The sequence below is a fragment of the Podarcis pityusensis genome (genome assembly GCF_964106645.2).
Source record: "Podarcis pityusensis genome assembly, chromosome: 8".
In the NCBI taxonomy this organism is placed as follows: Eukaryota; Metazoa; Chordata; class Lepidosauria; order Squamata; family Lacertidae; genus Podarcis; species Podarcis pityusensis.
The window spans coordinates 20,265,805-20,554,162 of record NC_138033.1 but is presented as its reverse complement, the minus strand read 5'-3'; the positions used below and the strand labels follow the sequence as shown (position 1 = coordinate 20,554,162).

The 288,358-nt window shown below is 46.9% G+C and overlaps 1 protein-coding gene across 1 annotated transcript; it reads right to left on the bottom strand.

The window, feature by feature from the left end:
- Positions 1 to 98,281: 98,281 nt before the first annotated feature.
- Positions 98,282 to 221,520, bottom strand: FOXO6 (forkhead box O6). Its single transcript, XM_081015422.1, has 2 exons — positions 219,886 to 221,520; positions 98,282 to 107,483 (listed from the first exon to the last, which is right to left on the bottom strand). Exons 1-2 carry the CDS (start codon positions 220,369 to 220,371, stop codon positions 106,017 to 106,019), a joined length of 1,953 nt encoding a protein of 650 aa, XP_080871548.1. The 5' UTR covers positions 220,372 to 221,520; the 3' UTR covers positions 98,282 to 106,016.
- Positions 221,521 to 288,358: the final 66,838 nt, after the last annotated feature.

The window sequence follows — 288,358 nt, the reverse complement described above, 5'->3', positions numbered from 1 at the left end:
GCTGCTGTGGTCTCTCATTCTCTCTCTCCTCCTTTCATATACATCATCACCCAAAGGAGTACACCTTAGTCACTCATAACTGCATTTCTCTGAAACAAGTCTTCATTAGGGATGGAGGTAAAATTCAATTCAGTACACGTCTAAAGATGGAACTTTGACTGAAACAGAGGCAGCCTTCAAAATTTGCACTTACCTGAATTTTGCAATGCAGTTCATCAACCAACCAAAGTTTTTAAAAATGCAAATATTAGGGGAAAGTGTGCATAATAATGCATATTATCAGTGAAAAAACCACACAAAATGTATTATGCTGGGCAACACTGCTTACAAAAATGTGTACATTTGTCAAAACTGCATTAAAATGTGTTTATTGGAAGAAACTGGCACTAAAATGCTGACGAATCTTTTTATGAAAAGTGCAGAGAAAATTTAAGATTGGGAAAATGTGAGGTATGAAACTGACGGATTCTTCCATCCCTAGTCTTCATACCTTTTAGAAACCTCAGTCCCGTTCAATTGGGAGCTGTCACAGGGCAAATGACAGGACGTTGTGAAGTGACACTTTTGAGAAAGTTGCCACCAGATCCTTCTCTCTCCATTCCTCAAATTCAAAAGGGAAGAGGTGACACAATGGAAGTTCATAAAAGAGTATGCACTGCATAGAGAAAATGAACAGAGAAAATCTTTGCTCCCCCTTTCATAACACATAGAAATGAAGCTGAATGTTGGAAGATTCAGGACAGATAGAAGAAAGCACTTCTTCATGCAGTGCATAGTTAAACTGCGGAACTCACTGCCACAGGAAGCAGTGATGGCCACCAACCTGGATGACTTTAAGTGAGAATTAGACCAATTCATGGAGGAGATGGCAACTGAATGCTACTAGTCATGATGCCTATGCTGCTGAATTTCAGTTGCTGGTAAATGAAGGAGGGGAGAGTGCTCTTGTGCATGAATCCTGATTGCAAACTTCACACAGGCTGCGGGAATAGGACACTGGCCTAGATGGGCCATTGGCCTGATCCAGCAGGCTCTCCTTGTGTTCTTATTAGGGAAGTTTTTTAATGTTTGATGCTGTATTGTGTTTTTGGTATTTGGCTGGAAGCCGCCCAGAGTGGCTGGGGAAACCCAGTCAGATGGGCGGGGTATAAATAAATGATTATTATTGTTATTATTATTTTACTTATTTAAAATGGCAGTCAGAGTTGTTCACACAATGCACCCTTGCTTTATTCCAGGGGTATCCAATGCATGCTGGACATCAGCTCCTATCAGATCCAGCCAACAGGACCACTAGGATGGTGGGAGATGTCATTCAAATGCATCTGGAAGGCATCCCATTTGCTACTGTTGCTTTATAGAGTTCCCTTCCACAGCATGTCAGAGGCGGCAGGGGGGAGGCCTGGGTTCATATCAGCCATGGACCACTCAAAACGACTTTCATTTAGTCATTTTCTAACAGCCTGGCCTATCCTAAAGGGCTGACAGGTGGGCAAAATGGAGGAAAGACTTTTTGTGCCTCTGCTTGGGTGTTAAGGGTCTGGGAGGGCATATTTTGGGCAAACTTTGCTCATAATTCATTCCTGCTAAATTGCATCACCAGATTCACTGCTTCACAGAGGACCTTCAAACCAGCCCACATTTTTGCTGCTGTTTTATTGGGCTTGTTTTATAGGTTATTTTGTTGCAATTCATTGGTTTTTTTTCCTATTGTTATTATGCTTTAAGCTTTTAAAAATTTGCAAGTCTCCCGGAGACTCCTTATTAGTCGCCTCACTAATACATTGAAATAATACCAATAGTAATCACAATAATAAAAGCCTCGATTGTGATCTTCTTATGGCAATTCTCGTGCTGATGTGTGTTTATTAACATTCTGCTTTACTATTTTGCAAATGCTAAAACAAGGGCAGATCTAAAGGGCTTCCTTGAAATTATCTCTTAGCGCGTGCCCGACATCTCGCACAGCCCTGAATCCAGGTGGAATGAGACATCTGCTAGCTCCGGCCTATTGTCTCTCCTCCAGGAGAAGTTAATGCATTCCCCAACGCGAAGGTCACCTCATTAGGAGGTGTGAGATTTCAGTCGCCCACCTCAGGGGTACAAGGTGGCTGCATCTGCACTGAAAGGTGACCTTTTCAGGCTGCAAGCAAGATTGGCCGAGGCACACGCCAGGTCCTCGCCGGCGCCCTGACGACACTTTGTTTCGCAGACACTTACATCTCCCGAGCAGCAATTCTGAACTTTTCACGCTTTGCCAGTTGTCAGATTCTGAAAACTGCAAGGGGAAGGTAAGGGGGTGAGCAAACCCTCTTGTCTGGCCAGATTCAATGGCAGAGTTATGGCTGCCCTGATAGCGAACTGTAAATTCCTTCTTCCCTTTCCCTCGCCTCTCAACATAGGGATGCTGCTCTCCCCACAGCTGGTCAGAGTACAGTCAGGTAAGAGCTCAGTTCAAATCCCTTCAAATATCATAAACTGACCTTGGGCTTCTCACAACCTGCCCACTTTTCTTAATTACAGGGGTGTGGAGACTTGTTCAGCCAGGGGACCACATTCCCTTCTAGGCAAATGTCCCTTCTAGGCCACATGTCCGTGATTGGTGGGGTCAGACACAAAAGTGGGTGGAGCAATGAATATAAATTTACCTTTGTACAGTAGGCCACCCCTATCTCTTTACATCCACCCAGACAAGCAAAAGGCATTACACTGAGAGCCAGTGTGGTGTGTTGGTTAAGCAGTATTGATATAATATAGATTATATTGGACTTTTGTAATTTAATTTTTTAAAAAAATATTTAACCCCCCCAAAAAAGTTTGACTGGACCAATAACATAGACAGCCTACAGATTCTCATACTGTAGGAAATACAGATTTATGTCTGGATTTGACCTCTCCATTGTGCTTCCTTGCACTTCTTATAGCAATTGATGTATGCAAATAAGAGGACAAAGGGACTGTCTTCTTAAGAGATAGATTCCAAGTGTATGTTATTTCATTAAGCTAAGTCTGCCTTCTGGGATCTGATTGTGAACAGAATGTGAGTAAACTCTTTTTATACTTTTGTAAAAGACTGTGTCGTCTCTTGTATTTTATGAGGGAATAAGGGGAAATTACCAGAATAATTATTACAGAGGCTTTAGCGAGCCTGAGCAAACGCAGCCGCTGCAAACTTAAAATAAAGGGGAATGTTACTCTGCTGAAATTGTGGAACTTGTTAACACAAGTTGGATAAGGATATAATCAGACAATATATCCTCTCCTGCATCCCTGAACATTCCCACATTACCTGCAGCTTAGAATGACACAGTCCGCATCAACCATGTGAGAGCCAGTGTGTTGTAACAGAGTGCTGGAATATGACCTTGGAGACCAGGGTTCGGATTCCCACCCAGCCATGAAGCTCACTGGGTGACCTTGAGCCAGTCACTTTCTCTCAGCATAACCTCCCTGGCAAGGCTGTTGTGAGCATACTTTGAGCCTGGAGGAAAAGGCAGCATAGAAATGTAATGAAATAATAAAATAAAATAATAACAGTGTGGATTCTATGACTTCCTTCTGATACATGTGTAGCTAGACATATGCTGTATTTTTCATCTGGCCACAGGCAAGCCCAAGGGACTCATCCTAAATCTGTGATCCCTTTGCTACAGAAGTCAGTTCAGATCCTGTTATTCTTGTTCATGGGATGAGTCCGGATGGTGTTGCCCACTCCTTGCCATTTGTCAGTCCAGGGCCTGACCAGTGGTGCTGCGTGAACCTTGAGTGCCAAGCGGAGGGAAGAGTAAGGGACTCATGGGCTATTTCTTGCCCTGCTTTGGGGGAAGTGAGACTGGACAGCGCGTGGGCATATAGAATCATAGAGTTGGAATGGACTCATCTTGTCCAACCCCCTGCAATTAAGGAATCATGTCAACATAGCTGGAGCGTTCCTGACAGTAGCGGCAGCTCCATTTTTTTGGGGGGGGGGGTAAATCCGATGGTGTGTGTCTCCAGTGTGGTGTAGTGGTTAAGAGTGGTAGACTCGTAATCTGGTGAACTGGGTTCTCATCTCCGCTCCTCCACATGCAGCTGCTGGGTGACCTTGGGCTAGTCACACTTCTTTGAAGTCTCTCAGCCCCACTCACCTCACAGAGTGTTTGTTGTGGGGGAGGAAGGGAAAGGAGAATGTTAGCCGCTTTGAGACTCCTTCGGGTAGTGATAAAGCGGGATATCAAATCCAAACTCTTCTTCTTCTTCTCCATCTTTCTCCCATTCTCTCGAATTAGCAGAATTTTGCAGGGAGCAAAGTGGCTGTCCAGTAGTTGCTAACTGAGGATTCACTCCCAGGTCCCGGGTTAGGGGGAGAAGAATGGGGTGGGGATGTTCTTTTGTGGATGCTCTGTTGGGGCCATTGGTGGTGAGGGTGTGCGGTATTGCTTGTAATCTCATCATGCAGGAACAAAGGATTATCCCTTGTCTGCCCTGTACAACCCATGTCTTACAACTCCCCTGGCTGGCCACGGGCAGGAACCTTGGAGAAGGCCCGGGTGCTGTCTTGCTGCTGCTGAACTCCTGAGCGCAACTTTGCCCGTGAGATGCTTGCAACAGGCTCCTTCTCCTTTTGTTCAGGGCATTGTACAGCTGGAGAACGAGTCCTTTGCGAGCGCCAGGCATCCGTCTTAATTGCTCCCTCCCTGCTCTTATCTTGCAATTTTAACAATTGCTCTTGGTCGGGAGGCAGCTGACAGTTGGGCAGCCGAGCCTGCCTCCCTCCCTCGTTCACCCTCAGCATCACAAATGTGCTGAGTGCTATTATGCCAAGCAGGGGACCTCTGCTGCTGCACCTGGCCTATGGACTCTCATCCCTCCGTGGAGATGAGTACAGCATCTAGCTTTGCCTTTGGAGGAAGCGGGAAGGGAGGAGGGAGGAGAGAGAGAGAGAGAGAGCATGGTAATGAGGAACGACCAGCACAGTCTGGTGCACACGCCTTGTTAACAGTCAGTGTCGAGGAGCGCTGGCATTTGCTTCCAAGAAAATGCCATCAAATCTCCTGGGCATCGGTAACTGCAGCTTCAGTTGCTCTCGGATCAGATTGAGAGTGCTCTTAGCTGGCTCCAGGGCAAAGGGCTGGGGCTCGTCTTGGCCTGCATGCAAGCAGCCCCAGGAGCACATCCAACTTCCAGCCAGGCAGCATTATCCTGGTCGGCAGGTTTGAGTAGGGTTGCCATGTGTCCTCCATTTTCCAGGACACGTCCTCTTTTTCAGGGGTAAAATTTGAGACAAATTGCATTTATTTGCTTTAAATGCCCGTCATGGTGCCATAGTGTCCTCTTTTTGCTCTTCAAAATATGGCAACCCTAGCTTTGAGGCACATGCAGCCGCTCCAGGAGGGAGGCAGAGAGTGATTTGATCTGGTTAGGATTTTAATGCCAACCTACCTGAGTCACAGTTTCTGAAAATTATTCCAAAGGGGGCTGGCTGGAGCTAGTGGGTGTCATAGTTCAAAACGTATGGAGGGTGCCATGTTGGCAAAGGCTGGGCTGCAGCATCATGGAACCAGGTTTTTCCACCGACACAGTCACTGAAAGTCTGGACCAGGCTCCTGCCTACATCTACAGCTGGATGCATAGAGGACTCTAGCTATCAAAGAGTAAAGGTAAAGGTAAAGGGACCCCTGACCGTTAGGTCCATTCATGACCAACTCTGGGGTTGTGGCGCTCATCTCGCCTTATTGGCCGAGGGAGCCGGTGTACAGCTTCCGCGTCATGTGGCCAGCATGACTAAGTCGCTTCTGGCAAACCAGAGCAGTGCACAGAAACGTCGTTTACCTTCCCACTGGAGCGGTGCCTATTTATCTACTTGCACTTTGACGTGCTTTTGAACTGCTAGGTTGGAGGGAGCAGGGACCGAGCAACAGGAGCTCACCCCGTCGCGGGGATTCGAACCGCCGACCTTCTGATCGGCAAGCCCTAGGCTCTGTGGTTTAACCCACAGCACCACCCGCGTCCATGAAAGAGTAAGCAGGCAGTAAATCAATTCGTTCAGGTTGGAGTTAACTCTTTGTTAGCAAAAACACGACCTTCACAAACTTGGCAATGTGTCAGGGCCTAATGAGCACAGCAGCTCACCCCCAGTAGGTATTACCCTAGGAATCAGTTGCTGAGACTGAAAGTCCCCACCTCCCCGCAGCCATCTAAGTCCACTCCTCTCCAGGGTTTCCCCCCCAAGTAATCGGAGACTGCACCTTCATGCAGCCTGTCATTGCTCCACCCATGTCAGCCCTCTCCTGGTTCTGGAAGTCGGGGAGGAGGGGAGCTGGTCACAGCAGGAGGGGGAGGCACCCATGTCTCTTCCCCAGCCTGACTCATCTTTACCTCTTGGCCTCCCTCCTCCCATTTGCCAGCTTCAGCTTCTGACTCTGATTTTGGACTTCTCTCTGCTGCAAACTCTCCCAGCTCACTAAGCCCTACTACCCAACATCTCCTCTTCTCCCTCTGACCACTCATCATTGTCCATTTAAAGGTGAGCGTACCTAATTTGTACTTTCTGAGAAAGATGTGAACCAAAACTGAAACATCCTTTGAAATGTGTGCTTCTCTGAATTTTGCAAGGTGGTTCTTCAGCCAAGTAATGTGTTTTTGTTTTTTGTTTTTTTAAAAAAATGCACATACTAGAGTAAAGTGCACATAAAAATGCATATGTTCGTGGTGGGGGAAGTATACAAAATGCATTGTATTATGATTTTTTTGATTTTTTTGCAAAGATGTGCATATTAGAGAAAATTGCTTAGAAAAAAATGTGTAGGTTACAAGAAAATGGTGCTAAAATACCCATTAATTTTCATGAGGACTTCAAAACAAACAGCAAACTGATATTAAATGATGGAGAACGGAATTTAAGAATGGGAAAAAATGAGAAACAGAGAAATTGAAAGAGATAGATTTGCCCATACCTAGTTTCCATTCTGCATGCAGGTCTCTGGTCCAATCCTGCCATGTGCCTCCTTGCTCTGAGCCCCACCTAGCTTGAAGCTGAAAAGCATTTCATTTAATAATAATAATAAAATTCATTTAATGCTGCCTTAGCAGGAAATGATTGCCTACACCCAGCTCTCATAATTAAAGTGGAGTAATGAGTGCTAATGAGTATTTATTTGACTGTTACCTTGTCATGTATTTATTGATGCAAATAAATTCAGAACCATTAAATACTTTACCCGGCCTGGCGGTTCACTGTCTCTGCAGGGATCTGAAGGCTCCCTTCCACAGTGGCCTTGGCAAGAAGAAAACAGAGAGATTCCACCTTTGTGTACACAAGCTCCTCTTCTGCCACCCAAAGTTCCTTAACCTCCTACAAAACTTTGGTGTGCCTTTATTTCCAGAGAAAAATGTGCAAATGTTATGGGGGGGGGGTGGACCTGCATTCAATAAGAGCACTTACATATTTCAAATGAAGCATGATGGATTGTCCTTCATCTCAGTAGTATAGTGGAAAATTTTGAAGCAGGAGTGCAGAACCCGTATCTCTCCACTTGCGGATGTTCCACCCACAGCAGTGGATCCAGGGGACTTGATTTCAAGAATCGGGCAGCCCACCGGACCTGGATACCGCTCCCCGGCAGTCTGGCAGAGTTTCCAAGGGCCCAACGTATTTAAAGGACTATGTTGTTGGACATGTAATACTGTTGGTCTAATGGAAGTATGTGAAATGTAACCAATATGCTTTTGTGCCTAATTGAACCATTACGTGTAGTGCTGTATATAAGGAAACCATTACGATTGTAACTAACGCCTTATCTCGGTGGGGAGGGGTGTTATGTACTGAAGTTCTCACGCTGGGCCAGCAGGGGGATACTGTAGATAGTTATGCAAATAAGGGATTGAAAGTGACGTTCAGTGATTGGATAGTTTTAGAAAGTTGTTACAATTATGTGTACTGGAGCTCTATATAAGCAGGCTGACTGAACCCTTCAGTTCAGTTCTGTTCTGGCCTCTGAATAAACAAGAGCTGTTTGAAGAATCGCTGTGTCGTCTGATATGTTCACCCACAACTTAACAATCTGGATATTGTTCAATTGCAACTCCCATCAGCCTCAGCCAGTAAGACACACCTCTTGGGCTTTTGACACCTGAGATGTGTGGTTCCAGGGCCCACCGTCTTTTCATGACCATGCAAAGAAAGGTTGCAGCATTTGGGACTCTGTAGTTTAGAGAAAAGGGAAGCAAAAGGTGACATGATAGAAATTTATAGACGTATGCATGGCACGGGGGAAATGGCCAGAGAAAGGTTTTGCTCCCTCTCTCAGAACGCTTGAATTTGTGCACATTGAATGAAGCTGAACGTTGAAAGATTCAGGACATATCAGTGCCAGATTTACGTATAAGCTAAACAAGCTATAGCTTAGGGCCCCACTCTCTTGGGGGCCCCCCAAAAAAATAAAGGGGAAAAAACAACTGGATGTACATTTCCAAAATATAATAGAAAAAATAAATAAAATAAAACCTACATGCAGCAAGTGTTTCACTATTAATATACAGTGGTACCTCGAGTTAAGTACTTAATTCATTCCAGAGGTCCGTTCTTAACCTGAAACTGTTCTTAACCTGAAGCACCACTTTAGCTAATGGGGCCTCCCGCTGCCGCTGTGCCGCTGGAGCAAAATTTCTGTTCTCATCCTGAAGCAAAGTTCTTAACCTGAAACACTATTTCTGGGTTAGCGGAGTCTGTAACCTGAAGCATATGTAACCCGAGGTACCACTGTACTTCTTCTTAATTGTATTTCAGTTCAACAATTACTTTGATAAAATACATGTTTTCTTAAGTGCAAATGGCTTTAGATACCTATTAGGTCCATAAGTTACCATATGGCATATATTCAACACAAAAAACTGTGATCATTTGATGTTGACAAAGGACAGCTGGACATATAAAGGGCCCGATTACCTTCAGTAGCTTAGGGCCTCAACAAACCTAAATCCGGCCCTGGGACAGATAAAAGACAATACTTCTTCATGTAGCTTATACTTAAACTGTGGAACTCCCTGCCACAGGAGACAGACGTGGAAGGGATTACTTTAAAAGCAAATTGGACAAATTCATGGAAGGCACAGCTATTGATGGCTGCTAAGCATGAGGACTGTTCTCTCCCTCTACAGTTGGAGGCAGTAGTGCTTTTGAATATCAGTTGCTGGAAACTGCAGGAGGGGAGAGGGCTTTTGGGTTCGAATCCTGCTTGTGGGTTCTCCATTGGTCACTGTGAGAATGAGATGCTGGCCTAGATGGGCCATTGGCCTGATCCAGCAAGCTCTTGTTATGATCTGATGCGCGTCTGTACTTTGCTTTCAACCATTTTTAATGGGACCTGCTGGTGAAGAGCAGGTGAATAATCTGTTAAGAATTATAACAATCTGTTTCCTTCCATTGTTGCTCCTTCCTTCTATTGCCGTGTCCTCACTCCCATCATTCAGGGCAGCATTAGTCAACCAGGTGCCCTCCAGATGTTGCTGGACTACAAATCCCATCAGCCCCAGCCAGAAAGGTCCCTAATTTAAGCAATGGGGGCTCTAAATGTAAGAAAATCAAACAATTTTGGATTATTTTCAATTTTCAATTACTGCAATTTTACTATTTTATCTATTTTGCTGCATGCAAAAACATATAATTTGTATATTATATCATTTATCTTACTGTTATATTACATAGGTATATATGTTTAAAAAGACATGTATACGAGTGGAGGGAACAGGAGGGGAGTTATTGGTTTATTTTTATTGTGTATTTTATATTGAATTTTTATGTTGTGAACTGCTCTGAGCTCTGCGGATGAAGGATAATAATAATAATAATAATAATAATAATAATAATAAACTGTTTATAACCCTTTGTTTCTTTGATTACTCTGTCATAAGCCAAAATGCATGGGTTTTTTTGCTGCAGCATGACATTAATTTTTATGTAAACAATAAAAAATAAAATCTATCAGATCAATATTAAGGACAAAAAACAAACATCCTTTTTATTATTGCGCTCTCTCCTCTCCTTCTTCCCAAAAACCACCAAGGAGAAGACATCCAGTGGCAAAAAGGGGGCAGGAGCTGATCGTTACCTTTCCTTCACTGTGTTATTTAGATGGTCGTAATTGGTTTTTAAATGTTTCATTAAATTTTACTTTTAATTGTATTGCTTCGCTACACAATTGTTCACAGCCCAGTGTTCCCTGGGGAGGAATAGAAATTTAATATATATATATATTTGAAAAAATTAATATGTTAATGAAAATTACACCCTTCCATATACACTTTTAGCCCATCCCTGTGGCTTCCTGTCAGAAACAAAATTATTCCCAATGTAGGAAACTGACTGGCCCATCTAAGCTCAGTACAATATACACTACCTGGCAGTGACTCTGCAGAATTTGACATGGGAGTTTCTCCCAAGCCTATGTGGAGCTGATTGCACCTGTGACTCCCGTCTCAAATTCTGCGAGGCAAGTTTTTAAAAAATGGAATATAAACGCCAACAATTGGGAAGCGCTTGCCTGCGAGCGCTCCAGTTGGAGAACAGCCTTTACCAAAGGCATCATGGGATTTGAAACAAAATAATAATAAAAATTCTTCCAGTAGCATCTTAGAGACCAACTAAGTTTGTTATTGGTATGAGCTTTTGTGTGCATGCACACTTCTTCAGATAACTAGAACTATGGGCTTTGAAGACACTCGAACTCAGGACACAAGGGAGAAATGTGCTAAGAGGAAGGCAAATCCACACTGTGATCAACTCCCGGCAGGAAACCAATGTCCCCACAGTGGAAGGACGTGTGGATCCAGAATTGGCCTCCACTGTCACTTAAAGACTCATTGTTAAAACCGTGTTTATGGAAGACAATCTTCCTCGGCTGCAAGTGATCTCCAGAGAAGCCAAGAATTGAACCTGTGACCTTCTGCATGTGAAATGGATGCCCTACCACTGGGCTAAGGCCCATCTCAGGTCCCATTCCTCCTTGGATACTACCTGTCCTAGCTAGCCTCATAGGTGAAGTTCAGCTCCTGCTCTCCAGGCTGCAACTGTAGCCAGGGATTGCAATGCTTGCTACTGCTTGTGAGTTTCATTTCATTCCGTTTCGTTTGGTTCTGCCCTCCCCCCTGCAGCAAGTGTCACTCCAGAGTGCTGCTTTGGGAGTGTCAAGAGGAACCGAGGGGGCACCGGGGCAGCAAGAACACAGAAACTGAGTGACAACCTCCTCCACGTCTGCCTAGCAACAGCCAGGCTGCCTCTTCTGTCTCCTCATAATGCTCCCTTCAGCATCACTGAATGAGCCTGGGCAGTCCCACGCTGGGGAGCAGGGGCAGGGGGAGGGGGGGTGTTCTGCTACTCCTGTCTTCGTACAGCCTCATTGCTCCAGCAGGGGGTGCCCTGGGCTAAGAGGTCCTCAGATCACCACTAGCTGTCCTTGCCGCCACCTGTTCCTTGCCATACCCTTGCATTCCATTATTAACAAACTCAAAGCGATAAGGACACCAGGCTTCTGGCAGGCATTTGTTGGGTCACTGTAGGAAGCAGGTAAGGATGGGCAAATCCATCCATTTTCGCAATCTTGCACTCAGTCCGTTCTTCACATTTCTGCAGACAGGGACGGAGAAGTCTGTCAACTTCTGCAATCGTGCATTCAATTTTCCACATTACTGCATCCATTTACAACTTTAAGAAAAGTCTGCCAGCATTTTGGTGCCTGTTTCTCATAATATACACAATTTTTTGTCTATTTATTGGGGCAGGGGGCAAATGAAGGTATATATATTATGCACACATTGCAAGGGATTTCTCCTAAAACAATGCATTTGTGCACTTTCCCCTAATAAATCCATTCCTGCTTGCATTTTTTGGTTAGAGAACTGCATTCTCAAAATTTGGAGCACTGCAAGCTCCAAAGGAAAGCTGCATTTCAGTTCACATTTGTCTGTCTATCTATCTATATGGGGATGCAGGTGGCGCTATGGTCTAAACCACAGAGCCTCTTGGGCTTGCTGATCAGAAAGTTGGCAGTTCGAATCCCCGCGACAGGGTGAGCTCCCATTGCTCTATCCCAGCTCCTGCCAACCTAGCAATTTGAAAGCATACCAGGGCAAATAGATAACTAGGTACCACTATGGTGGGAAGATAAATGACATTTCCATGCACTCTGGCTTCCGTCATGGTGTTCCGTTGCACCAGAAGCAGTTTAGTCATGCTGGCCACATGACCCGGAAAGCTGTCTGTGGAGAAACGCCAGTTCCCTTGGCCTAAAAGCGAGATGAGAGCCACACCCCATAGTCGCCTTTGACTGGACTTAACTGTCCAGGGGTCCTTTAACTTTAACCTTTACCTATCTATCCATAAATTGAATTCATATCCTAATCTCCCACCCAAAGGAGCGCAGGATGGCAAACAGAGACACAATTTATAAAGAAAGCAACAACATTATAAAACAGTTAAAACATTCTAAAAACCAATTAGAATTAAAAACATTCTCAAAGCAGTTGTGGTTAAAACATTCTTCCATCTGATGATCTTGGGGTTGCCAGGAACAGTATTCTTCAGCCACCAAGCACCTGCGTAAACTGGAGCATTTTCAAATTCCCACCCGAAACTTAATGATGATGAACACAGGAACACTTCACTAGGGAGTGCTTTTCACAACTGGAGGAACCACCACTGAAAAGGCCCTGTCATGGATCAGGGCCAACAGGGCAGCATATTGTTTTGGGAAGTGCAAAGGAAACTGGTTCACATTAAAAAGATACTTGAGCCAATTTCCCCTCCCATCCCTGGAAGCTGGACCATTTTTAAATTATTATTTCTTCTTAATTCTGACACCACCACCTTCAGCGGTTCATGCTCCTACAGGAGCTAACAGGAAAGATAAGAGCGATGGAAATCATCAATTAAAAAATTAGAGACAAAGATAGCAGCAGGGAGGGGGAAAGCACAACAGCAGCCATTGCAAGAGAGCCAATTAAAACTTTTGCAGTAGTTGTTTTTTTTTTAAGCCTGAGAGGAAGACAGTGCAATATTATTTGAACTGTTGTTAATAACATGCTTTTGAAAAGCATGCATAGCTATACGGGTTTTTTTAAAAAATAATAATCTTGATTTTCAGGATCATAATACAAATATAAAGAGGGGTTTGGTTGGTTATATGGCTTTTTCTTCATTGCATTGGTTATTATCATGGTTATATGGCATGGATAGGCCTTAGGTAAAGGTAAAGGGACCCCTGACCGTTAGGTCCAGTTGTGACCAACTCTGTGGTTGCGGCGCTCATCTCGCTTTATAGGCCAAGGGAGTCAGTGTACAGCTTCTGGGTCATGTGGCCAGCATGACTAAGCCGCTTCTGGCGAACCAGAGCAGCGCATGGAAACGCTGTTTACCTTCCCGCCGGAGCGGTACCTATTTATCTACTTGCACTTTGACGTGCTTTCGAACTTCTAGGTTGGCAGGAGCAGGGACCAAGCAACGGGAGCTCACCCCGTCGTGGGGATTCGAACTGCCGACCTTCCAATCGGCAAGCCCTAGGCTCTGTGGTTTAACCCACAGCGCTACCCACGTCCCGCTGGATAGGCCTTACAAGAAGTTAAATTAGTGTGGTGTAGTGATTAGAGTATTGGAGTAGGTCCTGGGAGAACAGGGTTCGAATCCCCACTCAGTCATGAAGCTCACTGGGTGACCTTGTGGCCAGTCACCACCTGTCAACCTTAGCTACCTCACAGGACTGTTGTGGGGATTAAATGAGGAGGGGGAGAACCACATACCCTCCAACATGTCTCCAGTGAAAATAAGGACAAACAAAAGCTTAAATCAGAAACCAAGACAGCTTCTGTATTTCCAGGCTGTCCCTGGAAAATCGAAACACTTGCAGGGTCTGGAACCATGTACACCTCCTTGAGCTCCTTGGAGGAAAAGGTGGGATATACATAAATGCAATGAACAAATAAAATTATTTGAAACTGGGTTTTGTTTCTTAACTTGAAAACTACATTTCCCAGGTTTCCTAAGATGCTGTTGTTGCCAGGCTTAATTGTGTCGGAGGGGGAGGTATTGGTGCTCTTTTGCAATATGAACTGGAAGAGAATTTCTGGGTAGGGGATGGTGCTCACTTCATAACTCAGCTCAATATTGCAAGCTGGACAAGTTCTGCGAAGGACCAGATCAATTACGGCCTTCCGCAAAGCGGGAGGTGAAATTTCATGAGCCAGGCAAGGCAAAGAAGGGAAATGATACAGTCCTGCTGTTTGAATTGCCCTTCCCAGTTCTCTCCAGGGGCAATAAGCATAAAAGAAAAAATCAGACTGTGTGCATGAGCTCAAAATGTCACAAGTCAGCTCCAAGCCAGAACTGGACCAGGCCAGCATAAGTTTTCCAAAGTGTGGAAATGTTGCCTTCACTGTTCCAGAAGAGACCCACAGACCCACTGCGCTGAGGGCCTGGTACTTTTTGAGGGCATTGGAGACACCACATCATTTCACATGTTACAAAATGCTGAGCGAAGGCAAAAAAACGGATCTTGGCTGGTCCTTGTGGTGATTACCCAGTGCCTCCAGGCGTGAGATGCAATTAACCTTCCCTGTACAAGAATAACTACCAATGTTAACATCAGTCATCTCCTAACAACAGCCAGTGCTGTTCCAAATTCTGAAAGCAAAGATCTGAAAACAAAGCAGCAAAGCAGTCAGAGCAGGACCAGGAGGGTGACTTCTAGTGCCCCCCAAGGCCTGACAGCGTCCGAGCTTTTTGCCATACATATCAATATGGCTCAAGACCAGTCTGTTGTTCATTCCCTGCAAGGGTTGGGGATAACGATAGATTCTTCATCCTCACCCATGCTGGTTGTGGCCTGAAATCAATGGTGTGGGCTCAACATTGGGAGATCAAATTATTTATTTTGTCAAACCAAGAGTTTTTATCCCATTCTTCAGCTGAAACAACAACAACAATAGCAACTCACAAAGCATTACAAGCAAGACAGCCCTTGTCCTTAGGTGAAAAGACATGGCGCAAAAGGAAAATGAATTGGGAGGGAAGAGGAAATAAGTGAACTCAGTACAAGTTTCCAATTTCATATTCTTCTAAGGACCATCTAGGGTGGAAAATTGCTAGGAGAGGTGGAGCCCAGTGTTGCTGGCCTCACCCTGCATCTCTTTTCCTCCCTCTGTTATAGCCTGAGGGCATATCTGCTGTCAGGTAGCAGTTGATGGAGGGAGGAGTGATGGTAACCCTGAATCTCTTCTCTTTCTTTGTCTGTTGTAGCCTAATATAAGGCTAGGCTACAGCAGAAGAAGGGGCCTGACTTCTCAGCTCTTGCTTCACAAGGGAGCAGTAACACTCCCAAGCTTCCAAGTGACTGTCCTGACTACCACTGATATGCCACCTTGGTAAGTTAGTGGCTGTTTTCCAATATATTTCTAGCTACAAACATAAGAAAGATTAGCAGATGCTTAAATGGGAAGTTCTTATGGCCATCAATAATAATAATAATAATAATAATAATAATAATAATTTATTATTTATACCCCACCCATCTGGCTGAGTTTCCCCAGCCACTCTGGGCGGCTTCCAATCAAGTGTTAAAAACCATACAGCACTAAATATTAAGAACTTCCCTAAACAGGGCTGCCTTCAGATGTCTTTTAAAGATAGGATAGCTGCTTATTTCCTTCACATCTGAAGGGAGGGTCTCCACAGGGTGGGCGCCACTACCGAGAAGGCCCTCTGTCTGGTTCCCTGTAACCACACTTCTCGCAATGAGGGAACCGCCAGAAGGCCCTCGGTGCTGGATCTCAGTGTCCGGGCTGAACAATGGGGGTGGAGACGCTCCTTCAGGTATACAGGACTGAGGCCGTTTAGGGCTTTAAAGGTCAGCACCAACACTTTGAATTGTGCTCGGAAACGTAATGGGAGCCAATGCAGATCTCTCAGGACCGGTGTTATGTGGTCCCAGCGGCCACTCCCCGTCACCAGTCTAGCTGCCGCATTCTGGATTAATTGCAGTTTCCGGGTCACCTTCAAAGGTAGCCCCACGTAGAGTGCATTGCAGTAGTCCAAGCGGGAGATAACTAGAGCATGCACCACTCTGGTGAGACAGTCTGTGGGCAGGTAGGGTCTTAGCCTGCGTACCAGGTAGAGCTGGTAGACAGCCACCCAGGACACAGAATTAATCTGTGCCTCCATGCACAGCTGTGAGTCCAAAATGACTCCCAGGCTGTGCACCTGGTCCTTCAGAGGCACAGTTACTCCATTCAGGACCAGGGAATCCCCCACACCCGCCCGCCCCCTGTCCCCCAAAAACAGTACTTCTGTCTTGTCAGGATTCAACCTCAATCTGTTAGCCGTCATCCATCCTCCAACCACCTCCAGGCACTCACACAGGGCCTTCACCGCCTTCACTGGTTCTGATTTAAAAGAGAGGTAGAGTTGGGTGTCATCTGCATACTGATAAACACCCAGCCCAAACCCCCTGATGATCTCTCCCAGTGGCTTCATATAGATATTAAAATCTATAAACATGTTTAACTTGGTACCCTCTTGATGATGTGGGCTGCAAGTCCCATCATCCACAACCACTAGACAGGCCAGCTGGAGCTGATGGGGCCTGAAACCCAAAACATCTGGAAAGCATCATGTTGGCTATACCTGGAGTATTGGACACATTTAAGAGTTTAAAGAAATCTTTTCTGAGCTTTAAATATAGTGTCCCATTAAAGAAGCCTTCCCCAACCTAATGCCATCCAGATTTTGGGGGTGACAGCTCCCACCATCCTTGGCCATGTTGGTTGGGGCTAATGGGACTTGTCTCCCCAAACATCTGGAGGGCGCCAGGTTGGAGAAGACTACATTAAAGAGTGATTCATGGGACTTTTAAACCTCTGCTGTTGTAGCACAGGAGCTAAAGCCCCTTTTCAGAACACCGAGAACAAGAATTACTCAACTTCACACTTCCTTGATATTGGGGTGGGTGGGAATGAGGTTCTCCAAGAGTTTTGCCTTCCATTTTTGCTTATTTGGAGAACAGGGTGCCACTAAATTTATCTGGCAAGTGCAATCGCGATCTGATAATTCACCGCCATCATCTGCCACCTGTACTGTTCAGGTCCCATAATAAGTCTGTTCTAGTAATTGGGTCCATGTGTTTTATAGAGCTCAACACTAATTTGTTGCAAGCACCTGCATGTTCTGGTCAGCTGCTCCTGACCTTATTGTCATTGCTGGAGGCTTCCAGGAAAAGTGCTCCAACAGACTGAGCCACAGGGAGGGAATCAACAACAGAGGCTACCCCTCTAGGCTCAGGTCAGGTGGGAGGACCACTCCCACCTCAAGCAGAAGGCCATCCAGTGGACCACTCATCTTGGCATTGCCCTATCCATCCTGGCACCACTCCTGCTTGGTCAATTGGGAGAACGCTGTGGATGTAGTGTTTCTTGATTTCAGTAATGCTTTTGATGAAGTCCCTCATTATGTTCTTGTGGAGAAGCTGGTAAAATGTGGGCTGGATGAGGTAACGGTTAGCTGGATTTTGTAGCTGTTTAACAGACCAAACCCAAATAGTGCTCACCAATGGTTCCTTGTCATGTTGGGCGGGGGGGAGTGGCATGGAAGGCACCACACACATACCTGATTCAGCGAGCTTCTTTTCTGTCACATCAGAGGGTAGGACCTGATCCAATGGGTTCACATTACAAGGAAGAGGATTTAGACTAAACAATTAGTCTTTATCTCAGACATGGGGAACCTGCCCCATTGTTGTTGGACTCAGCCAACTTGGCCAATGGTCAGGGTTAATGGGAGATGCTGATGATGCTGATGATTTCATCTATAAACCTCTTGCTGTGAAGCATCTCAAAGAGAATGTGATACCTGCATTGCAAGGAGTTGTATTAGATGACCCTTTGATATCACTTCCAGTTCGAGGACTCTGTGAATTCACAATAAGAACTGTATACAAAGCAAGTGCATACAGAAAAGCCATTAAAACGATTGCACATAGGATGACAACTTCACATACCTTCAGTTACCAAGTGTAATAAAAATATTTATACATACCGGTACATGTTTTCAAAGGCATATAGAGACACAATTTCCTGGCCAATGTAATAAAAGATCTCCATTTGGATGGCCTCTCAAAAGAGAATAGTCTTCAGCAGGTGCCTGAAAGACAATGCAGACTGTGCCTCTTGCAGTTCAAACATCTGAAGGACCAGATGGTCCCTGTTGCTTATTTAAGGGCCACAGGTTATATATACATGCTTGAAAATTTGTTACTATTTTGAATAAATAATACAAGCAAAACAAAATCCTCTTGGCTATTAAGGCACTTCATTCATTCCAGAAGTCCGTTCTTACACCGAAAATGTTCTTAAACCGAGGCAAGCTTTCCCCAGTAAGGCTTCCTGCCGCCGGAGCCTTCCACCAGTCAGATTCTGTTCGTTTTCTGGGGCAAAGTTCGCTAGCCAGAACACCTACTTCCTGTTTTGCAGAGTGTGTTGCCCAAATCATTCGTTAACAGGACTGTTCTTAGATGGAGGTATGGCTGTGTATCATTTCATTTACATTCGTCTTGGAATTTCCTCCTGGTTATATACAATGGGTACAAGCACAAATGGCTGCCAGGGGCAGCAAAAAAAGAGGTGCCCATACCAGTGGTACAACCTACCAGTGAGAACAGTCACAAAAGAGCTCTTTCAGTATGTAAGTGTGTGCGTGCACACACACATATATATTTCAGTGCTGAGTTGAGATAGCAACTCCTTGTTGTCTTGGATAAATGACAGGGATATAAAGTAGCAGCTAACAGCCCCTGAAAGTGATGCCTTTGTCTCTGATAAATAGACAATAATGCCCATAGCTGTCGTTTTCATTTTCTGGCATTTCTTTACCTCCAGTAAATGCTCCCAAAGTTAGCTCAGTTTTTTTATCTCATTTGCTTTATTGATTCGCTCCATCATCAGTTAGGATGCTGGAATATGGTCCTTTTGTTCTGGAATGTCCTGCTTTATTTTCACACAACTGTTTATTATTATTATTATTATTATTATTATTATTATTATTATTCCATCTTCTTCTCCAAGGAGCTCGAGGTGACATACATGGTTCTCCCCCTCCTTCTCCATTAACCCCCACAACAACCCTGTGAGGTAGGTTAGGCTGAGAGGCAGTGACTGGCCCAAGGCCACTGAGTAAGACCACTACAGCACACGTGCTCTGAGAATGAAGGAGTTGAGACAGCCTGGTCTAATGGCTGGAATGCAAGATGGGCCCTGGAGAGTCCTGGAGTCATGTCCCCCATCTATTCGCTGGACTCCAACTCCCATTAGACCCAGCCAGCACCACCAAAGGCTCAGGAGGAGCTGGCCACTGAAGTCATGCCACACACTGCTCCATGTTTGGCCTCCACCACCCCCTCAACAGTGATGGGGCCTGACCCCCTCCCAACAAATATTGAGGGGGCAAAGACACCTCAGCCCCATAGAGTTGGCGTGCCTGGTTGCCACATTTTAAAGAAAGTGTGCATTACCATCGAAAGAGCCAGTGCGGTGTAGTGGTTAAGAGCAGTAGTCTCGTAATCTGGGGAACCGGGTTCGCGTCTCCGCTCCTCCACATGCAGATGCTGGGTGACCTTGGGCCAGTCACACTTCTTTGAAGTCTCTCATATTTAAATGATATTTATTAAAGTTTCACAAAAATACAGAAAACAAAGAAAAAAGTATAAATTACAGCAAAAAAGTAAAAAGTAAGAAAAAACATACAAAATAAAACAGTTAAAAACACAATAATGTTCCATAACCTATCTTCCTTACTCTTATTTCCCCAGACCTCCTCATACCTCCCTTTTTTGTATTCCAATTCAGTTTGTTGGTTCAGCAAATCCTTACCATTAATCTTTTATCCAATTGTTAACCTTTTTTTTTCCATGTCTCTTAAAGCATTACAGCTAAAAACCTCTTAATTTCTATCCAACATCCTTCTAAAGTTCCTTAATTTTACAATATTTCTGTAAATAGTCCTTAAATTTTTTCCAGTCTTCTTTCACCGACTCTTCTCCCTGGTCTCGGATTCTGCCAGTCATTTCCGCCAATTCCATGTAGTCAATCACCTTCATCTGCCATTCTTCCAAAGTGGGTAGATCTTGTGTCTTCCAATACTTTGCGATAAGTATTCTTGCTGCTGTTGTAGCATACATGAAAAAGGTTCTGTCCTTCTTTGGCACCAGTTGGCCGACAATGCCCAAGAGAAAGGCCTCTGGTTTCTTCAGAAAGGTATATTTAAATACCTTTTTCAGTTCATTATATATCATTTCCCAGAAAGCCTTAATCTTTGGGCACGTCCACCAAAGGTGAAAGAATGTACCTTCAGTTTCTTTACATTTCCAACATTTATTATCGGGCAAATGATAAATTTTTGCAAGCTTGACTGGGGTCATGTACCACCTGTATATCATTTTCATAATATTCTCTCTTAAGGCATTACATGCCGTAAACTTCATACCTGTGGTCCATAACTGTTCCCAGTCAGCGAACATAATATTATGTCCAACATCTTGTGCCCATTTAATCATAGCAGATTTCACCGTTTCATCCTGAGTATTCCATTTCAACAGCAAGTTATACATTCTTGACAAATTTTTAGTTTTGGGTTCTAACAATTCTGTTTCTAATTTTGACTTTTCCACTTGGAAGCCTATTTTCTTATCCAAATTATATGCCTCCATTATCTGATAGTAGTGGAGCCAATCTCTCACTTTATTTTTTAATTTTTCAAAACTCTGCAGTCTCAATTTATCTCCTTCTTGCTCCAAAATTTCCCAATATGTCGGCCATTTGGCCTCCATATTGAGCCTTTTCAGAGCTTTTGCTTCCATTGGTGACAGCCACCTTGGGGTTTTATTTTCCAATAAGTCTTTGTATCTTATCCAGACATTAAACAATGCTTTCCTAACAATATGATTTTTGAATGCGTTGTGTGCTTTGACCTTGAAGTCTCTCAGCCCCACTCACCTCACAGAGTGTTTGTTGTGGGGGAGGAAGGGAAAGGAGAATGTTAGCCGCTTTGAGACTCCTGAAGGGGAGTGAAAGGCCGGATATCAAATCCAAACTCTTCTTCTTCTTCTTCTTCTCCCCACACACCCCACACCTCACCTACCAATAAGGCCATTAGGTCCAGAGTCTAAAATTACCTAATTGTGCCACTGGGGTCAAGAAAGTGTGCTCTAATGCTGGCAGTGGAGCTCCTGTATGGAGAAGAATCTAACATGAGTGACATTATTTGCACAACCTGTAATCTACGTCTGCATCTTGCCGGTCTAGAATGCACTTCACGGCCGGAGCCATCAAGGCTTTGAAACCCAACCTTCTGTGCCCCCAGAGAGTCGCTAATATTTCCAGGGGTCAGGGCAGACTCCTTGCAGCTAAGTAAAAATGCTCCTCCATATTCTCAGATGGTGGATCCAGAGTGGAAGAGGTGGATGGTGCAAGCACTCTGCTAAAATAAACCACCTGCTCTTAGCCACCTAATCTCTCAGCTATTAAAATTTGGCATAATTACAGCTTGACAACCCTGTCATCTGCTCCTCTAGATCCACAATGGTCCGCTGAGATTAGTTATGATTAAGTGAGGCGAAGTGGGATGTTTAAAGAAGGTGAGTTTGTTCAGTCACTTTTATGTAGAATTCAGATGATCTCATTGCTAACCCCTTGCGTTCTGGTGTTTTCTGTGCTGTCCACTTATTATTGCTGTTCATTCAGATTTAATAATAGTGGTAGTATTAATTGCATTTGACAGTCGCTTAATAGAAATGAACAAGTTTCAGAGAGACTTAACAAGTTAAAATACAACAATCAAAGCAATTTAAAACCAGAAAGGTTTTTAAAAACAAACAATACAAAATACATAAAATGCTCATCCATTTTTAGTGCTTTTGTTTGTTTGTTTAAAAATGGAACACCAATTTGTGCAGTGTGGATTTACAAAGAGCTACTACCAAATCTATTTGAGGCTATAGTGCCTTTAATTAGCAGTTTCTTTCCAGGGGCTTCTGCCCCTATAATTGCTTCCTGTTAAGTGGAAACACAACATTTCTGTATTGTCTCTTGCTTAGTCAGTTCCTGTTCCCAGTATAGGTGTAGGGATAACTGGATAGGCTTTAATAAATGGAGTCATTTCAGTTGCTAAGCCAGGAAGAAACTGGGCTAAGGAACACAGCTAAGGAACAAGTTATGACTTTTTCTTTTTTTACATTACATCTTAGCTGTCTGCAGGCTTATGTACAGCTCCCTGGCAGGACTCCTACCACAAGCCTGCAATGGGGTTTTACTATATTAAGTGAAGAGAAGGACGATGGGGAGTCAGTGTTAGTTTTCCCTTGAGGGAGTATTATAAAGGCAATTCAGCATGCATAATGTACCATTTTCATCCTCAAGTTAACCACGGAGATGTGCCCAAACCCAACCTTGCAGTCTTTCCCCAGGCACTCTTAAATCATTTTTATTTATATTGGCGTTCAATTTGTCTTACACTGTTTGATCTTTTAGACTGACTTTTTTAATGCTAGAAAGTTGTTGCTGTGGTTGTTCTCTGATACTATTAGTTGATTTATTGTAAGCCACCATGAATTCGTTGGAAGTTCCCAGGATTATTATTTTTTTTTAAAAAGTACATGTTTCTAAAAAATCTCTCTTACAACAGGTTTATTGTTGGCATTTCCTGTCATGCTTTGACTGGTGTTAGGTCACAGTGGCAAAAGCCTGAGTGGACTGCACCACATGAAACAGCAGTGGGGGGTACCTTCACTGAATGTGCCCCACATTATTTAAATAAACTCTCTGCACATAGAAATCTAGCCTACCACCATAAAGAGGAAAATCATCACACTGTACTTTGCTTGTGTTGGGAACAGAGACATTTTAATGTATGGAACATTCTACAATGTGATTTCCTCCCTCTGTGGTCTGAAATGCTGCAAGCTATCCTACCCTCTCTGCAGTCCAGCCCTTAGTTTAGGCTTCCTCAAACTTGGCCCTCCAGAGGCTTTTGGCCTACAACTCCCATGATCCCTAGCTAGCAGGACCAGTGGTCAGGGATGATGGGAATTGTAGTCTCAAAACATCTGGAGGGCTGAGTTTGAGGAAGCCTGCCTTAGTTCTAGGGCATGTGTAGACCAGTCCCGACAGGGCCTTGGAGCGATGAGCAGGACCAGGGCCAGGGGTGAGGAACCTGTGATCCTCCAGATGTTACTGGACTACAATTCCCGTCAGCCCCATCCAGCATGACCAATGGCCAGGGATGATGGGGGTTGTCCTACCACATCTGGCAGCCACAATATCCTCTCACATGAATTAAGCAGAATCAGGCAGCTGCCTTTGGTAGTTTAGTTTGGTGCAATGAAAAGTAGCAAAAAGATTAGGTATCATCACTGTATTTTTACTACCAGGGAGGCAGAGAGGTATATATTGCATTTTATGTATTGGGTTCCAGTTTTAGATACAACATACTTTGACTTGTGTAGCATTAGCTGCTCTGCCTCAAAGCAGCAAAATGTTTCTGGTCAGTCTTTTTAAAGGAAGAAAAGGTCCAGTTTTTCCCACCTGCATCACCTCTAGCCTAGGGATGGGGAACTGGTGGCCCTCCAGATGGTGATGGACTCCAAATCTCATCAGCCCCAGTCAATACGGCCAAATGGTAAGGAATGATGCAAACTGGAGTCCAACAACATCTGGAGGGCCACAGGTCGCCAAGGTAGCGGGGAGAAAGCTAACATTTTCTCTTGGGAATGATGGGTGCTGTAGTTCATCTCCCATGTTCCCAGGCAGAAGAAGATACTGTAGAATCAGTTTGAAGAAGAAGTTGCCAGTAGCTTTCAAAGAAGCATGGGAGAAGGAGGAGAAGTCCGGCGAGAGCTTCTGCTGAAACCATCGCACGTTAATCCATATCTTCCTAACCGCACCACCACTTCCAGTGCGGCAGCTGGTGTTCGCTGCTGTTTATGGGCCAGCTCCCAATGCTAACTAACAAAACACATAAACCCACAATTCTCCCAAGAGGCTTGCTGGGCTGAGCCCCAACCTCGAGTTAATAAGCAGATTGCTGCAGTCCCAAGAAAGAGCCTTCAGTGAATTGAGCAGATTTTTCCTCCTGTCCCAGCATGCCTGCTTGTCTACAGCACCCCAGGGGCTGTGCCAGGCAGGGAGCCGAGCCATTAAGCATCTCAGAGGCAGGCATGGTGTGCGTGCAGAAGGGTTAATTTCACACATCTTCCCTACCTGGGCTCTTCAGGTAGTGAACTTCACAGTGACTTGGGAGAGTTTGACATGTCTCGTTTGGCCAGAGGCTCTGCCAGGGCAAAACTAGCTGCTAAATATTTCTGGAAAGGAGCTTGATGGGAAGGATGCCCCAAAGAGCTAGGATAGGACTCCCCCCGCCAGGGGTGAGACAGGTGAGGTCCAGACCCAATTGAGCCCCAGATAGGAGACAGAACAGCAAGACATGTCCTATTGTTCCCGTTGCCCTGGGAGAAATCTACTGGAAATAAGGTGTTATCCTGCATCAGTGGACATTGTGACAATCAAATCAGACACTGACAATTAGCTGAGTCTGAGCAATATGAATTACCTTTCTAATTATTCTGCACCACCCCCTCTTTTTATTTTTTGGAGGAGAGGGAGTTGCAAAGAAAAGGAGAATGACTTCCCCAATACTGAATCTTCCTTGCCTGCTAATTCCAGGGGGTGGGTGAATTTGCATCTGCAGGACTTCATTCAAGCTCAGGGTTCTAGTCAGCCCTGGGAACAGGTTTTTGGAATTTTGGGGTACAGTCCCATGACACAAATTTGCATATGCCCCCTGATATGTATATATGTAAATTAAGATGGTTGGTCTCGCCAGCACTCTACTATCCTATGTGTCCAACCATCCTACACTCAAATGGGGGAGGGGGCTTTTTTATTTGAAATGGAAGTTTTTGCACTAAAGGCAAGAATTCACGGGATGCAGCTCAGTTTTTTAAAGGAAATAAGTAAAACACAGCGAACTCCTTTGTCCCATCCGCCTTTGTTTGTCATCTGGGTCTGTTTCCTTTATCATTTTTTCCAGTGATCCAAAGATGATATTTTATGAAATCAGAGGGGATAAGAAAGAAAAGTTCACATGGAGTCATGAGGTAGAATGTGTCTGATGCTGAGAGGGAGGGAAAGCTGGCACACTCACTAAGGAACTGAATGTTGGCTGTTATATAAGTGGGTACCAGAGATCATCAAACTCCAACCACCATGACCCAAGACTAGCTCAACATAAGTTGTTCATGTTCCCAGCTGAAGCCTGAGAGTCTAGCCCTTCTGTAGTTATGGATATCACAAACCTATTTTTCCTGTATATGTGAAACAACACACCATCCCCTCTCTCAATTTTAAGAGCACACATAAAACTCCTCAAGGAGCAAGAAAATGCCCAGAAACATCTCCACTCCCTGGTTTCTGTATCTGTCTAGGAGTTGAGAGACCTAGGTTTAAATTCCCACTTGATTCTAAAACCCACTGGGTGACCTTGGGCCAGTCACACTTTCTCAGTCAAATCTATTTCACTGGGTTGCTGTGAGGATAAAATTTGGGGGGCAGGAAGAAAACATGTAAGCTGCCTTGAGCTCCTCAGAGAGAAGGTGGACTATACATCTTATACATACATACACAAATAATCCCATCCTTCTCAGTGCTTTCAAATCACTTTCCAAACCAGGAAAAGCCTGTAGTTGTCCCACCAATTGGTTTGTGACAGAGTAAATCTTTAATCTACATGTTGATGTTTTGATTTTCATTATTAATTGTCCGGTGCCAGGTCTGGGGATGAGGTGGAGCGATTGTGGTAGATTGGATGTGAGCATGGGTGCACGTACCTGAAAGCCCATCTCCATCCCTGCCAACCTTCTTGGGTGCCTGCTTATAACCAAACAGTCTTCAATGGCAGCCCCACTTGACACATGGAAAACTGATGATACACAAAAACAAAACAAGGCATCAAAACAAGGGTGAGAGGTTTGTTTATATAATCAGCAGATCCAAGAGGCCACGTTCAGCATGGTCTGATCTTGTGCCATCAGAACTGGTATCTTTTAATTAAGATTTATGAACATATTAAACTCATTAATATGAGAAAATTTTATCAGTTAACAAACAAATTAAGTCTATTACCAGACCATATCTCTTACTTGCTTAAATTTGCAGCGTTAAACTGAGATGGTGCATCGCCTTTTGGTCCGAAGCAGAAAAAACCATTTCTGGAACTTATCAAATCCCCCTCCCAAATAACACCCAAAACAAGTGTCTAAATTTGAGGTCCCCTTTCAGCCTGAGACAAAGGCCAACAGCCCCCTTGGCTAGGGTTGTCAGACCTCCAGTGCTAACTTGAAGTCTCCAGATTTGCCTGGCTCCCTCCAGGTGGCAGTGGGAGAGTTCGAATTTCCAAGGGGGTGAGAGTACCTTTAAAGATGATAGATGATAGATAGATAGATAGATAGATAGATAGATAGATATAGATATAGATATAGATATAGATATAGATATAGATATAGATATAGATATAGATATAGTACAGTGGTACCTCGGGTTACATACGCTTCATGTTACAGACGCTTCATGTTACAGACTCTGCTAACCAAGAAATAGTACCTCGGGTTAAGAACTTTGCTTCAGGGTGACAACAGAAATCGTGCTCTGGCAGCGCGGTGGCAGCAGGAGGCCCCCTTAGCTAAACTGGTGCTTCAGGTTAAGAACAGTTTCAGGTTAAGAACGGACCTCCAGTACAAATTAAGTACTTAACCAGAGGTACCACTGTAGATATAGATGATACAGATGATACAGATGATACAGATGATATAGATATAGATATAGATAGAGAGAGAGAGAGAGAGAGAGAGAGAGATAAAGATAGAGATAGAGATAGAGATAGAGATAGAGATAGAGATAGAGATAGAGATAGAGATAGAGATAGAGAGAGAGAGAGATAGAGATAGAGATAGAGATAGAGATAGAGATAGAGATAGAGATAGAGATAGAGATAGAGATAGAGATATGAAAAATATATGTGCAGCTGGCAAGTTTTATCCTTACAGGAGTCAACTACTCATAAATGCAAATACTCTTCCATAGACTCCAATTAACCTCCGTCTCCAGGACTCAGTGGTGGGAGGGAGCACAGAGTAAGGATCATCAGGCCCACTCCTAGGTCTCAGACTTGAGCCCTGAATCTCAGGGTCTGGGATGCTCCTGACCTGGCAACCTTCTCCTGTCCCCAGTTCTCATTGGCCCTGGTAATGCTGCTGTGACCTGCCCCAGTACTTTTGGAGGAGGGTGGGTATGAAATTTGATAAATAAAATCAGTCGCCACTACCCTGGAATTCAGAACATACCCACCCCCACCCAAAAAACCCTCTTCTACCCAGTGGCGTAGCGTGGGGGGTGCAGGGGGGGCCGGCCGCACCGGGCGCAACATCTGGGGGTTAGGGTTAGGGGGCGCAAATCCACGGGTTAGGGGGCGCAAATCCACAGGTTAGGGGGCACAAATTACTTGCCTTGCTGTATGCTACGCCACTGCTTCTACCCAAATAGGTTGCCAAAACCACACTGCCTCCCCTGCTCCTTTTACATCACAATTCCTAGAGTCACTATCTAGAAACGTGTGTTGTCATTCAGGTGGAAGAAAGAAAAGGCCCTCTCTCGCATCCTCATTTGGAATGCAACTTGGCTCTCCTCTGCTGGCAAGGCTCTGTTTATTTCCTTGGAGTGGTGCCCCCCTTTATACTAGCTGAGAGATTTTTGCATCGTACAGGGAAGCAGGTGACAGAACGTCTCCCTTCCTCCTCACGACACATCCCAAGATACAGCAACATCAGGCAGCTTCGTGGGACTGCGTGACACCCACCAGCCGTGAGTCAGCAATAAGACTCATAATAAATATTAGCGACTCTGCCATGCCGCCTCCTCTGCCTTCCCTAAAAGCTCAGCCGATCAGGCAGCGTGTGGGCTCAATGAAGGGGTCAGGACAAAGGGGACTGCCCTGGCAGGGGAAGCTGATGCTACTCCTGGCCTGAGCCATGAACCCCTTTGTTCTGGGTCCTTACCATTCCCTCTAATAGCGAACTTGGCTGCTGAGTGCTGACAAGACTGTAGCCATAATGGGGCCATTGGGAAATGAGAGGGATGTTTCAATATCCTTGTATGGGGGGTTTAACACAAGCTCCCACACACAAAAGGGAGGAATCTAAGGGCAACCTTCCAGAAACCCCAGGTGAGGAGTGCTATACACTGCAACGTTTTGTTGCAGGTCCCTCCAAGAGGTGCCAACTGCCAGTATTAGTGTGTCTCGTAGGAGTAGCTTCTTTTAAACAAAGGGCTGCATTTCCTTAGGTAGGGTTGCCAGACCTCCAGGTCTGGCCCCCTCCAGGTGGCAGGTGGAGGGCTTGACTCTGGGATCCTGAATGCCCTGGAACTTGGACGTTTTGGTTCCAGAACGCTGCAAACTAGGAAGTGATTGTTCCAGTTTGCAAACGTTCTTTTGGAGCCCGACCATCCAACAGTGCTTCTGCGGCTTCTGATTGGGTGCAGGCACTTCCTGCAGCCAATCAGAAGCCACAATTTGGTTTTCCATCATTTTGAAAGTCAAACAGACTTCCGGAACAGATTCTGTTTGACTTCTAAGGTAAGAAAGAAAGAAAGAAAATTGTGCATTCAGTATGCAAAGTACAGCCCAGCAGGAAATGGCTGCAAATTATATTCTAGACACTGGGTGGGGTAGGCAGGGTCGGGCTGCCTAAAGACAGTCTGAGATTGTGGGGGAGCATCCCATTCACCCTAATGGACAAATCACCACTGAAAATGAAAAGGCCTAGTGGGCTACATTTAGGCCCTAGCCCTAAGGCTCCCCACCCCTGGCCTAATGGTAAGACCAGTCCTGCCTTCCATTCTTCTTAAAATCATGGCCAGGAGTATTGAAGAGGTAGAAGGAGTGCCCTTAAACTTTCCCTTCCTTCAAACTTCTCTGGCCCCTGTGAGAAACAGGATTCTGTACTAGGCAGGACTTTGTTTGAACCCATGAAGGTCCCCCTCTGTTCATAGGTAACACCCACACCAGATATTTAAAACACTTTTATACCACTTTAAGATTCATGGCGTCCCCCAAAGAATCCAGGGAAATGTAGTTTGTTAAGGGCCTCCCAACAACTCTCTGTTAAAACTTCAGTTCCCATAATTCTTTGCAAGGGAAAACCATGACTCCTAAAGCGGCACAAGAGTGATTTAAACATATGACTTGGATTTGACCTTCGTTTTTCTCGTGCAGGCAGATTGGCCCTGCCTAACTGGCGGCAATTTGGGTTGATGACAAAGTGCCTGGTTGACACCAACGGAGGCTATAACAGGATTCGAAAGCTCGTGTTCACAAATGTGTGCCTTTGTGTGCAAACATAGGTAAAAGGTAAAGGACCCCTGGACAGTTAAGTCCAGTCAAGGACGACTATGGGGTTGCGGCACTCATCTCGCTTTCAGGCCGAGGGAGCCAGCATTTGTCCACAGACAGTTTTCTGGGTCATGTGGCCAACATGACTAAACTGCTTCTGGCACAACAGGACACTGTGATGGAAGCCAGAGTGCACAGAAGCACCATTTACCTTCCCGCCACAGCGGTGCCTATTTATCTACTTTCACTGGTGTGCTTTCAAACTGCTAGGTTGGCAGGAGCTGGGACAGAGCAATGGGAGCTCACAGGGATTTGAAATGCCAACCTTCTGATCAGCAAGCCCAAGAGGCTCAGTGGTTTAGAGCACAGCGCCACACACTCCCATACATACATATGGCTCCAATACATACATTCATACTACACCTGTCCTCTTGCCCTCTGCCAGGCATTTCTCTTTGAGCATCATCCTTTCTCACCCACCCCATCCAGCCCCCTCCCCCCAACTTGCATATCAGCTTATTTTATCATCTGTCTTTCATCTGCCTCTGCTTCTCCCATTCCTGGCAGATTTTCACCAGCTCTCAAAGCTTTCATCTATGTTCTGCTGATGAGGGCACGTCACCAGATCACTCCAAATTGCAGCACAGCCTCAGCTTGCCAATGCTGGATTTTTCCACCTAATTACTCAGGCGCCAAATTTACCCAATTGACTTCAGGTCCCAAGCAAATCATGCCTGTGAGGGGCCAGCCCTACCATTAGACAAGCAAGGTGGCTGCCTTGGGTGGCAGATGTGTGGGCAGGAGGTTTGGAGGAGAAATTCAACAGAAATTCACATGTAAAGGTGAACCTACCCAATTTACACTTTCTGAAACAATGCACACATCAAAACGTAGCTATCTTTCAAAATTCAAACATCTCAGAAAAAAAAAAAGTGTACAAAGATGCATGTTGCAGGAAAGTATGTGTACCAGAATGCATAAGTCAGTGAAAATTGCAAACAAGGAGAAGAGCAGAAGAAGAGCTTGCTGGAAAAGTCTCTAGCCCATCTACTCCACCATCCTGTTCTCACATTGGCCGGTCAAATGTCCATTGTAAAACAACATGCAAGATTTGAGCACAAGAGCACTTTCCCCTCCTGTGGTTTCCATCAACTGGTTTTCAGAAGCATTACTGCCTCCAGCCATGGGGGCAGATTATAGCCATCATGGCTAGTAGCTATTTCCTACATGATTTGTGTAATCCTCTTTTAATCCATCCAATTTGCTGGCCATCATTGCATCTCGTGGCAGTGAGTTACATGGTTTACCGTGTGCTGCATGGAAAAGTCCTTTCTTTTATCTGCCCTGAATCTTCCAACATGCAATAATAATAATAATTTATACCCCGCCATCTGGCTGGGTTTTCCCAGCCACTTTGGGCAGCTTCCAACAAAAGATTAAAATACAATTGTCCTTCAGATATTAAAAGCTTCCCTAAACAGGGCTGCCTTCAGATGTCTTCTAAAAGTCTGGTAGTTGTTTTTTCCTTTGACAACTGGTGAGAGGGTGTTCCACAGGGCAGGTGCCACTACCGAGAAGGCCCTCTGCCTGGTTCCCTGTAACTTCGCTTCTCACAGTGAGAGAACCACCATAGAATCATAGAATCATAGAGTTGGAAGAGACCACAAGGGCCATCGAGTCCAACCCCCTGCCAAGCAGGAAACACCATCAGAGCACTCCTGACATATGGTTGTCAAGCCTCTGCTTAAAGACCTCCAAAGAAGGAGACTCCACCACACTCCTTGGCAGCAAATTCCACTGTCAAACAGCTTTTACTGTCAGGAAGTTCTTCCTAATGTTTAGGTGAAATCTTCTTTCTTGTAGTTTGGATCCATTGCTCCGTGTCCGCTTCTCTGGAGCAGCAGAAAACAACCTTTCTCCCTCCTCTATGTGACATCCTTTTATATATTTGAACATGGCTATCATATCACCCCTTAACCTCCTCTTCTCCAGGCTAAACATGCCCAGCTCCCTTAGCCGTTCCTCATAAGGCATCGTTTCCAGGCCTTTGACCATTTTGGTTGCCCTCCTCTGGACACGTTCCAGTCAGTGTCCTTCTTGAACTGTGGTGCCCAGAACTGGACACAGTACTCCACGTAACTGGACACAGTACACCAGAAGGCTCTCGATGCCAGACCTCAGTGTCTGGGCTGAACGATGTGGGTGGAGATGCTCCTTCAGGTGCTGGATGTCCACGAGTTTTAGTATTATGTGCAAAAACTTCCTGGAGTGTCAAGGCACCTGAGTCACAAAGTTACCAGAAGAACAATAAAACACACTGACACAAAGTATTTTGGTTTATGGGTTCAAATAGACCACAACTTGGTTACAGATGTGAGTGGTTTGGCTTAGGCATTGGGGTGAAGCCAGGCTATATCTTGACTCCCGCCCATCTGCAGGGAGTCCACTTCAGGGTAAGCCTCTGATAGGGGGTGACTTACATCAAATAGGGGCACCCCGAGTGGTTCCCTCAGGGGCTGTGACATGGCCTAGCCCACGTCCAGGCTTAGGACAGGATCCCTGTAACAGGACACCTTTACTGAGGAGGCGAAGGCAACAACCTCCCCTCCAACCAAACAAAGGCTTGCCCAATCCCCAACCTCAAAAAAGTTGTGATGATTGCTACTAGGTAGGTGAAAACCAAATGACCGGTGCCAATTTGCCAAGTGGAAAAAAATTCTACCTGGCCCCCAAAAAATGGCGACCGACAATTGTCCATAGAAAGGTCATATCAGAGCAAAGCATGAAAAGAGGGTGGGTAAAAGTTGAGTGGACTTCTATCCAATTTCTCCATACTATGTATAATTTTATAAACCTCTATCATGTCACTTCTTTCTTGCAACTTAGGAAAATAGACTTGATTCTAGCACCATCTTACTGTTTCAGACACCTGGACAGGTATAGGGAGCCTGTGACTGAGGTACTCCACACAACCCTCAGACTGATTTCTCCTTGAGGGAGAGGAAAGTCAAAGGGAGGGGGCTGAAATAGATTAAGTAAATATTTCTAAACCTTGAGTCCCCGGCTGTTGTTGGACTACAACTCCCATCATCCTTGATCACTGGTCCTGTTAGCTAGGGATGATGGGAGTTGTAGTCCATCAATGGCTGGGGACCTAAGTGTGATCAACAGTGAGTCCTCCAGAGGTGGAGGGTTTTCAACCAGTTCTGACCTCTGGCGAGTATGCGTTGTCCTTCTCTCTGCTGTTTGCTGGATGGGTAGGAAGATGAAGAAAGAGAGGGGGCGAGTTAGTGGCAAAAAGAGGGAGGTAAATGGGGTGACCAATCCCACTTTAGATCGGGCCCCGCCCACCAGCAGCATGCCCCATGGGATAGAGAACACATCCTCATTCCTAGGGCTGTCTTAAGCAGGGGTGTGAAGATCCGCCCGGTGCTCCCCCCAGGTTGCCCAGTCCCAGGCATGCAGGAGGGTGGAGCCAGATGGCCACCTCAGCATCTCACTGGCTCGGTCGCCCCCGAACGCGTGGCGCAGAGCCGCCAGCAGCAGAAGAGCCTACTGTGGCCCTCCGACCGACGGGTGGGCAGGCTCTTCCCTGGACTCAACTGTCAGGCCTCTTGGCCTGGCACCCCTGAGAGCCTGGCACTCAGGTGCTCCACACCCCTAGCACCTATGGGTAAGACGGCCCTGCTCTTTCCTGTACAACAACATCCCGGAGAGTAAGAGCAGTCTAGATTTGAAAGAAACATCCAGGCTCACCCTATATCACTCCACAAGTGATCTGTAGGGCTTCGGATCACACATCATGCTATGCTACACTCAGAAAGTAAGGCTGATGCGCACTGCTTTAACCCCAGTGTTTTAATGCAGAGGGTTTTTTTTTAAAAAAAGAAAAGAGCTCCTCTTAAGAGTGGTTAAGAGAAGGACACACATGGAATGCACTTTCCAGGCTGTTTTAGGGACTCTAATGCTGTTTCCCAAACAGGGTTAACTCTAATGCATTTTTAACGAAGCTTACGGGGTGCTTATAGTGTCTTCATTTATGGTCTTGGGGACTGCTGGCGATGTGTTAATGGCTCTAGAGGAAGTGTAAAGGGGAGTTAAAAGGGGCTTAATGGCTGTTGCGCCGGGATTACAGTGCAAAAGGGAAGGGAGAGGAGCCAAAGCAATGTCTCCTTAACTGAAGGGAACAACATGGGGTTATTTTGCTGGAGAAACAATAAAAGGAGAGAGAGGAGGGGGCTTGAGAATCCAGGAATCTGGCAGCACAAGGAGAGCTTGGGTGAAAAAAAAAGCTAGTGTTCTCTGATGTCTTTCTTCTTCACAATATGAGCAAAAGACAACAACAACAAGTGGGGCAGGATCTGCTGGTCCTTGTTTTATTTGTATAGATGCACTTTTTAAAGGTTTTTATTTATAGTGATTACTGCCATTGGTTTTTGCATTTCTATTGTGCTTGTAAGTCATTTTGTGTCATTTTTACGAGTAAGGATGGGTAAAGATGAAGGATGAATTCAGTTTGGTACTCATTCAATTAACTCATCCGAATTTTTTGATGTAGTTCTCCAACTGAACACAGTTTTCAAAAAGGCATGTATTAGGGGAAACTACATGAAGACAAAGATATTAGAGAAAGTAACATACAAAGTGCTCGCAAAATGTGTACATTAGTCAAAGCTGCATATAAAATGCACATATCTGGAGAAACCCACATCTAATTGTTGATGACTTTTCATTTCTAAAAGAAGATTGATTGCCAATTGCTGCAAAATGTGGCAAACTGAATTTAAAACTGGAAAAACGAGAAAATGAGAGAACTGAAATTGACAGGTCCTTTCATCTCCAGGGTGAATCTGTCAATTTCCATTTTTCTAGTTCTCCAATTTTCATTGTTAAATTCAGTTCACATTTCCACATCAGTTTGAGATTTTTGTGGGGTTTTTTAAAAATCCTCATGAAAATTCATCAGCGTTTTAGTGCAAATATACATATCTTTGTGTGCCATTTTGCCTAATATATATGTTTTTGCAGAGCAACTTGTTTTCACTAATAGTTACATGTTTATGTGTACTCTACCCCTTAGTGCATGCATTCATGTACACATTACTTGGCTGGAAACTATTGCAAAATTCAGGCCAGTGTAAATTTCAAAAGATGGCTGTGTTGCAGTTTGCATCTTGTTTTACTAGGTGTGATTTAGGTAGGTTTGCCTTCAAACGCAAACTGAATCAAATTTCCTCTCCATTTCTACTTGATGCTAGTTTTAATTTGTGCCCAAGAGCCCAGCAGAAAAGCTTTTCCGCACCTGAATTCCAAATCATAGCCCATTGTTGGGATGCATCAGATAGCTTCTCCCTACCTCCTGGGCAAATGGCAGGTGCTCCAGTGTTATTTATTCATTTATTAGGCCATGTATTTTCATTCCACTTTTCTGCTAAAAAAATAAATAAACCAGTGCCAATGATAAGGCAGCCAGGTGTGCAATCTGAAAGACACAACACAAAAGGAAGAAGAAGAAGAAGAGTTTGGATTTGATATCCCGCTTTATCACTACCCAAAGGACTCTCAAAGCGGCTAACATTCTCCTTTCCCTTCCTCCCCCACAACAAACACTCTGTGAGGTGAGTGGGGCTGAGAGACTTCAGGGAAGTGTGACTAGCCCAAGGTCACCCAGCAGCTGCATGTGGAGGAGCGGGGAAGCGAACCCAGTTCCCCAGATTACGAGTCTACCACTCTTAACCACTACACCACACTGGAAAAGAGATGGGGAGGGATAAGGGGAGGGGTGGAAGGAAACTCAGGCAGTATTACATTCGGACCTTGGTTCTCAAACATAATCCGTTCCAGAAGTTCTTTTGACTTCTGAAAACGTTCGAAAACCAAGGCACAACGTCCGATTGGCTGCAGGAGCTTCCTGCACTCAATCGGAAGCCTTGGAAGCCTCAGAAACCATGGAAGCCACGTTGGACGTTCCCGTTCCAAAGAACGTTCGAAAACCAGACCACTTACTTCCAGGTTTGCGGCGTTTGGGAGCCAAAACGTAAGAGTGCCAAGGTGTTTGGGATCCAAGGTACGACTGTACTTAGTTACAAATTATTTGCACTGAGTAGGTGGAATGGAAGGATGTAGATGTTGTGGGGCAGATGGGCATCTTCCTAACACAGCAGATTGGTAGAGCTTATTGGAGGGGAAAGGGGTATGCAGCAAACTCAGAGCTTTGTGGTGTAGCAGAGCCAATTGAAAGCTCTTGCCATCACATTGCTGCATAATGCTGAACTCTCCTCTTCCCCCATGCCGGTCCTTTCCCCTCTGGTAAGCACCAACAATAGACTGTGTTCAGGAGCCAGGTGAGTAGGGGTGTCCCATAGATGATGCTGCCCCATAGACCACTACTGCGAACAACCTTAGAACTTAGTCTCAAGCACCGACCACCATCTTGCCCTCTCACCAACAAAATCTGTGCTGAACAATCAAATTGCACACTTGGGAGGCGGCTAAGAGACTCGCTCCAGCTTAGTCTGCAAGCAGCAATGGCAAGAAATGTAACCCGGACAGCCATTCTGATGAATAATAGAGGAGTGAAGACTATTTTAATGCAAAGACCTGCTCTGTGCATCGGGCTCGAGTACACTCGAGGCCTGTCATCACTGAGAGGGATGAAATCCTTTTGGAAGATTTACTGCTTTGCAGCCTAAATTGCTCTAGGTAAATATTTGACGGCTGCTAAGCCCATGTTCTGCTGCTGTTGTAGATCCAGGGGCTGACACAGGAATGAAATGGTAGCAACTTCCCCCCAATCACGCACCTTTCAACCTTGTAAGGAGATAACAGCGCCTCTAAGCAGAACATACTCTGGAATGGAGAGATACACTTGGAGAACTGAGTGTCCTTGGAGAGTGGATCAAATTGATTGTCAACAACGCAGAGCCTTACAATCCAAAGCACAACCTGCAAGAGGTCTCCAAGAATGTCCACCAATAGCCACATTCTTGCAAGAGCTTAATCTCAAATGGGGGTGTGGAGCTGGATCTTTCTGGGCTGGAAGGAGAAGTCTGAAAGGCTTCCTTTTCCAGCTGAGCCTTGCTTGAGCAACAAAGTATACCTGAACTCTACTCTATCTTACATTACAGCCCAGAGGTCTGCAGCCCAGAATCTCCTCCAGTGATGGAAGCAGTAGCTAGCATGGGCATGCCAGGAAGTCCACCAGGGTGGACACTTGTAATCACAAGGGGCAACCAGCTGGGCATTCCCTTGGTAACAGATGCTCATTTTATTATTTTTACTTCAGAATATATATATATATATATATATATATATATATATATATATATACCTTTTCTGTGACAGCATGATGCTTACAGGTGCTTATTTTATTCTTTTTTAAAAAATTATTCCTTTTCTATGACAAAAAGACACCTATTTCCAAGTAGATGCATTTAGCATCAGGGCAACTGAAACATTCCATTTTGCTCCTGTCGCTGGGAGGGTACTGTGCTTTTATATGAGTTTTAAAATGCAAAACTGCTCATGCTCAGAGGATTTCTTTGTTGTTGTTGTTTTGTTTTGTTTTTTAAATAATGATTCTTATTCTTATTCTTATTCTTATTCATTATTAAATTTCCTGATTCCTGGCTCATGTCAACCTGCTGTCCACAGCCCAGCTCTGATGGAGGGTGGTGAGGGAAAGAGGCCTTAATTTCTAGGTTTTGACCTCATGTTATTTAATCTCACATGAAACTTGGGCAAGGGCTGTGGCGTGTATGTTTTTCATGCAGAAGGTCTCAGGTTCAAGCCAGGTAAGGCTGAGAGTGCCCCCTGTCTGAAACCCTGGAAGCCATTGCAGTCAGAGTAGACACTACAGTGTTAGATGGACCAATGAAATGTCTCTGCATAAGGCCACTTCCTTTGTACCTGTGTTTTGAGGAAAGGGACATGCCTGAATGCATGTGTGTGCAAACCCATTGCCACAGCCAACAATTAAAAACCACACACCTCATGCTGCACCACTGCCACATCAGTCTCTGCCTTCATTTATCTGCCCTTTGCCACATGGCTCCGCAGGTGGTGCTGTGGTCTAAACCACAGAGCCTAGGGCTTGCCGATCAGAAGGTCGGCGGTTCGAATCCCCACGACGGGGTGAGCTCCCATTTCTCAGTCCCTGCTCCTGCCAACCTAGCAGTTTGAAAGCACATCAAAGTGCAAGTAGAGAAATAGGAACCGGTCCAGAGGGAAGGTAAATTGTGTTTCCGTAGGCTGCTCTGGTTTGCCAGAAGTTGCTTTGTCATGCTGGCCACATGACCTGGAAGCTGTACACTGGCTCCCTCAGCCAGTAAAGTGAGATGAGTGCCGCAACACCAGAGTCATCCGCGACTGGACCTAATAGTCAGGCGTCCCTTTACCTTTACCTTTACCTTTACCACATGGCTTAGGGAATGCAGGACAAGCTGCTGACACACACAGCTCTATCCTCCAACATTAAGAAAAATAAACTTTTAAAAAATGGCCAAGACACTCAGGAGAAGGCTGCTAATGACATCTGAAGATGTGCTGATAGTCCCTAGCTGAGACTAGACAAATGCATGGAGGATAAGGCTATCATTAGCCACAATGTAGGGTTGCCATGCATCCGGAATTGCTTGGACATGTCTGGGATTCCAGTGACAGAATTAGGGCCTTGGGGGGAATTTGAGCGTCTTTGAGTATTACTCTTTGCCTTTTTGGGGTGAATTAAACAACTTTTGGGGAGATTTTTACCTCTTAAAATATGGCAACCCTACCACAGTGGCTTACTAGGACCTCCATGCTTAGAGACATGTGTCAGTGAATATGACTTTCTGGGGAGCAGTGGTAGAAAAGAGCTTTGCTACTATGACCAACTTTTGGCTTCACAGAAGCAGGCAGTGCCAGATTTACATATAAGCTAACAAAGCTATAGCTTAGGGCCTCACTCTCTCGCGGGGCCTAAAAAAAATTAAAGAAAAAAAACACTAGATGTACATTTCCAAAATATAAGATAAAAAACAAATAAAATAAAGCCTACATACAGCAACAGTGTTTTGTGTTGTGTAGGCTCCAATGATATAAGTAATGGGCCCCGCCTGCTAGCCTGCTCCCTAAAACATCACTGGTTTGCTATAGATAGGATGTCTACATTCTGCATGGACTGGTTACATGGCAGCACATGCAAATGGCTTTAGGTCCATAAATTACCATATAGCATATATTCAACACAAAAAACAGCGACCATTTGTTGTTGACAAAGGACAGCTGGACATATAAAGGGCCCCGTTACCTTCAATAGCTTAGGACCTCATCAAACCTAAATCCAGCCCTGCCCCCAGGGAAGCAGGGATTCTGGGCTGAACGCTAATACACTCACTCATCAGGGCTCTTCTTATGATCCAACAGAGCCAGCCACAAGGATGGGTGAGTCTGTCCATTTCACTTTCTCATTCTTCCAGTTTTCAGTTCAGTTCACTTCCCTTTTTGCATCAACTGGTCTTTTTCAAGTCATCATAAGATTCCATCCCCATTTAGTATGCATGTTTCCCAATATATGCGTTTCTGTGTGCATTTTTTTGCTTAAATAACAGCAAATGTACTAGCTGCCCTTCACCAGCATATCCCAGGGTGCATTACAACTATTTGAAATTCAGAATGAAAGACAATTAAAACAAATTACAAGCACAGGAATATATAGACTGATATTAATGAAAGCATCAAGCAACACTTTGGACAAGGTTGGTCTGGATCTTCTTAGGATGCAAATACTAAAATCATGCATGTTTCTGACCTTTTCCCCTAGTAGATGCCTTTTTTATTTTGGCTGAAGAATTTCATAGAGAGAAATGTGAATCTTGAAGAACAGCGATGTGTCAATTTGCATATTGGTTCTAGGAAGTGAGAATGAGATCTGGCCACATAACTGAACTAATTCCTCCCCACCCCTATTCTGAAGTGAGAGGAAGCAATTCTTTCTCTGAGTCAGAAGATTCCAGATAGGAGACTCGAAACCCTCATTTTCTCTGCTTTTGTAAATCTGAAAAAGGAGAGGAGATACCATTTTACCCCTTTTCTATTTCAGGTGTGAAAACACCTAAGGATGGCTCTTGCGGAGCAGAACAAGCTATTTTATTCCCTTATTTTTATTTCTTACATTTATATCCCACCTTTTTCTCCAAGGAGTTCAATGTGGCTCACATGGTCCTCTCCCCCCCTCCCTCCCTCATTTAATCCCCACAGCAATCCTGTGAGGTAGAATTGTCTGAGAGACTGTGACTGGGCCGAGGTCACCCAGTGATCTTCATGGTAAGTGGAGATTAGAACCCTGGTCTCCCACATCCTAGTCTGATGCTCTAACCACTACACCAAACCTGTGGGCCTCTAAGAAGTTGTTAGACTCCCGATTCCTATCATCTCTTACCAATGGCCAGGATGGCTGATGGAGTCAGCCATCTGGAGTTCACCACGAGTTCTCCATCCTTGGATGACAGATCATTTGGTATCATTTAATTTCTGTGTTGTTGTTGATGATGATGATGCAAAAGGATGGAAGTAAGGAAAACCTGCATGAAGCATTTTCAAGGCAGCATAGCTGGGGTTTGATCTACATCTTCCTGTATGACCAGGTGATGGCTAGGTACCTGTGTTGGAAATGGTCCATGACTAAGATAGTCATCACCTGCTGAACTAGGGCTCTTTCCCAAGTCTCCTGTGCCTTTAAAAAGCGGGTGGGGGAGGAGAGAGAGATTTTCCTTGCCTAGAGGGCAGTGGAGCAATTTTGACTTTAAAAAGAGAGAGAGCGGGAGAGAGACGGCTTGAGAGAAGTGAGCTTTAACAACTCCTGATCCAGTCCCTGGGCATTCATTAATGTTTCATGGTGCTTTCAATTATTGCCTCCTCTGCCACTGCCGTCATCTGTCTCTTCAAATCGACGGTATAATAACCACTCAAGCAGAAATCCACTCTGCTGTCTGCCCATCCACTCCTTCCCCGCCCCGTCCCCACTCCCGCCCAGACAGCTCTCCGCTCACTCCCTGAAATCTCTGCCTATCTCTCCTGCAGGCTTTCCCAACACAGGTCCCAGACCTCTTCCCTGGGGGAAAGAAAGGCGGGGGGGACGCAAAGCCAGTTTGGGAATTCCTACCGGGACTGTGCTCCCGAGAAAGGCGTGCAGCCTCACCCCTCTGCCTTCTGCATGCTTTCCTCCAGCAATGCTCTCTTCCAGACTCTCAAGCAGTGCACATGCTGCTTCCATTGACAGCTTGCAAAGGGGGAAACCATAAAGTGTTTTTTGAATGCTCTGAAACAGACGTTTGCCTCTCGCTGCATTTTCCTATGGAGATATAGGCAGGGGCTGAGGGTGTTTTCCAGCCCAAGGGCCACATTACCTTCTGGGAAACCTTGTGAGGGCCACATACCAGTGGTGGGTGGGTCTAAAGGGAAAAGTGGGTGGAGCAATGGATGTAGGAGAGGGCTATTGATGGCTGCCAGCCATGATAGCAATGTTCTGCCTCCATGATCAGAGACAGTAATGCTTCCGAATTTGCTGGAAACCAGAGAAGGGGGAGGTGCTACTGTGCTTGAATCCTGCTTGTGAGTTTCCCACAGGCATCTGGTTGGCCACTGAGAGAACAGGCTGCTGCTCTAGAGGCACCATTGGCCTGTTGGAGACACAGGTATCTTCTTCCGTTCTTCTGTTCTTAAATGCTGCCTTCCTGTTACTCAAACCAATATTGTGCTTGTCCATATAATCCTGCTTTGTAATGGTCGCTGCTTACTGCAACCACTACTATGCCATAAGATCCACTATCCTGTAATATTAGATATGAGCCTGTTCTACTGATGAAGCCTAGGATGGCAAAACAAGGCTAATATTCCGGAAATCCTTGTCTGAGACTCTGTGAAAGGATTCTGTGGAACTGTAACAACCCTTCATGTGGATTATTGGACTCTTTGAACAGACAGGTGGAATAGATACTTATACATGTATGGACCTTATTCATGAACTGACTAGAGAATGAACTGCTTCACTGGGTCTTCTGCTTTCTTCATTGAACTTTATGAGACCTCTGTTGAAATCTACAAATCGATACAATGAATAGTATACCTTATTTATTCAAAAGTACAGCCGGTTACGTTTTGTGTGTTTATTGAGCCTTCCTTCAGTAGGCACTTATGATCCACAAGATCATAAGGAGAAACTGCTGGATCACTGGATCTACTCTGAGTTCATGCCTCCTGTTTTCCGTTAAGGCCCCTGATTACCAGAACCTACCCAGCATCATCTAAGATGTCAAACTTTTTTGGGCCCCTACCCACTTGATTGCATAAACTCATCCCCAGTCCCCCAGACCCTATCCTATAGAAAGCATCATTCAGAATAGCAGTTTGCATGATCGACTAAGGAAGATAATAGCACAACAAAAGTCAAAACAGTAACAATTGCACCCCCCCAAAAAAAATCCAATTAAAACTAGTTTAATTAATTCAACGAAATTGAACTTGATGATCCGGTGATATCTTTACACTTTCACTGTCCCACAGCTGCCCCCTGGCCTCTTAGCACCCTCTTGGTAATCCCACTGCCCTCCAGGGGGCAGTACTGACCACTTTAGGAAAAAATGCTTTAAAGGTATAGTGTGTACGCAGCCTACAGTAAGTGGCGTCATATTACAGGTGTGGGGATAATAATAATAATAATAATAATAAATTTTATTTATATCCCGCCCTCCCCAGCTGAAGCCGGGCTCAGGGCGGCTAACAACACTAAAATAGTGCAACATTATAAAAACATTATAAAAATTAATTAAAATCAAAATTGATGGCAACCATAAACTAAAGTTTTGTAAAGATTGCCAAAGGACGGAGTCAGGCTGCGCCCTGACCAAAGGCCTGGTGGAACAGCTCTGTCTTGCAGGCCCTGTGGAAAGATGTCAAGTCCTGCAGGGCCCTTGTCTCTTGTGACAGAGCGTTCCACCAGGTTGGAGCCGCAGCCGAAAAAGCCCTGGCTCTAGTTGAGGCCAGCCTAACCTCTCTGTGGCCTGGGACCTTCAAGATGTTTTTATTTGAAGACCGTAAGTTCCTCTGTGGGGCATACCAGGAGAGGCGGTCCCGTAGGTACGAGGGTCCTAGGCCGTATAGGGCTTTGAAGGTTAAAACCAGCACCTTAAACCTGATCCTGTACTCCACCGGGAGCCAGTGCAGCTGGTATAGCACCGGGTGAATGTGATCTCGCAGCGAAGACCCCGTAAGGATGGTTTGGCCTTCTGGGTGTTGCTGAACCACGACTCCCATCAGCCCCAGCAAGCATGGCCAATGGCCAGGGATGATGGGGGTTGTAGTTCAGCAACACCTGGAGGGTTTAAAGCTCCCTGCTCCTGCCACAATACACTTGTTAGACTTCAAAGGCACCTTTGATTGTTGTTTTTTCTCACTGTAAGAGACTAACACAGCCTTCCCCTTTGGAAATATTTAAAGCAGGGAGAAGACTATATCTGAAGCACTTTGAACACTCCAAAAACACTGTGTAAATGCCAAACGTCGAGCATGCCACCCAAAATGTTTCTCTCTGAGCATTTGCAGTGGCTTGCCAAAATAAAAAGAGTTGGGCTGGGGGAGGAAGCTGAATCCTGTGTATGGTTGATTGGCTCCTCTTGGGCCGGGATCCAGCATGGGCAAGCTTTTCCGGCAGCTACCAGATGGTTGCGTTAGTTGGCCCTCGCTCATCCTTGTGCTATGTAGAATCCAGTTTCCCATTGGCACTGGTGCGTGTTTTTCATCTACCCTCCCCCTCTGACTCTCCTCTTCACATATCCACAGGGTGCGTGGCAGTGAGCTCAAAGCCCTGAGTATGTTGTGCCCAGTAACCAGGGCCAGCTCCAGATATTTTTGTACCTGAAAATGGCGGCCCTCATGCCAGGGAAAAAGGAGTGAGTGAAAATCTACATCAAGAAGAAGATTAGGAGGAGGAGGAGGAGGAAGAGGAGGAGGAGGAGGAGTTTGGATTTGATATCCCGCTTTATCACTACTCTAAGGAGTCTCAAAGTGGCTAACATTCTCCTTTCCCTTCCTCCCCCACAACAAACATTCTGTGAGGTGAGTGAGGCTGAGATACTTCAGAGAAGTGTGACTAGCCCAAGGTCACCCAGCAGCTGCATGTGGAAGAGCAGGGAAGCGAACCCGATTCACCAGATTATGAGTCTACCACTCTTAACCACTACACCACACTGGCTCCCCCTTCAGAGGAAGGGGGAATAAAGCTCTACATTGGGAACAAGTGTGGGAGGAGAGCAGCAGCACCTCGTATTTGCCAAGAGGTTGCTGTAGAGGCAGTGGGGGGGGGGTATGGATGCCAAGGAGGAGGCGGATCCAGCCTCCAAAGAGGGTGCCACAGACATTGCTGCCACCACATCAGAAACAACAGCAGTGACTGATTCATTCACATCTGCTGCTCTGTGGATCCTATACCTGAGGCAGTCGCCTCGCCTTGCCTCTTGGGTGGGCTGACCCTGCCAGCAACCATCCAGCAAACACACAGAGAGTATGAAGTCTTTGTCATGCATGAAAGATCGGGCGCTTTTTGGTGGGGGAAAGATGTTATGGCAGTACCTTAAACTCCTGAACTCTGACCATGGCAATGGCTGAATGTGAGAGACCGTAGGTAGGGGCAGAGCGTATGAATACCATACAAAACCACCCTGGCATCTCCAGTTAAAAGGATCAGGGATGGGCAGATCTGTCAATTTCAGTTTCTTTTTCCTTTTCCCCCAGCGCTGAAGCGGGGTTCTCCCGATTCCACATCAGTTTGCGAATTCTTGTTTTTTTAATAAAATAAGTTCTCGTGAAAATTCATCAGCATTTCAGGATGAATTCCTCCTAACATACACAATTTTGTGTACCGTTTTGCCTAAAGGACACATTTTTGCAAGCAATTTCCCCCAACATAATGTATTTTTTGCACGCTGTTTTCATTAATATGTGCATTTTTATACTTATCCCAGGATGTGTATGTTTGTGCACATGACCTGGTTGGAGAACTGCATTACAAAATCCAGAGCAGTGAAAATTTCAGAGGATTGTGTTTTGGTTTCATGAAGCATGAATTAGGTTGATCCACCTTCACATGCAAACGGAATCAAATTTCTTCCCCAACCATAGTAGCAACTGATGAGAAAGGTGTCAACTTGAGTCCTTGGCAAATTGCTCCCACCCCCAGATCTTGCGCAGGTTTTAAGAAGAAAAATATAAATGGGTACATTCTTATTCTGCTGACCAGGGAATGTTTCTGAGTTTAGATGTCATTTAAGGCCCGCTTGGGACGCGGGTGGCACTGTGGGTTAAACCACGGAGCCTAGGACTTGCCAATCAGGTCAGCTATTTGAATCCCCACGATGGGGTGAGCTCCCGTTGCTCGGTCCCTACTCCTGCCAACCTAGAAGTTCGCAAGCACGTCAAAGTGCAAGTAGATAAATAGGTACTGCTCCAGCGGGAAGGTAAACGGCGTTTCCTTGCGCTGCTCTGGTTCGTCAGAAGCGGCTTAGGCATGCTGGCCACATGACCCGGAAGCTGTACGCTAGCTCCTTCGGCCAATAAAGCGAGATGAGCGCCGCAACCCCAGAGTCGGTCACGACTGGACCTAATGTTCAGGGGTTCCTTTACCTTTACCTTTACCTTTTTAAGGCCCGCTTGGCCTCTCTGCCTAGCCTTCAAAACTCTCCCCAGGCCACACCCCTCAACAATCTCACTCTATACCTTTCATGAGTGTTTTCCCATGGAGGAGTGTTTCACTGAACTGTGATCACACTTCTTGTTTGGTTTTAAAGATGACTTCTGTGAGGTTGGAATGTATCCTACTGGAGCAAAGATCAAACTGGCATCCATTGTTCTGACCACCTTTGCCTGTGGCCCCTTGGAAAGTTCCCTCTGGAGAAATGTGGCCCTTAGGTTGAAAAATATTCCGCACCCCTGCTTTTAGGGCATTGACTGGGCAGAGACTGAGAGCTGACAGTGGTGACTCTGTACTCCAGTCAGATGTCTACACACACACACACACACACACACACACAACACTATAGGGCCCCACTGCTCTGTTATTTCAGTAGTTTGGGGATGAAGGAACACATGCCCCTCTGGACGTTGTTAGACTCCCACTCCCATCAGCTCCAACCATCATGGCCAATGGTCAAGGATAATGGGAGATTTTGTTCGGCAACACCCACAGGGTCAAATGTTCCTCACCTCTGCAGTAGGTGGTGGCAGCTACAAATTTTGTGGGGATATGAGATGTGGTGTAGTGAGAACCAGTGTGGTGTAGTGGTTAAATTATTGAAATATGACCTGGGAGAGCAGGGTTCAAATCCCCATTCAGTCATGAAGTTTTCTGGGTGATCTTGGGTCTTTCAGCCTAAGCTGCCTTGCAGGGTTGTTGTGTAGATAAAAATGGAGAGGGAGAGAGTCATGTATGCCACCTTGAGCTCCATGGAAGGAAAGGTGGGATTTAAATGTGACAGCATTTTATACAGATATTTTAGGGTAGAATTAGTTTGAGCAGTAAAGCAACCCAAAGGCCATTTGAACTGGCTTACGTAGCAAGCCCTTGGGGAGGCAACAGAGGGGTAAGAACACTTTGAAGACCCCAGGGTCCACCACGCTGGTGCCCTTCAGTTCCATTTATAGACCCTCATTCACATTCCGATTTCCTCTCCAGAGCTGAGCCACAGTTAGCTTTCCCCACTATTTGCATGTCTTCAAATCACAGTGAGATGCTGAAGCAAAGTGCCCTTGCTTAGCAGACTGAAAAGGTTATGGTGTCAGGAATGGGCTGAGAAAGTTAGTCTAGGGGGAATGTGCCAGGAGCTTCATCAAAGCATGTCAAAGTCTTTTGGGGGTCCCCCTGGAGAGGTTCGTCGGAAAAGAAGCAGAAAAGGAATTCTCCCATGGGTCCATTTTGTTCTTTCGCAGAGATGGCAGGTCCTACAGTTGGAATTCCTGCCCTCGGAGGCGAAGCCCAAGACGTGATCTCATCTTCTCCTGCTGGCATGGTCTAAGAACAACACAAAAGCGCTCGTTTACAAAAGCGTCCTTACTATTTCATCTCTGCATAAACAAGATGGGTGTCTCTTTCCTCCCTCTCTCTCTCCAAACCACATTGCTGCTCTGCCTCCACAGTCACAATTCTGAATACCAGTTACTAGAAGCCCCGTGGGAGGGAAAGAGGGCTTTTGTCCTCAGATCCTGTTTGTGGGTCTCCCACAGGCATCTGGCTGGCCACTGTGAAAACAAGATGCTGGACTAGATGGGCCACTGACCTGATCCAGAAGACTTTTCTTATGTTCTTATGATGGGACTATAACACCATGATCCAGAGCATGCGGTCATTCCAGGTTCAATCCTTGGCATTTCAATGCAGGATCAAGGAGCAGATGACATACGGGGAAGAGCTCTCCCCCAAAAAAGCCACCATTAGTTAAAATAGATGCAGTGGAGGCTGACCTATTATAATTTTAACTGATCTTTATTTTCATTGTATTGAGTTGCTTGTGCACTGCTTAGAAACGATCGCAGTTAAGTGCCACATGAATTGTTGAAATATATGAATGCAACCAATATATCCAGTCCAGGCTGTCAGCTTCCTTCTCCTTTGCCTCACTGCTGGCATCGTAGGATAGGGGACAAACTAGCATTACTTGGTTCTGCTTGTCATTGGCTCTCGTTCCATCTATTGATGGACTCTCGGCTTTCTGACCCACCAGTCCAATTGGTACCAACATCAGCTGAGTAGATGATAGTTTGCTAGACGGTCAAATAGTGTGACCGGGTAGAAGGGAGTTTGCTAAGGCCCTAGCTCAGTGGCAGAACACCTGCTTTACATGTAAAAGTTCCAAAGATTAATCCCTGGCATCTTCATGCAGGTACTAAAAGCTGCAGTGAATTCCACATTCACTGAGCTCTGTATAATAATTTGGAAATAAGACCGGAGCCATGGGGAATTCCCCGTTCACTGGCTTCATTTTGGAAAGAAGAATTTGGAACTCCAAAATCTCAGGCAGAAAATGGAACCTGGGGAATTTCAGAAACCTAGTCAGATGGGTGGGGTATAAATAATAAAATTATTATTATTATGGCACACACATCTGGCTTCCCTTTCTGTGCAAAAGGAGCATTCATTTTCCAAATGACCAACAAAAGTGTCGCACAACCCATAATTGCGTTTCTGTCTATCTTTTTCCATAATCACCATATCAAGTCAATTATGGATTGCTGGCCCATTTGTAATTATTGTGATGTCCCAACGTATTTTCTGCTTCTCATTCTCCACTGATGGGCTCTGTCAAGAAACTTGAATATTCCTCTTTCTTAGAAATCTTCAAAGAACAATCTGATCCTTACTCTCTTTCCATGGATGCAAACAATGAGCCATTTTATGCTCCACAGAGCCCACACTAGATACAAATGAATCTTCTGCTACTTCTCCTCTTCAGGGCCAGCCCTATTACTAGGCTGGGTGAGGCAACTACTTCAGGCAGCAGATATGGGATGGGGAGGTACCAGCAGCTCCCTGGTTGTTTCTCCTATCTGCTTTGTTGGAAGACAAAGCTCTGTATTCTGCATGGCCTGTCATGTACCCATACCTCAGCCTGCTGCTTTCAGGCATAATGGAAGATGCTATCCTGTCCACAGTGATGAAGCAAGTTGCAACTGCCCATTCAGTGAGCTTCTGAACATGGATTGGGGGTCCTTTCCCTGATGCAGAAAAATGTCTTGGGTGAGCTCCTCTTCCTCTCCCCTTTTCATAAATAAGCATGAAGGGCCCTGCTGGATTAGGCCAAACACCCAGTTCTCAGAGTAGCCAAATAGATGTCTATAAGAAACCCAAGAGCAGAATTTGAGTGCAAGAGCCCTCTCCTCACTTGCAAGTCCCAGGAAATGGTATTCAGAATCATTCTAATTCCAACAGTGGAGGTAGAACACAGTCATCTTGGCAAGTGACCACCAATCACTTTATCCTCCTTGCATTTGTCTAATCCTCTTTCAAAGCTGTCCAAGTTGGGAATCATCACTTCATTTGGTGGGAGCAAATTCCATAGTTTAACCGTTCTCTGAGCCAGCGGTGCCAACTTGAATAAGATATTGGGGCCCCAGGTGAGCCTCACGCCGCATAATCGAACACATGACACATGGCACATGCACACCGTTTGAATGGCAATGCCCATCAACTTGGGGGAGGGCAGCCCCCTCAAATATTTTCTTGGGGGTGGCAAAGGGACCTCGGTTCCTAGACGTTGCCTCCTATGCGCTGAACAAAGTTGTACCTCCTTTTGCCTGGCAAGAATCTGACAACACTCAGGTCTTTATCAAGCATTATCCTCTTCTTTCTGATAGGCTAAACAGCCTCATGCTACGCTTTCCATTCTCTGTTCAATTGTACTATCAGTAGCAAGGGTGCTGACTGAGGTAGGACTGTAACTTTGTGGTAGAGCTTTGCATGCAAAAGGTTCCAGGTTCAATCCCGGGGAACTACTGCTGATCAGTGCAGACAGTATTGAGCTAGGTGGACCAATGGCCTGACTTAGTATGAGTATGAGGCAGCTTCCTATATTCTGGGTTTTTTTTAACTTACTTCTGTGTCACATTGATTGGCTCAGAAGCACCATCAGGGCAGAAGCCGTGGGCCCCTCTCAGCAGAATGAGCAGTGGGAGAGACAAATGCAGCAGAGCTGGCTTATTACAACGTTGAAATAAGTAATGCACATTGCCATCTAAGCCCTGCATAAGACCATTAAGTCCTGTGTGTAAAGTTGCCTAGCTGCACCGCTGAATAATCTGCTTTTTTTCTGCCAAAGCACTCAAATTGCCTTAGAGGTGGAAAGGATTAGGATCTAAGGGCCCTGATACAAATGGGAGAAGAGAGGAGTTTCAGATATTGCAGGCACCAGCACTTTCATATTGTTAAATAATCAGGTTATATAATGATCAGGCGGATTAGACATTGCAGGTTCCGGGAGGACCCCTGGACGGTTAAATCCAGTCAAAGGCGACTCTGGGGTTGCGGCGCTCATCTCGCTTTCAGGCTGAGGGAGCCGGTGTTTGTCCACAGACAGCTTTCCGGGTCATGTGGTCAGCATGACTAAACTGCTTCTGGTGCAATGGGACACCGTGATGGAAACGCTGTTTACCTTCCTGCCGCAGCAGTATCTATTTATATACTCACACTGGTGTGCTTTCGAACTGCTAGGTTGGCAGGAGCTGGGACAGAGCAATGGGAGCTCACCACCATTGAGTGGATTCAGACCGCTGACCTTCCAATTGGCAAACCCAAGAGGCTCAGTGGTTTAGACCACAGCACCACCCGCTTCCCTTGGGAAGGGAGCAACCGCACGGCAGCTGATTTCAGCTCAGCCAATGACAAGGGGCTTGCTGCCTCACCTCTCTGCCTGAAGCAGCCAGCAGGTATATCTGGCAGTAGAGACAGTTCTAGGAAGGGAAGAGCCACATCACAGCTGGCTCAACCAACATGGTTCACCTCTCCCTCCGAAGCAGCCAGCTGAAATGGCTGCTCTCAGATAAAATTACGGGAAGGGAGGAATAAAGAGGCAGCTCAGCCAATGAAGGGGTGCTTGCTCTCTCACCTCTCCCTTCAGTGCAACCAGATGGCCATTGATTAAAGTAGTTCGGAGGAGGAGGAGACATTGTGCTCTTTGGGGGGGGGGGGGAGAGAACACTGTTAGTGCTTATGGGCATAAATAACAGCATCACCCTGGATGCCACTTGATGCCAAATAAATTTCTGCCAGCTCATAAGGAGGTGGTTCTCAAGTTTTCCTCTGAAGCACCTACCTAGTACAGTCATTCCTCAGAAGTAGAACAGAATCTGTTCTGGAAGTCCGTTTGACTTCCAAAACATTTGGAAACCAAGGCACCAGAGGCAAAGCAACTTTGCTCTGGTAACCAGATTGGTGCTCATCCCAGGGGGCGTGACGCGCATCCCAGGGGGTGCCACCAATCGGGGGTCAGTGTTTTGTCACACACCACCTCAGAACGCCCCTGCAAGGCATGACTTCCGATTGGCTGCAGTAAGCTCTTGCAGCCAATAGGAAGGCGCGGAACCCACATTGGATGTTCAGGTTCCAAAGAACGTTTGCAAGCCTGAACGCTCACTTCCGGGTTTGCGTCATTCAGGAACCAAAACGTTCAGTCACAAGGCGTTCGTCTTCTGAGGTACGGCTGTATATGCCATAAGGCAGAGCTTTCCAAACTGTGTGTCGCGACACATTAGTGTGTTGGCTGCAGTGTGTAGGTGTGTTGCGCAAATGCTCCCCATGCTCCTTCCGGGGCTGGAAAGGGGTTAGTTTAACCTCTGGTTCGCAAGTAAAACTGAATTACTGTGTCACGAAATGATGTATGTTTAAAATGCATGTCACCAATGTGAAAAGTTTGGAAAGCTCTGCCATAAGGAGATGGGCAAAAGGCTAGTCCCCTCTAGCAAGGCTGGGGTGCACCCTGGGAGACTGGCGAGGGATCGCTTTCTTTCCCTGCTCCTGCCTCTCCCCCAGCCACACTCTTTGCCTCTCTGCTAATCCCCATAAATGCTAAGATATTTAAATGTGGTATTTTCGAGTCTAATCAATGTACTAAAGCTGCTCCGCCGCCACTCAAATTTAATTTGATCCCTCTGCTAGCTTTGTGGTGCATCTAATCAAAGAGAGGGAGCAATTAGGTGAATGTCAGGGGTCACCTGGAAAGCCTCACCTCCATTCAGCGGGGTGGAAATGGAGGCCTCCGGTGACAATGGTGGGGTCCAGAGAGCTCCAGGAAGAGGAGAGGAGAAATCTGAAAATCTAGGGCAAGTCTTGTTGCTTCTTCACAGCTGACGGAGATAGGGAGGCTTCCAGAAAGAAAATCTCCAGAGAATCGTTTATAGCAGAGATTGGAGACCTCCAGACCAGGGGCCAAATGTGGCCCCCTGATCCTCTCTAACTGGCCCTTGGGACTCTCCCCAGGCAACACTCCTTGAGTGTTTTTGCCTGGCTGGAATGTGACTTTGAATTCTGATAATGCCTCTTGCTTGTCTGGAGGGAGGATAGAGAGAGGCATGTGTGAGTGTATGTAGAAACTAGCCTACTGTGACATTTGCATTTATTGCTCCACCCACTTTTGCCTCTGGCCCCACCCACCATTGGTGTGTGGTCCTTGGAATGTTACCCAGAAGGAAACACTGCCTCTGAGCTTAAAAATGTTCCTTATCCCTGATCTACAATAAGGATTCGGGTAAGAGTTCTAATGTAGGAGACCCATTCAGGGGGGGATGGATGGCTCTGCCTATGTAGGCCTGAGACAGAGGGACTGGGAATCGCAAGCGGAGACATTTGCCCTTAGGTCCTGTTTGCTGGCTTCCTATAGGTCACTGTGAGAACAGGATGTTGTACTAGTAGGCATTGGCTTGATCCAGCAGGGCTTTTCTCGTGTTCTTCTATTTTTTTAAGCCCAGGGGCCATTAATGTGGGAGAGAGCACACAGAAGGACATTCTTCTCCAGGCTGCATCAAACCTGGAGTCTTCTGCTGATACTTTTAACAATTATTATTTGTATTATTACATTGTTTTCCCACCTTTCCTCCAAGGAGTTCACGGTGGTACACCTAGTTCTCTTCCCCGCTCTATTGTATCCTCACAACAACCTTGTGAAGTAGGTTAGGCTGAGAGGCAGTGACTGGCCCAAGGTGACTGGAAGTGGCCGCCGGGACCACATAACACCAGTTCTGAGAGATCTGCATTGGCTCCCAGTACGTTTCCGAGCACAATTCAAAGTGTTGGTGCTGACCTTTAAAGCCCTAAATGGCCTCAGTCCAGTATACCTGAAGGAGCATCTCCACCTCCATCATTCAGCCCGGACACTGAGGTCCAGCGCCAAGGGCCTTCTGGCGGTTCCCTCGCTGCAAGAAGTGGGGTTACAGGGAACCAGGCAGAGGGCCTTCTCAGTAGTGGCGCCCGCCCTGTGGAACACTCTCCCTTCAGATGTGAAGGAAATAAGCAGCTATCCTATCTTTAAAAGACATCTGAAGGCAGCCCTGTTCAGGGAAGTTTTTAATATTTAACGCTGTACTGTTTTTAACACTTGATTGGGAGCCGCCCAGAGTGGCTGGGGAAACTCAGCCAGATGGGAGGGGTATAAATAAATAAATAATAATAATAATAATTATCCTGTGAACTTCATGATCAATTGGGGATTAGATTCCTGATCTACCAGCTCCTAGTCTCTCCAACCACTACACCACACCGACTCTCTTTTTGGCTATGTAAGGACCCACTCTCATAATATGATGATGATGATGATGATGATGATGATGATGATTGGGTTGCATCCAACTAAATTCCACTCAGAGCAAACTCATTGAAACTAATGGGCATGACTAACTTGGGGCCATTAATTTCAGTGCATTTCCTCTGAGCAGAACTTAGGTGAGTAGGACTGTCATTTGAATGCAAACCATTCATAGGAATCATTATGATATAGGGAACCTGTCTGTATGTTAATGCTGTTACCCTCTTAAAGCGAGACATATTTAAGGTCAAAGATTCAGCTCAACACTCTCGGTTGCCTTTTGTTCCTGAAATGAATATTGAAAAACTTCACACCTGTTTTAGAGAAGTCCTTTTTGAACTATCCGCCTCCCTGCCAGACATCTGTGCCAATATCCCCGGAGAATTGACTAATTGTGTTAATAAGATTTCAGCTGGTCATGGCTGCATATTAATTAGTTCATTGTTAACTCAGAAACTTCAAAAAGAAAAGCTAGCTTGCCCTAAGGACACCTCTCCTTAATAAGGAAGCAGACTTTTCTATCGAGGCTCGGTCCCTTCTTTGTCTGCTGATTCATGTTTCCATACATATAAATGCTGAGTCCTGACAGCTGTGACACAGAGAAGCGACTTTGCTTTCAAACGTGGACTAGGTAATTTGTTATATGCAACTGTTGCAATCTGGATAAATGGCAGATTAACATCTTCTGATAACTAACGGTAGCAGTCAGAGCGGCCATCTCGGGTTTCATTACAACATGTATCAATGGCTATGTCCAGACATGATGCTAAATTGTACTTTAGTGAGGTGGTGAAGAAGCTGTAGCCTATAAGCCAAAGGCAGCCCACCTGGCCTGTCTATTCAGTTCCTGGGACTCTCTCCAGACCACTCTCCCCCCCCCCCAAGCTTTGATTTCATCTTACCAGTGATACACCTCATTCAATCAACAAATCACAGTTGTTGTTCAAAACTGAATGAAAGATGATGGCTGCATTCATGGGCCGTCTCTTATGCAGAAATGAGCAACCTGTGGACCTCCAGATGTTGCTTGACTATTGGCCATGCTGGCTGGGGCTAATGGGAGTTGGAGTCCAGCAGCAGCAGCTAGAGGAGGCATCCCCTAACTCAGCCCTCCAGATGTTTTGGGATTACAACTCCCATCATCCCTAGTTAACAGGACCAGTGGTCAGGGATGATGGGAACTGTAGTCCCAAAACATCTGGAGGGCCGAGTTTGGGGGTGTCTGAGCTAGAGGACCACAGGCTCTCCAACTCTGCTGTAATGTAATCTCTGCCTTTTCTTATCTGACACTGTTTGCAAACTTTAGGATTTCCATTGTATAGTGTGCCCTAACAACCTAACTGCAAAAAGGTAACCGCTGTGTTTATTTCTGCAGAGAAACAAAAGGGTTTCTAACCATTATTTAAAAAGTGGAATTGCTAATTAACATGATATTACTAGTTTTATTTCCTTTTGTCCTGTTTTTATATGATTGTACACTACTTTGGATATGTTGAAAATAAAGCAGTAGGAAAAATGTTTCTAAATTAATAAATTCTTCTTCTTCTTCTTCGTCTTTTGACAGATTCCAAAATCAGGGTCTTAAGTGTTCCCTGAGAAAAAATGATAGATTGTTTTGATTCCTTGAATCAACCAATTCCAATTGGGAATTTGAAATTTAAATTTGCCATTTAAAGCACTCGTCTTGGTCATGAAGCTAGCCATGTCCTGCCTCCACAGTTGGAAGCAGCAATGCTCATGAATGCCAGTTCCTAAAAACTGCAGGAGGGGAGAATGCTTTTGCACTCGGATCCTGTTTGTGGGTTTTTCTACAGGCATCTGGTCAACCACAGTGAGAACAGGATGCTGGACTAGATGGGCCACTGGCCTGATCCTGCAGGTTCTTCTTATCTTGCCCCCGTGCTCTGGTGCAATGTTTGGTGTTCTTTTGGGGACTCATATCTGAAGTCTATTGCTCTAAGCTGTCTCCTGCTTCAAAACTGGCTTTTTAAATAAATAAATAAAAATACCCTTCTTTAACCCCTTTGGCTAGCGGGGTTTGTAAGGACCATGTGATGAGCAGCAGCAGAGAGGCCGCGTCTATTATGCAATCAGGGAAGCGAAGCCAAGCTGTTTTGCAGTATCACAGGGCCAGCAGGAGAAACAGCTGCAGCACGTGGGAAGGGAAAGGAAGAAGGGGGGGAGGGAATAAACAATTTTTAATAGATTAGAGGGGAAAGTGGGGGGGAAAGAGGGAAAAAAACAAACTGGGGCGATAGATTAATTTGAGTTAAAGAGACAGGAAGCGTCTGTGTGGGGCAGACTTCCAAGAGAGAGCCAAAAGAATGACAAAAAGTTGGCCCAGAACTCGAGCCTTTAATTTTAATGCAAATCTCATGACAAAAAAAATGGGGGAGAATGATCAGCATTAGGTATGGAAGGGGGCACGTCACAAGGATGAGAAAGTGAGGTCTCAGTCACCGCCGACATTGGCAAGGGAAGATGGTGACTCCCTTTTGGTGAGGAATCTCACTACCACCAGGCCAGCAGTCTGACGGAAGACCTTTGTGGCACGAGTTGTGACGAAGAACATAAGAACATGGGAAGCTGCTGCCAGTCCGTGTGGACAACACAGAGCTAGATGGACCAATGGCCGGACTTGGTATAAGGCTGCTTCCTGCACCCCTGCCTTTCTCATTTGACTATAAATGAGACTTGGAGTATCAGGGGCTTTCAGATGTGTTGGGGCCATGGTGAAGTTGGACATCTTGAGTGTGTCAACTTCGAAGAGGAATCCAAAACTTTTAGAGGTGAGTAGCTCAGGGCCTTGGGCTCTGCTTGCTGCCTCATGAGATTGGGTTCAGGGTTGGCATCAAAGATCAACCTAGCTGGGCATCTGCTAAGGGCCCATCGACAAGATCCTACAAGGCTTTCTGCAACGAGGCAAACTCACTGAGGAAGTACTGAGCTAAACAAACCAACGGTCTGAGTCAGAATATGCCAGCTTCCTGTGTTCCTATAATGCTCCAGCTGTGCCATTTTTTAGGTGGGATGTAATCCGCTGGGAGCAGTCAAATCCAACATTCCTTGTTTTGCTAGAGTGGACATGCAAGGGGATGTTTGGTCCAGCCAGTCAAAACTCCCTGTTCCTCCTGGGCTGGAGCATCCTTCCTTTTGCATATGATAGAAGGTGGGCGTGAGCTAACCTGTCCAGGTAACAAAAGGATGAGTCATGCAGCACGCCTCTCTCTTTTTCACTTCCTTTCCTTCAGGGATCCAAATGTGAACTGATGTAAGTAAACTTCTTTTATTGACTTTGAATAAGATTGTGGCATCTTTATTCTTCTAAGAGGGATTCAGGGGAACTTACCAGGAATGTATAATTCAATCTGAAGACAGACTGAATTGTATAATAGTGAGAGGCTCACATGAGCCTGCAACCATCTATCTGCTGTGCATGTAAAAGGGGAATGTAAACTCTGCTAAGTAAAGGAACATTCTAGCGCAAGTTAGGAAGGATATTAATAAACAATATATCCTCTTCTGCCACCCTGAACATTCCCACATTTTTTTCTTTTCTCCAGGTGCCTCTGGGGAAATGAAGGTAGCTTGTATGACCGGAGCTTCTGTAGGAGATTCGCAATGCAGTTGCTTGACTAAAAGAGAAGACCATAAAAAGGACCACTTCCCAGTACTGCTCACTAAGTTGAGAGAGGGAGTTTTGTGACCTGGCTAGTGGAACATTGCTGCAACACCCTTTCTTCAAAACATTTTGCTGTGTTCACTTCTGCAGCTCCAGCCCCATCCTCCCTCTTCATTTCCCTAGTATGCTCCATGGCACCCAGAGGCAATTTGATGAAAATTAAAATATTGGGCAGAGCTGGAAGCTCAGATGGTACCTTGCTCTACAACACAACCACCCATGCAAGGCCTTTTTAAAAGAAGGGATGCTGTTGCAGCCCTCCTATCTGCCTGCCCATCCTGGGTGCTGCCACATCCTCTGCCACCACCAACTTGTCTGGTGGTTGTTTGGGAGAAAGGGCCTTAGTCGGGTCCCAAAGTTGGGTCCTAACACAACCACCAGCTGCCTCAAAGCCTGGAGCCAGTCCTGGTGTACTTGAAAACTTGTACCGGTCAACATCAATAGCTGGCAGAGTCTTGTCTTTTATCTCATCCATCTTTCCAGTGTTCAACCCCACCACCACCACCATCCAGTGCTGCCGTCCTTGACACTGTCACACCCTACCCATAGCCCCTGCACTGCAGCAACAGCAGATTTTTTGGAGTCAAGAAACTCGCAAACATTCCGCGATCAGTTATTCAAACATCCAGCACACACAATGCAGTTCTGTCTTGTCCTGAAAGCCCCTTTTGAATATACGCTGCTCAGAGTGGGAAAAGAGCACAAGGCAGGGAATTTATTCTGCACTAAGACCATCAAGTTATCAACATATAGCAGCACCAAATAAATTAAAGATGCAGCAGAGCAGTTATTGCCTTTGATGTACAGATGATGATAGCTTTCTCTCTCTCTCTTTTTTGCCTGTGCACTTGGGTGTGTGCTTTCCCTCCACCCTCTTACTCTCCATTATACCATATTATTACAGAAGCTTTTTCAATATCTGCTTCCTTCTGCTGCCTGTTTGGTGTACTTTGAGCTGCCAGGGCTGGGTGTTGGAGACCAGGCACTCTCTGAACTCCTTAGGGGATCCCAGCGGCGACCTGGCTGTCTCTGGAGACAGTTTTGACCAGCTCTGTCTCCCCGGCACCAAACTAATCATGCCCTAAATGATAACTCTATTTCATAGATGAAAACAGGGACAAACTCGTGGTGCCCGATTCTCATAACAAAGATGATGGAGCCTCCCTCTCCCTTCCCTAGTGTATATACAGTAGTTGAAGTTTCAACTCAGTTTGCCATTTCCATTGACCCTGAAATAGGCCTGCCCTCTACTGATTCAAAAGCCAAATACCCTTAGGATAAAGGTGTGAGCAAAGCAACAACAGCAAAACCACAATCTGTCATTGGACCACAACTCCCATCAACCTTGACCATTGATCATGCTAGCTGGGGCTGTTGGGGGTTGTAGTCCCAACAACACCAGCAGGGGCACGGATTCCTTATTCCTGCTTTAGACAATGCTTGATCTGAAGGGGTCACGTGTCCCACTTTACAGAGGATGGTCTTCTCTCTGAATGGTTGTTCTGTTGAAAGACAATGAACCATAAGAAAGGAGATCAAAGAAACTAGAACCTACGCAACAGACATAGAGATCAAAGGCTGTAGCTCTAGGCAAGCAAGCAGGTTACCTGGACACAGTCTCCCACACAGTGATGAGATGTATTTCTATTTAAATTATCACCTCCCCCCAAAAAACTCACACCTGTATATATACAGTATAGTAGTGTATTGTTATGGAATCCTGCGTCCTGCTTGGGGGAGGTGATGCAGGACCCATTAACAATGCTGCACTAGATGGGCCAATGGTCTGACTCAGTATAAAATTGCCTTCTGTGTTTCTGTGGAGTTGCAGACGGCACACAGTTTAGGAAGATAGACTCATTCCACTGGCCTAGCACAGCGTGATGCTGCACTTACACCTACTGCTTCACAGCTATGAATATGCATAGGATCAAGGTGCCAGCAGGACCCATCTTAGACATTGGGGTACCTTAGGCAAAAAAAATAAAATATGAATCTTTAAAAAAAATTAATAATGAGTCTGCCTTGTCAGCGTGCAGGCTTGTCAAGCACACTGAAAAATAAAAGAGGATGAATCAACATGGACAGCACAGAGCATGTTGCATTATTTAGTTGCCACTCTGTCTCTTGAAAAGTTCTGCCTGTGACTTTTTGCAAAAATAAAAATCCAGTATTCCTCCCTGGATTGTGGCACTGCAGACAGTGGTTTCTTGCTAACACCACCAGTAGCAGCTTGGGAGGCATTTCACTGGACAGTTGCCATCCATTACAGGCACTCTTCCTTACCAAAGGTTCAGAATAATGGACCTGGGAGGCAAAAGTAATGAGTCTAATTTAGCCCCACTTAGACTGCAATCTAACCATCATCACAGTGGCAGATATTGGGGTCTCAAATTTCAGCGGCACCTATGTGGTGCCAGAATTCGGAGCCTCTCCACCTCTCACACTCCATTTTTAATCATAGTCGCAACATCTCCAGCAATATCCCTAAGGCTCTGTGCCCAGGGTGACCAAACCGGTGGTGCTCCCTTAAATCTGCCTCTGCCCATTGCAAGAGGTGCAAGGGATGGCAGCAAGGGACAGAGCCAGTGGACCACCATCTGGTCCTTTAGGGTAAATGGAGCATTTACCCTATGCCAGCCCCTACCTGCATGCCTTCTTGCAAGGAAGAGGGAGCTGGCTGGCTGCACCAAAATTAAATGGCCCACAGCCACACTCACTCTGGCTGCAGATTGGCTGGGGCTGTCCCCAGCACAGATGATGTGGCCGGCTGTGATGCGGGGGGTAGGGAGAGATAGCATACCTCCCCCTACACTGGAAAACTGTTGAGGCTCGGCTGACTGGCTACAATGCCGTACAGCAGATAAAAGGTGAACGGACTTCTCCATCATCTCAGTGTTGACTTTGTAGAACTCAGCAAGGAGGAGGGTGGGGAAAAAACCAGAATTAATTGTCTCAGCTTCACTTATGGCTCCACTTACTGTTGGCATCTCAGACTTCTACCCCACTATTCCTAATGGACACCAGCTACGCTGCAGAAGAAGAAGGAGAAATCATCCACAGACAAAAGAACTGCACTAGCCTTTGGAAGAAAGTAATCTCCCATCCTTAATAGTCCAGCTCTCACTTCCATACATCACTACTGGGAAAACCATAGCTTTAACTATACAGACCTTTGTCAGTGTAATGGTTCTAGGGGTTGCTCGTGCGTAAGCAAACACCTGGCTGGGTTGCCTGAGTGAACCTTTCCTGTCCGGACAGCCACTCACCCGTGGCTGTCTCAATCGCTGGCAGAATCCGTCAGTGGGCATTTCTTAAACTTCTTCCAGCAAAGAAGCTCTTTGACACCTAGTCTCCTCCTACTCTCTCTGCGCGAAAGCCTTCTGCGCAAGGAGGGCATAGGCAGCGGAGGACCTCTACTCTCCCCGCTGGTCCCCGGCAAGGAATCATGGGACCGCCTCGCTGCTTCCCCGATCTGCCCCCCTTCTCCACTGGTGCTACGCTGATTCTCTTCCCCAGAAGATGGGCTGCCTCTCCCACTCCCGGGACACTCTCCAGAATCCCTCTCGATTTTGCTCTCTCCCTCCGGCACTGATGGCAGTTCCCTGACAGCCGGCAAGGTGATGTCTCAGCTTTTTGGATGGGAGATTTTTGTTGTTGTTTAGTCGTTTAGTCGTGTCTGACTCTTTGTGACCCCATGGACCAGAGCACACCAGACACTCTTGTCTTCCACTGCCTCCTGTAGTTTGGTCAAACCCATGTTAGTAGCTTCAAGAACACTGTCCAACCATCTCGTCCTCTGTCATCCCCTTCTCCTTGTGCCCTCCATCTTTCCCAACATCAGGGTCTTTTCCAGGGAGTCTTCTCTTCTCATGAGGTGGCCAAAGTATTGGAATCTCAACTTCAGGATCTGTCCTTCCAGTGAGCACTCAGGGCTGATATCTTTCAGAATGGATAAGTTTGATCTTCTTGCAGTCCATGGGATTCTCAAGAGTCTCCTCCAGCACCATAATTCAAAAGCATCAATTCTTCAGCGATCAGTCAGACACGACTAAATGACTAAACAACAACAAAAATCTCCCATCCGAACACACCTGCACACTCCTAATTACTTTTGAAATGACTATATTGGGTGTATAACAAACCTGGAATGGAAAAACCAGAACAATCAACCACAGCATTTCCACATCTCCATCACTTAGTTGCAGTGCTTTTTTTCTTTAAAAAATGTTTAGGGGTACTCTCATTTTCCTACTCATATTGAAATACTGTGCCTCAGTGAGGCCAAACTTAGATTCACAAAATGTTTAGGGGTGTGCGTACCCCTGCATCCCCCCAGAAGAAAAGCATTGCTTATTTGTAATTTAAACATATTGTTGAACTCTGCTCTGTGTATAATATTACCTGTACTGTAATCTAAAGAAACATTTCCTCCCTTTAAACAGATTGCTGCTATTGAACATTTTGACATTGATATAATTACTTAATATATCTCCAGTCTCTGTCTGCCAATTGCTTGTTCCCATTTCTATTGATATTTGCTCTCTTGGGCTGAAATCCTATACACGCTTTCCTGAGAGTAAGCCCCACTGACAGCATTGGGGCTTTCTTCTCAGTAGACATGTATAGGATTGCATGTTAATTTCAATCACAGAACACACAGAGAGAGATGACTACAGGTTTCAGCATAAACCGACTCCAGCTTAGCCATGCCACTTTACTTGACTGGCAATGACAGCGCTGCCCATCAGGAATTTGAAATGATTGCAAAATAGCTCTCCTCTTCCTAAGCTTTAAATTATGCACTCAAAAAAATAGCATCCTCCTGTGGGGGAGGTTATTTGGGGAAGGGCTGTAGAGCATCTGCTTTGCTTACACAAGGTCCTGGGTTGACCCCCCAGCATCTCCAAGTGAAGCTGTGAATGTCCACTATCTGAAATCCTAGACAGGCACTGCCAGTCACTGCAGACAATACTGGCTTAGATGTGGCCAATGGTCTGACTCAATATATGAAAGCTTCCTTTTCTCCTAACATCAACTAACAGCTTCCTCTTTTCCCATTTATGGGAAAAGAGGGTGGGATTCTACAATCTCTTTTACTTTGAAAATGATCATGGCATCAGTCTGACACCATGGGAGATGTTGTGTTGGCACTGGATAGCCCACCTGCCTTTTTGCCCTCTCGACTGTGCAAACAGCACTGTTTGAGGTAAAGATGGGGCCTCTCCTCATTCCACATGCAAAAAAAATATGGCCAGGTTGTCTAATCCTCTTTTAAAGCCTTCCAAGCTGGTGACCATCACTACCTCTCGTGGAAACAGATTTCATGGTTTAACTATGTACTGCGTGAAGGACTTTCCTTTGCTATTTGTCTTCCACCTGCATCTTCTTTGGAAAGCCTTCAGATATCCTCAAGTGAGAGAGAAAACTGGTTCCCTAGTAGCTTGTGGGGCACACAAGAGCCTTTGGGGCAAGACTGGGAGCAAGTGTAATGTGTCAGATGCTCATCCCCAGCCCTCCCTCCTCTCCATCATCACTCTGGACTTTTGGATTGGCCCCTTAGCAGTCAGAGCAGCTATCCCTAGCAACTATATCCTGCAGAGCGTACATTCATCTCTGAGGATGTTGATGTAGGCTTTAATGGATGGGTGTGTTGAGGTGCGGGCAAGTGCATTAAAGCGTTTTCCCGAGAGCTCTTTGATTTTCTCAACTGTGCCCAATAAATGTGGCATCCCCCCCCAGTCAAAGAGTCTTGCTATGGTTCCTCCCTTCCAAATAAAATAATTGGACTTTGTGCACAACTTAGCGCTGCTGTTGCCAGTATTTGCAGCTGCCTCTAGCAAGCATGCTCAGAATATTCAGAGTACAAAATTATTCATCCCCGCATGTCATCCCATGTTGCCTTCATTTGCGATTTCTGCAACATGGGGAAATCTGGACATATGTTCTCTCTCCCTCTCCCTCACTGCTGCCTAAGGAGTCCAAATGATCAGGATTTTGCAAGGAGTGGCTGAATAACTGAGAAGTGGCTGGGTTGAAGGAGGAACAGTGAAAATAAAGAACCTAAATGGAGTCACAGTAGTGGGGAACTGCTGGCTGTGAGCCAAATATGGCCTCTCTCCATCCAGCTCTCAGGGCTCCCTGGACCACATCCCCTCTCTGGAGTCCATACCTTCATCAGTCCTAATCCATGCCCTCCTCAAATGCTTTGGACTGACTGGGATGTGTCGCTGAACAGTGACCATGCCTCTTGCTTGCCTGCATTAGAACATGACGTAAGAACAGCCTGCTGGATCAGGCCAATGGCTCATCTAGTTCAGCAGCCTGTTCTCACAGTGGCCAACCCCAGATGCTGATGGGAAGCCAGGAAGCAGGACCTAATGCTACAGAAACTCACTCCATTTGCAATTCCCAATAGCTGGTATTCAAAGGCATATTGGCTCCAACTGTGGAGGTAGAAAATAGTGATAGTTGCCTAGTTCTCTTTTAAACTATTCACATTGATGGTCAATGTGTGTGTGTGTGTGTGTGTGTGTGTGTGTGTGTGTGTGTGTTTTCAAATTAAAATTTTTCAATCACAAACATACAACATATAACATAAAAACAAGATTCCAAAGAATCTCCTGGACTTCCCTCCTCCCCTTTTGTGGGTCCTATTGTTAATCATTTCCCCCTGCATCTTCTATAACAACCCAAATCTTTTGCATCTGCATTATATCCAAAATTCACCATTAAACCACAATTGTTATTCAAATCCTACTAATGATTTTAACTGTTTACAATGGCTTTTAAGGTAAATTAAAAATAAATTCAATAAAATGAATGCACCCATAAAAAAAAATGTTCCCCATTCCTTATTAAAACTTTGGTCTTCCTGATTTCTGATTCTTCCAATTTCGGCATAATCCATCAACTTAATCTGCCATTCTTCTCTGGTTGGGACTTTGCCCTCTTTCCATCTCTGGACCAATAACACCCCTTTTCTGCTCCCTTGGGATTTCAGCACCTCACATTGGTGGTGATTCATACCTCCGTCGGGAGCAAATTCCATAGGAATGTAAGAATAGAATCATGGACTTGTAGAGTTGGAAGGGACCACGAGGGTCATCTAGCCCAACCACCTGCAATGCAGGAATCTGTTTGCTCGACATGGGACTTAAACCCAGGTTAAGTGTCTCATGCTCTACAGACTACAGCACTAGTCTGTTGGATCAGGCCAATCCATCCAGCATCCCGTTCCCACCCAAATGCCTGTGGGAAGCCCACAAACAGGACTTGAGCTCAAGAGCCGTCTCCCCTCCTGTGGTTTCCAGAAACTGGATGGGGGAGCTGTACCTTGCCTTCAGACAGCACTTTATTCAATTTTCCTGACAATTCCTTACCTGATAATTTTCACATTTTGTCTGCTCTTTCACACAACAAAATCACTTCTGGAAACCTAGCAGAATCTATTAGAAGTTTAGTGTCAGCTGGAAATTTTTCTGTTCCACCAGGCAGTTAAGAATGCATCTTTCCACAATGGTTAATTAATGTCATTTTTTTAAAAAAACTTTTTATGGTTTTAATGTATGGTTTTATGTTTTTAGGGCAACAAACTACTACGATATATTTTTATGAAACAGTGGTATATGAATATTTTTTTGTAGATATAGTTGTTGTTTTTCAGATTATGTACAAAATAGAAATTTAAATATATATTTTCATACGGGCACCAACCAGAAATTGATCCATCTTTAAACTTCACCCATACACCATGCTTGCCCCATCTGTAATACCATGAACACAAGGCACAATGCAACTTACAAGTACAGCCCATGAACATAAAATCCAACATGCAGAAGTAGGATCCTGCTGCCAGTTCTTGTTTATTTCCCAGCCATATACTCTGTACCTATGCATGTATAGGCTGTATTTGAACATTTGATGTGGGGGACGCACACAGGGTGAGTAGGAAGAAATGGCATACTTTCGGAGCCCATCAGTAAGATTGGGCAATGGTATTACCCAATCCTGCCACTGTCTTGGTTGTGGCAAAAAAAATATTGAATCCATGTTTTCACATAAAAAACTGGAGGCTAGAAGCTGGAAACGGAGACATGTATTGTTCTTTGCTAAGCCTAAGCTGGAAATTGAGGCTTCTTCAGAAAACCTTATGGGGAAGCAAGGTGTGAACACTCTGAGCCCCTCCATCCTAGGCTCCGGTTGTATAAATGTGTCAAGAAAACCATACATCCTAAAGACACCACAGTCTCCACTGAGAGACTGGTGCCTCTCACTGCTCAGAGGTTGATGTGCACCCACAGAGACACACAAAACAGTGTGTTGTATACAACTAAATAACGATGCTTGTGGAATGACTTCTCTGAGCGGAAAACGACCTCCCTCCCTCTCCTGCCCCCCCACTCTTCTCCCCCCCCCCATCTGCTCTGGAATCTCCCCCAATCCTCCAGAGCAGATTTGGGGCGGCAGTTGGGTGCATGGAGGAGAGACGAGAGGTAGGTGAAGTCTCCTTTGCACTCACAAAAGTTGTTCCCCGCGTGCAGTGATTTAAGTCAGGTGCTTCTCGCTATGTGCTTTCTCTTTAACAGCAGGAATGTAACAACGACGAGAGAAAGGGAGGGGCTCAGGAAGCCAATAACATTTTTTGGGGGGGGGGGGAGAAAACTCAGAAGTTTGGGAAGCTTCTCTCCCCCGCCCGCCCCCAGCCTCCATTTGCTTGCAAGGAGTTAACGCTCTGATCTGTTGCGTGCGTTCTGATGAGGCGAGACTTGACACGCTGCGCCAGAATAATGAAACGCAATACACATTAATAGGACCTCCCACTGTTTGATCGCTTCTGCTCCACTAGCCCCATTGAAGATTTCACTTTTCTTTTAACAGTCACAATAACAGAATGTGACATTAAGCCTTTTACATGCAGCAATTTATTTTAAAATATTGGGGCACTCAAAACAGTATCCAGAATGTTAAATAAGATATGCATGAGATGGAAATCAGAGCGGCTCGGCTCGGAAGAGACAGGCCTCAGACGGAGTGAAGGCAGCTCCCCTTTTATTCTTAATTGCTGTTTAAGGCACAAAGAAAGAGTTGAGCTCTTTGCAAGAGGGGAAGGAGAGGAGGGAGGGAGGAAAGAGGGAAAGAGAGAGGAGGCTTGCTCAGCTTCCACCACTGCAGGTACCGGAGTCTCTGCTGGCTACTCAGCAACCCAAGAGGGAAGGGGGGAAATCATCCATGGGCAGGAACTGTCGGCAGATAATGTTACAGGAGTGGTGCGCGGTGCTCAGAGCCAGCGAGGCTAGAGACGGAATTGCATCACAGACACACACACACACACAAGTGGACACAGACTTGCATAAAATATGCATGCACCACTTTATATGTCAAGATGCAAATTTAGAAACAGTGAATATGGCCCCTTCCAGGTAGCAGGTGAAGGGCTTGAATAATAATAACAATGTGCATGCATTCTTCAGGCCAGCAGGAACAGGCTGCATAGACACTCTGGTTGGGAGGTCTGCCATCCTACACTCCCCTCTCCCAATTAACCTCCGTCTCCAAGACCCAGACTGTGACATCACCAGGTACTGCCCCTCCCCCAGGTTTCAGGTTTGGGCCCTGAAATCTTGGGGTCTGGGATGCTCCTGACCTGGCAACCCCACTCCATCCAGGCTTCTCTGTCTGGGCTGTGGGGTGTTCCTCAGGCCACATACTCTCGCCAAGCACACCCAGTGGGGGCTGCCCTAGAAGGGCAAACGGGACACACTTGGACTAGCTCCCATCTGCCTACCTTCTTACTTCCATCCAGTTAAGGGGGTGGAACCAACTGTCTGCTTCCTCCTCACTGGCCTCGATGTTGCCCTTGTAGAACTCAGCAGGGAGGAGGATGGAGCTCATTGGCTCTGGCTCCACCTGCCATTAGCCTCTCTGCCTTCCACACCACCAATGAGCAGCAGTCACCTCTGGCCACACCCCTCTGACCAGGCCATGCCCCTCAGTGGCCTTGCTTCACATCTTCCTTGTGCTTTCTCTGGCAGTTACGTAACTTTGATCACATCTCTTGCTTGCTTGGAGGAAAGGGGGGAGGTGTGCAGTAGAAACTGGTCTGTGGCACAAAGGTAACATGTGCATTCATTGCTCTCCTCCTGGTCACACCCACCACTGTTGTGTGGCCCCCAGAAAATGTCCAGAGTGGAATGCAGCTCTTGGATCAAGGAAGGTTCCACATATCTGATTCAGATAAAAATGCCATACTGTGACTGTGACAAGATAGCCTGTGTACCTGCTCAGTCTGCTGTCCAGAACATGCTCAATGTCAACGCATAGTTTCAACGCCCCTCCTGCTTCCTCTTTTTGGGGCTCATTGTCTTTATTTATGAAATAAATAAATCAGCAATAAAGATTTAACTGCCTGTCCCATTGGCTTCTTCATGTCAGTGACAGGAGCGAGCCAGCAGTAAATCCCACTGAGCAAGTTGGGGCTAACTCCTTACTACAATAGCAGTGGAGTGCCAGGCCTAATGAGTACAGCAACTCATCTCTCTGATAGGTGTTGCCTCCATGAAGCAGTTGCTGAGACTGAAGGTCCCCACTTCCTCACAGCTGCCTAATTCCCCTCCTCTCTGGGGATTTCCCCAAACAATCAGAGACTGTGCTTGTGTGAAGCTAACTTCTCCTCTGCTCTTTTCATGCCTCTCATGGTTCCGGGAGACTGGGGGGAGGGGGGCTTGTCGCAGCAGGAGGAGGAGACATCAATGCCTCTTCATCAACCTGACTCATCTCTGCCTCTTATGGCCTCTTCTGCTTCAGCTACTGCCTCTGATTCTGGACTTCTCTCTGCCCCAGACTCCTCCAGCTCACCAAGCCCTGTTAGCTCCTCAGCTTCTGACACTTGTTCCTCCCAGTCTTCTCCCTCTGACCACTCATCATTGTCCCTCCACCAATCCCTGGGCTCTGGGCTCTGAGCCTTCTTCTATTGGCGGTTCCCCAGCTGTTTCCTCCCACCATTCCTCTGTGTCCAGCCACCCCATGACAGCCAGACGCCATAATGTATTAGACCAGTCATGGAACTGGAAGTAGGTGTATGTGCCATTGTTGCTGGAACTGATGTGTTAAGGTTCAGGATCCTGGAGACGGCAGTCCCCCAAACCCTGCACAGTGGGTCAGAGCAGTAACTGCGATGAGGCAGCCAGGGTGTCATGCGGAGCCTCGCTTGCTAATGGTTTATAGAACTGGCTGGAATGGCAAAAGGAATTGCAGCTGTCAGAATATGATTCCCTAAATTGAAAGTGGGTCAGGATAATGTGTGTGGGAAAAGAATGCAAGGCTTTTGAATGTGCAGCATTTACCTGGCAGTAAAAATCCTCAACTCGCCTGTTTAATGAGATCCTCCTAGCCAAGAGGTTATGTAATGGCTTATGGCTATCATTTACCCTATAGGTAAATCGCTAATAAGGGGATCTCCTCTCATGGGAAAAGCACTCGTCTTCCCAATTAGCAGCATCGGTATTCTTGCTTTCCTTCACCTTCTTCCTTTCCCAAACTATAAAATATCCCAGATTTTTTTAAAAAACAACAACCCTGTGGCCCTCTGCATGCAGATTGAGCTTGTTTGGACTCTTTCCATCTGCCTGAGTAGCTCTGGGAGCCCTGTCACTGTGGTTATGGTCTGTTGGGCAAATATCTAATTCAGGAAATGCATAATATCTACCTGTCAGGTTGTAAATGGCTCGGAAGGAGCATCCTGGTCCAGAATACAAGAAAATGATAAAAATCAGTCTCGACACGCGGTGTTAGTCCAGGCTTCCTGACACTGCTGATGCCTTAGGACGTGAAAGACCACCTCAAAGAAAAGAACAGAAGAACGACTACTGGTAGTGATTTCTTGAAGGTCTAAGCGGAGTCAGGATACACGTTTGCTAGAATTATGCATGGTCTGTAGAAAGTGGATGAAGATAAGTTTTCCATTCATAATACTGGGATCCATGGTCATCTGATGAACATAGGGACCTGTCTTATACCATGTCAAGCCATTGGTCCATCTAGCACATATGGTCTGCACTGATTGGCAGGAGCACTCAGGGATTTCAGAATGGTGCTATTCCCAGTGCTACCTAGAGATGTCAAGGATTGAACCTGGGGGGTTCTGTATGCGAAAGAGATGCTCTGCCAATGAGCTGCGTCCTTTCTTATGAATGGAACTGAATTGTTGGCATCAGTCTACCTAGGGAGACAATGGAGAGGTGCACCTTTTGGGGTTGAAATCAAACTGTTGGAAGGTTGCAGCACTTGCTGTCACTGTGGAGACTGATATGGGAGAGACATGTTTTGCTGCAGCTGGGGCAGATGAAGGAGTCTGGTTGTGCTGCTGCAGATGCACCATGGTGTTTCTTCTCTCTGCACTACTCCCAGTGGTCATTCCTCCTCTGGTCACTGCTGAGGACACAAGACCTGACTGTCTCCTGGTGCTGAAGTCATCTGCAAGGGATTCCAACATGGCTGGGATGATGAAACAGAAAGTTAACATAGTCCCTTGAGCATCCTTTTCTCACAGTGGCTGCCCAGATGTATAACCCACAAACAGGATCCCAGCACAAGGGCATTCTCCCCTCCTGTGGCTTCTAGCAAGGCATATACTATCGGTTCCATGTGGCACCAGCTCTTGCCCTCCTGCCTTGCTCGTGGGAGCATCTGTGATTGGCCACTGTGGAAGGCAGGAAGCCAGACAACATAAACCTTTGGCCTGACCCAGCTGGTTTCTTTCTGAATGTGGAGCCAGTTCCGGAAAAAATGGTTCTTTTGTTGCTACCGTTGTTGTTCTATTGCAGTCAATCAGCATTGGGCAGGGGAACCTGGTTTGCATCACCGTCCCTGGAGAGGCTTTCCCAAGGCCTCGTCTCTTTCAAGCTCTCGCGGCAGCCAAATGTGCTTGTATCAACAAAGCCCAGCCACAAGTGGTTTGAGTGAATGGGCTTGAATGAGTACTAACAGGTGGAGGCAGAGATCCTAACAAGCATGGCAAGGGCAATTACATCCATCCTGAGCTGTCAAGGCGAGCGGAGATGGAGAGCGAGATCCCAGGGCTGTCAGCCTTTGTGAGAGAGGGGTCAGCGTGTCAGGCCACTTGTCAGAGACGCAGATCTATTGGGTCTCCAGCATCCGGCATCAATTGTTCTTAGCAAGCTGCCCAGGGGCTACCGGCATGAGCAGACCGTGGCGGTTTCAGTCTCCTACAATGGATGTGCCCTGACATTCTCGCTAATGCTGCTTTGCTGCTGATGTGTCACATTCTGCTAGGGAGGCCTGTGTGGTTTCTATGAGTGCTTTCTAGCAGTGGTGTGCATTACTAGCCTGGAAGGTGTGGGAGGCGGCATGCTGAACCACCCATTTATCACAATCTTCAACATAAATAAGTAACTCACTTCATCAAGATATTACAGGGCAAACTATAGTTTGTTAAGGATTCTAGGGGTTGTAGTTCTGTGAGAGGGTTAACTACAGCTCCCAGATTCTTTGGGGCAAACCATGCACTTTAAATGTATGGTGTGCCTTATTTTATGGTGTGAACCTTATTGACGAGCCAAGGGGTTAGGCAGGTGACAGATCACATCTTTTGCATGGAGAAAGGTCCAGGTTGTTGTTGTTCTTTATTCTTGCATAATAATATTATAATAATTTATTATTTCTACCCCACCCATCTGGCTGGGTTTCCCCAGCCACTCTGGGCAGCTTCCAACAAAACATTAAAAATACATTAAAACATCAGACATTAAAAACTTTCCTAAACAGGACTGCCTTCAGATGTCTTCTAAACATCAAATAGTTATTTCTTTGACATCTGATGGGAGGGCGTTCCACAGGGCGGGCGCCACTACCGAGAAGGCCCTCTGCCTGGTTCCCTGTATCTTTGCTTTTCGCACCAAGGGAACCGCCAGAAGGCCCTCAGTGCTGGATCTCAATGTCCGGGCTGAACGATGGGGGTGAAGACACTACTTCAGGTATACTGGGCCGTGGTCATTTAGGGCTTTAAAGGTCAGCACCAACACTTTGAATTGTCCTTGGAAACATACTGGTAGCCAATGCAGGTCCTTCAAAACTGGTGTTATGTGGTCTCAGTGGCCACTCCCAGTCACCAATCTAGCTGCCGTATTCTGGATTAATTGAGTTTCTGAATCACCTTCAAAGGTAGCCCCACAAAGAGCTCATTGCAGTAGTCCAAGCGGGAGATAACTAGAGCATGCACTACTCTGGTGAGACAGTCTGCGGGCAGGTAGGGTCTCAGCCTGCGTACCAGATGGAGCTGGTAGACAGCTGTCCTGGACACTGAATTAACCTGCATCTCCATGGACAACTGTGAGTCCAAAATGACTCCCAGGCTGTGCACCTGGTCCTTCAGAGGCACAGTTACCCCATTCAGGACCAGGGAGTCCTCCACACCAGCCTGCCCCCTGTCCCCCAAAAACAGTACTTCTGCCTTGTCAGGATTCAACCTCAATCCATTAGCCGCCATCCATCCTCCAACCACCTCCAGGCACTCACACAGGACCTTCATCGCTTTCACTGTATCTGTTCATCTGATCTCGGTCCAGTCACACACTCTCCTCCTAAGTTACCTTTGGTGACAAAATGGGTGGGAGGAGAGCTATGTACTCTGCCTTCAGCTTCTTGGAGGAAAGACGAGATATAAATGCAGGTAAAGAATCGGAATTAAAATGTGAAAGTGATGCAGAATGGAAACGAGCTGATTGGTTCCTCTCTTTTCTGCAGACACCAGGTACACTGCCTTGAACTCCATTATGGAAGAAAAAGGTATTCATAACAATGATGACTCATGTGTGTTTCTTTTGGGATCTTTTCTTAAGGCTTAAAGGCCAAGAGGAGCCCACGAGGCTGCCCTGATGGTGTGCAGTCAGAGAAGGGCTAATCAGCTCCTGAAGCATGCATGTTCTGCTACCCTGAAATCCCTTCCTTTGCAAGAATCCCTCAGAACTCTGCTCTGCAAAAGGTCAGACTGAAGGCCAGTTTTTCCAAAGCGCTAAATTCCTAACATTTCCAACCATGTCACCCATGGGATGGCTTCCCTTTCCTTCCTTCCTTCCTTCCTTCCTTCCTTCCTTCCTTCCTTCCTTCCTTCCTTCCTATCTATCATCTATCTATCTATCTATCTATCTATATCATCTATCTATTTCTATCATCTTTTATCTATCTATCTATATCTATCTATCTATCTATCTATCTATCTATCTATCATCTATCTATATCTATCTATATCTATCTATCATCTATCTATCATCTATCTATCATCTATCTATCTATCTATCTATCTATCTATCTATCTATCTATCATCTATATCTATCTATCTAGGATTACAGTGGTACCTCGGGTTACATACGCTTCAGGTTACATATGCTTCAGGTTACAGACTCTGCTAACCCAGATATAGTGCTTCAGGTTAAGAACTTTGCTTCAGGATAAGAACAGAAATCGGGCTCCGGCAGTTAGGTGGCAGCAGGAGGCCCCATTAGCTAAAGTGGTGCTTCAGGTTAAGAACAGTTTCAGGTTAAGAACAGACCTCCGGAACGAATTAAGTACTTAACCTGAGGTACCACTATACTGATATGCAAGAGTAAAGGCATTGAGCATTTGTGGAATCAGATACCCACACGTGAATATATGAAACTTTCTCATACAAAGTTAAAGCACTTGTCCATCTAGCACAGTGGGGCATAGGAATCTGTGGTGCTTCCAAGACTGTTGGACCACAATAGCCACCATTGGCCATGTTGGATGGGACTGATGGAAGCTGGAGTCTCAATGACATCCAGAAGGCCATTGGTTCCACACCTCCAATCTACATTGGTAGGTCATGGTTCTCCGGGGTTTCAGGCAGGAATCTTTTTTCGTAACCCTGACTGGAGATGCTGAGGACTACCTTGTGCATGGAAAGTATGTGCTGTACCACGGAGCTATGGCCCCTCGCATGAAAGAAGAATTTAGCAAGCTGCCTGAGAATGAACCAGAGACCTTCTCCATGCAAAGCATCGTGATCATCATCAAATGTGTCTACATTCCGCCTTTCTCCCAAATTGGGATTGAAGGCAGCATCCTTCCAAAATACAAATAAACTGGTTAAAGGTATAGTGGAAACACATCAAAACACATTTAGGACCAGCAGTTGACATACATTTTGCCCAGTGACCAGCATCATCTGTTTCTTGGTTTCCAAAGACCTGTCTGAACAGGATAAGTCTTAGCCTGCCAGTGGAAGGATAACAAACAGGGATCCAATCTAATCTCTCTGGGGAGGTAATGTGGGAGCATCCGCAGTAATCTGGACACTTTGCCACCATCCTGGAGCCTGGCATGTGGCACAGTTGGATTCTCCTGCGTCAGGGACTATGGTTTTGGAATGGCAAGGCCACCAGGAGCCCCCTCCCCTTGCGGCACAAAATCTGTTGAGAGGGGGCGCTGCTCCCCCCCAACTTCCCTTTGCCTGGCGTTGAATACCATCCACAATTTTTAATTTGCCAAGAAAGCCCTCTTTTCCGTTTTACAGGGACAGAAGGGGGACTTTTATGTGCAATCTGTATAGCTCTCCAGAAAGCACTTACATTTATGATGTTCATGAAATTTATAGCCAGTTGGCAGCGCAACTCGCTCCTCTCCTCTCCAGCCGCCATCCCTGGCAGAGTGGCGGGCTGTAATAAGGAAGCCACACATTCAAGGGGCATAAAAGGCATTTTCGACGAGTTAGCCTCCTGCCCATCCTTATAAAGTATAACAAGTCTATAACAAGCAGGCAGGATCTCTTTATACCCAGGGAAGAAAGGGGGAAAGGGGGAGGCAGAGAGAGAGAGAAATCCTTTTCAGATATGGCTTTTTCACAAAACCCACACCTTCCTTCTAATTAAGGTTAAATAGCTCCGTGTTTCCTGGCCAATTTCATTCTTTCTCTCGCCCCTCCTCTCCCCTCCTTAACAAGGCAGCCTTTAAAAAGGCATCACTAATTGGTGTCTGGTTCACACATAGTATGCATGCTTTGATAGTCAGTTAGGCTGCCTTTCCTCATCGATCAAACTTCTCCTGAAAGCTTCCTAATAGGCACCATGTGTTCTGCTATAGGACACAGGGGGCATGCAGAGGCCCCCTGGCTCTTTTCAATTCCCTATTCCTTCCCACGTGTGCCTCCCAGCTGCAAAGGGGCCCCGATCCGAGAGCAGCCATTCCCCTCCCCTCCCCCCCATGCCGCCCACATTCCCTAGGCCTAGGATATCTGGGAATAGTTGGCAAGGCAATCCCCACAACACCGTCACCCTTCGCAACAGAAGCCTGCGACGTGTGTGGCAATTTGGAAATGAATGGGAAGTGGTTATAAATGTTAAAGGCTGCAGATAAGTGTGGGAGGGCAAAGGGATTGTCCAGAGTGATGAATGTGGATCGAGGCAAACTCCAGTCTACCCATTGTCTAGGGTTTGCCTGACGAAAATGAAACACTGGAGCTGGGGGGGGGGGCGGGCAGTTACTATTGAATGAAAAATAGACCCCGGCGCAGAGAGTTGTACATGAAACCGTTGTATATTTATTTACTCTTATTACTAAACCAATGAAAGACTATCTTCCCTACATGAAGCAACCAGGTGTTTTGCAAAATAGAAGCAATACCGTAAAATACTTTCTTTAAAAAATAGGTTGGAGTGGGCAAGACAAGGGAGAGATTTGAAAATAAGGACAAGTAGGGATGGGTGGATCTGTCAAATTTCGGTTTCAGTTTTCCGGGTTTAAGCTCCATTCTTCCAATTTCCAAAATCTTTTTTAGTGTTGTTGTTGTTTTTAAAAAGCCTTCTGAACATTTAGCAGCATTTAATTGCAAATTTCTCCTGGCAGGTACATATCCCCCCCTTTCACTAATGGGGCCTCCCACTGCATGCGTGCCTCTGGTGCACGGTTTCCGTTCGTATCCTGGGGCAAAGTTCGCAACCAGGAGCAGCTACTTCCGGGTGAGCGGAGCTCGTAACCTAAAGCATTCGTAACCAGAGGTACACCCTTACTTGGCTTTAGAGCTGCAGTGAAAAATTCAGAGAAGTGGGGCTTTCAAAGGACGGCTGTTTTGCAGTTTGCATGCTGTTTTGGAGAGTACAGATTTGGTAAATTCACTTTCAAATGCAAAGTAGATTGAATTTTTCCCACATCCCCAAGGACAAGGAGTTTATACTGCATCTGGGAGTAGACAGGAAACCCCTGTGGGAAGTTAAGAAATTGTATTCTATAGCCAGAGTCATAAAACACATGCTATTTACTTATAAGCACATTTGCTTGGTACTGACATGTTCAGGACACTCACTAAAACAGTATTCTCTTGTGTGTTCTTTTCCAGAATGATACCTCCTTCTAACCTTTCCCTATTTTTCATTGCTGTCATGCCACATTCCTGACCTGTGATGATCTCGAGTAATTTCTAAAGTCATGTTGAGCGCTGATCCCTCATTGAAAGTGGCACTTTCAGAGAGGAACCACAAAGAACAGGAGTTAGCACAATGTACGCTTGGACAGCTGCCTGGGTCCTGAAATTCTGGCAGGGCCTGGCCTTAATGCCAATCCTAGACTCTGGCCAGCACCAGACTCTGACCAGGAAGCCACTATTGGAATTTCCTACAGTGCCCTAAAGTACAGCCAGAGCAAAGCACATGCTCCCAGATCAAGCCACCTGCACTGATCAAAGCAGTTTTGACCCCTGCAGCTGCCACCAGGTAAAACCAAGGAAAGAGGAAGCCCACATATGGGGAAGTGAGTCCCCTTTGCCAGGGACCTCTGAAACGTGGGCTGGTCCTGCCTAGTTGTTTCTTTGGCTGCCTTCTTGCTGTGGTATAGAGCAGCATTAATCAAACCTGGATGCCAGGATGTTGTTGGACTACAACTCCTATCATCCTTGACCTTTGGCTCAGCTGGCTGTGGATGATGGTGGTTGTAGTCCAACAACATCTGCAGACCCAAGGTTGTAGAAGACTACTATGTGGCTTACCTGTCTCACACATCTGTGCCTGCAAATGTTTCTAGGAAAAAGCCTTTTCCCAGTTCTATGGCTGTTGAAACTCGACACGTCCACTTCCTCGGGAAAGTTGCCAAGGAGAGATGTGAAGGCTGCATTTCGGTGGCTCTAAACAATGGATAAACGGCACACCTGCTTGGGGGAAAGTTCATTTAAATGGCACTCCCGGAGTAGCACTCAGCAGTTAACAGGTGTGAATTGGTAGCTGCTAGCATGCCTTTTTCACTGCTCAGCCTTTTGTTTGGTTCCTGCTGCTTCCTTCGCTCCTTCCTGGCTGCCAGACAAGTCAATCTTTCCTTCTCTAGAAGAAGAAAAAAAGTTAAAACATCTTAGAGTCTCCTGACTCTGCTAAATCATCTCTTTCTGCCTTGAGATATGTATATGCAAAGTTCCGCTGCAATTCCAAAGGAATCTTGTGCATCTCTATACATGTCTGTGATAATGGGGAAATTGATGTGTTTCTTCAGCTATGGTGGATTTTCTTGGGACCCCCGGCAAAAGTGATGAACAGTCCTGGACAGTGGAGCCAGTAGCCTTGGTGGACACGGGTTCTTGGTACTTCCGGGAAGGCTCCACAAGCATGGCTTTGATGGGCAGCAGGGCTTCTACCCCAGTCTTCGTCTCTAAACTCCCAGCCCAAATCTAGGTAGGCATATTCCCTTTGGGATAGGCAGAAGTGGGGGACCTCTGGGTCCCCAGATCTAACTGGTGTCGGGAATTTAAGTCAAATTCAGGAAATGCATGCTCTTGGTGATCAGTAAGTCTAGGGGCAAACAACCAGGAGGCAGAGGCAATGGTAAAAGGTAAAGGGACCCCTGACCATTAAGTCCAGTCGCAGATGACTCTAGGGTTGCGGAGCTCATCTTGCTTTACTGGCCAAGGGAGCCGGCGTTTGTCTGCAGACAGCTTCCAGGTCATGTGGCCAGCATGACTAAGCCGCTTCTGGTTAACCAGAGCAGCGCACGGAAATGCCGTTTACCTTCCTGCCAGAGTGGTACCTATTTATCTACTTGCACTTTGACGTGCTTTCGAACTGCTAGGTTGGCAGGAACTGGGACCAAACAAAGGGAGCTCACCCCGTTGTGGGGATTCAAACCACCAGCCTTCCGATTGGGAAGCCCTAGGCTCTGTGATTTAGATCACAGTGCCACCGGCGTCCCACTAGAGGCAGTGGAGGCAGGTTCATTAGGGCAAATGGAACGGTCTCCCTCAGGCGGCGGTGGAGTCTCCTTCCTTGGAGGTTTTTTAAGCAGAGGTTGGATGGCCATCTGTCATGGATGCTTTAGCTGAGATCCCTGCATTGCAGGGGGTTGGACCAGATGACCCTTGGGATCCCTTCCAAATCTACGTTTCTATGGTTCCCTGCCTCCTGGATGTCCAAGGCCATCACCAATTTGCAGTGTGTAGAGAGCCTCAGCAGCTTTGTCAGGTATATTGCACCGCCTTCTCCTCCTTCCCATCATTTCTGAAGGAAGCCTCCTGCAATGCCGCATGATTGACTTTAAATATAAAAAGGCCGAGCAACAGAAGGATGCGCATGGGAGGCTGCATGCCAGCTTGTGACAGGCTGCGAGTGCCCCTCACTGCACATTAACTCACCGAGACGTTCTGATATGACACTTCTCCTTTTCTGTTAGCAAACAGAGCTCTCCTTTTCTCTTCCTCTGCCCACCCCCACCCCTCTCTCTTCCGCTGCCCCAGGGTGGTGGGTAGGCAGATCAGCACCCCTGACTAACGGGTGCAAACAAGAGACACACATTAAGTCCTACGGAATTATGAAATTCTGGATTAGAATAGTCAACCTACGCCTACGCACTGGATGCAAAGAGCTAAAATCAACCCAGATTATGTGTGCAGACAAGAATTGTCGGGAAATTTATTTTTAAAAAAAAACAAAAAACCATGGATGGTGGAAGAAGATTGCCTCTGGTGCCTGACCTCCAGCTGGACCGTCTCCTGCCAGTCGTCCCGCTGTGAAGACCCATCGGCCTCTGGTCCGATGTAAATCAGCGACCCGGGCCTCAAAGCCAGGGCACACTATTTCAGCAGAGCGAACTGTGCACACAGAATAGGCGTGAGGCTTGTGGAAGCATACTACAACTACGGATTTATTAATCATATATCAGGACAAAGAAACATGTCGTCTCTCTCTCCATCTTCTCAGAGAGACAGAGAAAAACAAAAGCTATACACGCAAGGGAAGTTCCCAGCAGACTGTGCTGGAATGTAAACAGACATGCGACACGCAACAGTTCCATGTCTGCTCCTTAAGGTGGAATGGAAATCTCAACACTTCTCAGGGCTTCTGTTGGCCTTGACCATCCTCCTGTGCACATGCCCCATTCTATTTTGTGGTGGCAGCATTTCTCCAATCGACACCAGATGGGTGCTGTTTTAGGTTTCCCATCACACAACCCAAGTGATGCTATCTCAGGCTGATGCTCTGGGATGTTGTGGAAAATTCAAATTCCCATAATTCTCAGGTTCAGTCCCTGGCATCTCCTGGTAGATCTCAGAATGTTCCCCGCCTGAAACCTTGGAGAGCCACTGCCATCCAGGGTAGGCAACACTGACCACAAGATGGGATGTTTTGGTTCATTGTAAGGAAACTCCCTATCCTCCTATGGTGCCTGGCAAGAGCCTTAGGCCTTGGCAACTGCCCATGGATGCTGGGTGCTGACGCCAGCCCTGACTTCTCAGCCCAGAGCCAATGTGGGCACAAGTTAGACACACAACGGCTCTGCTGGTGTGATCCGTACCCCCAAATATTTGTAAGGAGCAGATGGTGGGTACAGAGCATGTTGAGGGTATAGGTCATGCACACTGTGCCTAAAGCATGGAAAGGAAAGTTTGAGGGATCCTGCAGGCACGATCCTGCTCATCCACTCCACATGTCAACATCCATACCATTGCCATCAGCACAGACCTGGCATTATGGGCACGAGAAGCTGATTAGTCACAGATGAACAATTCCCTTGCTTTTTCTCCTCAACCTTTTCTCTCTTTCCCTCCCCACCTCACCCCAGATCCCTGCCTGATGGAGAGAGAGAGAGAGAGAGAGAGAGAGAGAGAGAGAGAGAGAGAGAGATTGTTTCCCTGCGATTTCCTGCTGGCTCCCTCCTCAGCCTAGGAGACAGAGGTTCTTTCTTGCCTCTGCCTTGGAGCAAGCGAGCTCTCGAGTTTGCTCCAAGACTCACACACACCGGGGCTGCTTCTCTCCATGTGCGGTCCCTGGGACTCTGTGCCGCTCATAAATAAATAAAGGGGAGAAAGTTCTTAATCTTCATTCTAAAGCTCCCGGTATCACAATGCTGCCTCACAAAAGCCATCTTATTAGCCCCAAGTGCAAAATACTGCCTTTTCTTGCAGAAGCTCATTAATTGCAGGTCACCATTCAACAAGAAAGATGAGGCACTTGAGTTCTTCAGGCCCTCATTAGCCACCGAGCCGAACAGTATGTGTGAAATTAACAGTCACCTGAGTACCTCTATAATTTCATAATTATTAGGCCTAATGGGTTAGTCTCTGCCAAATGGCTTTAACTCCTGTGTGGCCGGTTTGGGAAGCTGCTGCACAACGCCAGCCTTTTGAGGTTAGCATCGGCTCACAGATTTCTCAGCTGAACAGCTTTTTGTGGGGGTTTTTTTGGAAAATTATTATCCCCCCCCCGTTTCCCTTTCCTTCCTTCCTTTTTTTGCAAGAAAACTCTGTAATCATGCAATCCCCCCACCAGTATCATATACTGTTTGCATTTTTAACATATGTTGAGTTTTTAATTATTCATACACCAAGTGCCAACGAAACAGATACCCTAGGATCCTGGGGAGTGTGGGTGAAAGAGCTTTCTACAGAGGGAATTTAATTGGCTTGAAAATGTGTTTGCACTCTGTGTGCGCACGTGCATGCGTGTGTTTATATTTGTGTGTGTGTGTGTGTGTGTGCGCGTGCAAGTTGTGCCTTTGATTTCTCTTCTCCTGGCTGATTGCATTGCACCACTTTCCATGTTCAACATTGCTATTTCTTTATCTTAGGATCAAAGAATCAGCTGATCACCTCTTTAGCTGTTGAATGGGGGAAGATCTTAGAGACAGCCCTGGTTTTGCCCCAGGGGTTTGGGGGTTGCTGATATGAGATGGGCTTTACACAGCAGCTGGCCAGTGTACACCTGTCATGGAGGCTTTGGCTGAGAGTCCCGCATTGCAGGGCATTGGGCTAGATGACCATTGGGTCCCTTCCAACTCTAAGATCCTGTGAAATCTCACCTACAATTTGCGGTTGCCTCTTATGCATCAAGTACAGTGACGGCTCATTCTGATGTTCCTCTAGTCAATGCCAGCATCACCAGGGTGTGACCTGAAGCAGGGGTAGCTGATGTGGTGCCCTCCAGATATTGTTGGACCACAATTCCCACTACTCCTGACCATTGGGCATGCAGGCTAGGGCTGATGGGAGCTGGATTTCAACAACAACAAGAAGAAGAGTTTGGACTTGATATCCCGCTTTAGAGTCCCTAAGGAGTCTCAAAGGGCTAACAATCTCCTTTCCCTTCCTCCCCCACAACAAACACTCTGTGAGGTGAGTGAGGCTGAGAGACTTCAGAGAAGTGTGACCATCCCAAGGTCACCCAGCAGCTGCATGTGAAGGAGCGGGGAATTGAACCCAGATTACGAGTCCACTGCTCTTAACCACTACACCACACTAGAAAGAGGGCACCATATTAGCATCCCCTAACATGCCCACCACCTTGCTGAAGCCATGCAGATCTGGGTCTGGTCAATTTTTCAGATGGGAGACCTCCTGGGAACCACATTTCCTTGCAGAGGATTCCTCATGGCGTCTCTTACATGCTCACTATGCCTTAGAAGAGCAAGCACTCATGGAACAGAGGGGAGAAGAAGAGAGGCCATATTAAAAGGGAACAGAGGTGGCTTACTGTCAGAGCACATCTCTCCTGGGTTTAGGGCAGCCTCCAAACTCTAGGGACACTTGCATGGTTAGGAATAATTTTTCCTCACCTGAATTTCTCCCCGGATGTTTGGGGTTAAACATTTCCTTTCCAACAAATCCTTCATTGCTCAGGCTTATTTATTATTAGTATTTCCAAATTTTGTCCGCATCACTGCACGCTTTGTACACAGTTTTGTACAGAAGCTGCATGCCCAGTATGCTGCAGTTTTCAGTTCCTTCAATCTGTTCACACACATACAAAGCAACTCTGTCAGGGGCACCAGCTCTGGGAGGCAAAACCCTTTTGTTCCCCCTGTATTTTGGGGGTAGGAGATGCACACACACACCCATGTCCAAGAAGCACAGAGTTAACCACGCTGCTGCTCCAGTGTCCGGCTCTCTCTCCTTCTTGATAGGGCAACTGGAACCTTCTTGGATTACACAGGTACCAGATGTGAGATCAGTTTCCAGCCATCTGACATTCCCCCTTTGTCATCACCAGTTCTGTTCTGCCCATATTTATTAGTTGATTCAAATGTTTTTTGTCTCATTTGTTTAATTTTCCATTCTATTTCCTGATTCATCATTTTCATGTATTGTACTTGATATAATTTTATTTCTCTCAGAATCTCCTGCGACTTTGGTTTTGCTCTCAATTTCTTCTCACTTTCTTTTATTTTCTCCAAAATTTTATCTTTCTTCTCATTCTGACTTCTCTTCTTTATTGCATTCTGTTGTATCAGAAACCCTCTCATGACCGCTTTGCTTGCGTCCCAGATTACTCTTTTTTCTACATTGGTGTTCATATTTATTTCAAAATAGTCTCTCAAAGTTTTTTGGGCCTTTTTATATACTTCTTCATCTCTAAATAAGGTGTCATTCATCCTCCATCTGAAGGATCCGGTTGATATTTGTTTCATCTCCATCCTTACAGCGTTATGGTCGGAGCAGGTTTTTGGGCAGATTTCTACCTTCTTTATCTTTGGTGCCATTCCTCTAGTTATCCATATTTGGTCAATTCTAGTCCATGTCATCTTGGCTTCAGAAAAGAAGGTTCCCTCTCTTCCCAAGGGATTCTTTACTCTCCAGATATCCACTAAGTCTATATTGTCTGTCATCTCAAAAAATGTTTTCGGTAGTCTACCATCCTTGGTAACTACCTGTCTTTGTGCCTTATCCATGTTTGTAGATACTACTCCATTCATGTCCCCCATCAAAATCAAATTGTAATCCAAATAGTCCAGTAAAGTCTCGTGCAACTTTTTAAAGAATTCAGATTTCCCCTCATTCGGTGCATAAATTCCTACTATCAAGAATTTCTCTCCTTGAACTTGAATTTCAATTGCCAAAAATCTTCCTTGGTCATCTTTAAAAATTAATTTCGGTGATAGTCTCTCCTTTGCATATATCACAACTCCTCTTTTCTTAACTTTGTCAGATGAGATAAACTCCTGTCCCAATCTTTTTATTACTCTGCCTGTGGTTGTATTCACAGGTGTGCCCCAATGTCCCCTCTTAATATTTGGCCAAGCACATAATAACTCAAAAAAGAGGGAAAAAATACAATTCCATATTGATTATAGTCGTGCCTTGGATCCCGAATGCCTTGGTACTCGGACGTTTTGGCTCCCAAACACCGCAAACCCAGAAGTGAGTGTTCCGGTTTGCAAATGTTCTTTGGAACCCGAACGTCCGATGGGTCTTTCATGGCTTCTGATTGGCTGCAGGAGCTTCCTGCAGCCAATCAGAAGCCGCCCCTTGGTTTCTGAACATTTTGGAAGTCGAACGGACTGCTGGAATGGATTCCGTTCGACTTCCGAGGTACCACTGTACTGGCATGGTACTTGCCAACTCTGCTTACTTTGGATGACACAGTAGTGTCTACTGCTTTATTGGGGAGCAAAATCCAACAATACTTGAAGCATACGCGGAGTTCTGAAACTGTTGTATTTTGCTAGGGGTGTGTGTCATGATCACTGTGTCCATTTGTGAGCTCTCAAGTGCAAAGAAGTGCTTTGTAGTCCTGTTGGGACTTCCGGGTTGGCGCCTCCGGCAATGGCGGAGCTCCTCCGTTCGGGAGGAACTTGCTCCGTGAAAAACAGGGTCTGACCGCCACGGCGAAGGTGGAGACCCATTGAAATCACAAACGGGAGAAGCTTGTGAACCTGGGATTCGGCTGGCACCTTTTGCGCCTCCCCTACTCGTGGGGAAACGCTGTTTTGGGGATCCGGAGCGACGTGGGGTGAGTGGCGCGGTGCTTTGAATCGACTGCTTCTTTCACGGAGTGAAGCCGCATTGCTGTTGCCGGAGAGCGCTGACTTTTTCCTGTGGACAATTGGATTTTAAACAACTACCCGTGAGTAGAACGGAAAATTGGATTTTTAAATATCTTAATTTGGCACTGAAGCGGGAAGGTCATAAACAGGAAGTCCGCCTTCCATTTTTGTAAATAGACTGAAGCAAAGACGTTACAAGTTAAAGTCTTTGAAAGCTTTTGGCAAAGGATTAAATTTCCATCGGTTTAAAATACAAAACCCCCCTTCGAAGCAGGAGAAGAGGGGGAAATTTTGGACCTAGTGAGCCTGCAGAAGAGAGTGAAAAATCAAATTACCACTGCTCTGAACCTGGGAACGGGCTGCCAGATGATGTTTGGCGAGAGTGCATTGACAGAACGGATTTGACAGCTAGCTAAATAAGAGTAAGATACTGTTTCCATTGTCCTCCTCTGCGTTTACAAAAGAGGAAAAGTAACTGAAAATTTATCTTTAATGCTTGAGTTGTGCCTGAAAGAACTGATACAAGTGGAGACTGTTTCCCTCTAGAGGGAGCTTTTGAAACTGTTACAGGACTGTAACTGGGGGATTTCCAGCTGCAGATAAGGATTCTGAGAACCAGAGAGCGACCTTGGACCATTTAAAAATGTTGACAGGAGAGGCCATTGTGACTGTTTTATGTAAGATAAGCTGTTCGCTGGGACAGCTTCACAAGAAGATGGATGACATGACTTTTAAAGTTGATAATTTGGAACAGAAAGTGACTAATTTGAGTCAAAAAGCGAACACCAACACAGAAATAATTCAGGATTTGGCAGGACAAATGGTGGAGGAGAAGGAGGAGAAGGAGAAAGCTGCTGTTGTTGAACATAAAGTAATTCAAGTGGGATCCGTGGCTTTACAGAAGCAAATTGAGGGCTATAAGTTGAGGCCTTTTATGATTGAATCTAGGAAAAGTCAGATTTTGAGGCTTGGACTAAAGAAGGAAAGTTGGAAAAATCCCTCTATGCAGGGATTAACTGACTTTTGGGACATGGACTCGGGCCTGGAGGAGATTGAAGTTTTGGGGGCCTTTGGATTTGGAGGAATCTTGAAATATGCCCTGAAATACTTTATGGACTGTAGCTTTAACTATGGAAATTTGGCTGATCTGTTCAGAAGGAAGAAAAGGATTGGCAGGTTGGAGTTTCCCCGAGATTTGCTCTTTAGCATTAAAGAAAATGAAGAAGACCTGAAGAAGGGACTTGGAAAAGAGTTAAGAGCCTCGGACATAAGATCACCAGGTTGGTGGACTTTATGGAGTTGACGGATAGGACTGGCAGAATCCGAAACCAGGGAGAGGAGATGGTGGAAGAAGATTGGAAAATTTAAAGTTTATATATAGACATATGGTAAAACTAATGAGTGATAGAAAAATGGTGGAATGATTTTTTATGGGCTTAGCAGAAATGTTATAAGGAGTTAAGCATATATAAGTATTTTAGTTTTAATGGAAAATAAGGTTAAAAAATATGTTATTTACAATATGATAGAAAATGGAGAAAGATGGAAAGGATTTGCTGAAACAATTAAAAGAAGTGGAATACAAAAAGGGAGGTGAGAGGAGGTCGAGGAAACAAGGGAATGAAAGATAGAGTACGGAAAAGGGATGATGTATGTTTTTAAATTGTTTTTGTTTTGTTTTATTTAGGGTTAAGGTTAGGGAGTGGGGTTTGTTTAGTTTAGTTTAATGTGTTTAGTTTTGAGTTTAGGTTGTGTTTTGTATTGTTTATATATTGTACTGTATTGCTTTTTTTGCTTTTTGTTTTCCTCCTTTGTCTTTTTTTCTGTTTTTTTCTGCCCTTTTTGTAATCTATAAAAGTAATAAACATTATAAAAAAAAAGAAGAAGAAGTGCTTTGTAGTCCTGTTGATTTCAATTGCTATGTCTAAGTCTGGGTCCAGTCCACAGTCTTTTGGGCCCCAAGTGAAGATTTTTTGAGGGGGAAGAAAACATTTTAAAGGGCTATGTTTCATCTCAGTGCAATCCTAATCCCATCTACTCAGAAGTAAGCCTCACTGAGTTCCATAAGACCTACTCACAGGTAAGTGCTTATGGGATTGCTGCTCACATCTCATTCTAGTTTCTCTAGCTTTTGTTGCCTTCTCGGTTGTGAAGTACATTGTTTTGGTTTCATTTGCATTTCGTATGGGGAGTATATATTTCCACGCCAACTGGGAACCCATTAAATGAAGGGCTGTTTAGAAACATTTAAATAAATAAATAAACTATCAAGATTCAGTGCGCAAGAGGTTAAAATAATAATCAGAAGGCGCCCAGTAAAGCAATTAAAACAGCTTCCAGTGGAATTCAAACACTTAACCAAAAGCCATCCTGAAAAGGAAGGCCTTGACAATACAGCGAAAGGCCATTAAAGAGATAGCATCCCTAATTCGGGGTATAATACATTTTTGCACTGGAGATTGGAAGCACTCAGTATTCACAAAATGAAATAACTGCGCAGTCCTTTGTATGTTTACTCAGAAGTAGGTATGAGAGAGGAATTTGATTCCGTTCACATTTAAAGGCAAACCTACCAAATTTGCACGAGGAAGAAGACTGAAATATAGCCATCCTTCAAAATTCATACTTCTCTGAATTTTGCATTTAGGTTCTCCAGCAAAGTCGTGTACAAAAACGCTAAAGTGTGGCTAAAAAGGCATGTGTACAAAAATGCATTGTATTCGGGAAAACTTGCTTTGCAAAACTGTGTATATTGGAGAAACACAAAGATGTGTATATTGGGAGAAATTTGCACTAACATTCTAATGCATTTTAATGACTTAATTTTTAAAAAAATTGCAAACGAATGTGGAAATGTGAAGAACTTAAGATGGGGAAATGAGCAACTGAGAGAAAGTGAATTTGACAGGTTTTCCCATCTCTATTCAGAAGCAAGTTCCATTCTTTTGATGGGGCTTACTCCGAGGAAAATGAGCGTGGGATGGCAGCTGAGGACATTGCAAAAAGCAACATGTTCATGCAAATGGCAGGTAATTTCTGCTAAGAGTAGGAGCATTTTTGGTGCACTTAAAAAAAACAAAACAGCTAGATAAGCACTACTGCTCTGGAAAGGGGGTTAGGGAATCTCTCCATTTCAGTTTCTCTCCATTTCTCATTTGTTCTAGGTTCCTCTTCCCTGATCTACACTGGCTACCAGTGGCTCTCCAGGGCTTCAGGCAGGAGTCTTTCCCAGATTTACTCAGAGAGGCTGGGGATCCACCTGAGGACCTTTGTCATGCAAACCATGCTTTCTGCCCCCAAGCTTTGGTCCTTCTCCTGACCAGTAGATCTGCTCTGCTTCTGGGCTAAAGTATCTGGAGCTTGTCAACTGAGTAAAGGACAAGTAAATTGGCTACAACAGCTGTGCGGATGCTTCTTGCCCAAAGATGGAGGGAGGACAATTTACCTACAAAAGGAGAATGGCTGATAAAGATGATGGACTATGCAGAATTGGCAAAAATGACCAGGAAGATCAGAGATCAAGAGGACAATAAATTTAATAAAGAATGGGGAAATTTAAGTCACTTGAAAGAACACTGCAAACAACTGAAAACGTTGGCAGAATTTTAAAAACTCTTGCAATGAAGCGAGAATTGTGATAAAAATTGAGATTAAATTGTGATAAAAATTGTGATAAAAATTAAGAAAATATGGAGATTATGATACAATGCAGTTTGAAAAGAATATCTGGGGAAACCACAGAGGGGTGGAGGGAAGTTTGGGAATTCTGAGAATCCTGTTTGTAAAATGATTGTGATTTGTGTATGGTGACAAATGTTAGATGTGAAAATGAATAAAATAAAATAAAAATTTAAGAAAAGGTTAAGTGGTGAAACACGACAGATGTTCAAAATGATGAATAGTTCTGAGAAAGTTCTGAGATTTTTTCTTCTGTCTTAGAGTCTTAGTGTCACCCAATGAAACTGATTGGCAATAGATTCTGGCCAAAGAAACCTACCTTCTCACACAATGCAGAATTAACTTTCAGAGCTCTCTGTCACATGATGTGGTGGCAGCCACTGGCTTAGGTGATTTTTAAAAGGGGATCAGACCAGTGCATTTGATGCCAGGAATCAATTAACCTCACGATGTATTCGCAATTCTCCAGGAATATCTGATTCCCCACAGTTAGAATAGCATGCTGAATTGGCTCTACAGATTGGTCTCCGGTGAAGTTCTGCTACTCAGAGCAAAAATGCCGCAGCTTTTGGTACTTCCAGGAAGCTGGGGAAGAGACTTACCATCATTGCTCTCTCTCTGTCGCCATTAGGTGTTGTCAGCCTCCTCTGGAGTAAGGATATGGGAGCCAGCTGCATGTCACCTACCTCTCTCCTCTGAAATGTATTTAAGCCAGGATCGTTGGAGTGCAGCAGTTTTGTTGGTTAACTTTTGGTTTTGCCTTGGTATTTATGTACATAAGCCTAGATTGAGATTCTTTTTTGCCATCTTGAATATTCTCTCTGTTTGCTAAATTAGATTTTTGATTTTTGCTATTTTGAATTTACTGACACTCCGTAAATTTTGTATATTTGTATATCCAATGTTCTCTATTTTGATGTTTTGGAAGTTTGCTGTAAGCTGTTTTAGGCACAGCTCAGTGTGGGAAAGCAGCATGTAAATTAAATTGATCCACCAACCAACCCATTAAAATGAAGGAACCTATGTGTTAGTCAGGTCCTTAAAAGTCCTATCAGTGAAGTTTTTGGACATCAGGTTGGATACAGTCCCCATGATCTGATCAGGCAGAGCACTTGTGTTCTTACTTATTTCTTTTTCTTCTTCTTCTTATTTATATCTCACCTTTGTCCCAGAATGGGACTCAAAGGCAGCTACCATAAATTAACGCACAGCTGAAATACAAGAAGCTAAAAACATATAAAAGATAAGAGTTTAAAAGCAATTAAACTAGAGTTAAAGCAAGATATTTATTTTTTATTGTATTGTTATTGGATTTCTTGCCCACCTGTCATCATATGGTCCCAGGGCAGGTCACTGTAACATAAAAATACTTAAAAATATTAAAATCAGTTTAAAGTGTTTGTATCTGTGTAGTGGTTTTTTCTTCAAAAAAAATTAGGGGTACTCTCATTTTGACTCAAGAAAATCACCATTGACAGGAACACTGTGACAGGAAATGAGGCCACCATCGGGGTAGCAACGGAATTGACGGTTCACCGTGCTAGAGAAGAAACTATTTTTTTTAAAAAAAAATAGTTTCTTCTCCTGTTAGATTCACAAAATGTTTAGGGGTATGAAGACCCCTGTGGACCACCAGAAAAAGCACTGTGTATGAATGTATGTATGTATGTATGTACACACACACACACACACACACACACACACATATATATACACACACTCAAAGGTGAAAGGGACAATAAGGTACAATGAGCTGCAGGCAGGTTTCCCCTTCCTCTTTTCACCCTCACAACAACCCTGTTAGGCTGAGATGCACTGGGTTTCCCCAAGGTCACCCCGTGATCCCAATGGTCAAGTAGGAAGCTGAACCCCTGCCTTCGAGGTCCTACTCCAACTCTCTTAACCACCCCACCCCACTGGATCTCATTATCTGAAAAACTTGGGAGACCACTTGGAGATGGATGAGGAGGGAGAGGCTAGAATTCGGAAATTCCATCACAGCTCTGGATGGAGACGTGTGTCAAATGATGCTAATGCCTTCCTGAGCCTTCCCCCATCACCCCCTCCTCCTCCTCCTTCTTCTCCTTCTTCTTCTTCTTCAGTTCAGTGCACCGGAGAGATCAAGGCGGGCAGGAAGAAGCCTTTCTCCACACTTAGGTGCCTGAGCAGCAGCTCCTTCAATGATATTTCACCTTACCTCTCCTTGCTACATCTGTCAACTTCTGCTAATTAACTGAGTTTGCTATCACCTTCCATGCTGATATGAAGGAGAAGCACACCAGAAAAAAAAAAGAAAAAGAAATCAGGAGTTGGCGGGTTGTGGGGGGGGGGAGAAAAGGAGGTGAAGGGATTCTACAATTATAAATGATGTCTGGCAGACGACGGTACCATATAATGCATTATAAGCACTTAAAAAGCTAACCCATTCTGTCTTCTTTCTTTGGCATAAATAATGGCCTTTTTATGAATAAATCATGCAGCCAAGGTCTCTGAAAATAGCAGGAACCTCCAGCTGCCTCTCTCTCCTTTCTCTCCCCCCCCCACACCCAGCCACTTTTTTCTTTTCTGCTAGGACAGCAGAGAACTCGAGCAATCCACTTCATCATGGCTGATGTACCCAGGCAAGTTCAACTTGCAGTAATGAAATAGGGAGATAAACTTGGATAAGGAGAGGAGGGGAGGGGAGGGATTGAGAGAGAGAGAGAGAGAGAGAGAGAGAGAGAGAGAGAGAGAGAAGGATGCATTCCCCATTGCCAAAGCCTTGATTGCACCGAATCTCCAAATGAAACATAATGGACTGTTGGGGAGATAAGCATTTCCCCCTGCCCCGCGAATAAAGCAAAGCCTCATAACTCAAGGCTGCCAGCGACTTCTAAGTGCTGCCTCTTGCTTCCATGGCTCTCCAGCTTTAATGACAGCTCTTCAGCTCAGGGGTGCCTTGCCTCTCTCTGGAAGAAGCAAAGGGCAGGAGGAGGTGGAAGATCAGCAGTGCCTCCGCTACTTGGGCAGGGACAAGGCGGGTTCTCTCAGTCCCAGGGGAACAGTGGACCCCAGCGCCAAAGACCTGTGAGTTGTGTGCACTTCAGCAAGGGAAGGGTTGTGGCTCAGCTGGAAAGCCTCTGCCCTGAATGCAGGAGGCCGCAGGTTCAATCCCCAGTATCTCCAGATAGGGATGGGTATGTCCCCTTCCTGAAACCCTGGAGAGATGTTGCCAATCAGCATAGACGGAGCTAGATGGGCCAATGGGTCCAACTCAGTATAAAGCAACTTCCTATGTGCTTCATGGAATCCTAGAGTTGGAAGGGACCCTGAGGGTCCTCTAGTCCAAGCCTCTGAAATGCAGGAAACTCAACTCAAGCTGTGGGATGTGATGCATGAGTAGCAGTCAAGTACAACATTCCTTGTTTTCCTAGACAGAACATGCAAGGGGATGTTTGGTCCAGCCAGTTGGAACTTCCTGTTTCCTCCTAGGCTGGGACATACTTCCTTTGCATGTGACTAGAGGTGGGCGTGACCTTACCTGTCCAGGTAACCAAAGGACAAGGCATGCTGCCCACATACTCTCTCTTTGACTTCCTCTGTCATTGGAGCAGCTTTCTAGCTAGAGATGCTCTGTTGGCTCTCAGTCAACAGAGGACACTGAGATTATCCCCATATGGGATAGCTCCACATGTATATACTTCGTAACTAAGTCTGCCTTCAGGGATCCAACTGTGAACTGAATGTGAGTAAACTTCTTTTCTATACTTTATACAAGATCGTGGTGTGTTTATTCTTTTAAGAGGGGTATAAGGGAACTTACCAGGAACTTAATAGTAAAAGGTTTACGCAAGCCTGCAACCAGCTATCCGCTATGTGTTTAAAAGGGGAATGTGAAACTCTGCTAAGTAAAGGAAGTTGCTAGTGCAAGTTAGGAAGGATATATATCTTCTCCTGCCTCCCTGAACATTCCCACGAAAGCATCCATGACAGATGGCCATCTTCAACAAGATACTGTCCCTTAAGAACACAATAGCTGTCTAGTCCAGTATTCCACCTCACAGAGGCCATCCACATTGGAAGGAAGCCACTGAGCAGAATCTGAATGCTTCAGCACTTTTCCCACCTGTGGATCCCAGCAAGTGGCATTCATAGGCTTGCCTTTGTAGAACTCTGTAGGAAGGAGGATGGTGACAAAATGGGAATTAGTTTGCTCTGCCTGTCATTGGCTCTGGCTCCCCCTACTGTTGGCCTCCTGCCTTCCACCAGGCACCACTCTGCCACCATCCTGATCATCATCCTCTGAACCTGCTGACAAATGTAAACATGGATGAAATTTCTTATGGTCTCTTTAAAAAAAGAAGAAGCAAACTGATGTGGAAATGTGGAGAACTGGACTTAAAATGGGGAGAAAGTGGGGGAAAATTTGACCATCCTTAGATGCATCCATACCATTCATGGGGTCCCCAAGGGCACCTGCTGATCAAAGTAGCAAGACGCACAAGGCTCAAGTGGGGGCACACCCAAAGCCATTTTATGGATCGGGACCCAGATGCCATGTTGAAAAACAGCCAGGCTGGGATCTAGCAACTCCCTTTATGAGGATAGGTGGCAGCATTTGTGACTTCAGAGATGAGAGAAAAGGGGAGTCAGAGGTGACAGGATGGAAGTTTGTGAAATCATGCCTGCCATGGAGAAAGTGGGCAGAGAAGAGTTGTTCACCTTCTCTCATAATACTAGAACACCAACTTGGATGGCTTTAAAAGAGGACTGGACTAGTGTTCGAAACTCCCATTGTTCTAGGCGCATTTTGCGACAGGGAATTTCATTAGCGCGAGCTGATTCTGAGCTCTGGGCACAATGCTGTGCCTAAGATTTCAGATTGAAATGGCAGAGTGGAAGGAAAGGAGGGCCTCTTTCTGCCTCCCCACTTCCAGCTACTCACTGAAGACTGAAGAAGAGACCCTCTTAAGAATATTGGGGGGGGGGTGGGCAGGGGAAGGATTAGGCCATGTGAAAAATGAACATAATATTTGAGCTGCAGTTCCTTCATTTTCAGCTTTGCATTCTTGTTATAAAACAGCACGCCTAGACATTCTGTTGTTGCACCCATAACCTAGGCTTAAGGTGCCATTTACATCTTAGCTTACATATCTCCATTTCTAACATTGGATTGGACAGATTCATGGAGGAGAGGGACATTGGTGGCTTCTAGGCATGATGGCTATGCTCAGAGGCAGTCATGCTTCTGAATAGCAGTTGCTGGAAACCACAGGAAAATGCTCTTGTGCTTGAATCCTGCTTGCTGGGCTTCCAGAGGCACCTGGTCAGCCATTGTGAAAACAAGATGGCAGACTAGATGGACCATTGGCCTAATCCAGCCTGCCTATCCATATATTCTTCTGCTGTGTCTTTTCCACGAAGGTGGAGAGAGGCAATACGGGTGGGGAAAGCGACTTGAGAATTTGCCCTTCTTTATCTGGAAACTGTTCAGTGCTTAACACAAGGAGGTTCGTTAATTTCAGCAGGTTTTGTGGCTCTTGGAGATTTGTTATTTTTAACATGTTCCGCCATCTGGAATTGAGATTTCAGCTGCTGAAAACTGAGGGGGGGCGAGGGGGGGGACAGATACCGTTTCAGAACAGGAGATCATTGGCAAAATAATCAGAAGGAGAAGTTGCTGGAGGGTTTTAGAATTTGCTAAAAAGTCTGACAATTAGTATAGGGTGGGACATACGCTGCCTGACTCATCTAGTGAGGAGGAGGAGAAGGAGGAGGAAGAAGAAGCCATTTCACTCATGTCCTGTTTGTGAGCATCTGGTGAGCCACTGTGAAGACAGAACACTGGACCAGATGCAGTGGACAGAAGGCAAATTCCCTTATTTATTGCATTTATATCTCACCTTTTCCTCCAAGGACTCAAGGTTGGCATCCATGGTTCTCCCCCTCCTCAATTAATTCCCACTACGACCCCGCGAGGTAGGCTAGGCTAGGCTGAGTGGCCGTGAGTGGCCCAAGGTCACCCAGTGAGCTTCTTGGCCAAGTGGGGATTTGAACCCTGGTCTCCCAGGTTCTAGTCCAATACTGTAACCACTACACCACACTGGCCAATGGCTGACAGCATGGAACACAGTTATGGAAGCCTCTACACTGGCTGCCCACAGGCTACTGGGCTTGGTTCAAAGTCTCTGTATTTCATCTTAACAACTCGACTCCTGAATACCCTAAGCACTGACTGAGCCGTATATATCTCAGCTTGATTACTGAGATCTGCTGAAGCACTGGCCTGTCCCTTACAACATTTTCAGCTTACCAATTTTTCTCACATTTATCGTGATTTCTTAATTTCTGCACAACACTTAGATGTTTTCTATATGAGCTAGCAGTATATAAATATTATTTATGAACAAATAAATGGATAGTTGCTCTGATCCAGCGGTAGGGATACTCTTGCATTTTTAGAGATGTCCCCTCCACATTGTTTTAATTGGTTTATCTTATATTTCAGTGATGGGTGTTTTACTGTGGCTGTTTTACTATGTACTTTAGTTGGTTACAGGTAGCTATTTATTTATCATTGGTCTTCTTCTTGTTATTTTTTTTTTGCTGTTGGCTTTTAATTGTTTGTGAACTGCCTTCACATTTCTTGAAAGGCAGACTATTATTAATAATAACAAGAGTAACAAAAATAATACTACTGATACACAAGTTCCGGGGCCTGCACTGTTATAATGGGCCCAGCATCATAATTTAAGCATTTGCACCCTGCTCCTCAGATGAAAAAGACTCCCAGAATAGCTTCCTACAACTAGTAATAAGTCTCTGGCCTCAGGCATGCCATCTAAAATACATAGAATGGTAGTGTTGGAAGGGACCACAAGGGGCATCTAGTCCAATCCCCTGCAATGCATGATGTGAAAGGAAAAAGTATTGGGAAGAAGGAAATAAAAAGCAAAGCCAGGCCTAGTTCTTAGGTCATAAAGTTTTCTGGTTGAGGGGAGTCACCCTTTGCTCTGATGCTCATCTTGGGAGTCAGCAGGTGCAGTCTCTCAGTATCATATCGCTTTAAGCAGTCAGGGCTACCTAAAATTAAAAATTAAAAAATCCCAGGAACTGTAATTTGTTAAGACTGCTGTGGGTTGTTAAAGATAAAGGGACCCCTGACCATTAGGTCCAGTCGCAGACAACTCTGGGGTTGCAGCGCTCGCTTTACTGGCTGAGGGAGCCGGCATACAGCTTCCGGGTCAAGTGGCCAGCATGACTAAGCTGCTTCTGGTGAAACCAGAGTAGCGCATGGAAACACTGTTTACCTTCCCACAGGAGTGGTACCTATTTATCTACTTGCACTTTGATGTGCTTTCAAACTGCTAGGTTGGCAGGAGCAGGGACTGAGTAACGGGAGCTCACCCCATCGTGGGGATTTGAACCGCCGACCTTCTGATCGGCAAGCCCTAGGCTCTGTGGTTTAACCCACAGCGCCACCTGCGTAGCTGTGGGTTGTTAGGAGACCCTTATTCCCCTCACTGACCTACAATTTCCAGAGTTCCCTGGAAAGAGGGATTGACTGTTAAACCACTGTTGCTCTGTGAAGGGAATCCCCTAACCATTCCCAGCACCCTGAACAAATTATAGTTCCCAGGATCCAGGGTAGGGAGCCACGACTGATTAAAGTGGTGTGGTAGTTGTTGTTTTTAATGTATGGGATCTGAGAGGCTCATGTAAACGCTTGCCCTCTTTGCTCTGCAAGTATCTGTGAGCCTGTTCATACCTTGACTTAATTTGGATTATGAACTCCTTGTGCCTCCTTTAATTCCCCCTAAATTTGGAGACTCCCTATGCAGTTGATGAAGAGGCGGTGGCGCCCCTCAGCAATTTCTCCTGATTCCCCTGTTGGAGAAGAGAGCTGCGTGCCACTCACCTTGACCTCCACCTTTGTAATCACCCTGTTGATCTCCATCAGGAGCAGGGCAGTGCCTCATTGGTAGGGCTGAAGCGGGATTTGCCACTCTATGTGGAATAAGTGTGTGTGTGTGTGTGTGTGTGTGCACGCCGTTTTGTCCTTTGCCTCAGGCGGCAAAATGTCTTGCCCGGCACCTCCTGTTTAAAAGAGGGAGTCCTTTCTACACCCCTCTAGCTGGGTGCCCCATGGCACTCGTGTCTCTGCGCTGTCAAAGAAAGGGCCCCCACGCCTGGCGTTTCCACCCAAGCACTGCCAATCCCTCGGAGAAGCAGAGATTGGATCCCTTCCCAGCCTCGTTTTGAAGCACGAGCCGGGCCCTGCCACTTCCCTCTCCTCCCCTGGGGCAAGCTGTTCATTTCCAACCCCATAAGACAATGCCCTCTTTGGGGAGAAGGAAAAAACAACAAAGAAATTATAAAGCGCACAGGACCATATGGTAAAATATAGCCAGAGCCGCCGATGTGGCCAATTTTCTGTATGTTACCATATGGTGCTGCGTATTTAGCAAAAATATAACTTGACTGTTTCTCTTTCCATATGGGGATTCTTTTGCCTTAATTAATAACATTGAGGGAAAACGCTTTCAAACGCTTCCAAGATTCCTGCAAATGGAAGAATTTATGACAGAAACATGCCCCGTTAAGGTCTTCCGAGTCAACACAACAGGCCCTGCAACTCGGCCTCCGCCCCCTCTTTGGCCAAGAGCTTTTTCGAGCAGTTTCAAGGCTCAGGACACAGCAAAAGTTGGCCTCCAAGCCTTCTGAACTCCCTCCCCATGAGGTTCCTGGAAGGTGTTGCTTGAAACGCTGTCAAATCCATCCCCTCTGTCATTCAGTCAGGCCTGGAACTTGTGTGTGTGTGTGTGTGTGTGTGTGTGTGTGTGTGTGTTGGGGGGGGGGGAGAGAGAGAATATAATATTTTTTCTCCTGTCCTTCCTCCAATAAGCTCAAGGCAAGACCCATTGTCCTTCCCTCCCCTACGTTTTAAACACTCTCACACAACTTAAACATTCCTGGAGAATCCTCAGAACTGTGGTTGTTTAGGGGTGCTGACCTCACATACCTACATTTCCCAGCACCCTTAACACACCACAGTTTCCAGGATTCTCCTTGGCTGTTAAAAGTGGTACAAGAGTGCTTTAAATATATGGTGCAGATGTGTCCTCTCTCATTCTCATGAGCTGAGCTTCTTGATTGTGCCTTAGGAGCAAAAAAAAGACACGTCCACACAAACATGCCTCTTCTAGAGTACGAGGCAGAGCCAAAGGGGTTTTCTCTTCTGGGCTAAGCTCTCTTCCCCACAGGGGACATCCCACAAAAAGAAGCAGTGTAAGAAGCATTTACATTATGCCCTCCTATCTTTAAAAAAACTGCCTAGGGGAAGCAGAGGGGAAAATGGAAACTTGAAAGAGTAGAAAGAGCATCACCCCAGAAAGAGAAAGAAGTAGAAAGAAAGAGTAGAAAGAGTAGAGTAGAAAAAGAGTAGAAAGAGTAGTTCAGAGTAGAAAGAGCATCACTCCACCTGCGCATGTGCGCACAGATGCACACTAACCCCTCAGCCTGTATCCCATCAATGGAAATGTCGAGGCGGATGTTCTCTATACAGTATATTTAGAGTTTATTTTCATGGTGTGTGTGTTTTCCCCTTTGTCTGCAATACCTTTGTTCCCTTTGCAACGTTTGTGTGGGTTTTTTTTAAATAATAATAATCTTGCTGTGCTTTGCATATGCACTTTTGCCTGTTCTCCCTTTGCTTTCATTTTTCATTTCCCTTAATCTGTAAACTGATCACTGTTAGCTTTTGCCTTTGCTGCATTCATTTGCCTATATATAGAACTTTTTTGTCTATTTTTGTTTCCCTGTTTTCATTACTACTCTCCTACTGAATTTTCAGGTACAGACATCCAGATCTACAATGAGTCATTTGCTCTGGTTCTGTTTCTTACTTTTCCTCCTTCTTTTTAATTTAAATGCTCAAAATGAGCTGCAACACTGTGGCTGGATAAGACTGTATCGTGCCTATTCTGTACTCACACCTTGAAATTAGTTTTCTAGAGTATTTGCTTATTAGATAACGCCTGGGTTTTCTTCTACCAGAAGGTGAGGAGCTGAGGTTGCTAAAGTTGCCAACTGATCAGGGAAGTGGGCAGGAGGAGGGATCCCAGCTCACCATTGAGGAAGCCCCTGCAGGCCAGCTGCAAACATCTCTTGTGCAAAAATATATTGGGCTGAGAGAACATTGCGGTGAGAGAGCACATGTACTTATCGGAGCAAAATGTAGTAACAGCAACTTCATTATGTGCAAGAGTGGGGGACTTTAGGCCTTAGATGGGTTGGTAGGGACCAGCCACCATTGCCCGGGGGCCAAATGCAGTTCTCCAAGCCCATACTGTCAAACATTTCTCTGATGAAAATTGGGACGACCCATTCCATAATCATAATTTTACTATTTATACCCCACACATCTTGCTGGGTTGCCCCAGCCACTCTGAGCGGCTTCCAACATACAGTCATACCTCAGTTTTTCAACAGCTTAGTTCATGAACAACTTGGAACTCGAATGCCGCAAACCCGGAAGCCTGCAGCCAATCGGAAGCCACACCTTGGTTTCTGAACATTTCGGAAGTCGAACGGACTTCCGGAACACATTCTGTTCGAAAGCCAAGGTACGACTGTATATAAAGACACAATAAAACATTCCCTGTACAAGATTGCCTTCAGACGGCTCAGGGGCCAGTTAACTCCATACACTCCAACATTTCTCCAATGAAAATAGGGACATCCTAAGGAAAAGTGGGACATTCAGAAACTGGGATGGCTTCTCTAAATCAAGGATGTCCCTGGAAAATAGGGACATTTGGAGGGTCTGCAAGCCTCTTTATCTGGATGGCGGCTAATGGATTGAAGTTGAATCCTGACAAGACAGAAGTACTGTTTTTGGGGGACAGGGGGCAGGCTGGTGTGGAGGACTCCCTGGTCCTGAATAGGGTAACTGTGCCTCTGAAGGACCAGGTGCGCAGCCTGGGAGTCATTTTGGACTCACAGCTGTCCATGGAGGCGCAGGTCAATTCTGTATCCAGGGCAGCTGTCTACCAACTCCACCTGGTACGCAGGCTGAGACCCTATCTGCCCACGGACTGTCTCGCCAGAGTGGTGCATGCTCTAGTTATCTCCCGCTTGGACTACTGCAATGCGCTCTACGTGGGGCTACCTTTGAAGGTGACTCGGAAACTACAACTAATCCAGAATGCGGCAGCTAAACTGGTGACTGGGGGCGGCCGCCGAGACCACATAACACCGGTCTTGAAAGACCTACATTGGCTCCCAGTACGTTTCCGAGCACAATTCAAAGTGCTGGTGTTGACCTTTAAAGCCCTAAACGGCCTCGGCCCAGTATACCTGAAGGAGCGTCTCCACCCCCATCGTTCTGCTCAGATGCTGAGGCCCAGCGCCGAGGGCCTTCTGGTGGTTCCCTCATTGCGAGAAGCAAAGCTACAGGGGACCAGGCAGAGGGCCTTCTCGGTAGTGGCGCCCGCCCTGTGGAACGCCCTCCCATCAGATGTCAAAACGATAAACAACTACCTGACATTCAGAAGACATCTTAAGGCAGCCCTGTTCAGGGAAGTTTTTAATGTGTGATATTTTAGTGTTTTTTGGTTTCTATGGAAGCTGCCCAGAGTGGCTGGGGAAACCCAGCCAGATGGGCGGGGTACTAATAATAATAATAATAATAATAATAATAATAATAATAATAATAATATCTGGCCCTTATGATTTTTCCTAAATCATCCCCATCCCCAGGTCACAACGTTTGAGCCCTGCTCCACACACCCAATCTAGATCCAACCCTAAACCTCACCTGTATTTTTCTATTTTTAGAAATGCCCACATTTCTGTCTTCTGTGGGTTTTTATGGCTCCTGTGACCCACATTAACACAACACACGCCCCTTTTACTCATATTTAAAACAATTTTATTCATGAAAATATGCTGTACAATGCACTATACACAGTTCTTTACATTGCCACATACACAAAAACTAGAATAGCACAATCAAGAAGGTTACATTGCGTACAATATATGTGTGGTGAGAGATAAACAGCCTGTTGAAAACCCTAAGCCCCCCTTGAATCTGTACAGTTATAAATACGAGGAGGGGGGGAAAGACACCATTTTTCTTTTTTCCTTTTTCATTGAGATGTTTGGTTTGGCCCAACCTTTATGCAGAACTTCCTGGCATAGTGCCACCCCCCCCCCCCCGCACCGGCCCTTTCTGTGGAGCTAGTGTTTCAATGAGACCTGAACACCACAGACCTGGTGTGCAGCCTCACCCTGCGCGAACTTCCGGCAGATCACGCGAATCAGCTCTCCTGCGCAGGTCTGGAAATGAGGGCACAGTTGCAAAGCACAGGGCATTGCTGATGCACTACAACTGTGCTTGGTTCAGAGGTCTGCATGACTCACCTGCCTGCTGAATGCACTGTCATGATTGCTGAAAGTGAGGTGCTGCTGGAAGGAACCCCCTGCCTGCAGCCAATTGCTCCTTACAGTGTAATTGTTTATTTTTAAAATACAAGCACCCCACAGACCCTGATATGGTGGGTTGAGCCAAGGGCAGCTTTGTACTTGGAAATGTTGGAGTCACACAACCTGATCTCAGGATCCACAAAACACCGTGACTACACGACCGTATAGCAAGGTCCACTCCTGTTCATTCACACAAAGCAGCTCTGCTTTCAGTCTAAAAAAAGAGAGGATTTTCTGAGGATCCAGCTGGCCTTGCTTGGCTTGGAAGTTCTGCTCCTATTCCATGATACTGGGTTATATGAGGGAGAAGGATTTTGCACATGCCCTGTAGCACCCTTTTCTTTTTTTAAAAAAAATTACTTCATAATTTCCTTAGTTGAACCTTGGCTAAGCACTGGCTGTATTACACAAGGAGTTGGGCAAAGAGTTTTCAGGAAGTTGGAAAGGAGTAAGAGTCATCACGGAACGCTCCTTACTCACATCAGCACAGAAGTTTGTCTTCCCTGGGGAGATGGAATCACACCCATGCGGGCCAGTGGCATTTTGGCCTTTCTGAATCAGCAGCGGATTGGTGACACGAGTACAACAGTGGAAAGCATAATCATCTTTCAGTTTTGAGCACAATTTGTCCTTCCTCCCACCCAAAAAGAAGGCGAATTAAAAGAAAACAGAGGGAGGAGCACCCCCAAATGTAGGCTCGGTTTAATGAATTGTTTCCAGCAGAATTGTTTGACGTTTTAGCTGAGGATTGTGTCCAACCAAGCCCTGCTCAGAGTAGAGCTACCAAAGTCAACAGACCTAACTTAGTCACGTGCATCAGCACCAGTGTGTTCACTCTGGGGATGACCAGAAATCCTAAGTCACTGGAGCACCAAGTGTTAATGGAAAAGTGAGGGCACGCCTTGCTTCCCTGTTATGGCTGATGGGTGCCACAGTGCCTGAAGCTACAAGGACATGGGCCATGCCACATGCATTCTCGGCCATGTGGCACACAAGACGTCTCCTCTGCTTGGCACTTGCTTCATGAAGCTATTCCAAGGCAGGCAGGCGAGATGTGGGTGGTCTCAGGATTGTCAGCCGCATTCACGGGTTTCAGTGACTTAATGGGAAGGGGACAAGGAAAGCCTGCAGAGGCCAGATCAACTGATGTACCATTGGGATGGTCAAAGCTGCTTCTGTTGGCTAGCTTGGCCGCTGACCCTCAAGTCAGGGCTACAGGCTGAGTATCCCCATAGAAGCCCAGGTGGGTGGGTGGCAGTAAATAAATAAATCTCAATTTCCAAGGCAACCAGTGAACTATCCCACACACTCCCATGATTTCAGTTTTGTTTTCTGCCACCTCAGTTGCTCTCCTTCGTCTCCCTGCTCATCACCACCATCCCTCCAAGGCCACTGCCTTCCTAAGCGGCTGCGATCGGCTCCTCGGCCCGCCCCTGCCCAGCCCTCGCTCGACTCCCCAGCCCCTCAGCGCTGCACTGCACTTCCACAAAAAAAGACGGTAAAACACGACGCTTAGCAAATATGACTCCATTGCACACACGATGACCTCACGGTTAACACACCACAAAGATCGCTGAGCAAAGAGGGGCGCTTCCTGCTGCTGGGGGAGGGGTCTCTCTGGTTGAGCCTGCTGTGTGGCCAGGTAGCATATGAGGGGGGCTAGCCTCTCCTCCTGCCCTCCACAAAATTGGGGTCACAGCTTGGGGTGCACTGGGAGGGGGGCCTTTTTCATCTCTCAGTCTCCTTGCATTAACACTGGGGGACATGATTTGATTTGCACTGTACAGGTTTTGGGTTGTACAGCGTGAGAGCAGGCATTTCCCACGTCTCTCTTCCTTCCAGGTTCTCCTTCCTTTCTCTCCATCACTTCGAGATCAAGGGTGTGCATGTGTGCGCATGCGCATTCACAGAAGATTAAATGGAGGCAGTAGGGTTCCTAATCCTTAGGGAACAGACTCACTCACACACCCTTGCTCCACAAGCAACAAATACTTGACAGCCTGCCGCTTCTGTGTACGCCAGACTGCTGGCACCGTACTCGCTGCTCCGCTTATGATTAGTGTTCTCGTCCAATCCATTTGGGAAACTGAGGCTGAAATTATTAAAATGATCTCAGGAGCTGGACCAAAATAATTATAGTAGTAAAAAAAAAAGAGCATCATTGCAATAATGGTTACAAACAAACAAAAAGAATCCTACAGAGTCAAAATATATTAAATTCAGTACATGATCCAGCAATGTAAACATTTATAGCCTGTGAGCCCATCTTAAGTTATTTAATTATTATTATTTTTAGCCTGGGGCTGATAGAAACCCAGAGCAAAGAGGAATGCAGGCTACTCCAACACATATCCTGCCAGTCTCATGGGCAAAATTGGGAGGGAAACCCTCCCCTTCTTATGAGCTGTAGCAAGATATGTTGCCCAAATCCTGATAGGCTTTTGGGACCTGGTCCAGGTGCAAATCACAGGGGGGGTGGGGTAGGGGAGAAGCAGAATAATGGTGGGGTAAAATAAATAGCTGTGGTGTGGTGGCAAGCCGAGGAAGGGGGAGAGGAAAGTGGATGCACTTTTTTCTTTTTCTCGTTGTCCAGAAACTGTGCTGTGACATGAACCGAAAGCAAGAGCCGAGGCTATCCTTAAGATAATCTGCCTGGAGGCCAACCTCACTTCTCTATTCATAATGTTTACCTTGGCAGAGAGCACCTTTCCGTTCCATACTAAACAGACACTTAAGTTATGCCCATTCCTGCCTATGAATACGGAGGGCCATGGGGGAAATCTGGGTGGGAATGTCACGCCCCGTGCAAAACAACCGAGGGCGGAGCACTATGGCATGGGAGCACTATGAAATAAAAGATCTCTTTCCACACGCTCTGTGAAATTATGTCATTTTCATTAGAGGGAATTCAGCCTCTGAAAAAATTTCCGTTAGAAACATGTTTCTTTCTGCATTGTAATATTATGGTCTACGTAGCATCCTGCTCCCTCCCCTCTAGTTCAAGTCACGGGCAATGGGCTGTGCAGTTGCATCTGGTGGTCCCAGATACAGATCTGCTTCCTCCAGCACATCAGAGTGTGCAAGCAGCCAGCTCAAAAGCAGAGCTGGGCTAAATGTCCCCCCCCCCCCACCGCCAGAAGCTGAATATTATTCCCACCATCTGTGGAAGTAGCAGGGAGGGAGGTATTCAATTATTTTTGGAGGTGGACAAATTTCTTTTAAAGATCATCTCATCTCCAGCTTAAATACAAGGAAGCTGAGGGCTTTTTTCTTCTTTTGCACAACAGAAAAGAAGGAAGCAGTCAGGATGGAAGAATCTGACAGTTTTGGTTTCTCCCAGTTTCTAATTTACCCAACCTTAAATTCTCCAGGTATTAATATCATTTCATTTTTTTTTTTTTTAAAAAAAAGGTCCTCCTGAAAATACATCAACATTTTAGTGCAAATTTCTCCTAATATACCCATGTTTGTATGTGTTTTTGCCTAATATACACATTTTTGCAAAGTGCGTTTTGAGTGTTATTTTAACATATGCACTTCAATGCACACTCTACTCTTGTATGTGCATTTTTTTTTTACACACATTATTTGGCTGGAGAACTGTCTTTCAAAATTCAGGCATGTGCAGATTTTGAAAGATGGCTGTTTTTAAGTTTGTGTATTGTTTTGGAAAGTACGAATTGGGTGGATTCATCTTTAAATGCGGGCTGAATCAAATTTCTCCAGGAGATCCCCCTGAGAATGAAGCCACCTCGTCACATAGCATCACACGGAGGCGCATGTTCCAGGAGCATGGCCAGGGACACTGAGCTGCTGCCTGAAGCAGTGACAAGGCTTCCTTGTTGCTTAAAAACAAAACCCAGCCCTTCGTACACAGCCAGAACAGATAGATGCACTTTTAAAGACTCCACCTGAGCTATGTACCCAGAAGGCTCTGTTCTGCACATGACACTCCCCTGCTCCTTCAGAGGGACCAAATCATAAAACTTCCCCCTTTTTAATCACAGTGCTGATGGTTTTCATTTCTCAAGTTTTGTTTAGGTTCCACGGGACGAAGCCGTGATTCGCAATCTCAAACATAAAAGTAGATTTGTAATTATTGGTTGAATGGATGTGGTGGGCAAGACCCAGGCACACTGAAACAGTCTTAAGGTCCCTCTGGTTTTTAAGGGAGGCATCTAAGCACACCTAAGGGGACAATGGCTGAAAAGACTACATGATCACTGTGCGTTTTAATCCAGGTGTGCCCCAATCACATTGGAAGATGGGCAGGGAGCTGATTTGGTGAGCACAAGAGGAGGGAATCGTCCCTTAGCGGCAGCACACAGCTTTTTGCCTGCAGAAGATCCCCTGGAATCTTCCAATTCAAAAGATCAAGGAGCAGGCAATGAGGAAGGGCCGCTTCCTGTGCTTTATGATTCCAGTGTGGCTGACAGCTCAGTGGCAGAGCATATGTTTTGCAGTTCCTGGGTCCAATCCCCAGGATCCCTAGTTATAACACAGCAGGTCACTGGGAAGACCACTATCTGAGTGAGACCCTGGGAACTGCTGACAGTCAGACTAGACGAACAAGGCTTGATGGACAAAGCATCTGATCTAGTAGGACAAAGCAGCTCCTGGCAAGGAGTATGGGACCTTCCCTTGTCTGTCACTTTCCTCCCTCCCCTCAAGCCCTTTCCTGTTATTAGCCAGGCTTAATATGGATTTTGGAGCCCAGCTCTGGCTGATGCAAAGGAGATGTTTCTAGGGGGTTTAGCTCATGGGCCGGTGACTTACTGTAACAACTTCATGTTGAGTTCCATCACCTATATTTCGGGGGGGTGGGGGGAAGCACTGCTCATTGTCTTCCTTGCCATTATTCAAAGAAGAGGAACAAGTGGTTCAAAATAAGCACAGCTGTGCTAGTTTTCTTAATTTGCCGTGTTCATTGAATCTCTTGTTCATGGAGTTTTTGCATCCCTGGACAGGCCCAGCCTCCTTTTAATACACAAGCAAGGGGGTGTCAAGGAGCAGCTTTGGAAGTGACATCATAAAGACAGGGAGTCAGGGTTGTGGGAGAGGAAGTGAGGAAGTACATGCTCCACACTTCCCTGCTCCCAAAACACACACATCTCATCAAGCGGTCCCATGAGAGAGAGAGGCAGAAATCTCACTAGAGCTCTGTATCCAGGCCCATGTTTTTTGTGCAGAAGGTCCTAGGTTCTACCCCAGGCATCTTCAGATAGGAAGACCTCTCAATGAAACCCACAAGAGCCTCTGCCAGCCAGTGTAGAGAACATGGAGTTCGATGGACCCAACACTCTGTATAAGGCAATTTGATATGTTTCATATCACAGAGAACAGGAAGCCCTCAAATAATGTAACATCCAAGCCCTGCCTAGCTACAACTAGAGGTGCTATCAGAAACTGATCACATTTCCAAACTCTGCAGGCTACTGACACCTACCCTTATTGTTACAGGGTGAACGTTTCAGATGGCCCAATTGATAGGTCCTGACTTTGTGCAAAAAAAGTATACTGATATAGACAGAACCTATGGCTGTCCAGCAGAACTTTGTATGGCACTCCAGTACTTTTAAGAGCTCCGCACTGGGGAGAAACTCTAGCTTCACCCAGCACCTGTTTTCCCTAATCATCACTAACATCTGTCCACCACTAACCTGCTATGGGCTGCCTAAGTAGAAAACTAGTTACTTCGAGGTGTCTTGGGCTCCTTCATTTTCAGCCTTCGGACTACAGCTTTCATGGGAAGCCACATCACCTCTCCTAGCCTAGATGATCTTGGCCTGGTCAAATTCCAGTTTTTTGCCAATAGCCCTCCTTCTCCACCCCTGTGTCTGTGTGTATCTCGGTTTATTGCACCTTCCTCCCCACTTCCTGAATCTTTACCTGCTATAGCTGCCCTCCTCGCTTTACAGGCTACAAGGTCCCGCGCATACCTAGCAAGGGTAGCATTGGCGATGGTGAGCCTTCGCAGGCCAGAGGGTGCATACCGCCAGAATAAATAGTTGCCACTGTTCCCCATCCCTGCCTCCCTGCTTACCCTGGCCGTTTCCCAGGCCAGCAGCAACAGCAGTCGCCATGCCAAACCTGTGGCTGGCTCTTAACGTAGCAGTAAGTGCCACTCATGTGTGCAAAATGTTGTGCGTTGCTTGCGCACTGAAGCAGGCCCATGCTGGCACACATGCCTCTGCTTGTGCTGTACGCACACACATTTCATGCCCCAACTGCCTGTTGTTTCTTGTTGCAAACACGGGGTTGGGGTATGTGTGAAAAAGCTGGCGTTGCTCAGATCAGCTTCCCTTTGCACAGTGGGCTATGGAAACCACAATGTCAGTTGCTGGATCTACAACGGTTGGGGGGAGCCCCTCCCTTCTGCACCAGCCATGCCATGAGTGTGATTGGAGGTAGGAACAGCTGGGCAGGGATGGTAGCAGAGCAAACTGATGTTACAACTGCCTTTAGTGCTGCAAACTTCTCCCCTGCAGCTCTTGGTGCTGCTATCTATCAAGACCGCGCAGAGCCCCGTCCCCCACCATAATAAAAGTAAGGGGATCCTAAGCTACTGGCCTTTGCCAAAGGAGTGTCACAGATGGGCAAGGGCCAGGAAATGGAGCTAGGGTGTCCAATTAGATTTGAGTGGTACTGAAAACAATTAGGAAAGGGGTGAATGAAAAGCCAGAGCTGTCAATTCACTGAGGCTACCTAGGCCACCGTGGAGACCCAGATGACTCTTCTAGCCACAAATCACTAGTTCCCTCTTTCTGTGCAATAGTGCAGGTGCCCAGGAAGGGAGGGGGGAGGGAAGGGGGGAGGGAAGGGGGTGGGCGGGCAGCAGCTCTGCAATGCCATGGCTAACTTGTGCCTATTGCACACATCAAAGACAGATCTGACTTACTGCACGATACACCTGGCACAAGCGAGTAGTCGCCAGTACCTTTCAAAACATTTTACCCTACATTGTGTATTTGTATGTGTGTGTGTGTGTGTGTGTTTAGTGTTGTCGTCAAGTTTAAACAGATGGCTCTAGCCTGGCTGAACAAATGAAGGCAAAGAAAATAAGAAAGGCGGAGTAGGGCGGGGGAGAAAGTTTGTTTCCACACACACCCCACCCTCTCATCCTGCTGACTGGTGGGTCAGAGTTGTCTGAAGCAGGTCTCACCCTGGCACCCAGCTCTGATTGGTGGGCTGCGGGGCGCTGGGCAAAGTGGCCATGTTGAGGCCGTTTTGCGGCGGAAGAGCTGAGTCAAAGTTGAAGTCCATCTCGTCGCTGTCCATAAAGTCGTTGAGGATGATGGACTCCACGTCGCACTCCAAGCTACCGTTGAACATGTCCAAGTCCAAGTCTGCTGGGAATCTGTCCTGGCCCAAAACAGGGGTGTGCATGGCTTCTGGGTAGGGTCCCTGCAAGGAGTCTAGCAGACTCATGTGCGCCCCTTGGTTGTTGATGTAGGAATGGATGTGCCCGTGATGGGGCATGGCCACCATGCTGCAAGAGTCATTGGGCAGGCTCATAAGGCTGATAGGAGAGGGTAAGGCACTGTTGCTGATCGGGTGGTGGTGGTGGTGGCTGGCTGGTGACGGGTGGTACAACGAGTTGCTCTTCATGAGGGACGACGAGTGGGGAGGGTAGGGGACAAGACCTATCTCTCCGCCGCCACCACCCCCGCCGCCACACACAAGGGGGTTTTGTCTGTGGCCGCGGGGTGGCCCCATGCTGCTGGCTTGCGGCATGTGCGCCTCGCCCTCTTTGTGGGCGTAGGAGATGGAGGAGAGCAGGTCCTGCAAGGAGGCATTGCGGTAGGAGTTCATGGGAGCAAAGGTGGCCTGCTTGTTCTCCTGGATGGTCTGCATGGGCAGGCGGCGCATAAGGCTCATTGCCGGCTGGCTGTAGATGGTCCCGCAGTAGGTGTTCCCTCCTCCTCCTCCTCCTCCTCCACCACCACTGCCACCTCCTCCTCCCCCAGCGCCCACAGCAGAGCACTTGGAGTTGAAGCTGAAGCTGGAGTTCCTCTGCCGGAGGCCCCCGGCGGGCAGCGGCTGGGCAGGGCTCATGCTGTAGTTGTCCTGCAGGTCTTCCAGGAGGCTCTCACCAAGGCTCTCGTTCAGGTTGATGGTGCCGGTGAGATCGGTCAGCCGGGGCATCTCCACGGAGCAGCGGGCATTCAAGGAGGGGGACATGGTGCTGGACGGGCTGGGGTACATCAGCGGGGAGGACGGAGTCCCGTCATCCTCTTCCAGTTCGTCCGGCTCGTGGTTGGCCATGATGGGGGAGAGGCGCCCACTCAAGTTGCTGGCCGAGGAGTTGGCCCGCGTCCGGAAGTCGGCCCAAGCGTCATACTCCTCGCTCGCGTGGGAGTTGGGGCTCTCCGACCACTTGGCCTGCTGGCTGACTGGGCTCTCCTCTCCACGCTCCTGGGCTGCCTGCAGCTGCTTTTTCTTGCTGGCTTTGCCCTTGATCCGCAGGAACTTGCTGTTGTTGTCCATGGAGACAGCTCGCCTGCGGGGCGTCTTGCCGGTTTTGCCCCCTTCAGGGTTCAGCATCCACCAGGAGCTCTTGCCCGTGCCCTCATTCTGCACGCGGATGAAGCGGGTGTGCAGAGACAGGTTGTGCCGGATCGAGTTCTGCAGACAGAGTGGGAGACAAAAGAAGAAGACCCCCATCAATACCAGCCAGAGAAGCAGCCCAAGCCCACTGTACACAAGGCCACCAGTGTCAGCAGCCAATGCCTCTACACCTTCAAAGTTATCAGAAGAACATCAGAACAGCCTGCTGGATCAGGCCAGTGGCCCATCTAGTCCAGCATCTGGTTTTCACAGTGGCCAACCAGATGCCTACAGGATGCTCATAAGCAGCATCTTTGTAGTCTTAAGACCTTAAGCCAAGGGACTCTCTGGACCTCTCTGTCTGACCCATGGAACTCTCCCCAGTAATTCCCCCCTCTCTCCAGGCCATACTCTTCACTGGTCCTGGTTTGCACCCCAACATTTTTGCCTGGCTGGAAAATGTTCGTGAACCATGTCTGGGTGTGCGTGTGAATGTGAGTAAAGGTAAAAGAAAAAAGGTATAGGACCCCTGGACAGTTCAGTCCAGTCAAAGGCAACTATGGGGTTGTGGTGCTCATCTCACTTTCAGGCCAAGCGGTTCAGGCTGGCGTTTGTCCACAGACAGTTTTCCGGGTCATGTGGCCAGCATGACTACACGGCTTCCGGCGCAACAGAACACCGTGATGGAAACCAGAGTGCACGGAAACACCGTTTACCTTCCCGCCGCAGCGATACTATTTATCTACTTGCACTGGCATGCTTTCGAATTGCTAGGCTGGCAGGAGCTAGGACAGAGCAACAAGAGCTCACTCTGTCGTGGAGATTCGAACCACCGACCTTCTGATTGGCAAGCCCAAGATGCTCAGTGGTTTAGACCACAGCGCCACCTGCGTCCTTGTAGCCTTCTATGCACAGGTGAAAGATTATGTTCAATGCCCTGCCCACTTTTGCCTCTGGCACGTGGCCTTCGGAAAGTTGTCGAGAAGGATTGTGGCCCTCAGGTTGAAAATGGTCCCCTCCACCTGCCTTCAGGGTTTACAACTTGCTGCTCTCCACCCCTCTCCCCATTTAAAAAAATCACCAGCGCACAAGGTTTGAGGCTCAGACTAGATGTTGTGTCTCTTGTGTGATTAGCAACCACATTAGCAGATTTTAAAATTTAATACTAGTCATGTCTGTGTGGGGTGATTATAATCAGGACCACAGCACATAGGGAGGAGAGGTTTAACCCTTTCATTCTCCGCCCCAATTGCAGTGAAGGGCTGCCGCTAGTGTGGCAACCAGCCTTAGGGTAGAGAAGGGAAGCTCCCACTGATGACAATGGAAGCTTTTCCCCCTGCTGCCCCCGCAAAAAAAGAATGGCTAACTGCTAGGGAGTTAACACTCCCTTCTCTGTGCACTGTAGTCCCAATAGAAATACAGTAGTCCCTGAATGTATTCTTCGGTCACATCCACAGCATACATTGAAAGCAAACTGAAAGCACATGGCTTTCCCCCAACAACTTGGGAACTGTAGTTCCCCACACATAGAGCTCAGTTCCCAGTACCCTTAATAAACTATAGTTCTCAGGCTTCTTTGGCAGAAATCATATACTTTGTTAAATGTCCTTTAAATAATAATAGTAATAAAAAGCCCTGAAGCGGTTGCCAACCATACAATAAGCATAAACTTCTGATTTGGCAGCATTCTTATCGCCACACAGATTTCAAGACTCAGACAGTGCAATTGTGAAATCAGGGGATTATAAAGGGGAGTCTCCTTTAAAATTCTTGATTTTTTAAAATGGGGGTCAGGTATTTTCGTGACCCCAGACCCAGGTGCATTAAGGTTCAGCATTAAATCATAGGGAAGTAACCACACAAGACTTCAACAGACCCATTCTGTGTTCCTGCAGTAGGTGAGTGGGGAAAATGTTCTCTCTCCCACCCCAAGAGAAAAGTCCTAATTCTATACACCGTCTAAAGCACTCTTTTCTACTGTAGATTCAGGATGGGCAAAATAATTTCTTCCCACACATCATATTATATAGAATTCATTGCAGAGAGAGAGAGAGAGAGAGAGAGAGAGAGAGAGAGAGAGAGACTACTGATGTAACCAGCTTGAAAAGGGGTGTGTGAAAACATGCTGGGGGGGGGGGTAGTTACATCTATCAAGGGGTCTATGGTACCTTGATAGAGGCAGGGCACCTCTTCCTTGGTACAACCAATCAAAGAGGGCTGTTGCCTCCCAGAAACATCCGATTGGCTACTGTAGAAAACAGAATGATGGGCTAGATGGACCTTTGTGTCTTCTTCTGCCCTTAGCTGATTATGGCGCCACAAACTATTCCTAATGCAACTGCTTCTAAATACCAAATTATGTGTCTGTAGTCCACCCCCACTCCTGCTGACACTTGGGGTGTTCATACATTACATTCAACAAGTGTGCAGTCAGTGTGCCTGTGTACACAATTAGTTGAGCTGCACAAACAAGTTATTTATGTAAAAAGCATGGTCACTGGATTGTATCCAATTAAGTTCTACTCACAGTAGACCAGCTTAAATGAATGAACCTATGTTAGCCACATTTATTAACTTCAGTGGGTCTTCTTTGAGTAGGAGTAGCACTGGCTACAACCCAGTGAGCGCAACATTTGAGCTGTGCAAACTAGCAAGTGTGCACCCTTTCACTTGCACATGAGTAAGCACCGCTTGTTCAGTGCCATGTGTGAACAAGCCTAAGGCAAGATTCATGCCATGCATTTAAAGCCCTGTGATAGCACTTTAAAAAGACAGAGCTTCCCCACCCAAAGAATCCTGGGAGCTGTAGTTTGTTAAGGGTACCAAGAGACACACACACACACACGCCGTTCCCTGCCCAGAGCTACGATATTCAAGGTTGGTTTAACAACCAAACCCTCTTCCCAGGGAATTGTGGGAACTGTAGTTCTGTGAAGAAACCAGGGGTCTCCCAGCAACTCTCAACACCTTTAACAAACTACAGTTCCTAGAATTCTTGAGGGGCGGGGAAGCCACGACTGTTCGAAGTGGTACCATAGTGCTTTAAATGTATGGTATGGATGATAGGCTTGCCACCTGTTCTGTAAAATACAGGATTGTCCCGTATTTCAATGTAAAATGCTACATCCTGTATTGATACAGTTTTGGCCTGTATTTCAGGTCTTCTCTCTCTGTCTCTCTCTCTGCCAAGTTAGGGATCCTCTACAAATGAATGTGTTTGAAAGGGTGTGTGAAAGGTCATGTATTTAAGCTTTGCGTAGCCAAGCACAGACAGATGTAGAAATTCAGATGGGGGGGAGGAATCGTCCCCCAACTGCCCTGCCCCACCCTGTCCTGAATTTTGCCAGAACAAAGGTGGCAACTCTAGATGTGCCCTAAGTACAAGGAACTTCCCGCTCCAGGTAGGAGTCGGGCATCATTATTTAACAGTCCCTGAAGACTGGAGATTGCTGGAAACAGCCCGGCTACCCTTTCCCAGTTCTGCTTCTCCTGGAGAAATGGCCACTTTTCTGCTTCACTCAAACATGACATCCGTGCCTGCCCAGACGCTTGGGCAAGTTGGCACCCCGAGAGATCCTTGAGTGCCCCATTCAGCGGCTCTGTGACGGAAAGGCCTCTCCAGATCCCCCATTCCCATGGCAGACAAAGACCCTTGCAGCAGCTGGAGCTGCAGCTATGCCAAGGGCTCTTTGCCATTGGATTCATTCCCCCCCCTTTTATTTTTTCAACACCATCCAAAAAAGCAAGCTTAAACACGGCAAATGGAGTTGCGGCAGGAGAGGGGGGGTGGGCGGGAGGTGGCTCTCTCTGCTCTTTCAGCTCCCAGCGATGCCTTTGATTCTAATGCCTGGCGGGCAAAGAGAGCCAGCAGGGAATTTGATCCATGGCAAGCGTGGGACGCTGAGAAACTCTCGCCTGTGACCTGTGGATTATTCCTCTGCTTCCATCCAAAGGAATTTTCCCATGGAATTCTCAGTGGGGCTCTGCACAGCTGATTAGCCTGGCGGACAATAGCGAGAGGCAAAGCGCCGCTGCCGCGGACTGCGTGCGTGTTGTGGTCCAAAGGGGATGGGTGGCAATTGGATTCAGCCTCTGGTGCAAGCAGCAAGGAGATGGGAGAGACCTCAGTCGTGCTGATATGAGGTAATGCATAGGGCGGTGGATGGTGCCAGCATCAAATATTGGCACCTGCTGAGGCTGGTGACCAGTAGGAGGCCCGCTGCCAATTCCTGGAACATCCTAGCCCCATGGCTGGTGCTCCTTGCTCTCTGCCACCAGTTCACTCGCCTTCTTCAAGCAACTGGGCAACAAGATTTGAGGGGGGGAAGGACCAGGAGGGGTTTTTTCCTGAAAATCTTGACCACCAAGCTTATCCTCATGGATTTTGTCTAATTCCTTATCTTGCTCCTTGACCTCAAAGAGAAGCAAACACACACAAACACCTTGGTTCCACTAAAAATAAAAACAATCGTTGAATTATTGTATATTTTGGATTGTGTCCAACTTAGGCCACATTCATGCCTAAGCACTATGAAGCCATTTTAAGCAGTCACAGCTTCTGCCAAAGAATTCTGGGAAGTGTAGTTTGTTAAGGGTGCTGAGTTATTACATCACCACCTCCCCAAGCTACAGTTCTCAAAGTGGTTTACATCAATCCCTCTTAACAGGGAGCTGTGGGAATTGTAGCTCTGGGAGGGGAATAGGGGTCATGAGTCCTAACATCTCGCAGCAACCTCAATAAACTACAGCTCCCCAAATCTGTCCAGGCAGACCCTTATGATGAAATAATCCATCTCTATCTCTCAGATTAATCAATCTCAAAGGGTTGATATGAAGATAAAATGAAATAGTCCTTATTTCCTGCCCTGCCCTTCTTTTAGAAAAGGTGGGGCACAAATGTGAGTAGTTACACCCCCAACTTATCAGGTGTCTTTGGTATGAAACACACTTCTTGCCTCAGTTTCCTAAATCTGCAAAATGGGAATGCTTCACATCAAATAAGAGATAGGAAACACTGTGTATACCCTGTACTTTGAACATACATTCCAAATCTGGAGCCTTTATGAATTATGCAAAATAATTTACATGCATCTGCTTAGTTTGCATAATTTATTCAGTTTCCCCTAATTGCAGCAGCAGGCAAGGAACTATGAACAATTTTGGAGCCTCGGTCCCTGACTCCTGAAATAACTTCAGTCTCACCCTGGATTCTGCGATTGCAGCAGTTGTTCCTCCTCGCACACTTTCATCTTTACCTCCTTAAGGACTAGAAACATGCATGCTTCCAAACAAAAACTGGGCTTCTCTGCATGCCAAATCATGTGCTCATGTAGTGCAGCTGGAGAATATGCAGAGGGAAATCATCCAGAGGCCAAAATAGGAGGACAACAGGAATTGGAGAAATGAGCATAATTGGTGCCTGATTTAGCTCTCTGTGGAACTCCCAGACTGACGGATTCCAGCCTCAGCAGAGGCTGGTTTTGTAAGGAGAGGTGAGCTGACTGTTCCTTTAGTCTGGAGCAAAGGAGGTGATCTGCTGGGGCCAGGGCTGAATCTATCACACAAGCACCTGCATCAGACGTGGGGATGGGAGCACATTTCCAATATTGCCTGATGAGAGGACGTCTGAGGAGTCTGCAGAGAGTTGGTGCCATGCCTCTGTCCAGAGGCATACTAATGAGCAGGCAAGCAAGTTACAGGCCCCATATATCATATTATGTAATGGCTTACTTCTCTGCACTTCATTTATTTGGAGATTGCTCGCAGGCTGGCACCTTGCCAGCAGCCACCAAATCCAAGTCTACAGAAATCAATCTCGCGCTGACTGATTAAGCCGTGTTTAGAACTAATTGCTCCTTCGTGTGTGGGGAGAATAAATTATGGGCTTTCATCTCAGCATCTTTAAAATGCAGTGGCAGGTAGGGTCTGGCTGTTAACCCCTTCCATCCTGCAGCTCAGAACCAGCAGGCTCACCTGGAAAGAGACAGAGGGAAGGAAAAATACAGAATCCCGGCTAGGGAATCGAAGGGTTTCTTTCAGGCACTGATTCCCCCTGCACATCCTCAAATGTCCTCACCTGGGTGCTCTTGCCAGCCACAAAGGAGCATCATGTTCCTTTTGGGGCACCCAGGAAGAGCACTGCACCATACAGAGGAAGTTGTTTTTAATCAGGTCTGAGTATTGGTCCATCTTAGTGCAAAAATGACTGGCCGAGACTGCAGAATCTCAGGCCTGGAGAGGTAGTTTTTTTGTTTTGTTTTGCAACCCCTGCTACCTGATCCTGGCACTGAACTCAGGACCTTTTGCATGGCCTAACACTGGCCTATAGTCTTTTCCTGATGCCATTTGCCACCTTGCTGCATGCATACAGCCTCTGGCTCCAGCCAATCAGGATTAGATCCCCAGGTTGCAATTCTCTTATTGCAGACCTGTGGTCCTGCCAAAGTCTTTGGACTCCAACTCCCATCAGCCCCTGCCAGCATGGCCAATGGTCACTCAGGGAGGATGGGAGTCCAATAGCTACATTTGCATGCCACGTTTGCTTCACTTTGTAGAATCTGCTATCTCGGGTTCAAAAGCTGCTCCGAAACGCCATACTTTAACCAGGACTGCTTTTGTTATTCCCTAGTGGGAACAATGAAGTTTCCAACCCCACTGCCACCACAAAGAAAGGGCTGGGTGGCTTTATTAGAGGTTGTGATGCGTGTTAGATGTGATCCCTGATACTGGAAAAGAAATCACCACCAAAGAATCTGGCCCACCCCATTCCCACTGTCGCAGTGCCCTAACTCCCAGGTATGTCATTGGAGGGTGATGCACTAGACAGAGGTGCTCCACGGTTCCAAACAGAAGCAGCCACTGAGCTGAAAATTAGAATCTCAAAATTGCAGAATTCAGTTTTCACTGTGAAAATTCAGCTTTAAGGGGAAGCCTTTAAAGAAAACAACATCAGCAACAATCCCGGAACCTTAAACACTTTCTCACTAATTGAAGATGATAAAATAAGGTAATAGGTTGTATGAAATACTCCCTTTACAATTTCCAGAGGGGTAACTATCTTAGTGTTAAGCCTTTTTCAGCAAACACGAACACTTGCGGCACCTTAAAAGCCAAGTGATTTATTGTGGCATAAGCATACAACTTACTTTCTTTTCTTTTTTAACCCCTAAGTGCTACAGCATAAGAAACACAGGAATGCCAAAGCAGCAGCAGGGAGAGAAAAATGGACCACAATGCAGAGAGGTAGCAAAACGTTGCCAGCAGATGGCTGCTCAGAGAATTTGTGCTTGCTTTCCCCTTCGACGACCACTCACCACTGCTCTCCAGCATGTTTTCAAGCTCAAAATGCTGCCCTGTCCCATCTTCTTAACTAAGGAACCTGCTGTTAGTATGGTTGCCAGGTCAGGAGCATCCCAAACCCTGAAACTTCAGGGCCCAAACATGAGACCTAGGGGGTTCCTGGAGATGGAGGTTAATTGGGAAAGAGGAGAGGAGGAGAGCAGACCCCTCCCACAAGTGTCAATGTTATAAGTTGCAGCCAGCTCTTGCCAGGCTGAAGCTTGCAAGCTGCATGCACTGTTGTTGTTAGGCACTTTTGCCCACCTGGAGCTTCAGACCCTCTGTCTGCCACCTGTTAGGGACCAGGCAAACTTGGAAACTTAAAGTCAGACCTGGAGAATTGGCAACACTAGCAGTGTGAGATAGATTGAGAAAGAGGCTGGTGACTGTGCCAGCCCAGACAGGTCACACTGAGTGCTTGTTCTCCACCAATGCTTGGAACAGGCACTCCCATAGCTGCACAAAATGGCCCTTAAAAAAACAAAAAACCCACCTAAGAACATTGCTACAGCTACTCTTTCCCCCAGCCAGAAGAGGCTGCCATGTCTCTGCGATTCATGCATGAGGGGACCTGCCAGAGGCAGTTAGTTGCACAAAGAATCACCCTCTTCCCTCCCACTGCACCTCCACTGCCTCTTCGGAAAGGAATGTGAGACGCCGAGAACCCTACACGGAAGCATTATGGCTGTGACAGTGCACCCAGACAGCAGACAGGGGGGCTGTACAGGGACTCAGAACTGCGGCTGGATCTGACAGTGAGCCAGCCCTTCCGAGGGGTGCCTAGGGAAAGTTTAGGAGGAGGTGCGGGATGACTTGCCAGACAAGTTGTGCTTGGTGCCCTCATCAATCTGGGCAGTTTTTGCCTTTGCCTTCAACACTGAGGAAGTGCTCGGATTAAGCAGAGGAGGGAGCTACGTGCCCCTCCCTTCACTGAATCTGCAAGCCACACTGCAGAACACAGCCTACCTTTCTGTTTCTGATTAATCCTAAAGTGAACAGAAGATTTGGTTTTTTTGCACACTTTAGTACCAATCTGACCCCATTTCCTTTTGTGTTTCATCTGCTGCGCCCATCTCTCTTGCATTCAATCTCGACACTATTGTTTCATAACAATATTGCAGAACTTAATTGCTCCGAGCCATCCTACATGATGTGATGAATGGAAAGGCAAGATGAAAAGGTTTTTTTTAGGGGGGGTGGACCAGCTACTTCCCACTTTCCTGCTGACACCACCAAAAGGCTTCTATATCAAATTTAGCTTCCACTAGGACCAGGGATGGGGAACTTGTAACCTTTGTGATGTTGATGAACTACAATTCCCACCAGCCCCAGACAGCATGAGAGGAGTTGTAGTCCAGAAACATCAGGAGGTTCCTCATCCCTGCACTACATCAACCTGGTGCCCTCTAGATGTTCTTGGATGACCACTTGCATGAGCATCAGCCAGCATGGTTGCTGGTCAAGGGAGGAGGGAATACAGTTTGGAACATCTGGAGGGAATGCAGTCTGAAACATCTGGAAGGCACAAAGTTGGGAAACACTGTCTAGATGCCCCCCACCCTCACCAGGGAGAACACACCTTCCAGGAGAACAAGCACCCAGGCTAGGACTGCTTCTGGAGAGCAACCATCGTCCCACCTGCCCCCCAAAATGTTTGGGGCTTTGCTAGAGTTCCAGTCAAACCCTTGGAAAATCTGTGAGTGTCCATGATCTCTATCCCTGTTTCCTCTCCCTTCACCTCCCCTAAGGCAAAACTATTTACCTTAGGGAAAAGCAGTGGAGAGAATCTTTTTCCCCCACTGGGGACTCAGGCTGTAACTGCAAATCCCAGGAACCCCATTGGGAAAAGACGCCATTTGCCACAGAGGAGAGATCCCAGATGGCCAGCAGGAACTGGTGGGCAGAGCATCTTTTCCCACCAGGGTGCCTGAGACTTGTAGTCTACTCTTATTCCAAGCAAGAAAGGTGAAGCCCTTGCTTGGGACATGGGTGCATTAAGGGCTGCCTGCTCCTTTTTTTTTTTTTTTAATAAGAGATTTATTGAGATTTTTTGAAATATTACAGTAAATATGAAAAACAAAAGAAAAATACAAAATAAAAACAGTTAAAATCACACATATTTTCCATTACTTATTTTCCTTTAGCTTGTTTCCCGGACCTCCTCATACCTCCCTTTTTTGTATTCCACTTCAATTTATTGGTTCAGCAAATCCTTACCATTAGATTTTAACCCATTTATAACCCTTTTTTCATATTCTCTTAGAGCATTACAGCTGGAAACCACTTAATTACTATCCAACATCATTCTATCATTCATTAATTTTACAATATTTCTGTAGATAGTCTTTGAATTTCTTCCAATCTTCTTCCACCGACTCTTCTCCCTGGTCTCGGATTCTGCCAGTCATTTCTGCCAATTCCATATAGTCCATCACCTTCATCTGCCATTCTTCCAAAGTGGGTAGATCTTGTGTCTTCCAATACTTTGCAATGAGTATTCTTGCTGCTGTTGTAGCTGATGTAGGGCTGCCTGCTCCTGCATCACATTGCCTGCATGGAAGCGAGGGCTTGTGACAGCTGCAAACCATGACGGCTGTGCTCTGCCTCCACTCTGAATACCAGTTGCTGAGGATCACGAATGGGCAGAGCTGATCTTGCACTCAGGTCCTGCTTTGAGGCTTTCCATATGCATCCGGTTGGCCACTATAAGCAGGGCTGGATTTAGGTTTGATGCAGCCCTAAGCTACTGAAGCTAATGGGGCCCTTTATATTTCCAGCTGTCCTTTGTCAACAACAAATGGTCACTGTTTTTTGTGTTGAATATATGCTATATGGTAATTTGTGGACCAATAGGTATCTAAAGCCATTTGCCCATGCTGCCATGCAACCAGTCCATGCAGAATGTAGGCACCCTATATATAGAAAGGAGCAAACCAGTGATATTTTAGGGAGCAGGCTAGCAGGTGGGGCCCATTACTTACATCATAGGAGCCTACACAACACAAAACACTGTTGCTGTATGTAGGTTTTATTTTATGTGTTTTTTATCTTATATTTTGGAAATGTACATCCATTTTCCCCCCTTTAAATTTTTTTGGGGGCCCCAAGAGAGCTATAGCTTGTTTAGCTTATATGTAAATCTGGCACTGAATAAGAATGTACCAGATGGGCCATTGGCCTGACCCAACAGAGCTCTTGTTAAGCTCTTATGGATGATAAAATCTCCCACCAAGGCCCTCCTTGGAGAAAATCTCCTATCAGAGATCAGAAGGTTGGGGACAGCAATGAAGGGACTTGTTGTTTTTTGTAGGACACCTTCCCTACCCCCCAAAAGATCATACCTGCTGCCCACTTTTGGGGATTGTTTAGGCACCAAGTTAAATGCTTGTCCCCATTTGGCATTTTAAAGTTTCGTGTTTTAAGCAATAGTTTGCTAGGAAATTTTTCCACTTGGCCATTTTATTGGTTTGCTGATTTATTTATTTATTAATTTTTTTAAAAAAAGATATATTCAGTGCTTTTATCTGGGGGGATACAGGGGGACGCATACCCCTAAACATTTTGTGAATCTAAGTTTGGCCTCATTGAGGGGCAGCATTTCAATATCAGTAGGAAAATGAGAGTACCCCTAAACATTTTTTTTAATAGAAAAAAAGCACTGGGTATATTGTATATTTACATGCTTTTCAGGAAACGTGTGTTACAGGGTGGCATTTTAATAATGTAAATAAATGAAAGGTTTGATTGTTGTAATTGTTGTTTGTGTGTTTTTTAAAATCGTGCTGTAAACTGCCTTGGGATAACATTTTATGAAGATACACACACAATATATATATATATATATATATATATATATATATATATATATGAATGAACATAATGCCTTCTCCTCTGTTCCTAGTTGAGATGCTTTGGGTGGGGAGTGCCTCGGGAAAGAAGAAAGGAGGAGGCAGTGGGCTTCAACATCACAACCGGCATGTTTTATGTGTTGTGGAGGGAGATGGGATTGTTCATTTCCTGGACTGGAGTGTGAGGCAGCAAAATTAGGTGCAGTTCAGGTGCAGAAAAAGACATATCACAACAGGTCCCCTTTACCCAGGGAGATGAAAGCAGACGCATCAGCTGAGACTTTTTGCAACAAGGAAAGTGGCAGGGAAATGCAGTACAGAGTAACACTTGCTTTTATGCCATGTCCTCTACTCTCCCTGCAAACAAATCGGGATGAACGCTCAAGGAACAGGTTGACTGGAAACTACCTTGATCTCTTCTTCTTTTGCCTAAAAATCCCCAGTTCCTTCCATCTCTCAAATGACCTCACCCATCTTTGTTTCCTGCCTCTGAACACATTCTTGTTTGACTATGGGCTCATCCAGACCTTTGCTTGTTCCGCCGCTTTCCTCCAGGAAAACCTGCTCTTCAGCGCTGAATCAGAGCAAGCGTCATCCAGGTTTTCCGCAGATTGAAGTTTGCTCCGATTCAGCGCTAAAGACCGAGTTTTCCCAGAGAAAGCAGCAGGGCACACAGAAAACCGCTTGGACCCATGCCTTGAAAGCGCAAGACAAGCGTATCCCTATATCCTTTTTAAAGAGCAATGCCCAGCTTAAAATTGCCTTAGTTTCCTTTGCAGCAGGAGCATGCTGCTGACTTATGTTCACTTTGTGATTGACTAGCATCTAGAGATTTTTTTTATCCTGAACATATGCATATTTTCCTGCCAACTTTGCATTTGTCTCTGTTGAATTGCATTTTGCCCCAACCCCACTTTTCCATTATATCGAGGCCACTTTGAACTGTATTCCTGTTGTGGTGCTAGCTACCCTCCCAACTGGATGTCAGCTGCAGATTTGCTAAGAATTCCTTCTAGCTTTTCATTTAAGTCATGATAAAAATGCTGCAGAGTACTGGGCCCAGGACAGAAACTCACAGCAACCCATTTAACCCAGTTGCCCAGCCACCTGAAGACATCATCATCTAGATTATGTTAAACCAGTCCGTGAAGCAAAATATCATGGAGAACTTTGTCAGATGCTTTGCTGAAATCAAGATAAATTACATCCACAGCATTTTCACAACCCCTAAGCTAGTAACCCAATTTAGAAAAGGGGTGGGGGGAAGAGTGAGAGTGAGAAAGAAAGATAAGATTAGTCTGGCAGGATTTATTCTCCACAAATCTGTGCTGGCTTCTACTAATCACTCCATTATTATCAATTAATATTTTATTGTTTTAGCTTGGTGGTTTTTATTGCCTGTTTTATTGATTGAATATTTTGCATTATTATGTTTCATACTAGCCATAAGCCACTCTGAATCATTCCATGTGCACACATGTGAGCCAGAAATAAAATAAAATAAAATAAAAATAGCCGCCCGTGTATCCCCCTCATGTTAACAGTGTTCACCACAAGAACTTACGGGGGAGGGGGAAGCGTAGCTTAATGGGTGGGTATCCCTGTCTCTGTAACATGAGCAATACTTCTCAGCATCGCAGGATACCAACCCACAGTGCCACAGCTGGAGGAAGTTCAAGGGTTGCCAGCAGCCGGCTGCAACAGCGCATGGCAATAGCCAAGGTGGCCAAATCTGTACAAATGAGTTCCTTCAGTCTGACATAAGGTTAACTGCTGCTCCATTTGAGGTGGCCACTTACACATCACAAAAAAGGGACAGGAGATTTGCATCAAATCTGCATGTGCTAAAGCAGTAGCCTTTGCCCTTTCCTGATCCAGGACCCACCTTCAACCCAAGAACACATTTGGGGAGCTCTTTCTTTCTTTCTTTCTTTCTTTCTTTCTAACCGGTAGTGTTGTTGGGATGCACTCAGGAAAATGGATCATATGGTGTGTGTATTTTACTGGTACTTGCATAGCCTGCATTCAGACAACCATATATTGGTTTATTAAGCTGAGATATGCACAAACCTTTTGCTCATATATGAAACCTCATTCTCTCCTCCCTTTGGTCCAAGCAGCAGTTAAACCAGGAAGCTTCTAATTAAACACTTGCTGCTCAGTCCACACCCGTGTGTCATGGTCTCCAAAGTCAGGCTCTCGCACTACCCTGAGGAAGATGTAAGGGAACAGGAATAACAGGCTGTTCCACACAGGGGGAAGGGACTCAGCTCCCCACCCCCTGTGACCTGCTGGCATATGGATGTAGTTCTTCCCCCTTCCTCAGACTTGAAGGCCAGGCCACAGATAGCATCCTTATTTCCTCCACAGGGCAGACGTTTGTGCCTGAAACACCCAGAAAAGGGTATTTTAAGTTAGCACAGCCAACTCCACAGGTTGTTGGGGCCAGCTATAGTATAGGCCTTGCCAGCCTACATAAGGCCTCAGATGGCTCCAGCTCTCTGCTGAAACAACATATTCCATAGCTCAGCAAGTAGAGCCTTGCTCCCCCCTCTCTGGAAGAGGCTCAGTTTATCACTTCTTCCCAGGCTTGATCCAAAACGGGTAACTACAATTTCATGGTTCGGATTAATCAAGAAACTATGGTTAATTAGAGGCTTCCTAATTTAATTGTGACTTATGCAATGTAAGGAATGATGGGAAGGGTCTTAATGTTCAAACAAATGCCCAGTGCATATCTTGGCTTAATAAACCAAAATATTATAAACTGAACCAGCTCATAATGTGGAACGGGTCCTCAATGCTTTGTGGACCATGTTTGTGTGATAAATATTCTGCATGTGCTTCACCATGTTCATGTGATGCTCTGTACTTTTCTGTCCCTGCCTACTTTCGCCAGTTACAGAAACTCTGGGTTCTGTTTCATTTTATTGCTTTTAGTCATGTGAACACGATTTTTAGCTCCTGCCTTGGGGGCCTGTCTGAGCAGGTGAGGCAAGAGGCCAGTGCCGGGAGAGAGGGGCAAGTAAGGACAGGAGTGCAGACATGGAAAGGTAACGGTGAGGCCACCTGGAACCTTCCCTGCCCTGAAATCCCCTCACAGCCAGAGTCAGGAGGGAGCCGTCAATCAAAATGCCTCCCCTGGCCTGGCTCAAGCTCCTAAGCCCACATATTTTTGCCTTTTTTAGACAAGCCTTGTATATTAGACATTTCACCCTTTCAAAAGGTTCTGCACACATACAAAAATTCACCCTGCTTACTTTGGCACCGGCAGGCGTGGAGAACAGCTGCCCAGGCTCCTGGGAGAGATGCAGGAAAGGAGAACTGCACACACACACACACACACACCCCACACACCTCCAACACCTCCTGCCCCCAATTCCACGGACGATGCTTCTGTGGGCGAGGGAAGATTCCTGCCCTGCATTCATCAGCGCCGAATGGGATGGAGGCTGCAGTCTTGCTCTGCGAAGGAGCTTCATTAAAACAAGGCGGCAGCAGTAATTAAGGCTCGGTTCAGCAGAGCTGAGGAGCCAGTGCCGGCTCCATGAAGGACTGCGTAGGCACTGGTGGCTGGACCAGAAGAGCGAGTGCAGAGGTGGGAGTGACTAGGACAGCAGGCTTAATTAGTGGAAGGGAAGGAGCTAATTTGCGCTTTGCACTGCATCCCTGGTACCAAGAGACCCGATGTTCCGGCCCTTAAAGGCAGCACTTGGAGATGCACTTACCCCCTGGGGACTTTGCATTCCCAATGGCATGACACAATTATTTTTTATTTGTGTGGGCTTTGTTGGCGGGTTCCTGCTTGGGAGCCATATAGCGACTCTGGGAAGAGAGAGAGAGAGAGACTCTCTTTCAGAATAAGCACCCACACTTAGCTCCCACAGCACCCTCTAGCAGTTTGCCGCTTGCTGTTAGCTGCCACGCAGACAAACACAGGGACCAATGACCAGCCTCACTCCCATGAACTTTGCGGGATGTGAAGCAGCAGCCGTGCACGGAGCAATGAAAAGGAAATCTCCTGCGGTTTTCAAGTTTGGTGCGGACTACTTCCAATTCCCGAGAAACCGCTCAGAGCTTTTCAATCACGCACCAGGAGGCAATGTGACCTTCTCCTCTGAATAGTTCATTGCTCTGTGATGCTACTTAGCCATAGAAGAGGGCAGCTGTGTGAGAAAGAACATGGGGAAGGGTCGTAGCTCAGTGGTAGAGCACTGGCTTAAAGAAAGTACCAGGTTCAATCCCTGGAGTCTCCGCATAGGGCTGAATATGTTCCCTGCTTGAAATGCTGGACAGCAGCTGCCAGTCAGCGCAGACTATGTTAGATGGACCAATAGTCTGAAGGCTCATCCAGACTGAATTCCACCCGCCCTGCCCCTCACCCCGTGCTTTCTCTGTGAAAACCCACTCTTTCCAGCTGAATTGGAGCAAGCAGAAATCTGCATGAAATCCAAATTGCTATTTGTTCTGATTCAGCTTTAAAGAGCGGGTTTTCATGGGGAAATCGCCAGCAAGGGGTGTGGGGAGCACTCAGACACAGTGCTATAAAGTGCAAACCTGTGCCTAGAAAGCATGGGGCAAAAGTTAAGTGTGGAAGAGCCCTGTCTCGGTTGAAAGCAGCTTCCTCTGTTCCCATGCAGAGAGGAAAATGGAGCAGGAGGGAAACTGGATAAAGTCAAATTGGGACACACACTCAAATGGCAAGCTTGCAGCAGACATGGTCCAGCACCTCTGTGCTGGAGCGTAGATGATATTATAGATGAGGTGTGTGTGTGTGTTTTAAAGCAGCAAAATAATTGAATTTTGACTTTTTAAAATGTTGGGCGTTTGCAGGCTGGGCTTTTGACATTTGAAATTGAAGGGATGCTTTAAAAAAACGCTTTCATAAATTTAAGGGTCTTGCTAAATTAAGCGCTTTACTTTTTGTTGCTGCTGCTGTCATTTTAAACAATCATAACACAGCAGCATGTACAACTGGGATTGGCAAAAGAACAAAAACAAAACCAACACATGGGAGGATATAAATTCAAGTTTTTACAGTGTTTCAGAATTTGCTTGAGTTTTAAATAAAATTCATTTCGGCTTTGTTTTGGAACTTTTTTTGCAAAGAAGCCCTCCATGCCTGAAAAGGACCCTGCAGCATAACTGGTCAAAATCCAGCTCTGCTGAGGAAAGAAAGAGCCATAGTTCCCCTCACAGCCATGCTCATACTGTAGCCAGTAATGCTAAACAGAAAGGCCCAACACAGCCCCAACGTATCTATCACCACTTCTCCGGGACACACAATCTCTGGAGCCAAACAAGCACTTTGAATAAAAGGAGCCAAAACTGAAATGCAGCTAAAAGCAAACAGGAAGAAGTCAGGATCAAAGCAAGACTTCGCTCTCAAAGAATTGCTCTTGCAAGGCTAAAAAGGCCTGCTCTGGAAGTGGTGGCCTCTTTTCTTGGCAGTGGCACCAGGATGCGGTCCTGGCAAGACTGGTCCATTAGGGCAGGAGGGGCACGGTCCCCACTAGCCGCAGTCTGCCCTCAGCTGACCCCATCTGCCATTGACATGCTGCCTGAGGCTGATGGGTGTTGGAGTCCAACAATGTCTGGTAACCACGGGAGAACTGTCAACCGCTAGTGAGGCAACACAAAATGGTTTGATGGTTCCCGTCTTTTCTTGCTTTCAGTGTCCTTCTCCATTAGAAGCAGCTAGCCAGCCAGCCAGGAGATGCAGAAGCAATGGTTGCATGCAGTTTGGTCAGAGGAATGGCCAGAAGATGCCACTTGGACCCCAAGCCAACCACACTGAGAGTGTCAAAAGATTCTCCATGTGTCTTCAGGGTGCAGCCCAAGGATGCTACACCAATGCTACAAAGTTGGGACCTTTGGGAGCCTTCTTGCCGTTGGGCAGACCGGGCTGTTGCATGCAGTTAGTGAGGGTAGCAGCGGGTCTGGGCTGCTTTTTGTTCATTGAATTCAAGCAGGTGCACGTTCTAGTGGCTCCTACGGACTCTGGTTCCCTTGAATCTCCTAAACCAACAATTAGCAGCAATCTTGCCCACAGTAGTGCTGAACACCATGCAACATTCCTTTTGCCAAATATCCCATTGAGTCACAACCTTGGCCCAGGGTAGGGATGGGCAAAATTTACAAATTTGGTTTCTTTTGCCTTCTCAGTTTTCCAATATTTTTAGTTTGTGATAGAGAAATTTTGGAGGGCATGGAGCAGGGGTAGGCAACCTAAGGCCCAGAGGCCAGATCCGGCCCAATCGCCTTCTAAATCCAGCCTGCAGATGGTTTAGGAATCAGCGTGTTTTTACATGAGTAGAATGTGTGCTTTTATTTAAAACGCATCTCTGGGTTATTTGTGGGGCATAGGAATTTGTTCATTTTTTCCCCCTCCAAAATATAGTCCGGCCCACCACATGGTCTGAGGGATGGTGGACAGGCCCATGGCTGAAAAAGGCTGCTGACCCCTGGTATGGAGTTATCTGACCCCTGAGCCATCTGAAGGAAATCCTGTATAGGGAAGTTTTTTTAATGTTTTATTATGTTTTTATATATGTTGGAAGCTGCCCAGAGTGGCTGGGTCAACCCAGTAAGATCTGTGAGGTATAAATAGTGAAATTATCATTATAGAATGGGCCGTCCCTATTTTCATTGGAGAAATGTTGGAGGGTATGTCTATGCAACTGAGCTTGTTTTGTAAAGTGTGAATTAAGTAGGGGCTCATCTACACTTCCACTTGCCTAGAAAGCACAGTTCCGAGTGGTTTTTCCCTTGCCCCACTCCTTTCCCAGGGAAAACCCACTCTTTAGTGCTAAATTGGAGCAAACATCAATCCAGAGAAAACCCAAACTGCTGTTTGCTCCAACTGTGTGCTAAAGAGAGTTTTTTCCCAGGGTAAAGCAGCCAAAAGGACAAAAGGAAGTGTGGATGACACCTAGGTTCACCTGTAAGTATGAACTATATCTATGTTCTCTCCCATCCCGACCTCAAGGCAATGCTTCCTTGGGAGAGAGATAGTATATTTTCCAATCATCAAACTGCCGTGTTTGGCCACTAAGAACCTGGGAGCTCACCAGATTGCAAAAGCCACTTGAGGCTTGAGTGCTTATGTGGAATATGAATGGGCAACCACCTGCGGCATGACAGGTGGCTAGTGACTCAGTTCTCCCTCTCAGCATCTCCACGCCATCTTGCAACCTTTATTTCGCCACTGTCACGGGTGTGTTTCTGACTCTTTTTAATGCTCCAGAGGCAAAACACACTTCCGCAGGACCACTCAAATGTGGGAGTGATCGGCTTGCCTATTAAGACAAACAACAATGCACAAGGACAAGGCTGTCCTCTCCTCTGCAACTATGCCTTCCCCTTTTGCAAAGCTTTGCCTTTGCTTTTGCCTTCCAAAACTATGCCTTCCCCTTTTGCAAAGCTTTTTCTTCCGCGCAGCCGCCACCCTTGAGAAGAAAATGATGTGCTTTTAATCAGGGCATATCCCTCTACCATTCCGTATCATGCATTTCCCCAGTTTGGAAAAAGAAAAATTGGCTCCAAATTGGACTTTAAGTGCAGCTTGTGCAAACACACACACACATTGATGGGTGTGGTTATGTGTTCCAGTGCACAACACACAGCCCGGCACGTGTACACTGATTATTATTATCTATTATTATTTATATACCGCCTGTCCCCTAGAACTGGGACTCAAGGTGGCTAATGAAAAATTTAAACGAACATGGATAAAACACCAAAAGCTAAAAACATGTAGAAGATAATAGTGAAAAATTAACTGAACTCCAATAGAATTAAAACGATATAAAACAAATCTATAAAATCTGGTAAACAAATCTAGAAGGGGAAAAAAGTGTAACACTATTGAAAACTTCCTTAAAAACAATCAGTTCCCCAAAGCCTGTTGGAATAAAGCAGTCTTCCCCTGCCAGTGCAAGGACGACAAAGAGGGAGCAAGTTTAGCTGCTCTAGGAAGAGAGTCCCAAAGTCTGTGAGAAGCCACCTTAATGAGTGTGTGTCAATCAATCAATCCGTCTTTATTGTTGCAACCACAGATCAGCCACGAAATTACAATTCAACAGATGCAACTTTGCAGTGTATAGGCCAGCACAGGACGACTTGGGATTGGCAGCATAGATGAGCAGCATGGCAAAGAGCTGTGTGTGTGGGTGTGTGTGTGTGGTGTCACACAATCACACTTAGGATGTTCTGGTTCCTAGTACTGCATACTGATGCACTGGTTTTTGCCACTTCAGTGGTGATTTTGTTAGTGGGATCTGACAAAAGGAAGGAGTGTAAAAAATACCAGATCTGCCTGGGAATTTAGTCAAAATAGTTATAATATACGAGGAACGAATGTCTTTATAATAGAAGCAGTACAATAGTATGTTCCTTGACCATTTTAATGCCCAATGGACAAAAGGAGAGCATGAATATCACCCTTTCAGTAAGGTAGATAAGAAAAGATAAAAAAAAAAGGATCAGAGTGAAAGCTCTGCTTGAGTGAGTGTGAAAGAGAGAGATTCGAGGTGGGACATAAAGAAGCACATTGATGTATGCGCGTGTGTGACATAGCCTTGTGCACATGCATTGATAGCTGTATGTGTGTCCCAATGTGCCACAAAAAGCCCTGCACACAGAAGTGTGTGTGCTCTAAAGTACAGAGTCCTCTACATCTGTACGCCAATGAGTGTACCCCCATGTAACACACAGGGCTCTGCAACGGAGAGGAAGGCGAGCACCGGAGGAACAGTTGTGCCCTTGCAGGCGATAAGCTCTCTCTGCCACCCGCACCTCCCAAGGAGGAGGGAGTCACCAGGGAGAGAGATGGCACCTGCCGCCCACTTGGCTCACCCCTTTGACAGCAGCTCTGCCAAGCCGACGTACTCCCTTGTAACAACTGAAATGACACTGCCAAGGCTCTCCATGAGACATAACAATTCTTCGCTGAGCAAATTTGCATGTGCAAAAAAATAATAATATTTGCATGGAGCCAGAATGCTGCGTTTGTAAAAAGTGGGCAGCAACAGAGGTGGGGGGGGCGCCTGGATTTGCCTGGACATGCCCGTTTTCAGTGTCGACAGGATACGCCATGTGTCACATGCCCTATGATGACGGCAGCGCCCCTTGCAGCAAGGCAAGGAGGCTGCTGATCCCTGGGTGAAGGGCAATTGCCGCTCCCCTGCAAGCCACATACAGGCACAGGCTGAAGAGAGAGTAATCTCTCCAGACGTGCAGGATGCTGCCGTGCCCGTTGTCGCCAGGGGAGCTGCGTGCCAGGGTGACTGCAGCCCACCCTCCCCCTCCCTCTCCAAGAGCTTTCCTCCAAGGAGGCTCACTGTCGAGGGAAAACAGCCAGTGTGAAATCAGTCTGATTAGCAATTAGTCCCATTGTAAAAGGATTAAGCGGAGGAGGGGAGGAGGCATTGTTCTGATGAGTGACTTGACTATCAATTTGCATCTGGAACAGCCTGCCCTTGATGCCGCTTTTCCCGGTGTCCTTTTGACCACTGGTAGGCAAAGCAATCAGGTCAGCGGGCTCTGCAGGCAGGATTGGCACAAGATGGGAGAAGGAGGCGGCGGTGGGGGGGGGCGGGCGGAGAGGAGGAGATGCTCGTGCATCTCTGCGGCAGCTTCATGCTTCTGGCAATGTGGTATAGTATAAGCACCCAGCCAGGAGCGTGGGAGGTGTCCTCAACACACACACACACACACACACACACACACACACACCACTTGACATGCAACATTCCAAGCAAGGACCCAGCTGTGCAGGCTACACAAATCGGATCTGCTGCATCCAGAACCTGAGAATACTCAGTGCACTTTTTAAAAGGCACCCCCCCAACTGGTGCACCTCTTTTTCTGTCACTGCAGCTTGGTGGTGGGCACAGCCAATTGCTGGCGTGAGGCTCCCTTCTGTGCAACTCTCAAAGGTAATAGCCCTAAGGCGGAGGTAATGAACCTCAGGCCTAGGAGCCCCATGCGGCCCCCAAGGCCTCGTAACCTGGCCCCTCGCTTGGCTACGCCCCCGTCCCCAGGCCGCACCCCTGCCTGGCCCTGCTCCATGCTTTTGCCTGGCTGGAATGTGCACTTTGATGGGATGATGCTTGCCTGCAGGGAAGGAGAGGGGTGTCTCTGAATTTTGCACAGGCGGATTGTAGCCTATTGCACAAAGACAGGAGCCACGTATTGCTACCACTAGCATGTGGCCCCTGGAATGCTGTCCTCAAGCGAATGTGGCCCTTGGCCTGGAAAAGATGCAAAATTCAACACATTCACTGCTAGAATGATGCTGTGCCGCACAACAGAGGCACAACTTTGACACCTCTGAGCTGCCTGCGCCCCATAGGGCAACAGCAGCCATGTGGGCTTCGATTATGCTCAAATCCTGTCTACCGGTAAGGCTCCGAGAAATGGAGCCCGCTGCGGAAGAACCACAACAAATCTGCCCCCAACTTGCACCTAGGTCTAGCTGGCTGCAGAAGATGTTGACACCCACCCTTGTCAATCTCTGCAGCTGGAGGGGTGCAGAGCAAACAAGGGAGGAAAAGGAGGCGAGAGAGCAAGCTGGTCTCTCCAGTGCAGGAGGCTCTTCCTCTCCCCATTTCCTGCATCTTCCAAGCAGGAGAAGAAGCCACCCCAAGCAGACAGCTCCTCCATCCCATCCTACACACACACACACACATACACACACACACTGCGTGAGTCTGGCAGCCGCACACAGCAGGCTTGCGGCTCTTCAGCATCACGTGCTTGTCCCGAGATGAACTGGTGGGAAGCAGCTGTTGGTCTAGACTGAGGGGCCCCCAGGCTGGAACAGCACGCCTTTCTCTCCGCCAGCCAGGATAGTGGAAGTTTAACTCTCTAGGTTTTCTTTTCCTGCTGGGAGGGGAGAGAGCACTGGGGAGTTGTCAGGGATGCCCGGGCGAGTTTGCCTGTGCATGTCACAGAGGCATAAATGTGCCCAATGTGAATCTGCAAGGCTTGAGGCCTCTCTCTCTCTCTATACATATATATATATTTCCATTGCAAAGTTATTTTTAAAGGGGGGGGTAGATGAAGGAAAAAAGGAAGAAAAAAGAAACACCCACTACCTCACTTTAATGTGGGTAGTAAACAATGCAATAATTATTAATGTATCCATCTTAGTTTACCAGGCTTCCTCAACCTCAGCCCTCCAGATGTTTTGAGACTACAATTCCCATCATCCCTGACCACTGGTCCTGCTAGCTAGGGATCATGGGAGTTGTAGGCCTGAAACATCTGGAGGGCCGAGGTTGAGAAACGCTGGTTTACACATTTAGCTCAAGACAGTGTATGCTATCCTAATGTCCAAGCTGGTATCTCAACAAAGCTGCACTTTATGGAAAGTGCATTCAAATGTAGCAAAGTTTGATGTTCAGCCATTCCTGTTATGAGTTTATTTCATCTCGTGCTGGAATAGTCATTTTGTGCGCAAAAAAATAATATTAAAAATGTTATTCTATCTTATTGTTTTATCATTGCATTTTGCTTCCCTTATCCCTTTTGGAGCATCTGCCTTCTCTTCCCTCCTTATATTGGATCTCTCTTGGCACAAAGTTTCTAAAGTCACAGGAAAAATTACACAGGAAAAAAAAGTGCAACTATAAACAACTATAAAAGCTCTCCCAAATCTCACAAACTGCAAACAAGGTAGGAAAACAGGCTTCCCAGTTATTGTGAACACATTTGGAACCAAACAGAGTAACTCAATTTTTTTAATTTATTTTTTAAAAAAGCTTAGAGTCAGGCTCCAGAAGTGGGAAGGGAAGATCACATGGGCTGTTAAATGGCATCATGCGAAATAACATGTTTGTCAGAGGAGAAGAACACAAGCAATAGCTACTAGTGTTTCACTATGTACAATATCAAATGTGTCACTTTCAGGGGCGACAATAATGAGCAATCGCTCAGCACATGTGCAATAACAAATGTTGCAGAACTTTCAAGGGCAAGCAGAGATAAGCACTACGTAGAAATGAATGTGGTGGCACTTTCAGCAGTGAACAATAATATGCAATAACCCAGCACAATGTGCAATAGCAAATGTGGCACTTTCAGTGGGGAACAATAATAAGCTACTGTAGGCTTGCACCAGGAGTCATAGCAATTCGGTCAACTAAGGGGAGCCACGCACTCTTATGCTGGGGTGGGAAGTGACGGGCAAACTATCCATTCAGAAGATGTCCACAAGACATTTTGGTGGAATTAATCCAAAACCTGTTCGGCAAGGGAATGAACAAAACAACAGGGAGATTCTGTGCACTCTTATCCAGTCAATCAGTACACTAATACATAAAGAGATTGCTACAAAGACCTTGCTAAGTGAGTGTTCTTTTCTCCAAAGAAAACAAAGCCCGTGTAAGGGCTGCCCTGAACTTTCTCTCACTTGGCGAAAGGGAGAGTGCAAGGATAGGAGGACCTAAGAAAGGCCAGCTGAACTGCTTTGTAATTCTCAACTCTCTGACAATAACATCTGTGCAAAGGGCTAGTCCTGGCATACTATGCTGTTGCTAGAGACCCAGCAAGAGCAGCTCTACCTGACCCAGTCTAGAGATGGGTGAAGCTGCCTACAGTGGTACCTCAGGATAAGAACTTAATTCGTTCTGGAGGTCCGTTCTTAACCTGAAACTGTTCTTAACCTGAGGTACCACTTTAGCTAATGGGGCCTCCCGCTGCCGCCACACGATTTCTGTTCTCATCCTGAAGCAAAGTTCTTAACCCGAGGTACTATTTCTGGGTTAGTGGAGTCTGTAACCTGAAACATCTATAAGCTGAAGCGTCTGTAACCTGAGGTACCACTGTATTTTGGTTTCCCTTAACTTCTCTTCCTCCCCCCCCCCCAATTTTAATTTCACTTCTCCACCTTCCTGCATAGTTTGTGAGGGTTGTTTTTTTAAAAAAAAAAAAGCCCTCATGACAATTTAGCACCATTTTAGTGTGAATTTATCCTAATACACATGTTTGTATGCCATTCTGCCTAATACAAACATTTTGGCAAAGCAATTTCCCCTACTATGATACATTTTTGTCTTTTGCTTTTACTGGCATATTGCATTTCCATGCAGATTTTTAACTGCAGTATGTGCATTTCTGTACACAATGTGGCTGGAGAACACCCCAGCAAAATTTGGAAACCTCCCAGTTTTGAAGAATAGCTGTGATTTGGTTCAAGTATCACCAGCTGGGAAAGATTGAGGGCACAAGGAGAAGGGGACAACAGAGGATGAGATGGTTGGACAGTGTTCTCGAAGCTACCAACATGAGCTTGACCAAACTGCGAGAGGCAGTGGAAGACAGAAGTGCCTGGCGTGCTCTGGTCCATGGGGTCACGAAGAGTCGGACACGACTAAACGACTAAACAACAACAACACCAGCTACCTAAGGATGTCAGATGCTGACACTGGCCCTGAGATCTGGTTTGCTTCTCCTAATTGGCCAAAGCCTGCTTGGAGAACTTGGTACCACACCTGAAATCCCTTGTGAGTTGACAGGGTTTGGCTAATGGTCATCCTTTGGCCTAACCCTTCACCTCCAGCCAGCTTCTGAGCAAGCAGCATTGTTGGAGACTAGCAGCAGCACTGTGGATAGTAGCCAATGCTCTAGTTTGGCTAGCCCAAGGGGCATTGTGCTAGCAGAATGGAACACTTCTCGCCTCTCTCCTGCAGGCCCCCTCCCTTGAAACCGGCTCTGGAAGATTGGCAAGCCCTCTGGAGAAGATTTTGGGGGCCTGCAAGGATGGAGAGGAAACAGAAGCACAGCTGCACCAGATGATCTCTGCTGGCACTGATTTGGACACAACCCTGTGGGGCTGGTAGATGAAGATCTCAGCGCACCCCGACCAGGAAATACCTTTCAGTTCCCAGAGAGGCATCAAAGGGGCCCGTGATTCCAAAAGCAGTTGCCAAAGGGGTGGATCTCACAGCCACACTCACAACGGGTGAATTCAGAACGCTGTCCAGAATGCTGGCCACTCACTTAGCAAAGCCTGCAGCTGAGGACAATCCTAGTATCGTTGTGCTGGCTAACAAGAGCAAATGGTGACAGGCTGCTAATGAGACTCCACGTTGCAAAACCAAGTCAAGCCCTCGATGGTTGGCTAATAATGTGTGCTGCTGCAGGGTTAATTGCTGTTTGTTTATCTTACCACAGGCACACACACACACACACACACACACGATGGAAGATGCTGGAGGCAATAGCCAGGGATGCACATCTAGACCAGCTCAAGATGTGCATTAGGTTTAAAGCTCACTTCCAAGACAGCAGAGCCGGGTGCGAAATCTGTTCACCCTGAGGGCCACATTCTCTTCTGGGCAACTTTCTGGGGACCAATTGGGGACCACCCCTTATCCAGTGGCAAAACTGGACAGAGCAATAATGTGAATTCTTCCTTTGTACAGTAGGTCAGTTTTGATACATATTCACACATCCCCATCTGCCCTCCCATACCCTCCAACATTTCTCCGATAAAAATAGGGATGTCTAATGCCATAGAGATAATTTTACTATTTATACCCCACACATCTTACTGGGTGGCCTCAGCCACTCTGGGCAGCTTCTAACATATATAAAAACATAATAAAACATTAAACATTTTTTTAAAAACTACCCTATACAGGACTGCCTTCAGACAGCTCATGGGCTGGATAACTCCATACCCTCCAACATTTCTCTATTGAAAATAGGGACATCTTAAGGAAAAATGGGACATTTCAGGATCAAATCAGAAACCGGGACAGGTTCAGAAAATCAGGGACGTCCCTGGAAAATAGGGACACTTGGAGGATCTGCCAGCCAGCCAGCCTTCCAAGAAAGAAGCATTATCAGAATCCAATGACACATTCTAGCCAGGCAAAAGCACTCAAGGAAGGTGCAAAGCAGGGGTGGTTAGGGCAATACTTTGTGAGGAGATGTAGCCTTGAGAGAGTCCTGGGGGCCAGACAGAGAGACAGAAAGGGTAGCATATGGCTTCCAGGCCTGATGTTCCCCATCCCTGAAGCAGAGGAACCAAATAGTGTAAAGACTGGTGAATTCATATGTGCCTGGGAGGGCTAGGGCCTCACTCTGACATTCTAGACAGACAGGAACTAGAAAAACATGAGAGAAATGGTACCCTGGAACAAGATGGAGCATCAACAACACCAGAAGAGAGGTTCAGACCACTTGTGGATCAACAACAACAGCAAAAGGAAATGATTCGCATGAAAGAGGACAAACTGGGGCACATATCTGCATGAAATGTGTTGATTTGCCTGCATCGATGCAAATTTAGAAATAATTGCTATGATTTCAACAGACATGCAACGCTTTCTCACAATAGTGGAGGAAATAGATTGTGAACAGGTTGCCTGGGTGCCTGCTCAGTCTGCTGCCCAGGAACTGTTGGATGGCAACACCAAGAGCCCTTCTTATAGATCTGTAACAACTGGGACTTGGATCAGACCAGGGGTTCCTTCAAATAGAGAACTGTGTCCTCTGAGAAGTTCGCCACATGGCCACCCTGGTTCATGTACACCTGCTGTACGCACACACATTTACACACACACTGTACATGTACACTTCTGCATTAATTCCCTTAAATGATACAGCACCATCCTGTCCACAAGAATTAAATGGGGTTTCACTCTGTTGCCTTTATGCTAAACACATTTACTTGAGAATAAAGAAAAGGTGGTGCAGTGAGCCTCATTCTTTCTGAAATGCTGATTTGGGGCCTGTTTGCCATTGCCCCCATTACAGTTCCTTGGGGGGAGGGCTGGACTTAGCTCCCAGGATCAGTCCCTGCCGCACCTCTCCTACTCCCTGACCAGCAGATTTCTATTTGCGCTCTTTGGGAACTCTTCGACCAATTTCAAATTTGGCGTTTGTTTTATATTTATTTTGCAATCTTCAAGAATAATGTATGAACCTGTGAATAAGTGATGTCATAATTTGCAATTCATGACTTTGCAATTAGCGTCTTGTGACTTGCCAATTTTGAAAGTCAGTGCAAACACTTCATTGACTTGAATGCACAAATCAGTTAATTCGGAGCTTCGAACGACTCGGCTAGCTATTGCTAAGAGTTAAGTACGTATTAGATAGTGAAGATGAGCATGAATTTTACATTAACTTAGAACTTCCCTCGGAATCTTAACCCACGCAAATCAAAAGTGAAGTTGCATTAACTTTCTCTTTTTTAAAAGTTATGTCAGCAAAACTGCAAAATCTTCTTGCTTGTGCAAATATTCCAATGTCCCTCCTTCCCTCTTGTCTGGCAAAACTGCTTCCAATAAACTTCAAAGCTTCTGTTTTCATTTTTGATTAATCACAGCCTGACAAACTGTGATCAACCTTAGCAATGGCTTGCTTGAAACAAGTTCAAAACATAGAATATGAAGCTGGCTTGTTCCAGCAACCATAGTTCAGATTAGCCACAGTGTAAGGTCTGGACGTAACACTGAACTGTGGTTAACTGAAATCAGAAGCAGGAGCTTTTGGAATCCTGGTGGACGAGCCTGAAAAGGTCAGAGGTGGGATGAAGCATGTGAGCCCAACACTTACTAAGACTCATTACACCATGATAAACCACAGTTTACTGTGACTTCCAAATGCAGCCAATCCCAATTCAGTCCATAGCTACATGCCGCTAGACATAAAAATCCTTTAAGGCAAATCAAATGAACATTCATCTGCAGTCCATCCAGTTGTATCAATGGGAATTTTACACAGGGCAGGATGAAAGCGACCAATTTCCTCTGTACACTGTCCTCAGTATCATGCAACTAGAAGTATACTGTCTCTCATATAGAATCATAGAACTGTAGAGTTGGAAGGGACCATGAGGGTCATCTAGTCCAACCCCCAGCAATGCAGGAATCTTTCACCCAACGTGGGGCTTGAACCCACGTCCCTGAGATTAAGAGCCTCATGCTCTACCGACTGAGCTATTGGGATTTTCTGAACATGAAGGTTCTGTTTAGCTATCATGTCTAATAACCACTGATAAACCTTTCTTCCGTAACAATCGTCTCTTGAAACCAGTCACCACCGCTGCCTTTTTGAGGAGGCAAATTCTACACATTCATGGTGTGCTGAGCGGAATTATTCCCTTTTATCTGTGCTGGCTAGACTGCCAATCAATTCCACAGTGACAGACTTCCTCACTATGACGAGATGCATTGCATTTCTATTCAAATTATAGTAATTATTTCTGAATTTGCATCTATACGTATACATTAACATATGCAAATTCAATGCAAATCGGCGTCTTCCTTTCCCCCCCCCAAGGGAGGGGTTTGCATTCCCTTTTGTGGGGCAGCAATGCATAAGAGGCCACCTTAACTGCTACCTTGGGAAAATTGGGGATCTGAACTGTTAGCTTTAGGCCTACATCCTTGCACTGCCCGAAAGGTATATATCTATCTCTGTGCCAAAGAGCAGCCAGAGAGTGGGGGGGGGGGGGCGGAGTGGAGCCAGAGGATTGCTGCAGCATTTAAGCTATTCAGTCCTGGGCTGATAAATCTGTCCTTTCATCCTTAATTAATTCTCTAACTCCCCAGAAATGCTGCTCTTGCTGTGATAATCTTTGCTCACAGCGGCACAGCCTGGGCCAAGCGTTCCTGCGTAATCCATTACAGCAGAAGCATCAGGGAGGGAGAAGGGGCCAGAGACTTGGACGCCTCCTTTCCATACCCCTGCGCTGCACCTCCTGCCCATTGCACACCTGCTGTTCCATTGCTGCTCTCCCTGCATCTCCCTCCGAGTCTGACAGCAAGGAGGGCTAAACTGATTGTTTTCGGGGGGAGGGGGAGAGAGAGCAAGCATTTTCCATGCAGAAAAGAAGAAAATCAAGGGTGACTCAGTAGTCCCCCAGAATCTTCTTTTAAATAGTAGCGCAGCCATTTCACCCTTATCCTCCTCCCCCCCCTTTTTTTGTACTGTTTTACTCCTCTTCACTGCCTGACTTGGCAGCTGTTTTGGCACAGGGTGGGAAATAGATACTTCCAGGCTCTTTCTGTTTGCAACATGATCGTTCCCGCAGCCAGCACGATGATATCACAACCCCCATGTAGCCAGTTCGATTTGGCTGCATGGCAGCATCACAAAGCCAGGTGAGAGCGAGGGAATGCTTCTTCCCTTCAATGAATGAGAGAACAGCTTTATTCTATTCCATACAGTAGCAGCAGCGCCCCCAAATACAGCTGTGGCGGTGTGTGGATATTTTCACAAAACGCACCCTCTGTTTGATCTCACCCCAAAGCCAAATCAGAGCCAACGCTTCTGGCCTTCACTCTGAACGGGCGTAACATTTTCACACCATTGACTCCACATGTTTTTACTGAAACGAGGAGCCAGTGTTCCATTACTTGGCAAATATTTTGAACAAACGTTTCGCACATTCGTGTTTCAACTCGGCCCCTAAGAGGAAACACACAATGGAGCACGTCTTGTGCTAGACAGTCCCAAGCGGTGCTAAGTGGCAGCAACTTCCTCTGACCCAGCCATTTTCTGAAGCGGCGCTCCACCACCGGATGCTCCAATACTTTAAACCCCAAGTCATGCATTAGCACCTGCACACCAGGAGGATCCCCCCCCCTCCTTCTCTCTTTGTAGCTGTTTGGTGGAAGCAAGCGCATCCGGGTCAGTGCCTCGCCTGATTCAGAAGCGACCTGACGGGTTGATAATTGAACCAAATGCCCATTAGGGGCATGACAGAGCGCATCAGTCACCGAGTTCTCTATTGCAGGTGGCTGACATGCACACAGCCTGGCGTCTCCCCTGCAAGCAGTCCAGTGTGTGTGTCAGTGGCAGCTTGGCCAGAGCTCCTTTCAGCTTGTCATGCATTCCTGGGCCCGCTGTGTGCTTCAACCCCTCCCTCCCCCCCCCCCGCCCCTGCCAGTCGGGAACTTGGCCCGCATCTCATTAGTGCGCTTAATGAGCAGGAGACTGCCAGCGCATGACAGGCAACCTTTGCCTAGAAGAGGCTAAAAAGCATCCAGCTTGGATGAAGGTAGGAGAGGGTAGATCACGGATGCCACCAATTTGCTTCTCTCTCTCTCTCACCTTCTCCCCAGCCCAGGATGCGGCTTGCAGGGAAGATGGATCGCCCGACTTATAGGAACATAAGAAGCCACCCTATATCAAATTCAGATTGTCGTTCGGGAACCTGGCTTATATGGAGTCAAACCATTGGGTCCATCTAGCTCAGGACTGTCTACACCAGTGGTTCTCAATTTGCGGGTCCCCAGATGTTGTTGGACTACAACTCCCATCATCCCTGAGCTCTGGCCTTGCTAGCTAGGGGTGATGGGAGTTGTAGTTCAACAATATCTTGAGAAAGGCTGGTCTACACTGACTGGCAGCAGCTCTCCAGGATTTCAGGCAGGGGACATTCCTAGCCTTACCCGGAAATGCCAGGGATTTGAACCTAGCATGCAAGATCTACCCCTGAGCCACAGCCCTTCCTACAGAGGAGTTGCCGTTTATCTAGCTCAGTTCAGGAGGGCCATGTCTCCTACTTCACAAATCCTCTATCTGAAACTCCTGTGGCACGATGGGTCAGTGCGTCTGGCTGTTAACTAGAAGGTTGTTGGTTCAAGCCCACCCAGGGACAGCTGTGGGCAGGATTCCTGTGTTGCAGGGGGTTGGACTAGATGGCCCTCGGGGAACCTTCCAGCTCTACAATTCTGTGATTCTATAAGCCCTCTTCAGTTTGATGAGCTGCCCCTTCCACCTGGTTAAAAGATCAAGAGCCTCCCCTACATACCAACACACCTCTTAACTTGTGAATGGGACAGACATGCAAACCACAAAGATGGCGTCTCTGTCCCATCCAAAAGACCTTGTACGTCCATGTTTTAGGCGCAAGAACTTAAGATCAAAGCATTGCTCGCTCATGGTCACAGCGAACCAGGGTGGGTGGGAGGGGGCAAGTAAGTTCCCAAACATATTTGGTACGGATGCCATGCCCAAGGATTGAAACATGCTGTCACGGACAATCTGTCTGGCAACATTTTGATCTAGGCTGAATACTCCCCCCCCCCTTTTCTTTTTGTTCCAACGGTCCTTCGGCCCATCAGATGTTTGAGTTCTATTTTTAATTTTTGTTTTGCTTGCTGCCTGCGCACTCATTATTATTTACACCCTTGGTATTGTTGTGCTTCTATTATCTACGCAGCCTTTTGCTTTCTCTGAGCCTTTTTTGTTTGTAATATATATATATATATGTGTGTGTGTGTGTGTGTGTGTGTGTGTGTGTGTGTGTGTGTTTGTGTTGCAAGCTACCTCTTATTGAGGCAGAAAAGCGGAACATGCATACTTTTAATAATCAAATAGAGTCAAGCTCCTCCTGCTTTCTGCCAGGCCATTTTCTGTTCTCTCCACACGACTGCATGCTCTGGTGGCCTGTACCAGCTGAACCCCTGATTGTAGTCTTTGGGGCAAAGCTTGAGACATTTATCTGTGAAAGGAGCAGCCCCCTTCCTTGCTCCCTCTCCTTCAGACTTAGCACTGTAGTGGGTTGTTTCCCATCCAAACCTGCTTATTCCTCCTCCTCCTCCTGACCACAAGCCATGAAAACTATTTTCAAACTGACGGGATAAGCAGCTGACGCAAAGTTGACCGCACAAGCCGCCTACCCCTGTCCAGCACATTCTCTCCCCACTGTCAGGGCACAGCTCTGGAAATCCAGCATGCAACAAGGGGGTGGTAATTTAAAACAACTTGAGTGGCGAATCGCTTTGGGTAGGCAATGCATCCCGATGAAAGAATAGGGCAGGAGGAGGGAAGGGGAGGAGAGGAGAGAGCTCTCAAGTTCTTGAAGTCAACATAGTCCCCTTTTAAAAACCTTCTGACTGTTATACCACTAACTCGAGAAAATGTGGTGGTGCTATTACGAATCTCTCTTCGCTTTCCCATAGAATAGGGACTCGTGGTCAGCCCAATGGAACTTATTGGCAGTAGTTCCAGGGCAAGAACAAAAACGCATCTATGGAACTCACTGCCACAAGATCAAGATATGCTGGCAGCCACAGGTTTAAACAGGGAACAGCAAGCCCATGGAGGGTAGGTATTTCAGTGACTATCAGCCATGATGTTTGATTAGAACCTCGATATTCAGAAAGAACATGCCGCTGGATTCCAGTATGGAGAGGCTGGAGAGGAATGGAGAGGCTGTTTTCTTTATGCCCCGCTGGTAGGCTTCTCGGAGACATCTCCTTCCTCTGAGGTTTTTAAGCAGAGGTTGGATGGCCATCTGTCATGGATGCTTTAGCTGAGATTTCTGAATTGCCGGGGGTTGGACTAGATGACCCTTGGCATCCCTTCCAACTCTACCATCTGGTGATTCTATGGGAGGCAGGACTACATGGCACATTGGTCTGACTTGGCAGGACTCTTCTTATGACAAGCAATATGGGTGTGAATTTTCCACCTTATCCTAGCAGTGGACAGTGTTGGATAGTGTTCTCGAAGCTACCAGCATGAGTTTGACCAAACTGCGAGAGGCAGTGGAAGACAGGAGTGCCTGGCGTGCTCTGGTCCATGGGGTCACGAAGAGTCAGACATGACTAAACGACTCAACAACAACAACAACAAATCCTAGCAGCCTCTGCGTATTCAGCTTAGGTGAACTGCCATGTGATGCCAAGGGAATTCCTGGTTGGCTAAAACAAATCCTGCAGCCAAGATGGAAGAGAAGCGGTACTCCCCTTTCAGGGGTTCTTAACAGCAGCTAGCTGCTTGACAAATCAGTGCTACCATCGTAGCAACTGAAATAAACATTGCTAGGGGCGGGGAGGGGGGTGTTTTGAACCTGATTGCCAAAAGCTTGAATGAAGAGTCCAGAATATTGCTATTCAATCAGGAACCCACATTCCTTTGATCAAAGCGGGCCTGGTCCCAATTCACTCTGGGAGATTTCCTGATGTGATCTGATGATTTCTCTGTTGTTTCAGCCCCCATTGCCTCACCTTGCCAGCACAGATAGATTTGACGGGGGGGGGGGATAGCAGTATTCCTCTTTGGGGATTTCCAGAAGAGGCCGAACTCTTTCCCCCAAGGTCATCAGAGCCTGCCATATAAATACACACAAGTGTATTTGTAGTATCATAAAATGAAACCTGAACCCCAGAAGAGGCTTTGGTTGGGGAGGCTTCCCCCTTGCAATTCCAACATCTCAAGCTGCATTTATTTTATTACTTATTACATTTGTATCCAACCCTCCTCTAAGGAGCATACAGTGGTACCTTGGTTAAGTACTTAATTCGTTCGGGAATTCGTAACCTGAAACTGTTCTTAACCTGAAGCACCACTTTTGCTAATGGGGCCTCCTGCTGCCGCTGCACCACCAGAGCACAATTTCTGTTCTCATCCTGAAGCAAAGTTCTTAACCTGAAGCACTATTTCTGGGTCTGTAACGGAGTCTGTAACCTGAAGCGTATGTAACCTGAAGTGTATGTAACCCAAGGTACCACTGTACATGCTTCCTCTTTTTTCTTCCTTTCATGAGAACCCTGTGAGGTAGTTTCAGCTGAGGGAAAGTGGCAAAGAGTTGAGGCCCTACCTTACACACATATATATATGCTTCAGGGTCTTAATATTCATGGCCCCCTCTGCCTGCTACTTACTTTTAAAAAGCCACTCAGACACGGGAATGCCATTGCATATATTTTGCCTCTTACTTTCACTTAACTCCAGAGACTTAGTCACATTAGACCAAATCAAAACAACAGGCTGGATCAGTCATTCCTAGAGCAGAACTACTGAAATCATTGGAACTTCATTTAGTCATGTCTACGGTAGCTTCCTATGTTCCTAAAACGCACCATTAAAATCTGTTTGTTTTTTTTAAAGAGACATAAATGTGTTAAATCAGCCTTTGGTAACGTGGTCCCTTCTAGATGTTTTGGAAAACTCAGCTCGGCCCCAGACAGTATGGTCACCCAGTGAGCTTTATGGTTCAGTAGAGATTTGAACCCAGGTCTCCACAGTTGACACTCAAATCTGGGTGTCGGGAAGCTGCTGGATTCCAACTTCCATCAGTCCCAGTTAGCAGGGCCCAATGATCAGTGATGATGGGAGTTGTAGTCTGACAGTGTCTGCAGGGGCACAGCATTCCCATCTCCCCCGTACCAACTACGACACCTGAGTGGAAGGAACACACACACACACACACACACACACACACACACTGTGTCAATTATGCAATATGCCTGTACATCCATTACTTGTATTTCTCCCCTTTTAGATGCACAGAAGCAAGGCCTGCTTGGTTCCTGACTGCTGCTTCCAACATAAGTGAAGGGGGAAACAGCAACATGAGCATTTGTTGGATTGACTGATATTCATATGAGAACCCAAATACAGACACCCTAAGATAAGACAACATTCAGGGAAGGTGGATGAATGTGTGGAACTTATAGGATGACAATAGCTTTGAAATACAGCACTGCAAGCAAAGAGGATTGCCAGAAAGGGTTGTTTTGAGCATTGTGTGTGTGCATATGTGTGCATGAATGCAATAGGGGAAGAGAGAAAGGTTGGCTCTGTGACAATATGCATGTGTTACAAGGATGATGCCTTTGGTGGGGAGGGGAGTATGTGGGCAAGGATTTGTTGCATTCTACCAGTGACTGAGCCTGGGGAAAGCTGGTTTGGCCCCAGTCCCTGTGATGAGGAAGTGCCAATTCAGAGTAATGCCACCAGCAGGCTCCCTTGGCACAGAAACCTCTTGCTATTGCTCGGGGCTTGAGCTTATGTTGCTGTTAACAGTAGTCCCTTTCCTTGGTGAGTGGGTTAAGACCTTGTTCCTGTATGGTAGATGTGTTCCCACTAAGCTACAGTCCATTCCCACAGGCCAAACTAGAGTCCTCCTACGCCAGGGATGGACAAATCTGTCAATTTCAGTTTCTCTCAATTTCACATCTTTTTTATCCAATGTTAAATTCAGCTCTCCACATTTTGTGAGCAATTTGCCATTAAAAAATAATCATAATCCTGTTGAACATTTGCCAGCATTTTAGCGCAATTTTCTCCTAATAACCTGTACGCAGAGCTGATTCTCACACACGTTTATGGAAGCAACAGAAAGTGTTTCAGGGTCTTCTTTTCACTAACACATCCATTTTTATCCACATGAACATATGCTATTTTCTTTTCTTTTGCACATTTGTTGGTTGGAGAACTGCATCGGAAAATTCGGAGAAGGGTGAATTTTGAAGGTTAGCTGTGCTTCGGTTTGCATACCAGTTCAAAGAGTGCAAACTAGGTGGCTTCCCATTGCAATGCAAACCAAAAGCTGAAGTTGCACCCCTACCCCACCCTAGCTGGACATAGATTGAATCAGGCCTGGTCCCATCTCCTTGGGTGTGCCTTGCAGCTTGATCCTCCCAGCCAGGGCCCCCTCAGCCTTCCAGTTGTGCTGGGATCTTGTGAGCAACCCTGGGTTAACTGTTGATTAGCAACTGCTGCCGCTGCCGCCAGTGCTGCCTCTGATGAGCTGCTCTTCAGACGGGCAGGCAATTGACTGGCGGCTGATTAGATGCTTGAGTGCAGCCTCCTTGTAGCTATTTTTAACTTGGCTGCCGGCAGGGCTCTCCCAGCCGAGATGCAGAATGCAGCTCTGGAAAGGGGGGCTTCCAGGGCGCAAGGGCTTGAAAGCCCCGGTGGGAAGATGGGGCAGAGGGGGCAGGCGGTGGGCAAAGCAGGGGGGAATCCCACCCCAATAAGAGGCTCTGGTGGTCCCACTGATGCTCAGACTTACGGGTGGAACCACTAGAAGAGAGCGGAGCTGGCCTTCTAAGGATAGCCATCTCAGCCTTCGGCAACCTGGCACCCTCCAGATGTTTTGGACTATAAAGTAGACACTCGGGTTGCGAACGTGATCCATGCAGAATGCATGTTCGCAAGCCGCAGTGTTTGCAACCCGCAGCAGTGCGTCTGCGCATGCACGAGTTGCGATTCAGCACTTCTGTGCATACGCAAAGCGTGATTTAGCGCTTCTGCGCATGTGTGACCGCAGAAACCCGGAAGTAACCTGTTCCGGTACTTCCGTGTTTTGGGGGTCCGTAACCCAAAAAAAAACGCAACCTGAAGCATCTGTAACCCGAGATATGACTGTACCGGCTGAGGCTGATGGGAATTGTCCAGTCCAGAACATCTGGAGAATGCCTGGTTACCCGAGGCTGATTAATCTCACAGGTGGTCCTTTGTTCTTTCAAATAAAACATTTTAATTGTGTATTTTAGGAATGTAGGGAGCTGCCATAGTCATTAAGTTCCTCTGATTTCAATAGTTCGACTCTAAGTATGACCGATTGTGGATCCAGCCCTTGCTTTTAAGCGGCTCTAACAGGCTCGCATGGCTAACCCTCTTGAACTTAGTAAGGACCAAAGCATATGCAACAGCACCCACCCAATTCATAACTGCACGGATGGCTTTTCAAAATGTAAGTAGCAGGCATGGGAGGGCCTTGAGGATTAAGACCCTGGTGCAGCATAGAGGTTTTATCTCTTTGCCACCCCACTGCAGTCCTGATGTGGATTCTCCCTGCCTATCCTACTATTTGCATGCAGCTGGGGGGGGGGTGGAACAGGAGGCCGGATCAGGTTTAGGACTGCAGCAGGAGGCAAAGGGTTAAAGCTCCCTGAAAACGTCCCCCCCCCCTTGCATTCAAGACCCTCAGTCGAGAGCCAGGCAGCCATGCCTGCAATTTAGTTTTTGAAAGCCATTTGCCCAGTTCCTAATTACATGACACTGCCTTGGCTATTTCAGCCCTAAGTGGGAGTTCTCTCAGCCTTCCTTCTGTGGTGAACACCACTGCAGTTGAGTCATAGGAAGACAGGAAGCTGCCTTGCCCTGAGTCAGACCCATAATCCATCTAGCCCAATATGGCATTCGGGGGCATCATGGTGTTCTTAGACACCCAACCCCCTTAGAACCCATCAAGGCCCTATGGGCTCCTCCCCTTCTAAAAATAAGACACACACCCCTTTGTGCCGTTTGTTTGGAAGGTTGTGAAGTTTGGGGTTTGAGCACCGCTAGTTTTTCCTCCTGTGAAATGGGTATTTTGTGGTATCTGCTGCTGTTTCACGGACTTCCAAATGCCCCCCCCCCCCCCACCTCTCCAAAGATCAAAACAGTTCAGGATCCTTGATCTGCTCTGTCTGGCAAGTGGTTCACCAGCATCTTAGGTGGGAAAGAGTCTTAACAATCACGACCTTACCTGATCCTTTTACCTGGAGATGCCAGATTTCGAACCTGAGACCTTTTTGCTACAAAGGTCCCTTCCATCAGAAAAGCCAGATGGCTATAAGGACTATGGCGCTGGAAAAGGTTCCCCAGCGCTAGCTTAGACCCTGACAAGAGAGTTTTGCCACCCACGGCTGCTGCTGTCATCACAGAATGGCGACACGGCAATTTCCAAGGGGCCAGTGAGGTCCAGGAACCAGTGAGCCATACGGATCTGAAATGAACAGCCAATTCTTTTGGCTGCAGACCAAGTGAAATACAAATTGGCCAACAGTGTCAGTAGTTAATGTGCCCCAGAAGAAGGCAGGGGCTTCCCAGTGCAGGGACCTACACAGCATGGGCGAAAAGCAGCAGAAACGTTTGCGGGTCATGCTGCATAACAGAGAAGAAGTGGGCATTTTCAGTCGCAGCAGCTGCGGGGGGGGGGGAATAGCTTGAGAGGTTTCAGCTCAGCTTTAGCTGCTCAGACTTCAAGGGCCATTGCCGCGGCTCATCTCGGAGTCATGTGTGTGCAACCCACACAACACACACTCAGCAGTTGTGGTGCATTCCTTTGGAGTGCAGTCAATGGCCCAAGCACACCCAGTGCTCACAACAGCCTTGGAATGAACTTCAACATTCTGCCTCATTCTTTGCCCCAACTGCTAGAAGAGTTTGGAGTTTGGATTTGATATCCCGCTTTATCACTACCCGAAGGAGTCTCCAAGCAGCTAACATTCTCCTTTCCCTTCCTCCCCCACAACAAACACTCTGTGAGGTGAGTGGGGTTGAGAGACTTCAAAGAAGTGTGACTAGCCCAGGGTCACCCAGCAGCTGCATGTGGAGGAGCGGAGACGCGAACCCGGTTCACCAGATTACGAGTCCACTGCTCTTAACCACTACACCACACTGGCTCTCTTACCACACTGGCTCTGCTAAAGGGGAAAATGTGAAAAAATAAATACTGTGTGCAAAAGGCATCAACCTGCTTAGTTTACCTGGATTGCTGTTTTTTTTAATTGCACAGTATATGTCATTATTATTATTATTATTATTATTATTATTATTATTCAGTTTGACACAGAGTATAATGCACAACCCGGCTGAATATCCCATGTTCCTGCCGCCCACAAACCAAGAGGGTCCCTTTGGTTGAAGGCTGTCTTTCGGTAGAGCCCATTATGATTACCCATCCTCCTTACAGTCACATCTGCATCCAGGTTTTCACTGCACAGCAACAAGTAAGTGCTGTGAGGAAAGGCTGTCATATTTGGGAATTTGTAGCCGAGAGAAAAGGTAAAGAGGTGACACTACAGAAGTGCGTGCACAATTATGCACCGCGTGAAGAAAGCAGCTAGAGAAAAGCTTTTTCCCGTCTCTCGGAACACTAGAACTCGTGGACTTCCTACAAAGCTGAATGTTGGGAGACTCAGGCCAGACGAAAGGAAGTGCTTCCTGCAGGGCCTAGTTAAACAATGGAACCTGCTCTCACAAGAGGCAGAAGCTTAGATGGTCTCAAAGAGGACTGCAGAAATTCATGCAGGGTAAGCCTACCATCAGGGCCAGGGCCTTCTCAGTGATGGCTCCGACCTGGTGGAATGCTCTGTCCCATGAGACCAGGGCCCTGCAGGATTTAACTTCCTTCCGCAGGGCCTGTAAGACAGAGCTATTCTGCCTGGCTTTCAATTTGAACTTAGCCTGATCTTTTATTCCCCTTCCTTCCTTCCTTCCCTCCCCCTCCCCTTTTTATGAAGATTACCTGCTCTGGGATCCCACAGCTAATTCTCCCCTGGTCTCCTCGCTGGCCCAAAGAGGACTAATTTAGCCAGCTAGCCCTGGTGATCATCTAATGTTTATTGGATGGATTTCCCCCCTAAATTGATTTTTGAATTCTGAATTTATTGTTATTCACCTTTTATACTGTATTTTATGCTGTTTTTTGTTGCATCAATTAAGTGTTTTAAATTTGTTGTTAGCTGCCCTGAGCCCGGTTTTCTGAACTGGGAAGGGCGGGGTATAAATGAAAAAATATTTATTTATTATTTATTTACCAATGGCTACTAGCCACAATGACTCCGAGGCAGTGATACTTCTGAATACCAGTTGCTGGAAGCCACAGGAGGAAAGAGGGCTCTTGTGCTCAGATTTTGCTTGCAGGTTTACCACAGGCATCCGGTTGGCCACTGCAAGAGCAGGATGCTGGACTAGATGGGCCACTGGCCTGATGCAGCAGACTCATCCCTGGAGATGCTGAGGTCCAGGAAACAGCACCGAGGATGTCCTGGCCTGCCTCCCTCTAGCTGCTGGGAAGCATCAGAACCGATGGCTTCCTCCACTCCTCTGGAGAGCGCTCCACTTTCCTCTCTCATCTTGCAGGAGCTCCGACATTCAAGGGGCCTCGGCGGCCGACTTCTGTGAGGCTGCAGTATTTTAATTGGCAAACGTGCTCTGCCTCTGTTTTCCCCCCTGGGCTCTTTGGGCAACCGGAGCAGTGAGAGGCAGAGAAATCCTCCCGGCAGTCACCATGACAAGGATGAAGTCTCCCAGAGCGCTGCGACGAAGGAGTTAACAGCAACACCCGTGGGGAGGGGGGGGCAAGGAGGAAGGCCAGGTGTTTCCCTGTGGACAGTGCATTAGCACCATGGCAACGGACATCCGCGCTCCAAGCCCTCACCAGCAGATGAATGGTTGGAAGTAATGTAACAGACAGCAAAACCTGAGGAAGGAGGCCCCATGATCTGCCCAAAGTTTTCAGGGTACCCTACATTTTGGAGGGAGAGGACTAAAAAAATAATCCAGCAGCTTTTCCAGTTTCGCGAAGCAGTAGCTTTCAGACAAGGACTCGCCCCTCTCCCCCAGCTGCCACATTTTGCTATAGGCACTTTGCTGCTTCTGCCTCTCTTTGCTGACCTGTTTTCAACTCACCTCTTTCCATACGCCCCAACGTCCTGCATTAAGAACGTAACAGCCCTGCTACATCAGCCCAAAGGCCCAGCAATGGGTTCTCACAGTGTAAGCAGGACCTGAGTGCCACAGCGATCTCCCACTTGGTATTCCCAGCAACTTCTATTCAGAGATATACCACCTCTGTCCTTTCTCTTCTAAGGAAACTCTAAGAAGAAAAGGGTGGTTGTGTCCACAGCGCAACCTGCCTTGAATTAGCCCAGGACACAATATTCGAGTTCCCAGTTTTAGGACAATGGCTTTGACCAAGTGTGGGCAGATATCAGTCTGGCAGGATTTACTTTGCTGCTGTTGTTTTGCTAGCAGGATGAGGTCTACTGACCAGAGCCAAGTGCAAAATAGTTTCTTATGGGAAGGGGAGCCAGAGCAAAGTGGGGTTCAGGGGGGTGGAACAAATGTCCTACTGTGCTGAACCATGTATAGAGATGAGCTACACATATAAACACACATCTACATTCAAGTTGCTACAGATGAAGGAATCCAATAGCCCGGTTTAGGATGAAGGTGAAGCTCTTTTGCTGGTACAGCTGTACTTCGGGTTACATACGCTTCAGGTTACAGACTCCGCTAACCCAGAAATAGTGCTTCAGGTTAAGAACTTTGCTTCAGGATGAGAACAGAAATCATGCTCCGGCGGCGGCGCAGCAGCAGGAGGCCCCATTAGCTAAAGTGGTGCTTCAGGTTAAGAACAATTTCAGGTTAAGTACGGACCTCCGGAACGAATTAAGTACTTAACCCGAGGTACCACTGTACTGGTATAGGTAAACAGTTGGTAGTTAGAAACCTTTGTTGATCTACTTAAAATCATCCAGAAACCTGCCAGTAGAGCCCAATCTACGTTGTGCCTGTCCCTGTGGAAGACATTTAAGCCTGAGATGCCTCATATCCTTCTTCCAAGCCAACACTAAAAGCTTGGTTCTTATATATGGCCAGTTAGAAAAGTGCTATAGCCCAGTGGCAGAGCACATGCTCTGCTTGCAGAATCTCCTGCATTAAATCCGCAACATTTCCAGGCAGGGCTCGGAAAGACCTCTACCTGGGACTCTGGAGAACCACTGCCAGTCAGTGTGGGCAATACTAAGCTAGATAGGCCTGTGTGTAAGGCCGCTTTCTATGAAAGTGAGATAGCAGTTCATTGCGGTTTCCATGAATGTATTTTGGGGGAGGCAGCTCAAGCTTTCCTGGATCTAGCAAAGCTCTGCACAGCATTTTGCCCAAATTTTGTTCAGGAATAAATCAAGCTCTAAGTATTTCTAGCAACTTGTATGACTCCCCTCCTGATATCTGTAACTTGTCCTGGTTTCTTTGTGTTTTTCTTGGGGGCTTTTTTCAGAGCTAAACCAACTGCCTCCTAATATAGTTACTTTTCTCTCTCTTTTTCCTGCAGAGTCCCTTAGCTGTTGCAAAACATTTCACAACTCCCGTCATTCTGGACATTGTCCCACCCTTCCTCCCCCACATTTGCAAGTGCTTTTTTAATCGTTTAAATCTGATTTGCGTATGCCCACACGCTCTCCAGTCGTCTTGACTTTGTTATCTTCTGTTCTGCTAGCACCCGCCTATTTTGCGATCCCACAGAGCTATCTTTTCAAGCCCCCCCCCTTCTTCTCCTTCTTCTTTTCAATTTTGCACACCCCAGCAAAGTTAGTAGTGTCTGAGAAAGGCAGATGTCTAGCTGTGCACAAATTTAGCATGGTTAAAAAAAGACGGCTGCAAAATAAGTGTACAGAAGAGTCCCACAATCAGAAGGAGCATAGGAATTAAATATGTTTTTGCAGAGAGGGCGAAATAAGCAAGACTCACGAGTTAGCACGAGGAGTGCTTAGCTCAGTGGCTGAGTGCATGATGCGCAGGCAAAAGGTCCCGGTGAAAAAAGAACGGCTAGCAGGTGACAGGATGGACCTGTCTCAACCCAGGATCTTGGAGAGACCACGATGCATCAAAGCAAGCAAAACTGGATGAGATGGATACATAGTCAGATAAAACAGTTTCCTATCTTCCGAATGATACATCATAAAACAAAGTGTTTGTTTTTTAATTATTGCAAAGAGAGGAACCAAAGCAGGTACAGAGCTGGTGTCAGTTTTGAGAGATGGCTCTCTTGTTCACAACTGCCCAGCTCTTAAACTTTCCAGTGGGTCCTTCAACCCATGCCACTACAGTGGTACCTCTGGATGCAAACGGGATCCATTCCGGAGCCCCATTCACATCTTGAAGTGAATGCAACCCACGTCTGCATGTGCGCGGGTCATGATTTACCATGTCTGCGCATGTGCATGACGTCATTTTGAGCATCTGCACATGCGTGAGCGGCGAAACCCAGAAGTAACATGTTCTGTTACTTCTGGGTCGCCGCGGAGCGTAACCTGAAAACGCTCAACCTGAAGCATATTCAACCTGAGGTATGACTGTATAGGGTGGACTTTGGCCCTGCAACTTTGGTCGCCTGTGCATTGCCAAAGAGAGCTATTGTGGTTCAGTGGTAGGACCTAGGAGACCTGATCAGCCATGAATCTGGAGGATGTGATCTTGGGCCAGTCACGGTCTCTGGCCTAGCCTGCCTCACAAGGCTGCTGGGAGGATAACATGGCAAAGAAGAGGAACCCTAGATGCTGCCTTGAGCTCCTAGGAGGAAATGTGGAGTATAAATGTGATAGACATGAAAAGGTCAGATGTATGCATAAAATGTGTGTGTGCATGGGTAACTGCAGGTGTTTCTGGATAGCTGTAAATTTAGAAATAAAACTTCAGATATTGAAACAGAGATGTAGTGCATCTGACTAGCCGTTTAAAGCAGACATAAGGTAAAGGTAAAGGGACCCCTGACCATTAGGTCCAGTCGTGGCGGACTCTGGGGTTGCGGCACTCATCTCGCTTTACTGGCCAAGGGAGCCGTACAGCTTCCGGGTCATGTGGCCAGCATGGCTAAGCCGCTTCTGGCGAACCAGAGCAGCGCATGGAAACACCATTTACTTTCCTGCCGGAGTGGTACTTATTTATCTACTTGCACTTTGACGTGCTTTTGAACTGCTAGGTTGGCAGGAGCAGGGACCGAGCAACGGGAGCTCACCCCATTGCGGGGATTCAAACCGCCGACCTTCTGATCAGCAAGTCCTAGGCTGTTTGGTTTAACACACAGCGCCACCCGCGTCCCTTAAAGCAGACATAGACAGGACAATTATAAAACCAGCATCAAAATAAAAGCAAAAATAACAGCAGGTCTCTCAAGTGTTTTACCTGTTATATGTATGTTCTGAAGGCCTCCCATTGGCAGTATGTTTGTTTGTTGATGTTGTTTTGCTTTTTGCTGAGCTCAGGTTACATTTTGAAGGCACCTGATGAAGCCACCTTACTGAAGCAAAGCCATTCAAGATCTAGCTGGTGCCTGGATGAGAAACTCCTCAAAACTCCATGTATGCTACGCTGCCGCCTGGAGCTTACTAGAGCAAAAGGGAAGAACTGGAATATCAGTGCAATGAAACACAGCTGTAGCAGGCCCACAAGATCCTGCAGCGAGCTGCCCTGTTTTGGATCATGTTGAAGTCCTCATTCCAGAATAGCAATTACCACCAGTGCCACATGATCACTCTTGAGTTGAAACGGTTTCCTTTGGGGGCTGAATTTCCCCCAGAGGAGTCGGAGAAGCCCTCGGCTCTCTAATAGGCAGAGTTCTAATTACCCCCCTGTGCTGGTCACCAGAAGCGGTGCAGAACATCTCACCGAGCTAACGTGTAATTTTTGCATGAAATTACAGTATTCTCTCCCCAGGGCTCAATTTCCTTCACCTAGAGTCCTTACAGCATCCCTTCATTAACTCAGCCATGCACCCTTTCCCATGAGGGGCTCGGGCCCTCCCTCTCTGGCACGCCCCCTTTTCCACAATCCTTGGTGGCTAGGAAGTTGAACATATAGGTGCAGGAGCGACAAAGCCACACAGCCTGGAAGGGGAGTTGTAGGTCCCTTGACACAAAACAGTGGGTAGAAAGTAGTTCTCTTGCTAAGGAGAGGCTGGCGTGAACAGCACTGTAGGTAAGCTACCAAGTGCCTTCCACACAAAATGTGGAATGTCTAAAGCAGCCTTAAGCTCCTGTTGTAGAGAATAAGGACTGTGTGCCGCAATGATCAGAGTGCTACACTACAACCTGGGAGACCAGGGTTCGAATCTCCTCTCAGCTCACTGGGCGGCCTTGGGCCAGCCGCTATCTGTCAGTCTAAACTAAACTCACAAGGTTGTTGTGAGGATAAAATAGGGAGGGGGAACTATGTACACCACCTCAAGCTCCTTGGATGAAAGGTGAGGTATAAATGTTAAGAAAATAATAAGCAAATGAATAAATAAATCAATAGCTATCCCTGTCAAATCACTCAGTCACTGTTGTGTCTAAAGTGGCCTCTTGAGGATTGCAAAAAAAAAAAAGGAATTGCATCACACGTGAAAGAAGCTGCATATAAATTTGCTAGTAAATAAAAAGAAGTTGTAACCTGCTTCATTAATCAGCGCCTGACCGTCAGCCACAGGCAGTGCTTCTGGGCCAGTGTTTATTGTGGGATCAGTGCTCTTCAGGCATGCAAGTTAGGTTTTGTTTTTGCAGCATCCACACAATGTCCCTGGCATCAAAATACCAGCCTGTAATTCTTCCTCATTTAATCTGGATTTACCCTTTAGAGGGGAGGTTTAGTAAGGGGGGGGGGGGGACACAACACCTGTTGCCATCGACACAATTGTGAATGACCCATTTGCAGATTAAGTCCCTTTTGGGAAGCAGGAAGCATCCATTTAAAGTAGAACTGAAGCAGAGAAGTAGCGTTACAATGTCAGGAACACCCCAAACTATATTTCAGGGCTCAAACCTGACACCTAGAGGCAGCCCCTGGTAATGTCACAGGAGCAGGCCCTGGAGATGGAGGTTAATTGGAAGAGGGGAGAGGAGGTGGGCAACACTCCTGCCCCCGAGTGTCTGTGCTATAATTTGCAGTCAGCTCCTGCTGGGCTGAAGCTTGCAAGCTATATGCAACAACCTATCATCCTCATCGTTGGCACTCTTGCCCCCTGGGGATTCAAGCCCTCCACATGACAACTGGAGGGGTGAAGCAAACCTGGAGACTTTAGGTCAGACCTGGAAGTCTGACAAACCTACAGAGAAGAGAGCCTTCAACTGTGTGTAAAGGGGTGGTGTTTGAACATTGATCTTTGGTGGCTAGGATGGGGCATTTTAAATAGGGCTGAAAGGCTTAATCAATTAATTAATCCATTTTTAATTATTAAATTTTAAAAATGGACTGTCAGATATGTCTTCGTGTGGAATCTTAATAACTCCACCTGATGCAAGAGACTGCATCACAATCTGGTGGTTATCTAGCAGGAAATAGAACTTGATTGGCTCCTCCTGCTCACCTGACTTTCTGGTTCAAGAAACTTGCTCCACAGAATTTGCCAGCCAATTCACTGTCCCTATATAGGCCACATTATATCTCATCATCATACAGGAAGACGAAATCTGGCACACTTAACAGATCTTCTGCAGTTAATATTCGGTGAAATTCAAAATGCCAGGATGAGCAGGGCAAACAGATCCATGGGATTATTTATAATGTTCCAGAAGCTCAGAGTGTGCAGGCCTCCAATTTTGTGGAGATAATTGGTTTTTAACAGATTTCTTCTCAAGCCACATGTGGCCATGCAGAGCATAAGTTCCACCGTATAATATTTCCAAGATTTTAAAGTTCCTAAATGTTAGAGGAATTTCACCTTTGGAAACTCCAAACATTTGAGGGGAGGGGAGCATTCTCAGAAAAACAGAGGAATGATTACACACACACACACACACACAGAGGAACACACAATGTGCATTATATTCAATGGTAGTATTTCAAAATTGCAAAAGTGCAATAACTGTGTCGAAGAACTGCGCAGAAAAATGAACTGTTTTGGGGGGGGGGAATCCATACATTGTGCTTTAAAAAAACCATCACTTGCATGGAAATGTAACATTTTGGAAAGTCCCTTGAGCCCTCCCTTTTTGAAATTCAGTTTATGGTACAAATCAGGACTCAAAGAGATTATGTGTGGGTATCTCCCTCCAATGCAAAAGGAGGAACACAGGATTCAAGGAGGGTTCAGTCTGCCCTCAGTTTTCCATCATTGCTTTTTCTCTCGTTGTGGCTTGACCACAAGAGGACAACAGAGCGTTTTTTTTTCTTTCTAAAGCTGAGCATCTATAGCTTCTTAAAAGCTGTGAAATTTAACACAATGGCAGGTTGCAGGAAACTGGTCCAAAAAATGCTCTGGAATGCATCAACCAACAGGATAAATATTCAGTGGGAATAGGTCTTGCCCTACGCTTAGATCAGACTCTGAAAGGTTTCCTGTTCCCTGGTTTCTAGGACTCGAAATCAGAATGCCCATTAAGACAGCTTTCCCCAATCTGGTGTCCTCCAGGTGTTTTGGACCAGAACTTCCATCAGTCCTGATGGCCAATGCCCAGGGATTATGGGAGTTGCAGTTTAACCACATCTCAAGCCAACATGGCTGGGCCGGCAGGGGGCGATGAGAGTTGCTGGCCAAAATTTCCGGAGGGTGTGCCAAGTTGGGGAACGCTGCATTGAGACAACAGCAGTCCAGAATCTTTGCAGATTGGACAAGGATAAAAAAGGAAAGGAGGCAAGGGGAGGACCCTGCCCTTAGCTAAGTCATGATAATAGATATTTAATACGGAGGTATATTTTTCTAGGAGCTTTTGACCGTTAGACATCCTGTGAAGCTGTTCAAACTGACTCCATTTGTCCACTTGGGAACAAGCGGCCTCAACTTGTACTGTTACATTGGCCTCCATAATGGTAAACAGAGATCTGAAGGGTAGGCTTTAAAAAAATAATGCTTTTTTAATTTTTTTAAAAAACAAAAACCCTTGCATCTCTAAATACATTCTCTTCTCCGCTCCTTCTTCCTCTAAGCGTGCTGGAGGCAGAGACAGAAATACCACAGTCCTGCAGAGAAAGCTGTTTGCTCACAAAGAGAAGGTTCACAGCCATTCCCCCGGGAGTCTGTTCCAGCAGAATTCCGGTCCAAAGGAACTTTGGGGAGCAGCCAGTCATTGGACGCTAACGCGGACCAAATCCTTTTGAGGATGGGCCAGCTTTTATTTTCCATTCCATGATCTTCAGCGCAGCTGGAGCGTTTCCAGCCCCCACCCCACCCCCCTGGAAACTAGGCACTAGGCCACACAGAAGGTCATGAACGTCTCCTGAGGGCCTGCAGAGGGGATGCCGCTGCCTGTACACATGGCATAGGCCCTCCGCTCTGCACGTGCGCCAAGCCCTCCGATACTACGATGGCATGCAAAGCTCAAGCACACAGAGCAGCAAAGCACCCGGCCACCTATCCTAACTGCCCTATTGCATTCCTTTGGGTCAGCGCAGAGTGGGAAAGCAATGCATTTTTTTAAAAAAGGTGGTAGCTCCAACAAAATGTTGTGGTGTGTATCTACACCTCCTGAGAAGAATGAGAACCCTAGCTTGGGGTTCCAGCCAGCCCTGCACAAAGGTATATTTGACAGTCCTTTTTAATTTTTTAAAAATTGATTAAGTAAACACACCAGGTTGGGGAGGGGATCTTTTTCAGCCCAAGGGCTGCATGCCAGTTGTAGCCAGAGGCAAGAATATCCTGTTCTTCTTCAATAAAAGAAAAAGAGGGAGACCAGATCATGCCAAAGGTATATTTTTGGGGGATGCCTTTGATTAGACACCAGTTGTATGTGAGGCGTTCTGATAGAGCAACGCTCCAGATGTTATTAACCCAAGTCTCTATTGCTATATTAGATATTTCCTACCATCGTTTGACAACAACTAGTCTAACTGCTATGAACAGGCAGGAAATTAATTCTTTAGATTTAAGGGTGGAGTCAAATCTAACGATAATAAGGCAAGTGCTGAATTAGGAGGGATAGATTGTTTTGGAGCTCAGATTAAAAACTTTTCCCCAAAAGGCATGGACTATGGTACACTCCCACCAAACGTGAAAATAGGAACCTCGTTCTCTGAACCTTTATGCAAATCTGGCCACAGAGGCTACTGTTGTGAGCTTTCTAAGGGAAGATGAACAATTTGTGCTATTTCTTTCCACTGCTAAGTGAATATCTGACTCGGCAGTTGAGTCTCTCCTCCCCCCACAAAGTCCGGCACCCTACATGGTTGCCTGGGTCATACCTCTTCTTAAATCTGGCCCTTAAATCTGGAAAGAGAGAGAGAGAGCGCAGAAAATGCACCAACAGGTGGTGCTGTTACATGTTTGGAAACCTTACAACAGAATGTGCCATAGATGTGACTTTTCCAGCAACAGTTCAGTTACTTAAAAGGGTATTGGGCTCATTACAGAATCCAGCACACAAGGCTGGAAGCAGTAGCTATGCAATTTTCCCATTTCATTTCTACACTTCTTCTGAATGGTAGAAGCTGCCCCAAGTTGGAGCTTCCCTGGAAAAAGCAGAAATATTATCTTCTCTGGGCTATTGCAATCAGAGACTTTGCCCTCTGGCACATTTTTTCTTTCCTTCCTTTTTGTTAAAAACACACACACACACCCTGAATGCTTGCAAGTCCCCCTTTCACTGTGACAGACTTCCATTTGTAGTTGCATAATAGTAGGTGGACAACGCTTGCTCCAGAACTTTTAATGACTGCTCCTAAGAATTTCATGGGGATGTTAAATAGCATCAGAGGCAGTATAGTGCCCTGCGGCACCCTGAAGCTCAAGCTCCAGGAAGCCAAGAAGCACTTATTCAGTGCTACTTCCTGGAACTGTCCTTGGAGATAGGACTGGGACCACTGCAGAACAGTACCCTCCATACCCATCCTCCCAGTCCAGAAGGAGACCATGGTCAATGGTAACAAAAGCTGATGAGAAATCTAATAAGAGCAACAAGGTTGCATTCCCCGTGTCGCTTTCCTGATAGAGGTAATCCATCATGGCAGCCAAGGTGGATTCAGTCCCCAACCCAGGTCTGAACCTAGATTGGAATAGATCTAGAAAACCACTTTCCTCTAAGAATGCCTACAGCTGCATGACCCACTCAAGTACCCTGCCCAAAAAGAAGGCATTTGCAACAGGGTGGTAGTTGTAATGTACCAGTGTGTCTAAGGTGGGGGGGGGTTCAGGAGGGCCAGCACCACCCATCACACGAAGACACATTGACCATGCCCTGAATGCATCCAGTCACACCCACCCACCCACAGCTAGCTTTAATCAGCCATGAAGTGCAAGAATCCAGAGGGAAAGTTGTTGAAGACATGCTCACAAGCACTCTTGTCAGTGTCAACTGGCTGTTAATACTGGAACTGATCCCAGAAAACAAGACTTGATAGGGCATTGGAAACCTCACCTGGGACTGTTTCAGCTGTGGCATCTACCTCACTATGGAGACAAATGACTTTGTCCTCAAAGTGTCCAGCAAGCAACTCACGGTGGGTATCTGAGACATCCCAGGCTGTGTATGGGAAGCCCATAGCGAGGAAAGTTGTGGGGATGGGGTGAAGGTGGCAGCCAAAGCATACATATACAGTGGTACCTTGGGTTACAGACACTTCAGGTTACATACGCTTTGGGTTACAGACTCTGCTAACCTAGAAATAGTACCTTGGGTTAAGAACTTTGCTTCAGGATGAGAACAGAAATTGTGTTGCGGTGGCGCAGCAGCAGTGGGAGGCCCCATTAGCTAAAGTGGTACCTCAGGTTAAGAACAATTTCAGGTTAAGAACGGACCTCTGGAATGAACTAAGTTCTTAACCTGAGGTACCACTGTACAGGTAGCCAAAATGAACTGAACGTCTTCTTGGTGAGCAGCTGAGCAGAACACTCTACACATTTTTCCTTATACAGTAAGCAGAATATAAGTAGAATGATAACTTTTTAAAAAATAAAAAAGCCTGAAAATCCATGGAGGTGGGAGTCTGGAATAACTCCATAGATCCCCCGTGGTTACAGCCTTGTTCCTGTGACAAGTGAAGTCATGGCTGAGACTGCCCATCCCCAGTTGGGAGAGTGTACATGCAGGGACATGTCACCATGGTTGATAGCAACTGCTCTCCCTGTCTGGCACTTAGGCTGCCGTCCCTTTAAGGCTGCCTTGTCATCACTTCCTGGGCTGTTTGGGCCTGACCCACTGACAGGCTCTTCTCCAGGCTGCCAAGACAAAGGAAGAAGGAGCCAAGCATAGAGCTGTGATGAGCCCAGACGTGTGGTGGCATTGTGCCCTCTTGAGAACACTGCATTCCGAAGGCATGTAGCCCCACAGGCCAAAGACACATGAGCCACACAATGTCATTGTTAGCACTTATCCACATAAAGTCTCTCTCTCTCTCTCTCTCTTTCTCTCCCTCTCTCTCCCCCCCCCTTAGTTTTCTGAAATTGCTCCAGTTCTCTGGTTATAAACACATGTAGGGATGGAGGAGAAGCTTAGTTCAGTTTGCATTTAAATTGCAGCCTTTCCCCAATGGCAGCTCAGCCAGAACTGCAGGACACCCGTAGCCAGTATCCAGGGCACTCAGGTCCTGCCAACTACCAGAGTATGCCACAGGCTGAATGCCAACATCAGGCCCTTCAAACATTGCTTTTTTGCAAATCAATAGGAACAGTGATACACACCCACAAGCAGTGTTGTGCCACTGTTCCTCCCCGCCGCCGCCGCCCCCTTTCTTTCCTTCTTTGCCGGGGAGGGGCAGTAATTTATATGTATGTGCCCTCAGAGTGCTCTAAGTGCAAGTAGCTGCCACATGAGCTAAGCGAGGGAGGCCTGCCACATCCTTGGCTGTGAGATCTGTTCTGTCATACACACACCCGTCCTGGCTTTCCTGGGAAATCGAGGCACAAACAAGGGAGGGCAGCACACTCTGAGTCACAGGCTCAGCCCACAGCCTGGCAAATATCCTGGTACATTCCAAGAGAGAGGGGGAGAAAGCGGGGAGAGGCTTCCCCCCCCCCCCACTATTTCCTGCTAGCCTGAAGAGACATCTCCCAAGCTCACACCCTATGAAGGCAGCTCTTCAGTGGGGCAGTGGAGAGTATAAAGTATCTGGGGTGAAGGAGAGATATTCATGAGAGCCTCTGCCCAAAGTGTGCTTGGGGACTGAACAAATAGGTGGAAAGGTGAACAAAGTGACCTGTGATGGTCTGGGACTCAGGCTCGGACTCAGAACTGGAGGAGTCTCAGTCCGCACCGGATCCTCTGCTTCAGGTGGCATCGGAACCAAGTCTGGGGCCTGATTCTGAAGAGCCCCAGTCTGTACAGGTTCCCCTGCAACAAGCATCAGCTGGGCCGAGTCAGGGGCCTGAGCCTACCCTGGCTCCAGATGCGGGGATTACCTCGTTGCCTTCAGCTGGGCAATCACTCACAGCTGCTCCACTACCAGTTGGGTCAGGAGAGGCTGAGGCGGCCTCTTGGTCTAGTAACCCACCAACGTCTCCCGAGCTGCAGAGGCTTAGGTCTGAGAGAAGGAGAGACCTAAGTACTCGCAGGAGGAGTGCTCGCCTTCGGGCGAGACAGGGAGGTGAGTCACCGGGGGATCAGGACCAGCCGTTACCCCGGCAGAGATAAAAGGCTGTCGGACCCCGCCCCGGGTTGTGGGAGCAACATTGTTGTTTGCTAGAACCTGCCTGTGACCCTGTGCCTGACCTAGCCTGGTTTCCTGCCTTGCCCCTGTCGGACTGACCCTTCACAGAACCCTTGGATTCGGGACCAGACCTGGACTGTGTTGCTCGGGTTTACCCCCGGGCCCAGCACATGACCCATGGGCAGGCCACTTTTTCTTAGACTAGAACTCAAGAAACATCCAACCAAGCTGAGCGTTGGGATATTTGAGACAGACAGAGGACAATACTATTTCACACAGTGCACAGTTAAACTATGGAATGAACCCCCACAGGGAACAGTGATGGCCACTAACTTGGATGGCCGTGGAAGAGGATTAGACAAATTCATGAAGGGTAAGGCTATGCGTGGCTTTGAACCCCGATGCCTCCACAGTTGAAGGCAGGAGTGCTTCTGAATCCCAGTCGCTGGAAATGGCAGGAAGGGAGAGCGCTCTTGTACTCAGGTCCTGCTGGTCACTGAAAAAACAGGGTGCTGGACTGGATAGGCCACTGGCCTGATCCAGCAAGCTCTTTTTATGAGGCAACAAGACATGTCGCTGCCTGTGGTGAATTAAAAAATGGTGCCTACTCCATCCCATGCACAGAAGCCAACCAGGCTGGCAGCAGAATCTTATTTTGATACTGGCGACAAGACAGCCCTCCTCCACTGCACCTGAGATCAGCAAACTGCCCATGGCCTGCTCCTCAAGGTTTGCCGCCTGAAGCATCCACCTGCCTCAGGGTAGAGCTGGCCCTACAATAGCCTGACTCAATATAAGGCAATTGTGTAGTGAGTGGATTCTCACCACCCAAAAAAAAGGCCAAGACTTACACTGTGGTAATGATAAAATTACCAGGCTGCTTCTTAGCAGGAGCCTATAAGGATGCTCCTCCTAGAACTGTGAAAACACGAGGGATTTTCTAATAATGCCAATCACTTTGCAAACACTCTTGTCAAGACTTAATATGCAGAATGTTTGGATATGAATGACAGGGCCAGCCCAAGATATTTTGCTTTCTGGGGCACATGACAAAATGACACTCGTACAAAAGCCAAACAGACTGGAATGGGAAGATGGGCCATTTTGTCTCTGAATCTTACTTTGACAGTAGGACAGAGTCCTCTGCAGCCCCTGAGGGCACAGGCTGGGTTAAGGAATGCACAACAGGCCACATGGCACACAGCTCTGTCTACTCCCTGCCTTCAGCAGCTGCAGCCTAAGGCAGCTGCCTCACTCTGCCACATGGTAGGGCCAGCCCAGGAAAGAGCAGAGAGATTGAGGGGAGGGACTACAGGACTGTAGAACTAGGATGAACAGGAGGGAAGTGGTTCACAGATAGAGAAGACTAAAAGATGGGGGGGGGGGAGAGCTTAGAATCACACTCACCATCATTTGGGCACTTCCAGTATAAAATTCTGCTGGAACTCACAGCAGAATGAGGTGGAGTGGGAATGTGGTGGTGGAGTCGTGAATAAATTGCATCACTTCAGACTTCAGGTTGGAGGAGGCCATTTTTAAAAGCCCCTGCTATATAAAAAAAAAAAATAGGGAGAAAGAAAAAAACCCCAGCCTCCATGCAAGTTGAAAGCTAGCCTGCATAGAAGATAGAACTTTCCTTTCTGATGAGCTAGTTTTGTTTTGGCTTTTTTACTTGCAGAGAAATTTGATGCAGGGGAGGACTGGAAAATATGACACCCACACCTGCAGTCTGGAACAGTACGGTCTTCCCAGCCACCTCAGGATCCTTACCACCTCTGTCTAGCCCAGATTGGTAAATCAATACCAAAAAAAAATGAGTTATGGGTGTGATGACTGCCATCTCCTTTTCTGCCACCTACATCCCCACTGTCTGTGTGTTGCCTTCATCCGACGCAGCCTATGGAGGGAGGGAAGTCCAGGCTGGTCTAGACTAAGCCGAAAGGAGTCTGGAGCATGGCCAATGACTAGCTGCCTTCCTTAGGGGTGGAATTCAGGAAAGCCCCTTGTAGCACAGCAAAGCATGGACGGCGATGAGCCATCACCAGACATTCCCCCAAAGCTGTGCTTCAGTCTCACCTCCGTCCCCAGCAGCCAGGCAGCTGTGCAAAGCTGGAGCAACTAAATACAGCTGTCTGAGGAATTAATTTCCCTTAGCCTGATCATAGGCTGGATTTCAAGCTCCTTGACCTGCATTTGAGTGGCTTGCTTGCCCCGTGGCAAGGAATGTTCCATCCCCATCAGCCTGGATAAGAAGGATTTCAGCTCTGATCTGCGTGTGTATGTGTGTGTGTGCGCGCGCACCGGGCGCATTTGAGAGAGAAAGACTGTATTAGGAGAAGTCGTAATCATGACTCAGACCTAGCTAGGGCATAGGCTAAACTCTTCAAAATGACCAGCAAATCTACTTACGCAACAAAATAGGCATAAACGCTGCTAACCAGCAGGGCGCTTCTCTTCTTGCCTATGGAGCATCAAAGCCAAAGGAAGGAGGGAAAGGGGCTTCCGTCAAAGCAGGAGGAATTATTTCCAGATCTTTTGTTGGAGACAAGACATATGCAGCCCAGGTATTAAGCAACAGGGCCTCACTTGTTATGCAAGTGAAGTGGCTGCTGGGTTATATAGCTGGGCACACATTGCAGGGCTAAAAAGGAAGCAGAATCGGGGGACACTGCTGTGATCATCTCCGTGGTTCCTAATTGTTAGCAAAGTCACTTAAATAACGCAGACAGAGTCCAGAACGAAGAGAAATCCTAATCACATTTCACTGAGGAAACGGAACAAAAATAGTGTGTATTTGGAGGAGGAGGAGGAGAAGGAGAGAGAGAGGGGCCTTTTCTCCAGGCCTTGTACTTACAGAAGGAAGACATTCCACCAAATACACATAGGGCAAATTCCCTCAAAACTACACAGTCAAGCAGAGCAAGTGTTACCTCAGCAAACATCATGCCGTTTTGCCTGTTTGCTAAGCAACACCTACTTCCACCCCACCCACCTTGGCTGACACTAATAGATTTAGCCATTACATTACAAACCCTCCTGCTGACCTTCCAACACTAGTAAGACTACACAGGCATGGAAATCAGCAGGAAACAACGTCCAATATGAATATGCTTTGGGTCCCTCCCTTCAGCCCATCTTCCCTCTTTTTAAAGCCATTTAAGGTGGTGTGTAGGGACGCGGGTGGCGCTGTGAGTTAAACCACAGAGCCTAGGACTGGCAAATCAGAAGGTTGGCAGTTTGAATCCCAGCGACGGGGTGAGCTCCTGTTGCTCAGTCCCTGCTCCTGCCAACCTAGCAGTTCGAAAGCACGTCAAAGTGCAAGTAGATAAATAGGTACCACTCCGGCAGGAAGGTAAACGGTGTTTCCGTGCGCTGCTCTGGTTCGCCAGAAGCAGCTTAGTCATGTTGGCCACATGACCCGGAAGCTGTACGCCGGCTCCCTCGGCCAATAAAGCGAGATGAGCGCCGCAACCCCAGAGTCGACCACGACTGGACCTAATGTTCAGGGGTCCCTTTACCTTTACCTTTAAGGTGGTGTGTCCATCAGTACATATTGCGGGAGCAAGTTCTGTAGTTTGGCTATGCACTGCATGAAGAAGGCTTTTTTTTTTTTTTTTTTTTTTGTCTGTCCTGAATGTTCAGATTCATTGGATGGGCTCGAATTCTAGCATTAAGAGAAAGGGAGAAAAACCTCCACTTTCTACACACCATGCAAAAATTTTCACATCTCTATCATGTCACCTCTTACTTGCCTCTTCTCTAAACTAAAAAAAAAAAAAAAATTCAAATAGAGTAACCTTTCCACATAGTGGAAAGTCATTCCATCCCCTTGATCGGTTCGGATGATCTTTTCTGAACCCTTTCCAACTCTACAATAGGCAACAGAAACACACACAGCGTTCCAAGTTTAGTCTCACCATAGGTTTGTATAGTGGCATTATGACTTTTGCAGCAACATTCCCAATCTCACTACCACCATGGCCAACCCCTACCACAGCTGCTATTTAAAATAGACAATTCAAAACCAGCTATAGTAAATGAACACATGCATTGAAGTGTCAGGAAGAGGTCTATAAGAAGTGGAGGAAGAGAAAGAATATAAAAGCAGTTTCCCCTGCTCTGAAATATCATTTGGTTTTAATTTAATATTTCATAATAATATTTCATGTTTTATCTGCATTAAATGGAAAAAGCAAAAAGCTAGTGTGGTGGTTAGAGTGTCTGATTAGGACCTTGGAGACCAGGGTTCAAATCCTCACTCAGCCATGAATGGGTAGCCTCTCACCAACCTACCTCACAAGGTTGTTGTGGGGATTAAATAGGAGGGGGAGAACCATGTACACCACTTTGAGCTCCTTAGAGGAAATGGTGGGCTATAAATGCAATCACGCAATCAATTGAAATAAATAAATAAATAGAAATAAAATAAATGTATGTGAATATTGGCAACCACTAATGATTTATATTCAATTGTGTTGTTTTCACTATGCAATTTATACTTTAAAAATACTTCTCTAATCATTTGATAAGCAATATTGTATAATATGTAACTTACATTTAAAAAATCCATACATGCATGTAATATATCCTTGGTTTTGGTCCTATGTGGTGGAATTCCCTCCCCAAATACCTGCACTTGGAACCTTCATTATGCAGTTTCCATTATATGCTGAAGACAGACCTCTTTACCCTGGCGTTTGACATCTGAGATGTATATATTTTGGTGTGTTTTAAACTTTTTAAAATATTTTATTTTTAAATTGCTGCAAAAAAATGCCTGGGGCCTTTTGGTGAAGGTTGGATAAGAAACTGAATATAATAATAATAATAATAATAATAATAATAATAATAATATAGCAACAACACTCCAACCACCCAATACCACACTGGCTTGCAACTGACCTAACTTATGGGAAGATACACTATAGGGAGGAGCTAGCCAACCAGTTTTCTCCAGCCTGTTAGGCTGATGGTGTCATCTGAGGTCTTCTGAGGTCTTTGGTTTCAAGACGGAAATGATAAAAGTTCCCTGATTATGCTCCACCTGCTTACAGCTCACATTGCCACAGGGGCCCACACCTTTCTACACACACACACACACACACACACACACACCTAGCCCTGGAAACTTCCAACTGCAGCAGCCTTAACTGTGTGCTGTGGGATGGTATGATGGAGAGAGACAGGCAGTGACCTTAGCAGGGTGACTGCACAATCAATTCATATAATTATTAAATCATACAGTGGCACCTTTTCCTTGTACAAAGCAAACCATACATATGCATATAATAGGGTGCCAAATCCAGCTCCTCCCCACCCTCCCTACCTGCCAGGACTCGGCTTCCGGATTCTGCGTTACCCAGGAAACGGCTGGTGACATTGCAACCACCTTAAAACCAAGCAGGGAAATTCTCTGCTTTAGGTGTTAGGGATGCCTTCTACTGTTGCCAGGGAAACACAGAACCCTGAGATAAGGTCCTGGCAGGTTAGGGAAGAGCTGATGTTCAACGTGATATTGTCTCTCTTTGTTTTTAACCTTGCATGAGCCATCTTCTTCTGGGGAAAGCAATGGCAGCCAGACTGCAGCTCATAAGGATTCCTCGTAGCAGGGAGAGCAGGTTGATGTCTCCTCATCCTGTTTCCTACACACAACTTATCACCCGGACAACTTATCCATCACTGGGAGATGCTAGGGTTGCACAGTGGTTCAAAGTTGACTCAGGTGACATTAAAGGGGCATATGCATTATAGCATAGATTTGTAGTACTGGGTTGGGGAACAGAGCTCAACATCACACAGCAGCACTTCTGCGGTCTACAGGAGCTCGCTGGTCTTTCAGACACAGTGGGATCAGGGGACTATTGGCTTTGAAGGCAAAAAAGAACATCCAGCCATTGCTGAAGGAAAAGCACGGCTCGACTTCTAAGCTGTACGCTCCTTTGCAACCATCTCAGACCTGACCCTCACCCAAGATACATGGCAACTATGACTGTGAAAGCAGAAAGCCCCTTCTCTACTTACTTATTTATTCACACATTTATTGCATTTTTCTCCTGTCTTTCCTCCAAGGAGCTCAAGGTGACATACATAGTTGTCTTCCTCCCCCTTTTATATCCTCAGAACCACCCTGCGAGGTAGGTTAGGCTGAGAGGTTGTAACTGGCCCAAGGTTGCCCAGTGAGCTTCATGGCCGAGTGGATATTTGAACCCGGGTCTCCCAGGTCCTGGTCTGACACTCTAACCACTACACCAAACCACCACTGTATGGCACTTTTTGGCTGGCACCTTCCAATTCCAAGATCCATGTCTCCTTGGGTCCCAAAGGGAAGTAGGGTTTTAGCTCAGGGGTAGAGCATCTACTTTGTGTGGAAAAGGCCCCAGCACAAATCACAGGCATCTCAGGGAGGGCTCAGAAGGTTCCCTGTCTGGAACTCTGGAGAGACACTGCCAGTCAGTGTGGACAGTACTGAGCTGAATGGGCCAAGGGTCTGACTCAGGAAAGGGCAGCTTCCTACGCTTCTGTGAGACAGAGCTTGCAGCTCCATGGAAGAAGGGCAGATTCCTTTTTCATTTCCTTCAGCAGCACCAGCTGGGAGGGGATGTGGAGCTTGTGCCCAGAAATATGACAACATGGGCTTGAGCATCACACACACACACACACACTGTCCACAACTGCCAGTGTGGCCAACCAGCTGTGTCTGTGGGTGTGCAATGGTGGGACTGGCTTCCGCCTGCAGATGCCGCAGCTAAGTGACCTCGACAGGGAGGTTTCCAAACTGGGCACAGAGAAAAGCACGGCTAAAGCCAGGAGTGGTGAGATGGCAGCCTGACAATTGGGTCACATGGAGCTGGCGTTGCTGTGGGCAGCTCCGGAACCAGCTGAGTAACATCACAGAAATGGATCCCCGGGGAACGACAGCTCAGATTCAAGCCCACGTGACACTGGAGCAGCCTCTGGCATTCCAAGAGCAGCTGCTAAAATGGTCCCTTTGGGCTGGGTTAGCAAGAGAGCGCCTGTAGGAAGGTCCTGCAAGGTAAAGGAAGCGGACCTGTAACTGCTGCTGCTGCTGCTGCTGCTGCGGTTGCTTCCTCTGGAGGCAGCCCCACTGAGATTGTCTTAACGGAGGCACAATCTAACAGGGCCCCAGAGGAGCCGAGCAGCAAAGGCTCAGAAGCTTAGTGGTAATGGCAAAAGTTACATCATCTGGAGTGCTTTCTGAGTCGTTGGCTGGTTATGCGGCGCTGAAAAACTGGGGTGCTCGGCTGTGGCAACAGCCCGTCTACTCATCCACAACTCATCCACAGGCTGCAGATGTGGAAGAGCCCATCCATAGGGTTAGCAACACATGGACTCGCATGTGATCCAGTTGTGAGAATTCCTATTTTGCAGCACTCACATGCATTGGAGGTAGAAAAGGTGAAGACAGGTAGAAAATAGGCGAGCAATGGTGAATTGCATAGAAAAGAAAAGGCTTGAACATTAAGGTTTTCATTCTGGTTGGACCAGGAATAGAATCATAGAATGGTAGAGTCTGGAGGAATCCCAAGTCCAAGTTCCCTGCAATGCATTGCAGGTAAGCAGGCATTCCTGCGTGTTTTGTTGAATGTCTCCCTGCTATATACAAGGTCTGAAGGAAGAAGTCAAAAGCTCTATTTCTCATAGGAACAGCCTTCTGGATCAGACCAATGGCCCATCTAGCCCAGCATGTTATCACAGTGGCCAACCAGATGTTGGGAAACCTGCAAGCAGGAACTCCAACAGGTATCACTTTCCATTAGCTTACATTGCATTGCATTTGACCTTTTACCATCCATTCACTCAGTTTGGATATGTCCTTTTGTTTAATGACCCTGAACTATTTAGTATCATCAGCAAGCTCCTTAAATTGTTGTTCAATAGCCAGAAGTTTTTTCCTCTGTGTGTGAAATAAGTGAAATAGATAACACCCCATTTCCAAGAAGAAACTTCCAGTTCTTACAAACTACCAACCAAATCTGGAAGGAACTTCAGAGTTAATTCTGCTAAAGAAGTATCTGCAAATGTTTGGCTCATTTAAGACTATATGGAATCTTTATTCTTCATAATACAGTGGTACCTCGGGTTACGGACACTTCAGGTTACAGACGCTTCAAGTTACAGACTCTGCGAACCCAGAAATAGTACCTCGGGTTAAGAACTTTGCTTCAGGATGAGAACAGAAATCGTGCTCTAGCGGCACGGCAGCAGCAGGAGGCCCCATTAGCTAAAGTGGTACCTCAGGTTAAGAACAGTTTCAGGTTAAGAACGGACCTCCAGAATGAATTAAGTTCTTAACCCAAGGTACCACTGTAATGGAATTCACAGTGGGGGGGACACTTGTATTTTTGCAAATGTTTATTATTTGTAAAGGGAATCTTTGTATGAGTTAATACTATATTATCCCCTTTGGAGCTGTGTTGTATCATAAAATCATAGAGTTGGGAGAGACCCTGAGGATCATCTAGTCCAACCCCCAGTAATGCAGCAATATGCAGCTGTCCCACACAGGGATCAAACTTGCAACTTTGGCGTTATCAGCACCATGCTCTAACCAACTGAGCTATACAGCAGTCCTCTTTGTTCTTTGAGATTGTAATGCTTGATTGTTTAAATTTTTGAATTGTTGCTTGCTTGCTTGCTTTTTGTTGTCTTTTGTTTTGTTTTGTTAACAAATCAAGGAAAATAAAAAGATAAATAAATAAAAAGAGCAGGTTCCCCACCCTGCAAAAAAAAAAAAAAAAAAGGCAATGCCATTTTCTGCACCAAGCTAGGTGTGTCGTGGACACCTTAGTGACACCTGACTATTATTCTTTCTCATTTTAATTAAAAGCCACTCTGGCCCAGACAAGAGTCGCCTACAGTCGGACATCCACTGATGCCCGGGCAACAACACCGGGCTCACTGCCTGCAATCTGACCTAACGCCTGCCGCCGCCACCGCCACCGCCTCCTCCTCCTCCTCTATGCTGACCTAGAACTGACAAAACCCTTGGCCTCCTCCAGCCTCAGGGGGGGCCTGACCGGCTTGAATGGAGCTCATTATGCAGACGATTAGGCATGGCAAGCGAGCGGAGCCCACGCCCCTCCCCCCGGGGGCCGAGGAGCCTCTCCCAGCCGGGGTCAGAGCCGGTCTACCAAGGAGCCAGCTTCCTCCAGGCTCTGCGGCGGAATGTTCCAAACAGAAGCAGCTCCCAATCCAGGCCAGGACACAATGTGCTAAACTCCACTCCCAGTGTGCTGCTGCTGCTGCACCCGGCAGGACTGGCCTCTCTCTCCTCCTTGCGTACAGGGAGAGCAGCCAAAGCTGTCACTCAGCGCTCAGGAAGCTGCCTGGTGTCAGGTCAGGCTGCCTGTCCATCAAGCACAGTGTGCTCTCTGCCCTAGTTGACACTAAGGGCTCTCCAGGGTCTCAGGCAGAGAATCGTTCCCACCACCTGCTAGATTACCGTGCAAAGCTGGTCCATCTTGCCAATTTTGCTTGCTGCACTTCTCATTTTTCCAGTCTTAAGTTTAAAGCTCCACATTTCCATATGAATTTGTGATTTTTTTTTTTTTGATTTTTTTAAAAAAGCCCTCGTGAAAATTCATCAGCGTTTTTGTCCTAATTAATAATAATAATAATAAATTTTTATTTGTACCCCGCCCTTCCCAGTTCAGAAAACTGGGCTCAGGGTGGCTAACAACAAATTTAAAACACTTAATTGATGCAACAAAAAACAGCATAAAATACAGTATAAAACGTGAATAACAATAAATTCAGAATTCAAAAATCAATTTAGGGGGAAAATAAACATTAGATGATCACCAGGGCTAGCTGGCTAAATTAGCCCTATGTGGGCCAGCGAGGAGACCAGGGGAGAATTAGCTTTGGGATCCCAGAGCAGGTAATCTCCTAATATGCACCTTTTTGTATGCCATTTTACCCAACGTACACAATTTTGCATAAACACACGCAAAACCCTTTCCCTAATGTAATGCATTTATTTATCTATGATATTTCCATTAGTATACCCGTTCAATGCACGCTTCACCCTGGCATTTGGCTAAACTGAACTGCTCTGGAAAATTCAGAGAAGTGTGAATTTCTGAGGTTCAAGGGCTGTTCCAGAAAGTGTGAATTAGCCCTTTAAATGCAAACTGAATAGAATTTGTCCTCCGTCCCCTATTGGTAGTAGCTCTCCAGGGTTTTAGGCGAGAGGTCTTTTCCCAGCCCTACTTGGACTCCTCTCTGTTTCTAAAGCTTTCATTTGAGCTGGCGCCCTTTCAGATCTTGGCACTAAACGAAAATGCCTCCGAGCCTATAAGCAGAGTGCATTTCCCTCGCTGCTGCTTGAAAAGTCATAGCTGCACATCCACTCTCTGGAAACATGCAGACATCGTTGAGAGGATGCAGGAAGACTTTGAACCCCACCACCCCCTTTTTCGAACATTAGCTGCAGCCCGTGGCTTCTGCCTCTCCGTCAACCCCCCTCTCCCCCAAAAACCCAGTTGCCTTGGCCGTCAGCATGAGGCAAGAGGAGCTTCTGGTGCTCAGGGCTGTATGCGGCAACAGCTTGCTGCCTGGGGGAAGCATCTGTTACTTTCTAGGAAACATCTCCCTAACAAGTTCACCTTGTGTAGCTCTGAATGCCCCAAATAGGAAGCAAGATTCCATGCCCACTGCCCACAAGCAGCGATGGAAGACTATTAGGCAGAGGGGACCAAGTGGTACCCAAAGTGAGGGTATTCCAGAGCCTCAGCCTGGTCATAGAGAACACTCTCTCACACAAACGTTCCAACCAAGGCACACATCTGCAGTTTCAAATATTGCGGGATGGGACATCTCTCTCCTCTTTGCTCCACCTCTCTGCTGCCAGAGTCCTCCCATTTCTGCTTCCATGGCTGCATCACAAAGTCCTCTGCGGCTGCATTTGAGAAGCCCTGGCTGCACTGTGCAAATCTAGAAGTTATTGCATTACCCATCAATTGAAATGTAACTTTGTGGACAGCTGTATTCAGAAACAAATGCAGAAAGGGAGGAAAGCATAGGGAAGGTATAACTGGTCAGGTGCCAACCTAACCTTAGAATACCCCCATATCACAGTTCCAGAACTGGGGTACATTGCATGTATATGCATGCGCACACACACACCCCACACTGCCCACACAGATGAATCTTTGCCCTTCCCAGCCATTGAGGCCCCCAACATTAATTCACATTGTGATTCCTGCACCCCTTCCAATCATGATTGTGTCGAGGACTCTCTTAACTCCGCCAACCCAGAATATTTCCATTTTGCAGTGACCCAGTAGAATACAAACTAGGAAGCAGTTTTTCTCCTGTAGAAGGAATGACACTCTTTCCCACCCACCCACCCCACTCCTTTAGTTTTTAAGAGTCCGGAAATAATTCATCACTTTCCATTTCTCCAGATCCAGTAGCACTCCAGAGATTTATTCTAAGCCAAGCATCCAGCACTTCAAGAGTTAAGGCCCGAGGCATCATTTCTTTGTCACAAAGGCCCCCTCCTGTTCACTGTGCCTTCTTTTTCTTTTTTCCTCTTTCCTGGAGTGAGGGAGGGGAAGGTTCTTGCCTACATCCGTCTAGCAGCTAAACCCCTGTCGCCATGGGGCATTAGCACCATTACTGCAGCCTGCTCCCCAGAGGAGAATGAGTGGATCAAAGGGTTTTTAGCTGCAGACGGCTCCTAGACGGATCTGGAGCGTCTTCAAGGCGGCCACTTGAGGTTACAAATGTACTTTTGGCCTGCAGCTCTGAAGTCAAAATTTTGCAGGGGCTTTATTCCTGTTAACCCCTCGCGCGGAGCAGGCAGCCCTAAAGTTCCTGCGCACAGGGGTGTGTGGGAAGGGGAGGTGGAGTCAGCTTTTTGGCTAAGAGACAACAGCAACTGTGCCTCACTCCCACCTTCTGATGTGCAACACACATACACACAGAGAGAGCAGGCACTTAATACATATGCACACAAATTGCCATGGCTGTTGTTGCTTCAGAACAGCCTCCAACATTTCACAGATGGAAAGAGAGACGCGTGATAATTTGTGCCGCAGGGTTGTTGGAAGTAAGTTTTACTCAGAGTTGACCTGATGAAATAAATAGACCTAGGTTAGCCATATAAGATTAATTGCAATGGGTCTGTTCTGAGAATTGCTAACACTGGATACAACCCACACACTTATTTCCGTGCATCTGTTCAGCATCCATTCAGTCCTATCCTTTGCTGAAGGGGTTCCTCTGTCTCCTCTGGGCTATGTTTATTTGCTCGGGAATCACCTGTCCTACACTGGCGTCCAAGCAGAAGTGAGAGACGACTCCACAGAAAAGTTCATGCTGTTGCTATTCTATTTAATCTCTCCAAAGATCCGATTGTACCATATATGGTGCAATCTGTTATATCACACCCAGAACTAAGTCCCATTTAGATAAGAGGGACGAGCTCCCAGGTAAGAAGATATTGGACCGCGGGCCTTCGAAACAAATCTGGTTCTATAAAATCTATGCAACTGAGAAACAAAGTCAGCAGTGGTTTTTTTATTTAAATGTTTTACTCATTTTTTATTTAAAGAATTTAGGCGCTGCTTAACTACAATAATCCCAAAGTGGTTTACAAAGATATAGATAGTTCAGTTAAAACTATAAAATAAAACATTAATTAAAATGCTGCTATTTCTTTGGGGAAATGTGGCTGGGGACATGGAAGGAAATTTCCTGAGTCAGGACATTGGTCCAACTAGCTCAGTATAGTCTAGGTCTTCAACTGGATGGTTGGGACCCAACGACAGATCATGGTAGGTCGCAACAGCAGCACTGCCACCATACGAATAGATGGTAAAGAAAACAATGAATGGGTCCCCAAAATGCACAACCGGGTTAAAGTTAGGTCTCAGGTGTGAAGACAACTAGAGATGCTAGACTGGCTCCCTCCTTGCTGCCTTTCTGCTGGCAAGTGAAGGTTTTCTTGTTCCAACAGGCTTCTGGGAATTGACTGCTTTCAATTAATGGGCTGGTGGCATGCTATTCTTATTGCAATTATTGGTATGTTTTAAACAGATTTTTAATATGCATATAGTTTCAATTCTAACTATGTTTAATTGTATTGTAGGTAAAGGTAAAGGGACCCCCGACCATTAGGTCCAGTCGTGGCCGACTCTGGGGTTGCGGCGCTCATCTCGCTTTATTGGCCGAGGGAGCCGGCGTACAGCTTCCGGGTCATGTGGCCAGCATGACTAAGCCGCTTCTGGCGAACCAGAGCAGCGCACAGAAACGCCGTTGACCTTCCCGCCGGAGCAGGATCTATTTATCTACTTGCACTTTGACATGCTTTTGAACTGCTAGGTTGGCAGGAGCTGGGACCAAGCAACGGGAGCTCACCCCGTGGCGGGGATTTGAACCGCCGACCTTCTGATCGGCAAGCCCTGCCCTAGGCTCTCAGGTTTAACCCACAGCACCACCCGCGTCCCGTGGAGTTGTATTGTAATGATGGATTATTCTATGTTTACAGCGGTTCTTGCTTTTATCTGTAAACTGCCTTGAGTCCTATCAGGGAAAATGGTGGGGTATAAATTTATTCTTATTCTTATTATTCTTATTATTATTTCAGGTAGACCTTTTCCCAGCCCTATGTGGAAATGCTGGGGATTGAACTCAGGCCTTTTTGCTTGCAATGCACATGTTCAACCATTGAGATGTAGCCCTTCCCAATAAGAAGCTCCCTTATCCCGAGTTTGGTTGTTGGTTCATCTGGCTCACTGTTGTCTACTCAGACAGCAGCTCTCCAAAGTCTCAGGCAGGAGTACTTTCCAGCCCTGCCTAGGAGATGCTGGAGGCTGACCCTGGGATGTTCTTTCCCATTTTGGTGACATCTCTTTCCATTAAAAAAGCAAGCCAACTGTTGGTTCACATTTAAAGACGAAACACGCAAGAACTAGAACACAGCCACCCACACTTCTCCAGATTCTGCAATGCAGTTCTCCACCCAAGAAACGAGTACAAAAATGCATATAGTGGGAGTAAACAGTGTTTGAAACCGAGATGTGAAAGCTAAGGAGCTAAATGGCACCTTAAGCCTAGGTTATGGGCGCGACAAAGGAATGTCTAGGCATGCTTTTTCATAAGAATACGGAGCTGAAAATGAATGAACTGCAGCTCAAGTATTATGTTCATTTTTCACATGGTCTAGTCCTTCTCCTGCCCACCCCCCTAATATTCTCAAGGGGGTCTCTTCTCTAGTCTTCAGAGAGCAGCTGGAAGTGGGGAGGCAGGAAAAGGTCCTTGTTTCCTTCCTTCAGAGTTTTAATCCGAACTCTTAGGCACAGTACTGCACCCAGAACTCAGTAAATGCTTGTGCTAATGAAATTCCCTGTCAAAAATGCACCTAGAACAATAGGAGTTTCATGTTCATTTTTTATATATATTTTAAAAATGCATATACTTGTGAAAATGCATTATTTTAGGAGAAATTGCTGTGCAAAAATATTTGGCAAAATTGCATACAACATGTGTACATTAGGAGAAATTAGCACCAAAATGCTGGTGTATTTCCAGAATTATTTATTTGTTTGTTGGTTGGTTGGTTTATTAAAAATGCAAACTGATGTGGAAATGTGAGTTTCAAAAAATGAGAAATGGAAAGAAACCAAATCTGACAGATTTGCCCATCCCTAAAGAGGCTTTCCTGTCACCTGCTATGCTTTGCATGTAAAGCACACTGGGTGAAATTTAACTAAATTTTACTCAGAGTAGGCCTACTGAAATGAATGGACCTAGCATAGTCATTTTACTATCTTCAGTTTATCTACTCTGAGTAAAAGTTAGTTGAATGCCATCCTTACTCTTCCAAGTGTAGGGCTGTTCTTCTATGCCACAGTCGGCCAAAAGACCCAGCATTACATCATTGGCTGAATAATGGCTTGAATTATGCTAAAGAGCAAAGACTGAGATATTTGCCTGCTAGATGACAAAAAAAGGTAGTGCACCTGGGAGTGAATCCCACTGAACTCAGGGAGAAGTGCTTTTGATAAAACAAGCTTAAGTATATGCTACATAGAAATCTTAAATGATTTGGGGGGGGGGAGTGTGGTACTTTAGTGATTAAACTTTTGCAATTCTGAGATTTAAATGTGGCCAATTTGTTTTGTGCAACTGCTGCAGCATTCATGGTCTTGGGTACTGGATTCAGAAATTATGATCCTATCACATTAGAAAGAAAGAAAGAAAGAAAGAAAGAAAGAAAGAAAGAAAGAAAGAAAGAAAGAAAGAAAGTTGCTAGCCTATAAAATGATAACTCTGTGGGTAATCTCACAAACTGGAAGGAGGGAGGCAGAGCAGTAATCCCAGTAATTAAAGGATGCAACTCCATATAACCAATGCTGCTTCCTTTAACTAGGAATATACAGACCTTCCAGTTGTCCCCATTTTCCAGAGACAGCCCCAGATTTACAGAAGCCATCCTGGTTTCTGATTTGATCCTGGAATGTCCCACTTTTCCTTAGGACGTCCCTATTTTCATTGGAGAAATGTTGGAGGGTATTAATTGAGGAAGCTGCTTTATACTGAGTCATATCATAGGTCCACTTACAGTAGCTCAGTATTGTCTACACTGACTGCCAGCAGCTCTCCAAGGTTTCAGGCAGGAGTCTGTCCCAACCCTACCTGGGGATGCCAGGGATTAAGTACTCCTGTTCTAATGTAGTATAAACACCGACAACGGGGAAGCACTGGCCTGCGAGAGCTCCAACTGGTAAATAGCCTTTACCAAAGGTGGCTTTGGAGACACTCGAACTCAGGACGAAAGGGAGAAACACGCTAAGAGGAAGGCATGCTTGGCAAACACTCACCGTGATCTACTCCCGCCCGGAAACCAACGTCCCCACTGTGGAAGGACGTGTGGATCCAGAATTGGCCTCCACAGTCACTTACAGATTCACTGTTCAAAACCATGTTCATGGAAGACAATCTTACTAAGCTACGAGTGATCGCCAAAGAAGAAGAAGAAGACTCCTGGTCTACCACTAAGCTTTGGTCCTTTCCCCAGAAACTAGAATGCATTATGCAGATTAAATAAATATATGATGTCTCTAATTTATGCAGGTCACATAAAATGTGCCTGGATCTTATTGCACAGAATATTGCTTGTCTAAACATCAACGCCAGAATATACACTCCAAGATTTAAAATGTGCACAAAATTCAGATCTGGACTATTCTCACCCACTTCCTGCCTGGGTTGACAAAAGCACTACAGGCCAACTCTGGATCTATCCTTTCCTTCAGTCCTGGAGCTCTGACAAAACTCAGGCGAGGTTTTTCGTTGTTGTTGTTGTTGGCTTTTTGTTCTTTTTTTTGCAGACAGAAGAGGGGAAGGACATTTTGCCGGAGTAATGACTGCATCAATTATTCAGTTCCTCCCAGCAATCGCAAGAGCCGACAGCCACAGCCTTCCTCCTGCAAAGATGAGTCTGGATCCAAAGCGATCCCTTTGCAAGCAGTTTGTTAGGGACCATTAACTTACTCAGAGAGCGACTTACAGAGCACACCTGGATTTGAATTTGTGGCTCCTTTACTGCAGAGCAAAAGTCCCAAACAGTGATAGTGGTTGGGGCAAGAGCCAGGTTAGCAAAACTGAATGTTCTCTCTTATGCACATTTGGATTTTCATCACATCGTGGCATTTCCCATTAAAATCCATTAAAGATTGTGCATCCCAATTAAACCCTCGCTAGGTTGCGCAAAACAATGGTGATAATGATTTCTATTGCGTCAAATCATTTTTATTTATTGCATTTATATAGCACCTTTTCTTCCCAGGAGTCCAAAGTGATGTGCCCGGCTCTCCTCCCCATTTCATGCTCACAACAGCCCTGTGAGGTACGTTAGGCTAAGAGAGGGTGAGTGGTTCAAAGTCACCCAGGTTCAGCAGCAAGAATACTCATCGCAAAGTATTGGAAGACACAAGAGCTTCCCACACTGGAGGAATGGCAGATGAAACTGATGGACTATATGGAATTGGCGGAAATGACTGGCAGAATCCGTGACCAGGGAGAAGAGTCGGTGGAGGAAGATTGGAAGAAATTCAAAGACTATCTGCAGAAACATTGCAAAATTAAAGAATGTTAGAGTGATGTTGGATTGAAAATAAGTAGCTTCCAGCTGCACAGGATTTAAAGTTATATATAGATTAAGATTAAGGATCAGGATTTAAAAAGTTTAAGGAAATGGAAATTTGGTTTTTAAGAGGTAAAATTTTAATGTTATATTATATTAAGATTAAAGATTGGGATTAAAAAAGAGGGAAAGAAATTGCTGGACAAACAATTTGAACTGGAATACAAAAGAGGGAGGTATGAGGAGGTCCAGAAAATAAGTAAATTTAAAAATGGAGATGAAAAGGTGGTATTGTTTTTAACTGTTTTCTTTTTTGTCTTTTGTCTTTTGTTTTGTTTTTTTGGATTATGTATTGTGTATTTTTGAATTGTGTATTTCTCTTTTATGTTTTTATGTTTAATTTTTTATTGATGTGTTCTTTTTATTGGAAATTTTAATAAATATCATTTTTTAAAAAAAACAAAGTCACCCAGGTTCAACACCTTAAACATTGTATCACATTGGCTCTTTCATTCTGGAAGGGAAAGTAAATTGAGCAGAAACAATCAAAAGAGGGTTCAGTTCAGGATAATCTCCCTGTATCAGAAATTCAACCTGCTGAATCACCATCACTTCCCCAACTATGGCTAAATTATACTGATCCCATAATTTGCATTTATTGATGCTGAATTTTTATTTATACCCAAGTATACACTTTTCCCTGCTGCTGCTTTGTCCAGCCAGTAAGAGAGGCACTCCCATCTCTCCTTTAAAGCACGCAAGACAAAAAACGACTCAAAATTGCACCTGCACCTCCTCCTCCTCCTCCTCCTCCTCCTCCTCCTCCTCTCCAGCCTCTTCCTCCCTCCCCTCCCTCCAGGCAATTGAAAACTCATTGCACCCACGAGACAATCTCTGCATGCTGCTGGCGCGCATGAGCTTACGGGAAATTGCATGCACATATATCACGGCCGCAGCTGTTGTGCATGTATCGAGGCACGTGCAGGTACTGGCCTAACTTGTTTAACAACCAGGACCTCCCATCTCGCCGAGCCTCTGTTTCCCATCTGTAGAACAGGCAGCCGAACACGCATGGCTGTTCAGCATCATCCTATTAAAGCCTGCAAAATGCTTTGAGACGTCAGGGGCGCAGAGAGTGCCAAGAAGGAGCAGAGGTCTGTTGCTAAATCAGGATGGGACTCTCCAGCTCGCGCTGGTATTTCCCAGAGTCAGGAAAGAGGAATCTGCACATGCAAGCACGAGCGGTGACCTCGTGTTCAAAATTAACCTGCTGCCACCACCGGCAGCCCCTCTGCCTGACATAAATCTGAAACTCTTAACAGCTGGCTCGGGGCTTGGCATGCAGCCTCCCATACAACCTCTTCCTTGGCTCGTACACTCAGACTACAGGATGGATTTTTTTTTTCATTTTCAAGGGGGGAAAAGGAAAAAGATTAGTGGAGCCAAGAGCAATGCTGAGCAGATCCTATTGCTGGAATTCCAGAGCTGCCTGGCTGGCTGTGAAGAGGGTGGTGGGAAACTCAGCCATATGGCTGCTCTTCGCAAGGGGTGTTCTGAGGACAAGCTGCTGAGCACACAGAGGCCGGAGAATGGGGCTTGCTTGCATCCTCCGTGCCTGGCTCTGGCCCTTGAGGCCAAAAGTGAGGACAGCACACTAATTTGCTTAAAGCCAGGCCTGCCCGAGTGAAAGGGAGGCCAATTTTCAAAGGGAAAGCAATGTGCAGGTCACGGGCAGGTGGATCCGTCAATTTCTGTTGTCATTGTTTCAACTCTCCCCCCCCCCCCCTGATTCATTCTTCTGCATTTCTGAAGTGATTTGCATCCTCCCCCCGCCAGAAAAATAAAATCCTCACGAAAATTCATAAGCATTTCACTGCAAATTTCTACAAACCCTTTTCCCCCCTATGCAATTTTGCCTTAAGGTACGTGTTTACTATATTATACTGCATCATTCTTTCTTATTGTATTTTTTCACCACTTTTTTCTCCCTCTTTTTTATTTGTTTTTTCATCACTTTATTTTATAAATATTTAATAAAATGTTAATAAAAAGGTTCATATTTTTGCAAAGCAATTTCCCTTACTACAGTGCTTTTAAACATGCTATTTTTCACCAATATATACATTTCTATGCACTCTTTGCCCTAACGTATGCATTTTTGTACACGTTACTCGACTGGAAAATGGCACTGCAAAATTCATATATATATATATATATATATATATATATATATATACACACACAATGGTCAAGTTTCAGTTCGCATATTGATTTGGGAAGTGCAAATCTGGTAGCTTCACCTTTAAAAGCACCCACCCCTATGTGTTCTTCAACCTTGGGTCCCCAGATGGACTACAACTCCCATCACCCACAACCATTGACTAAGCTGCCTGAGGCTGATGGAAGTTGTAGAATAGCAACATTTGGAGACTCGAGGTTGAAGAATACTGATCCATTTCCCAGAGTGGCCAGAGTGGAGTTTTACTGATTATGATTTCTTTTACTGATCATATTATGGTTCTGTGATTTATGATGTATGCTGCTTTAGGAACTTCCACCAGGACAGCAAGCCATAAATACAGGGTTATATCCAACTAATATAGTATACTTCATTAGTATAATTCACAATGAGAAGCCACATCACAGCAAGCCCAGGGAACAAAATAAGGCCCTAAACATCAGACTGAGGATCCATTTAGTCCACTATCCTGTTATTCCAATAGCGCACAATCGGATGTATTTGGGAAGCCCACAAACCACCACTGATTTCAATGCAAAGTAGTGCTCAAGTCTGCAAAGCTTGACTCAAGCAGTTGGGTTCTCCAACGCACAAGAAGGCCCAGTCTCCATCTGAAGCATTACAACTCCAGATGAAGTCTGAAGAATTGGCTCTTGTTTTTGAAAGGTTGCCCCAAGGTATATGTCAAGGGATGATCTCCTAGTGGTACGAAAACATATTCCCTCCCCTGCACAAAAAACTTCAGCCCTATTCATTCTGTTTAGAGAAACCCAAATGGTACAGAAACTCTGAACTGGAGAGCTGCAAAAGCACTCTTGTTAAGAAGAAGCAACTGCTTCTGTCTGGCACCACAAAGGAGCCATACCTAGGACTGAGCTGCTTGTGCAAGCATCTGGTCCGTCAGCCTGCTTGCAAAGCCTTGGCCAGGAGTTGGGCCTGTTAATGATGGGTGTTTTCTTTAAAAACAAAACAAAAAATCATCAGCACAAACCCCCTCAAATGCTGCCCAAGAGCTGCTGAAAGCCCCTGCCAAAGGCAGCCAGTGATCATGAGACTGTGTCCTTGTATGTGAGAGAGGCAACATCCCTCATTCCAGCTCATCTCAGCCTCATTATCTAGCAGTTTCTCCCAGCATCATCTCAGAAACCAATAAGATAATGGAGGGCTTAAGACAAAATAACCGCCTTACGTTAATAGCCCTCTTCCCTGTTGCTGTGCTACCAAACCAACACTTTGGACAGGCTGCCTTTAGCTTTCTGAGCTGCCCTGGCATTGGGGTTCCCGCAAGCCTTTCCCCCTCTCCATCCGCCTTCCTCGTCTCCTTAGGAAGGCAGAGAGCAAGGGATGCTCCCACGTCGCTCCCTTGGCATCCCTGTGCTTTCCTTACCCAAGTTTTGCCTGGAAATCTCTCTCATCTCTCTCCCTCCCCGCTGCAGCGCCCCCGCTGCCAAGCCATTGCCATCGCCTCCCTTAGCCTTAGGTGCTATTTGCAATCACACCCTCTTTTGTGCTCGGAGTCTGTGGGCTGGCAGCTGCCACCATATTGCATGCAGCGTGTGCGCTGATTAATAATCAGAGGACACGATGGCTGAACAATGAACGGGTTCCTTACTGAGAAGAGGGAGCAACTGCGCCTGGAGCTGGCTGGCTCTCCTGCGGCACACTGAGCTGATGATCGCTTAAGATCATGCCTTGCCTTGCCTGCATTTCGCTTCTGCTCCCGTGCAGGTTTCTGGGGAGGCGGGGAAAACAGAGAGAGGTTTTCTTGGTCACACCACACACTTAAAGCGCTATGATACCACTTTAAACAGCCATTGCTTCACCCAAAGGATTATGGGAGCTGTCATTTGTTAAGGGCACTGAGTGTTGCTTAGAGAGAGAGAGAGACACACACCGCCATTCCCCTCCCAGAGCTACACTTTGCAGAGTGGTTAACAACCAATCCTACTTCACAGGGAACTCTGGGAATAGGAGCTCTGGGAGGGGAATGGGGTCCCCTAACAACTCTCAGAACCCTTAACAAATTATAGCTCCCAGAACTCTTTGGGGGAAGCCTTAGTTGCTTAAAGTCTTATCATGGTGCTTTAAATGCATAGTGTGAATGTGGTTCTGGTTGCCTGCTGGAGAGCTGATATCTTCCTAGGCCCAGTATCCAACGTTGCTATTATTCCTGTTATTATATATTGGCTCATCAACTGTATGAACCGCACTTCGTTGATCAGTGGATTAAATCTGCATGTGAAGAAGAACCTACAGTAATATAGCGGTTAGCGTGTTGGACTAGGACCTGGGAGAGCAGGGTTTGAACCCGTACCAAGCCATGAATCTCCCTGTGTGATCTTCGGCCACACACTCTCACTCTGCCTATGCTACTTCACAAGATTGTTGTGGGAGGGGGAGAACTACAAGCCGTCTCTTGTTTCAATTATCCACAACACGCTGACATCATGGCATCCAGGCCATGGAGCGTCCTTCCCCAGGAGATGAAGTTGACCACCTTTTATGTTGATATTCCAGCATATTTACCCCTTTTTCACTCTTGAATATGTTTGGTTTAATTTTGCTCTCGTCCCAACCCCGTGATTTTATGATAAGTTGCTGATTCTCTGGCCACATCTACACTGTACCTTTAAAGCAGTACCATGCCACTTTAAACCATCATAGTCTCCCCAGATAATCCTGGGAACTGTAGTTTGCTAAGGATGCTGTTAGGACATACCTATTCCCTTCACAGAGCTACAATTCCCAGAGTGTTTTAACAGCCAGTGCCTCTTCCCAGGGAATTCTTTGAGGTAAGCCATGACAGCTTAGAGTGGCATGATTCTGCATTTAATATATTGGGCAGATGGGGGCCTCTGTTTTTGTAGTTTATTCTCTCTACTTATGGTAATTATCAACAGATTGCTTCCTTGTCTTCAGAGTGACCTGGGTGGGAGCTTGGGGGGGCGAAAGATGGGGTATAAATATTTTATCAATAAATGGAAATTTCTATTTATTTGTACCAAGGTACCTGTCCCAGGCAAATCGTGCTGTGTGTGTGTAATAAGTAAAAAATCCCACCCATGGACAATGAGTTTGCTCTTAGCATAGAGAGGATAAGAAAACCTACATTAGCACAGAGCTAGATCAACAGAGGAGCCGAATCCCAAAAAGTCTGCAGAATGAGGCATGAAAAGAGGGATGTGAGTCAGGGTTGCCTTCAAGGGGCCACCGCCTCTTCTCCCCAACAGCTGAGCCACGGCAGGCTGGGAGGAAGGAGGGAACAGAGGGAGCGATGCCTCCCCCGCTGCCACCATAGAGCAGCTGGAACTGAGCTAGATTGAAAAGCTCCAGCAAGCAGCCGAGATGGGTTTAACAGGGTCTCCAAGTACTGGTACTTGAGACTGAGCGAGACAACGAAGACAACAAAAAAGCACACACACACACCGGGGACTCGTGGAGAGCAGCTACTTCGCAGGAGGCACAACAATGGATGAGAGCAGTTAGGGGAAGCCATTGATGATGATGCATCCCCCCCCCAACTCCCTGCTGGAGAGGAGTTGCTTGGCTGTTATTGTTCTTCTCCCAAGAGGCATCACCAAAAGCTGCTTCCTGACAGCAAGGCTTTATTGGAGAGTGCACGAGGAGAGGATGGAGGGATGGTTTGGGGAACCTATGGCCCTCCAGATTTCACCAAGTTACAACCCCAGTCATCGCTGACCATCGGCTGGGGATGATGGGAGTTGGAGTCAGGCAACATTTGGAAGGCCACAGGTCACTCACTCGTATGTGAGGATGACGGAGAGGTTTAGAAGCATAGAATTGTGGGGATGGAAGGGACACCAAGAGTCATCTAGTCCAACCCTGTGCAATGCAGGGATCACAGCTAAAGAATCCCTGCCAGATGGCCATCTGACCTCTGCTTTAAAACCTCCAATGAAGGTAGCCTGTTCCACTGTTGAACAGCTCTTACTATCAAAAAGTCCTTCCTGATGTTTAGTCCAAATTTCCTTTCTTGTAACTTTAATCCATTGGTCCGGGTCCCACCCTCTGGAGCAACAGAAAACAACAGCTCCATCCTCCATCTGACAGCCCTTCAGATATTTGAAGATGCCTTTCTCAGTCTTCTCTTCTCCAGTCTAAACATACTCAGCTCCCTCAACTGTTCCTCATAAGGCTTGGTTCCTAGACCCTTCATTATCTTGGCCATCCTCCTCTGCACACAATCCAGCTTGAGAATCTCCTTCTCACTCAGCAGTTAAAGGTGAACCTAACTAATTCACACTTTCTGAAACAAGGCGCAAGTAAACAAACAAACAAACAAACAAACAAACAAAACTGCACTTTTCTGAATTTTGCAATGTAGCTTCTCCAGCCAAAATGCACACACTAGTGGGAAGTGTGCATATAAATGCTTATATTACCTGGAAAGCAGCTCCCTGCCAGCATAGACAGCAGTGGTGAATCACCTGATCTGGTACACTCTATTCTTCTATGTCCCTATACCATTTGTGATATAAAGTTACAGGAAGTAAGCAGGAAGTGGTATGTATGCCCCAAAGCATCTGCAGGTGTATATGGTATTTAAAGGGGAGTTATGTATAACAGCCCTGAAACCATCGTATGTACAAATCATCGCATTGAACATAGAAGGTTCCAAAGAGGCTTCTGCGATACCCACTGTGGAGGTGTTGCTCAGATGGCGATATTTAATATAAGAATGCAGAGGTCACAAGCATGACCTTATTCTATCTGTGGAAATGTTGCTCTTCGCATATGCACAGAACTCCATATTACAGGCAATGGCTGGTTGACACGCCTCCGACTGATGCACTATCACTCGCACAGTGCCAAACCTGGAAGTGACCTGAAAACGTCGCTAACAGGGCAGAACAGGGGCGGGAAGGGAAGGGGGGCACATGGAGAAGGGGGGGTGTCGCATGGTGCAAACTTAAATCCTTGCGCTGATGGAACAAGTTAATTAGCACTACTCTGGGTACAACCCTGTACCCACCACCCCACCCACCCCTGGGAAAGAGTGAAGATATCAAGCCTATGTCGCTTAGTGGTTTGTCATCAGTCTACAACAGCAGCGTGATTCTCCACAGAAGCATTTATCTAATCCTTTCCTAGTTCTATAGATCCGGCAAATGTGAAACCCCAAACCACACTCACATCCTGCACCACACCCCTGATGCACATGAATTCACCCCACCCTGGAGTTCTCCACTTGCAAGTGGCAGCAGCCACACACACACACACACACACACACACACACAAGGCCTGACTCTGACCAGGCGCAAACTGAGCTGCTAAGGAGACCAACTTCTGCGACGTTGGAAAACTCAGCTCCAAGCATTCCCCAGCTTCATGTGCCTACTCCATGCGCTCCACACATCTTACTCCCATGCATGCTCCGTTACGTGTGTTCCCAGGCCTTTGGGCCGCCGCCGCCGCTGCCGCCGCCCCCCCTCCGCTCTTTCTCTTTTAACAGAGCACATAAGCCTCGTTTCCGTCTTGGCAGCAGCTGGGCCCAGAGAGTTCCTTCGCACACCCGGGGCAGGCGAAGCAGGCAGGGAGCTGCCAAAGAGCAGCCAGGCAGCATGTCTGCAACTGCAAGCCGTCCGCCAGCCCCAGCCAGCCAGCCAGCTATCTGGGGCAGCCTTGCGTGCGAAGGAAGGCTTGGCTGCTAGCGGCACAGGAACGAGGTCGTGAGTAGGCCAGGGGGGACCGGAGGAATCCACACACACACACAAGGGAGAGAAGAAAGGTTCGCAAATCACAATCTTGCAAAGTCTGTCTCCCTCCCCCCCCACCACCTTCTCCCCCCTCCCTCATCCAAACACCCCACACTGTGGTTCTCCTTCCCTGCTGTGCTGGAAGGCCCAGCGCCTGTCAGATCTACCGAGACTGGGAGGATTAGGAGAGCAAATTAGCAGAGTTCAAAGACGCCACAGCCGTACTTGGGTCATATGATTGCCAGCCAAGGCTTATTGGTGAAAGGAGGGAGGAGGAGGAGGAGGCTGTGCCTCTCAGGGGTAGCCTTTGGAGAGATGGAGCAGGTGGCAACGTTGCTGGTCTCCCAACCCTTTTCTACAGAGCAGGCAGGTGCTGCTTCAGGAGGAGGGAGTCAGGTGCAAACGTCTCCCCAAAGACCCTGCCTCCCCAAAGAGGCACAGCTGTTGCTCACAAGCAAGGGATTTGAAAGAAGCATGGAGAGAGTGCGAAGGTTGCCGTGTGATGGGGTGGGTTTTTTTTTTCAATGGCTCTGCTCCTCTGCCACCCTCAGCAGCAAGTTTGCCATGCAAAAACATTGCACAAAGTTTCCTGCTGTTGATCGAAGAACGAGGAAATGCCCCGTGCCATTAAAACAAGTTTGGTCTGCAGAAATCAGCAAGCACAGCTTGTTTTCCATCCAGCATTGCGGAGAAGGGAGGATTGTTATCACCTCTGCATCGAGGGATTATTATCATCTCTGAATCAAGACGCTGTAGAACTTGGAAAGGAGGCAACCTTAACTGAATAACATAAGAACGGGCTACTGGATCGGGTCAACGGACCATCTAACCCAGCACCCAACTCTCACAGTGACCAGCCAGACACTCGTAGGAAGCCCACATTTGTCATTCCCAGCAATGGGCATTCAGGCAGATACTACCTCTGACCATAGTAGGCACTGACAGCCCCATCCTCCATTAATTTGCCTATTTCTCTTTCAAACCCCTCTGAAACGCAAGAAAATGGGAAATTCAACACAGTGCACACACACGACCACCCCACTGAGTGAGCTGCTTCTGCTTAACCATATCTCCTTCAGGCTAAACATATCCAACTCCTTCAAACTTTCCATATAGGACTTGATCTGCCGGCCTTCCTCTGGACTCAGATGTTGTTGGGCCACAACTTGCACCATCCCTGACATTACATATTCTAATCATCTGCATACTATCCCTTGCTTTTTCCTGTAGGACTAACTGCAGTTGTTAACAGTCGTCAACAGGTCTACCATACCCACTGAGTCAATCACCCATCTCCTACTACCCTCCTGAGAAAAACCCCACCCCACCCTCCCACTATATACAGTGTTACCTTGGGTTACAGACGCTTCAGGTTACAGAAACTTCGGGTTACAAATTCCGCTAACCCGGAAGTAGTCCCTCGGGTTGAGAACTTTGCCCCAGGATGAGAACAGAAATCGCGGGAGGCGGCGCGGGAGGCCCCATTAGCTAAAGTGGTACCTCAGGTTAGGAACGGTTTCAGGTTAAGAACAGACCTCCGGGACGAATTAAGTTCGTAACCCAAGATATCACTGTATAAGGGTCTGGTGACTTCTGTTTCAGTGTATCTGAAGAAGTGTGCATGCACACGAAAGCGCATACCAAGAACAAACTTAGTTGGTCTCTAAGGTGCTGCAGGACAATTTTTTAATTTAATTTTATATATTTCATCCCCAACAGTGAGTGATTGAGCCAACAGCAGCAAAACAGGCTGGCAACAAGTGACCAAGAGGCCATATTGTACCTTTTTTTGCTGTTTTCTTGGTTCATCCTCCCAACAATCCTGTTAGGCTGAGAGACAGTAACCGATCCAAAGTCACTCTATGCTTCCATAGCCGAATGATTTACAGCACCCAAATCTAGCTAACCCTAGCCCAACCCATTCACTGCAATGCAACACTGGCTCTGCTATGACTCACCAACTGCTTGTCAGAGAACAACATGGCTTTTAGTTGGAGCTGAAAAGATATGAGCCTAGGTGCCAGACAAGTATCTCTGGGGAGGGCATTCTAAAGTCTGGGTGCTCTCTTTCTGACAGACACTCCTACAAAGTGGGGGGAACCGGAGCAATGGTCTTAAGAAAGGGGCAATGTCACACAGGAGTGGGGATGTAAGAAGACATCAATTTCTGTCCCAATCGACATATGTCACACACAGCACCGTTTCCATCCGCTGCAGTTCAGCTTCCAACAAAAATGGCATTATTCATCTCACTGTCAGTCATGGTGAAATTTCGCACAATTAACAACACTACCACTGTGTTATTCCACACCATTCACTTCAATGCAAATGGGGGAGGTGGATCATTATCAGCTACGTATAATTTTGGACTGACAAAAACAACCATGAATACCAATTGCATTCGCTGGTTTGATGTCCATTTCTGGGCATGGGACGAAGAAGCAAACATGGGCAATTTCCACTCCCATTGCAGTTTCCATTGGAATTCTTTTGACATCCCTGCATGGAAGAAGAAGGCATCCCTTCACATATGAAGAGGCTGTGCTTCTCATCTGTGCGGGCTTACAGATCCTGAAACCACTGGTGCATACCATGCTACAGTTCATGCATTACAATATACTTGCGATTTTCAGCGCAAGCTGAAAACATTCCTCTTCTGCCAAGCCTTTTTGAGTCAGCAGGATGGGCCTAGTTCATGAACAGGGACAGATCAATGGTAAGGAGGTCACTGATGTTTTTAAGCTGAATTGTGATTCTGTGAATTTAACTTAATGGGGTTTTTTATGGGTATTGCATACCATGCTGTGATCTGTCCTATGATCCTTTTCAGAATGAAGGGTGCGATGCAAATTTTATAAATAAAATAAAAATGAGTGTTCCCTACACAGAGGGATATCCTGCCTTTCTTCTATGTGTAGAGGCTTCACACAGTTAACAAAATCCAGAAAGATCTCAATGCAACAGCAGCAGCAATATTATTATTAATAATAATTCAAATAAGAATGAAAACAGCAGCAAAATACCAGCAAGAAACAACCACACATTATAAAATGAAGTGGATAGCTCAGACCATAGAGCATGAGACTCTTAATCTCAAGTTTGTGGGTTTGAGCCTCACGTTGGGCAAAAACATTTCTGTATTGCAGGGCATTGGACTAGATGAGGCTTGTGGTCCTTTCCAACTCTATAAGTCCATGATTCTATGATATATAATGCCCTTGAAAAATTATCTGTGCAAGAAAATTCTCACTTGCCTGCTAAAAAGAGTTCAGAATTGGCCTTTGGTCAGATGAAGGCCACATTCACTTCTGGGCAATATTCCAGGGGCCACATGCCAGGGATGAGTGGGGCCAGAGGCAAAAATGGGCAGAGCAAAAAATCTGAATTTTACCTATGAACAGTAGTTTCTACTCACACTTGTGCACCCCTCTCTAAGGTATAAGGTAAAGGACCCCTGGACGGTTAAGTCCATCCAAAGGTGATATGAGGTTGCAGTCCTCATCTCGCTTTCAGGCCAAGGGAGCCTGCATTTGTCCACAGACAACTCTCCAGGTCATGTGGCCAGCATGATCAAATGGCTTCTGGCACAATGGAACACCGTGATGGAAACCAGAGCACACGGAAATGCCATTTACCTTTCCGCCACAGTGGTACCTATTTATCTACTTGCACTGGCGTGCTTTCGAACTGCTAGGTTGGCAGGAGCTGGGGGAGAGCAACAGGAGCTCATTCCGTCACAGGGATTCGAACTGCCAACTTTCTAATCGGCAAGCCCAAGAGGCTCAGTGGTTTACACCACAGCGCCACCTGTATCTGCCCCTCTCTATCCACACAATCCACACAATCAAAAAGCATTATCAGAGTTCAAGGACGCATTCCAGCCAAGCAAAAGCATTTAAGGAGGGTGCAAAGCAAGGAGGTGAGGTGAGAGGTGTGGCTCAGGAGGGTTTGTGGCTTGGCCAGGTGTCACGGAGGTCAGATAGAAAAGTTTGGAGGACTGCATTTGACCCCCAGTTCTAAGGTTTCCGGTCCCTGAAATAAGTCCTATAATCTGACATTTTATTATTATTTTTAATGTTAACATATGAAGAGGCCTTGGATTACTCTTCCCTGATGAACATGGAGGTCTTCTTATGAATCCACAGAAGCTTATGGTTTCTCTAAATGACTACTCACTTTTGAAAAGGCAACAGCTCAGCAGGCTGGGGGTGGGGTTAAGCTCCAGTTTATGAGATTTGCTCAATTCATTTTAAACAATCACAATGCTTTTACCCTGGGCAGAAATGTCTTCATGTCTGCTTTCAAACAATCAAGCAATAAAGACAGGAGTCGTGCCTGACCTGAAAATGGCCCTGCTGAGCTGCTGGGCTGTGGATTCAAAGCTGGGAGATCCACAAGGCAAGGTGGTCACTTCTCATTAGCCAAAGTGTGTGAAATGCCAAAGAAGGCTCCCAATAGCCCAAATGGTGAAATGAAAGCTCACTATCAGTTCTGGAGAACAACAGGAACAACTTTGGTTATTAGTGGTGGGAAGAGAAATGACCAGAGGAGCTCTAAGGGAGCTCTGACCTGTCCTCCTGACTTGGACATTGTCACCTGGATCTGATCTCAGAGGGCAAGACAGCCAAAACCACCGCTGAATATGTACTTGAGTTTGCTTTCCCTCTTCTCCCTCCCATTTCCTTTTCCTCGTGTGCTGTGTCTTTGTGAGCCTGAGGACAGGGACTCGCGTCGTAGTACTGTAAATAAATAAACACTTTCCCAACAAAAGAGTATTGATAAATGTGCAAATATAGCAGAAGGAGCAGTGAAATGCTGCACATCCTTCGTTATCATTGTATATTCACAGCAGCCTGAATTTTCCAAATGCAAGTTCTTATGTAGCCAAAACAGCACCATCCATGCACCAGGCGGAGTCATCAGCAGTCTCAGGGGAACCCTACGGTTTGCAGAAGCACAAAAGTTATTGGGGGATAATCTCTCAATGAGGACTGAGAATGTTCAGTGGGCATGAAGTGCTGGCTGACTATGGGGAGTGGAGAAAGGTTAGAAAACCTAGGGGAGAGGGAATGGGGCGGATGGCGTCCTGAGCAATGAGCATGCCATACCGCTACATCTGCTAGTGGTGGGGGGCAAAATTGGTTTGGATTGCTAACCTACCAAATTCACACTTCCCCATATGATACATGAACAGCTGTCCTTTGAAATTTGCACTTCTCTAAATTGTATGCTGCAATTTTCCAATCAAAAAGGGAAAACGTACAAAATGCATATGTTAGAGGGAGGGGGAAGTGCATTAAAATGCATGTTTTAGTGGAAATAACACCAAAAACTGCGGCATATTGGGGGGGGGGGATCTCTTGGGAGGAAAATGTGTATATCGGGACCAATGTGTACTAAAACGCTGACAAATTTTCATTATTTTTTTAATGCAAACTGATGCAGAAATGTGGTGAACAGAATTTAAGTCTGGAACAAATGAGAAAATTGAATGAAACTGACAAGATTCCTTCATCCCTACCTTGCTAGCTGACCTAGCAGGCACTAGCCATGAGAGTAATTCACCTTCCAACACCTGATGATCCAATAGTGATAAAAGATTGGAAATGGAGTTTATCCAGCCATAACTGGCATGGCCAGACATCTGCTCACATTCCAAAAGGGACCACTGTGGGTGCCAAGTTGCCTATAACCCTTTGCTGCTGTTTCTCTTCCTCCTCTTCCTCCTCTCTGTTGCTACTTGCTTGCTTGCCCATCCTTCCCCTTCTGCCTAGAGGCAGCAAGTAAGAAAAGGACAGCATTAAGAAAAAACTACCTTCTCCTCGCTCAACTGCACACCAGCATGTTCCCTGGCAAATGAGAGGAGGAGGAGCTGGGAGCAAGGAGAAAATGGACCCTCCCTCTGCAGGAAGCAGCCCCATGCTGCGGGAGATAGGCACACAGATCAGTGGTGCACTTAGATTTTAGACTCTGGGTCTTTCAGGGGCTCTCTTTAGATAGCAACTTGCATAAGGATGGGCGAATCAGTCAATTTCAGGTTCTTCTCCATTTATCAATATTCCAAATTAAAGTTCAGTTCCCCACATTTCCACATAAGATTGCCATTTTTTGAAGAGAGAGAAGTTCTTATGAAAATTCATTAGCATTTTAGTGTGCATTTCTCCCTATTATAACATATTTTTCCTCTGCAATTTTGCAAACGGTACCCATTTCTGCAAACCAAATGTCCCAAATGCAATGTGTCGTATGATTTTCACACTATAGGCATTTTTACGCACACATTATTCCCCTGTCCAGAGAACTGCATTGGTGAGCCAGGATTTTGAAAGATGGTCTGTGTTTCAGTTTGCATATTGTTTTGGAGAAGGTTCGACTTTCAATGTGAACTGAAGAGAAATTCATTGAGAATGCCAATGACTTAGTGAAGACACCAGACCAGTGGTTGCCGTCAGATGACTGTAGACTCTGGACTTAATGATTTTACGGAGAGTAATGTGAATTATTTCACTGACTTCAAAAGGCAGGTAAGCCCGCCCACTTGGGTTCCGGGGCCTTCTGCTTTCTCTGCTGGGTAGAGCTCAACAACATCTGTCCAGAATCCTGCTAGCATCACTGCCACTTATCATGCCTTGCTCAAGGGACCTATAACCAGCATAACGCCCCCCTGATCTAGTTGTCCAATGAAAGGCTCATACAGAGGTGAATTTGTAGGTATCCCCAAAGTTGTAGGTATTTACCAAAGGCGTCATGGGTTTTGAAGACACTCAAACTCAGGACACAAGGGAGAAACGAGCTTAGAGGAAGGCACGCTTGGCAAATCCACACCGTGATCAGCCAATGTCCCCACTGTGGAAGGACGTGTGGTTCCAGAATTGGCCTCCACAGTCACTTACAGACTCATTGTTAAAACCGTGTTTATGGAAGACAGTCTTACTTGGCTACGAGTGATCGCCAAAGAAGAAGAAGAACTCCCAAAGACCAAACAATAGTTGAGGGGGACATGCCTTGATTTCCCCCCAAGTGAAATTTGAAAATATAAAGGAAAAATGCCTGTGTAGACTGCCGTAATGGCGACAGGTGTGCATAAACTATCTTGCCATTTCAATTCGCAGGAGAGCTATCAGCCAGAGCCTGCATCAGACGCCCCACTGGAATGCTGCAAAGGCATCAGGTTTGGAGCTTAGGGCTGTTGACGTGGGGAGGGGAGGGTGTTTTAACTAGACTCTTGTTATTGGCCCTCACTTAATCAGAAGGAGCTACACAGACACCTGATCTGTAGGTTAACACAAAAGAATCATGCTCCACAGTGATTTACACTCATTATTAGCCTGGTGTCCCACAAGAAATTTTGCCAATGGGACCTGCAATTAATACCTGTAATATAATAGACTTGATTATAATAACTGCTGTGATAATTACATTACAGCCAATGAAGGATGTGGAACGAGGCCCCTGAAAAACAAGTTCTTTGTCTTTGCTTTTTGGCTCTGCCTCTGCCTTGCAGGTAATCGCTGGCAACGCCAGGCAAACCCTCTTTTAATGGACTCTTAATAATGCCGTAATTTCCCTTTGCAGCGAAAGTTTTCCAAACAGTCAAAGATTCAAAACAAAGCAATGATTGCTCCTATTAGCATTAAATTCCACTCTGAGAGAGAGAATAAATCAAACTGGGGGATTCAGTTCGAAGCAGAACTATAAAAATAAAATAAAAAACCAATAATGATTTTTTAATATTAATAAGAAAAATATATTGTTATGCACTCTTAAGCATTTAAACTTCTAATCCAATCAGTACAAAGTGCAGAGATAAATCAAAGCAGCAGAAGAGGGAGCAGCTTCCAGAACGGCAGCAATAAAACAGCAGCTAACATCTCTGGGACTCAAGTAGGTTTGACAGTCTCAAAAGGAGGCGGGGGGGGTGGGAGGGAGGAATTTATGACGCTGTCATACCCTAACAAGCTTGCTAATCCTCAGAGTCTCTGCACACATTCTTTGTCCGAGGAAAGGAGGCAAGGCAGCCCAAATCCTTGAATTCACACAGCCTCAGAACTCACTCACATCTACACACGTGCACACGGTCCTTGCCGAACTAGTTTCAGCAGTCTACTCTCTTGCATTCACATAACGCCACTGTTTCTTTGCAGAAAAGTGGGAGGGGATCAAAGAATCAAAAGAGATGGCTGGAGTGTGAGCATGCAGACAATATTATAGCAGGGGCAGGGAACCTGTGACCTTCCATATGCTGCAGGACTACAGTTACCATCATCCATGAGCAGTTAGATTGCGGTAGAAAAACAGGTGCCTCCCACATTTTGGCATTTCCCCCTTCTCTCAGCCAATTTTTAGCATCTAATACACGAAGCATTCCAAAAGGTCGTGCTTTTTTCAAACAGAGAGATTAACGAGCATCCAAGTGATCTGCAAACAGATTCTTTGTCTTAAAACATATACGAAGGGTGAGCATGCTTAGCTAGTAAGGAAAAGAGCAGGGCTGCTGTAACCACTCGGAGGTCTTCGAGATATTTGCATGCCTTCATCTCTCCCACAATATGTTTTAATTCAGAGCAGTGACATCTGGAAGAAGCCCTGTGTCAAAGCAGCCTTTGATCGCCAGTTCAAACTTAATGTATGAGGTATCAGGATTAGGGCAGGATTAACCTCTGTGCTAAGCATGCTATAGATTAAGTGCCCGGGCCAAATAAGAGTCAATGCTATAGAACAATGGCCAGGTCTGAGTCACACATGGAAGTACATCACTCGGTGGCTTATCCCCAAATGAACAGCAGGCAGCTGAACAGATGAACCGCCCCCCTTTGAAAAACAGTGCGGTGTCAGGCAACATCGTACCTCCAACTAGGGTGTTTTGGCTGCTCCACACATGCAAACGTTCCCTTGACGCTGCAGTCACTGAGTGGAAAATACTGTATTTTTCTGTGTATTAGATGAGGTTTTTTGACTCAAAAAACGTGTCAAAAAACTGGGGTCGTCCTTTACACGGATAGTGGAGTGGGGAGGGGGAAGCTGCATGCTGCCAGCCAGCTGGTTGGTGGGCACGCAACTCTCTCCCCCCCCCATGCTGCTGTGGAAGGTGTTTCCCGCAGTGGCGTGGGAGGAGTGGCTGCCCACTTTGCTAACCCCCAGCAATGGCCCTGTTGGGGTGATGGTGCCACCAGTGCAATTCCCTCTTTAAAAAGCTCGACAACTTTGGGCCATCTCCCCTAATTTTCTTTAAATTTAGTCCCCCAAAATAGGGGGCGTCTTATACATGGAAAAATACGGTATGTGTGTGAGAGCACACTTTAGAAGCACCGCTGTTGGAAGACCTTTTTAGAAGTGGGTGGGATGTTTTTAACGCTTTGATCTTGGTTTTAATGTATCTACATGGGGTTTACTGCTCTCCAGTGTTTCAGACCAGTGACATTCCCAGCCCTACCAGGAGATGCAGACAGTTGAACCTGGAACCTTCTGCATGCAAAGCAGATGTTCTACCACTAAGCCACATCCCTTCCTTCCTTTCTTGTTACTGCTATAACAAGCAATGTTACTGCTTTTTTCAGGGGGTGGGGCAAGATCCCCTCAGTGGATTCCCCCACCCCCAAATGGATCTACCCTCTTGCTGTTACCACCATTGCCAATCTGGCTGCACTCTTGACTCTAGCCTGCACCAGTGCCCAGAAGGCGGACGGATGGAAAAGAAAGGTGTTTGCTCCTTCTCCTGAATCTCACAATTGCACACTTAAGAGAGGTTGCAACAAGAAGGAGCCCCCTGAGGGCAGTAACCTAGTATCAGAGGTAGCATATCAGGCCATGGGGAACACACAGGTTTGTCTTGCAGCACAGCTGACTGCCTGGACGGGGCGGGGGACTGGTGGTAGCTGCCACTACCACAGCACCTGCCACCTAAGGCACCTGTGTCACTTTGCCAAATGGTAGGGCCAACTTTGCTAGCAGATACTAGCAAAGATTCTGTGTTTCGGGGTGAATTTAATCCCAGCTATCTAGCTGGAGCAACTGCACCCACTTAATCTAGTTTACTAAATGATCTCATGAGGGCCAGGTTCTCGAGAGGGGAAGGGAGTCAATGAACCCCAGTGATTTCAGAAACATTAAGTGAAAAGCTTCAGAATCCACAGCAAGGTGGCAATTCCATTTTCCCTGAATTGATTCTTTAATATCTAACCCAGAAACAGACCTTTCAAGACATTGTTAACGCTGAAAATTGTAAAAACCACAGCCTGTGAATCATTCCGAAGCTAGATTTAAAATAAAAATTGCCAAAGTTCTTAAGAGCAGCATTATAGGTTATAATCTCCGTCAACTAAATGCTTACTTTTGATTCGTAGATTTGAAAAGCCTTATTCATTTCATTCCACTGGGACCTATTGCCAAACTTGCCAAGTAAGTAGATAATCGCTCCACTCCTGGGGGCAGAGACCAGAGCTTCCTGTCAAGCTGCGATGTGCCCAACGCCTTTTGGGTGCTACCACACTGATAATCATCTTAATGACACCCCCCTCCAGCTTGTTCCCTACAGGATTCCAAAGACGTTTGCAAAAGATAATGGCCCACAATTCAAAAGTGACTCACTTTGGTAAATCTGTCAGACTTATCAGTTCATATCCACTGCGCCAACCTCACGCTAATCGCACTGGCAGCACAAGAACCCTACTAAAGTACCAAATGCCAGGATGATTCATGGTGGCTTTAAGTGCCTTCATGTACTTGAAAACCACGAGTCACCCCTTCTTTAAAAAATAAGGAATTCCTGATGATTGTTTAGAAATAATTGTTTTGGCTTCTGGGTCTTCAGGTTTCACTTGGGTCACCTTTCCAAAAAAAATTTATTGATCAACAGCCTTGCTGGATTAGGCCAGGGGTTTCCAATCCTGGTCCACAGAACACCAGAGGCCTGTGGAATGTCCATGAAGAACACTTACAATTTGAATGCTATGGAACTGAAATTGTAATACAACATAAGAAATAAAAGAAACAATAAAAATGCAATTAAAGGTCATGCAGCATCCTACACAGTGCATTGCAATTGCTACAACCAGCAGAAAAATCATTAAGTGGTCTACCTAGAGCCTGACATATTTCAAGATTGGGCCAAAGGTGTACCTACTCCAGCTTTCTGCTTCCCAGCCAGATGCCTCTGAAAAACCCACAAGTGTGGCATGAGCACAACAACAGTCCCCCACTCATAAGCCCCAGAGGTATGCTGGCTTTGATCCTGGAGGTAGAATTTAGCCGTCATGATGTGTAGCCATTGAAACTTATCGTCCATGTAATACTGCAAACCCATCTAAGGGCACTTTTAGATGCCAGTACATGTATTTCATGCAGTAGGAGTGCACCTCCATAACCCACTGCAAAGAAAGTGAGTGCATTGTGCTAACTAGCAACAGCTAAATTTCATTCCTGTGCAACACTCCAAAAATGGAGTTTTTGCAGCAAGAACCACAGTGGATAGTGCAGGGTAACAACCGCTTGACAGCAGCAGTGTATCTCTTATTTATTTTATTTAAACCTTGTCTATACTGCTTCATACACAAACATATCTCTAAGCAGTGTGCAGAAAATGAAAAACTAAAGTCACAAAAATACACAATGAAACCATTGCTACAAATTACTGATAAATATATACAGGTAGCATGTCCATCTTCTTTTGACACAACTCCCCACTTAACATCTCTTAGCCTCCTGGCTCTTGCCCAGGACTCTCTGCATTGACCCTGGCTCTCACCCAAGGACCAAACAAACCCACAGATCACCCCCAAATTCTGACAACAAAGGCAGTTCCTGGAACCTGCTGATATCACAACAGCATCTCACACTAGGCTTGCTTGTATGGACAGACACCAAGGTCGCTGGAGCTTCTTCTGCCTGCCTACAACCATGTCTCATTCAGCTGCTTCTCATACATGCAGTTCCAAGCTACACCATGCTTGGTTTAATGAGTTTCCTAGGAGGTCCAAAGGGTGGCAAAGAGGACAGCCCTCCACTTACAGTTCATTCTCTGGTCTCTGTACACCTCTCTTCCTCCAGCTGCCTTACTGCATAACCTCTAGCCAAATTACTGTAAAACACATGCACACAAGAAGAGGACAATTGCTTGATATATGATTCATTTAGAGGCAACCTAAGTTAGTGGCTATCAGAGGCCACCCTGAGTATTATGACTGAAAAGTAGACAGATCTAAACCCATGCCTACATACCACCAGCATGCATGGGCAAAACTGCTGTCTCCAGGATGTTGGGGTCCTCAGGCACAGCACCATCAGAGCCCACCCACCCACCCCACATCATGAACAAGGCAAAACATGCATGTGAGAATATGTTTTGGCTGCATCTGATCTTCTCAGATATTTCATGGTAGCACTGTTAGGGCAATGGTCCTTCTGCTTGACTCGGCCAATGCCCAACCTCGCCACTCTCTAAAGTTGACCCTGGTGGACAACAACCTGCCATGCCTTCTCCATCTTGCCCTTGTCCTTTCATGTGACCAGATGCAATGGGTAGAAGGTGCTTGGGTTCCCATAGGCATCAGCTTGGCCACTGTTAAGAACAGAATGCTGGGCCAGATGGACCTCTTCCCTGAACCAGCAGAGCCCTTGTGGCATTCTTATAATGACTGTACAGAAGACAATTTTTCAGCAGGTGCAGCTTGTCATGTTACAGTACTGCTGGGGTGATAAGCCCCACCACCACCACAAAAAAAACAACAACCCCAACCTGGCTACGTTCAAACACAAACCACAGCTGGCTGCATGGTATTACTATTTAATGTAATCCACTTGTTCTCAAGTGGGTTGGATATATACCAGAACATTTTCTCTGCTGCTTTAAACTAGAGGGCCCTCTCCAGACACTGAATTGTATTCAGGTAACTTTTGCTCAAGAGCAGAGCCACTAAAAACCATGGGCCTTGCCTAGTTACGGCCATTCATTCCAACAGGTCTACTCAGGGTAAAAGACAGTGGCCTATATCCTTTTCATGGTACATTCATGATGGCATTGAGGTGGTTATACTAGATTCCATTTCCATATCAGTGTTTTGCATCTGCAGAAGTTTTGGGGTAGACATCCAATCAGTGCACGCCCTGTAACTTCTTGCTGAAATCCCGTAACTTTTTATGCCGCAAATGTTCCAAGGTTTTGTTTTGCTTCACTGTCTCCCTTAGAGCAAGAAAGCCCCTCCAGATGGCAATAATTTACTTGTGTTTTTATCTTGCATTTTTATTCTGTGAACCACCCTGAGATCTTGTGATGAAGGGCGGTATGTAAATTTAACAAATGAATAAAACTAAATAAAAATAATGCCTCAACATTGGGGAAGTACCACAGAAAAAGCAATAAGGCGGAATGGTGTGTGGACAGTCCAGTACCAATCCATCACAGAAGCACAGTTATTGTGTCAATGATGTTGCAGAATTGCACCAGGGGTGGCAGGGGGGACTCACCAGTCTGGAGGAACCCTAGGGGAATAGTCTTAATAGTGCTAAAGATGGCTGCCAGTGCTCTACCCTTAGTCCTTTCCCCTTGGAGGGATGCAGTAATCTGAGCCACTCCAGGGGTCTAAGGAGGAAAAAAGGAACGTTTTTGTATTGAGCAGTGGTATTAGAAGGGCTGTGGGGATCTCAAGGCAGCGTTTAAAGAACTCTCAGTGTCTCGGGAAGCTTGCAAAGCAGAGGGAGATGGAGACAGAGAAGCTGAGCAGACACCTTTGATTTGTTTTGCTTTGTTTTTCAAAAATAGAGAGAGAGAGAGAGAGAGAGAGAGAGGGTTCTTAGAAGCCGCCTGCCACCTGGAGCGATGCCAGCACTCAGGACGCTCTGAAGCAGACATGCCAAGCCGTAATTGCAGACAGGCTCATTTAAAGAGATGAGACATTTATTTTTAACTCGTGTTAAGGTAATGAACTGATCTCCAGACTTTAGGTTCAGAAGTTCACTGCCCTCCCCCCACCACTCCATCTCTCCCCACCACCACATCTGTGCCCCGCCCCTCCCACCCTGCTGACCTTCCCGTTTTCAGCTCAGATCATTGGAAGCAGAGAAATCATTTCTGTCCTTGCTCTTGTGGGGCTGACCAAGGAAGCAGCTTGGGCATTTCCCCCACTCCATACATCCACTCCCTTCTAAGGTGCGTAAGAAGCTGCCTGATGCCAGATCAGACTATTGGTCCATCTTGCTTAATGTTGTCATAGCAACGCAGGAAGCTGCAGCTGGCTGGCTAAACCCAAAGAGTGCTCACTTCCTTGTCATCCTGGGGGATAGAGTGACAAGTGGGGTGCCGTGGGGTTCTGTCCTGGGCTTGTTGTTCAAAGACTTTATAAATGGATGAAGGAATTGAAGGGATGCTCATCAAATTTGCAGATGACACCAAACTGGGAGGGGTAGCTAATGCCGCGGAAGACAGAATCGGGATTCAAGATGACCTTAACAGAATGAAGAACTGGGCCAAAAACTAACAAAGTGAATTTCAACAGGGACAAATGTAAGGTTCTGAACTCAGGCTGGAAGTATAAGCACAAGTATAAGATGGGGAGCACCTGGATCGCCCATAGTGCATTTGAAAAGGATCTTGGGGTCTTAGTAGGCCACAAGCTTAACCTGAGTCAACAATGTAGTGCAGCAACCACAACAAAAACCTGGTATGTAAATGTAATTAATTAATAACAATGTTGCACTACGTTTCAAACGGCAGGAAAGCACTCTGTGCCACGATACCACCCCAGATTTCATCACATGAGCAGCAGGTACAGCATTCAGCTATCTCCTTCCTGATTTGCTTGCCTGCTTGCACTAGGAGGGGAGAGGAGAATGGGTTGCATGCTGCAGCCCAAGCACATTATGGTTTATTAAGCCAACAGCCTTGGCTGATCGGTATGACCAAATGCCATCAATATGGTGAAGAAGCCCTGACAAAGTTAAGCTGTCTCTCCTCCAAAACGTTGGCCACATATATGGTGTTCACTGCCACCCTAACCATTAAAAAGCAGCTTCCGTGCTTCTGCTCAGTTCTGTCTATGATGGCTCTGTGCTCCTGCCGTAGGCAGCATGTAACAAAATCTGAGGTTAACGTCCCAAGAAAGCTCCTTACTGCCGTATTGCGGTGTAATGCCCCCCCCCCCCAATAATGCTCAAGGGTGCAACCAGAAGCTAGCTAGCCAGCTTGGGGATTCCTCAGGTGGTTTCCCCACTGTGCAATGGAGGGTTCTGAGCAGGAGCCAGGCTGTCTCCGGCAAATCCCCTTACCCATCCATCTCCCCACCTCTGCTGCTTCCCCCCTGTGCTGTGAAGACAGCCGGGTAAAAACAGACAACGGCACTTCAACCCTCAGGGACTGACTAACAGGAGCTCCTGAGGCAGGAGAATAGCTGAGCTACTCATGGCTCTCAGTCCTTTCCTGAGTCAGGCAGGCTCTAATCTGCTTGGAAACTAATGTGGCAAAAATCAAAATTTCAAATATAGCAAGGCACACACATTGCCAAGATGAATACCTGCACAACCAGATGAGATGCAGCTAGGTGTTCCAAAATAAACATCCACCATTACGGTCTACAGAATGTCTGCTTCTGGAATACAGGACACAAATTCCCTTAAAATGGGGTGGTATGTTCTCCATATGTTGTCCAGTTCTCTTCATTTATCCCAAACCCACTTGGGAAGAGCTAGGATGTTATCCTCATGCAACAGTTTTTGTTTGGGTCACATATCTCTTGTCATTTCTTATGGGAGCGAGACCCTTTCAGTAAATAATACCGGTGCTCGGAGATCTGCAGTGGTTGCCAAGTTGAAGGTGTTGCTATTAGTATATAAGGAACTGAACAACTTGGGGCCATTTTACCTGTGAGATTGCTGTACCCCATGTATGCCCACTCAACCGCTGGCAACTGTGGAATTGGCACTGTCACATGTTCCATATAATACCCATAATGTGCTTGCACGAAATTGATATTTTAGTGTGGCAGCACCTACACTTTGGAATTCCCAGCCAATGGAGCTCTAGCCATTTGCCCTAATGGACCAGCCTCCACTGCTTCCAAGTAAACACATACAGAATTGTGCTGGAAACGTTTCAGGTTGCTAATACAGAATGAAATAGGAATCACTAGCCCAGGAAGAGGAAGAGGAAAAGTGGGCATTCTAGGGAACTCCAAGCCATACAAGGCTGGGTGGGTGGGGGAATATACTGAAGACTGGGAAACAGGAAAGTTCTACGTACAAAGCATCATACCCTTAAACCAGAGCTTTCCAAACTGTGTGTCGCGACACCCTGGTGTGTCAGCTGCAGTGTGTAGGTGTGTTGTGCGAATGCTCCCCGCACTCCTCCTAGGGCTGCAAAGGGTTTAGTTTAACCTCCGGTTTGCTAGTAAAACTGATTTACTGTGTCGGGAAATGATGCATGTCTAAAAAGTGTCACCACCAACATGAAAAGTTTGGAAAGCTCTGCCTTAAACCTCACCTGGTATAATTAACCCTGGTTAGCTACTGCCCCATAAGCATTATCTACTTCACTTGCATACATTAACAGTATGCACCAACTGAGGAGCCAGTGAGCAAGTCGTAATTCCTGTATTCACACCAATTCTTAATGTACAAAGCACTGTGTGTGCACAGATCTGCTTCGGACATTTATGAGATGTGCAAAAGCAGGAAATATGGACAAACCCTGTTTTCTGTGTCGACAGCATAGTATTCACATCCAGAGTCGGGATTCCCTATTTTCCAATGACAGTTGCATTCACAGTGGGGGAAATGGGTTAATCCCCTGCTTTGCATATTAAACATCTCATTCTACCCACCTCTTACAGAGGCATTATCTCAGTTAAGAGCGCAAGTCCTGACCAGGGCCTCCTGCCCTAAACCTGGCTGTACTTACCTGCCTTTCCTCAAACTGAGCACAGGCACCGAGGACACAGAAGGAATGCACCCCACCCATTGTGCTGTGCTTGGGGGTGAAGAAGAAGTCAATGCTCAGCACCGTTCCATCCTCTCCAAACCTGGTTCCTAGTTGTAGGGAGAGAGGCAGGAGGGGGAAGGAGTGGCGGCACAAGGCACAAGCTGGTGCCCGTTGGAACTGGCAGGGCAGAAGGCCGGGAGCCCAACAGTGAGTAGAGCCACAGCCAGTGACAGGCAGAGCCAACAAATTCTACTTTTGTCCCCATTCCTCTCCCTGCTGAGTTTTACAATGATCACACAGAAAGCAAAGAGGAGGACGTGAAAGCTCTAAAGACTGTGCCACCCCTTGGACTGTATGGAAGTTAAGAAGGCAGGCATTTGTTGGCTGGGTGAGAGCAGACTGAAGCTGGCAGCACAGTGCCCCTTTGCTCTAATGGAACAGCCTCCACTGGGAAACACATTATTCCCCCACAATGCAGGAAGCTGCCTTTTATCTAATCAGACTAGTTGTCCAGCCAGCCCAGTACCATCCACTCTGACTGGCAGCAGTTCTCTGGCAGGAGAAGCCTTTCCCATCACCTGCTCCTGGAGATTGGATTTGAGGTTGTCTCCATGCAAAGCATGGGGTTTATCTACCACTGAGCTGGGATCCCCACTCAAAGCAGCTCTGGAGCTGACTTAAGAAAGGCCGCTGCTCACCCTCATAGGACACCCCCTTGACCGCTCAGAGCCAAGGCTGGTGGGGAAGGCTGCTCCCACACTGATCCACGGGGTGGGCTGGTAGCCTGAAGGGATAACCCACCCTGTGCAATTTGCAGATCCGATACAGATGAAGTCTTCCTGTATCCGTCACAAGTGTGTCAGGGTGGGTTGTGGCATGGAAAAGATGACTGGCAAAAAGGATGGGGGGAAATCACAGGGGGCTGCAAGCTATGGGGTGGGGAGTAAGAGTTGTTCTGGTGAAAATACTACCCATCACTTGGCTGTTTGTGAGCAACAGACCCCATTTGCAGAAGAAGCAAAATGCTTTCCCCCTCTCCTTTTTTTTCTGTAGATGAGGCATCGGTTGCAGCCTCTCCCTTTTTCGTAGAAACGTACACACACTGTTCTAGAAATCCGGGTTTTCCCTTCTCGGGGGATTGATAAATGCCTCTGTTGTGCCTGGGGAGCACCTGGCAAATGCGTCCCTCTGATCCTGGCGGGGGACTCACAGCCTCGCTGAGCTATAAATATTGAATGCTGGTATTTCCCCCCTCCCTCCCACCACTTGCCTCTCACTCCACTTCCAATCCCACCACCCTCGGTCTTCCTCACCCTCCTCCCCTCAGCCATTTCCCCTCCAGTGGGTGAAAGCAATCTTTGTGCCTTGCTTTCAGTTCTCCTTGCTGGCGAGCTGCCAAGGCTGCACGTAATAATGAACAGATGCTGTCCAAAATGAGCTTCAGCGGCACATGGGCAAAACGGCTCCAAGTGTCCTTCCATAACCTAAACTGCCTTTCACCTCAGCTGTAGCATGCAGGTAACTTCCACAGCAGAAGAAAAGTTCAGGGTATACAGGGAGAGGGGACATAAACCAACTGGCTAATAAAAAGGGATGGGGCCCACAAGTGAGAGGGGAAGGACCATGGCTCAGTGGAAGAGAATATGCCTTGCGTGCAGAAGGTCCCAGGTTCAAATCCCGGCATCTCCAGGTCAGCCTGGGAGAGAATCTTGCCTGAAACCCTTGAGGGCTGCTGCCAGTCAGTGTAGACAATACTGAGCAAGATGGACATCTGTTTCACTGCAGATGAGTGACAGGTTTGGCAAGGAAGTCCAGAAAGCCCTCCATGGGGAACAGCTTTTGCATCTTAAATGCAATGCCAGTCAAGTGGTGTGCAGCCCACAAAGCTGCAATGTTTGATGTTTTATTGTGTTTTTATATTTTGCTGGAAGCCTGCACCGAGTTGCTGGGGAAACTCAGCCAGATTGGTGGCGTTGTTGTTGTTGTTGTTGTTGTTGTTGTTACCAGGAGAAGATGGGACAAGGTAGCATGGTGTGAATGCAAGCAACAGCAACCCAGCTACTAAGAATCTAGCAAAGCATCTCCACTCCACCCAGCAAGCTGCTCCTCCCAGCGAAATTTAACAGCTAGACACTTTTAAGCTGGGGAGATCTGGGTTCAAATCCTCACTTGGACAGGAACTTCACTGGGTGGCCTTGGTCCAATCACATGCACACATACACACAAACTCAGCGTAAGCAATCACAGCATTGTTGTGAGAAGGAAATGATGAGGTGGACCACACATTTGAAGATGGATTGTATTAAGATGCTCAGAGACAGGAGGATAATGAATACTAACTGCTTGCAAGGGGTGAACAATAGCAGGAATGCTCTTAGGGCTGCCTGGTCCAAGTCCAGTTTTAATGATTAAATACATATATATGAAGGGGGAATGAGAGAGGCCTTGAAGTTGCCCATCAGCAGGGAGCGCCTAGACAGCAGCTGGCTAAGCAAGCACCAGGGCTTAGATTTCTCTGCAATGGTGAGATGCAATTGCAGTTCTACTTACAGTAAACATTGTCTAAATTTGCAAATCTCTTTGACGTTCTCTTACAACCAAGCGGTATTTAAATTTTATGAAATAAATCATAAATAAATCTGCACATATAACACTGCAGCTAGACTGTTGGTGGGAACAGGCTATCGCCGGCACATAACTCCAGTGCTCAAAAGTCTGTGCTGTGAGTGGTTCCCCCATGACTCAGATGCACGGGTCACATCCACCAGGAGCCATATGTTTAGTATCGTGGGCCCAATTTTTATGGAACTCTTTTCTTGTTGAGGTCAGGCAGGCTCCCTCTGCCTGCTGAAGACTTCTTTTTATTCCAGCAGGCATTTTATTTGATGGCTGATGTTAGAATTTTAACTGATTTTTATTTTTGCTATAATGTACCTTTGTAAACCACTTAGAGATGATTGTAGTGAGGATGTGTAAAAATTGTTTAAATAAATAATAAATACAAGTCAACATATTTTTTTAAAAAAAAAACATGCAGATCTGCATCCTCTTTTTTGGGGGGGGAGACAATGTATAGGTGACTGCCTGCATCTCACCACAGTGCGAAAGGCTGCGACCCAATAACCTGGGCAATAACTTCAAGGCTCCTGCTGCTCTTCCTCCTTATAGTTCTTTATCTTTAAACCAGACTTGGGCTGACAGCCCTTAAAGAAAAGATTTGTCCCCAGAAAGCCCTTCCAATAGGGGACTTGACTCTGAAAATAGGACCAGAGATGAGCAAATCTGTCCATTTTTGTTTGTCTCTGTTTCTCCTTTTTCTAATCCTAAATTCAGCTCTCCACATTTCCACATCAGTTTGCATTTAATAAAATAAAAAAAAGTTCTCAGGAAAATTCATCAGGAAATTTCCCCCTAATGTGCATGTCTGCAAGCAATTTTGCATAATATATGGCATTTTTATTGTTATTTGCATGCACCCTTTACACAAATATTACACACACACACACACACACACACACACGTGGCTGGAGAATGTTCTGAGAAGTGCAGGTTTCAAATGTGGGGGGGCTATTTTTCGGTTCACATCTAGTTTCGGAAAGTGCAAATTAGGTAAGTTCCCCTTTAAATGCAAACTGACACAAATTTCTTCCCCAACCCTAAGTAGGGCACATGGCCATCCTAGTGAAACCCCCAGAGAATCACTGCCAGTCAACATCTATGTTACTGGGTGTAAATGGACAAATGCTCTGACTTGGTATAAAGAGCTTCCTGTATTCCAATCAGCATGAGATTATTGATGCCTGTTTCATGCCTTTCTTCCAACCCTGATTTCTGGAGTCTTGCAGTCCTGTGAGACACAGCTCCCTAGTTAATGCATAAACTGGGGAGAAATCACCCCTTTAAAATAAAACAAAAAATAAAACAGCTCCACCTCAGAAGCCAACTGAGCACAAGCTTCAGCAGTCACGATTTGTGAGATCTTTTCCAATTGGAAAAGGGTGGGTGGGTAACCCAGTTCCAGTTTCATGACATCTGACTTCTTGTTTCCTGGAATTTATGACACGTGAAGGAGTTGAGCGCTCCCTACCATCCATGCCCTGTGTGAGAGTTTCTTCACTCTCCCCTGCTGGCACTAAGCAATGGAGACTCACTATAAATCATTAGTAGAGCCTAGTGTCAGTAAATGGGATGCGAGTGGCGCTGTGGGTTAAACCACAGAGCCTAGGGCTTGCCGATCGGAAGGTCAGCGGTTCGAATCCCCACGACGGGGTGAGCTCCCATTGCTCAGTCCCTGCTCCTGCCAACCTAGCAGTTCAAAAGCACGTCAAAGTGCAAGTAGATAAATAGGTACCACTCCAGTGGGAAGGTAAACGCCGTTTCCGTGCGCTGCGCTGGTTTGCCAGAAACGGCTTAGTCATGCTGGCCACATGACCCGGAAGCTGTAAGCCGGCCCCCTCGGCCAGTAAAGTGAGATGAGCGCCGCAACCCCAGAGTTGTCTGCGACTGGACCTAATGGTCAGGGGTCCCTTTACCTTTACTGTCAGTAAAAGACTCACAAGGGCCAACAAGAGGAAAGGAAGACTACTACCACCAGAGTGAAGAGAATCTGCCCGATGTTCAAACCAGGCAGGACTTGGCATCTTCTCACTTCTACCTGCCCAGATTTGTCAGCGAATGAAATCTGACTTATGTGTGTCCGTGAGACAGTGTGAAATAGTTCCAAGTAATATCCCAAATGCCGAGAACGCCATTCTCCAGTCTAAGGACCCGACACCCGTGCTGAGCTTCTTCAGAAAGAACAAGCCAGAGAGAGAGCGAGAGAGAGCATTTGGGAGTGGGGACGGATAGTGCTGTGACTTGAGAGTGCTCCTAGTCCACAGAATCTCAGATGTAGTTTATATTCCAGCAGTTATTAAATAAATAAATAAAGTGAAGAGCAGAGCAAGCTGTTCATTTGCAGCCGGTCCCTGGGGTTTAATAAAACTCTACTCACTGCTGTAGTATCATTTTTATGCTATCATAAAGCTGGACCATTTAGCAGGTTTGTGTTACTTCAGCAGTTAGCACTGCATGAAAAGCAATTCCAGAAAGGTGAAAAGGAAAAAAAAAAAGTAAGAGGATGAGAACCTAACGGAGGAGAGGAAGAAGGAAGAATGCCATTTTTTCCCCCAGTCGAGCCAAATCTTCCTGCCCAAAATGCTGTTGCAGAGGAGTCCCCTGAACAAAAAAAAAAATACCGTTTCTATTGCAATTCACCATGCCCCCTCCCCCCTCCAAAAAAAGACAGGTGTGCTGATAGTTTCTCCCTTCCTTCAGTTTATTTAGAAGGTTTTTACCTTGCTTTTTCTCATAATGGTATCATAAAATTCTAGAGTTGGAAGGGACCTCTGATGATCATCTAGCCCAACCCGCTGCAATGCAAGGAATGTGCAGCTGTCCTGTACGGGGATCGAACCCATGACCTTGGTGTTATCAGCACTGTGCTCTATACAATGTATAGTACAGCATGCAATGTACAGTACAGTAAAACTGCCTCCCCCCCCCGCTGGCTGGGGCTGATGGGAGTTGTAGTCCAAAATGGGGAAGAGTGCAATTAAAAAAATGATGCAAGCAAGGCACTTCTGGTGCAAATGGATGCTCTGAAATCCTTCATGCCCTTCCTCCGCTTTCTGTCTGCCTCCAAACATTCCCGATTGCCCTGCTCCAATGATTGCATTTGAGAATGAGTGCCAGTGGTCAAAACCTTTCCCCAATGTATGTACATGCTGAGAACTAGTATGGCCTAGTGGTTAGGGCTAGGGCTGGGGAGACTCAGGTTCAAACATGAGGATAAAAGGAGGGGAGTAGAATCAGTGGTGGCTGAGGCACATTTGGACTGGAAGGGCAAAAGGCAGGGAGCCCAAACAGTAAGTAAAGTCAGAGCCAATGGCAGGGAAAGCTAACTAATTCTAGTTTTGTCTCCATCTTCCTCCCTGCCAAGTTCTACCACCGTGCATGAAAGAATTCATTCCATCATCCCACTGAGTGCTAGCAACACCAGGCTTCCTTTGGTCATATAAAGCAAGTACTGGGTTTCTCTGATAAACAAGGTCCAGCCAAGGTGTGCAAGAGCTGCAAGGAAGCCCTGGCTTATCAGCAAGGAACAAGCACTGCAAAAAGACAAATTTATTATCCATATGCATGCACATTTCAAGCTCATGCCGGAAGGCAAAGGAACATCCTTTCGATGTGTGGGTGAGTTGCTGATACAAGCAGCCCTCTCTTCTGAGGCCTCTGAACCCTATAAGCCCATCCCTTCGGGTGATATTAACAGAAATGGAAATTCCATCTAAGATTTTTTCAGCCTTGGGTGACACACTGGGTAACTAACGACTGTGGAAGTAAATGCAATTGCATGTGTGAACAAAGCCTTAGACCACTGAGTGCAACAGTCTCCTTCACACAGTCTAATTGCCACTTTTGAACTTGGGGAGAGTCTTTGCATCTGTGATATACACACCAACACAAGTAGATTAGACTACTGTAACACACCCTATGTGGGGATGCTCTTAAAGACTGTTCAGGAATTACAGGTTCATAGAATCACAGCATAGCATAGCATCATAGCATTGTAGAGTTGGAAGGGAACACAAGGGTCATCTAATCCCACCCCCTGCAAGGCAGGAATCTATTTGCCCAAGGTAGGTTTTGAACCCACACAACCCCGAGATTAAGAATCTCCTGGTCCAGAGGTGGCTAGACTCATGATTGCAGCTGGCTGCGCAAACCTGTGCTTAGATATCTGCACTGGCTACCACTTACTTTCCTGGCACAATGCAAAGTGCCGTTGACCTTGATCTAGGTTAAGAATAGGAAACCTGCTGATAGCACACTGAGTTCATATGCATCAACAGAAGCTTGAACTTCTGTACCTTGGAGAAACAGCTATGAAAGCAATCTTACTGAGACTTTCAACTGGTAGATAAGAAACCTTACTTTCCCTGCCCAGGGAATACCAGATCTGCCTGCCTGCCCTCTCTTTATGTATAGATTTAGCAGCTGGCGTACAGAACTCCTTTTCAAAGCACATTTGCATGAGCTAGGCTTGGGTGCTATTGCCTGGTGAATCTTTAGCACTCGCCCAGCTCTGGTTTGATAGGACTGGGGGAAAGCCATAGCTCAGTGATACAGCATCTTCCCTGAATGCAAAAGGTTCCAGGTTCAGTCCCAGGTGTCTCCACACAAGGCTGGGAAAAACGCCTACCTCAAACTCTGGAGAGCTGCTTCTACTCAGTATAGTAGACACTGCTTAGCTAGATGGTCTGATTCCACATAAGGCAGCTGCCTATGTCCCTGTTTCTTAACAATACTGCTTCATGTTTGTTAACTGCATTGAGAGCTTTGGCTTTGAAAGAGTCTATACTTTTAAGAAGAATGGCAGTAACTGGCTTACCTTAAGAGGAGCTTAGAGGCAATGCAAGTGCTGGTACAGCTCCGAGAGCTGGCACTCAATGAAACTCAACATATATATTCAGGTACACTGTACATTTTAAGCACATGATTCTCCCACAAAGAATCCTGAGAACTGCAGTTTACACCTCACCAAGCTAAAATTCTAGCACCCTTTAACTGCAATTCCCAGGATTCCGTGGGGAAAGTCATGCACTTTGATTTTTTGTACACAGCCTACATACACTTCTGAGAGATGAAGCAACCCTTCAGACAGAGGACAAAGGCCGTAACGCTGCTTTCAAGTATGCAAAGAGGAGTACATCCGCCTTCCCTTCTGACGCCTGCGTGATATTTCCTCTAATGGAGGTTAGGAGAGCCAAGACCACAGCGGTACAGATGGGAGATATAAGCTTAAGTTTAAAAAGACAAGCACCCAAAAGAACTGGGTAGAACCAGGGGTGTAAACTATGGAATTCTCCCCCACAATTTCTACCAACCTGGATGGCTTTAAAGGAGAATTAACAAATTCATAGAGGAAAAAACTACGGTCTACCTCCACTCTTGGAGGAAGTATGCCTCTGAATACCAGTTGCTGAAAATCACAAGTGGGGAGAGCGCTGTTGTGCAAAGGTTCTGCTTGCAGGATTCCCACGGGCACCTGGTTGGCCATGGTAAGAACAAGATGCTGGACTAGATGGGTCTTTGGTCTACTTATGTGATGGGCAATGTGGTATTTCTAAGCTTGCTTATTCTCTTAAGGAACAGGGATGGGTACAGAGAGGAGGAAATGGCTAGCGAAATGAGTCATTAGCCTCCCTTCCTTCCCTGCAATTATATGCATTTTTACTCTAGAGTAAACCCCACAGAAGGACCGACTGCTGAGATCCGATTGCACCAGTGGGGCTTCTAGATTGGCTGTGGGCTGCAATCCAATGCACACTTACCTAGGAGCAATCCCCACTGGAAACAGCAAGACTTATTTCCAATAAACATGAATAAGGTTGCGCTGCTGAGCCTCCTTTACACCATTTAAGTGACCATCGGATCGTTATTCACACAGACGAGAAAGTGGAGAAAGGGTATTTGTAATGTGAATTTATCCTTCTGGCCAAATGACAAAGTGGATGAAGCAAGAACGGCTTTAAGCCCCATACAAAAGCGCTTCCAGAAGCTTGTCCACTTTCAACACACTGCAGTAGCATTGCAATCATGACTACTGCAAGAGAAGGCTTGGCGGGGGGTGGGGCATTCCTGTAGTGCTTCACACGCTGTAGGCACAGGAATTAGTAGTCCCAATACTTGCAAACCTTGAAGAAGTATGCATTGGTGAAAGCTGGCCTAACCCACAAAAGCTTAACCCACAGCCAAACTGTGTGTCTTTTAAACTGTCATGGGGCAGTTTTCTATTCTGCAAAAACTGTTATTTATCTTGTGGCATCCATACCTAGCATGGGGGGGGGGGGCATTGCTGCCCAGTTGCTTGTACAGTCCATAGGTACGTTTCTTCCCCACAAGTAAATTGCCCCTGAATTGCACCAGCAGCAGCTACTGCTCTTTTTGTCCACATGATGCATAATGTTCCCCATGATTCATGGTTTTGTGTGCTTATTTTCTTTCTGAAAGTAACAGATTACCGGCTGCCCATGCTCCTTTGCTCTGATGCGAGGGACAAAAGGAACGAAGGAGATAAAAAGACAGCCCATTTCAACCTGGTGCCCAACAGCAGAGAAGTAGCTAACTCGCTTCTTGTGAATGTTCCTATTACAGGGTCACAGGGACACCAGAAGTCAATTTACATCGGGTTGGACAGTTGTCCGTCTTGCCCAGTATTGTCTACACTAGACTAGCAGTCACATACAGACAGTCCTTCTCAATAACTGCTACCTGAGCCTTTTAATTGGAGGTGCCAGGAATCAAACTTGGTAGCTTCTGCATGCAAGGCAGATGCTCTACTGCTGAGCTACAGTCCCTCCATATGGTCTTGCTCAGGCATAGGCAAACTCAGCCCTCCAGCTGTTTTGGGACTACAACTCCCATGATCCCTAGCTAACAGGACCAGTGGTCAGGGATGATGGGAATTGTAGTCCCAAAAATCTGGAGGACCGAGTTTGCCTATGCCTTGTCTTGCTCAATAGCAAGAGGAAGTACTGCTGGTTAGTCAAGGATGTTGCAGCAGTAATTATAAGCCATGGTAAAGAGATAGGCTGGGCACAACCATAGGTGAGTGATGGGTCCTCCCCCAGCCCTAGACAGGACACTCCTCAGCTTAAAGCACCAAGGCCACCCAGCTAGTTTATATTCATGCCACAAAGGAGCAGCCCTAAGAAGTACAGAGAGAAAGAAAAGTGGGAAGGCTTGGAGATTAAGGTTTTTGGCACTGTCAGACCTACATCAAGCAGACATCCACCAGCTGATAGCTTTATTGTTATACTTTGGATGTCAAAGTGGCACAAACAGCACCTTAAAATGCATCAGAGCCGCTGCTTCTTTGACAGAGGGTGTTGGTTTCCCATTAACAAGTGGAACGCGTGAGCTGGAGCATAAAACTTCAAGCGCTTTGGAATTGATAAAATAACAACTCCCTAATTAAGCAGAACTGTCAGTCAATGGGGCCTTCCGTGCAGCACTGGAAAACAGCAAGCACTACTGGCACACGTGTGCAGCATAGCAGCGCCAAGACCCACAGCTGGGGACAGTGGCGTGTGGAAAACCTCAGGCTGCCTGCGACCCAGAACTGCATACTGGAGAGGACTTCCTGCTAGTAAAGCTTTACAGTCACAAAAGAAGAAGGCCAAAAGCTGAAGGAGGACGACTGCTGACGCCAAGGTTTACAAGCTCTGGACAAATCGTGTAGGCTGCAACCCACAAACTCACTGCTTCAGCAAGATTGCTCTGATTAAGAAAGAGATGGCACTTTAAAAAAAAAAACTGCCAGAGCCTTTGGTCCCTTCTGGTGACCTGTTGATTGAGCATTTGTATGCACAAAGTTTGTGGGTTGGCTACACCACACCAGGTGTTTATTGTCCATTTGTTCGCAAGAAGGTGAGACAATGTTCTGTAAAGCAATTGTTCTATCACACTTACCAGTGCATTTTCCTCCTCACTTTCCTTATTTAGAAAAGTCCTATTTTGGTAAGTGGAAGAAAGGGAGTAGGTGTGTTGAGTGAGGGTGTCAAATCAACACTTACTGGATAACCTGAATTTATCAGTGTATCCCGATAACAGCAACGGTCTGGAAGCACCCTGCACTGCCCAGTAGACAGAAACAATAAATTCACCTATGCTTTGGAGTTTGTGTTTGTGATGTTTTATCCTATCCATTAAGCTCAGAATGGCATTTGGAGGAAGGGGAGGGGGCTACTGGCCAGGACTAGACCTGTATAGCTTCAGAGATTATTGATTACAGATTGGTATCACCTTTTCTCTAAGAAGTCCATAGCGGCACGCATCCCCACCACCACCTCATTCTCACAACAACTCTACGAGATAAAAACAGATCAAAGTCCCACATTCTGCTTCATGCCTGGGCATGGGCATGGATTTGAATAGGGCATCTTCCCAGTCTTAGTCCCACACTATAACCATTACACCATACTGCAGGCACCCCCAAACTCGGCCCTCCAGCTGTTTTGGGACTACGACTCCCATCATCCCTAGCTAACAGGGCCAGTGGTCAGGGATGATGGGAATTGTAGTCCCAAAACAGCTGGAGGGCTGAGTTTGGGGATGCCTGCCATACTGGTTCCCTGCAGAACTCCATATCAAACTAATAAACAAACCCAACTATTCATATATGGGATAAAGTCTCTATAGGAAATGGGGGGCGGGGGTTGGTAAAACCCAATGGTTGCTTTACAGATACTGCGGCTGCTTCAGTACATGTTTCCTTCTACCATCTCCTACCCCATCGGGCCTGCAGCTGATACTACTGGTCCATCTTGGTTCACTTATGGCAGGACTTTGTACTAACCAGTTTTTTCCCCCTCCCCCACAGAAGCCACAAAGCAATTCTTCCCACGCAGGGACAGGTGTAAGGGCTGCAAGCAGCCCTTGTTTCAAACCTAATTATGACGCAATGCTGGGTTGCAACCAGGCTATAACGAATACAGGTCAGCACACCAAGGGCCCCATCTGCACTGCACATTTAAAGCAGTACCATGCCACAGCTTCTCCCAAAGAATTCTGGGGGCTGTAGTTTGTTAAAGGTCTCATTAGGAGACCCCCTATTCCTCTCCCAGAGCTACAATTCCCAGAGTGGTTTAACAGTTAATCCCTGTTCCTTGGGAACTCTGGGAACTGTAGCTCTGCGAGGAGAATAGGCGTCTCCTAACAACTCTCAGCACTCTTCACAAACGACTGTCTGCAAGATTCTTTGCAGTAAAGCCATGACTTAAAAGTGGAATCAAAGAATTGTAGAGTTGGAAGGGACCACCAGGATCATCTAATCCAACCCTCTACAATGCAGGGATCTTTTGCCCAATGTGGGGCTCAAACCCACAACCCTGAGATTAAGTGTCTCATGCTCTATGCTCCCCTTTTGGCCCTTTCCAAGCCTTGTGTAGAACTCCCTTTCCTGCAAATAATTCGTTTCAAAAGCATAGACAATATACCCCAGGGACCAATAAATCTGTGTTAACTGCAAGGTGTGGAGTGGGGAGATACTAGGGCAGGCATAGGCAAACTCGGCCCTCCAGATGTTTTGGGACTACAACTCCCATCATCCCTAGCTAACAGGACCAGTGGTCAGGGATGATGGGAGTTCCAGTCCAAAAACATCTGGAGGACCGAGTTTGCCTATGACTGTGCTAGGGCATTTGTTAAATGGTGCACAGGAGCTGAAGTTCTCTGTTCACTTTAGGAGAGAGGATGGAGAGGCCAGCTGGAAGTTTTAAATCTAAGCTTCTAATCCCACCTTTTAAAAAAGGACTGACTCATGGGGCAGGGGAGCAACTCCCCTTCCCTTCCCTCTCCACAACATGGGGAAATGATCTGGAATTCTCAGCTACTGAGCCCTCTCTGTGGGTGACAGACTAGGCTAAGGAGGAGGCAATTAAAGATGAAGACCCGCTGCCAGAAACACCCCCACCATCCCAGCAGAGAGAGAGAGGAGAGAGATGAAACTCTCTACAGTTGCAATGCTTCTGAACCTCAAACATAAAGACTACGAACAACTCCCTCTCGTACGTACGGGCCTTTTAAGAAAGCGAAACAGTATTGGGAACGCAAGACTGATGAGCGGTGCCCCCTGTATCAGGTTCTCCGCAGGGATGAGGAATGCCTCTCTCTGCAACTCTGGCAATGCACAGCGAGGGGAGAGAAATTTAATCCAAGGAAAGTAGCTCTAAGAGAAGGGAGTGGCAGGTTGCAGAGATGTAGATTGGGAACAAAAAAAATATATTAAAAATTACAGAGACGGACACGACAGAGTTCAGGGACCAGGGCTGCAGGTGCAAGGCTCCAATCTGGGGCTTCATATTATGAACTGAAAATCAGGGATGGAGTATTTTCTATTTGAACACAACATACAAAACAAAAAACTAACAGCCAGCCAGGGCTGAACTTTCTTTTCAGTAGCCAAGACTAATAATCCCACACAGCAACAAACGAAACAGAACTAGCATTTTTTAAAAAAAAATTGGAAAGATGCTCCAACACCCCTCAAGGACTTCCAGCTCTTTTGGCGGTGTCTGCCAACCTGGTACCCTCCAGTTGTTTTCAAACTACAACTCCAATCAGCCCCAGCGAGCAAAGCCAGTGTAGACCAAAATATCTGGAGGGCACCAGGCTGGCAAAGGCTGTCTTTAGGAGTTATGGTATCCACAGTTCAGCAGCCTTAAGTGCAAACTCACTGCCTTATACTGTAGAGCAGGACCCACCAGCTAATTAATTATCCCCTTAATTATCTTGCTAACATTGAAGGAAGGTGCCTTTCTGAGATTCCTTAAAGGGAAGGGGATCGTTTCCCTTTCAGTGAGATAACTTAAGAACTAACAAGAAAACAAGTGCCACACACTCATCACAAGGAGAAGCCACCTTTAATGCACAGAGCTGCAAGAAATCTTTCGCTTTCAGATTAATTTATTATTGCAACTCTGAAAAGTGGCACACCTGATTCTCCCCCTCCCCATTTTATCCTCACAACAACCCTGTGAGGTAGGTTAGTCTAAGTGACTAGCCCAATATCAATCCCCTTGACCTAGCGGGGATTTGAACCCTAGTATTTCAGGTTCTGGTCCAACACTCTAGCCACAACTCCACACTGGTGTATTTGTACAGATTATTCCAGGTCTGACTTATCACCAGCAAAAGGCTGGTAGCAAGTCCCCTGTGCCCTGCACCCTATGTGCAGCTCCTGCCATCTCCGTCTCCTCCTGGATTGCTGCAGCTTCTCTCTCCTCCCTTCCCACCATCAGTGAGTGCTAAGCATGCAAGCTACTGCCTCCCACAGCCAGTTGCACCCCTGCCCCTTCCAGCCAGGGCCAATCAGAATATAGTGGCCAGTGGCAACTCCTGCACCCAGCACTGGCTAGGAAGGAGCAAAGGAGGTGGCATCAGCTCATACTCTCAGCACCAGCCAATACTGTGAAGGCAGAGAGTGAGGAAGGGAAAGAAAGAGGGGGCCATCCCACTGGTAATGGCAAAGGCAGCGGGAAAAGGGGCCAGCCCTGCTGCTGGGGTATGAGCCTTGGCAGATGCCCAACATTGCCAACTGCTAACACCAAACTAGGTTGCATTAGTTTCCTTCTTTGCTGGTCATTTTTATTCATTTGATACATCTACACTTTCATCTCCTACAAAGGAGATGTTTCATGCCATTGGGTTGTATCCTACTCAGTTACATTCAAGCGTAGACAAATTTAATTTAACATACCTAAGTTGGCCACATCCATTATTTTCAATGGGTCTGTTTTGAGCAGAACTAGCATGGGATACCTAATGGGAAAATGAAGTCCTATCAATCCTTTAAATGGCCAGTATGCTGCTTCCACGGCCCATAGAGGTCTCTCAACGATCAGCATATTCCCATTTTTATCAATATTGCTCTAGGGGTGGAGAGTTTCTGGTCCTCCATATGTTGATAGACTACAAATCCCATCATTAGGATTCCCTGACCATTAGGCATGCTGGCCGAGGCTAATGGAGCCCAGTGAAGTGTGGAGAACCATGAGTTCCCTCCCCATTCCTGCTCTAGAACATCCAGGGTTTTCTGAACAAGCTGGTCCATTGTCTGGTGACCTTTGAAACTGATGGGGCAGGAGGAAGAGAGGCTAAAAGAAGGTGGGGCCACAGTCAACTAATCCTAGCTTTGCCCCCATCCTCCTCTCTGCTGTATTCTACAAGGGCTATGTGGAGACAAAAAAAAAAGGTGAAGGTGACAGCCAGTGCCACCCCCTGGAATGGATGGAACTAAGAAGGCAGTTGGGGGCTGACTGAGGATAGGCTGAAGTTGGTGGGGCAGCACCCCATTTGGCCTAATGGACCAGCCTCTACTGTATCCCCTAACTCCCTACCCTTCAAACATGAGCAAGCTTCTGTCAACCATCTAATCAGCCAGCCAGTCTGATTTTTTGTTGGCAGGCATACCTTTGCTTCAGTTTCCCCAGGAGGCCAGCGGTGGAGAGGGGAGAAGCTATGTTGGAAGAAGAATCATAGTATTGATGTGGATGGAAAATCTCTCTACCCACAGAGTATTCATGTCTTGATTCCTCAGAGTCTAATACACTTCTTCAGGAATGAATTCAAGGTATGCATCTGGAAAGCTCTTGAAAGCTATGATGGCACAAGCATCACAAAGTCTTCTCCCATGCAGTATCATGTGGAACATGGGAAGCTGCGATAAACAAAGCCTATTCATAGAGCCTCCCTCACAGTACTCTCTACACCAACCTTACCTGAGCAGATGCCTTCAAACATCCCTGGCCACTTGTCATGATGGCTGGGGCTGACAGGAGTTAAGAGTTAGGCAATGTTTGGAGGTTGAAAGCTGGTCTGCCTACACTAACTGGCAGCAGCTCTCCAGGGTTTCAGAAAGGGATTTTCCCCCATTGTGACCTGGAGGTTCCAGGAAAAGGTCCTTGGAACTTCAGCATTCAGTCCTTACTATGAAACCACAGCTCTTTCCCAATAACCTTGGCACCATTGTGACTAGAGCAGTTGTAAAACAAAACATTTAACTCAAAGAAATTGGCACCCCAACCAGGTCACTTTTGAACACTTCTCCAAAAATGGAGTACTTTCATAGGAACAAACGAAGCTGCCTTATACCAAATAAGATCATTGGTCTGCCTAAGTCAGGACCATCCACACTGATCTAGCTCAGTATTGTCAATGCTAACTGGGAGTAGATAGCCAGGATTTCATACAAGGAGTCCTTCCCAGCCCTATCTGGAGGTGCCAGCGGATTGATACAGGGACCTTTAGCATTCAAAGTATGTGCCCCACCACTGAGTTATGGCCCTTCACCTTTCCCAGCTTTCTAGAGCTATGACCTTTGGCTGATGTAGCTACTACTCTTCACACATCAGATTTATTCTACCTTGTTTAAATAACTGCATGAAGCAGAACAAGAAGTGAGAGTATTCCATAGACAAGTGTCTTGGACTGTTCCTTGGATGCAGTTCTCTCTTCCTGTCAGTTTGGGTGGAACTTTGTCCCCTCTGCTACCATATACATCCATCCTGCACCAGGACACCAGGGTTAGCATAAGTACGCCCAACCAGACTCCATCCAGCTGTACAGCCCAAATTACCAAGGCTTCCCCATATGCTTCTCTTGCAAGTACCAACCTATTCATGAGACCTGGTTACCTATGCATCATAAAAGAGTCAGTACTAAAATAGCCCCAAGGGAGAGGAGGTGGATAGAAGGAGAGCCATTTCATCGCCCATGAACAAATAACCTCCACCTGGTATATGTTCCTGTGACTCGGTGGACCCTTGGTCTGATCCAGCAGGGCTTTCCTTATGGTCTGATGTCTCAAGGTGCTTGAGCGCCTAAAACAAGTCTTCTCTTCAGCTACTCACAAGTAAACGGAACACAGAGGAGGTCAAATCCAGGTGTGGTGCAGATGCACAGAGCTTCAATAATGCTCATAACACCAGCCCAAATGATGGAGTGGACCTTTCCTGAATTAATACATTGCTTATTATAGGGTGGCTGGAAAGCGGAAAGCAAATCAATTGGAACTGCCTCTCTTTTAAATCGGCCCCTTCTGGTTCCCACATTAACTATGCTTTTCTGTCCCTTCCAGGTGTGGTCACCAACATGGGTGCAAGGTGTGTGCAAGCAACATCACTTTGGACGCACCCCATTTTCTGCTGGGCTATAGCAGGATGGCTCTCACACTGAAGTGAAAAAGTAGACTTCTCACACCATACACACACAGAGAGAGACACTTTCCTTGTAAGCTCAGGGAGTGCAACACACCTCTACACTAAATCACAATAAGAGGGGAATCGATTACTCCTGACAGAAATATTTAACAATCCAAAGGCAACAGCCTGGGAGCTTAGCCAGTACAGCCAATGCCAGAGGGGCGTGTGTCTGTTGAGAGACCAACAGATATACGAGAATGGAAAACCACTCTGCCCCACCAACTCAGTGCCACAAGGGTTAATTGCTTGTTAATCCACATGTGCAGGAGAGCCTTTTCAAGCCCTCCTTCAAGGGAACACTTGCTTGTGGGCAGACTGCCTACCAGATGTTTAGGATTCTCAAAAAAGCACGCACACAAACGATGCAGCACATTCTGCAAAATTTGCCATTTCATCCAAGACCTCAAAAGCAAACAAAAGCTTTTTAAAAAAAACACAAATACACCAAATCTTACTTTGACTCAATAAGGAGACGTGGGCAATGTATGGAGCGCCAAAGACAGGCAGAGTTTGCAGCTAACACATGTAGACAGTTTGATCGCACTTCCAGTTTTACGAAGCCCAAGACCTCAAAATGGTCACGCATCCAGAGTTCAGTAACACTTGCCCAATGGCCCTGCCCACCAATGGCATCGCATGTGGCAAATTAGCTGAGGAAATCAGTTTTCTGGGCCTTTTTTTGTATTATAAACCGCTCCAGCAATCTACACTGCATTCTATGGAGTGTGGGGGGGAGAGACCTTACAAAAATCACAAGCAGCTAACCCCACACACCCCACCACCCAAACTGGAGGAGAAAGTCTGGCATGTCCTTTCCCCAACTGGCATCTCAATCAATGCCATCAGATGAAAAGTACAAAGCCACTTTTACCCACCTCAACACTATTTCTACCCTGTACCCGCCCTCCAAAGTCCTACTACCAGACAGGCAGCTACAACTTAACTGCAACTTAAGAGGAGGGAGAGGAAGGGTGTCCACCTGGCCCCTTTGTTGATGCCACTGGGGCTGGTGGGGGGAAGAGTGAAGGAAATATGGTAGGTGGACCAGGCAGCTACTGCAAGATAATCTCTCCAAGCACCAATGCAAAAAGAGGGAAATATCTCAGGTCCACTCCACAAATATAAGCAACAGAGAAGAGCTCCTCTTCTCCAAGCTAGCTCTGATAAGGCTGCAAGAGCAACTTCTCTTCCCTCAATCCCAGAAGACACCAGAGCTGCTCTCCTGATCAAAGCTGCAAAAGGCTGGAGTGGCCTCGGGTAGACCCTCAGGAAACTTGGCCGGCTCCTTCCCCTTCCAGCTATGCCCCTCTTGCTACAGGATTTCGGCGCCTGCAAACAAAGCTACACAGACTTTCACTCCCAAGTATTCACCACCACTCCTTCCCTAATCACTAACTCTGGTTAAAACCACCACTTTCCAGGTAAGAATGTGCTAAGGGAGTTTAAAAACAAACAAAAAACGTGGGTGATGGTGGTGGAAGATACACCACCATTTTAACACCCTTTAATTAACCTTCCCTGCAACACAGGGGTGGTTTAAGGCTGCTACCGGGCAACTAGACCCCCATTAAGAGTCTACTACATCAACCCAAAGAGGCTCAGCACTAGTGAAACTTCCACTAGCGCCTCTTGAAAACTAGGGCTCTAGTTTCTGCCGAGGGAGGCGAGAGGCGCGGGTGAAGGAGGTGGAGAATCGCTCGGGTACCTTCCAACCGGCCGAACTGTTGCTGTCTCCTTTATCCTTAAAATATGGGACGTATCTGACCATCCAGTCGTAGATCTGCGAGAGGGTGAGCCGCTTCTCCGGGGAGCTCTCGATCGCTTTGGTGATGAGATCCGCGTAAGAGAGGTTGCCCCAGGCGTTGCGCCGCGAGGTCTTCGCCTTGCGGAGCTGTCCAACGTCCGCGCCCAGCGAAGGCAGCGCCGGGGCGGCTTTGCCGCGCTCCGACGCCACTCCGGCGTTCTCGGCGCCTTCCGTTCCGCCGGCCAAGGGGTGCTTGGAGCCGCCGCCGCCGCCTCCTCCACCACCGCCGCCACCACCACCACCACCAGCGCCGGCAGCCGCGGCTCCATCGTCCTCTTCTCCCGGGAAGTCGGGGTGAGGCAGCGGCCAGGTGCAGGAGCGAGGCCGGCTCTGGGGTTCAAAATCCGGGTCGATGTCAACCTGATGCGCTTGCAGCTTCTCATCCATGTTCCTCCCCCTCCCCCCCAGAAGCCGCCTTTTCTTTCCTTCCCCCCTTTTTTCCTTTATCCCGGTGGGGGGGGGGGGAGAGTCTCCTTTGTAAATTTCCAACGGAAGGATCGCAACAGCAAACGGCGCTTTTAGGAAGCGAAGGTCCAAGGCAGCAGCATCGCACCAAAGTGGGTCGGGGAGAACGAGCGAGAGAAGGGGGGGGGGAGAACGAGCGAGGGGGGCGGGATATGGAGACGCTGCCTCGCAGGGTTTGGGGAGGAAGGTGCGTCGGGGGAGCGGTGGCGGGGAAGGGGGGGAGGAAGGCAAGAGAGAGAGGCTCGAGTCCAGCGCAAGGGAGGTTCAGCTGGAAGGGCAAGGAGCGGCGAAGGCGGCTGCTTCCTCCATCAAGCCCGGCGAGCGAGAGACAGAGCAGGGAGGGGGCCGCCCGTTCAAGCAACAGATGAGCAGGAGGAGCGCGCCGGGCGCAGGAGGAGCGGCGTGCGCTTTCGAGGGAGAAGGGCTTCCTCCGGCGATGCGGAGCCTCCAAGGCCCCTCGCTTGAGTCCAGGCGAGTTCAGTTCCTCCGGGCTCCAGCGAGGAGCGAATTAATCCCAGGAAGAGCGTCCAGGCGCAGCGGGAACCCGGCGCTAAAGGGCCCGGAGGTGGCGATGGAGACGCGCGGCTGGCGCTGGCATGATCGCCCTCCTCTCTTCTCGCGCTCTCCACGCCGCCGGCACGCACCTGAGGCAGAGGCTGGGCTGCTCAGCCGGCGGCCAGGCAGGCAGGTAGCGCGCGCGCGCTTCTCTCGCGCTCTTCCACACACCTAGCACCTGCTGCTGCTGCTGCTGCTGCCCTCGGCGCGGCAGCCCCCTCTGCTCGCCGCCGTCGCCTCGGTCTTGTCGGTCACCTCGTCCTCCTGCCGCTGCTTCTGCTGCTTCTCCTTCTCCTGCTGCGCTCGTGCCGCCCCGAGCGGGCGCCGCCTCTCTCTGGGGACCCGGCGGGATGGCAACATGCTGAGGAGGAGGAGGAGGAGGAAACGGCGGCGGCGGCAGCGGCGGCCGCCACTCTCTGCCTCGCTGCCCTCTCGTCACCCAGCCCCGCGAGCGAAGAGCGACTGACACACGCGCGCGCGCTCGCACACAGACCCACACACAGTGAGAGAGAGGGAGAGCCCGCCAGGCGAGCCGGCTGCACCTCAGGGAGGGGGTGGGCGGGGAGGGAGGAGGAGGAGGAGGGGCCGGGCCGGCGAGCGGAGGGGGGAAGAGGGCGGGGCCTCGGGCAGCACCTTACACGAGAGGAGGAGGAGGAGGAGGAGGAGCGCGCCAGCCGGGCTTGCCTTGCCTTCCCGCCTGGCTGGCTGCACGCAGAGTCTCGTCGGCTCTCTGCCCGGCTGCACAAGTCTGGACGCTCCAGCCAAACCACATGATCACAACACGAGCGGGCGCCGGGCTTCCCCCTTCGCTGCCGTCGCGCGGGCTGCAGGGCGGGGGGCGACGCCACCGACCGACGGCACCTTGGCAGCGCTCAGGCCCGCTCAGGACTTCGCCTTGCCCGCTCCTGCCCCGCCACCGCAGCACGTCCCGCCGAAGGTCTCTCTCGCGCGCGCGCCACACTTCTCACAAGCAGGAGTGCTGGCATTTCTGAACCTCCTCCGGGCTTCCCTTCCCCTGCTCGGGGCCTCCTCACGGCATTTTACCGCCAGAGGCACAAATGGTGTCTCCCCATCCTCCCCAACCAAATTATAGCAATCATGGCTGATCGGGTGAGTTTGGTCCCCGAGGCAGAAAGTCCCACAAGCACCTCTCCGTTCCCCACCACCCTGGCGATACATTTACAATTATTTATTTACTTATTATTATTACTATTACAATTTGCTGCCCTATCAGATCACCCTAAGACAGGTGGGGCTGCCTTCTTCCTTCCCTGCCACTACCTTGGTTGTACATGTACTGTTGTTGTTTGTTTCAGGTTGCCCTAAACCATCAGCTGGCTGAGGCAGCCACTTCAATCCGCCTAACGGTAGGGCCGGCCCTGCTCAGCGCTTCGCTACCTGGGCACGGGCAGCCTGTCCGCACCTCTCCTCTCCGAGACTTCGCAGACACCTCTGCAGCGCTGGGCTGCCCCTCCGCATGCTAGTTCGCCCCACTTATTCCAAAGGGTTCATTAACCCTTTTCGGCGCTTCTACGCCTCTCCAAGCACTTTCCGCGTTTCTTTCAGAAGCACCAGGCGCGGTGGAACCCTTATCTTCCACGCGCCCCACCGCAGCAATGCGATTAAACCTTTCGCGCACCGCACGTACCCAGCGGTGCTTTCTCCCCCCCCCCCCCCAAGTTCAGGGGAAGCCCCAGCCCAGCTCCTTCCCTCCCGCCCGCCTTCCTCCCCCTCCTGTGGTTGGTTAGTCGGGTGTTTTGGGTTGTGTGTTTTTTTTCCTCTCATTCCAGATTGTTACACTGACCTGACCCGAGTGCCGCCTCCTGATTGGAAGGGACGCGGCACAAGCCCAAACCCCAGAGCTCTCCCCATTGGCCCGTTCCCAGCCGGCGTTCTAAAAGGGGCAGGGAAAGGCGGGTTTGGCGGGCGGAGGGAACCTCCCTCGCGTGACGTACAGCGCTTCTTGATTTACCCGCGGGTAACCCGGGGCAACGAAGCTCACAGGCCGGGCAGCCTCCAGCTAGGCCACGCCCATTCGCCTTCGCGCAATGCCCCGCCCCCTTTGCTATAGGATCTTCGTCCAGCCCCCTTGCAAACTTCCAAAGAACAATAAAGCACCTAGGCTGAGGCTACGCCCACTCCCCCAAGTCGCACCACCTAAAATATGTCTCTTCCTCGAGCCCCCGTTCATCTTCTCCGACCCTGAACCCGGTTTGCGGTCCTCGCTCAGCAGAAATTCCAGATCCTATTCGCATTTCCCAGAAGCAAGTCGCACTTATTTCAATGCAAATCAAATCCAAAAGGATGGCACTACAAAAGCAATAACTGCCAATGAAAATGACTTGCTAGATCTCTGATGAGGCATAGTGACCTTTGGCTTGCTTAATCTGGAGCATCTACCTCACATCACAATATTACCCCATTAGTGCACGCCGAGGATTAAAAGGATGAGTTGTTGTTTTTCTCCCCACTTATGCTTATGAGTGAAATGAAAATGCAACGTTGTTGTTTGTTTTCATCATTACCTGTAGAGAGAAAAGCAAGGAGAAGCAATCCTTTCGAAATAATCTCTAGTGGACAAGGGAATGTTGTGCAACCTCTCTTGGCCTCCTCACCTCTCAGGGGGATGGAGGCAAAGAAGAGTTTGCAAGCTGCTCTACACAGCTGGCTACTTGGGGAGCAACAACCCATATGGAGAGAGCAGAAGCATGCAAAGCCCCCATTGCTTTGAGTCTCCAATCCACTCTAGAATCTTCGGTTATTATGCCTGTAGAGTCACATTATGGCAAAACAACAAATATATAGATTATTATCACAACTAAAACACCACTGCGATTTAGCCAGAAGGCCCTCCCTTTGATGAGAGTTGTTTAACAAAGCCTTCCTGGTGAATAAATGGTGTGTGTGTGTGTGCCCTCCAAATCTGGCAGTCGTTCCCACCCTTATATACGGCCTCGGTCCAGTATACCTGAAGGAGCGTCTCCACCTCCATCGTTCTACCCGGACACTGAGGTCCAGCACCGAGGGCCTTCTGGCGGTTCCCTCACTGCGAGAAGCCAAGTTACAGGGAACCAGGCAGAGGGCCTTCTCGGTAGTGGCGCCCTCCCTGTGGAACGCCCTCCCACCAGATGTCAAAGAGAACAACAACTACCAGACTTTTAGAAGACATCTGAAGGCAGCCCTGTTTAGGGAAGCTTTTAATGTTTGATGTATCATAGTATTTTAATATTCTTTTGGAAGCCGCCCAGAGTGGCTGGGGAAACCCAGCCAGATGGGCGGGGTATAAATAATAAATTATTATTATTATTATTATTATTATTATATATCAGTGTGGGCACTTTCCTTTTTTTAACAAAACAAATTTCCAGGTAAAACATATATATTATTACATAATACATATATCGTGCATTTTATTTTCTTGTTTCCAGAGGAGTAGAAGTATTAAGCCTTTTGCAGCAGAAATAACAGCATTGCGGCAAATTTTAAAGATTAATGATAAATTTAAAAGAGAAACCAAAATTAAAATACCCTCATTTTTGTTTATAATTAAGCTGTATGTGAATGAGAAGGCCCTAATGTTGTTTGCATTGAAAAATACACCATTATGTGTAGACTGCATTGCAATCTACTATATATGTGTGCATGTATACTAAATTAGAAGACTAATTTGTTAGCCATTAAGGTGCTACAAGTCACTTTATTGTATGTTGTGCTGTTCAAACAAGTGTTTCCAAGTCATATTGGGGACGGTGTTGTCCTGAGACGCACCATATCCATTCATTAAGTAAATAAAGAGAAGCTTTTAAAAGCAACAACAAATAATTTAATAAAATATCACAAAAATCCATAATAATAAAAAAAATTGCAGAACAAGAATCAGTGTAGGTAAGCAAAATATTGTCAGTAGGATAATACTAAATGCCGTTGAGGGGGTGGGGGGTGAGCCTGGCACTTAAACAACCTGATTCCAACCTGTGTATCTGAAGAAGTGTGCTTGCACACGAAAGCTCATACCAAGAACTAACTTAGTTGGTCTTAAAGGTGCTACTGGAAGGATTTTTTTTATTTTAACCTGATTCCAGGTCAGTTTATCTAGGAAAGAAAACCTAGCAAAGCAGAGCCCCTATGGTATAACTCCCTTTGGTGGCAACTTGCCACCAGAGGCAAGCCCATTGAAAAACAGCACCCATGGGAAATAAAGACTTTACAGTTCCCAAGGAGGTGGGGCTTCCTCTTGCTCTGCTGCTGATGTTACAGAGCCCCAGACTGTGGAGGAGACTGTAGTTCAGTTGCAGAACAAGTGCTTTGCATGCAGAAAGCCCCTTTTCCTGGCAGCACCAATTAAAAGAACCAGTTAGCAGGTGGTAGGTATGGCTCTTCTCTTCCTAAGACCCTGGAGAACTGCTACCAGCCATGGTAGACATTGCAGGACTATAAATGGACCTGGTGCAAGACAGCTGCCTGCCTTCCTACAATTCATCCGCAATGGTGGCACAGCAGGTCCATGGAAGGATGTGAGCAGCCGGGTACACTTGCCCCGGGCCTTGGAGGGCTAAGCCAGCTGGGATATGGGGGTCTGCTGGACTTACGTTGTCATGCCAAGAGCAAGACGCCTGCCTCTGGCCTCTGCATGGGCCCGGGTGCCAGCAAAGGGATGGGGAATCATTGGATCTTGGATCAAATCTACGCTTCCAGGTGTCATAAGAAAGCTGCAGAGATAGTGCAGGATAGTGCGCACCCCGGAAATGATCTCTTTCAGCTTCTGCCTTCTGGAAGAAGGTACAGGGTTATAAAGACTAGGACTAGCTGCCTGAGAAACTGTTTCTATCCAAATGCAATTTTGGTTTTAAATGCAGTGTAAGGTAGTCTCTATGGGAGTATATTGTATTTAATTATGGGGTATCAGAGCTTTTAGGGGGCTAACCAGGCTGGGATAGCAGGCTTGTTGGTTTTGAATGTCTGATGTAGATATTTTCAATTTCATTGTTCTGTATGGGACAATGACAATAAAGATTATCATATCGGGAAGCAAAGATGTCACCTAGCCTTCAGCCCTGGTGTCTAGGCTGTGCAAGTGGGGCCAGGAGCAAAATGAAGCACCACCTGGAAGTCAGTTGCAACCTGACTTCGTTGCATCCCTGAGGTTTTCCCTGATCTATGCCAGCGTGTGCAAGATAAGAGCCTCGGCCAAGATTCTCAATGGTGTGTGTGTGTGTGTGTGTGTCAGTGTAACCGTAACCGTAACCAAATACCTCCACCCCCAAATTTCCCAGGGTTGGACATGACTCTTGCAGCACTCCCAGGCTGCATCTGCATGACACTCCTGGATAGTGGCATCCACGCTCTACAACGGGAGCAGGCTAGAGTTGGAGAGGTTTCAGTTATCTTTGGCTGATGAGTGAGAGGTTGGTCTTCCTTTGGCACAGCCAGAGGGATGAGCCCCGCCAGGTGTGAAAGGTGCATTCTTTGTACATGTCATCCCAGCTGTTTACAGCAACCCAACTCCAGCTCCTTTGTGTGCTGCTGAGCAGGTTGGGCTGAGGACACGGAGGGAGTGTCAGCTCTTTTGAATGCAGAGCACCTGGGCTGGAAGAAGGCCAACTTGCCTTCTGAGCTGAGGCCTCTTCCAGTTCAGCCAAGCAAAATGAGCCAAGGCATGCTAGACCCATGCGGTTAAGCACCACCGATATGTGTGTGTGTGTGTGTACACACACACACACACCCCAAATGTGGCAGGTTAAGAGAAAAGAGGGAGTCCTAGGCAGTACAGAAGCCAACAACCATCTGTTATGATTAGCACTACCAGGTCAGGAGCATCCCATAGATTTCAGGGCTCAAAACTGAGAGATAGGGCTGGCCCTGGAGACAGAGGTTAATTGGGAGAGGGATGCACCCCCACCATGCCAAATGTCTGTGCTACAATTTGCAGCCAGTTCCTGCTGAACGGAAGCTGGCAAACTGCACACACAGTCTTCTCTTGTTTTTAATTAAAGGCACTCTCACCCACCTGGAGATTCAAGGCCTTCACCTGCTACCTGGAGGGGGCCGGGCAAGCCTGGAGACTTGCAGGTCAGACCTAGACATCAGGCAACCCTAGTTATGATTCTGATCTTAGCAGCAGCCAGGATTTGGATGTGGAGGACTGCTGTGTATCTAGATGAAAATGTGGCAGTCGGAGTCCTTCCATAGGGGAACTGGGCAATGCTCTCCTGAATGTGCTCCCTGGCTGTTCCCATCCCTCACCCTCCACACTGTCCTCTTATTTCAGACCCCAGCTGAGGGGAAATAAATTAAAGGTGTCAGGAAGGTGATTGCACTTGAAATACTCTGCACAGTTCTGGTCAAAAAGGATACTGTTGAGATGGAAAATGTGCAAGAAAGGGTGGAGAGTGTCGCCTTGGAGGATTGCATTTGGGGCTTTTTAGGAGAGTAAAGGGGACATGCTCTCACACTCCTCTTTATTCTCCACCCAAGCAAACAAGAAGCATGACCAGAGTTCACAAGCACATTCCAGCCAGGCAAAAATGTCTGGAGTGCAAAGGAGGGTCAACGAGGGGTGTCCCTTGGAGGGGGGTGAAATCTACAGGCCAGTTTTACCCCCTGGTCCGGAGGTTCCCCACCCCTGATTTTAATGAGATCCTAATGAGAGGAATGGGACATGGGTGGCGCTGTGGGTTAAACCACAGAGCCTAGGACTGCTGATCAGAAGGTCGGCGGTTCAAATCCCCGCGACGGGGTGAGCTCCCGTTGCTTGGTCCCAGCTCCTGCCAACCTAGCAGTTTGAAAGCATCTCAAAGTGCAAGTAGATAAATAGGTACCGCTCCGGCGGGAAGGTAAACGGCGTTTCCGTGCGCTGCTCTGGTTCGCCAGAAGCGGCTCAGTCATGCTGGCCACATGACCCAGAAGCTGTATGCCGGCTCCCTCGGCCAATAAAGCGAGATGAGCACCGCAACCCCAGAGTCGGTTACGACTGGACCTAGTGGTCAGGGGACCCTTTACCTTTAATGAGATGAATGCAAGTTTTACAAACGACTAACCAAAGAAGGGGAGTACCAAAGTGGGGCAGGCAGGGAGAACAGACAAACCCATGGAGGAGAGGACAATCAACAGCTCCTTGCCATGGTGACTATTGCCTCTGCCTCTACATTTGGAGGTAGCGATGCTTCTGAGTGCCAATTGATGGAAACCACAGGAAAGGAGAGTGCTCTTGCGCTCAGGTCCTGCTTGTAGCAGCTGGACTAGTTGGGCCACTGGTCTGATCCCGCAGCTCTTAGATGGGACCTGAGAGAAACCCAAGCAGGCGGGATTCTCCATCTATAGCTCTGTCTAGCCAACCCTTCCCTGCCTCTCCCCCCCCACCTTGTGGCCTCGCTTTGCCCACGCTCCACCGGATGGCACAGCAGGCTCTCCCCTATAATTGGGCTGGTCACTCCCTGATGATCTCACTGCCCTGCTATGCCATTGGGATTAAGTCAGACACCTGCCATCTCGGCCAAGGGTGTAATTACCAGCCTTGCTCTGGGAGCTTGGAAGAGAAGGTGGCAGCCAGTTAGCGGGCGAGGCTGCAGCATGTACGGGAGGCGTGCCGGCATTTGTTCTCTTTGCGAAAATCGCAGGCCCTCAAATGCTTGGTTAAGGGGTAGGGGTGGGGCAGATGAGTGCTTCCTTTCATAGCCATGTGAATGTTGTGCTGGGGGCAATTTGGTTTCCTAATGGTGGTTCATATTTCTTAAGAGGTATGAGGCTTGCAAGTCGCTCACCAGCAACTTCCCCAGAGCACACTCTTGTCTGCATCTACCCCAGACCCTATTACATACAGGGATAGCCAATGCAGTGCCCTGCAAATGTTTCTGGATTCTAGCTGCCATTAGCCCTAGCAAACACAACTTGCAGTCAGCAATGACGGGAGAAGTAGTTCAAAAACAGAGTGGCACGCTGGCTATGCCTGGGTCAGACCAATGTCAGACTAGGACTGGGTTCAAATCTCCACTCATCCCTAAAGCTCACACTGGTCAGCTTTGGGCCAGTTGCCATCTCTCAGCCTTACCAATTTTGCTGTGAAGATCAGTCATGGGGAAGAACTGCACCCAGAAGCGGATTTAGGGGAGCGTGACTGTTTCCGCCATACTGGACACTGAGCCTAGGGGGCGCCGCAAAGAGCACCACAACAATGACATAGTGAAACGAGTTGAATAGAAAGTGAGAGGCAGGGAATTGTGGCCCTGTGCAGGGTGCTGCTGAAATTTGGAAGACCAAATCCGCCCCTGCGGCACCCCATGATTTACAGGAAGGTCATGGCAAGAGGGAGACCATCCTGGCCCCACCCACAAGCCAGTGAAGGAGCAGCTGTTCCAGTGCTAGCTTTCCTCTCCCTCCCCAGTCCTTTTTCCTTTTCTGCTGCATCTGGTAGTTTATGAGCCTGCAACAGTGGCAGACTTTGGGCTTTAAAATTCCAGCAGTGCCCTGTGCAATGCCAAAATTTGGCACCCCTGCCCGACTCTCGCCTTCCATTGTTTGTCATCATTGCAGCACCCCCTGCGGTGCCCTCTCAGCAGGCAAACCAGTTGCAGTCCCCTAAATTGGCCTCTGCCTGCAGGTAGGGGCTGTCTTAGCAATCAGTGCAGCTCCAGTTCTCAAAAGTTGCCCTGGCTGCCTGCATGCTGCTGGGTCAGGTTCCTGTATTAATTTACAAAGCCGTAGCAACTTGGGTGCAGGATACCTTAATTCCTGGTTCCTTATATCCCTGCCCAGTCACTCAGTTCCTGGGGGCAGTCACTGGCAGTGATCTCCTGTGACCCAGATGCACAGCTCATATCCTCCAGGAGCCATGCGTTTAGTGCTGTGGGTCCAATTGTGTGGACCCCCCTTCCAGCTGAAATCAGACAGCCCCCCAGACCTGTTGAAGGTCTGACACCAATGAAGACTTAAAAAAAACCTGCAGGTGCTTTTGCCTAATATGCACAGCTTTGCGAGCAACCTCTCCTCATATAACGCATTGTGGTGTGTGGTTTTCAGTATTATATATGCCTTTATGCACAGTGTGCCCTCATATATACAGTTTTCTACAGACTGCTTGGCCAGAGAACTGCAGGTTAAAGGCCTATGTGGAAGAGCAGCTGCTTTCACATTCAGAAAGACCCAGTTTCAGTCCTTGGGTATCCTGGAGAATTTCCCCTGTCTGAATGTCCAGAGAGCTGCTGCCCGTCAGCAAAGAGAATATTGAGTTTGGTGGAACTGGTGATCTGCCTTGGTAGAAGGCTCCTTCCTATGTTCTGAGTCTAGTTTTAGGAGTTAGCGCTTGTTGGACACACACTGGCCAAACGAAGCAAAATGAGAGTTCCTAATGTCCCAGTTAAGCAACAGAGAGATTGATATCCATTGTTATTCAGCTAAACCACTTTCTTGGGAGGAGCCCCATTAAAGTAATCACTCTCATTTAGAGATTCCATATTAAGTAGCTGCTGGAGGCTGTGTGATGATTTTGCACAGGTGGCACAGAGCAGCCTCTGCTAGCCCGATGCCAAACATTGACAGAAGAGAGAGAGAGAGAGAGAGAGAGAGAGAGAGAGAGAGAGATGCCACTGTTGGAGCTGGCATCAGGGTTTGGCATCATCGGCCAGCTGCCAAGCCCCAGTTTCCTGGAAGAGCCTTTGGCTATCAAGAGGTTCAATTCTTCCTCGTTGCCACTGCTACTTCCCCATGTGGTCCCTCCACAGCTGGATCTCTGGCCAAGTGAGTTGACCAGGGCCAGCCAACGGGCTGCTCTCCAGATGTTGGACCTCAACATCTCTCTGACTATTTACAGTGTTTGCTGCCCCTGGAGTCGATGGTGACATTGGTGGGGAAGTGATGAGGGTGAGTGCTAAAGGGTGATGCACCACAGCCAAACACTGGCCAGTATGCCTGTGCAGCGGTAGCAAGGAGGATGCATGGATTCCCAGGGATTGTGCTAGTGCACACAGGAGGCTATCTTTATAGTTGGGGAGGAGGGTGGCCCTCTTGGGGATATTCTAGGCCAGGGTTAGGGAGCTGCCTTTAATCCTGAGAGCCACATGCCTTCATTGGCAAACTGCCATGGGCTGCATGCCAGCAGCAGGCAGGCCACAGCCAAAGTGCGACGGGTCAATGGATGTCATGACTCCCACACTTCTACAGTAAGCTGCATTTCAGCCATGCAAAATTCAGACGCCCACATACCTCCATCCAGGCAAGCTGGAGGCATGATCACAGTCCAGGACATATCCCAGCCAGACAAAAGCACTCGAGCACACAGAACAAGGCCAATAGAGTGCATGGTCTGGGGTGAGGGAGAGTGGCGTGAAGTGACTCCTCAAGGGCGAGATAGAGAAGCCTAGAAGGTCATATCTGGATCAGAGACTTGAGGTTCTCAATCATTAAAGGTAAAGGTAAAGGTAAAGGGACACCTGACCATTAGGTCCAGTCGTAGCTGACTCTGGGGTTGTGGCGCTCATCTTGCTTTATTGGCCGAGGGAGCCGGTGTACAGCTTCCAGGTCATGTAGCCAGCATGATTAAGCTGCTTCTGGTGAACCTGAGCAGCGCACGGAAAAGCGTTTACCTTCCTGCCAGAGTGGTACTTATTTATCTACTTGCACTTTGACATGCTTTTGAACTGCTAGGTTGGCAGGAGCAGGGACAGAGCAACGGGAGCTCACCCCCTCATGGGGATTCGAACCGCCGACCTTCTGATCAGCAAGCCCTAGGCTCTGTGGTTTAACCCAACCATTAGACTCATGGAATTAATGCCCATAACTAAGTCAGGTCCGTTAAGTTCAATGGGTCTGCTTTAAGTAATATTTGTGCTTTTCTGGATGACCCAAATTACAAGAGAGGAGATTCTGACCAAACATTAGGAAGAACTTTCTGATAGCCTCACAGGGTTTGACCACAGAATGGACTCCCTTGGAAGGTGGTAGACTCTCCTTCCTTGGAGGCTTTCTGAACAGAGGTTGGATGAGTGTCAGAATTTCTTTAGCTGTGATCCCTGCATTGCAGGACAGAAAACTCGATGACCCTGGAGGTCCCTTCCAACTCTACAGTGCTATGATCTCAGAGAATAATGCTACCATTCTGTTTGTGTTTACCTCAGAGAACGGCCCGCTGAACCCAGTGAGAGTTGCTTCAGTAAGATAACAGTGTTATCAGTGACCAGGATTGCTCTGAGGAACTTGGGCAAATTCCTAATCTGAGTGACTGCACAGTCCTGTGGCTGGCCTGCTGTTGTGTATTAGCTGTGGAGAAAGATGGCCGCAGTTCCCTAGAGCCGACCGCCCAGCCAAGCGCGACTCAACAAGAAACCTATACCGGTGTCAGAGAGGGGAAATGTAGAAATGTTCCGACCTTTGAGCAGAAGATAGCACCTCTCACAAATGTGAATCTGACAGTGTCGGTGTTTGTTTTTGTTTTTCCCAAGACATTTTCATCTGGGGACAGGATCTGTCATGAGCCTCAGATTCTGGGAAATTGCATTCCGCGAAGGTGTGGCACAACGCCCTTCCTAGCTCTCCAGAATTTCATTTTGGGTGAGGTACCAACATATTTTTTTGTTGTTTTTTTTGCTTTTAAAAAAGAACCTCATTTTCCTGCGTGAAGCAGCAAGGCGATGATGCTAATCAACACTTCAATTTATCACATGGAAGTGCCTGCTCTGGGGAAAGAAGACTTGCACCTTAGAAATGGTTCAGATGGGGGTTTTTTTTTGGGGGGGGGGGAATCTGCCACCTTCCAGTTGCAAGGAACTTTAAAATCCATCACAGAGGGAATCAGAGGCAGAAAAATATAAGAACTTTCTATCAAACCAAACTGGCCCAAGGTTAGAAAACAGCAGCTGCCAACTTAGTACTTATTCCTAAAAATGTGTGAGGTGGGTCTAGGAGCCACCATTTTTTATTTCCCACAATGCCCCTGACATGATGTCACTCTGGGGCATTGTGGGTCATTAAGGTGGCAGCCGCCATCTGCTGCAGGGCACTATGCCAAGGGCTCCCTTATATATATATATATATATTTATTAATTAATTAAACAAGCCCACTAAACTAATCTTCATAAAATGAATGTGAAAAGTCTTAAAGCGCATTGCACCATGGGCTGACAGTGTCCTTTTGCCCTGGCAGCATGAGCAACCAATATCTGCACATCATCAGAGAGAGAGAGGTGTTGGACCAGAGTTTTTCACACAGGGGAGCATGCAAAAAACCAAAAACGTCATCCCCACTAGCAGAAGTGGTACAGCCCATTCTGCCACCTTATTCCCTGGGGACTGCAAGATAACCAGCAAACAGGCAGGGGTGTGTGCAGAGCTAAGTAATTACAGAGCAGGTTGCAACCCTGTTGATTTCAAGGTGAATCCACAGCACTGCTTTTTCCTTCCTCCGTGCAATTATCGCTCTGCAAACTCTAGCTTTCTGCTCAAAGTAGATAATGATGGAACTGTGTGATTTGCACACTTTGCATAATTTAACCCATTACAACAAACCTGCAAGGTAGGCCTATAATAACATCATTGCAGAGACAGAGGGATAATGGATTTACCCATTGAATTTAGGGGTGAGTGATTATTCCCTTCATTTCCAGTGTTAAGTCAGTGAGTGCCATTGCTTATGTGACCCAATTGACCCCACCTGTGCACTAGAAGCAGATATCAGTAGGCTGGAGAGAGAGCTTCAAGGTTAGTAGAAATGTATGATCATTTTAAAGAAGAATAAACCCAAAGTAGGGAGGATGAAGATCTGCAAAAAAAGCCCATTGAGGACTGGACATGGTTAGTGGCTGGCCACAGAATGCTGACCAGCTGTTGGAATGCAGGAAACAGAAGAGGGGAAATGGAATGGAGTATGCAATGGAGGGTATGGCTGGCTGGAACCCTAAACAGGAGCACTCTACATGCCGCATTTTTCAAAAAAAATAATAATTTTTGCAGGTCTCCCGTTGTCATTTGCAATTCATAGTGCTTGTTCCTGGCTGTATCAGTGCTAGAGCGCATACCCTGAAGGCAAAAGACCGCACATTCAAGCTCCATCTGCAGAATGCAACATCATACCACTTTAAACAGCCACGGCTCCCCCCACTCCCCCCACAAAAAAGACAGTCATTGGAACTGCAGTTCATTAAGGGTGCTGACAGTTGCATTCCGTCCAAGATTCCTGGGACCAAAATTGCGACACTCCTTTTTCGGTCCTGTGCTCTCGTGCATACGTGAGACCAAAAGACACTTCTTCCAGTCCTCTGGTGCAACTCAACTGTCTCGCACCAGAGTGCTGGACCAATAAGAAGCCAGGATTGGTTGGCTTCTGTGATTCCAGGATGTCCCACTTAAAATGGGACAATTGAGGGGTATGCAGTTGTTAGGATACCCCCTGTCCCCTTTACAGAGCTACAGCTTCCAGAGTGGTTTAATAGCCAATCTTTCTTCCCATGGAATTCTGGGAATGGTAAAAGGTAAAGGACCCCTGGACAGTTAAGTCCAGTCAATGGCGACTATGGGGTTGCGGTGTTCATCCCGCTTCAGGCCGAGGCGGCTGGCGTTTGTCCACAGACAGCTTTCTGGGTCATGTGGCCAGCATGACTAAACCGCTTCTGGCACAATGGGACACCGTGACAGAAACCAGAGTGCATGAAACGCTGTTTAGCTTCCTGCCGCAGTGGTACCTATTCATCTACTTGCACTGGCATGCTTTCGAACTGCTAGGTTGTCAGGAGCCGGGACAGAGCAATGGGAGCTCACCCCATCATGGGGTTTCGAACCGCTGACCTTCTGATCGGCAAGCCCAAGGGGCTCAGTGGTTTAGATCACAGTGCCACCCGCATCCCTCTGGGAATGGTATCTGTATGATGGCAATATTTATTTATTTAATAAAATGATATATACTGCTTGATTGTAAGGGGAAACCTCCTAACTACTCTCAGGACCCTTCAGAAACTACAGTTCCCAGGATCCTTTGGGGGAAACTATTACCATTTAAAGTGGTATGATACCATTTTAAATGTATAGTGTGGAAGGGGGCTTAATCTCTAACACCTCCAGGTCGGACTATGATGGCAAACTACTCCTGTCTGAGACCCTGGAGATCTCTTGTCAGTATCCTGCATTAGATGGCATGATGGTCTGATTCAGTATAAGACAGCTTCCTCTATTCTGCTGTTCTTAGCGATGACTATCCCAGATGTTGTTGCTTATTAGATTTACATGCTGCTGTTTCAATCAAATACACAATTTTGGATGATCTACAGATTCCATTTCTCTCACCTCTACATTTCTGCGACTCTCCAAAGGCATGCAAAGAAAGCTTATCTGGTTCCTCATTTATATGGGCATTTTATGCACGAAGGGGGAAAATAATAAGGCTGTTTTTTCCTCCCCCCTCCTCCTCCCCCAGCTTCTTCTTCCAGCAAGTTTTCCTTTTTTATCAAGATGGCAAAACTTTCATCACTGAAAATGAATTAGGCATGGAGACACATTCAAATAACAGCACAATTTCCTTTGATCAAATCATGGAAAGGCGAAATAAGCCCGACATCAAAGGTATGTAAGGAAATGTATCCATTTTTGCTTCATGGTATGTTTTGATAATCAGGGAGGCTCTCCTCACCTAATCACCAGCCCATTTTGGGGTAGCAGAATAGAGCATATTCCGAAATAGGCTGGTCACTGAAGCAAGGCTCTTGCTTCTCACAGAGCTCCCCCTAGAGTATAGAGGTGGGATAACAGCCCAAAGGGTGAAACAGATTGAGTTGTTAAATAGGATAGCAAGGAGAAGGTTGGGGTCTAGTCTAGTCTTCTCCTTAGCTGCTAGATTTCCACATACATGGAGATATTTCTTTTGTATTTTTACACCAAGGAAACACACCTGTTTCCCCTCTAGGCTACAGTTTTAGGAGGAGCTTTACCATTTTATATTTCTGAGCTTCCCAGGACAAATTCCCGAGAGAAAGTGTAGTGTAGTGGTTAGAGTGTTGGACTAGAGATGGGAAACCCCAGATTCAAGTCCTTGCTTGGCCATGAAGTTCCCACTTGGGAACCTTCAGTTTGTCACAAAGGCTGCAACTCTATTTCCTCTTACCTGGGAGTAAACCCCATTTAATCCCATTGGAGTTGGCACAGTTAGGATTCCAGCCTAACCTGTGAGATTGCTGCAAGAATAAAACAGGGAAAGGGAGGACCAGGTACATTGTTTTGAGCTCCTTGGACAAAAGGTGGGATATTAATGTAAGTAATCGCAATAGCAAGAGTTGTGTGTCTTAGGTTGTCAATTATCACTCATCCCTTGGTATCAGTAGGTTGTCACAGGAACAGATGAAGCTATGGCTCATCTAGCTGAGTATACCAAAGGCAGGGAACTTGCGGCTCTCCAGATGTTGCTGGACTGCAACTCCCATCAACCCCAGCCAGTTAGGCCAACGGTCTGGGGTGATGGGAACTGTAGTTCTGAAAGGCCCCAGATTCCTCATACCTGCTCCACTCTAAATGAAAGGTAGCAGCCCTCAAAAGTCTGAGGCACAAGCTTTTCCCAGACCTTTCAAAGTAGAGCGATGCTGGGGATCGAACCCAAGACCTTCTGCCTGCCAAGCACATGCTCTTACCACTGAGCTATGGCCCTCCCTAGAGGACCTACAGCCAAATCCAGTCATCACTCCAAGATGCACGTTAGTTTCTTGCACTGCTTCTACACAGAAGATTTGGTCTAAGGATCCAACACAGCAAATGTTCTTATTTTCCAGAAATGGAGCGAGGGTATGGAATTGCCCTAAGGTGACTATGGTGCGGGACATAACTCAGACAGAAGAGCATAGGATTCTGAATCTTAGGGTTGTGGGTTCAAATCCCACGTGGGGGGGGGGGAGCTCATGGCTTTGAGAAGGGAAAGAAAGTGTTAACCCGCATGTGTATATCTGAATGGACAGTCCCACTTCAGAATACAGGTGGGGAAAACTCCTTTCTGAACGTCGTCCTATATGACAAAACAGCAACTTTTGCAAGCAAGAATTTGGCACATTAGTCAACCAGCTGGAACCCTTCTCCCTTATGTGCTTATTCCTCATTTTAATGGCATCACTCCAGGGCATTATGGGAAATTTGAAATCAGTGGTAGGGAACCTTAGGCCAGGGGGGCCAAATGCTCCTTTCTAGGTGTTTCCGTCTGGCCCTTGGAATTCTGCATAGGCCACACCCCTCTCTGCAGGCCACGCCTCTTGCTGTCCTTTCTTGGTGCCCTCAGTGTATTTGCCTGACTGGAATGAATCCCTCAACTCTTACCAATGCCTCTTGTTTGTCTGCATAGACAGCGGAGGTGAGTGCGGTTAGAAACTACCCTACAGTACCAAGTGAAAATTGGCCTTCGTTGCCCCGCCCCCTTTCACATTTGGCCCCACCCACCATTGTTATGTGGCCCTCAGAAAGCTGCCCAGAAGAGAACGTGGTCCTTGGGCTGGGAAAGCTTCCCGGCCTGGCTTTTAAATGGTGGCCAGCAGCCCAAACCCAGCCACTGCTGCCACATAAGCCCCCAGTGGGGAAAGGCGTAGCCAGGAGAGCTGAAGCAGGCATTGGTGGCAGCGGGTCTTGCCTTCCAGGCCTGGGGGCAGGCAGGGACAGAGGCAGACTCATTTCCCTCATGGCTGGGGTTAGGGCACAGCAGTTGGCATACTGCCCATTGGCCAAGGCGCTCGGCAAGCTCTCATTCAGAAACCAGAGGGTTTGATTTCTTCCTGGCTCTCAAAGAAGTTATTTTACATTTGTTGTGCCCCTCATCCACTGTTGCTGCATTATCCATTCTCTGGCAAAAAGGGTTGCGCGCTTCGAAGCTTGCCTTCTGTGCAGGAAAACCGGTTCTCCTCTTCTTCTTCTTCTTCTTCTTCTTCTTCTTCTTCTTCTTCTTCTTCTTCTTCTTCCTCTGCTCTCCATTCACATTTCCAAATGCCTTTCTCTGTGCTTCACATTTAGATTGAAGAAGGGGCGGTGGAGAAGGAAGGTCCACGGAAAAGAAGAAGAAAAAAGTCTCCTGGAATGTGTTGTAATGTTCTCTTCCCTCCCTCTCCTCGACTCCTCTCCCAGGCTTGGAACCCTCCCAGTTTTTCTCTGCAAGCTGGGGTGTGTGGCGCCTTTCCCAGTAGCACACACTGGATATGTTGTTTTCATGAGCCTCCTTTGGAGCAGGAGCAGGAATCAAGAGTGGAAAACACACACACACACACACACACACACACACACCCCAAATTTGCGTGGCCAGCATGCTCTGGATGGGCCATCTGCTTGAGCTCAGTGTCCAAGCCGAATTTTGCTGGACGGCTTTGAAGGTCGCTGAGCAGAGAGAAGCAGAGAGCTCACATATTTTCACACATAAACACTACCTAGATGAGAGGAGGAGGAGAAGGAGGAAGCAGGCAGTGCGCACAACTCCCATATGGTTATTAAGCATGCTCTTCACACACACACATTATATATTATGTATACATATATCCAAATGCATACAGTACTTGAACTCCATCTGGGGAACATCCAATGCACACAACACAAGAAAGAGCTCCATGGCAGTGGCGGATAAGCAGGACGCTCTCTGTATTATATATAAGCAAAATCTGGCAGGCAACAGCATCCATATAGGATAAATATACCAGCATCTGAGCTCTGTGGCCCTGATCCAATGAGAGTCACTAACTTAAAAGGGTTTTGCATGCAAGTCATTCCTACCGGAGAACGGCAAGGCAGGGACTCAGATCAGAGGTGCTTTTCTGAGCTGTGGCCCAGAAGTGTTGTTTGCTGAGCCTGCCGGAATTGTGACCATTTCCCCAGATGAAGAAGGCACCTTATGCCTGGGTTCACAGTCACCCCTATGGAATGGAGGTCACCAGGGGCTTCTTGGAGTTTTGTAATATTCATCTTTGTCTGCATATATACAGGTTGAGCATAGATGGTGGCACGCAGCCTGGGCACACTGCCAGCAGACAGCCAAAGTTGACTGTCTTGGCATCAGGTCTAAAATTATTACTAACCCTAAGATTATTACAGCGCACACACTCTGTCTTGCACGCTTTCAAAACTGTGATCCACTGGTCTTTACACAAAGAGATAACCTTGTTCCCTTGGCTAGAGAAGGGCAGAGCCACAGCAAGGTGGAAGGGGCACATGGGGCACCACACGTCCGAGACACGCGGGTGCCCTGCAGCTCCCCTACAGCTGAGGGGGAGAGGGCAGGAGGACTCCTTGGAGGCTCTGTGGTGTGCCCTGCCCCATGGGCAGTTTGCCGTGCCCCATGGGCATCTTGGTCCGCCCCTGGCACCCGAGTGGCTAGCTATACTGCTGGAGAAGGGGGGGGGTAGGCAGAACTAGAGCAGGACAGATTTGTCCATTTTGGTTTCTCTCAGGCCCCAGCTACGAACATAGGAAGAGCCTGCTGGATTAGGCCAATGGCTCATCTAGTCCAGAATTCCTGTTATCGAAGTTGCCTGTGGGAAAGCCACAAGCAGGATCTGAGCGCAAGGGGACTCTCCCCTCCTGCGGTTTCCAGCAACTGGTATTCTAATAATAAATTTTATTAGTATTTTCCGCACAACAACAACAACACGAAAAATATCAACAATACACAAAACACAAAAACCAGCATACAAAATAACAACAAATCCATATCTTACAAATTAATAATATAAACACTAAAAAGAAAAACAAACACTGACTTCTACCAATCCCACAGCACCTCCTTTACCTCTCATTGTATCATCCTGTTTTCCTTATCATCTCTATCCTAGCATCTAGATATAAATCCCTCTTTCTTATCCTTTCACTTCACAAGGTTATTCCACTCAGCCAGATTTCTGTCCTCGAACCTTGGCTTTTAAGGTATTCATTTAGGCACTCCCATTCCTTTTTCACTTCACTTTTTGGTTTTTGTCTTATTATATCTGTCAATTTGGCTAATTCTAAATATTCTGAAAGCTTACATAACCATTCTCCAGCAACTGGTATTCAGAAGCCTTACTGCCTCCAGCTGTAGAGGCCGAGCAAAGCCATCATGGGTAGTAGCCATCGATAGCCCTCTTCTCCAGGAATGTCTCTTTTAAAGTCATCAGATAACGGCCAGTGTGCCCTGAAGGAGGTGGGAGGGTGCTGTCTCACAGCTAATTCTCTCCTTTAACAATATACACAAACTAAAAGGTAAAGGTAAAGGACCCCTGACAGTTAAGTCCAGTCGCAGACGACTCTGGGGTTGTGGCGCTCATCTCGTTTTACAGGCCAAGGGAGCCGGCGTTTGTCCATAGACAGTTTTTCCTGGTCATGTGGTCAGCATCACTAAGCCGCTTCTGGTGAACCAGAGCAGCGCACGGAAACGCCGTTTACCTTCCCGCCGGAGTGGTACCTATTTATCTACTTGCACTGGTGTGCTTTCGAACTGCTAGGTTGGCTGGAGCTGGGACTGAGCAACGGGAGCTCACCCCGTCTCAGGGATTCGAACCGCCGACCTGATCGGCAAGCCCAAGAGGTTCGGTGGTTTAGACCACAGTGCTACCTGCGTCCCATACACAATCTACCCATCTGATAATACCCCACTGAGCACCAATCTACAGATTAAATTAAGTGTGCAATGGCATTTAACGTGGCTGGGGCTTTTTTTGTTTTTTTGTTTGTTCTTTAAGTGCAGTCAATTGGATCTCGTGCAGAGGAGGGGCACAAGCTCCTGATGCAGAGCTTCAGCTTTTCTGTATTGCCATCTACTCACTGATGTGGGAGAGAGACGGAGTTGAGCTCACAAGTGCCACCTGGCTACTCCCCTTCCAGGAAAGGGGGGAGGGCCACAGGTAAAGCAGTTCCCCAAAATTTTGCAGTGTGGTTTTCTAGCCAAGGAAGCTGCACAAAGTGCATCCGCTTAGGTATTACTGAAAATGAATGCATTCTATCCAGAGAAATTGCTCTGCAAAACTGTGCATACACATCAAGCAAGATTGCATTTAAAAATGTGCGCATTAGGGAAAAGTCTCAGTGAAAAACTGATACTTTTCATGAGAACCTTAATAAAAGGGGGGGGGGGCAAAATGATGCCGGAATGTGAAGAACTGAACTCAAGACCACAAAAAATGAGAAAGTCAGAGAAACTGAAATTTATATATTTGCTCAACTCCTACTTGCATGCAAATTCAATGGGTTAGAGCAGCAAGGCTAGGCCTGCTCAGAGCCAGCCTGTTGAATTTAATGGGCATGGCTGATTTAGGTGCATTCATGTCAATGGGGGGGGGGCAGTGCTTTTCTTCTAGAAAATAAGGTGCTGGTACTCACCATGAAGTTGTTGCAATAAGGGCCACATTTCTAACCAGTGCTTTTCTTCTAGAGAAAAAGGTCCCAGTACAGTGGTACCTCAGTTCTCAAACACCTTGGTACTCAAAACAACTTGGAACCCAAACACTGCAAACTTGGAAGTAAGTGTTCCAGTTTGTGAATTTTTTCAGAAGCCAAACGTGCTCCGTTTTGAGTGTTACACTTCCGTTTTGAGTGCCACACATCCGTTTTGAGTGCCACACTTCTGTTTTCAGTGTTACGCTGAGGTCTGTCTGTATTTGCTATTTATTTTGCATTTTTGTGGCTCTTTTTTTTGTGACTGTGTGGAATCCAGTTCAGCAACTGATTGATTGATTGTGTGATTGCAGTACATTGTTTATCACTTTGATTTTATGGATCAATGGTCTCATTAGAGAGTAAAATTCATGTTAAACGGCCGTTTTAGAGGTTGTTTTTTAAAAGTCTGGAACGGATTAATCTATTTTGCATTACTTTCTATGGGAAAGTGCTCCTTGGTTTTGGAACGTTTTGGTTTTGGAAAGGACTTCCGGAACGGATTAAGTTTGAGAACCAAGGCACCACTGTACTGCCTACCCATGAGAATCACAGAAAAAACCACTGATGGAGGGGATACTCTGAGTAGTATTTGGCTGGATGCAAGCCAATGGCTACTAGCCCCAATGGTTATGTTTTCCCTCCTTTGTCAGAGGTGATATGCCTCTGCCAGTTTCTGGGAAACACAAGTGGAGAGATCAGCGCTCTTCTGCTCAGGTCCTGCTTTCAGGCTTCCCAGAGACATCTGACTGGCCGCACTGAAAACAGGATGCTCAACTAGATGTGCCATTGTTCTGATCCAGCAAGCTTTTCCTTGTGCTCTTCAGTAGTTCCAAGTTAAGTCCCCAGCATCTCTAGGTAGCATGGGCATAGCCAGGGGGGCAGGGGAGCAGCTGCCCCCCATCAAGTAAATAAATAAAAATACTTAACTGACTCACCAATCACATCGCAGTTAGCTTGGTCCTGCCCCCCCCCCCAACATAAGTCCTGGCTACGCCCATGTCAGGTAGGGCTCAGAAAGATTCCTGGACAGCCAGACATTCTGCAACTGTGAGTACCCGGGAGCCATCGTGGTGTAGTGGTTAAGAGCGGTGGACTCGTAATCTGGTAAACCGGGTTCACGTCTCCGCTCCTCCACATGCAGCTGCTGGGTGACCTTGGGCCAGTCACACTTCTCTGAAGTCTCTCAGCCCCACTCACCTCACAGAGTGTTTGTTGTGGTGGAGGAAGGGAAAGGAGAATGTTAGCCACTTTGAGACTCCTTTGGGTAGTGATAAAGCGGGATATCAAATCCAAACGCTTCTTCTTCTTCTACCTGGATTTGTTTTATTTCCCACCTGCTGCCTCATTCCTCTTCCCCACCCCCAATTTTGTTTCCTGCCTTGGAGTGCATGCATGAAAGACATCGTTTTAAAGGCCATCGTTTTGGCCTTCCAGATGTTGTTGGACTGCAGTTCCCATCAGGCTCAGCCAGCAGGGGGTGATGGGAGCTGTAGTAGAACAACATCTGGAGAGCCAGGGGTTCCCCAGTCCCTGTTTTCATTTGAAAACTGCCTCGGCCGCTTTGGAAGAAAGACAGCATCTCTCAACGGTGTAAGCGAATCAACCAATCGATGTGGAGTTTTCTTGCTGGCTCCATCCACACCTATGGTTAAAGCTCACCTCTCCCTACCCTGCACCCCAGAATCCTGGGAACTGTAGTTCACCTGTCACAGAACTGCAATTCCTTTTGGGAATTATAGGCACAGAACTACCCAATCTGTACAGAAACTTATTCATGTATGCTGCTACAGCGGCAAAGAATGTTGCTTGCCCCCAAAATGGAAAGAAGTAGAAATCCCAGCAAAAGAAGAATGGATACAAAAAATGTATGGAATATGCAGAAATGGCAAAACTTACCGGAAAAATAAGAAATCAAGATAACAAACTATTTTTTTTAATAAAAGAATGGAAATGTTTTATTGAATATTTACAGACAAATTGTAAACAGATAAGAACATTGGCAGGATTGTTGTAATAACCTGCAGTTTCATAAGAGTATATATTTTAAGTAGATGAATAAATGAACAAATTATGTTAATTTGGATAATTTGGGCAGAAGATATTAAAAAATAAATTTGAGGAACCGCAGAAAGAGGGGCAAGGAAGTCAAGTTTTGAAATGTTAGAATGACTGTAAAATTATTGAAATGTATAAACCTGTAAATCATAAATAGTTTTTTTAAGAGCTGCAATTCCCTGCATCCTTAACAAACTAAAGCTCCCAGAATGCTTTGGGGGAAGTCACGCGCTTTAAATGTATGGTATGCATTCAGCCACAGAGGTTATGCTAATGTTGGAAAGCACTCATACCTGTCTCTATTTGCACATCCTATGTATAAACATCAATGGAAATAGGGTGGATTAAAATACAGGGGGTCCTTAGATTACTATTTTTAAAAAGTGGTTTGCTTTGGGAGGCATGAGAGGCAGTTTTTGATGATGAAAGGGGGTGGCTTTTATGTGGCTTGGGGATGGTCTCTTCCTGATTATTGTAGCTCTGTGTGAAAAGGCTCCCGCACACCTACGAGGGTACAGAATTAATTACAGGTTATAAGTCTGGAGGAGGGAAGAGGGGATGTGCCTGTTTAGAGCATCTGAATCTAGAAGGAGAGCAGGAAGTGTGTTTTTTTTTGGGGGGGGGGTGTTCCAGAAAGGGGAGAAATGGTTTAGCACTATGGAAAATTACAGCTGTTTTTTTGCAACGACTGGTGCTGTGCATTCCCTATAGAGTTCTGGATCTGGGCTCGTGAAGAAGGCCGGAATCCATCCAAGGATATTTTTAAATGGATGCCTTGCCTTTTGGAATGGAGCTAACTTGCAAGACAACTGAAGAGAAAAGAAAACCCTGCGATCCAACATTCCTGAGGTTTGGGCCAAAAGACCTGCTGACCTCAGAGGAGAGGTCAGCAAATAAAGTACGCTCAGTTCCCTGAAAACTGTCCAAGGAGAAAGACAGAGAGAGGGAGGGAAGGAGACGCATTCCAAAGGCCCTGAAGGAATGCTGGAGCCTGCCACAGACACCCCACAGCTCACCAAAGCGGAAGCTTCTATCACCTCACGCGCTTATTAATGTGCAAAAGTGTCATTCCTGAGGCAGCCAGGGACCCTGTCCAAGTGGCGGCCAGCTCCTCCCAGCCCAGCTGACATTATGGCCTGGAAGCCGAGACTGTAACTAATAAGCCAGCTTGCATCTCAAAACAAAAAGGGAGAGAGGGTGTGAAACTCTCTGCTAGGAATGGGGAAGAAATCTGAGTAGGTTCACTGTTTAAAGGAGATTCTACCCTAATCCGCACTTTCAGACACAGTGCACAAAGCAAATGGCAACCCTCCTGCAAAAGGCTTGCCTCTCCAAGTTTTGCAGTGCCGTTCTCTAACCAAGGAACGTGCACTGAAATGCATCTACCAGGGTAAAGTATTATGCATTTAAATGTATACTGTTGTGATGGGGGGGTTAGGGTCAGGCTGGATGAAACTCTGGGTCCTGTTCCAAAAGCTGTGATCTTGCATCTGTGGGAGTGGAATGTATAAGAGGAAGTTTTCCAAACCAGTTCCTTTGAGAAGGGAATGCCTTTGGCTGGTTGGTTAGCTACTGTGTTTTAGCCCATCTGAAAAAAAGGTTCTCTGTGCCATTGAAGCAAATAGGCAGGTCTATCCCCCACATCCCTCACCTGTCTGGTACCCAAGAAAATTACAACAGAGTTGTTACATGTGAGAGCTGGAAGAAGCTGGATGCTGAAAGCTGGAAAAAGAGATGTCTGCTCTGCGCTGGACTTTGGGGCTCCCTTGGAAGCGAGATCTGTTAGGGATTTAATGCTATGAGTGCCTCCATCCTCTGCTCAGGTTGGGTATATATGTAAATTAAACCATATATCCTAAAGACACCACAGTCTCCGCTGACTTTCTTTCCAAGAAAACCAAACCTGGATAAGAGCAGGAACTCCCGAATCTCTCCCGAGCAGATTGTTGTTGTTGTTCTTGCTTAGTCATTTAGTCATGTCCGACTCTTTGTGACCACATGGACCAGAGATTGGGGTGATGCATAACAAAACAGGAGCAAAAAAAGCATACAGAAATGTGTTATTTTAGAGGAAATCGCTTTGCAAACATGTGAATATTAGGTGAAATTTGCATTAAAATGATGGCGAATTTTCATGATGCCTATAATATAGATAGATAGATAGATAGATAGATAGATAGATAGTCTGGAAAAAAGATACTGAGAGAAACTGACTTGACAAAGTTTTCTATCCCTACCCTCTGCTCCCACTTTCTTCTCTGGGTCAAAGAGTCATGGGTTCAAGTTTTCACTTGAAGGCAGGTGGCTGGGTACCAGAGGTTTCTGGATCCCAATGGGCGCAGATCTACTTGTCCGTATTCCTGCGCACATCCCCTGCTTTTTAAGCCAAATGCTTTCAGCACTCAGCAGTTCAGCCACCTCTACCTTTTCCAGACGCAGGTTATCACCTTGGCTCAGCCCAGTTTTTGCAATCTACAAAACAGCTGACAAGATCCTCACTGATCTCAGGGGTTATATAACAGTGGCTGTTGCATTGGCTCCCAGCGAAAAAGGCCAACGCTTTGAAATAAAGAGGGTCCAAACTATGGATCGACTGCGTGGGCTAGCTTCCAGCTGATGTCAAATGTGTCCTTGCACATGCAAAAACATGTAAAAAAATAAAATAAATGCTAATTGCATCAGTGAGGGCATGGGTGTAGGCAGGCTGAGAACTAATTCCATCAGAGCAGGCATGGAAAGGGATCATAACCCTTTCTTTTCCTGCTGCAGTGACTTTTCTGAAGCTGGTATTTGCTTTAACAAAGAAGGAACTCTGCTTTGGATTAATGGAATATTCCACATACACCCCTCAAAAGTAAATGCCTGCTTCATAAAAGAGATCTGCCTTAAAACAGCAGCAGGAGAGGAAATAAAATCCTACTCCAGTTGATGCATTTTTCATTCCTCCCCCCCCCCCCAAAAAAAACCCACCAAGGACATCAAATGCAAAGATGTAGTTGTTTGGCCCTGTGTTGATAAAACTGCATCTTTGAAATCTCACATAAGTTATCTCTAAATTGGTCTTCATCCTGTGGGGAGGAGTTTTGTATCTTGCGTTGTTTAAGTAATCCCCTCCCCCCAACTGGGTGAACACTTTTAGAATTTTATATTTGTATTGCTGTGCTGAATTTCTTATGTACTTCTTATATTTTATTTTCATTATTGTAAATTGCGTCGGAATTTCCTTGACTGTGTGAACCATACATAAATGTAAGAAACTTAACTAGCTAGCTGAAGTGTGGCCTTTTCTAAATCCAGAATGATTTAGGCAATACCTTTTCACTGCTGAAGGTTTCGAGTTAAAAACCTAAAGGAGTTTTTGAGTGAAACATTTTTGAGCTATACAGAAAATTTCCACAGGTTTCCCCCAAAAAACCTCAACAAATTTGCAGTGCCAAGAATTTTACTTTTTGAAATATGGCAACCCTAACTTAGCATTTTATTTATTTATTGCTTAGATTCTTTGGGGGAATGAAAGGTGTGCACATTTTCTTTCTCTTTTCTGTTTCTCTGTGGTAATGGCAGGCTGATCTAAGAGAACAGGGAAAGAAGTGACATTCCCTCCAACATTTTTCCGATGAAAATGGGGATGTCCCATTCCATACTGATAATTTTACTATTTATACCCCATGCATCTTACTGGGTTGCCCCAGTCACTCTGGGCAGCTTGCAACATATATAAAAACACCATTAAACATTAAAAAAAAAACAGCATCCCTATACAAGATTGCCTTCAGAGAGCTTGGGGATCAGATAACTCCAACATTTCTTCAATGAAAATAAGGGCATCCTAAGGAAAAGTGGGACGTTCCGGGTTCAAATCAGAAACCGGGATGGCTTCTCTAAATCAGGGGTGTCCCTGGGAAATAGGGACACTTGTGGGGCCTGGAGATGGCAGCACCCATGGCACTTGCTCAGCAGTCCAAATTTGCCCACAGGTCTAAAAGTGTTGCCAACCCCTAAACCACAGGAAAGCATGGCAAGAGGGCACCTTGGAGTTGCCACCAGCAATGTACTTCTATTTCCATTCTAAGAATAATTTCTAAATTCACACCTGTCCTTATAAAATTAGCACCTGACATTTTATGCAAAGCTGATCATATTTGGCCTTTTTTGTGGCGATGCACACAGAGCACAAATTTGTCTGCTCTCTCTCTCTCTCTCTCTCACACACACACACACACACAATTGTTTCTGTTGTCTCTTAGGCTGGCAGAACACAACACGAGGACCATTCAGACCATATCAAAGCTCAGGCCGAACCATTTCACACTGTAGGTGGAAACTTAGATGACTGACTGGACTTTTTGTGTTGTCAAACCTGAGTGTAGAAAACTAGCGTATCAAGGGAAGAACTCTTCTCATTGGCACCTGGTTTTCTGTGTTTGGGGTTTGTTGCTGTTACTATTATTGTTCCCTATTATTGGGAATTCAGTCATATGGTTCTCCACCTGCAGGCTGCAGTGGTACAGCTGAGAAACAGGTTTCTCCCAGCGGAGGGAGAACTAGGTCCTTAGTCACACAGTGACAAGCACTTAGTCACATAGTGATGAGCACATTTGTGTGCCTCAGTGCACGGTTTGGGAATTGCCTCCACACAAGGTTTGGACAGCTGTGCTCTAAACACAGCTGTTGGGTGACTCAGGGCTTAGTTTGGGAGTGTAACTGGGGGACGGGGTTAAGAGACATGGAGAATTAGAGCTGAAACAAACTTCTTTTTTCATTAAAAAAATTTCCTAAGTCTTCGCTTCTTGAACATTCAACAATTTGCTGAATATTCACCAAACAGCTGACATCTTTAAATTGACTTCTTGTTAATTATATCATTCAAATAAAGGTACTGAGTATGTGGTAGCATTTGATGACTGCCATTTGCAATGGTGTTTCATTTTGAGGTAGTGTTGTCTAGTGGTTATGAGTCTGTAAACCAGGAAGTACCCAGTTTGAATTTTGCCTTCCCCATGAACTCACGGGGTAGTCCTAGGAAGTCACTTTCTCTCAGCCTCAGTTCCCTCTTTTGTAACACGGATAAGATATTGACTTGTCTTACAGGTTGTTGTAGGGGTTTTGACTGGATAATGTATGCACAGCTCTTTGACCACACAAATGTTACGTATGCTGGTGATCCTGATTCTCATGATGATATTATTATTCTGTAATAATAGCAACAATGATAACAACCATCATAATTAATAATGAATATGATTTGGGATTTGGTATCTGATAGCATTTGGTAGATGACACAAAATGGCATTTATTATTTGACAGTATTTCACACTTCACAGCTAACGAAATTTCATATTTAAGACATGCCAAAATCAAAACCAGAGCTGCCAATCAGACAACGGCAGCACTCCTATCCACATTTACCTGGGAGTAAACCCCACTGAATTCAATGAGACTTTCTTATGAGTAGGCATGCCTAGACTTGCTCTGTACATTTGAGTTAAATGTTCAAATTCGATTTTCAAATAGATCAACAGAAATTTGCATCAATTGTTTTAATGCCATATTTGACATGTCATGGGGGAGGGGGTTAAAATATTTGTGAGCATCAGTTTTGTATTTTTGCAGGATTCTAGAGCCATAGCTTGAGCCTACAAATGGATGTTTTGTTGAAGGAGGCAAGGCAGCTGAATGTAAACCAGGCAAATGGGACGTGGAGCTCCAAGAGGAGTCTGAAGTTATAGGGAACTAAAAGTGTCTTGCAAGTGGTCCAACTGGGTGCCTGGAATAGATTGTCAGCAAGGAAATGCAAACAAATACTGAGAGGCAGGGAGCAGGAGAAGAACTAGGAAGAAGAAATAGCTCCAGAATGAAACAGACTCTGCAAAGCAAGGAGGAAATCAAATCGACCTGACCTGATGTTTGAAGTAGGAATCGAAGGCTGTTGTGGGGGAATCACACTGAGTGAGTGCAGAGCCCAGGGGAACCCAGTGGTCAGCCCTTGCCATTTCCCCCCTAGGGGTGAGAGGAGACCACCCTCCTATTTGCCAAGAGGCTGCTGCGGAGGTAGCATCATCATCAACATCATCATTTTATTTGTATGCCGCCTTTCCATAGTTAAAACAATGCTCAAGGCGGCTTACAACATGGCAAGATTTACATAATCACCAACATAGCAAAAATCATAAACAACAAATAAAACACATCAAAAAGTACACAGCCAAATGGAAAACAATTTCCGCATAAATCATAAAATCTAAAACAAAGAATACAACATTAATGCCAATCACAATTTAAAATGGCATAGATGGAAAATAAAAGCAATTTTGAGAAAAACAGTGTGATGGGCGCTGAAGAGGCAGCTCATCGGACCTCCACACCGTGCATCACAGCTGTTGCTATTAGCAGAACAGCGGTGGTGGCAGCAGGCAAAGCATTCCTTGGAGGCCAGACATGCTTCTCCTGTGGCTCTTGCCTCACCTTGCTTCATGCGTGGGCCAGCCCTGTGACCATCCTAGGCGGATACAAGTTTTTAAAGCTTCTGCTTTTCTTCATACCACAGCAGGACACCTCCAGTCAGACCCATAACCAGGAATGGGTAAAGTCTCCATGGGGACAGGAAATAACTCTTTCAGGTGCTGTGGTGTAAACCACTGAGCCTAGGGCTTGCCAATCGGAAGGTCGGTGGTTCGAATCCCCGCAACGGGGTGAGCTCCCGTTGCTCGGTCCAACTGCCAACCTAGCAGTTCGAAAGCGCATCAAAGTGCAAGTAGATAAATAGGTACCGCTCCGACGGGAAGGGAAACGGCGTTTCCGTGCGCTGCTCTGGTTTTGCCAGAAGCAGCTTAGTCATGCTGGCCACATGACCCGGAAAAACTGTCTGCAGACAAACGCCGGCTCCCTCGGCCAGTAAAGCGAGATGAGCACTGCAACCCCAGAGTCGTTCACGACTGGACTTAACTGTCAGGGGTCCTTTACCTTTTTTATGATTCTATGACAATCAGAACATAAACACTAAATGCATGTAGCTAGATGTGTTTGAAGTTTTCCCAATTGCATTTTTTTTCTCCTTTGGGCAACTGGATCCTGGCTGTTTTTTTCTTATAGCTCTGTAAGTAAAAAGACTAGAGACCTGCTGGCAGTGGGAAGCAATTGGAATATCCGCCTGGGAACTAGTCACTCCCACCCCGGTGGCAGCCTTGTCCCCATTCCAGTTTAATTTCCATTCTGGCTGTTTATCTATAACATAATAGCAAGCAATGTTTCCAAATCCCAGGGTGTCCAGTTTTGGGAGGGGAAAGGGCTTCAGCTCGGAAGCTTTCTCTCTCTCTCTCTCTCTCTCTCTCTCTCTCTCTCTCTCTCTCTCTGCATCGCACAAAGGTGCGAGTGCATCGTTTTCAGTACATTTCTGTGTGTGTCTCACATGAATGTTCACATGGCACTGTTTTCACTTAACACAGAAATCTATTCCGTTGAAATGAATCTTTCCAAGAGACTGTTGTGAAAAATGTGCCAGCTTCTGTGCCAGCATGTGATAAGAACAAAGTGCCAAAAGGAAGCTGCCATTCTGTGCTCTGATTAAAGGCGGTGTGTTACAAAAGCCGTAAACACACACAAAATACCGATGCAGGGAGACTTTGTCTTCATCATTTCTCCTATTCCTTTTTATGCTAAAGACAACTTATTCTAATTTATTCCAGGCAATGCAATAGCTTACTAACACTGATCATGATTTGATTGTATTATTCTATTAGCACGTTCCTGGACTGCAGGCTCTGTTAACCCAGCAGCAAGCTGGTGCCCTGCTTTGTTTTGCTGCTCATGGGCTCCAGCTTACCATTGGCCATAGCTGTCAACCGTCCCTTATTTGGCGGGAAAGTCCCTTATCCCAGCGCTGTGTCCCGCTGCTGTCCCTTATTGATGATGTCCCTTAAATTTCCCGAGTTTCAAAGGAAGTAGCTCCTCTCCCTCCCTGCCTGCCGGCCAGGGAGGAGGGAGGCTCCAACTGTGTTGCTTGGCTGCGTTGCTCACCCAATAAGGAGTCTAAGAACGACTGGGGGGGTGGAGCTTGCATGCCTTTTGCCGATCAAATCGGCTGCGTTGCCTGGGGACTTGCCTTTGCTCAGCGCTTCCCAGCGGAGAGGTGATGGTGGTTTTCCTTGCTGCATCCCCTTTCCCAGGTTGCTGCGCTGTGGGAACCGCCGTTTGAGGCTTTGTTTGGCTGCTGGCTGGGCTTTCTGCCTTTGGCTTGGAGGGGCTCACAAGTTGAACATACCTGTGCTGGGAAAATTCCTTATTTTGGCTGCTGATCCCTTATTTTCGAGGCTGCTGGTCCCTTATTTTCAAATCTGTAAGTCGACAGCTATGCCATTGGCTTGGCTGCCATGATGTCACGACAAGCACAGTTAGCCTAGAGCTGGGAAACTGGAATGCTCAGAGGGAACTGGGAAGTTTTCAGATTTGAACTCTTAAGGTGACATGGAGTTTGAATAAGCTGAGCTGATCCAGAACCTTTGATGGTGATAGATAAATAGAAGTCATGGGTGGGTAAGGGGCTGGAGAGGACGGCAATATGTTGTGAGGAACTCAGAGCAACACACTGATGCATTAGGCCACCTCAGTGAAGACTACCCTCCTCAGTGAACATGGATGGGGCAGTGGTGGCCCAAGGAGATGGAAAGCTCTTTGCCCTCTTATCTGTTGAGACTGTTGGAGAAGCTGGGACATTCATGTGCGAGGCCAGGCCTCCTTTGACCTCCCCTTGTCCCAAAATTACTGAAACTGTTACTGGTGCTATTAAGGATTTTTTCTCTTTCTCTTCCCCACCCCCCCAGTTCCTGGAGCAGGTATCAGGGAGAAGAAGGCACTCAAAAAATACAGTGTTTGAGCCACCTTGACCTGTTGCTTCTGCTGAGAGTCATCCCCTGGCAAATACCAATCCAGTTTAGGGGCTCACCACAGTAAGAGCAGACCTTTGTATGGGTCCAGGCGAGTCAGAAGCCATGACGGTCTCCTGTTTTGTGGCCCTGTGTCCTACTTTCCAGACAACACTCCTCTTTTGGAAAGAGTTCTCTGTTTGAAGGGACGCGGGTGGCGCTGTGGGTGAAACCTCAGTGCCTAGGACTTGCCGATCGTATGGTCGGTGGTTCAAATCCCCACAGTGGGGTGAGCTCCCGTTGTTCCGTCCCAGCTCCTGCCCACCTAGCAGTTCGAAAGCACTCTTAAGTGCAAGTAGATAAATAGGTACCGCTTTATAGCGGGAAGGTAAACGGCGTTTCCGTGTGCTGCGCTGGTGCTGGCTCGCCAGCTGCAGCTTCGTCACGCTGGCCACGTGACCCGGAAGTGTCCTCGGACGGCGCCGGCTCACGGCCTCTAGAGCGAGATGAGCACGCAACCCTAGAGTCGGACACGACTGGCCCGTACGGGCAGGGGTACCTTTACCTTTACTCTCTGTTTGAAGGCCTGCCTAGCCCAAGTTTTGTTGAAGGGGAAAGAACCCTAAGAGAGGATTACAGGAGGGACCTCAAGATTCCCCATCAACAGCATCAGGAGAGCAGACTGAGCCAGGCAGAAATAAAAATATGAATAGATCTAAGTTAGTCATGTCTATTAATTTCAGCAGACCTGCTCTGAGTATGGCTGAAGTTGGATAGAAGAACCCATAAGCTTCGCAAAGCATCAAAAACAATTACCCACATAATACTAAAACCAGGCCAGTTCATAAAATTAGCAAAATCGACAATGACGAAGAACACAAGGATCAGAGATCATAAACAGCCCATCAGAGATCAGATATTTACAAAGAATCTATCACATGCCATCAAATGCCTGGGCACATTCTTCAGAAATAAGAATTATTTCAAAATTTGCACACACACATACACGAAGCAGCATCAGCAAATGTTAAGCAAATCTGTGATCTCAGGTCAAGAAAGGTTTGACCCCTGTAGTCAATCCTTCATCCCAATGGATTGTTGATCATGATGGTGAAGACAGTCTTGTTATTGTTTTCGAGGGGAGCTAAGCTTTTAGGTGATGGTGGAGAAATAGTGTGGTGTTTGCTAAGCAAAAAATTCAGTTATAGCTTTTTTGTATGCAGCTCCCACCCTCCCCCTTTCCCAAAAAACACCCAACCCCCACATCCCAGTTCCCTCAGGAGTATTTACAAATGCTACAATAACATGAAGCACTTACCCGGGGATGGTGGTGGGGAATTATTAAATGGTTTGTCTTTTTCCCACACACCCCTCTGCATTAGTTATTTGTATTTGATCCTGAACGAATTAGCTGTCAGCGACTCTGCCCTGAACTTTCTAATTGTCTTTTTTTTGGGGGGGGGGAGAGTTTTACTAACTTTGTTTTGCAATTTAATCTTTATTGACTTTAAATATTGAATCCATTCACCGCAACAAGAACAAAAGAAAAAACAAATCACGTCAAATACAAGGAAAATATTATATATTAAATAAAGTTCCTCCATACGTTGAGACTTTCGTCTTCCTCAGTATGGGCCCTTTGTTTCATTGTTGACTTCATACTGTATGACCTTTAAATTATCTATAAACTTTGTAGCATATAGCATTGCAGAAGTTAATCAAAGCATGTCAAAAATTTCATATGTGAACAATGTTCTTTTAAATATAATCTGTATATAACCCTGAACTTTCTAATTGTCAGTGAATTGAAGGACGAACCACTGAAGGCTTTGAGGTTGCCATGAATCATCATGAGGCCATTTCTTTAAACCCACAGCAAAATATCTCATCCCAGGGGATCTGATGTTTTCACACATCAGTTCACAGGCTTGTGGACAAGCCTGGTCTCTCGTTGCTCATGGCAAATACATGAATGATCAGTGCATGGAAGGGAAGTGAGATTACACTCACCGGTTCCATCCCCAACCTCCAGGCTTGGGGCCACGGCTGGCACCTTGCGTCCTTGAGTGCCTCAGTCCCTGTCAAGACCCCATCCCTACTTGCAAGAGGCCTTGGAACTAGGCTATCTGGTCAAAACCCCATGCAAAATCTGCAGCATGGGATGCAACTGTAGCTTCCCTAAGAGAAAGCACATTAGCATCTGCTTAAATACATCTGGCTTCTTTGGGAAACTTTAAATAGCCCACTTTAAATTCTCTCTGGTGGCCCCTAGCTCATGGAACTCCCTCCCTACAGAAACGCACTTGGCACCATTATACAGCTCTCAGCGAATGCTGAAGATGCACAATTTACCCTGGTGTTTTGACATCTGTATACAGTCATACCTCATGTTGCGTCCACTTCAGGTTACGTCTTTTCAAGTTATGTCCCACGGCAACCCAGAAGTACCAGAACAGGTTACTTCCGGGTTTCGCCGCTCACGCCGCACCCATGCGCAAACTCGGTACTTCCGGATGCGAACGTTTTGAGTTGCGGACGTGCCTCCGGGACGGATTATGTCTGCAACTCGAGGTTCCACTGTATTTTAAGACCCCACTTTAGCTTTGTGATTTTAAGTTGTTTTAAACTGTACAGTGGTACCTCATTCTAGATATAGGTAGGTAGCCGTATTGGTCTGCCGCAGTCGAAACAAAATAAAAAAATTCCTTCCAGTAGAGACCAGCTAAGTTTGTTATTGGTATGAGCTTTTGTGATATCTGAAGAAGTGTGCATGCACATGAAAGCTCATACCAATAACAAACTTAGTGCTACTGGAAGTGGTACCTCGTGTTATGCACTTAATCTGTTCCGGAGGTCTGTTCATAGCAGGAAACCGCTCGTAACATGAGGTGCGCTTTCTGTAATGGCGCCTCTCGCTGCTGCCACACTGCCGGAGCACAACTTCCACTCGCATCCCAGGGCAAAGGTCGCAACAAGGGGCATCTACTTCCGGGTTAGCAGAGCGTGTAACCCACAGCATTCGTAAGGGGGGTGGTATATAACATGAGGTACCACTGTATTTAATATCCTGTAATAATTATGTTTTAATAGTAATGCTGTGCTTTATTTGTTGTAGCCCACCTTAGAGTTAAGGGGCGAGGTAATACTAATACCAATACTACTACTACTACTACTACTACTAATAATAATAATAATAATATGGCCCACCCAATCAAAATGAGAAGCATGGCACACAAGCAGTTTTAACCCTTCATCCCTACATCACGTGCTGCAGCCCTGCTTCTGTTTGATATGGGTGGGAAAGTCCTATTGCTTCCAGTTGCAGCCTCTGCCAAATAGCAGCTTCAGGGAGGGGGGATTTTTATTGGGACGGCAGTGCAAGGGGAGGAAAAGGTTTAAAACAACCATGGTTCCAATTCTGAATTGGCCCCTGCAGCTGCTCTTTAGAATTTTAAACACAAGTACACAAAAGGCATTTCCATGGCTTGTAGTTTGTGGCCTGGAGTTGCATTGATACTATTTCATGTAGACCCCAAAATCTGCACTCATAGTCTAAGCCAGAGGTTCCCAATTAGCTAAGCACTGCAGACCCCCAATTTTTCAAAAGCCAAGCCACGGACCCCCTACTAAAAATAATAATGATAATGATATGTGTATGGTAGTTTTTGTTATGTGAATGGAAGCAGAGACCCCTGGTGGGTTACGCAAACCCCCTGGGGTTCACAAACCACCAGCTGGGGTCCACTGGTCTAACCCTATTGGTTACACCATTGCACTTCAAGTCTATTTACAGCCCGGGCACAACTGACCTACAAATTGTGGACGCAGCTCATAACAGCTTCGGCCAACAGCTGATGTTCAGTTGACCCGTTGATTAGGACAGATCCAGCCAGCTGCCTCTGTCATGGCATCCTGACACCTTGCTAATTTCAGTTGGCATTATCGTAGGGGGAAAAAAAATCTCAGCCAGGCCATTTGCATGAAGTGAGCATTCCAAAGAAGCAATCTTATTTCACAATCTGCACCAGGTCTGCACAAGCTGTTGCCCGTGCAGGATTTGCATGTGACTTGCTCTTGCTCTCACAGCTGTGTGTTACTTAGCAACCTAAACAGCAAAGGGTTTTTTAGCTGGAATTTAAGAAAATGAATGGTTGGGTTCCTTTTAATGCGATCGCATGCAAGGAATTCAAGGCCACCGCAGGAAAGTCTGGGAAGCAGCGCAGATCCCAGGAAGCCTGGGGGGGGGGGGACAGAAGCGGAACAAAGCCCCATTTCGGTGGTGGAGAGGAACCAGTCTCCCCAGAAATGAGACCAATTTCTGGATTTAGGATGTACGAGTGAAGACTGCAACAAAATGTTGCAGTGTGTGGAGTGCTCATGCTCCCTGTCCCAGTCAATTACCCTTTCCACCTCTGTGATATTCCATTGCATTCCCCCTGAGTTGTTGTTTTTTTTCCATTTACCCCTCAACAGCCAGCATTCTCTGCCACTGAGCACACTCGGGGGGGGGGGTTGGCACGAGGGTGAGGAGTCATTTGTGTCTCCAGCTTCCAGAATGAGCCAAAACTCTCTCACTCACACAAAAATGGCTACTGTTCTTCAACCTTGCAAGATGGCATCACTTCCTACTAGGTGAGGCAGGAGGGGAGGATTGCCCCCATTTCTCCCTATGGCCACAGAACAAATTCCTTGGTTGTGTAAGTGGCAATACTTCACTGGCTAGCTAACACCATTGTCTTACAAAGAAACCAGTCAAGAAGAGACCCGCGAATATGATCCAGACTGACTCCCCTTGACCTAGAGCAATATATTTTGACTGATGATACTGATCAAACAACCATAATGTCCCCACCAGGACGACATAGAAGGACCATCTAGTCCAACCTCTGCAGTGCAGGAATATGCAACTGTCCCATACAGGGATCGAACCTGCAACCTTGGCATTATCAGCACCACACTCTGACCAACTGAGCTATCCAGGCTGATGGGAAATCTGTGGTCTGGTGCCCTGCAGATGTTGTTGGACTCCAATGCCATCTGCCCCGGTCGCCATGGAGGATGGGAGTTGTAGTCCAGCAACAACTGGCAGGCCACAGATTCCTCCATCCCTGCCCTCATAAAAATCCAATTAAAGCAAGCACCGGCCTCTTGGTTTCTAAATCGGCGGAGGTATACTTGGCCCAGTATACCTGAAGGAGCATCTCCATCGTTCTGCCCGGACGCTGAGGTCCAGCGCCGAGGGCCTTCTGGCAGTTCCCTCATTGCAAGAAGCAAAGCTACAGGGAACCAGGCAGAGGGCCTTCTCGGTAGTGGCGCCCGCCCTGTAGAACGCCCTCCCATCAGATGTCAAATAATAGTAATAATAATAATAAATTTTATTTATATCCCGCCCTCCCCAGCCAAAGCCGGGCTCAGGGCGGCTAACAGCAATCAAATAATCAAACAATCAAATAATCCAACATTCTAAAAACATTTCATTATAAAAATTAATTAAAATCAAATTAATGGCAACCGTTAAGCAAAATTCTGTGCAGGTTGCCAGAGGAGGGAGTCAGGCTGCGCCCTGACCAAAGGCCTGGTGGAACAACTCTGTCTTGCAGGCCCTGCGGAAAGATGTCAAGTCCTGCAGGGCCCTAGTCTCTTGTGACAGAGCATTCCACCAGATTGGAGCCGCAGCCGAGAAAGCCCTGGCTCTAGTTGAGACCGGCCTAACCTCTCTGAGGCCTGGGACCTTCAGGATGTTTTTATTTGCAGACCGTAGGTTCCTCTGTGGGACATACCAGGAGAGGCGGTCCCGTAGGTACGAGGGTCCTAGGCCGTATAGGGCTTTAAAGGTTAAAACCAGCACCTTAAACCTGATCCTGTACTCCACCGGGAGCCGGTGCAGCTGGTACAGTACCGGATGAATGTGATCTCGCAGCGAAGACCCCATAAGGAGTCTCGCCGCTGCATTCTGCACCTGCTGGAGTTTCTGGGTCAGTCTCAAGGGCAGCCCCACGTAGAGCGAGTTACAATAATCCAGTCTGGAGGTGACCGTCGCGTGGATCACAGTGGCTAGGTCAGGGCGAGAGAGATAAGGGGGCAACTGCTTAGCTTGGCAGAGATGAAAAAATGCCGCCTTTGTTATAGCTGTAATCTGCGCCTCCATAGAGAGGGAGGTGTCGAAGATTACACCCAAACTCTTAATGGACGGTGCTGGCACTAATTGCACCCCTGCAAGAGATGGGAGTTGCCCCCCCCAATCCCATATCATCCCGTCCCAGCCAGAGGACCTTTGTCTTCGAAGGATTTAACTTCAACCGGCTTCCACGTAACCATCCAGCCACAGCTTCCAAACATCTGGTCAGTATGTCTGGGGCTGAGTCAGGGTGGCCATCCATCAACAGATAGAGTTTGGTGTCATCGGCATACTGATGGCAACCCAGCCCAAAACTCCGGACAAGCTGGGCGAGGGGGCGCATAAAGATGTTAAAAAGCATTGGGGAGAGTATCGCACCCTGAGGCACTCCGCACACCAAGGAGTGGCGCGATGACAATTCCCCCCCAAGCGCCACCCTCTGTCCCCGACCAGAGAGAAACGAGCGCAGCCATTGAAGGACTGTGCCCTGGATCCCCACGTTGGCAAGGCGGTGGTCCAGGAGTTCGTGATCGACCATGTCAAAGGCTGCTGACAGGTCTAGAAGAATCAGCAGCCCCGACCCGCCTCGATCCAGCTGCCTGCAGAGATCATCTGTTAGGGCGACCAGAGCCGTCTCAGTCCCATGACCAGCACGGAAGCCGGACTGGAATGGATCCAGAGCCGATGTTTCATCCAGAAACCTACCAAAGAGATAAACAAAGAGATAAACAACTACCTGACATTCAGAAGACATCTTAAGGCAGCCCTGTTCAGGGAAGTTTTTAATATGTAGCATCTTAGTGTATTTTTGCTCTTTGTGGAAGCCGGCCAGAGTGGCTGGGGTAACCCAGCCAGATGGGCGGGGTAAAAATAATAAATTATTATTATTATTATTATTATTATTATTATTATTATTAAAAGCTTTCCTGCAGAGTAAATGGATGGAAGCAGGCAGCATATGCCCCTACTTTCATCTCCCAACCGGTGGCATTGGCGAGATGTCAGAGGGCACGCTGGAGCAGTCCATAGATGCAAAGGGAGGAAGTGCTTTTAGCTGCCCGAGGAGGGGAGAGAAATAAATGGCTTGCTTCTTTGCTTTCACTAAAGTGTCACATGCAATTGTCTTGGCCCAGGCGCTCCTCGGTCTGGCTCGAGTGCGAGAGATAGCAAGTCAATCTATGCAAAGCCTGCTCTGCCTCCTCTCCCGAGCCGGAGCGCCAGTCAGACGGAGCAACAACTTATCTCTCAGCTGCTTGATTGACTTTCAAAAGGGAAAGGAGGATTATCTGGGTTGTCAGCAGAGCGTTCTCCTCCCCTCCCCTTCGCCTGCCAAGCATGCCTGCTACTCTTAGAGGTTCAGCGATGGGAACCTGCCCCTTGAACACGGCAAATATTTGCATGGTCTCTTGGATTCTGGTTGGCAGGTCCATCTGTTGGGCAGGATTGGGGGCTACTTGTGTGCTCTTTCTTGCTCTCTCCCCTTTGGCAGAGTGCCCCTGCAGCCTCAGTGCCAGGCAGCAAGGAAAGTGTGCGGTGCTACATGCAACCTGTGTGTGAACAGGGAACAGGGAGCAGAGAGAAATTCAATTCTGTTTGCATTTAAAGGCAAGTTTACCCAACTTGCACTTTCTTAAACAATGCACAAAACAGAACACACACACACACACACACACACACACACACACACACCTTTTTGAAATTTGCACTTCTCTGAATCTTGCGATGTGCTTCTCCTGCCAAGCAATGTGTATGGGAAATGTTATACTGGGGTAAAGTGTGCATATAAATGCATATAAAAGAGAAAATAGTACACATGCAAATTTATTCCCTAAGGGGGCATTGCTATCATTAAGCAAAATTGCATGCAAAATTGTGTATATTGGGAGAAATTCTCATGAAAATTCTGATGAATTTTCATGAGGACTTCAAAAAAACGGTTTGCAAACTGATGTGGGATGCGGTGAATGGAACTTAACACAGGAAAAACATATAACCAAAATTGCCATTATGGGGATGGTGGGGATGGATCATTTCATCCATTTCAGCTTCTCTGTGTTTCTCATTTTCCCAGTTTTATGTTCAGCTTGCCACATTTTGCCATTAGCCTGCAATTAAAGAGGGAAAAAAGGTCCCATGAAAATTCATGTTTATTTTCATATGCCTTCGTATGCCATTTTTAATGCCATTTTGCCTGATTTTTGCAGGCAATTTCCCCTAAATCAGTGCATTTTTGTACATTGTTGTCACTAATATAAGCCTTTTTTGTGTACTTTCTCCTGATATTCACTTTATTTCTAGGTTTCCTTTGGTTGCAGAAGTATATCACACAAAATTCAGCAAAGTGGAGATTTTAAAGGATAACTATATTGGACAGGTTCCTATTAAGATGCAAGCTGAACCAAATTTCTCCCCCGTCCCTAGTGAAGAGCCCCCTCCTTGGATACGGAACAAATTCATACGGTAGTTTACGACTCTAGGTTAATTTAACTCAGAACCCCCCTGGCGGCTTACAATGTGGATGAAGAATCAAAACTATGCATATATAATAAAATCATAACAAGACCACAGTAAAATGCAAAAGAGCTGAGAGCTAAAAACCATTTGTAGTAGCAGGGTGCTGTTGAGTAGGGAATCAATGCACGGGTGAAATATGGTAATGTTGACCAGGCATGGAGGACCTATAGCCTGCCTGATGGTGCAGAACTACAGCTCCCATCAGCCCCAGCAAGCATAGCCAACGGCTAGGAAGCGTGGGAGTTGTGGTTCAGCAACATCAGTTTCTTAAAGCTGTTAAAAATTGTTAGCGGCCTCTCTGACTTCCCTCCGATTGCTATAATTCACAAGGAACTCTGGCAATTGAAGCTCTATGAGGGAAATAGGTAAGGTAAAGGGACCCCTGACCATTAGGTCCAGTCGTGCCCAACTCTGGAGTTACGGCACTCATCTCGCTTTATTGGCCAAGGGAGCTGGCATACAGCTTCCGGGTCATGTGGCCAGCATGACGAAGCAACTTCTGGCGAACCAGAGCGGCGCACGGAAACACCGTTTACCTTCCCGCCAGAACAGTACCTATTTATCTAGGTTGGCAGGAGCAGGGACCGAGCAATGGGAGCTCACCCGGTCGTGGGGATTCGAACCGCCGACCTTCTGATCAACAAGCCCTAGGCTCTGTGGTTTAACCCACAGCACCACATAGGGGTCTATTAATAACTCTCAGCACCCTTAACAACAACAACAATAATAACTTTATTATTTATACCATGCCAATCTGGCTGGGTTAACAAGCCACAGCTCCCACAGCTATTTGAAGTGGTGTCATAGCACTTTAGATCTATGGCATGAATGTGACCTGGGAGATGAGAGATGCTATGGCCATATCTCTATTTTCACAGCGGCAGACTTTGGGCTCCCACATCTGTGACACTAACACACACAGGCCTCTCGCACCCCACTCTACAACATTGTTGGGGCGTCCCCTGCAGCACAGCACCCCCTGCAGCCACACGATTTGTGCTACCCTAAAACCGCCTCCGACTTTCAGGTGTGCGATGTTCAAATGGAGGGTGTGTCCCCAAAGAGTCCTTCTTCCATGCTGCCTCCTCCAGAGGAGACTGACCCTGTCCATAAGGGCCCCTGGAGCTTCCCTCTGCCTGGGCAGGAGGGCGCGAAACTGCGTCTCCCAGCTCTGGTGCCAGAAGACTGCTCTTGTGAGCTCAGGCCCCGGTCGCAAGCCAGCCGCACTGAGTCATTGGGTGGGACTCTCCCCAGCGCAGTTCCGCAGCCTGCGCTCCACCGCGCTGCCTGTGGGAGGAGGGAAGGCATCCAGCCCAGAGTTTGGAAGCCCCGAGGGAGCGAGGCTTGGAAATGTCCTGTGCCATCGACGCTCAACAGGAGCCTCATAAATCTGCCTCCTGCCGAATGATGAGAGCTCTGGGCAGCTTGGGCAGCTTTATGACACAGCAAAAGAAAAGAAAAAGTCTGCAGGCAGGGAGTGGTCCTTGTCTCTCAGCCAGGCCGTAGTGTTTATAAATCGCAAGGGGGTGAGGAAAAGGCAACGCCACAGGAGTTCCTATCCAGCCCACAGCGGTGCCCTCCGGATCGAGCTCTGAGGCAGGAGTCCAGGAGAATGGGCAGAGGTGGCGGGACAGGCCAAACATACTGCCTGCAAATGCAGCACATTTTAAAAGCATGTTTAAAGACCACAACTCCCCACAAAGAATCCTGGTGATATTTTGCATCTTGACATGCTAGCAATGTGCAATTGACGCACAATCACCCACAGTGCCCAACCCAGAAGTAATACAAAAACATCACTAAAAGGGCAGAACAGGGGCAGAATGAAGACAGGGTAGGATGGAACACTTTACATGGGCTTTCACTGACATGCATGGGGGTCCAGAACATAACCACACAGGATTGCCTGTATTTTTTCATGCTTTAAGGCAGGGATGGAAAAGCCGCAGGCCGCCAGGTACCGTTGGACTCCAGGTCCCATCAGCCCCACCCAGTGGTCAAAGATGATGGGAGTTGTAGTCCAGCAACATCTGAAGGGCCAAGAGTTCCCCTGTTCCTTATTTATAGTGCAATCCTATACGTGTTGACTCAAAAGTAAGTCCCATTGAGTTCAACGGGCCTGACTCCCAGACAAGACTGCTGTCTAAAGTCACATCCACACAATCGTTTTAAAGCAAATTTGATGCACATTTAGAGCACAGAACTTCCCCCAAATAATCCTGGGAACTGTAGCATGCCCCCTCGGAGAGCTACAATTCCCAGCACCCTTAACAAGCTATAGTTCCCTGGATTCTTTCAGGAAGGAGATGCTTTAAATGTCTAGTTTGCCTTTGAAATAACGGAAGCAGTGTACATTACCATCTCAAGAAGAAGGGGTGAAAGACCCTTTAGAACACATTGCTTCCCTCCCAAAGAATCTTGGGAGCTGCAGTTTATTAAGGGTGCTGGAAACTTTAGCTCTGGGGAAAGTCAATGACACTTCCCATAATTCTTTGGGGAAGCCGTTGCTGTTAACGTGCTACAAATCTGCCTTCAATGTACATTGTGGATGAGACCTCACCTAAATGTGGGACTGAGCCTGGCTGAAATAACTCATGCAATGGTCACACTGTTGGGGTGTCACCAGATCCTTCAATCCCAGGCTTCACAGCTCAGCAAAAAGCTGCCTCCCCCCCCCCAGATCCTCCTCCCCTTTTTCAGACAGCAACAACTTCAACCCAGTCCTGTGGCATATTCTAGCAACAGAGAATCAGCAGGCTCCTTCTGTTCCAACTTTTAAATGCCTGCTTGAAAGCCCATGAAGCTGAATGCTGGAAGATGCAGGGCAGAGAAAAGAGAAGCCTAGGAATGGGAGAGAAAATTAATCCAGTTTGCCTTTAAAGACAAAATCTGCATTTTCCAAAACAATATGCAAACCAAGACACATCAATCCTCTGAAACTCTCATTTATCTGAATTGTGATGTGCTTTTTTCCTGCCAGCCAAATACAAAATTGTGCATAAAAATGCACATCCTGGTGAAAATAGCATGCAAAAATTCATTATGTTGGGGGAAATCACTTTGCAGAAATGTGTGCATTGGACAAAAATTGCATTAGATGTGGCTCTTAAAAGAAATTTGCACTAAAATGCTAATGAATTTCCGTGGGGGCTTTTTTTTAAATGCAAATTGATTTAGGAATGTGGAGAACTGAAATTAATATTGGGAAACTGAGAAACCGAGAGAGACTGTAATTGACAGATTCCCCCATCCTTACACAGCACATGGTCAGCTTCTGGACTTCACTCCCACAAGAAGCAGTGATTGTGACTGCCTATTTGGACAGCTTTAAAGAGGATTAGGCAGATTCGTGGAGGAGGAGATTATCAATGCCTACTAGCCACAAAGGCTATTCTACCTCTACCGTTGGAGGCAATTTGCCTCTGAATACCAGTTGCAGGGACATGGGTGGCGCTGTGGGTTAAACCACAGAGCCCAGGACTTGCCGATCAGAAGGTCGGCGTTTGAATCCCTGTGACGGGGTGAGCTCCCGTTGTTCAGTCCCTGCTCCTGCCCACCTAGCAGTTCGAAAGTACATCAAAGTGCAAGGCGGGAAGGTGAACGGCGTTTCCGTGCGCTGCTCTGGTTCACCAGAAGCGGCTTAGTCATGCTGGCCCCATGACCCGGAAGCTGTACGCCGGCTCCCTCGGCCAATAAAGCGAGATGAGCGCCGCAACCCCAGAGTCGGCCACGACTGGACCTAATGGTCAGGGGTCCCTTTACCTTTACCAGTTGCTGCAGAATCACAAGTGAGGAGAGCGTTGTTGTACACAGGCCCTGCTGTTGGGCTTCCCAGGGCATGATGTCCCTATTTTCATCAGAGAAATGTTGGAGGGTATGGCTACTGTGAGAATAGGATGCTGGACTAGATGGGTCATTAGCCTACTCCAGCAGGGAGTTTATTCTGTCCTTTTCTTCCATTGACTCTTCTCCAGCATACCTAACTCCTTTAACCTTTCTTCAGAGGATTTGGATCAGTGAGCTATTAGCCCTGAAGGCCAAATGTTCAAATGTTCCTTGTTCAGAGGCAGCATGCCACTTGGCCACCTAGACAGGAGGAACTATTGACTGAGGGCTGCTGCTGCCTTCATGCCTGGCTTCTGGGCTGCTATTATGCATCTGTCTAGGGACCGTGACTGTGATTTACTTTTTTAAAAAATGACCATGCAATTGCTAGCCAGATGATTGCTACCACGTCTTGTTTGTTCCTAAGAGGAGGGGGGAGAGAGGGCTGGAACATTTTGGGTTTGTGACATATGTGTGAAGATTAATGGATCATTTATAAAGCACCCTTCACTTTCATAAAATTTAACGTTGCTACAAGTTGGTGGAAGTTTCCATTTTTGTTGTTTTGTTTGAGGAGGACGGGGGTGCAAGGGGGAGGCTTATGAAAACCAAAACTGAGAAATCTATTCATGCCCAGAGCATAAATCTCTGGTCCTCTTTCTTTTAAAAAGTGACTGCCATGTGCTGATAACATTGCAATAGCTATTCTCAGGTGTATGAAATAACCACAACAAATGCTATTAAAATGCACTAAGGCAGTTTGGCTGTTTTTAAAACAACAACAACACACGAATCTGGAATATACCTATCCAAGGGACTTCTTAAAGCAAGCACAGTTAAAGACGTGGCTCTCCAGTTCTGAAGTCCAGTTCCCATCATTGGCCATGCTAGATGGGACTGATGGAAGGTGGAGATTAGGGATGCTGGAGGATTCCAGTGAAAAGAGCAATGGGAGCAGACACGGCCAAAATTCAGTTCTTCATTCTGCATCTGGAATGACATTCACTATTGCTCCCCCCACTGTTTCCATTCTGTTTCCTTTGCAGCGAAGACAAGGGGGTGAAATGATGTATTGACAATGTAGATTATGTGATTTCTCCACAGCCAACAGCAACATGAGTAATGTAGTCATGAGAAGAAGATGAACCGCAGTGGAATGGAAACAGTGTCATGTGCAATGAATAGATGGTGGGATGAGAAACAATGCCATCTTATATCCATACTGGAAACCGGCAACACCTGGAGGGCACTGTGTACACAGTTAGTTCCTGGAATCAAGAGGAAGTACCTGAAGAGGGAACTTCCTGTAGAGGGGAATGGAAGGTAAAAGTTAGTGTGAGCCTAGTGGCCCAGGAATAAGACACCTGATTGAGTGACCTGAAGTGCCTGGCGTCTGTTTCTAAGAAAGGCAGCCCTGCTGGACAACAACACTTGGTGGCAGCTTGGTGGATTCCCGTCAGCCATGGTTTTTCAGGTTCACCATCTCTATTATTTGGACTATTATTTATTTGGACTATTATTTGGGCCTTTAAAGTTTGCTGAGAGTTTTGTGCATGCAAACACACAACGCCAGGCACACCACCTCCTAGAGGCAGAGGGTGTCTCCAGCCCCCTCAATACCTGTCAGCAGCCGGCTGGGGCCCCTCCGTGTGGAGTGGGCTGAGGAGGCCGAGCACAGCACAGTTCAGTGGCTGGCTCCTCCAAAGTGCAAGAGAGGAAGCTGTGCCACGTGGCACGGCTTCCTCTCTCATGCTCAGGAGGAGCTACACTCGGCCTCCTTCTGACGATGCAACATCGTGCGTGCATCATACATCATGCATTGCCCGCATGATGTCACATACGCACAACGCACACTGGTCCCCCCAATCTTGGGCACACGGCGGCACCTCTGCACAACACCCATGTCCCTTGATGGCCACAAAACATTAAACAGCACTCTCAGAAAAAACCATTTTGGAATCACCGGATGCCATTTTTATTAGATGGTATTTGTTCAATTGTTTTGTTTTTTGACACCTTTATTGTAAATTACCCTGCCGAAAAGGCAGGGTTGAAATAAATAAATAACCCTTTTGATGTCGCCTAGTGTCTGTAGGTGCCATGTCACCCCCCTCTGAAGGTCTCTTCACACACTCTAAATTCACTTCTTGTCATCTAACTGCCGGCACTACCCATCGCTCAGTGGCAAAGCTCGTGTTTGGCATGAAGAAAATACTACATTCCATCCCTGACATGTCCAGGTGGGGCAAGGTACTCCTGAACCTCTAAGAGGGTTTCTGCTGGTTGGTGTAGGCCCAGAGCTGAGGAACCTTTCTCAGCCTGAGGGCCACATTCCATTCAGGGTCATTGAGGGCCAGTGGTTGGCAGGGTCAGAGGCAGAAGTGGGTGGAGCAACAAATGTAAATGTTACCTTTGTACAGCAGGCTCATTCTTACACACACACACAGACACACCACACACACACACAGTCTTCCTTCTCCTCTATCCAGAGGCATTATCAGAGTTCAAGGATTCATTACAGCCTGGCAAAAACATTTAGGGTATGAATCATGGTCAGTGAGGGCTGTGGAGCATAATCAGTGAGGCATGAAGCAGAGGCAGTGAGGTGCACAAAGCAGGGTCAGTGAGAGGCATGAAACAGGGGCAGTGAGGGGCATGAAGCAGGGTCAGTGAGGGGCATGAAGCAGGGTCAGTGAGGGGCATGAAGCAGGGTCAGAGAGGGGCATGAAGCAGGATCAGTGAGGGGCATGAAGCAGGGTCAGTGAGGTGCATAAAGCAGGTCAGTGAGGGGCATGACGAGGGTCAGTGAGGGCATGAAGCAGGGTCAGTGAGGGGCATGAAGCAGGGTCAGTGAGGGGCATGAAGCAGGGACAGTGAGGGGCATGAAGCAGGGACAGTGAGGGGCATAAAGCTGGGGCAGTGAGGGGCATGAAGCAGGGGCAGTGAGGGGCATGAAGCTGGGGCAGTGAGGGGCATGAAGCTGGGGCAGTGAGGGGCATGAAGCAGGGGCAGTGAGGGGCATGAAGCAGGGGCAGTGAGGGGCATGAAGCAGGGGCAGTGAGGGGCATAAAGCAGGGGCAGTGAAGGGAGTGTGGCCTGGGGAGAGTTCAGAAGGCCAGAAAGAGAGTCCCAGAAGGCCACATTGGCACCTCCAGACCAGATATTGGCCACCCCTGATAAAAGGAGTACTGAGCTAGATGTTCTGACTCGGTATAAGGCATCTTCCTATGCTCTGATGTGGGAAATACCTGACCCAGTTTCACGCTCATTAGCAAGTCAAGTTCCTCATGAGAAGCAGGTTCCTGGATTCTGATCCTACCTCTGATTATTCTCCAGAGGGTTACACAATTTCCCTGCATTTACTTACATGCCTTTGCCACCTCCATCTGTCCTTCCCAGCCCTTATGAAACCCAAATGCAGGCAGCGCTCAATGCCAGTAATGCCCAGTGGTATTTTGTGCTGGCAGCTTAGTGCAGGCATGCCTCTGGGAGGGAGGGTTATATGGTGTTAGAAGGATTAGTATTCATTGACACCCATGGCTCCCAGAGGCAAATGGCCTTCCCCTCATTCAGCCCAGCTAATCCCACTCAGCATTTGTGGAAGCGAGAAAGAACCTGCTAGCATTCGATCCGGCAGTAGTCAGATCAGATCATTGTTCCATCCTAAAGAGGCAGTCAACCTTCACTATGATGGACAAGGCCACTGCGGGATGGAGAGTGTGTTCGCTATGAGATGGGAAAAGTTAGACGGGTTCATCTGTAGCAAGAGGGGAGAGATCTGCTCCATGTGGAAACACCACTGAGAGGAAACTGCGTTAGCAAACAGGAACAATGTGGGGAGCAGAGAGGAGAAATTTGCATTTAAAGGCAGACCTACCACATGTGCAGGGACGCGGGTGGCACTGTGGGTTAAACCACAGAGCCTAGGTCTTGCCGATCAGAAGGTCGGCGGTTCGAATCCCCGCGACGGGGTGAGCTCCCCTTGATCAGTCCCTGCTCCTGCCAACCTAGCAGTTCGAAAGCACGTCAAAGTGCAAGTAGATAAATAGGTACCGCTCTGGCGGGAAGGTAAATGGCATTTCTGTGCGCTGCTCTGGTTCGCCAGAAGCGGTTTAGTCATGCTGGCCACATGACCCGGAAGCTGTACACCGGCTCCCTCGGCCAATAAAGCGAGATGAGTGCCGCAACCCCAGAGTCGATCACAACTGGACCTAATGGTCAGGGGTCCCTTTACCTTTACTTTACCACATGTGCATTTTCCAAAACATTCTGTGAACCGAAGCACAACCATCCTTCGAAGTCCACTGGGGGTGCGCTCGCAAGATCTTCAGGCAGGTTGGATTGTCCCACAAGATCTTGCAAGAGCATCACTCTCAGTCCTACAGCTAGCGCGCTGAGTAGACCTAACTCAAGAAGCAAGGCTGAGAGCTTAAAAGCTCTTTCCATGACAGGTAACTCCAAGTAGACCCTGCGCAAAAGGAGTTTTTGAACTCTGGCCTTGCTTCCTGGGTAAGGCTCGCTTGGTGTGTAGGTTCTAGCATGCCCTCCAACATTCCTCAGATGAAAACAGGGGCATTTCTCACTCACTCCATAGCTGACCCTCCTCGACCCCCTCATTTCTGTGTCCCGTTCCCCATTTCACCAACAGGACGCAACACACACGCCATCCTGAGGAAACCCCTTAATCCCGGTTTTATTTTATTTTATTTTTTGTCAGATTTGCAAAAAAGAAAAAGAAAGAAAGAAAGCACACACCAATAAATAAATTTGAGAAAGGGGGCAGGACTAGATACAAATAAACAAAGCATTTTTTAAAATTTTAAAAAATTAAGACTTATTGTGCTCTGCAAAGGAAGGATGGATGCAAAAACTTACGGAATATGCAGAAATGGAGAAATTTACCGGAAGAATAAGAAATCAAGATAACAAACTTTTTATAAAAGAAGGGGAATGAATATTTGTTGAATATTTACAGATAAATTGTAAACAGATAAAAACACTGGCAGGATTATTGTAATAACCTGCAGCTATATATCTTTGTGTGTGTGTGTGTGTGAGAGAGAGAGAGAGAGAGATAAATAAATGAGCAAGTTAAGTTAATTCAGATATGCAGAAGATAGTAAAAAAAAATTATGGAACCACAGAAAGAGGGGGAAATAAGTCAAGTTTTAAAATGTCAAAATGAATGTAAAATCAGTGGAATTTATATATCTGAAAAGTATAAATAAAATTTTTAAAGACTTATTGTGTTCCGCTCTGCTCCACTCCCCCTTTCTTCCTGCCCATGACGGTCCTACCCTCTGCCTGCCCCTCAGAGCCAGTGTGTCACACAGGGCTGGGCCTCAGTAGTGGCAGCCTCTCCTCCTCCTTGCCTGCTCTCCAGCAGCTGCTAAAAGCTGCCCAAGGGAGGAGACTGGCAGCAGCAGCCAAGGAGATGCCATGGAGAGGCAACAGGGTGCTTCCTTGCCACCGCTGCGGCTGCTCCTCAGAACAAGCACTGGTTCATCCTTCTCCCTGAGCTCAGTGGTGGCAGCACTAGTGAGGGAAATAGGGACATTCCGTGTTGAAATCAGAAGCTGGGGTGGCTTTCGTAATTTGGGGAGGACTGCTCTCCTTCTCTCTTTCCTTCTCCAGCCAACTTATAGAAGGCTCCCAAGACAGTACCATTTTGGCTATACGTGATTTTTGTGTATCTGCATTACCCTTGTATCTGAAACCTCATGTAAGTTGCAGGCCAAGTGTACAGTGGTCAAGTCATTTCTGTTTTAGAGCAGCTATTTTTATATATATATAAAGGTAAAGGACCCCTGGATGGTTAAGTCCAGTCAAAGGTGATATGGGGTTGCAGCCCTCATCTTTCTTTCAGGCCGAGGGAGCCGGCGTTTGTCCACAGACAGCTTTCCGGGTCATGTGGCCAGCATAACTAAACCGCTTCTGGCGCAAGGGAACACCGTGACGGAAACCAGAGCACACGGAAATGCCGTTTACCTTCCCGCCGCAGTGGTGCCTATTTATCTATTTGCACTGGCGTGCTTTCGAACTGCTAGGTTGGCAGGAGCTGGGACAGACCAATGGGAGCTCACTCCATCGCGGGGTTTTGAACCGCCAACCTTCTGATTGGCAAGCCCAATAGGCTCAGTGGTTTAGAGCTGGAAATAGGCACCGAGGCCACCTGAGACTCCGGTGATAGTGTTGGATCCAGGAATACCCCTAAGCTACGGACCTACTCATTCTAGGGGAGTGCAACCCCATCCAGAACAGGCCATGGACTCAAGAACTTAGAATGCATAACACCTCTATTTTTTCAGAATTCTTCTTCAATTTATTGATCAACATCACCACCTCCAGGCCCCAGCCTAGCACCTGAACTCCCTATCTTGATTCAGATGGAACAGAGAAATGGATCCAGGTGTAGTCCCTGTGCTGTCACCTCCCTCCAAATCTCCTGATGACAGCTCCCACTGCTTTCAAATACATGTGAAATGGTGGGAGGTGGACACAATGAAACCCAGCAGGACAAGTCCCATGGCACTGAACAATGGCTACCCAGTAATTACTCCCTGGAACTGGGCCTGGAAGTAGGAGCAGAAGCACGGAAGCATGGTACCCTCAACCCCAGCCTCCCTGAGCTGCTCCTGAAAGACACCGTGGTACCCTGTATCAAAAGCCACCAAGAGGTGGAGAAGAATGAGCAGAGCAATGTCCTCTCCTCCACTCTCTGTCATGAGCTCACAGCTGTTCGATAGTGGAAGGGACACCCTCGGGAGGTGGCAGACTCTCCTTCACTGGAGGTTTTTAAGCAGAGGTTGAGTAACCATCTGTCATGGATGCTTTGGTTGAGATTCCTACTGTGATGGCCTGGGATTCCGATTCGGAGGATGAAACAGAGGAATCCCAGCCTGCACAGGAGTCCCCGCCTCCAGGGCCGGCTGAACTGGGGCAAGGCCTAGATGCTGAAGAGCCTGCACCTGTGGCAGTGCATCAGGAGCTGGCCCCATGTGAAGCCCTTCTGGCCCCAGAGGGGCTTGATGACTCAGTGGCCACAGGTGAGCCTCCTCCAGGGCCCAGTAACCCTTCGGCCTCTCCTGATCTGCAGAGGCTTAGGGCAGAGAGGCGAAGGGAACTGGTTGCCCCCAGGAGGAGTGCTCGCCTTAAGGCCAGAGGAGGCGGGGCTCCTGGGGACCGGGACCGCCCCTGGCCTTAGAAGAGGATAAAAGCCCAGTCAGCCCGGCCCCAGGTTGCGGGAGCAACGTCGTTGTTGGCTTCGGACCTTCCTGTGTTCCTGATCCCTGCTCGGCCTCCTGTTCCTGACTATCCGGTACTCCTGTTCCCTGCTCGGCTTCCTGTTCCTGACTATCCGGTACTCCTGTTCCCTGCACAGCCTCCTGTTCCAGCGTTCCTGTTCCCCGCCCGGCTCTCTGCCTCGGACCTTGCCCCTCTTCGTGTGGACTCTGCTACACCCAAGGTACCTTACCCCCGGGACCAGCACAGTTTGCTCCCGCCACACCCGCACTTCCCCTTCGTAGGGGTGCGTTCGGGAAGAGCCAGAGGCCATGGCTGAACAGGCGGCTGCACTGGTGGCTTTGGCCCAGGAGAACCAGGCCTTGACTCACACCGTGCAGCAGCTCAGCGACGCGGTTGTGGCACTTCAGCAACGCTTGGAAGCCCTACCGGCTCCTGGGGCCGACGCCCCGGCTCCGGGCAAGTACCCAGTGGCTTTGCCTGAGAAATTTGATGGAGCCCCGGCCAGCTTTCCCATGTTCCTGGCCCAGGCCAAGCTGTATATTCAGGGGCGAGCCCGGAACTTTCCTGACGACCGCACCAAGGTGCACTTTTTGATTAGTTTGTTAAAGGACCAGGCGGCCAAGTGGGCATTGCCGCTACTCAGGCAAGACTCCCCCTTGCTGGCAGACTATACGGGGTTTTGCAATCGTTTGGAGGCCGCGTTCGGCAACCCCCAGAAAGAGAGTCAAGCCAACCGGGCGATTCGGTGTTTGAAACAGGGCAAGTCCACGGTGGCCACATATACCACGGAGTTTCGGCTGTTGGCACAGGACTTGACCTGGAATGACTCGGCACTGCGGGACCAGTATCTCGAAGGGCTTTCGGACGAGGTACTGGACCAGTTGGCCACAATGGAACGCCCCACCACGCTGGACACTCTCATTCAACGGAGTCTACAAATAGACGACCGGTTGGAGGATCGTCGTCAGGCCCGGGGTCGCCGACACTTCCAGTTCACGGCACCAGCTTTTTCCGGCAGCCCCACGGTCACAACTGATTTAACGGAGGAGCCTATGCAGCTCGGGGCAGTGCGGCCACGCCTTTCCCCCGCAGAGAAGGCGCGGCGTCGGGAGGGAAATCTCTGTCTTTACTGTGGCGGAAGTGGACACTTCGCTCTGTCCTGCCCTGAGAAACGCCAGCCGCAGGGAAACCGCCAACCCCAGTAGCTGATGGCCCTAGCTACCGGGGGTCCCAAACCTTACAGAATGGGCCCGCACCAATGGACTTGCAACATCTTATGGTTTCGGTACGTTTATACCCTCCAGGTGGGCCCTGGATCCTCACCCATGCTTTGGTAGATTCAGGGGCAACCCGCTCCTATATGGACGCTGCTTTTGCCGCCCATCATCAGGTGCCACTTCGGAACAAGCCAGTACCGGTCCAGGTGGAAGCGATTGACGGACGACTTCTGCGTTCAGGTGCCGTTACTCAGGAGACCCAGCCCCTGGTCCTGTGTCTCCAGCAGCACCGGGAGTTGCGAACTTTGGACATTGCCTCTATGCCCCGCTTCCCCCTGGTGCTCGGGATGGACTGGCTGGAAGCCCACAACGTTCAGATTGACTGGGTCAAACGGACCGTGCACTTCCCAGACCCATGTTCCCATGCTCAATCCGGAACGCTGGCGGCCGCGCCCTCAGAGGAGGCAGCACCCACGCTCCCAGCCGTGTACCAGGACTACCAGGACGTGTTCGAGGAACGGGGGGCAGACCAGCTGCCGCCACATCGGCCTTTTGACTGCGGCATAGACCTCCAACCCGGAGCGCCTTTACCAGTGAGTCGCTTATATTCCCTAACAGAGCCAGAGCGCGAGGCTTTGCAGGACTTCTTGCGCAAGAACCTGGAGCGTGGGTTCATTAGGCCTTCCACCTCGCCTACCGCGGCACCAGTGCTTTTCGTTAAGAAGAAATGTGGGGAACTCCGCCCTTGCCATGATTACCGAGCCCTGAACAAAATTACCGTCCCAGACCGGTACCCCTTGCCCCTTATCTCGGAGCTGCTGGAGCGGGTGCAAGGGGCACAGGTGTTCACCAAGCTGGACCTCCGGGGGGCCTACAACTTGATTCGGATCCGAGCCGGGGATGAGTGGAAGACAGCGTTTGGGACCCGGTACGGGCAGTTCGAATATTTGGTTATGCCTTTCGGTTTGTGCAACGCGCCTGCTGTGTTTCAACGCTACATCAACCACGTGTTTCAGGACTTGTTAGACAAGTACGTGGTGGTGTATTTGGATGACATACTGATTTACTCCCGTGACCCGGCTTGCCATGAGGGACATGTCCGGACCGTGCTGCAGCGCTTGCGTGAGCACCGTTTGTACGCAAAGCTCAGCAAGTGCGAGTTCCATCAGCGGACTGTGGACTTCCTTGGTCACCGGCTCTCTCCAGATGGGGTGCAAATGGACCCGGGGAAGGTGACAGCGGTTCAAGAATGGGCGGCACCCCGGAACCGCAAGGACCTGCAGCGTTTCCTGGGGTTCGCCAATTACTACCGGACCTTCATCGCTGATTATGCTCATCGCACCACCCCGTTGACCCGGCTACTGCGCCCAAAGACGCCGTTTTCCTGGGACAAGGAGGCAGAGGAGGCGTTTCAGGGGTTGAAGGCCTGTTTCCAGAGGGCACCAATCTTACAACATCCTGACCCCTCTCGACCCTTTGTGGTGGAGACCGACGCTTCCAGTACGGCTCTCGGTGCCGTCTTGTCTCAACAGATTGGTCCTGAAGCGCCACTCTTACCCTGTGCCTTCTATTCTCGCCAGCTCCTACCAGCGGAGCGTAACTATACTGTGTGGGAGCGGGAACTACTGGCCATCAAGGTAGCCTTTGAGGTCTGGCGCCACCATCTTGAGGGGGCACGACATCCGGTGGAGGTGAGAACCGACCACCGGAACCTGGAGTACCTCCAGACCACCCGCAAGCTGAACCAAAGACAGATCCGGTGGGCGTTGTTCTTTTCCCGGTTCCAGTTCCGGATCCGCTACATCCCTAGCTCTCAGAATCAGAAGGCGGATGCCCTGTCCCGGAAACCTGAAGACAACACAGACACGGTACAGCAAGCAGAACCCACCACGATCCTACCTCCGGCTGCATTCCTGGCCACCCAGGAGGCGCAGCCACTGCAGGTTCGGGTGCGGGAACAGCAGCGGGTCGACGCTTGGGCCCAGGAACGACTCCGGGAGCTGGCTGAAGGGTCCAGCCCACAGTATCCGGGGCTGGTCCTGCATCAGGGCCTTCTGCTGCACCACGGTCGTCTGTACATCCCGCCAGGGCCACTACGGCTGGAGGTTCTCCGGATGGCCCATGATGCCCCAGCAGCGGGGCACTTTGGACGGTATCGGACCACCCATCTGGTCAGTCGAGAGTTTTGGTGGCCCCGCCTGAAGGCTGACGTGGCTCGCTACGTTGCTGGTTGTGATGTCTGCCGGCGCGCCAAGGGACCTACCGGGCGACCCCCCGGCCTACTTCAGCCATTGCCAGTTCCACCGCGCCCTTGGCACACGGTTTCGTTGGACTTTGTAGTGGACTTACCCTCGTCTCGTGGCTGTACCTGCCTTCTGGTTTTCTCCGACCATTTCACCAAGATGGTGCACTGCGCTCCCTGTCCATCTGTACCCACAGCCAAGGAAACTGCTCAGCTGTACCTTCAGCATGTCTTCCGCCTGCATGGCCTACCTGAGCGCGTGGTGTCCGACCGGGGCGTTCAGTTCACATCCCGGTTCTGGCGAGCACTACACCAGACCCTCGGGACGGAGGTCTGCCTCTCGTCAGCCTACCACCCACAGACCGATGGCCAGACGGAACGGGCGAACGCGGTGCTGGAGCAGTACCTCCGGTGTTACTGCAGCTACCAGCAGGATGACTGGGTCGACCACCTGGCATTGGCGGAGTTCGCCTACAATAACGCGGTGAATGCGTCCACCCAGCAGACCCCGTTCCAGGCCAGTTATGGTTATCATCCACGGCTGTTTCCAGAGGTGCTGCCGGCATCCGCGGTCCCGGCGGTGACGGAGTGGCTTCGAGAGCTCCAGTCCCAGCAACAGCTTTTGGTGGAGCAACTGCACCAGGCCAAGGAAGCGTACAAAGCCCAGGCCGACCGCCACCGCCAGGTGGGGCCGGAACTTCGCGTCGGTGACCTGGTTTGGCTCTCCACTCGCCACCTCCACCCCTCTCGACCTTCGCGGAAGTTGGACGCCCGCTTCACCGGCCCGTTCCCTATCGTAGACCAAATCTCTCCTGTGGCATTCCGTCTCCGGTTACCCGCAACCCTGAAGGTTCACCCGGTCTTCCACAGGTCCCTTTTGAGTCCGGTGGCCCCACCCGACGAGTTCCACCCGAACCGTCCCCGACCGCAGCCAGTGTTGGTTCGGGGAGAGCCTGAGTACGAGGTGGAACGCATCCTGGACTCCCGATACCGCAGGGGAAAGCTGCAGTATCTCATTGACTGGAAGGGGTACGGACCGGAGGACCGTTCCTGGGAACCAGCAGCCAATGTCCACGCACCTGCCTGCCTCCGAGAGTTCCATGCGACGTACCCCGGCAAGCCGGGTCCGGACCCTCGGTTGAGGGGGGGGCCTGGGAGGGGGGATGGTGTGATGGCCTGGGATTCCGATTCGGAGGATGAAACAGAGGAATCCCAGCCTGCACAGGAGTCCCCGCCTCCAGGGCCGGCTGAACTGGGGCAAGGCCTAGATGCTGAAGAGCCTGCACCTGTGGCAGTGCATCAGGAGCTGGCCCCAGGTGAAGCCCTTCTGGCCCCAGAGGGGCTTGATGACTCAGTGGCCACAGGTGAGCCTCCTCCAGGGCCCAGTAACCCTTCGGCCTCTCCTGATCTGCAGAGGCTTAGGGCAGAGAGGCGAAGGGAACTGGTTGCCCCCAGGAGGAGTGCTCGCCTTAAGGCCAGAGGAGGCGGGGCTCCTGGGGACCGGGACCGCCCCTGGCCTTAGAAGAGGATAAAAGCCCAGTCAGCCCGGCCCCAGGTTGCGGGAGCAACGTCGTTGTTGGCTTCGGACCTTCCTGTGTTCCTGATCCCTGCTCGGCCTCCTGTTCCTGACTATCCGGTACTCCTGTTCCCTGCTCGGCTTCCTGTTCCTGACTATCCGGTACTCCTGTTCCCTGCACAGCCTCCTGTTCCAGCGTTCCTGTTCCCCGCCCGGCTCTCTGCCTCGGACCTTGCCCCTCTTCGTGTGGACTCTGCTACACCCTAGGTACCTTACCCCCGGGACCAGCACACCTACATTGCAGGTGGTTGGATGAGATTGTTAGGATATAGTTCCTTTCCACTTTAGAACAGGCATGTGGAGTTGTTGTATGTCACATGTCTGATTACTTCCAGCACAGTCTGCTGGGAACTTCCGTTGTATATAGCTTTTGCCTATACTGTTTGCTTGGACACGAAGGGAAGCAGACATGTTTTTTCCTTTGTCCTGATGCTGAATAAACTCTTGTAAATATGCTTACATATGCCTCTGTCCGCTACTTCTGTTGCAAAGAGTTATTATCTCTGCTGGCTTGCATGCTCAGTCTCTAAAGGTCTCTGAGGCTTGACTCACAGTTTTGATGCTGTTCTGAGAATCAGAGTGCACCCGGCTGCCGGCTGGTGGGCTGGAGCCAGCTGGGGGCCTGCCAATTGTCCCCGTCTCTCCGGACACATCCCAACAGAGATGACCCTTAGGACTGGGATAGGAAGAGGAGGAAGAAGCAGAAGCAGAGCGGGTATATGATTGATGGGAACCAGAGTTAGAGGAGGGTGGCTTTCCCTATTGCACCACATTGTAAGGGGAGCCCTTTAAAAATGGGGGGAGGGGCTTATTAGGTTGTTGTTTTTATTTTGATTATGTATTCTGTGGTTTTATATTTTGATTTTATTCTGTGAACCGCTCTGAGACCTGTGGGTATAGGGCGGTATATAAATTCTAACAACAACAATCAGGGATGCCAGCAATCCCAAGGGACTGTATGTCTGCTTGCTTCAGAAAGAAAAACACCCCAGAAAAAGAACCTTGATGTGGGTTCCTATGACCACACCGGAATTGCTTTCTCATAGTGTTTTACTTTTGACCAAACTGTGGGAGGCAGTGGAAGACAGGAGTGCCTGGCATGCTCTGGTCCATGGGGTCACGAAGAGTCAGACACGACTAAATGGCTAAACAACAAGAAGTGTATTACTAATTTGCTGAAAGCTTATCATCAGTGTAGAAGTGGGTAGGGGTACAAGGGAGCTGAAGACTTCCGGGGTGGCGCCATCGGTAATGGCGGACTCCCTCTGATCCGGAGGGACTAGCTCTACAGAAATCGGGTCTGTTCCGCTACGGCGAAGCGGGGACCCTTTAAAAAATCACAGGCGGGTGAAGCCTGTGACCGTGGGACTCGGCGGGCACCTTTCGCGCGCCCCCAATTTGTAAAGGAACCCAATTACGGGCTCCGGAGCGAAGCGGGGCAAGCGGCGCGGTGCTGAGAGTCAACTGCTTCTTCTGTGGAGCGAAGCCGCACAGCCGTTACTGGAGAGCGCTACCTTTTTCCTGTGACAATCTGGCTACAAAAACAACTACCCGTGAGTAGGTTAAATTTGGACAACTGGACTCTAAACAACGACCCGTGAGTAGAACGGAAAATTGGACTAAGAAATTCCTTTTAATTTGGCACTGAAGCGGGAAGGTCTAAACAGGAAGTCAGCCTTCCGCTTTTTGTAGAAAGATTAAAGCAAAGACATGGCAAGCTAGAGTTTAGAAAATCGTTTGTAAAGGATCAACTTTCATCATTTAAAATTACTGAACCCCCTTTGGAAGCAGGAGGAGAGGGGGGATTTTTTCTGGACCGTTTAAACCTGCAGAAGAGAGTTTAAAGAAAAGCAATTTTCCACCGTCTTGAACCTGGAAGCGGGGTGTCAGGACAGACGTTTTCGGGAAGTTCATTGACTATAGACAAACGTTTTTGACAGATAGTTAAAAGAAGAGAAACATAGTGATTCCATTGTTCTCCTTCGCAGCTAAAAGGAACAAAATATTGACAAAATATCTGAAAAAGGAAACTTTGTTGTTAGATCTGCTAAAAAAAAAGAGAGAGAGAGATGGATACAAATAGAAGTTCTTCCCCTAGAGGGAGCTTGTGAAACTGTTATTAATCTGAACTGCGGAGTTTTGCAGCTGCAATAGATTAAGATCGTGGGATTAGACTTTGACCTTGCACAACAATGTACTCGGAGGCTCTGGTGCGTGCTTTCTGTAAAACAAGTGCTTTATTGGAACAGTTACATGAGAAGACGGATTTGATGACTGATGCGATCAGAAATTTTGGATAGGTAGTGGGTATCTACATAGAATCCACTCAGGAATTAATTCAGGAGTGTGCTCTGACAGATCAGATGAGGGAGGAGGTTGTGGCTGGACCTCGGGAGGCAGAGATGGAGGGAACTGTGGCCCAGCAGGAACATGAGTTGTTGGATCTGATGAATGAACCTGGAAAAAGCCAGATTTGGAGAGATAGAGTCTTGTTCGGCTTGGAGATGGGGGGCTGGATAGACCCCCCTATGCAGGGATGTTTTGAATTTTCAAATCTGGCGTTGGGCCGGGAGGAGTTTGGACTTGTGGGGGTCCTCAACCTTGGAGGGACTTTGAAACATGCTTTTAAATACCACATGGAGCTCAGTGTGGACTATGGAAAAGGGGCTGATCTGTTGAGAAGGGACAAAAATATTGTCAAGCTGGAGTCTCCACGAGTGAAAGGAGCAGAAGACAAAGTAAAGTACAGGTATAAATATGAAGAAGATCTGCGGAAGGGACATGGAAGAGACTTAAGGGCCTCGGACTTAAGGTTACCAGGTTAATGAACTAGATGGATGGGATAGAAAGGACTGGCAAAACCCGAGACCAGGAGGAAGAGACGCTGGATGAAGATTGGAAGAAAGTTTTAAAAATTTTATTTAGGAATGTTTTGTGAAATTAATGAGTATTAGAAAAATGTTGGAACGAAATTATTTGTCTTTAGCAGAAATGTTAAAAAGAACTATGTAAGAATATGCTATGGCTATGAGAAATTGGTATAAATAAGATTTAAGTTTTAAGTTCTAGGGTTTTTTATGGTGAGATAAGGCTAAAATAGATTAAGGTAATTTAATGACAGAATATTATGAAAAATGGAAAGGATTTGCTGAGACAATTAACAACTAGAATACAAAAAAGGGAGGTGTGAGGAGGTCGATGAAATAAGGTAATGACAGTTAAGACAGTTAAGGATTTGAGAATACTGGATCTGCTTTTAATTTTATTTTATTTTTTTTGTTTAATTCTGTTTTTTGATTTTGATGTATTATGTGTTTTGCCTTTGCTTTTTGATTTTGACTTTTATCGATTTGTATTGTTTAATTGTTATCTGTTCTTTTTTCTTCTTTTCTTCCTTGTTTTTCTTTGTAATCTTAAAACTCTCAATAAATATCATTTTTTTAAAAAACAAAAAACAAGGGAGCTGAGCGCCATGGCAAAGGAGTATGCACGTCACTCTGGAGAATATTCAGAAATAAAAGAAAAAGATCTATGGAAGATTCCAAGTGCACCTGTTCTGCTAAAAAGGACAGTTTGCTTAGAATTCTAAACGCCCCCTACAAATAAAAATCAGATGTGAAGAGGGTGCCTTTCTATGTAATCCTCTGCACATACAAATCTCAGAACATTTTGAAGATACCCAGGGCTGTGCAAACCTTTCATTGATCAGAGAGGTAGCTTTCGTTCTTTCTTTCGTTCTTCTCTTTTGGCTGATTAGGGACTGAAAACGCTAAAAGTTTTAACAGTAGAAAGTAAGGCACTGGCCTTGCAGGCTGCTACATTTTTAAAAAGGAACACAATAAATCTCCCAAACAGAGAGGGACTCTCAAAATAAAGAGAAAGAGATTTGTTATATCTTCCAGGCAGTTTCCCATTCTTTGACATGTTCCCTATTTCACCTCTAGGGACCCTGAACAACAAAATAGCTGGGAAAGAGAGTGACTGGGAGGGTGGTAATTCTTCTCTATTTCATTTCGTTTCGTTTCTATTCTGCTTTATTTATTTAAATATTCATCAGCTTCACTTTCACAGAAAAAAAAAACAAGATAGCATGCCAGTGCTTGGGGGGGGGGGTCTCCTTAATCAAGTGTAGTAGAAATTTTGTTCCATAAATTATAAGATTTTATTTTTAATTAAATAACTTTAGAACCTCCTACTACAATAAAAAATTTGATTTAATAAATGTTAAAAAGCATATTAATAAAGAGTACAGTTTTCAAAAGACATCTAAAAGATAGAGTTGACTCCCACTGGACTTCTAGTGGCATGGAGTTCCACAGGGCAGGCCCTATCACACTGAAGGTTTGATCACCAGCAAAGGCTTTGCATTCATAAGGCCCCAGATCCAGTCCATGGCCAGGGGCGGAGGAAGGGGGTGCGGTGGGGGCGGGTCACCCCAGGTGTCACCACTGAGAGGGGTGACAAAATGTCAGACAGCACTCACCACAGGGCCTGCAGCGCACCCGAGCCACACGTCTCTCCTGGGAGTGATGCTGTGGCTTGGGAGTCCACAGGTTCCATGCTATCCCAAACAGTCCACTTGCTGCCTCCCCCTCAGCTGTAGGGCGGCTGAGTAGGGGGAGGTAGGCAGACTCCTTAGAGGCCCCGCAGAGCGTCCTGCCCTGACTGGCCCCGCCCCGCTGGTGATTGACCTCACCCCTGGGCGCAGGGCACGCGCGCCACCCCAGGCACCCAATTGGTTGCTCTGCCGCTGTCTGCAGCAGCAGTTCTCAACCTGTGGGTCCCCAGATGTTGTTGGACTACAACTCCCATCATCCCTGAGCTCTGGCCTTGCTAGCTAGGGGTGATGGGAGTTGTAGTCCAACAACATCTGGGGGCCCACAGGTTGAGAACTGCTGGTCTGTAGCATCTCCAGGTAAGACTTGGAGAGGTCCCTATCCGAATTCTGGAGAGCTGCTACTAGTCACTTGAAGGCACTACAGACCTAGAGGGACTTAAATGGTCTGAGCTGCTGTCAGTCACTTTTATACGTTCCTAAGTTCTGAATGTTTGCTCTGGTTCCCCGGCAGCCTGGCAGAAAGAGGAAAGGGGAGCTCCTCCAGCCTCTCCGGACAGGTGCTTGGGCAGCCTTGGGCAGCCACCCTATGGCTTGACGATCCTGCCTTTCCTTTAATTGTGCACCCTGCGTGGGGCCAGGAACGGCTGCTGCAAGAACACCCTGCCATTAGTCCACAGCCTCCCAGGCAGCACTGCCCTCTGTGAACCATTGGCAAGCGCTCTGGCAACGCTGCCGTGCTAATCATGGCCCAGGGGATTTGCCAAGCGCTCCCAGCTGCCAGCATTCCTGGGCGTGAGCCCCAGCCGCCTCTTGGGTTAGTTTAATGAGGGTGTTACTCTGGATAGAATCACCAAGGCCAGGCCTTTCCATCGCATCACCCATTCCACCCCCAAAGTCCCTGGGGCTCTTTAAAAATAATATGTGCAGGCTTGGCCTCACCCCATGAGGAGCAGCCCCCCAGAGGAAAGGAGGGGAGCAGTTCGATGAACAACAGAAAGGGTGGACTGGGGTTCAAAGTCTACTCCAGCGAGTTGCAATTAGGGCTGCAACCTGGTTAAATAAATGTTAATTATTTGATTAATTCAGGAGCGATCTAGATCACCTTCACTGGCTTGGTGTGCTCCAGATGTTTTTGACTGATAACTCCCATCTGCCCCAGCCATCGCTGCCTGCAGAGCACCAGGTTACCAAAAGCTTCTCTAGATGTAGCTGGACTACAACTCCCATCATCCTTTGCACACTGGCTGCACTGGCTTGGGCTGATGGGAGTTGGAGTACAACAGCATCCGGAGGGTCCTGGATTAATCATCTGTGCTTTAGTTTGTCCATCCATTAATCTAGGGATTAAATTGGCACGTGAGTAAAAGCAATATATCTGAAACAAGACGCATGCTTTCCTTGCTACTAATGTGGTTAATGTTATTAATTGCCTGCCCTTCACCCTAAGGTCCCAAGCTGGTTACAACATTAAAAGGCAACATTAAAAGCAATTTAAAACAAATTTTAGATGATGTACATGTGGTGCAGCCAGCATCATCTTGGAAGAGGCATTCTTACTCTCTGGGAGGGAAGCAACGGTGCTTCTTTTTACATGATACTCACCATGTACTGTTTTTTATAATAGCATTTTATTTTATTATTTTATTTTATTTTATTTTATTTTGAAACAGAATTAAAAACGCAGGCAACGAAACACAGAGACCCATGACAATACAGTGAGATCACTAAAGGTTATTCAATACCAAGTTCACTTACTATACAGCTGCCTCTCAATTGTCTGTAGTTTGCAGAAGGGACTGAAGTGCATATTGGAAATTTAAGTTTGTCCAGTTGAAGTGAATTGAAGAGCTCCATCACCCTAGTGCAACAAGTCCACTTAAAAAAAAAAAAAACAGAGAGAGAGAGAGAGACTTTTTTGCTGTTAGGAAAGTGATGCGCAAATATAATGAAAAGTGGGAGTTGAATGAACAAGTAATGGGGAAATGTGTAATCACCATGGAAGCAAATCAGAATAAATACCCATTAAAGACTGGGCATAACCTTCCCTTAAGCTTTGTGCAAATGAATCAGGATGAATGCTCAGTAAACAGGTTGCCAGGAGTATTGTGTTGTGCACACACACACACACAGAGAGAGAGAGAGAGAGAGAGAGAGAGAGAGGCATTCCCCCACTTATGCAGGGGTTACGTTACGGGCCTAGGACCCACGTAGTCACAAGGTGGTTAGATTGGTCTCAACTAGGACCAGGGCCTTTTCAGTACTGGCCCCGACTTGGTGGAACACTCTGTCACAAGAGACTAGGGCCCTGCGGGACTTGACATCTTTCTGCAGGGCCTGCAAGACAGAGATGTTCTGCTTGGCCTTTGGTTTGGACCTAGTCTGACCCTTATGTTTCCCTCCCCTTATGGTTTTGATCTATGGGCTAATTTTAAAATAAGGCTGCATTTTAAATCACATTTTAACCTGTATTTTAAATTGTGGTTTTTTTCCTATTATGTTTTTACTGAAATGTTATTGGTGTTAGCCATCCTGAGCCCAGCTCTGGCTGGGGAGGGCGGGGTATAAATAAAAATTATTATTATTATTATTATTATTATTATTGAAATTGCATAAAGTGGGGAGCACCAAACACCCTTTAAATGCCCTCTCTGCCACTCTCTCTTCAATCCATACCAAAAATACTGTATCCAAAAATATCCACAACTAGAATTGAAGCTCTGGAGGCAGCAAGAGGCTGCAGGACGTGTGGGAAAGAGGTTGCTGCTGCTGTGCAACCCTCACACCAGCTGTTAGGCGGGGAGGCTGGGCAACGTAAACATAGCCCCACTGCACTTCCAATCTCTTCGGGGCTTCCTCGGACCTCACTGACTTCCTCTTTGGGCTCCGGTGAGGATCTCCTTGGAGCCACAAGGACTCTCCAGCTTTCTCCCCCCATTTCTAGGTTTGAATTGAATTATTTACTTATTTCCCAGTGCCACACTTATATGCCTTCTGGCGGTTCCCTCATTGCGAGAAGTGAGGTTACAGGGAACCAGACAGAGGGCCTTCTCGGTAGTGGCGCCCGCTCTGTGGAACGCCCTCCCTTCAGATGTGAAGGAAATAAGCAGCTATCTTATCTTTAAAAGACATCTGAAGGCAGCCCTGTTTAGGGAAGTTTTTAATATTTGATGCTGTATTGTTTTTAACACTCGATTGGAAGCCGCCCAGAGTGGCTGGGGAAACTCAGCCAGATGGGCGGGGTATAAATAATAAAGTATTATTATTATTATTATTATTATTATTATTATTATTATTATGGCACCTGTCCATGCTTTAATTTGAAGCTTTAAGGGCTTCCCCTTAGAAAATAAATGGGAACTTTGGTGCCTAGGGATGTGACCAATGTTAATCCTACACAGAGTTGACTTATTGAAGTATGGACATGACTAACTTGGATTTATTCATTTCAGCGGTTCGCTCTGAGCACACACCAATATGTATAATTCCTGACTTGCTGAATAAGTTTGCTCCTAAGCACCACCGACGTGTTCAAGGTGGATTTAAAAAGGCACCTGGTCACATTCTTCCGCTGAGCCTCCTTCGCCACCCTTCCTGCCCCTGGGGTGAGAGGGCAAACCCCACAGTTTGATCTACGTAGTCTTTGATCCTGAACCTAGAGCTGCTAATGACAGATTGCCACCGTGTCACCAGCTGGCAGAAGTAGGACAAATGTCCTAGGATTTTGCTGAGGCAACTAGATTAGGATCAGGGCTGGATCAACAAAGATGCTAAGTGCTTGGTAGGGCAGACGTCAAACCAGGGTGGCAGCTACAGTGTTGGTACCCAGTAGCTTTGCAGCGATGGGGCCTCTGCCGCTTCCTGTTTCTGCAATATGCTGACACGGCTCATTTGCAGCATTCCATGGATATATTAAAGCTTGCATAGGTGACACCTTTTTCAGAGAGGAAGAGGTACTCACGTCTACTTCTCATTGAACAGAGCGCATACTTTTTAAAAAATAATAATAATAATGGTATTTTCTGTTGTTATATTGGTGCTGGCATACGCAGGTTTTCATAATAGTACAGAAGATAGTTGCAAAAAGTCCTCCTTAGTACAACCAGCAATGGAAGACTAAACGGTAAAGTAGCCAGTTCAGGAATATCTGTTGCCCTGAAATTTCAGGACCCAAACTGAGACCCAAGGAGGTCCCTGGTGATTCCATAGGGGCAGGCTCTACAGATGGAGGTGGAGAGGGAGTGGAGAAGGGGAGATACCCCCCCCCCCAGACATAGGAGCCAATTCCTAGGGGTCGAGGTCCCTTCACCCTCCCCCATAAAATATTTGAGGGGGCGGGGGCCCTCCAAGGTTGATGGCCATTGCCATTCAAATGATGTGGTTGTGCATGTTATCGATTATGCAGGGCGGTGCCTCCCTGAGCCCACAAATTATTATTATTATTATTATTATTATTATTATTATTATTATTATTTACTTATACCCCACCCATCTGACCGGGTCTCCACAGCCACTCTGGGTGGCTCCCAACAGAATATTAAAAACACGATAAAACACCAAACATTAAAAACTTCCCTATACAGGGTTGCCTTCAGATGTCTTCTAAAAGTCAGATAGTAGTCTGTTTCCTTGACATCTGATGGGAGGGAGTTCCACAGGGCGGGTGCCGCTACCGAGAAGGCCCTCTGCCTGGTTCCCTGTAACTTGGCTTCTCGCAGTGAGGGAACCACCAGAACCATTCGGCACTGGACCTCAGTGTCCAGGCTGAACAATGGGGGTGGAGATGCTCCTTCCGGTATACTGAGCGTCTATGTTATATTTTGCAGCCAGCTCTTGCCAGGGTGAAGCTTGCAAGCTACATGCAGTCTTCTCAATATTTTAAAGGCACTCTCACCCACCAGGAGATTCAACCCTTCTGCATGCCACCTGAAGGGGTCCAGACAAACCTACAGACTTCAGGTCAGACCTGGAGGTCTGCCAACCCTACTGGAGTGTATTTTTATTATCGCTTCTTATAACACGGTTTTGGGGTGCTCCTGGGTCCAGATCTGTTCCAGCCCTTTTCTTCTGCCTGCAACTTTCTCTGCCCACGTACTTCTTCCTCCCTTCTGCCGATCACAGGCACATAGAGAAGTGAGGAGAGACAGCAGAGATACAGGGAAGACTCCCACCACAGCTTCCCTGCTTGCCATCCAAGGAAAAAGTAGCTTCGTCTTATCTGTGATTTTCACATATGCATGGAATGCTTGGAACAGAACCTCTATGTATGTTGCAATTTGACTGTACTCTATTTTGGTGTCTGCTTGAAACATTTTTGTTTCGGCAAACCTATCCAGAGATGTAGAAATTGCATGTGTTTTGTTTCCTTTTAGCTATTGTTGATTTGGATGTTTCAAAGCACCTGTTTTTGACTGTTTTTAATATTATTATTATTATTATTATTATTATTATTATTATTATTATTATTATTATCAACATCAGCATCAGCATCATCAGCATCAGCATCTTCATTCATTGCCATTATCTAATCGTACCCCTGAAAGTTCCTCTCCCCTTGAACCTCCAGCTAGTGGGAAATGCTTCTGGTGCCAAACCGCAGCACATAAAATAAGATCACAGAAACTTTTATTGCCGGCAGAAAGCGTGCAGGCCATGAATCACCAGGAAGACACAGGCCATGCTCAGAGGATTTATGGTTTTTTAAAAATCAGTGGATACTTCAGTTACTGCACTAAAATGATCATTAAGGCTTTAGTGACACTCCACCCTGTAAAATGCAAAGCACTTGGCTTTAAAAACCAGTCTGCACACAGCACAAAGAATGGCTTTCTTTTCCTTTATATCACACAGCGGATGTCGTGAGCATGAAAACCACAACTTGGTCTGCAACGGTGTCTCTACGGCATGGCAGCCAACATGTGCTAATAAGCAGCTGCCAACTGACTAGCAGAGGAACATAGAGGGGCAAAGTGAGGGTTTTTTTACAAGTAGAGTGGCCACTTACAACACTGGAGAGAGAGAGAGAGAGAGAGAGGACATATTTGCATACAATTTGTACCTGCCAATTTAATATTGATCAATGCAAATTCTGACATAATTACTGTAATTAAAATCGAAATGCAAAATATTTTGCCATAATTGGAAAGATGACCTGGTGACCTCTGTGCCTGCTTAGTCTGCTGCCCAGGTGCTTCTCACTGTTGATAGGGCAACTTCAGGGCCTCTCCTGCTTTCCCTTCTCAGGTTCTTTGTTTCTAAACTGGACTTAGAGATCTCCTTCAAAGAGATGACTTTCCTCTGACAGCCCTTCAAACAGAGGTCTATCCTCTGTAAAGCATGACAAATGGCCACCATGTACAAGCACTGCTATACATGGGGCTCAACATGAGGGGCATGTTCTGATCTGGGGCCAAATTCATTGTGTCAGGGGACTGCCATCGGAACAGGGGAGGGAGACAGGGGGGCCGTTGGGATACAGAGAGCCTCCAAAACTCCTGAGGAGCAGTTCCTCTTCCAGCAATGGGAAAAGCCACACCTCCAGTGGAGAAGAGAGGGAAGGGGCCAGCCAAGCGGGGAAAAGGCTCAAGGATGCTGCTGAGAGCCCAGCACCTCACCTCGCCAGGCTGGCCAGGAGGGATGCACGCCACTTCAGTCGCCCACCTTGTGAAGAGGAGTGAAATGCAAAGAGGGGAGGAGGAGGCTTGGGGTGCCGAAGTTCTTATGTTGGGGAAGAAGCCGGAAGGGGCCCCTCCCAGATTCTGCAAGTGACTGAAATGGACATGGACTTGGTAGATCTGCACTGTAAATAG

Coding starts and splice junctions, on each gene's coding strand:
- FOXO6 (XM_081015422.1), bottom strand. CDS start 220,371: ATGGATGAGAAGCTGCAAGCGCATCAGGTTGACATCGACCCGGATTTT. Junction 107,484..219,885: donor ACAGTTCGGCCGGTTGGAAG/GTACCCGAGCGA, acceptor CTCTGTCTGCAG/AACTCGATCCGGCACAACCT.